We start from the raw sequence: 243,922 nt of genomic DNA, 5'->3' as shown, positions 1-243,922 counted from the left end.
TTAACAGGTGCAATCAGGGAGCCTGGGCGGACAGATATAAATAGGAGTGTCAGGGGTTCTGTTCATTCTAGAAGCTAGCTCTGTGACAGCTGGAACAGTGTTGTGTACTGTGCATGTGTAAATAAAAGGTGACTTAATGAATACTGGCCTCTGTGGAGCTTTTTCAGATTTTTTTTGCTGGTAGCAATCACAACATGGTGAAATCTAAAATTCAGTCTGAGAGAGAGCAATTTGGATCTCAAACCAACTTCCTGAACTGAAAGAAGGACAATTACAGAGGAAAGAAGAAAGAATTGTCAAATGTGAACAGTAAAGTAGACTAATGGGAAAATCAACAGATAACACTAACAAACATTTAAGCAGATATTTCATAGAGTTTAGCAAAAATTTATTCAGATCATCGTGAGGGACTTGATGAGAATGATGAACCACAATAATCACTAAGGCAGTCAAAGAGAGCGTTCAAACAAACTAGTTGAGGGATATTTATAATATTGACAAACCCATCTGGTGATATATAAAAGACGGAGTAGTGCATGTAAGTGTGGGAGCTTTTGAGGTTGCAACTGGGGAATTGATAACATGGAAATAGCAGATTATTTAAATCAATGTTTTTTACATCTGTACTCATGTTGGAAGACCCTGCAAACAACCCAAAGGTAACAGATAAGCTAGGTACACCATATTTGACAAACTAACGTGGCCAATGGCAGACAAGTCACCAGGACCTGACTGCATACATCCAAGGGTTTTAAAGAAAGTGGTTGCAGAGATAGTGGGAGGCTTTGGTCAAAATATTCCAGAACTCACTAGATTTCATGAGTGTTCCAGCAAATTAGAAAATCCCAAATGAGATTGTCCTATTTTAAGTGAGGGGAAATAGAAAGCAGGAAACTACAGGCCCATGATGTTGGAAAAACAACAGTCTGTTATTATGGAAGAAAAGACAGGATATTTCGAAAAGCTGAACAAAATCAAAGAATCAACATGGTTTTGTGAAAGAAAATTATGTTTAACACATTTGCTCGAGTTCCCTGACCATGTAGTAAGCAGAGCTGATAAAGGAAAACTGGGAGATTGTGTATCTAAACTTTCATTAGGCATTCCATTAAGTGCTATGTAAAAGGTTATTGAATAAAAGTTTTCACATTTTTGAGGGTAATGCATTAGCACAGAACAAAGATTCTTTAACGCACAAAAAGAAGGTTAGGATTAATGGTTCTTTTTCAGGTTGGAAAGACAATTTGTCAAATGCCAGTATGAATTTGTACTAAGACCTCAATTACTTATTACTGATACTCATAATTTGGAGGGGGCACAGTATCACATAATCAAAATTGCTAATGATACCAAAAATAAGTGGGTGGGTATGCTGTGATGAAGATACAAGAAATCTGCAAGGAATTAGAGTTTGAGGGTGCGGGCAAAACTTGGTAGATTGATTTTAATATAAGAAAGTGTGAGGTCATGCATCATAGTAGGAAGAATCAAAGGAAGACTTCATATTTAAATGGAGAGACATCAAACAATTGCAGCACTGAGGAATCTGGGTGTTTTTGTGCATGAAACACAAAGTTAACATGAAGGTAAAGCAAGTAATTTAGGCAAATGGCATTTTGAAACTTATTGCTGGGGGATAGAGTTTAAAAGCAAGGACATCATGTTCCAGAGGTAGTAAGAACTGCCATTGCTGGAGTCAGAGATAACATAGTGTGGATCTGGAGGAACACAGCAGGCCAAGCAGCATCTTAGGAGCACAAAAGCTGACGTTTCGGGCCTAGCCTCTTCATCAGAAAAAAAGCATGCCATAGGCCTTCTTTACTACCTTATCTACCTGTGCTGCCACCTTCAGTGATGTGCGGACCTGTACACCCAGATCCCTCTGCATATTAATACTCCTAAAGGTTCTGCCATTCACAGTATGTGCCCTTCCAAAATGCATCATCTCACATTTGTCTGGATTAAACAGTATCTGCCATTTTCCTGCCCATGCCTCCTACTGATCTCCATCCTACTGTACCCTCTGGCAATCCTCCTCACTATCTGTAACTCCACTAAGCTTTATATTGTCTGCAAAATTACTAATTAGACCAGCCCGAATCATTCATGTAGACCACGAACAGCAGAGGTCCCAGAACTGATCTCTGGAGTACATCACTTGTCACAGCCCTGCATTCTGAAAAGCATCCTTCCACTGCTACCCTCTGTGTCCTATGTCTAAGCCAGTTCTGTATTCATCTTGCTTGCTCACCCCTGATATGACTTCACCTTTTGTACCAGTCTGCCATAAGGGACTTTGCCGAAGGCTTTACTGAAGTCCATGTAGACATCATCAATTGCTTTCCCTCCATCAGTCATCTTCATCACCTCCTTAAAACTCAATCACCTTAGTGAGGGATGACCTTCCCTCACAAAACTATGCTATCACTAATAAGTTCATTTGCTTCTAAATGCGTATGGATCTTGCACTCTGAGAATCTTTTCTAATACTTCCTACCACTGACATGAGGCTCATAGGCCTGTAAATTCCTGGATTATCCTTACTACCCTTATTAAACAATGTGACTGTTCCAATGTACTGCTGGACCCAGCTCCTACATCTTACTCTCCATAAACCGGAGCACAGCCAAAGATCAGCAGCATGTCCTCACTCACACCAAGCCCCATTCACCCACCCATTCTGTGGTCACTGGCCTACATTGTCTGATCAGGAACCAATCTCTAACAAACTTATCTTGACATTCAGTAACCGTGCCCCTGTGCATACCACCCTCAATGTGACCTGGTATTTCTTTAACCATGTAACTCTTCCAGTTCCCCCAAACTTTCAAGACATTTGCTTTCCTTGAATTATGTATTTTTCACACATCACACTCCACCATTGACGACCATGCCTTCAGCTTCCAACGCCATAGAGTTCTCTCCATTCTATTTCCCTTTCTCCTCTTAAGACTCTCCTTGAAACACATCACTTTGGCCAAGCTTTTTGTCACCTATCCTGTATGGCTCCATGTCAAATTTTGCTTAATTATCCTTATGTGAAGTTCCTAAGGATGTTTTATTTAATTGAAGATGCAACATTTTCTGAAGATATTGATTTTCTGGAGAAGGGTCCCAACCCGAAACGTCAGCTTTCCTGTGCCTCTGATACTACCTGGTCTGCTGTGCTCCTCCAACTCCACATTGTGTTATCTCTGACTCCAGCATCGGCAGTTCTTATTATCTCCGGTATAAATACAAATTGTTATTCTATTCATTTATGACAATTTAGAATGGCACACATTTTTACTCGAAAGTCATAGTCTTCTGTAGCCAGCATTAATAACACTATTAACAGGGAACAATAGGCATTCCTTTCCTCAATTTACTTGCATGTTTTGAAGCTGAGGTTTCATTCAAGTTTATAGTTGGTTTAATATAAAGTGATCAGTTTCAGATAAGTTCTTAACACTCACTGTGTCACACTTGGGGTCAGATGGTGGGAAGCAGGTTGAGATTATAACATCACTTGTTGAGATGTAGTAGCACAGAAAGAGAAGTAAAAGTCCAATTTCCAGCCATCGTGAAATCCACAATAGTCTGATCATTGTCACGTTGCTGTTTGTGAGAACATACTGTGCACATATTGGCTACCACATTTTTCTAAAACAGTAACTACTCTTCAAAAACGTACTTCCTTGGGTGCACTGAAGGACATCAAGCCCGCACCATCTTGAGCCCATGAAAGGTGCAATAGGTAATCCCAGAGTTGTGAATGGGTTCCATCCTGAAATCTGTTTTGAAGTCAATCCAGAGCGAAAACAATCGCAGCCAAGGCAGAAATAAGCCTGAAGTAGTCATTAATCAATGGCCTCAAGTGACAGTAGGCAGGAAGGACATCCCACACACTATCCCAATTCAAGTGGGAGTTCTAGGACACCAAGATCCTGCCTCATTGAATTGCCTTCCTGCCTCCAGCCCTGGAAGGTTACACCTTTACTTTCTTTTGAAAAGTGCGACAGCAAAGAGATAAAAACAAAAACAAAATATTCTGGAAATACACAGCTGACCAGGACAGCGTCAGTGAAGGGAAACCATTTCAGGTCTGCAGCTTTCCTCAGTGAAGTGAGGACAGATCATTGACCTATAACCCTCTCTGGTGACAACAGGCCAGGCAATGAGAAGTGTAACGTATCTATCCTTTCAAGTGTCATCGACACCTTTGATGAGGTTTATGCTTTTTGCTTTCCTCCAGTGTGAGCCGTCCAAAAAATAAAATTGTTGGAGCTGTTTAATGTAATTGTTTTGATTCAATCTGAGGTTTCCAAGATTAAGAATTGGGTAGAGGTTGTAAATTTTTAGAAATCTCTCTATGAGCTTACATTTTATGTCCTCAGCACAATGAATGCAATATACTGATGTGTTGTCACTAATGCAGTGCAAGTGAATGTGACAGTAAATGCAGCAAAGTCCCTTAAATAAGAATGAGGAAAATGATCAGATCTTGTTTTCTCCAAACTGTTGATGGTTTAGGGACAAACAAAATTGAACAGGGAAAGTGAACATCTTCCAATTTCCTTCAGTCCAATGTATTATGTCTAAATGGATAAGGAGGCATCTCAGTTTAATGCCTTATCCAAAAGATGCTACCTTCCTCAATACAGCCCTGAAGTGCTCAATCTATACATTCAAAAGTTAAAGTGAGATCTGAATCCCCCAAGACTTTCTGATTCTGAAGGAAGAGCTTACATCAAACCAAACTGAGAAAGTTCTCCTGGCTAGAGGAATAAAATGACTGGTCACAAAGTGGTATCATTTATTATCCTGTGCAGCAAGGATATTTGCTGATCTGTGAATGAGAATTTAAAGAAGAAAGAGTAGCCATGATCGAGGGTCTGAATGGCCTACTCCTGTCTCTAATTTGTATTTTGTACTTATGAAACAAGAAAAACAGTAGACTTCTGCTGTCTTTCGATAGATCAGAGCTGATCTTAGATTTTCAGTTTCACTTTCGCATATCCTTTGATTCCCCTAGAATTCATGACATTTCTTATTACACTGATCAACATACGAAAGCTATTTTGATGAAATGTTGACTAGGATGGAAGGGCTCCAGTGGCACAGTGCTAATATCCCTACACCTGAGCCAGAAAGTCGGGTTTCAAGTCGCAGCTGCTTCAGACATGTGTCATAACAGGTTCATTAAAAATATTGACAGTAGGGCAAAGTGGTAATAATTAAGGACCAAATCATTTTTTCACTGTTACAATGCTAACTCAGTTGACATCAGGCAACGATATAAAATAAGTGACAGAATTTTACACAATTGTGCACATCACAAATCCCTCCTGCTACAACACCTCACTCGGCTAAAATACTGTAAATCAATCCCTGCTATTCCCAGAGTCAATTCAAAAGTTAAAAGTATGTCAAATCCCCCAATTTACCTGCCTTTAAATTCAAGTTGACAATAAGCATGGACTAGGTTTCTGTACTTCACTGGAATTATAAATAAATATCCTAACTACAAATAAACAATTATGAAATGTCAACATATAACTCTATTAATTAATCCTCTAACCCACTCATTAATCTCCCCTCTATAAACACAAGACAGATACAAAAAAAAAAGGGGAAGGCAGTTTAGTGGTCTGTGTCCACAGGGCTGGCTGAGGTGATCCTTGTGTTGATCTAAATGCTGCTTCTCGATCTTCTTTCGTTAGATACTTTCACTTATTTGTAGCAGGCGTAGGGTGGCTGGTTTATAATGGCCTCTGATTTTTTAATCCAGAAGTCAGATCTTACAGCAACTCATAAGAGCTTTGAGATGCTTTTTAGTGCAGCACAAAAATGGTTCCCTCCCTTACAGGGATCTAGTGGTTTCTGAGCTGAATATTCATATACCCACACCGTTGAGCTACCTGGGAACCAACCAGATGGCTGTTGCCAGGCAGGAGGTCTTTGTCATTGATAACTAGTCATTGTTTCACAGACCAATCAGCTACTTGCTGCCAGCCAAATTTCCATTTGCACATACAACTCTGGCTCCAGCTCATCTTTAACTAGGCTTTCCCTACTGTTTATACTGACAGCTGAGTAAACACTACTTACAATGAGGGTTAGATTATTCACTTTTAAAAATTGCAGCAATCCTTCAACAATCCTTAGCTTTTAAACAATTCCTTTTCCCATTTCAGCCCACAAACAAAAATAAAAATAAGTCTTTACACTCCCAATTTTCACAGACAACAGAATGGATTATCATATTTTGCAATAGCAATCAAAGTCAGAACCTGAGATCCATGTGAAATACCATAGTCAACTGGAGTTAATTGAAGTACTAAACTCTACCAAACTGAAGTCAACAGTGTTTTGTAAGAATAATTATCCTTTCTCAAAAAACAATGACCTGGATCTTGCGATCATCTACCGAAGGAACAGTGCTCACCATTTACCTATCTGCTAAATACCCATAAACCCTATGCAGGCTTTTGTTTGGAGACTTGCTGTAATCTGGTGCACGATCGAGCTCGACACCCTTAACAGGGGCTCCGGTAGGTCTGTCAGCAGCTTAAAACTCTGAGGCTCTGCAACAGATTATCAAAGCCTCACTAACACTCAAAGTTTAAACAAGGACATAGGAAGTATGCAATGTAAATATTTCAATCATGTGTAGACCTGGATTAAAGATCAGGAAAAATGGAATTATGAGCACGATCAGAAAGGCAAGAGAAGTTTCTTTAAAAAAAAAGTAATTTGTAGTCTTAAAATTCATCACGTTTTAACATCTGAAGAGATGACACTGAACAAATATAGAAGCCACTTTCCAGGGCTAGAGGGGGTTTTGGCAGTAATCAATTGCTACATGGTTGAACATTCAATTACTCTTCTAAAAGTACCATTCCCAACTGTCAAAGTCTTCTTGTGTGGGTAACTAGTGGACCTGTGACCCAAGTTGAGTCCTTCACCAAGGGCTGTTACTGCACCACCTCTGAAAGCAACTTCCCCATTTCCGTGTTTAACTATACATGCAGGGATATTAGAGGTTGTCTGATTTACTCCAAAAACATTACAGTTCATAGAATCCCCACAGTGGGGAAAGAGGCCATTTGGACCATCGGGTTTGCACCCAGACCCAACCTATGCTGTCATTTCCCATGGACAATCCACCCAAGCAGCACATCTTTAGATTGTGGAAAGAAACCGGAGCACCTAGAAGAAACCTACGCAGACATGGGGAGAATGTGCAAAGTCCACGCAGCTGGTCACCCAAGGCTGGAATCGGATCTGGGTCTCTGGCACCGTGAGGCGGCAGTGATAACCGCTGAGCCACCATGCCATGCCTCATATCTATTTTTAATCAAAATCAGGGTCAATAATTTGAAATCACAAAGTATGACTCAGAGTTTTCCCCAAGAACAGAACCACAAGCTCAGGATATATTCCATCACCCAATTTCAGAAGATAACGGATACTTTCATCTCTTATCTCATGGCTGAATCTGAATGAAGCGTGCCAAACTCAAGTAATTTGTATTTTACAAAGGAAATAGGCTAAGATTGCCCATGTCCACCTCATATTTAATTCTTATAACCTATGGCGAGAGCCTTTTATCCCAACATTTTATGCAGACTATCAAACTGCACGTGAGTCAAAATACCATGAGACAAATTGTTATCGTTCTCCAAAGCTGTACCTTTTAATTCTGCATTTTTCAGGATCACCTATAGAATTGCTATTTCTAAATCAACAGAATCCCTCATGTAACAGCTAGTTTTTGGGCACATTCCAAGCTAAGTTCAGAGTTTTGTACTAACATTATGACAAGAATTTAGCAGGTAAGAGTTAAACATGTCACGGTAAAGAAATTCAAACTCCCTTCTGTATCAACTACTATGTCACTGTAATGTTTCCAATGTATTTGTTTCTTTATAACCCATTTTGGGAAAAAGTTTCACAAAAACAATGCAAACTCCTGGTTGCCACTTGTTTAGAAATCTTGCTGGTGCAAAACTCCACTCATCAGTATGATTTTATGTAACTTGTTTTGATTTGACATTATCATTGCAATTCCGCTCCAAGTATCACACCAAATGCCACAGAAAGAACCTTCCAAAACACTGCACTATTAATGAAATAAGACAACCTGGTTAATAGAATGAATGCAATGGCATTCGGTGTTAGTGGACACAATTATACATTCAATTTAGCAGCATAACATGGGAATAAACTTCATACAATTTGTTTTAAAACATCTACAATTAACTACTGATATATCCAATTCCATAAAAATCGTGTCTCATGTGCAATGAAAAAGCCCACATCTCTAAACATCTTCTCAAGTTTTAAACAAAGATTTTATATTATTTGTAAAACTATTGTTCCAACTATATTCCATACACTTGCCAACTACTTGACAGATATGACCTATTAGACTTTAATTCCAATAAGCATTAGTAGTACACAAATTATATTGAGTGAAAACTATAAATACCCTTGTACACAAAACCTTGCCTATGGTAAGTATTCAATGTGACCACTGAATCATTAATTTCACAAAAACGGCACTGCCATGTAATTTGGTGTTTCAGGATTAGAATGTTATGCAATGTAAAGGGATGCCAACAGCCAGGGTTCAATTCCTACGGTGGTTGAAGTTACCACTGCTGCCTCACCGCACAGCACACGGGTTTAATTCCAGCCTCGCATGACTATCTGTGTGGGTTTCCTCCAACAGTCCAAAGATTGGCAGGTTAGGTGGAGGTGATCGTGCTAAATTGCCCATAGTGTCCAGGGATGAGCAGACGAGACAGATTAGCCAGGGGAAGTGGATGGATAGAGGACAGGGTGTGGGGGTGGGCTGCTCTTTAGAGGGTCAGTGTGAACTTGATGGGCCAAATAGCCTGCTTTCATACTGTAGGGATTCTATGATTCTATCAAGGATTTCCCTTCTCAATTTCTCCTCATTGGAGGCATTGTGCTCCTCAGGTTAAATCCATCACTCGTTACCTCTCTCTCTAATGGTCTGGTAAGATTATGGCAACTTTACCACAGTTAGTGATAATTAAGAACATCACAAGAGAATGAAGTTACGTACCTGGAGTACAAGATAAGTCTAAGTTCTAACTGATGCCTAGGTGCTTGCAAATGACTGGAACATCTTGCATTCATCTGGTACTGGTTTTGAATGAAACAAAGGCACACCCAGATCAGACAACCAGTAAAGTCCTCCTCATTAACATCTGAGAATGTGCTAAAGTTTGGACTGTTGCATCAGACAGTGTTCAATCACCAGGCTGATACAGGCATTCTCTCAACATTTGAACTTCCAAACAGCCTCCCAAACTTCTTCGTTATCATTCTTGCATATATTCTAGTAGGACTGACCCACCAGAGGTGGCGACACAGTGACAGTCGGGATGGTGGCCTTGGAAGTCTTTCAAATTGACTTTAGTCCCCAGCAAGGTGAATGACATCACAAACATGACCAAGGAAACATGGTGCTGACTTCTCCTCCAACTTGAGGGCCATTTAGAAAAAACACTGAAGGTTGTAAGGCACAAATTTCATTCAGCATGGCAGCTTCAATGTCCTATCCAGAGTGACTTAGTCACCATACTACCGACAACTCCAAAGGACATATTTGCCACACAGGCCAGATCACGAGGGAACCAGCACAAGAGAAAAACTGTCAGGCCTTGTCCTCACCAAATTACCCATCACAGACATATTTCTCCATGACAATACTGAACACCACACAAGTCCTTGCAGAGACGAAATTCCATCTTCGCACTGATTATATTATCATGTTGTGTGGCACAACCACTGTTAATGCTGAAGGTTCGTAATGCAGGACTAGCTGAACCAAACTATTCCAGTAAAGCTACAACATCACAATCTACTCTTCAAAATGGAAAATCAACCAGGAATACCCTATGCACAAAAGGCAGGACATGTCAAAGCTATCTTCAATTTGTTTAGACATATTACATACCTGTGGAGCAGATGGGGCTTTAACCCAAATCTTTTAGTCCAAAGGTGGAAACTCTACCACTATGCCACGTTGACCCATGAGTGATTTCCACCAGTATATTGATCAATGTTAGATATTTTTGAATCCACTTGTTCAGAGATGTTATTACATACCTCTGCAGCAGGTGGGATCAGAGGTAGCGATACCATCAAGATGCTACAAGGCTCCTTGTGTGCCGATCACCATTGGTATGTTGATGGAAGCAAACAGCACATTGTCATCAAGCAGCTCTTAATTACAATAACCTCACATCAAAACAACCTATGACTGAAAATTTTTTTAAGCAGCCCTAACAGAACTGAAGTTACGATGACCAGGTTAGGAGGTATGATTAGTTCCCTCTTTCTAATACCCTCAGAGTCAGTGGCACCAAATATTTTTAAGTTTTTTTAAAGCATGTTTTCACGCTTTCATTAAACATTGCTGACCAGATCAAAAATGAAGGAGAGCCAGTTCCAAGATTTTGAATAAGAGAACGGAATTTTATTACCTACTAAACCAGAGGAAAATGAGAAAATGTGACATCACACATATGTACAAAAACACAAGTAACAATTTACAAACAAAGGATGGAGGAGTGGGGTGGTATCCATACACACAGGAAGGCAAAGGCAGTTACAATTTAAAGTTGTATAACCCTTGAGCTGACAGATGTTTACTCTGCTGTGGTAAAGATCACAGCTAATTTTGATTTCTTGATGAACAGCAGTTTTCCAGTTGCTTTCCCCCCCCCCCAGAGTTAGTTTCTGAGAATGAGAGGGAGGGAACAGCTTTCAGTATCTTGGCTGTCATCAGTCCATTTGGCTTCTTTTCTTTTTTTACTATTCCAAGGTTGCTGTTGGTATACAGTTCCTTTGTGGATTCTGATGTCAGGTCATTGTCCAAACCAGACAGTTATAAGCAGCATTTCACCTCTCAATATATGTGAATTTATCATGCAAGTGAGGATAAAACAAGAGATACAAATTTCTTTACATATCATTTTGATTAATAAGGTAATATTGATGTAGCCAGTTTTGTTTTTTTCAAAAAGTGGGTTGCCTGAGTTTGCCAGGGGAATACTGCAACCATTTTTTAAAAAAAATTCTTGGTGAAAAGTCATTTGTGTTAATGTAAGTCTCCAATATTAAAGTCAATATACGGCAATTGAATATTATAGTCCATTTGCATTATGATTGTAACAAAATCACTAGGAGTGAAACTCTGCACTGGCTGGAATCATAAGCTGCTCAAAACATTGCATTTGTTAGAGAGAGATCATCCCTGCCCTAGGACTTTGTTATAGTTCATCAGGTCAGGGTCCTAGCCTAACCATTTTCAGCTGCTTCATCAGTGACTTTCTCCCCATCACAGTCAGAAGTAGGGATTTTGCCTGATGTTTTCATGGTGTTCAGTATCATACATAATTTCTCAGACAGTTCAGCAATCCATGCTTGCAGGTAGCAAGGTTTGGACAACATTCACTTGTTGCCATTCTGTGGCATGTAATATACTACAAGTGTCAGGTAATAACCATCACCAAAAAAATCAAGTGTACTTACTTTACATTCAATTCCATTACATCTCCAAACTGCCCGAACATCAAAATTGTCAGGGTCACCAAGGATCAAGACTTAACAAGACCAGCCACATAAATACTGTGGCTATGCAAGTCTGAGCATTCTGTGGCAAGCAGAAATTTCATCCAATTATATATTCAGAAGACTTGAAACTTTTGTCTTCAGGTCCTGACATAAATTCTACTCCCTCAGCATCAATTCCATCCTTACTCCTAACAGTTTTGAGAGGCTGAACTAGACGGTTTTTAACCTGGATGTCACATTTGATGCCATGTTGAACTATAAAACACAGCCATCCCCCAATGCTAGGAAGGGCTACTTCCAATTTAGTAGCACGATGTGATTCTGTCCTTATCGCAAATGATCGTCTCACTAACTCTAGATTCAACTGTCTCAATCTTACTCGGTCAGCTCCCCAGGGTCTACCCTCCAGAAACATATAGTCATCCAAAAACTCTTTCCTTATACTAAACTGTGTCACACATTTGTTTGTTCTTCCCCCTGTACATGTTGACCTAATTTAGTTCCTGATTAAGCAATGATTTTAAAATCATCATTCATGTTTTTTAATCTCTTCATTTCCTCACATCTCTCCATTTCTGTAATTTCCCTCAGTCAACAACCCTGACCTCCGCACTCTTCTAATTATTTTGCGATTCCTCAATTTCTTCAGCTGTCAAGGGTCTACACTCTAAAATCCTCTCCCTAAACCTCCCATTTTACCTTTAAGACACTCTTTGACTACTCCTATGGTCTTCTAATATTGCCACATGTGGATGAGTGCCAAATATAGCACATTAATAATTCTGTGAGGCATCGCCACAAGTTGCTACATAAATACATGTTGTTGTTAAGTGGTTCAATTCCTTGGTTACCAAAGCCTTTCCACCATTTTCAAGGTATAAATCAGGAAGTGATGGAATTGCCTGGATGAATGCAACTTCACAATACTCAAACTTTGAAACCATTCAAGCCAATGCAGCCATTTCATTGGCACCCTAATCATACCTTAAACAGACTCCATTATGTACCATCTAGAAGATCAACACTGAAATCTGTACTTTTGTTTATTTCCCTCAAAGAATACAGACTTGCTGATCAGACCAGTGTTTAATGCTTATCTGTAACCGTCCTTGAAATGGTGGTGGTGAGTCAGGATGGTGACAGATTTGGAGATGGTCAAGGCTCCTCGAAAGCACCTCCCAAACCCATAAGCTTTCACCTAGAAGTACAAAGGTAGCAATCATATAAGAACACTAGCAGTTCCAAGTCCCCTCAATACCACACACCATCCTGACTTATGACCATAAAAAATAGGAATAGGAGTCAGCTGTTTTACCCCTCAAGCCTGTTCCACCATTCATTGGGATCATGGCTGATCTAACACTCCTCACATCCACTTTCCTGCCCTTTCCCAGTAACACTTGATTCCCTTACTGATCAAGAACTTACCTATCTCAGCTTTAAACATACACAAGGGCTCTGCCCCCACAGCCCTCCGTGGCAAGAGGTTTCAAAGACATTCAACCATCACAAGAAATTCCTCCACATCTCAATCTTAAATTATCACCCCTTAATTCTGAGGCTATGCCCTCTGGTCCTAGACTCTCCTAAGAGGGTAACCATCTCTCAGTATTTACCCTGTCAAGCTCCTTAAGAATCCTACGTTTCAATGAGATCACATTGCTTCCACTAAATTCAAATGAGTAGAGTCCCAAGCTGTTTGACCTTTGCTCATAACACAATCTTTCCATACTGGAGATCATCCTAATTTCTGAACTACTTCCATTGTATCTCCAGAGGCAGCACGGTGGCTCAGTGGTTAGCACTGCTGCCTCACAGCATCAGGGGCCCAGATTCAATCTCACCCTCTCGCGACTGTCTGTGTGGAGTTTGCACATTCTCCCTGTGTCTGTGTGGGTTTCCTCCGGATACTCTGGTTTCCTCCCACGGTCCAAAGATGTGCGGGTTAGGTGGACTGGCCACGGAAAATTTCCTATAGTGTCCAGGAACATGCAGGTTAGGTGGTATAGAGATGGGAAATGCAGAATTATAAGGATAGGGGGTGGTTCTGGTGGGATGCTCTTTGGAGGGTTGGGGTGGACTCAATGAGCTGAATGGCCTGCTTCCACACTGTAGGGATTCTATGATGATTGTAATAATATACAGGACCAAAACTGCTTACAGTACTCCAAATGTGGTCTCACCAGGCACCCTGTATGGTTGCATTAAGATTTCCCTACTCTTATACTCCAACTCCCTTGAAATAACAGCCAACATTTCATTAGCATTTCTAACTAATTGCTGTCCCTGCATATTAGCTTTCTGTGTTTTCTGCACAAATGCCCTAAGTACCTGTGAGTTTACAGCTTTTTGTCAATTTAAATAATATGCTGTTCTTTTGTCCTCCCTTCCAAAATAAACAAATTCATATTTTTCCATATTATACTCTATTTGCCAACTTACATAACCTATGAATATCTTTCTGTAAACTGTTTGTATGCCTCTCATAAGCTTCTTTTCCATCTATTTTTGACTTGAAGGTATATCACTGATACTTCACTGGCCAAACAGCATAGTGAAAGCAGCCACATCTCTCAGACTGTAGTGGTTCAGGGAGGCAGCTTTATACATGTTGAGGCTGTGTGCCGAGTACAATTAAGGTCATATCAGTAGCTTGTGTCATTTTCTGCTGTTCCTATCACAAAATGGTGTGACATGGTCAATCCTCAGTATATTGAGTCATCTACTGCCCTCGAAGTTGTGGTACGCCACGTTGTTCCACCATACTGCTGATGGTTTCAGGAATGAGATTGACTTGGCTTAGGAAGAAGCTTCAGATCAGCTACAACAGATGTGCTTGGAAAGTAAATTATGATGGAAATTTGAAACAAATGCAGGAGAATGCTTGAGGAACTCAGCAGTTGCTGATCAAAGAGGCTTGGAGTGTAGGTGGGAACAGTGGGTTGCACATTGGCATTTGGTAGTTCTATCTACTCACTCCAATCTATGGTGCATGGAAGTCTGATGTTACCTTTCCTCTTTTCTTTATACCAAGAGAGATATAGGATGTCTTCTGGAAAGTTGGCAAGCCTTTTGGATAGGTAAACCAGGCAGGATTTTACACTTAGTATAAGGTTCTGGGAAGTGATTTTTGACAAAGAGACCCTGGAGTGCAGGTTCATAATTCCTTCAAAGTGGAGTCCAAGACAGACATGATAATAAAAAAAGTCATTTAGTATGCTTGCCTTCATTGGTCAGTGCATTGAGTACAGGATGGTTAGGCCACTTTTGGAATACCTGTTCAATTCTGGTCTCCCTGCTATAGGAAGGATGTTGTGAAACTTGAAAGGGTGCAGAAAAGATTTACAAGGGTGTGGCCAGGGTTGGAGCTATAGGGAGGCGCTCAATAGACTGCGGCTATTTTCCCTAGAATGTCAGAGGTCGAGGAGTGACCTTATAGAAGTTTATAAAATCAGGAAGCGTGATTAGGGTGAACAACCAAGGTCTTTCCCCAGGGTGGGAGAGTACAAAACCAGAGGGATTAGAGATTTAAGGTGAGACAGGAAAGATTTAAAAAAGGGACCCAAAAGGACAACATTTTCAAGAAGAGGGTGGTGCACATATGGAATGAGCTGCCAGACAAAGTAGTGGAGGTTCATACAATTACAACATTTAAAAGGCATCTGGCTGCATACATGAATAGGAACGGGTTTAGAGGGACATGGCCACATGCTGGCAAATGGAACTAGATTAACTTAGGATACCTGGTCTGCATGGATGTGTTGGACCGAAGGGTCTGTTACCTTGCTGTACAGCTCTATGGCTCTAGGTCTGGCAGCATCTGTGGTGAGAGAAACTGAGTTACTGTTCTGAGTCTGGTATGATTCTTCTTCATGTGATTTGTTCAGCAATAATTAGATTGTGGGGGAGAAAGGCAGTTATTTATCATTTCAGCTTGGCACTGAATTTCTTAAATTCAAGTAGGCGCTTCTAACCAAAATTAAACAAAGTGGGTCAAAGAAGAGTCATTTAATTACAAGAGATTTTGTGCAATAATGAAACTAATTGAAATACTTTATAAATTCTGTCATGCTACACATTACAGCTAACATACAAAACAAGGGCTGCAATTTGAGAAAAATATTATGGTACATAATGTAGAAAAATAACAAAAAAATTTAAAAAGACCATTTAGCTAGAATGTTTGATTTGAACAGTTAAAACTACATGAGATTACCGATCAAAAACAAACATTAATGCTATTCTGTTGGCATTTGCACAAATCATCACAATTGCGCAGCTCACATTTTCAACTTGACGGTTCAAATACTCCCAGCATGAGGTTTATGGGCTCAATGGTCTCTGGTCTAATGGTCTCCATGTTCATTTATCAAGGAGTTGCTTTCTTTGTTGTTCAAGTAGAGCTTCAAGATGATCTGCCCTTTTATGTGCTGCCTAAACACATAAATAATGTTGCACAAGAATTAAAAATCGTTTTTTTGTCAAAGTTTAATGAACATTTTAAAATAATAGCTTGAAAACAATTAACTGCAGCATTCAGTACCTAAAGGACTAGTTTCTGCAGCTTTTTATAACATTAATGATGCCCAGCATCCTCATAAGCTAAGGAAAGTTATTCTAATGATAGTTCATGACATCTGGATGCTTACATGAATAGGAACAGGTTTAGAGGGACATGGGCCACATGCTGGCAAATGGACCTAGATTAATTTAGGATACCTGGTCGATATGGATGTGTTGGACTGTTCTGACAGAAATCTTCACACTGTTTCTCACACAGACAGCAACAAATCGGAAAATCTTTTCTCAAAGCTGGTGAAATCGGTGGATGCTTTCTTTGAATTTACAGAACAGAAACAAACCATCTGGTGTAACATTCCAATATTTCTACTCCTTTTATTTCATTTTAGCCTATCTTTCCATGTCATTTTCAAGGGTTCCCTTCAAAACAGCAATGCAATTCAGCTCAGCTACCCAATGTGGTCACAAGTTCCATATTTAGACCTCTCTAAGTAAATCAGATATGGGTCTCTAGGGTTCAGAAAGGCAATTGGTAAATCAAAATGCAGATGAAACAAACACAGAAATAGCTGGAAAACTCAATGAATCTGGCAGTATCTGTGGGGAGAAAGTAGAGTCAACATTTCTAGTCCAGTGATGCTTCTTCAGATGCAGGTGACTTTTTTTCTATTTAATGGAATGTTAGAACTAGCTTGAATGGCTGAATAACTAACCTGTGTTCTCTGGATCTTCAAATATCATCTACTTTACAATCTGAAGTCTCAAACAACAAAGGAGGACATTCACAATGGGCACTGCTAAAAAGATGTATTTAATTACAACTAAAATTAACGTAATTAATAAAAACGCAGGACTGAGAGCTTCATATGTCAGTAATTGCACACTCTGCTAGAGCTGAATGAATCAATATGGATGGTCTCCAGGAAACTGGAATCAGACAAATGTAGCTTCCATGCCTAAATGTTACTTCAAAATTTAAAATTCTTCAAGATTTTATTATGAAGTTGATATTTCTTTGTTGTCATTTTTGTTTTGAAAATGTTTGCCCTGATTAGGAATGAACTCAATAACTCGAGGATATCTCCAAATTACATTCTTCAGAGGCACAAGATCCATAAATACAGCCACTGAATATGCAGTTTACAGCTTAGAATACCAACTGGCAGATATTGGAAAGCAGCTGATTGAATCATGCAAGTGGCGAAGGTCTACAAGAAATTTAAAAGATAATAAAAGTAAAATGCTTCTGATGCTGGAAATCTGAAATAAAAACTAAATTCTCAAGACACTGGGCCGCAGCTATGGAGAGTGAAACAAAGTTCATGTTTCAAGTTTGATACGACTCCTCTTCAAACAGGAAGGACAGTCATATTGGACTTGAAACATTAATTCTGCTGCCAGGCCCACTGAGTTTCTCCGTGTTTGAATGATGATCCAGCTACATGGTACTTCAAGGAGGGAAATGAATGAGGAATAGCTCAAAATTTAAGTTATTCCATAATAGAAATAAAAAGGAAAAGAATGAATTCTAGCAAGTGAAGATATAATTGATAAGTTGCTTCTGTTTTTGAGCACCATTTGAAAACCAGCCCATTCAGGTTGCATACGTATGGGGAAGCGAGAAAATGAACATCAGAATTAGGTAAATTAGGGAAAGTTTCACAGGTAATGACAGCTAAAAGGCATCCTTTTCCCTCCTAAAGTGCCTGTGTGGTGTGCTTGAGAATTGCTACTGCCAAAGTCAATCCAATGTTAATTTGCTGGGTTGGTAAGGAAGATCCCAGAGAAAGAAACGTCCTAAGCATGTTCAGTAGATTTATTTTGAGATTGCCATGAGCAGTGTGAAACCCTAGTGCTAGGAGTTGGCAGTCACAGTACTCAAATCAAAACCAACCTTAAAGCAGTTAATGATGTTTTTGAGGCCATAGTTATGATTGGATAAGGATGACAGTGTGCAATAAGAAACAAAGATGGAACTAAGATCAATTGCCATTATTTAAATACAGTGTTCCTTTATTCAATCAGAATAAAAATTCTAATCCCAATTAGAAATTGAGCAATGTGAGATCAAATTGGATATGTTATGTTTCTTAGGCAAATCAGAAAGGAGGAAATATTCATTTTGTAGTGGAGGTTGGAAATTGGCATTTGAAACGAGGGCATTATACCTCATGAAGCATTCTTTTACGGCAAGTTTGTCGCACTTTTAAAACATCTCAGAATTACGAGAATGCAACAGCAAATGCAATGACTGATTGAAATTTGACAGTGTAGTAAAAACGTTACCAAATGCCATTGGTTTTGTATGTTTCAATTTAAGTAGTCAGTGACAATTTTGAAAGTGGGTGAGAAACTAAATGCTCAGCTGGTTTAAAGTAAACACTCACTTCATATTGTTTTCGAAGATTATTCACTGCTTCTTCTTTCTTTACTATTGCTACTTTTACCCTATAATAAAAAAAAATCAAAACATCAGTGCCATGCAGTCTTAAGACATTTCAGCCAGTAAACCACAATACCAAAAAGATCCTGATTAAAAAGAAACTTCATTCCTAAAAGTAATCCTTCCATTATAGATGGTAATTGAGTCGCTGTTAAATATAGAGTTCAACACACACACAAGTCAATGATAATAAAGTGTGAAGCTGGATGAACACAGCAGGCCAAGCAGCATCTCAGGAGCATAAAAGCTGACGTTTCGGGCCTAGACCCTTCAGAGAGGGGGATCGGGAGAGGGTTCTGGAATAAATAGGGAGAGACGGGGAGGCGGACCGAAGATGGAGAGAAAAGAAAGTAGGTGGAGAGGAGCGTATAGGTGGGGAGGTAGGGAGGGGATAGGTCAGTCCAGGGAAGATGGACAGGTCAAGGAGGTGGGATGAGGTTTGTAAGTAGGAAATGGAGGTGCGGCTTGGGGTGGGAGGAAGGGATGAGTGAGAAGAAGAACAGGTTAGGGAGGCAGAGACAGGCTGGGCTGGTTTTGGGATGCAGTGGGGGGAGGGGACGAACTGGGCTGGTTTTGGGATGCGGTGGGGGAAGGGGAGATTTTGCTGGTGGTGTGATTGCAGTGGGGGGAGGGGACGAACTGGGCTGGTTTTGGGATGCGGTGGGGGAAGGGGAGATTTTGAAGCTGGTCAAGTCCACATTGATACCATTGGGCTGCAGGGTTCCCAAGCGGAATATGAGTTGCTGTTCCTGCAACCTTCGGGTGGCATCATTGTGGCACTGCAGGAGGCCCATGATGGACATGTCATCTAAAGAATGGGAGGGGGAATTGAAATGGTTCACGACTGGGAGGTGCAGTTGTTTATTGTGAACCGAGCGGAGGTGTTCTGCAAAGTGGTCCCCAAGCCTCCGCTTGGTTTCCCCAATGTAGAGGGAGCCACACCGGGTACAATGGATACAGTATACCACATTGGCAGATGTGTAGGTGAACCTCTGCTTAATATGGAAAGTCATTTTGGGGCCTGAGATGGGGGTGAGCGAGGAGGTGTGGGGGCAAGTGTAGCACTTCCTGCGGTTGCAGGGGAAGTTGCCGGGGTGTGGTGGGGTTGGAGGGCAGTGTGGAGTGAACAAGGGAGTCACAGAGTGAGTGGTCTCTCCGGAAAGCAGACAAGGGTAGGGATGGAAAAATGTCTAGGATGGTGGGGTGGGATTGTAGATGGCGGAAGTGTCGGAGGATGATGCGTTGTATCCGGAGGTTGGTGGGGCGGCTCCCCTTCCCCCACCGCATCCCGAAACCAGCCCAGTTCATCCCCTCCCCCCACTGCATCACACAACCAGCCCAGCTCATCCCCTCCCCTCACTGCATCCCAAAACCAGCCCAGCCTGTCTCTGCCTCCCTAACCTGTTCTTCCTCTCACCCATTCCTTCCTCCCACCCCAAGCCGCACCTCCATTTCCTACCTACTAACCTCATCCCACCTCCTTGACCTGTCCGTCTTCCCTGGACTGACCTATCCCCTCCCTACCTCCCCACCTACACTCTCCTCTCCACCTATCTTCTTTTCTCTCCATCTTCGGTCCACCTCCCCCTCTCTCCCTATTTATTCCAGAACCCTCACCCCATCCCCCTCTCTGATGAAGGGTCTAGGCCCGAAACGTCAGCTTTTGTGGTCCTGAGATGCTGCTTGGCCTGCTGTGTTCATCCAGCTTCACACTTTATTATCTTGGATTCTCCAGCATCCGCAGTTCCCATTATCTCTCACACACACAAGTCATTTGGCTGGATTGATTTATGCTCCATTTGAATCTCCTACCAAACTTATTGAAAAAAAAGTTTGCATTCAGTGTTACTTTAAATGCATCTATACATTATCCTCAACTACTTGTGGTTGTGAATTCTACATTCTCGAAGTGCTTTCTCTTGAATTTCTCATTAATGCACCTATTTTTGTCTCCAGAACAGGCGTAAACATTTCTCTTATCTACCGACAAACCTTTTCATAATCTTAAAGATTTCCATAAGATCAGCTGTCACTTCTTTCTAGAGCAAACAGCTTCAACCTGCTCAGCTTTTCCTGTTAATCATTTTCAGTTCAGTTTTTATGAATCTTTCTGGCACCTGCTCGGTGTCTCTTTATAACACGAAGTTAGAATTGTACATTAAACTATAATGTGGTCTAACCAACATTCAACTGAAACTGAATGTAAATTGTTTGCTTTTCAACTCTATCCCTCTAAAGGATATTGCACATATAATTAATATCAATATTACATACTGTGAAGAATTATTTGCTGAAAAACAGGACTTCATGATATTTTTATATTCATATTCAAACAATAATCTGGATTTTGGATTATCCTGCCAATCTAAACAATCTACACTGTACCTTTTATGGACCTCCTCCAGTTCTTCTTCCTTCTCTTTAGTGATTCGCTCCACTTCCAAACGATGACGTGCTCTCACCTCAGACATCTCTGTCTTTAATTGCTTGTTTTCTTCCTCGGTGCTGACCAACCGGTCGGCAAACTCTTGACGAATTACTTCAGCTAAACTGTTCCTCTCTTCGGTAAGTCTGTCATTGATCTGGTTCCAAAATGAAAAATGACAATAAATTACACAAACCCAGCAAAGTCCAAAGAGATTTCTTTATTAAGTTTCAGATAATCACAATGAAAGTCTCCTATGCATTTTTAATTTTTAAAAGGATGAATGCGTAAAATTATTAAGTTGGTTCTTGCATATTTTGTTACAGGCAGTATTACAGAGAATTGGGAACTGAAACAACATCAAACACATTGGGACCAGCTCTTGGAAGCTCACTTGGCATGTCCCCATTCCAAAAGTACATCCTAGGAGGAAAAAGCAAGAAGCAACACAGACAGGTAGGTAAAATGGCCCAACCAAGATAGCTACGGATGGACAGGAACTTTGTATTATTTTATACTTTTGGCAGAACAAGCCTTGCTGTGACAAGGTTGCCTGTGTAATGCATAAGATTCTGAACCATATACTAACTTGGAAAATGACTCCGTTCTTTCAGAGATTAATTGTCCTACATGAGTGTCAGGCTTGTTTCAGTGGCAGCACTAGACTGTAACTCAAAAAAGATTGTGGTTTCAAGCCACATACTTAACCATGTAAACTAAGCTCATGTTTCAGAAGAATATGGAGGGAACACTACGCTGTTGAAGATTGTTTCCTTGATGGGATGATAGTCAAGGCCTTGTGTCTAATGTTTCAAGGGAGGGGGAAGGAATCTCAAGCTGCTGCAGAGCTCAGAGCATGACAGAAAAATGAAAATGCAAGGAGATCCTCTTCTTTCTTCTACTGGTTTCAATTGCTTTCATAAACCAATCCAACAATTTTCAAGTTCACCACCTCTCCCCAGTGCCCGAGTCATCCACTGAGGATTCTGTTGATCAAACCACTGAAGCAACACAAGGGAAATTTCGAGTGTACTGTTTATGCAAATTGTACTATTTTACCACTTTTTTTAAACTATAGATAATAATGTTGAAAATGAATCTCTGGTAATTATTTGTGTTTCAGCATTTACTTTCTAATCAGAGATGAGGCAACGTGCCAAGATGTTTTATGAAGCATTGTAAAGATACTTAAACAATTTAGGATTTCCAGCAGTATCAAGAACATCACATGGGCAAAGAATAGTTTCATCGGGCCTTAGGGCTGTTCCCCCAAAGGGCAAGGGTCAATCTCACAAATTTTACTTTTTGTCCATTAACAGTGAGTATTGTTACTAACACTATCTTACGATCAATCATACAAATATTTCAGGTCAAAGAAATCTTTCCCAGTAATAATGTGCTAGCATGCTTCATTACCAGTACTGATTACGAAAATATCTTTTTTCAAAATTTGTCAATATTGTCTCATAATGAGACAGACACTCTTATACTCTGAAGTTCTTGCTCCTCAACTCCTGGTAAAAAGAAGGTTGTAGGTTTAAATGTCATTGCAAAGAACAGAACATTTATCCCAGGTTAACACTCCAGTGTGCTACTGAGGAAGTGTCATACAGTTAGAAGATCTAACTTCCAGGTAAGACTTTAAAAACAAAAAACGAATTATCTATTCAAACGGGCATAAGCATTTCTATGAAATCATTTGATAAATAAAGCAGGAGAGCATTCCCTTTTCTTAATGAATTTCATTTCTCAGCCAACAAATTGAGATAAGAAACTCAGCTCCTGACTTCCCAAAGCTTATTCAAGGCTCACATCAAGAGTTTGATGGAAGACTCTGCTTACCTGAATGGGTGCAGCTCCAACTACACTCAAAAAGCTTGACACCATCCAAGACACAGCAATCCATTTGATTGGCACCACATCCACAAGCATCCATTCCCTCTGCCACCAATGGGTGTAAGCAGCTGTCTGCATCATTCACAAGACACACTGTAGCAACTCATTCTTAGATCACAGATCTAAATATCTAGGTTCTTTTAGGAACACCTTCCAAATCCATAATCGTTACTGATTAAAAGGACAAAGACAGCAGTTGCACAGCAACACCATCTTCAAGATCCTCTCCAATTTGCACACCATCCTGATCTGTAAATACATTACCATCCCTTCACTATCACTGGGTCAAAAACTCGCTCCCTAACAGCACTATGAGGGTATCTACACCAACTGGACAGCAGTAGTTCAAGGCAGCAGCTCATAGCGATTTTCAAAGGCAATTAGGGATGGGTAAATAAACGGCAGGATGCTGAAATCCTGTGAGCAAATATTAAGAAAAACACCACAGCTATTTTAAAAAAAAGGATTATCTAAAAATTGGCTTGTTAGATTTTGCCGCACAGAGGTTTAATTTCATGTTTGTCTACAGCACAACAGCGATCACACTTCAGAAGGAACACATTGTCACAACACAATTCACAGCCAATGTAAGATCCCAAAACTGCACTAGATCAAAACAACTGATTTCCCTGTCAGAGATAATGGGAACTGCAGATGCTGGAGATTCCAAGATAATAAAATGTGAGGCTGGATGAACACAGCAGGCCAAGCAGCATCTCAGGACCACAAAAGCTGACGTTTCGGGCCTAGACCCTTCATCAGAGAGGGGGATGGGGGGAGGGAACTGGAAATAAATAGGGAGAGAGGGGGAGGCGGACCGAAGATGGAGAGTAAAGAAGATAGGTGGAGAGGGTGTAGGTGGGGAGGTAGGGAGGGGATAGGTCAGTCCAGGGAAGACGGACAGGTCAAGGAGGTGGGATGAGGTTAGTAGGTAGCTGGGGGTGCGGCTTGGGGTGGGAGGAAGGGATGGGTGAGAGGAAGAACCGGTTAGGGAGGCAGAGACAGGTTGGACTGGTTTTGGGATGCAGTGGGTGGGGGGGAAGAGCTGGGCTGGTTGTGTGGTGCAGTGGGGGGAGGGGATGAACTGGGCTGGTTTAGGGATGCAGTGGGGGAAGGGGAGATTTTGAAACTGGTGAAGTCCACATTGATACCATATGGCTGCAGGGTTCCCAGGCGGAATATGAGTTGCTGTTCCTGCAACCTTCGGGTGGCATCATTGTGGCAGTGCAGGAGGCCCATGATGGACATGTCATCAAGAGAATGGGAGGGGGAGTGGAAATGGTTTGCGACTGGGAGGTGCAGTTGTTTGTTGCGAACTGAGCGGAGGTGTTCTGCAAAGCGGTCCCCAAGCCTCCGCTTGGTTTCCCCAATGTAGAGGAAGCCGCACCGGGTACAGTGGATGCAGTATACCACATTGGCAGATGTGCAGGTGAACCTCTGCTTAATGTGGAATGTCATCTTGGGGCCTGGGATGGGGGTGAGGGAGGAGGTGTGGGGACAAGTGTAGCATTTCCTGCGGTTGCAGGGGAAGGTGCCGGGTGTGGTGGGGTTGGAGGGCAGTGTGGAGCGAACAAGGGAGTCACGGAGAGAGTGGTCTCTCCGGAAAGCAGACAGGGGAGGGGATGGAAAAATGTCTTGGGTGGTGGGGTCGGATTGTAAATGGCGGAAGTGTCAGAGGATAATGCGTTGTATCCGGAGGTTGGTAGGGTGGTGTGTGAGAACGAGGGGGATCCTCTTGGGGCGGTTGTGGCGGGGGCGGGGTGTGAGGGATGTGTCGCGGGAAATGCGGGAGACGCGGTCAAGGGCGTTCTCAATCACCGTGGGGGGAAAGTTGCGGTCCTTAAAGAACTTGGACATCTGGGATGTGCGGGAGTGGAATGTCTTAACGTGGGAGCAGATGCGGCGGAGGCGGAGGAATTGGGAATAGGGGATGGAATTTTTGCAGGAGGGTGGGTGGGAGGAGGTGTATTCTAGGTAGCTGTGGGAGTCGGTGGGCTTGAAATGGACATCAGTTACAAGCTGGTTGCCTGAGATGGAGACTGAGAGGTCCAGGAAGGTGAGGGATGTGCTGGAGATGGCCCAGGTGAACTGAAGGTTGGGGTGGAAGGTGTTGGTGAAGTGGATGAACTGTTCGAGCTCCTCTGGGGAGCAAGAGGCGGCGCCGATACAGTCATCAATGTACCGGAGGAAGAGGTGGGGTTTGGGGCCTGTGTAGGTGCGGAAGATGGACTGTTCCACGTAACCTACAAAGAGGCTGCAGCCATATGGTATCAATGTGGACTTCACCAGTTTCAAAATCTCCCCTTCCCCCACTGCATCCCTAAACCAGCCCAGTTCATCCCCTCCCCCCACTGCACCACACAACCAGCCCAGCTCTTCCCCCCCACCCACTGCATCCCAAAACCAGTCCAACCTGTCTCTGCCTCCCTAACCGGTTCTTCCTCTCACCAATCCCTTCCTCCCACCCCAAGCTGCACCCCCAGCTACCTACTAACCTCATCCCACCTCCTTGACCTGTCCGTCTTCCCTGGACTGACCTATCCCCTCCCTACCTCCCCACCTACACCCTCTCCACCTATCTTCTTTACTCTCCATCTTCGGTCCGCCTCCCCCTCTCTCCCTATTTATTCCAGTTCCCTCCCCCCATCCCCCTCTCTGATGAAGGGTCTAGGCCCGAAACGTCAGCTTTTGTGCTCCTGAGATGCTGCTTGGCCTGCTGTGTTCATCCAGCCTCACATTTTATTATCTTGATTTCCCTGTCAGTTTGTACATGTGTTATTTTCTTTTTTTAAATACAAAGTTTGCACACTGGTGTTTTCTCAGCCCACATTTCAAAACTAAAATAAATGTCCAGAACACTCATCATGTTCAGTTTAAAATTCCACACAGATTAGCATTTACCCTTCATGTGAAGTGAAACCATTACAGAGAAGGTGAGCCCTCAGACATTTGAGAAGATGGGAATTTATAAAATTCAAAGTCTTAATATTCAAACTTAGAGACCTACAGGTTTTCATAATAAAATGTGGATTTATACATTGTACAAAACCATATAAGAAGTCAGTGATGACACGAATTGTGTCAGAAATGGTAAAGAACTAGGATATAGTTAGCAGAGCTTGACTGTGTTCTGTATTGCTTAATGCTTTCTTGAAATAAAAATGCCTTCACAAAAACTCTTAATATTGTAATTTATTATTAGAAAAACATAAGAATTTTGTCTCATTAACTGATGGTTACCTGAATCTTTTCCTAATTCCTGCAGAATTGTTTAAGCATTACTATAGGAAATTGGTGAGCTAATGTTAACATCAGCAAGCATACCTCTCTTTGAGCTACAAAGGTTCCGGATTTGTTGATGACTTTCTTGAATTAACAACTGAACTGAATATACACAAGGGAAAAATGCTACTGATTACTATGAAAAAAATGTTAGGCAAATCTGGTGGGGAAAGGGACTGAGGTGACAAGGTCCCTCATGGTAGGCTGATACAGAAGGTAAAGTCGCACGGGGTCACAGTTGAGCTTGCAAGATAGATTAAAAAAAACTGGTTTGGTCATAGAAGACAGAGGTTAGCAGTGGAAGGGTGTGTTTCTGAATCGAGGGCTGTGACTAGTGGCGTTCCTCAGGATCAGTGTTGGGACTTTTGTTTTTTGCAAAATATAAATGATTTGGAGGAAAACGTAACTGGTTTGATTAGTAAATTTGCAGATGACACAAGGGTTGGTGGAATTGCGGATAGTGTTGAGGACCGTCAAAGGGTCCAGCAGGATATAGATCGGTTAGTGATTTGGGCAGACAGAGTTTTAATCCAGGAAAAAAATGTGAGGTAATACATTTCTGAGTGTCTAATCCAGATGGAAAATATACACTAAATAGCAGTACCCTTAAGAGTACTGATAGGCAGAGAGATCTGGGTGTACAGGTACACAGGTCACTGAAAATGGCAACGCAAGTGGAGAAGGTGGTGGAGAAAGTAGTCACCAAGGCAGATGGCATGCATGCCTTCATCGGCTGGGGTACTGAGTTTAAAAATTGGCAGGTATTGTTGCTACTTTATAGAACCTTGGTTAGGCCGCATTTGGAATAGTGTATTCAATCTGGTTGTCACACCACCAGAATGACGTGATGACCTTGGAGAGGGTACAGAAAAGATTTACCAGGATGTTGCCTGGTATGGAGGGCATTAGCTGTAAGGAGAGGTGGAGAAACTTGGGTTGTTCTCACTGGAACAATGGAGGTTGAGGGGCGACCTGATAGAGATCAACAATATTATGAAGGGCATGGACAGAGTGGACAGTCAGAAGCTTTATGCCAGGGTGGAAGAGTCAGTTACTTGGGGGTTTATGTTCAAGGTGTGAGGGGCAAGGTTTAAAGGTGATGTACAAGGCAGGTTTTTCTTTTACACAGAAGGTGGTGGGTGCCTGCAACTTGATGCCAGGTGAGGTAGTGGAAGCAAATACAATAGTGGATTTTAAAGGGTGTCTTGATAAATACATGAATAGGATAGGAACAGAGGGATACGGTCCCTGGAAGAGTAGGAGGTTTTAGTTGTCACAGGCAGCATGTCGGTGCAGGCTTGGAGGGCCAAAGGGCCTGTACCTGTGCTGTAATTTTCTTTGTTCTTTGCTCAATGAGAGAATTCAGTGAAGGGCCAGAATTAAGCTAGGTAAGTCACAAATTGCATGTGAAGAAAAACAAAAACAGTCTTGGAAAGATGGTAAGATGGGAAAAGGCAAACAGGATTACACAATTTACAGCTCTGAAACAAGCTATTTGGTGAAACTGGTCCATATTACTGTTTATGCTTCAAATGAAATTCTATTTCCTCTGATCAGCATATCCTTCTGTTTTCCTTCATATGCTTCTCAACTTTCCAATTATACACATATATCCTTTCCATATCAAATATTTCATGTACCAGTAAGTTCCACAGAAAGTGCTCACTGTGCTTGTCATACTTGCAATTGAGAATCAAAAATTCAATCACAAAACCAGGACATACGCTTTGGCCTATGATATCACCTAATAAACAGTGTGTGTGTGTTGTGCAAGTATAATGGTAAGGCAAATAGCCATCTTTTAAAGATGGCTAAATACTCTGAGGCCAATGCAACTGTCATCTCATTTCCACTCTTACAACGTGAGAAAGACCCTATTGAAGTGGGCTGCTCCAGTTTAAGGAACGTCCCCATAAAATGTGACTATATGTAACAATTACTGCACAGAAAAGCATTAAATAACAATGAAAAATTAACAACAGGGTTGGACATGATAGGTTGAGTGTCAAAGAACAGTTGAAAAATCTATTAGCAAAATGGAAGGACCAAAACAAATGGTTAACAAACCATGGGACCAAATGAAGCAATCCATTGACAATCACGTAGGAAAATGCACAAGACTTTGAAGCAGAATCAAAGACTCAAATCATCTGCTAAGTCACAGACTTAATTAGAGACAAAGGTGTAAATTCATAGTCCAAAGTCAATATTCCTGTTGTCTCTATGAACATACACTAGGCTTCTTCCACCTTCTAATAATAATGCCTCAAAACCCATATTTGGTGATTTGACGTAAATTTATCATGATTGAGTCAATATTCCAATAGTTACTTTGAGTGGAAGTTGCTTTCACAAAGCAAATAATCCAATTACATAAAAAAAAGTTCAGTTTCTTCTTCTGCAGGTATTTTGCTGAACCAATAATGGTGAATCAATATTTCCATTCCGCACTTCATGCTCATTTACAGTTTTCCTCTCATTTTTCAAAACAATAATAGAGTTGTGTAGCCCAACTGAAGAGGCTCAACAGTGCCAGTATTTTTGGTGGGTACTACTAACTCTCCAGCATGAGGCAGATCAGCCAAATGCTAAGATTCCTTTGAAGATGGATAAGTTTGCTTCTGTAAGCCAGGATAAATAGGCAAGCCATGGTGTTCAGAGCACAGGGAGAGATTGCAATTGCAGTGACAGCAATTTAGGCAGGGGCAGCCATAGTCACTGGGGTATCCCACATCTTCCCTGGGAAGCCAGAATGCTTAGGTGGCAGCAAGATGATGTGGGGCTCCCGTGCCGATGTCTTCCCCTCAGCAACCCCAGCCATCTCCAAAACACTAATAAAATTCCATTCAAAGATACAGCTACTGCTTTCAGTCCAGCAGTATCAAACAGTGACCATTTATGAATAGTGAACAGAGACAGCGTTGCATAACTCTTGAGGGAGGTTACCATCGTTCCTTTTCAATATTGACAGTCATCCAATAAAGGTAACTTGATAGAAATCATGGAGGTAAAACCCTAGCTAATTTCTCCACCTTCTAACCAAGAGAACTAAGGCCAATTATGATTCCTGTAATGGCATTAAATATGTTTCACTATGAATATGAAACATAAACAGTTTGATAAGCACTACTTTACTGAATATTGCTCATTGAGGCGATGCCTGATAGTCATGTTCTGGAGACAACTGGATTAAAATACTTAGATGTTAAGACTGACGTGGACATGATGGGCCAAAGGGCCTCTTTTCTTGCTACAGAAACTCTCTGATAAAGTATGATTGATATACTGAACACTAACAAATAAACATCTCCATGTTACCTTTCTGATATCTTCTATTTCTTGTTCTTTATATCTGAATAATCCCTTGAAGCGGATAGTCTCTCCTTCCGCATCCATCAGCCGTGCCTTAAGTTCATTGCATTTTTCCTGCAGATTGCGTTCTGAGCGTTCCAGTTCCCTCAGCTCAGATTCACATTTGTGACGAACATGCTTAATCCTACAAAAAGTAAATTTTACATACATAGGTTTGAATTGCATGTTTCACGTGGTTTAATGCAATAGCAGTACCACCACTGTCCCCAACCTGTGTGGTCATGATGCAAAAGATTTTGTTGTATGTTGCATATTCAGGCATTAAAGTCACCTGAAGTTATGACAACACTTTTGTCGTATGTCTCTTTAAAATATTAGTTTCAGTTTATTTATACAAGACACGGTGAATTTCTTATCAGACATAAATTCTTGCAAGAAGAAGTTTTTAAAATGTTCTCACGTATTCTCCGCTACTCTCTCACACTCCTGCTTAGAAACTCTGACTTCCTCCTCCAGACGCTGGATAACAAGTTCGATCTCCTTGTCTCGTCCTTTGCGGACTTCTTCTTTTAACCCTCGCTCGTGGCTAAGCAACCATGCCTCCTAAAGAAGAAGGAAAATGACTCAGCCTAAAACCAAAGACCATTTGAAGCCTGATTTGGCTCTGAAGGTTCATTTTCTAAAGCTAGTTGGTAGAGGGACATGCTGCACTGCCAAATGAAAGTGCCACAAACCAGACATGCAGCAAATTTGCAACCCATGGAGTAACAGGGAGAGTGACAGCAAGGATATAAAATTGATTTACTGACATAGAAGAATAGTGATGAATGGCTGCTTTGCAGACCAGGGCAGATGCTTCAGAGTCAATATTATGATTATGGATTTCCTTGACCTATATTAATAACTTAGACTTGGTACAATTTCAAATTTGCAGATAATGCAAAACTTGGAGGTTTGGTGAACTGTGATCAACACAGTGATATACTTCAAGAGTCCATGGACAGGTTGATGGAATGGGCAAACATCTGGCAAATGAAATTGAAAGCATAAGTCTGTGAAATGATTCTTTTTTGTAAAATGAAAAAGGACAGATAATATAAAGTAAAAGGTGCAATAGTAAGTGATAGGTTTGCAGAGTCAGGAGGGACCTAGGGATTTGTGTGTACCAATTGGGAAAGGCAGCAGGGCAAGTTCAGAAACCAGTTAACAAAACACATGGAATCTTGGGCTGAATAAAGGAGGACAGCGTACAAAAGCACAGAAGTGATGGTGAACCGTTATAAAATATCAGTAGAGTATCAACTGGAGTCAAATTCCAGGTATCTGAAGGATGTCAAGGCATTACAGACAGTCCAGGAAGGATTTACCAGAAGGCTCGGAGGATAAGAGACTTCAGTTATATGTATAGACTGGCTTAGCTAGGGTTTCCTTCTTAAAGAAGCTTAACATTTTTGTCTAACAATTGTTTAGGATATGGATTGCACTGTCTGAAAATTTGGCAGAAACAAATACAATTATAGTTTTCTAAAAAAAATCTCAAAGCAAAAAAAAAGCAAAACTATGGAAAAAAGTGGCTCTTTCAAAACTTGTAACAAACAAAATGGGCCCAACAGCAGTGATAATGGGAACTGCAGACGCTGGAGTATCCAAGATAATAAAATGTGAGGCTGGATGAACACAGCAGGCCAAGCAGCATCTCAGGAGCACAAAAGCTGACGTTTCGGGCCTAGACCCTTCATCAGAGAGGGGGATGGGGTGAGGGTTCTGGAATAAATAGGGAGAGAGGGGGAGGTGGACCGAAGATGGAGAAAAAAGAAGATAGGTGGAGAGGAGAGTGTAGGTGCGGAGGTAGGGAGGGGATAGGTCAGTCCAGGGAAGATGGACAGGTCAAGGAGGTGGGATGAGGTTTGTAGGTAGGAGATAGAGGTGCGGCTTGGGGTGGGAGGAAGGGATGGTTGAGAGGAAGAACAAGTTATGGAGGCAGAGACAGGCTGGACTGGTTTTGGGATGCAGTGGGTGAAGGGGAAGAGCTGGGCTGGTTGTGTGGTGCAGTGGGGGGAGGGGACGAACTGGGCTGGTTTTGGGATGCGGTGGGGGAAGGGGAGATTTTGAAGCTGGTGAAGTCCACATTGATACCATTGGGCTGCAACAGCATCCTGTTAAAACAGCAATTATCCCAATATTGTATTTAATTGGGGCTGGTTTGTCTTCACTATCTATCAAATTTAACATAACTTTCCTTCAGATTAACAAAAGGTATTAATAGCAATTATTAACTGATTCTGGATCATTTGTAAATTGGTTTTTTTATTGCTTTAATTTACATTTTAATTTTATTTCCTAATCTAGAGCTACATTATCTAACTAATTCATGTATCTCAATGAAAATTAATCAACCTTTATTTTCTAAAGTTTAAGCTTCTCTAATTTTCGTCATAGCTTAGCCCCACTACAATGAAATCAGTTCATTACTCTTACTCTCAACATATAGTTTTTCTCCAGTCCAGTGACCAAAAAAGAGCACATCAATCACACATAAAATCTTGAACAATTTCTGTCGACCACTGATTTGAATTGCTGAACCATCATTTTCATGTCTTTTTCCAAGTTTCTATGTGTTCTTTTAATTGTATACCTATGGGGATTTAACACTGTGCCAAGAAGTCAAGAAACTAAATTTTTTAACCAGCCTTAACGAGTTTGGAGTTGGGCCTCTCCTCCCAGTTTGTGAGGAGGTCTGCCCTACAGAGCTGCTGTCCAAACCAGCTAGTTGAAACGACAATGGAATAACAGATAAAAGCTGAAAGAACTGTGGGTGCTGTAAGTCAGGAACAAAAAGTTGCTGGTAAAGCACAGCAGGTCTAGCAGCATCTGTGAAGGAAAAAAGACAGAATTAACGTTTCGGCTCTGGTGACCCTTCTTCAGAACTGACTGATCCTGAAGTGTGAAATTTTGGTCAGGTCTGCCTGACCAAGGGACAGGAGTTGTGTTTAAAAGCCTGGAGGAAAGGATAAAGGGAGAGGTATGATCTTGCAAGGTATGCTCTTGATGAGCCTACAGGAGCATTCCCACCTCTAGAGCAGCTTAACATGCCTCCATCTTCTGCAGCCGCATATAATATATAGTGATTGAGGCAGAATGAGGTCCTTCAGCAGCCATTAATTGGCTATTTATGGGCTTCCATAATTGAGGCTGGATGGAAGGCAGCAGGTAGGTTACCTGCTTTATGTAACCAACTCTCCAACTCACTTTCAAATGAAAACCGAAAAATCTGCAGATTCTGGAAATCAGAAAGGTAAACAGGAATTGCTGGAAAAGCTCAGCAAGCCTGTAATGTCTGTGGTCTATGCTCTAATTCAAACTAACTGCGGCAATAGCTTATCTACCTACATTTCCAATTATCCAACTTGAGGGATATTCATTGGCATTTACAACATAAATTGCTCTGCCTAGTTTAATCTTATTTATCTGTTTCACCTGCCTAAAGTTGTCTTTGTTATCACTATCTATAAGCCTTTCAAATCCAAGTAATGCAACATCCAATTGCATTTTGCAAAACAATTTCTCTGACCACTTCACTGCAAACAAATTCAACTTCAGCTGTCAACACACTTTGTAGGCTGAAAGATAATCAAAATTACCTGTTTCTTCATGTAGTTTTCTTCCCAGGCCTGTTTTTCAATTTCTAGTCTTTCCTTCAATGATTGAATTTCTGCCTGATCAAATAGAGAAATGAAAATAAAGTAACAAATTAACATAATGAAGGGTCTAGGCCCGAAACGTCAGCTTTTGTGCTCCTGAGATGCTGCTTGGCCTGCTGTGTTCATCCAGCCTCACATTTTATTATCTTGGAATCTCCAGCATCTGCAGTTCCCATTATCTCTAACAAATTAACAGTTCTGTTTATATCCATTTGCCTTTCAGCCAAGACAAAGGCAAGAATAAGATTCCCAAATTAATTCAGTAAAATGTTAGCATAGTACTGAAAAATATGCTCTGTCCACCATCCACTTGGGGCTTATCTAACTAAACAGTGAGTAGCAAGGCATGGAAGATTCTGAGACCGATTCCCAGTCTGTATTGAAGTGGCTTATACCTGATACAGCAAAGGCACTACAACTAACATCAGTATTTTGAGTTAGGGAGAGTAAGTAGCACAGTCCAATGTTCATGCTGTGATGATCCTGGACCATGAGCAATTAGGAAAGTACTCGTTACTACTGAACATGCCATTTGCTCCACTCGCAAGGCCTAGCGCTACAGCCCCCATTGGCTTCAGCATTACAGGGGAAGCAGCAAATTACATTTCCATTTTATTTAAAAATCTAGGGCTACATTATCTGCACTAATAAATTTTATATATATCATATCTCAATGAAAGCTGTTGTATTTAGGCAAGAGACACTTTAGGTGTCATAATAAATTGTTAATGGATGTTGGACATGTATAATGTTTCCAATCTGCGCAAAGATTAGTGATCTAACCACACTTTCTTGATTCTGAAGTAGGTCATTTACAGTACGTCAGTGACGACTGGTAATAAATACCGATGCAGTCCATTGGTGCTACAGTGAGAAATATTGGCTTGTGCTGTGGCTCTTTTCTGCAAGTTTGCTTTTGGCTGCTTTATTTTCTCTCTTTTATGGGCATTAAAACAACATGGGTTGGTGAGCGGCATTCCATACAACTGAAAGAGTGTAGTATTGCTTCCCTTTGCATGGTACCCCTAAAAAGGAAGTGTGCTGTTAAATTTTTCTGGAGTTTTGGTGTCAGCTGCAAATGCCTTAGTCTCCTAGGAAATTAAAATTAAAATCTCAAAACTCCAGACCAATCAGTTTCAGCAATAGAAAAGGTAACATCCACTCCAGGAATATGGAGACTTAGGACCAGGAATGAGTCAATGTCTCCTCAAATCTGCTCTGCCATTCGACAAAATTATAGATTGTGGCCGCCGCTCCACTTTCCTCTCTGCCCTCCATAATCCTCAATTCCCCTGCACAGCAAGAATCTAACTGACTCAGCCCTAAATAAATTCAGTGAGCCAACCTTCACTATTTTCTCCACTTCACCAATTTAAACGAGGGACATCCTATTTTTAAACTACATAAGACCATAAAGCACAGGTGCAAAAACAGGCCATTCAGCCCTTTGGGTCCATCATTCAATGATATCATGGTTCACCTGATAATCCTCAATTCCACTTTCCTACCTTTTGCCCATAACCTTACTGATTAAAACTCTGCTCAACTCAGCCTTGAATATACATAATGATCCTCGACAGCCCTCTGTGAAAAAGAATTCCACTGATTCACTCCCTCAGGAGAAATTCCTCCTCAACTATTTTAAACATGTAATCCTTTCTTCTGAGATTATGCCCTCAAGAAATCCCATAAGAAATAAACTTTCCACATCTACCCTGTCAAGTCCCTTAAGATACCTACTTTCCTATTGTTCCCCCAGAAATATCTGCGGTGTATCCAACCTATCAAGTCTCCTCTGCATCCTGTATTATTCAGTTGAGGTCGCCTCTCATTTTCCTAAATTTTGATAGGCATTGGCCCAACTTATTCAACCTTTCCTCATAAGGTAAGCCCTTCATCTCAGAAATGAATCAAATGAAACTTCTGAACAGCTACTAATGTGATTTGTAATTGCAGCCTTTTTCTAAAAAGGATGTACACAGTATTTCAGATTGAATCATAGAATCCCTGCAGTGCAATAACAGGCCATTCAGCCCATCAAGTCCATACCAGCCTTCCAAAGGGATATCCCACCCAGACCCACACCCCTACCCTATCTCTGTAAGTCTGCATTTCCCATGGCTGACCCACCTAATATGCACATCCTGGGACACTATGACAACTTAGCATGGTCAATGAGTCTGACCTGCAACATCTTTGGGCTATGGAAGGAAGCCACAGCACCCAGGAGGAAACCCATGCAGATATAGGGATATGTGCAAACACCACATAGACAATTGCCCAATGTTAGAACTGAACCTGGCACTGTGAGGCTAACCACTGAGACACTGTGCTTTGGTCACCACGATTGGTCTCACAAAGGCTCTGCATAGCTGCAGCAAAATGCCCTTCCTTTTATATTTCATCCCTCATGTAATAAGTAACAATTTGATTCCTAATCATTTGTACCTGCGTACTGGCTTTCTGAGATTCATGTACCAGAACACACAGATCTATCTACACCTCCAGGTTCTGCAATCCCTCTCCAGTTAAATAATAAACTGTTATGCTGTTCTTCCTGTCAAAGCAGACAAGATTACACTTTCACACATCATATTCCATCTGGCAAATTTTTGCTAACTCACCTAATCTATCTCCATGACTCTGCAGGTGGTTTACTTCTCCTTGACTATTTATTTCCCTTCCTATCTTGGTTCCATTGGCAAATTTAGTTAACATACACTTGGTGCATTCACCAAAGTCATTGACATACATTGCAAAAGTTTAATCCCTGATGCTTGTGGCATTCCATTAGTAACACCTCACAAATGAGAAAATGACTCATTTATCCCTATTGCATTCTTCCTGTTAGCTATCAACCTTTCTCATGTTAATATATTAAACCCTACACCTTGAGCTCTTAACTTGTACTAGCAAACTTTGCACTTGCTACTTTGTTCAAATGTCTTTTCGAAATCCAAGTTTACCGCACCTACAGGTTCCCCTTGACCCACCTACAAAAATAAGGTCAAATTTTACTGTGATTATAGTTTTTCATAAATTCAGTAAAGCTAGACTATATTTCTTTGAAGCAAAATACATACAGAATGAAGAAAAATAACAGTTTTCTAAAATTAAACAAAAACATAAATGTTCAAAAGATTGACTCCTGGTTGAGCTTTACAAATTTACACAGCAGGCCTTGGGATCACTACATCAAAAGCAGAAAATGCATGAGAAACTCAGCAGGTTTAGCAGCATCGGAAGAGACAGAAACAGAGTTAACATTTCAAGTTCAGTGAATCCTTGTTAGAACAGATTCACTATCTGGTTTGCGTTGATATTAACATCAGCAATTCTGTTATGGGTTCACTATCCCAGGAATAAAGAAGAAAAAATTTGCTCTCTCATTCCTGCTTGTAATCCAATGACCTCTGATGGCAGTGTATTCTTGAAGTATTACAACACACACCTTTTTAAAAACTGTTCGTAGGTGAAGGACACTACTAGGAAAGAAGAATTTATTACCTGCTCCTTGTTGCCCTCAAGAAGATTTATGAATCCGCGCACACACCATTTTTAGGACGGGTGTTGCAAAATTTTGAGCCGGTGATAGTAAAGGAATGGCAACACTTTACCAAATCATGATGTTGTGTGACTTGGAGGATAATGTGTGCTGCTGTTTCCATGTGTCTGTTGACCTTTTTTGTTTTAGGAGGTAGAGATGGCGGTGGCAAATTTGGAAGCACCAGGATCCTAAAATAAGATAATGAGGATAAATTGCATAAACTATGCTTGTATTCCCTGGAGCACAGAAGAAAAACTGGTGGTTTGAATGAATGATAGATAATAAAGTGTGAAGCTGGATGAACACAGCAGGCCAAGCAGCATCTCAGGAGCACAAAAGCTGACGTTTCGGGCCTAGACCCATCAGAGAGGGGGACGGGGTGAGGGTTCTGGAATAAATAGGGAGAGAGGGGGAGGTGGACCGCAGATGGAGAGAAAAGAAGATAGGTGGAGTGGAGAGTATAGGTGGGGAGGTTGGGAGGGGATAGGTCAGTCCAGGGAAGATGGACAGGTCAAGGAGGTGGGATGAGGTTCGTAGGTAGGAAATGGAGGTGCGGCTTGGGGTGGGAGGAAGAGATGGGTGAAAGGAAGAACAGGTTAGGGAGGCAGAGGCAGGCTGGGCTGGTTTTGGGATGCAGTGGGGGGAGGGGGAAGAGCTGGGTTGGTTGTGTGGTGCAGTGGGGGGGAGGGGACGAACTGGGCTGGTTTTGGGATGCGGTGAGGGAAGGGGTGAATTTGAAGCTGGTCAAGTCCACATTGATACCATTGGGCTGCAGGGTTCCCAGGCGGAATATGAGTTGCTGTTCCTGCAACCTTCGCGTGGCATCATTGTGGTACTGCAGGAGGCCCATGATGGACATGTCATTTAAAGAATGGGAGGGGGAGTTGAAATGATTCGCGACTGGGAGGTGCAGTTGTTTATTGCGAACTGAGCGGAGTGTTCTGCAAAGCGGTCCCCAAGCCTCCGCTTGGTTTCCCCAATGTAGAGGAAGCCACACCGGGTACAATGGATACAGTATACCACATTGGCAGGTGTACAGGTGAGCCTCTGCTTAATATGGAAAGTCATCTTGGGGCCTGGGATAGGGGTGAGTGAGGTGGTGTGGGGGCAAGTGTAGCATTTCCTGCGGTTGCAGGGGAAGGTGCCGGGTGTGGTGGGGTTGGAGGCCAGTGTGGAGCGAACAAGGGAGTCATAGAGAGAATGGTCTCTCCAGAAAGCAGACAAGGGTGCGGATGGAAAAATGTCTTGGGTGGTGGGGTCAGATTGTGGATGGTGGAAGTGTCGGAGGATGATGCGTTGTATCTGGAGGTTGGTGGGGTGGTGTGTGAGAACGAGGGGGATCCTCTTTGGGCGGTTGTGGCAGGGGTGGGGTGTGAGGGATGTGTTGCAGGAAATGCAGGTGACGCGGTCAAGGGCATTCTTGCCCACTGTGGGGGGGGAAGTTGCGGTCCTTGAAGAACTTGGACATCTGGGATGTGCGGGAGTGGAATGCCTCATCGTGGGAGCAGATGCGGTAGAGGCGGAGGAATTGGGAATCGGGGATGGAATTTTTGCAGGAGGGTGGGTGGGAGGGAGGAGGTGTATTCTAGGTAGCTGTGCGAGTCGGTGGGCTTGAAATGGACATCAGTTACAAGCTCGTTGCCTGAGATGGAGACTGAGAGGTCCAGGAAGGTGAGGGATGTGCTGGAGATGGCCCAGGTGAACTGAAGGTTGGGGTGGAAGGTGTTGGTGAAGTGGATGAACTGTTTGAGAATGGATGAGTTTGAATTATTTTTTGTTGTTATGTGTATTTTCCAGTGAGAAAAACAGTAAATTACAGTGAAAAGCTTTTCCACTGTTGCCATGATCTGGTGCCACTTCGAAAAGTTTAAAGAGTAAGAAAATACAATAGAAAAATGTAGCTTGAACAGAATCCATCAGTCCTCAGCCAGCATCACCATCTATCCTCCACTGCCTTGCCACTGTGTGCATTGAAGTTGCCACTCTTCAGGCACCATCTTTCATCATTGGGCCGATTCTCATTCGCCACTGCTCCGCCAATGTCAGTATTGCATCTCTCGCTACTGGACCCACCTCGTCATTGGCAGCGTGATGCCTTTCTGCCACCTCTTTGCTGTTATCAGCACCGCACCCAACCAACTGCGCTGGGCCCATTCACTGCCACCGCGAGATCCACACTGAGCCCACTCACTGCCACGATGAAATCCGTACTGGGCCCACTCACTGCCGCCATGGGATCCGCACTGGGGCTCCGCGCTGCAGCAGATGCCTCTGAGCTCAGCATAAGTGAAAAAAAAGCGGTCAGAGGAGACAAGCCTTGGCTGAGGAGTCCTGCTCTGCCGCCAATTTGATGGCATTGAGGTTTGCTTCAGGTTTTTAGGAGTTTGAAAGGTATTAGAATAAATAGAAAATTTATTATCTCGGTTTGGGAGAATGTAGGACTAGGAGACAGAACTTCAAAATTAAAACCAAATCTTTTCATACTTAATTGATAACATCTCTGTTGTAAAGCAGAAGTCAGCACCACAATTAATCTGCCAATGGAACCTACTTTCAGTGGGAGAGAGTTCCAATATTCTCTTTTGTGTGAAGATGTGTTTCCTAACTTAAGTATGAAAAAGGATGTTTTAAAGGAAGTGAAGGATGAAGTTTATGGCACGTTTGTGATACAAGTTATGCTTCCAACTTTTTGTGCTGCTGTTTATTTTGTCTGTGCCCTCTTCAGCGGGACACTTTAAATCTGGAATAGATAGAGTTTTGCTAGACTGGCACACAAGAGAATCTGGAGCCAATGCATGTCAATGGTGTTAAAATACAGAACACAAATGATTTTAACGAACAACAAAGCTGGCTTGAGGTAAGGACATAGCTGTTACTGTTCCTTACGTATGGAACATGAAATAGGGACAGCCATAAGACTCTACTACAATAGTCTAATACATTGAACGATTTTCTGGCAGTTATATATAAATAACTGCTTTGAGACAATTTTGTGAGAAGCAATTGGGTACCTGTGCAAGCAGAGGGGAGGAGACACAAAATTAGTAAGAAGACAAACAAAGATTATGTAACACATCATATAAAAACATCATGCTAACACCTGACACTAGCAAATGCTACCTGGTGACGCCTTTCTTGCTCTTCTTTTGCCTTTTCAAATTCTTCTTTCAGGGCTTTGGTTACAAGGGAAGAATTATCCTCCAGCTGTCGTCGCAGCTCGTCCAACTCAGCTCGTTGCCTACGATTTATAAAAATAACCAAAGTAAAATATGTTTCAAAAGGGCAGAACTATTTCCTACCAACTGTTGTACCATGACACTTAAATCCAACTTCATCTTGAGGCCTAAATGAGATTTCTCAACCAGATTTTACCAAACCTGCCTCATTAACTACTTACCCTGCCCCTATGGCATCATTCTTGCCCAAACCTAGCCGCATCATACCATGCACCATTGCTAGAACAACTCACTAGATATCTGCCAGAAGACCAGCATTCACTACATCGACATCACAGCTGAACACTGACAATCCTGTGTTTCCCCTCACTGACTTCATAATGGCTCAGTAGGCATTAGGCTTCACAGGCCACAGGGGCTAACACTCCCTGGCACATACAACCCCCTTTTTCTCACACTTGTCACTGTTTAATCACCAGATCACAGTTTACCTGTCCTTAGCTACATCCTGTCCAAATGTCCTCTCTAAGTTATTACTTTGACCTCTATGTCCATGTAGACATGCAGCTTGTCGCTGCCCAGTTGGGGAATATCACATATAGACAAGGAATCAGACAATTCCAAACTTTAGTTTTTATTTGCAAAAGCAAATGAGTAAAGACTGCATTATTCCCCCACAATGCAAACCAAATCTGGCATGAAGACAAAAACTACTTTGTTTTCCATGATGATCTGCAGCAGCCAGCTCTCAAATATTGGAACTGGGTGTCACTGAAGTTCCATTTGGCTTGTTGTACCTGACACAATGAGCTCTGACATTCACAAGGATTCTTCTTCCCAAATCGCCTTGTTTTCATCCTTGGAAGACTGCTCCTATTGTCCCATTTCCTCAGCATCCAGCACACCACCTTGCTGACTGGTTAAATTGAAGCACACAGCCCACTAGGATGATGAACCACATGCTGTCCAGACTTCACTGAAGGGTTCCCTTAGACCAGTCCAAACAGGTGAACTGCATCTTCAGCAGCTTGTATTCTGCCATGCCCTGGTTGCAATGTGTGCATCAACTTAGTGAAGGTGCTGTGCTGGCCATGTGACCAACTCATTACATCCAAAAAGGGAGGGCCTACTGTGCTCTGACAAGCTTTGCACCAGTCTTACATCAGTAGTTCAACTTTTCATTATATTCAGTAGAGTCCATCTTCATATTTACAGGACAAAAAAATGAAGCATCTCTTGGAAGTGATGGAGGTGTCATCAATAGTGATACCTGCTCAATGACATCTTGTTTGGGTTCCATTAGAGTCACTCAGCTCCTGATCTCAATAGAACCTTAGATCGAACATGGATACAAGAGCTGAATTCTAGAGATGAAATGAGAGTGACAGACCTTGACATCAAGGCTGCATTCAACTAAATGCTACATTAAGGAGCCTGAGCAAAACTGGAATCAATAGCGATCAGGAGGAAAAATCCTTGCTAGTTGGAGTCATACTGATCAAAAAAGGGGAAGATTGCCAATTATTGGAATAGGAAGATCTGGATAATATCCAGGCTTGGGCTGACAAGCAGCCAGGATCCCATCACCAAATCACCTTTTATTTACACATGGGAAGTCCCTAACACTGTGATCCAACTCCCTCAGAGCCAGCTCTGAGTGTGAATATGTTTGATACTCCTCTTTTCACCTGTTAGTCAGTGGTCTTTGATTGGGCCAGATTAACAGCCCCAATCAGTGAGCTCATATTCTATGAGGTCCACCTGACTGGCCTCATTATAGTCACAATCTCCTCCTTTTGCTGTGTCTAAAGCCATGGGCCAACCCTTTTTTTTTTAAAAAAATAGGGCCTCCTGGGGCATTTTAGCATCAGGTCAGGTTCCTCCGACTCTGTGCTAGATATGGGCAGCATGTAACGCACAGGAGCTTGCCCCATGCGCCTGGAGTGTCTTGGGAGAAATTCACCCCTGTTTTCAGCAGCAAAAGCATCAATGTAGCAACATTCACCATGTCCATATCAGATTCAGAGGTCTTTTCACTGTCACTGGATTCAAAATCCTGGAATTTCCCTCCTAACAGCATTGTTGGTCTATCTACAGCACATGGACTGCAGCAATTCAAGAAAGCAGTTCATCACCACCTCTCAAGAGCAGGTAGGGACAGGCAGTCAGCAATACCCATGTCCCATTGTGAATTAAAATAAAAGATGTAATTTGCTACATGCATTAGATTGATATCTCAGTGTGTTGTACAACAAGATGTCTCCTCCAGGTCAGACAAGCAATTAACGCCAAAACGCCAAGAAGGAGTAATATATAGCACTTGGGGGAAAAGGGATCAAAGAACATGGGCAGTAAGTGGGAACAGGGTACTGATTTGGATGAGCAACCATGATCATATTGAATGACAGAGCAGGCTCGAGAGCTGAATGGCCTACTCCTGTTCCTGTTTTCCGTGTTTCTATGCCAAGCAGCTTGGCTGTATATCTAAGCAAAAGAGCTTGTTACTGATAGCCTTTAGCCTCAGGCTGAAATACAAATGCACCAACAGGGCTGGAACAGCATGGCAGGTATGGCAAAGCTATGTATGAATACAGCAATCATACAAATAGGCGCTAATTAAGCAAGCAGCTCAGAGATGCAACCTGGTCCAAATATGATCTGGGTGTTCTGGCTTTGCAATGTAAAGCATCCCTGAAGCATTCTTTCAATGCTAGTTGCCAATGCATCCTGCATGGCAAGTCTATATTTCCTAAGCGCCTTACTAGTGGATTGGAGAAAAGCTTCTAGGTTTGTGAGGTATCGACAAATATAAATGTCAATGTCAATGTCCTAGGATGAGGATTGGAGGGGTGTGTGAGGCTGCTGCTTTGGAATGTGCCCTAGGAGACAGTTTGCTATGGAGCAACATGGAGGCTGTTCAGAGCCATCAGCAAGCTGAAGTTGCCTAGTACCCACACTGCCTTCCATGTCAAGAATTTCTAGTTTATTCACTGCACTTAGTAAGGTAGGAAACTGAATAATAATAGATGAGTTGTGATGTTAATTAGGTATTTAACAAGGAATAATCCTCTTAACTGGCAATTCACTGCTGTCTCATGAGAAACTCGCCTGGCCACCCAGAAGATGCTCAAAAGATGCCATAAGTTGTTTCCAACAGCAAAACTCACTTGACTCCTTGCATGACTGTGCGACAAATCCCATCACGGCCCACATCGTTCAGGCCCCAATTAGGTTCTGCCCATTGTGTTTTTCCCAAAAATATAAATCAATGCACTACACAGGTACTCCACAGAAGCAAATTTGTGCTTCTGTCCACCGATGTGCCAGACCTGCTGAGTTTCTCCAGCAATTCGTTTAATTTTATTTCTGTATGTTCAACTGTAGTTCCATAACTATAACAAGTTCCCCTTCAAGCCACACACCATTCTAAACTGGAAATATATTGCCATTCCTTCTCTGCTGCTGGATCAAAATCTTGACATTCCCTTCCTATTAGCACTGTGGATGTATCCTACACTAGACAGACTGCAGCAGTTCAAGAAGGGGGCTCATTACTATCTTCTCATTGCCAGTTAGGTTGACATTAAAAAATACAAAGGAAACTGGTGACCTTGATGCAGATTTGTTCAGTCCTATTTTCAGTAAAAATGAGCCAGTGAAACAGTAACAAGTGAAAGCTACAAACACTAACCTAAGACTTACTGAGCTGACTGGGTAGCTGGTCTATATAAATCAATATACTAAACCTTGGCTCCTGCAGAGTTTTACAACTTCAACTAGGACAAAAAAGGACATGGCAATTGACTTTGGTACTCTTAGTTTCTCCTTCTGGAAGGCAACAGGTGGACATCTAGAGACCTTGCACTTAGATTGTTTGTCCTGATTATCATGCTATACTGAACCTCACTGTCTGGGCTCCCACATGAAAAATAATCAGTTGGGCAAGGTACCTGCAAGCCCAAATGCTGTCATGAATCTCAAGAGAAAATAAAAAGAAAAGGAGAAGGTGAACAGAGGGGCAAAAAGGGCACTACTTAAATTTAACAGTATGATGATATTCTCACCTAGCAGCTTGCTGGTTGAGACGTTCCTTCTCTTCAGCCACCTCAGCATACAGTCTCCTTCGCTGTTGCTGGATAGCTTGCTCCTCTTGTTCAAGCTGTTTTTCATATCTATTGGAACACAGTAACAAACACTTTGGTGATTTAACATATTAAAGAATATGATTGTTGCTTACCTATGAAGAACGTATCTTTACTGAGGGAAATGAGAAAATGCCCTAAACAATAAAAGGAAAGGTATTCAAAAACAGAAGTTGCTGGAAAAGCTCAGCAAGTCTGGCAGCATCTGTGAAGAGAAATCAGAGTTAACGTTTCGGGTCTGGTAATCCTTCCTCAGAATGTAAAGATACAGTCTCACCAGACCACAGGGCTGTTCGCTCATTAGAGAGAGAGAGATGTCTGGTTGTGGTTTAACTAGAGAGTCACTACGCTCAGGTACGGGGAGAGTTTGAGTAGGAAAATCCTCTTAGGTGACCTCAGCCAGTGCAGGAATTGAACCTACGCCACTGGCGTCACTTTGCATCACAAATGAGCTGTCCAGCCAAACAAGTTAACCAAACCCCACATAAACAATATCATGTAAATTAACTGTATAGTTTCAAACAGTTAAACGAGTACTGAAATTCATCTGAGCACAATCGCTTAATTTGACCTTTTAAACTACTTGAATCAATTGCTAAAGATTATGTCAGCAAAACTGAGGAAAAAGGAACAAAAAATGAAGTTTTAGAATGCTGACTAATGATTTTCTAAACACTTAATTTACAAGAACCTTTCGAGAACCTGATCATTTATGTAAGTTTGTTCTAATAATGTTACATACTTCAAATTAAAATGGCATCTTATTGGTTCCTCAGAATGTAACCAAAGGGCAATGGATTACAAATATGACCTCAGTAAAGATTGCTCACAAATCAGCTATAAACAGGTTTTATGCATAATTTGTCTGAGATAAACCACAAGCCCTTATCTGAACTGATATCTGAATCAAAATGGCACAAAGTAATATTTTTTATGGAGCAAAAACAAAGTTGCTGGAAAAGCTCAGCAGGTCTGACAGCATCAGTTCTGAGGAAGGGTCACCAGACCCGAAACGTTAACTCTGTTTTCTCCTTCACAGATGCTGCCAGACCTGCTGAGCTTTTCCAGCAACTTTGTTTTTGTTCCTGATTTACAGCATCTGCGGTTCTTTTGGTTTTTATTTTTTGTGGAGCATTGTCTTTTATTCTTGGACTTTGAGATGAACAGATCGGTGTAATAGGCCTCAAAAGACAGGCATTATTTGAACTATTTTTATTCATCCAAACCTTTGTCTGGCAAGATCCCGCTCCCTCTGGCACAGATCTTCCTTCTCCCTCTCCAGCTGTTCCCTTAGTTCTTCAGTCTGTCTGATATATCTCTGAGCTGCACGCTCATCAGATTGCAGAAGTTCAGCCTCATGCAATGCTTTCAGTTTCTTGAGTTCTTGTTTATGTTTAGCTATTAGCTTTTGAATCTCTGGCTCCAAACCTGGAATTCAAGCAATTGAGTTATGCAGATTTATGATAAGACCACTTCACTGAGACACGTGACAGCAGAAAATGCTATTACAGTACTTTCGATAATTTGCTACAATGTCTCCAACATAGGAAACTTTTCCAAGGCACTTTCCAGAGACGTGAACATACGTAATGGCAAAGATTGGAATATTGGATAGTTCAGAACGAATGTGACCAAAAACTTTGTTAAAGTGGAAAATTTTAAAGAGTAAAATAAAACAAAGTACTGCAGATGCTGAAGAACTAAAACACAAAAAAGGAATAGCTGGAGAAACTCAGCAGGTCTAGCAGTATCTGTGGACAGAGAGCAGATGTAACATTTCAAGTCCAGTGTTCAGAGTTCTGCCAGACTTACTGAGTTTCTCAAGTAATTCCTGTTTTTATTTAAGTATTAAGAAAGCTTTTAAAAGAATGTGGTGGATGAGTGGAAAGGTTTATAGAACGAGTTCCACATGAGCTTGGATGCCTAAAAGCATGGGTGCCAATGAAGGGGCAAAAGAATTGGGTGGAACACACAAGAGGTCAAAGTCAAAGAAATGGTGAATTCCAAGATAGAGGAGACTTATCAGATTGGAAGGGGGTTACACAAATAAAGAGTGACAGGGAAGTCCTGGCCAAAAGGAGAGTAGGGTGTCACTGGCAGCCCGAGAAGGTCACTGAAGATAGGGGTTATGAAAGACAAGGTTTTATGGGAACAGACATTTACGGTGAGCAGAGAACAGGAGGCTGTCCACGAAATCACTGGGATAGTCAAAGCTTAGAGGTGATACAAGGGATCTTCTAGCAGGTAGAATGAGTAAGAGTGGAGATGGACAATGTTACGGGCATGGAACTCTTCTACCTTTATGATGTTCTGAATCTAGGGGTGGAAGTTTGATACAGGTCAGGGTCAAGTAAGATGCCAAACAGGCTATTTTATATTACTCCAAAAAGAGAGAGGAATCGATCATTAAAGGAGAAAGCAACAGCCAACAAATGGTATATTGGTTCATATGTTGTCTACTGGTTTGCAAGTTTAGCATGTGCATTAAAGTTTCATCAGATAAGTAAGTCTCAGATTTTGCCACTAGGTATATCTGTGCTTTACAACGTTATTGTCTGAAGAAAACCTGTGGAGAAGGAGTGAGATAACAATACAAATATGTGGCATTTTTGAGAAATGAACATTTCAATGTACACCACACTAGGCAGTGTGAAGTTGCTGCAGCCATTTATATCTTCAATTACATTTAAACACAAAGTACAACTAGCACTGAAATGTGTAGACCACCTCACTTAAATTCTTGCTAAAGCAAGATCACAACAGATTTTAAGATAACAAAGTGTGAGGCTGGATGAACACAGCAGGCCAAGCAGCATCTTAGGAGCACAACAGCTGACGTTTCGAGCCGAGACCCTTGGTCATCCAGCCCCACACTTTGTTATGTTGGATTTTCCAGCATCTGCAGTTCCCATTATCTCTGATCACAACAGATTTTGTTAGTTTGATTTGATCAGGCAAGAGGTCAGCACCTATGAGGACTTTGCAAAATCTCACAGCACAGAAAAATCATGTACTGACTCTTTTTGCCATCCTTTCTCCATTGAAAATGTTTCCTTTTTAAGCATATGTCTCATTCATTTTTAAAAATCGAATCTCCTCCATCACCCTTTCACAAAATGTAAAAAATATCATTCTCTCTGCCTCTTTTATCAGTTATCTTAAATTTATGTCCCCTGAGCCTCTTCCTAGCAGAAACAGTTTCTCTGCACAAAAAGTTCATAATCTTTAACTCTTCTATTTAAGCTGCTATTAAACTACTCCTTGAAGAACAATCCCAGTCTCAGTGGTACTATTCGAGGAAACCTAGACATGTCACGATAAAGCACACCATATAATTTTGCTTCAAGCAACAATTAAGCAAGGAATACTTAGTAAAATTAACAGCTTCCTTTTCTGTGTGAAGCACTTCCTTGCTATTTGTAACGCCATCAGCCAAATCTGCAACAAGACCAAAGTGCCTACTTACACTCTTACTAAGAGATTCTGCTTTTCTGGCTCCTTCAGTGAATCAACTTGCAAAAATACTGAGAGAATTTCACCATGCCAAACCCACCTAGATTTCAGGAACGCAAGTTGTGATTAGATCCAACCGCAGCAATGTTCCACAGAGTTGTTATGCCTACAACATACAAAGTGCTCCTTCCTCATTACTGTATCATTTAGATTAAGCTCTGCAACTCTTACTATCACTCAATTCTTGAAAAATTGATGATTAGAATTGCAGCTGTTCAAGCTGTTTAACTCTTCTATTAAAGCTATTATTAAACAACTGTTTGAAGAACAATCCCAGTCTCTGTGGTATTATTCGAGGAAATGTACTCATGCCACTATAAAGCACAAGTGTTTCAGCTTTCCACCATCCACGTATTTTTCCTTTGTAAACAAATAATGGGGCAGGTGATCAGAGGCAATTTAAGGGAAGGAGATAGTGGGCGTGTCAATTGTGTTATGTACTTCTTGATAATTTGTTCTTCACAATCTTCTCAACATTTATAAGCGAGTTATAAGTTAGTTAACCTGATGATAAATATCTTACAGTAAAGATGTCCTACTGTAAATTTGAAACCATGAACAGTATCTGTATGATAAATTTGGAAATTCTTCATAGTTCATTTAAATGGTTATTCTGTTGCAAAATATTTGAGTATAATATTTCGACATTGGTGGTTATCCACAAAAATATGCAACTTTTAATGGTCTGCTTAGAATATTGTCTATAAGACCCAGGTTTGTAAACTGATACCTTTCACAGTAATCTCTTTAATTTTCTTTGTTTTCTCATCTATCCATTTCTCTCTGCGTATTTTTTCTGTTGCACTCATTATTTCTTTTAACTTCTTGATTTCCTATAGAAAGAAATAATTGGACAGGATGTTATAAGAAAACCCGCAGTACAATGATTCCTTACTGTACTTTGAATGCTGAAAAAGTTCAGACAGGAATAAAACAACACTAATATATATTTTTAAAAATTTATTCAGTTTGTACCCCCGTCCTCTGGCAGCCTCAGGATCAGACTTTTGTCAGGCTGCAGGAAGTCATGTGTCAGGATTAGCATGGGAGTTTTTAAATACATTTAAAAAGTGCCGTGCAACATGCCGTTTGCAATCATTCTGCATTTTAATATTAGATTCAATTAAATTTTCTTGTTGCAAATCGTATTCTGAAACAATTAATGTTTCTTAACATAGAATCTGAAAAAGAATACCACTGTATTGAAATTAATGGCACCAGTGGCATTTGTTACTGTGTGGGCTTGAAGCATTCAATTTTTTTTAATACCTCCCTCACCCAGATGTGGGAAACAAAATATACCCTTTCACCGAAGGGTCCAACAAGTATTATTTGAATTATTCAAAACAGAAAATAAATGAGAGTGGAGAATGCACACCATGACCGTGTGATCTTAACAGCTACTGCACATGGAGCAATTGTTCTGTTGCTTGTAGATGACAATGATGAATTGGAAACTGACACAAGAAAAGTTACTGAACCATTTTAAATTGCTGCAGCAAGAAAACCGTTTTGGGGAGAAGAGCACGAGAGGCTGGGTTTTCCAGAAACCAGAACTGGAATCATACCATGGGTATCAGACCACACAGGTTGCTGGATCAAAGAGTGCTGGATTAAGAAGGTACAATCTGCATGTACAAAGACAGAACTGTAGTCACAGATGGCACAATGGCTCAATGGGTTAGCACTGCTGCCTCACAGTGCCAGGGACTTGGGTTCAATTCCAGCCTTGGGCAACTGTCTGTGTGGAGGTTGCACATTCTCCCTGTGTCTGTGTGGGTTTCCTCCAAGTGCTCCCACAGTCCAAAGATGTGCAGGTTAGGTGGATTGGCCATGCTAAATTGCTCACAGTGTGCAGGAATGTGCAGTCTAGGTGGATTAACCATGGGAAATACAGGATTACAGGGGCAGGGTAGCAGGGTGACTCTGGGTGGGATGCTCTTCAGAGAGTCAGTCTGGAATTGTTTGGCTGAAAGGCATGTTTCCACACTCTAGGGATTCAATGGACAGAGAATAAAAGCTGCAGCACTTCTGACTTCCGGCAGTTCCAGGGGTGAAAAAACAGTTTGCAAACAATGAATTAAATAATCTGATTAGACTATTTCAGTTAGGTATAAATATTAACCACTGTTTTGTATATGCATTCCTGCAAGCCCAAAAGATGGTCTGGTGCATATTTGGGTAGCCCTCTTTCTGTCTTAGTCATGTTGGTTCAATATTTTTTAAAATTTCACTCACAGGGTGAGGGCATCACTGGCCAGGCCAGCATTTTTTGCCCATTCCTAATTGCCCAAAGAATAGTTAAGAGTCAAGCACATTGCTGTGGATCTGGAGTCACGTGTAGACCAGACCAGATAAGGATGGCAGTTTCCTTCCCTAAAGGACATTGGTGAACCAGATGGGTTTTTCCAAAAATTGACGATGTGTATTGACAACTGACAATTGCCATGGTCATCACTGACTCTTAATTCCAGATTTTTATTGAACTCAAATTCCACCATCTACCATGGTAAGATTTGAACCCGGGTCCCTGGAACATTACCTGGGTCTTGGATTAACATTCCAGTGATAATACCGCAAGCCCATCACCTCCCCATGACCTGACAGATACTTGAAAATTGTAAAGAGGCTTAATAGGATGAAACTACAGATGATGTTTCAACTTCTGGGGTGTCCAAAGTTAGAGGTTATGCATTTGAAGGTAGCCCCTATTAAATTCACTTACACATTTAATGAGAAACTTGTATAAAGAGACAGCAAGGATGTAGACCTCGCTACCACTTAGAGAAGTCGAAGCGAATATCACAGAATAGAGAAATCTAGGCAAATGCATGAGGGGAAAAAGGAATAGAAAGAAAGAGTAAGATGGGAAGAGATTGTGGAGTATCAGCACTAGAATAGACAATTAGGCAAACTGTCCTTTTTCTCTGCTGTACATTCTGCGCAATTATATGGATTTGCAGTCTGATTCTCTCACCAGTTCATGCTGCTCATGCATCTGTTGGATTTTCTTAGTGTATTTCTGGTCCACCTGCTTCAATTCATTTACCATAGACTCGCACTTTGCATTTAACCCCTTCTTGTCATCTATCAGCTGTCAGGAGCAGATAATTAAAAAAAGTCAAAAATAACTCTATCAACACATCAAAACATTGAGCATAGTACATTAAAATTCAGCCCTCACCACAGCTCAATATGAAGTCCAAAGGTCTGCAGAATACTAAGCAGTTCAACAGTCATAACATCATCCTATCAGAGGATTAAAGTAAATATTTACATTTTGAAAGAATAATTGAGCTGAAAATTAAGTTCAGGATGAATAAACTAAAAAAAACTCTAATACAATATAAATGAAGGATAAAAGTTATTGTCGAGTTCTAATTTCATCAGAATTTTCTCTGCTAATTTTTTTTCCCTTTGCCTTCCTCATAACACACATCTAGCTAATAGCATCTGTTCTGGATGTGAGTTTGCTCGCTGAGCAGGAAGGTTAGTTTTCAGACGTTTCATCACCATGCCAGGTAACATCATCAGTGAGCCTTCGACAAAGCGCTGGTGTTATGTCCCGCTTTCTATTTATGTGACAACACACTGATTTGGAGCCAATCTACCATCCCCTGAGAAAAAGAACAGGAAATGACATCACCAACGCAGGAAATGACATCACCAACCCAAGGAAACCTAACCAGATAAATAGAAAGCGGGACATAACACCAGTGCTTTGTCAGAGGCTCACTGATGATGTTACCGAGTATGGTGACGGATTGTCTGGGAACAAACCTTCAAGCTCAGTGAACCAGCTTACATCTGGAACAAAATAAAGACCCACTCTCTCGTGGACCGAGAGGAGGAGAGTGCTGTCTTGGAGGTGAAAGGAGGACGTTGGGTTGGGTGTGCACCCTTGCGACCAGTGGATCTTTATGCTGGCTTCAGCCTAACGCTGGTTCAGGGGAGCATCTGGACCAGTAAGAGGCAGGTCAAGGTGACGCTGATGATGGGCGCGGACGGGAACGGCGTATACCCACCGTCCAGCTTCGCGATCGGCGGGAGCAAGGACTACCTGACCTATGCAGGGCAACCTAAAGTCTGCCATGCCTGTAGTAAGTCAGGTCACATGGTGGCCGACTGCAAAGCCACCATCTGCAGGGAGGAGGGACACCTTGCAAAGGATTGCCCACAAGAGAAAAGCTGCAACCTTTGCGGGGAAGCGGACCACCTCTATAGGGCATGCCCGCGGCGGGGGACCACCTACGCCCAGGTCGCCGGCAGGGGGAATGCGGGGCCAAGCCCCCCCGGAGGACAAGGCGGCACCAGGGCCTCACTAATGTGCAGGAGGGCCAGGTCGTGCAGGAGGGTCCATTCCCGCAGGATGGGCCTGAGGCCAGCAAAGCACCCCTGCAGGCTCCGCTCCCCCCCCCCCCCCCCCCCCCGACAACCTGGAATCGATGGAGGCGGTGACAGGCGACCCAGGGGAGTGGACGACGGTCCGGAAAGCGAGGAGGAAGGTGCGTCGATGGGCCCAGGAACCCCAACCATCAGGCGGGAAGAGGCAACTACAGGGGGGCTTTAAGAGCTCCTCTGACGAGGAGGATTCGGAGACGGCCCACCCGAAGCAGAAGTTAAAGATCTCGAGGGAGAAGGGAAGTAGCACCCCGCTTCCAGGTGACGGGAGGCATCCTGAGGCTCCCTCTGACACCTAGTCAAGTGCCGCTGGGGCACTGGAGGGCCCCCCGGAACTTCCAGGCGGGAAGGAGTAAACAGCGCGTCCCCAGCCTGACCCAGAGCCGGACCCTCCTGCTTCCGTACCCCTGATGGGGGGGATGCCACCTGGAAGGCAGCACGGACAGTTTCCTGAGTCTGGAGAGCGTCCAGCAGTTAGCCTGGGCAATGGGCATGAAGGGACAGATGGAGGGGCTGGACCTTGGACTTGGGGAGGGTACTGCGGTCACTGCCCACAATGGGGGTACGAGTTGCGAGCATTAATGTGCGCAGTGTCAAGTCCACCGCAAGATGTGTATCGACGTTGGCCTACCTGACCACCGTCAAGGCGGACCTCCTGTTTCTGCAGGAGTGTGGGATACCGCACCTCGGCAGGTACGGGAAATGGTCTGGCGCCTGGACCTGTGGGCCTTCGATCTGGTCGGGGGGTAACGACTGTCGCTCCTCAGGCCTAGCTATTCTGCTGCAGGGGCGCGACTTCACCATCTCAAGTTCAGGATGTGGTGGGGGGGCACCTCCTAGTGGCTGACGTCACCTACAGGAACGCTCCTGAGGCTGATCAATGTGTACGCCCCAGCGGTACGGAATGAGCGGCTGGCCGTCCTGCAGCGGCTTCCACCCCTGCTGGCTACGTCCAGGCCGGTCATCCTAGGCGGAGACTTCAACTGCATCATCGATGCAGATGGAAGATCTGGCGTGGGGACAGCGGGTGGAGGGAGTCAACTGGACATGACATCCAGATTCCTGATGGGCACGGTGAAGGACGCCAAGCTGCTCGAATTCTTCAGCACACCTGCAGACGGAGCGCAGCGGAGGTACACCTGGTCGCGGCCAGATGGGTCTCTCCGCTCAAGGATAGACTTCCTGTTTGTGTCACGGGCGTTCTCAGTCAGGTCCACCGGCATCGAGCCGGTGTTCTTCTCTGACCACTGCCTCCTGCTGGCCGACTGTCACTTACAGGACGATCAGCCGGCCGGCAAGGGGACGTGGAAGCTCAACACGACTCTGTTGACCCCAGAGAACGTCGAGGAGCTTAAGAGGGAGTACGCCGGTTGGAGAACCGTGAAACCCCTCTGAGTCTCCGGGCGACTGGTGGGAGACGGTGAAGGAGAACATCAAGAGGTTCTTTGTCCTCAAGGGTGTTCAGAAGGCGAGAGAGAGGCGGGGAAAGCTGTTGCGATTCCAGAAAAGGGTGCAGAACCTGCTCCTTCTGCAGTTGATGGGGGTCGATGTCACGGAGGACCTCTGCGAGATGATGGGCCAACAAGCCTCGCTCTTCGCCGCGGAGGCCTCCAGGATAATCTTCCGGCCCAGGGTCCGCTCCGTGGAGCAGGACGAGACGTGCTCACGTTTCTTCTTTCAGAAGGTGCACAAAGAGAGCTCTGTGCTTAGCCGGCTGAAGGAGGACGACAGCTCGGTGACGTCGTCTCGGCCCGACATTTTGAGGATCAGCAGATCCTTCTATGCCAGACTGTACGACACGAAGCCCACGGACAGCACAGCCTCCGAGTCGTTCCTGTCTTCTATCACGGAGGTCTTAGACGACGGCACGAGGGAGTGGCTGGACCGGCCGATATCCCTGGACGAGCTGACCAAAGCCCTCAAGTCCTTGGAGAGGAACAGGACTCCCGGAAGCGACGGCTTACTGGTCGAGCTGTATTCTGCTCTGTGGGACCTGGTCGGCCAGGACCTGCTGGAGGTGTATGATAGTGCGCTTCGGGCAGGGGAAATGTGCAAGTCCATGAGGAAGGGCGTCATCACCCTCATTTACAAGAGGAAGGGGGACAGGGAAGAGATTAAGAATTGGCGTCCAATTTCACTATTGAACGTGGACTACAAAATCCTGGCCAAGGTCATAGCCAACCGGGTCAGGTCTGTCCTGGAGTCGGTGATTCACCCTGACCAAACCTGTGCTGTGCCGGGCAGGAAGATCGCTGAGAGCCTCGCGCTCATCAGGGATACGATCGCCTACGTACAGGACAGGCGGGTGGACACCTGCCTCGTCAGCCTGGACCAGGAGAAGGCCTTCGACAGGGTCTCTCATGCTTACACGAGGGACGTCCTCTCCAAATTGGGGTTCGGGGAGGGCATCCGCAATTGGATCCAGCTGCTATACGCCAACATCGTTAGCGCAGTCTCGATCAACGGGTGGGAATCAGACAGTTTTCCTGTTAGATCTGGAGTCAGGCAGGGCTGCCCGCTGTCTCCTGCCTTGTTCGTGTGCTGTGTGGAGACCTTCGCCGCATCCATCAGGAAGGACGTGAGCCTGAAGGGCGTGACTATCCCAGGCAGCGGAGGCCTTCAGGTCAAGACCTCCCTGTACATGGACGATGTCGCCGTCTTCTGCACCGATCGTTGGTCGGTGAGTAGACTATTGGACATCTGCGGCCAGTATGAACTGGCCTCGGGTGCCAAAGTCAATAGGGGTAAGAGCGAGGTCATGTTCTTCGGGAACTGGGACAACCGCTCCTTCATCCCCTTCACCGTCAGGACAGACTACCTGAAGGTGCTGGGTGTTTGGTTTGGTGGAGCTGGGGCGTGCACTAAGACTTGGGAGGAGTGTATCACCAATTTGAAGCAGAAGCTGGGCAGGTGGACACTCCGGTCCCTATCCGTCACGGGTAAGAACCTGGTTGTCACGTGCGAGGGGCTTTCGGTACTGTTGTATGTGGCGCAGGCCTGGCCTATTCCCTGGACCTGCGCCGCTGCGGTCACCCAGGCCATCTTCCACTTCATTTGGGGGTCGAGAATAGACCTGGTCCGCAGGGACACCATGTACAAAGACCTGGAAAATGGGGGAAAGGGCGTACCAAACGCCACCCTCGCCCTGACGGCTGCCTTTGCGTGCGGCTGCATCAAGCTGTGTAGATCCTCAGTACGCAAGCACCAAGTGTCACTACTTACTGAGGTTCTACCTGTCCCCGGTGTTGCGAAGGATGGGCCTGGCCTCGTTGCCGCGGAATGCTCCAAGTAGTTGGACCGTTCCGTACCACCTGTCCTTCGTGGAGAAATTTTTGAAAGGAAACACCTTTGACCACAAGGCCGTCAGGCAGTGGTCAGCACGTAGTATCCTCGAGACCCTTCGGGAAAAGGAGAGGGTGGATCCTGTCATGTGGTTCTCCACGCAGACTGCCAAAGTCGTTTGGCAGAATGCCTCATCGCCAGAACTTCAAACCAGCACAAGGACATTGCTTGGCTGACGGTGAGAGGGGCTCTGCCAGTGAGATCCTTTATGCATGCCCGGAATCTCTGCGCCACCGCACGCTGCCCTCAAGGTGGCTGCGGGGGGGACGAGACTGTCGATCACCTCCCTTCTGGAGTGTGCCTACGCGCAGGAGGTCTGGGGGGGGATGCAGTGGTATTTGTCGAGGTTCGTCCCGAGCAGCTCCGTGACGCGGGTCTCCGTGCTCTACGGGCTGTTTCCCGGGACGCACACAGAGACCAACATCAACTGCGCCTGGAGGACCATCAATGCGGTGAAAGACGCTCTTTGGTCTGCCCGCAACTTGCTGGTCTGCCAGCTGAAAGAACTGACCCTGACCGAATGTTGCAGACTGGCGCACTCCAAGGTCCAGGACTACATGCTGAGGGACGCGCTAAAGCTTGGGGCAGCCGCCGCCAAGGCGCAGTGGGGAAAGACGACGGTATGACACCACTCGTCCAGAATAGAAAAAAGGGCCCTCTCTGGTAACTGGGCCCAGCTGGCGCCTTCCCCAACTGGTCAGGGGGCCAACTGGGACTATGCGGGGTGTTGACTGCCGGGGTATTTTCTTTGCTTTGCTTTTTTTTTCTTCTTTGATTTTTTTTTCCTTTAGTTGGAGTACGTACCCCCTGGGTAACCCAGAGCAGCTTGCATGACTGGGTAGGTGTATAAATATGTTTTTTTTTTGTACATCTTATGAATAAAGTATATTTTTTCAAATAAAAAAAGTGACGAAACGTCTGAAAACTAACCTTCCAGCTCAGTGAGCAAACTCACATCCAGAACCTCAACCTGAGCTACAAATCTTCTCAAAACTCGCTAATAGTATCTGTGCATGGACTCTGGCTGATCAATCAAATAAGGTGTCAGTCTTAAGGTACACCAACTCATGCCTGCCTCTGAGTCAGAGGTTATAGGCTGAAGCTCCACTCCAAAGACTCGAACACAGAATCTAAATTCCCAGTTCAGTAATAACACTGAGGTGGAGTGTGCTGTAATACTGGAAGTGCTAATAATTGGATAAGACATTAATTCAAGGCACCATTTGTTACCTTTGACATACATAAAAGGTCTTAGTAGCGCTATTCTAGGAAGAACATGTGAATCTTCTTCCCAGCATCCAGACAGATATCTATCCCTCAAGCAACATCGCTTATATAGCCACTGAAGAGTGGTTCAGACTTGTGCCAACTGACTCAAGGATAGAGGTATCAGAGCCAAATCTGATCCTTTCGTGACACAATATCTATATATTAATACTTTTAGCAAGAGTAACTGGATTATAACTGAAGGTGGGATTCGTGCTAATTTTGTCTACCTTTACCAAGAATACTAAGGCCAATTATCATGACTCTAAAGCCTTCATTCCGTACCTGCCCCACCAAAAATAATGAATTTACACCTGACTGGAAACTCATGAGAACATTTTAAATTATGATTAAACTGCTGAACCACTTCAGTGCTTTTCCAGTACATATTTTGAATTTAACAGAGATAATATATATGAAGATATTATTTGGGTTTGGGAAACGAACCTGGTGGTAAGTTAACTTAGTCCACTTGCCACTTTTGTCTGTGGAATCTGAACCCATCCAAATTGATTAAATAAAGGTTTCCTTACTCTGCTGCTGCTGCTTACAGAGATATAAATGATCTTATATTCTTCTATGGGATATGTGCATCACTTGCATGTGGGCAGCATTTATTGTCCATCAATAGTTGCCCCAAAGAAGGCAATGAGCCACTTTCTTGGGCAAATGCAGTCTATGTCGTGTTGGTACATCCACAATGCTGTTATGAAGGGAATTCCAGGATTCTGTTCCAGTGACACTGAAAGAGCCATGTTGCTTGGACTGGAACTTAAAGGCAGTGATATTCCCATACAGTTCCTGCTCTGATCCTTCTAAATGGCGCAACTCATGGGTTTGGAAGGGTTCCAGCTGGAACTTTGTTGAATCTGTAAACTAAGTTTTATCGTTCACTAGCTTCCTAACTCAAACTAAACTCCCACCCTTCACACAGTGGGTGGTGCGCATGTATGTGGGACAGTCTGCCAGATGGGATGGTGAAGGAGGGTGTGTCGCAAGATTTGGGAAATGTTTAGATGGGTACGTGGATGGAGGGAGGGTTTGGAGGGGTGTGGGCCAGGTGTAGGCAAACAGGACTGGTTCGGTTTGAGAAATCCAGGTAGCGTGGATGGGTTGGGCCAAGAGGACTGTTTCCGTGCTGTGTGATACTATGACTCCATTTGAAAGGCATTTGAACAGATACATGGATGTGAAAGGTTTAGAGGAACATGGGTCAAACAGAGGTCAATGGGATTAGTTCAGTTTGGGAAACCTGGTGGGCTTGGATGAATTGAGTCGAAGGCCTGTTTCCGTGCTGGGTATCTCTCTTTGACTCTAAAAAGATCAATAAGACAACAAGTGAATAAAGCATGTTCAAAGGCTAATCTGGTGAAATTTCTTTGACCAATCATTTCTAAAATTCTTATCTTAATTTCTTTCTACACATTTCTCAATGTATATCAATACCAGCAACACCCACAGAATATTTGCTTTGCAATATTTCCAATATACAGAAGAATTTCATTGTAATTCATTTGAAAATTATTTGCTTGTTTTCACTTTTATTCACTTCTGTTAACCATTTAAAGACCCGAAAACCTCTTTTCCAAAAACCAGGAGAGATAATAACAAATTGATTAAACCAATGGTTACCATTGTTTATTTAATTTAATAATTCAATTCAAGTACTAAGGTCCAAAGCATATTACAAGGAAAGTAGCGTCAATACTGTATTGCATAAACCAAGATAAATAATGAATAAGTCAAAAAAATAGAATAGAATACAATCCCTAAAGTGGAGAGAGAGGCTATTCAGCCCATTGAGTCTGTACGGATCCTAAAAGGGCCATCCCATTCACGCCCACAACCCATCTTTGAAATCATGTGGGGTTTTTGCCATGGCTAACCACCCAACCTGCACATTCCTGGACAACTTCTTTGAGAATCGCCATTCCACTTAACCTGCACATCTTTGGACTGTGAGAGGAAACCAGAACACCTGAAGGTAACCCACACAGACATGGGGAGAATATGTAAAGTATACACAGACAGTGACCTGATGCTGGAATTGAACCTGGGTCCCTGATGCAGTGAGGCAACAGTGCTAACACTCTATTACTTCTCATTTTAATCACTCGAGGCAATACTGATAAGCAACTGCATGTGAATTTAAGAACCAATGAAGATTTAATCAATGGGTTGGTTTGTCCAGAGAAATTATGATGGTGTGTTAGCATAAAAATCTTTATTATCCTTGGACAGACCATCTTCAAGTTTTGCTATTTGCATAACTATGTACATGACCTCACTCCGTGCACTTTCTGGCATCCAGTCACTGGAGTGAGGGAAAATTAAAACTTACAGAGGGAGTAAAGTGCTGCCCGCTTACCATTAGCCATTCTCAATCTAACCACACTATATCTCAATTTACTCACTGATTGGTGTAATAACAGAAGTGAAGGTATCGATAGTAACATTGAAGCTCTGCCCAACTGTCATTTCTAGTCTTTACTCTTAACCAAAAGGCTGCTCTTCTCTACAACCACAGGTCATGCTATAATCTGAGCATAGATGGATGAATCACTGAAAAAATCTGGGATCAACATCCTAGTGGAAAGGCTATGTAAGGTGGTCACAAAGACTTTAAAGTGGTACATTGATGGGGGGAGGGCATTCAATACAGTTTCAAAGTTAAGCCACTTGACAGAATAAAAAGGAGTGAGTGAGTACTCACTCATCTCTATCCACACAGATAAGGAGAACTGCCAATTTGATTGGGACAACACCAAAATCCTAGGACAAGCTATGCAGAGACAGGCATGGGAATTCCTATAAGCCTGGTGCTCCACGAAGAAAGCCATCAATAAACACATTGAACTTGACCCCCATATACATTCCACTACGAAGGAAAACCAGAAGTGAGGCAATCTAGCTCAACGGACTCCAGAGTTTAAAAAGCAGGCAGGAAAACACACTGACGCTTCATCGGAGGCTGCACTGAGGATTAGCCAGCATGGTAATGAAATGTCTGCAGAACAACAAACCAGTTTGGCAAGCCAACCAGCCACAACACCCACAACCCAAGCTACAAATCTACTCCAAAACCTTAGACAGAAATAATTAATTGGAGAATAAAGCATCAGTGCTGGGGAACAGGTCATGGTTTATAGCTGAAATGGGAGTTTTATATACAAACTCACAGAGCGCAGGGAATAAATTCAATGAGCTGCAGGCAAAAATTCAAATTGGAGATTAGAAGAAAGTGGACATCGTGGAGATGAGGCCACAGGGTGGTTGGGACTGTGAACGAAGTCTACTACGCTATAAAGTTTACAGGATGGATAGGGAAAAATGGCACAGCAAGTGACATAGTCTTACTAATCATTAACAAATTAGTTCAATGATGAGGGAAGATATAATGAGGGGAATCTTCAATGGAGTCCGTATGGGTAGAAATGATGAACAGTAAAGGATCTAAAACTCGAAAAAGGTGTTGTGTATAGACATCCTGGTAGGAGTTCTACTAGACTGCATAAATGCAGAAATTAGGCAAGTCTGTGGCAAAACCAGAGTAATATTAACAGGGTTTTTAAACTGTAGCATAGATGTTAGGAAGCACTTCTACACACAAAGGGTGGTAGATGTTAGGAATGCTCTTCCACAAACAGCAGTGGATGCATGATCAGTTGTTAGTTTCAAATCTGAGACAGGTAAAGTTTTGTAAGCAGATGGGCCAAAGGCAGGTATACCTTGTTAGGCCACTGACAAGCCATGATCTCATTGTGTAGTGGAACACACAAGCAGCTGAATGGCCTACTCCTGTTCCTATGTTCCTTTAACTCCAATGTTCCCATTGATGGGTTCTTCCTTCTGATCGCTGGAATGGCCTAGTCAGGCTACATTACAGAAAGAATGTACTCCGAACTTTTGAGGGCACCTCATTTTCCTCTTATAACCTTAGCAGCAGCCACAGCTACTAATGACAATGCTAAACTGCTGACCCTCCAGATGGGGCTGCCAGCTTAAAGAGCTGGGCCGCCGACCCAGTGAATCAAAGCCTGGCAATCATATAAGACCCTCTGCAGTGCCACAGTTCACCAGTGTCGGTTTAGCTCTTGTACTCAGTCCCAGCAGGAGGACATATGGCTGAAATTCTGGCCTTCGTCTTCGTCATAATTTGTTTCTCCAAGCATTTTTGTGGTGCTGCCAAATTTGGCTGTGGTACACTCAGTCTCTTCATCTAACTCATTCATATAAGTTACAAATAGTTAAAGTCCCAGCACTTTTCTCTGTGGTGCTTCAATAGTTACAGTTTGCCTACTGAAACTGACTTCACTGACATAAAAATCTGCGTACAAATTTAGAGCAAGAGAAGGCATTCAGCCCCTTGAGCCTGCTCCACCATTCAACAATTCTGTTTCCTGGACATTAGCCAGTCCTCTTAATATATTATCCACAATATGTGCGCATTTATCTTGTGCATCAACCTTTTATGTGGCACCTTAATGAATGCCTTTGGAAAATATACAGGTACTGGTATGCCTCTATCAATCCTGCTTTTTATGACAATAAAGAACTCAAATAGAATTATATTTCTCCATCATTAAACCAAGTTGACTCATTCAAGATTTGAGGTCTAAGATGAGTGGATGGAGTTAAGATACGAATGAGCCAGAAACTCACCAAATGGCCTAGACCAGAAGGCCATACAAAATAGGAACAGGAATAGGCTGTTCAGCTCAAGTCTGCACTGCCATTCAATAGGATTGTGGCTCACATCCACTTTTCCTGTCCTTTCCCCATAACCCTTAATTCCCCTGCTGATCAAGGACCTATCCCAGCTTAAAGATATATAAGGACTCTGCTCCAACAGCCCTTTATGGCAAGAAGTTCAAAGACTCTCAACCCTCAGACAAGAAATTCCTCTTTATCTCAGTCTGAAACTGATGCCTCATTATTCTGAGACTATACCCTCTGGAGCTGGACTCTCCTAGGAGAGGACATATGTTCTCCACATTTATCTTGCCAAGTTCCTTAAGAATCCTATATATTTCAATGAGATCAACTCTCATTACTCTAAATTCCAATGAATATAGTCCCAACAAAAATAAAGCTACTGGAAAAGCTCAGCAAGTCTGGCAGCTTCTGTGAAGGAAAAAACAGAGTTAACGTTTCGCGTCCGGTGGCCCTTCCTCGGTTCTGAGGAAGAGTCACTGGACCCGAAACGTTATCTCTGTTTTTTCCTTCACTGATGCAGCCAGAGCTGCTGAGCTTTTCCAGTAACTTTATTTTTGTTCCTGACTTACAACATCTGCAGTTCTTTTCGCTCTTATTGAATAGTGTCCCAATCTGTTTAACTTTTATTGATAAGACAATTCCCCAAATTCAGGGATCCTCCTCCTGAATTTTATTTGAAATTATATCTTTCCTTAAATAAGGGGACTGAAACTGCTCACAGTACTCCGGACATGGTCTCACCTGCATGTTTTTACAGCTGAAATAAGACTTACTTACTTTTATTTTCCATCCCCCTTGAAATAAAGGCCACACTCCATGAGCCTTCCTGATTACCTGCTGCACCTGTGTGCTAGCTTTGCGTTTCATGCATAAGTCCCCCCAAGTCCCTTTTGTTGCAGCTTTCTGCAATTTATCTCCATTTAAATAACATTCTGTCCTTTAGTTCTTCCTTCCAGAATGAACAATTTTGCATTTTCCTACATTATACTTCATTTGCCAATTTTTGACCACTTACTTAACCTATCAATATTTTACTATAACCTGTGAGCATCTTTTTCATAACCTGTCTTTCTATCTATTTTGATGCTATCTGCAAATTTTGCTACAAAACATTCATTTCTTTCCAAGTCATTAATACACATGTTGTAAACATTTGTAGTCTCGGTACTGATCCCACTGAACTCCACAGATCACAGGTCACCAACCTGTGAAAGAACCCTTAATCTCCACTCACTGCTTCCAGTTCATGAGCTAACTCTCTTGCAATATCAATATACTAGCTCCCAGACCACGGGTTCTTATCTCATGACTTAATCTTATTTGAAGTACCTTCTCGAACAACTTCTGGAAGTCCAAATATAACACATCTACTTGTTCCCCTCTATTCATTCTGGTTGAGACTTCCTCGAAAAGCTCTAATTAATTAGTTAGACATGATTTCCCTTTCATGAATCCATGCTGACTCTGCTTGATTAGATTATGATCATCCAAATATTTTGCTATTACTTCCTTAATAGTTGATTCCAATACTATTCCAACAATAGATGTTCCGCTAATCAGCTTTTTGCCTCCCTCTGTTTTTAAGTAGGAGTATCATAATAGTAGCTTTCTAATCCACCGGTAATTCTCCAGAATCCAACAATTTTTGGAAAATTGCAGCCAATGCATCCACTACCTCTGTAGCTATCTCCTTCAGGATCTTAGGACGCAAGCCACAAATAACTTGACCTACTTTTGTTTCTGCGACACTCAGATGGTGCTCCAGGATCATTGTTAAAAAGAGAAAGGCAAAGGAGACAAATAAACTTGAATTCAAACAATGCCTTCCAAATCCTAAAGGTATCCCAAAAAGCCAAGGCGGTATTTTTGTAGTGTATGCAGTGTTCTTTTTTAGGCAGACACAGCACCCAAATTTTTCAGCAAGATCTTTCAAGCAACATGAAGGCAAATGGTCAATTCAGGTGGTGTTGTTTATAAAGAAAGCTTCACTTTGGGGCTCAAAGGAGAATACTGATCATCCCACAGCTACCTGAAGATTTGCTTTATGGATCAAGTACTTAGAAAATAAACTGCCTTGAACTGAAGGCTTCATGACAGTTGCCTGGGAACTGTGCATTAACTTGCACAACTGATTGCCAATGGTTGCAAATAAATTAAATATTACAGAATACAATCCTTCCTGCAGAAAATTAGTCAAGAAAAGGTATAAAAGTGTACATAAGTCAAACTATTCAATCTCTTCCTGCTTGCATCTCTGGCCAAATGCATCCATTCAATAAAAACTATGACGCCTTTTTAAACTGCCTACTGCCAATTGTGAAGGAGATTAGATTGCTTGTTTAGGCAAACAGCACATATGCCACTTGTTTCATACCATTATGTCCCATGCATGAACAAATAAGAATGTTGTAACTAAAAGCACTTTAGAATGATGTCAAATGATAGACATTAAAAACTGTGTTTTACAGTTGAATGCTTATGAATCAATTTGGCTGGACTCAGTACTCATTCATGCACCTCAAATGTGGTCAGGTGTATGCATGGATCAATGGGTGCCAATCTGCTGCAGCCCGAGTTGCTTTGCATCCCTTCAGCAATCCACTATTCTTCCAAAACATAAGAAAGTGGGGAAAATTCCTTCCATGTATAATAAGCTTGAGACAACAATGTAACTGGTCCAATAGTTTTCAAGAATACTCACAAGTGACTATTTCTGCCTATTCATCAAGCTGAATATTCTCATGCCTGGTAGGTTCCATAAACTAGTTAGTAAGGAAGGGCTGAGTGCAGCTGTGCTATTGCCCCTGATTGATTTTGCCTGTTGTTTGTACTGATGTGGACTTCTTCTTTGCCACTTTCAGCACAACACAAATTGCACAATGCAAAATGCAAACTTTGAAAATGTCACAAATGTGCTGTAGTACATAGAATTGTTTACAGAAATGGGTAAAAATTTGTTGGAAAAGTTGTTGGATTTGTGTGAAAGCATAAGTGCAAGAGAAACTGAAAGATGAAACTGAAAATGAAAGAAGTAGCACTGAAAATTTATAACAGCGGAAGACATATTTGCCTCTCTCTAGGTTGATGCTGGGCTTGGAAATGTCAATGGCAGTGGTTCTCGTGCCATCAGCAGTTTACAAAGGTTGAACAGTACAACACAGGTCAGCCAGCAGGCCAGTGCCTCGTTAAGGTAATGTTACTGATTCACATCATCGGGGCGGCATGATGGCTCCGTGGTTAGCACTGCAGCCTCACAGCGCCAGGGACCAGGGTTCAATTCTCGCCTCAGAATGTCTGTGTGGAATTTGCACATTCTCCCCGTGTCTGCATGGGTTTCCTCCGGGGTCTCCGGTTTCTTCACACAGTCCAAAGATGTGCAGGTTAGGTGGATTGGCCATGCTAAATTGCCCGTAGTGTTCAGGGGTGTGAGAGTTATAGGGGGATGGGTCTGGATGGGATGCTTCAAGTGGTGGTGTGGACTTGTTGGGCCAAAGTAATCTAATCTAATACCTACTGAGGTTAAGAGAATAAAGCATTAACTGATCATAATTAAATTCAACTTCCAGTCTTTGCCAAAGCTCATTTGAACCTGGGTCCCCAGAAAGTTATCTTGGTGTTTGGATTAATTGTCCAGTGATAATACCACTCGGCCATCACCTCCAGGGGCCTTTGTGGCAACAGGGGCTAGTCATGCTGACAGCATTCAAACTTAGAATACACTCTTCAGCTTGAACTTCCAAAGATTTGGGGATTACACACGAGTTCTGTTGGTGAAGGGTGGAGGGGTAGGCAGGCATCTCTGAAGTGACCTGACAGAAGATTTTCAGCAGTAGGGGTACCTAGATGTAGTTTCACCTTCAGCTGAGTGCCTTCTGGCACTACCGTGTCTCTCAAGGAGGGAGAGAACAAAGAAAGAATGAAGAAACACAGGAACAGGCCCTTCGGCCCTCCAAGCCTGCCCCCATTGAGATCCTCTGTCTAAACGTGTAAGCTGTTTTCTAAGGGTCTGTGTCCCTTTGCTCCCTGCCCATCCATGTACCTGTCCAGATACATCGTAAAAGACACTCTTGTGTCTGCGTCTACCACCTCCGTTGGCAATGCATTCCAGGCACCCACCACCCTACGCATGGAAAGTTCTTTACGCAGATCACCCATAAACTTTCCTCCTCTCACTTTGAACTCATAACCCCAGTAATTGAGTCCCCCACTCTGGGGCACCTATCTTGCAATTTGAGTTGAATACCAATGGCTACAGCAATAGAATGCAGATCTACGATACATCCAGCAGACAGAGTGTGCTGGACCTGGTTCTCCATGGTAGTTACCCACCTGCCCTGGGGATAGCACAGTTTAAAGACCGTTGGCTGAATTATAAAATCTTGGATCCAGTTCCTCAAATGTCTCTGCTAATGTTGTCACTCTTGTTAATTTTGTATTTCGACTAAGCTATTCATGAACAACACCATGATGTTCTCTCCTGGCTAAGGCCTATCCAGGTGCCTTGTCTCCAGGAGTTCTCCTAGTGTCAGCAACCTGAAGCATTTCTTCCTTGGCAAGCTGCAGAGGCATGCCAAAGATGTGCTCACCAGAACGTGCTCCAGACTCTAGCTAAAGCACCCACTGAACTGTCACTATCCGAGCTGGTGAAGGATGTTGAAGATAGCTAGGCCAGTGTTTCCTCTGACGGATCAGGGATCACTCCTCAGAAGTGGAGGAAAGAAATGTTGGCTGAAGGGGCAGCTCTCATGAGGCTGGACACTGAGCAGATTCCACTGGGGCCTGCAAGAAGACAAGTCAGGAAATGAGTAGTCGGGGTACAGTGGAGTATGAGGCTTGTTAAAAATACATTCAGTTGATAATGAATCTAATTTGATTGCACACATGGTAGACTTAGTATCCCCGCACGAGCATTCTCTTTCCTCTCCCATGAGCTCAAGGATCCTCTTCTTGAATGAGGAGGGAAACAGACATTGGACACCCCACCACCACCCATTTTGACTCTTTCAGCCATATTATGGGCTGTTTTCTCCTACAAGATGACAAACTGGGATGAATGAGATGAAAATGACTCACACAGCTGTTTGCGTTGGTGCAGGTGGGAGAAATATGGTGAGATGTCCTGAGTTAGTCGAAAGCGCAGGGGACAGGTAGAATTAGTAGCCTGGGAAATAGTGTGGATGACAGCCATTGAAGGAAGATGCCACATGCAATGGTGGAAGAGATAGACACGTGTGCAACAGCGGAGTTAGCCTGAGAGTGAAGTAACAAAGAAGAGATGACGATATTTACCTTGTGGAGCACAGAAGGTCATTAATCTCCTTCCTACATAAGGTATTCCTCCAGATCATGGACACCATGCGGAACAAGGTGGCAACTTCAGACCAGGCTAGGTCTGCTGGCATGGCCTATGCTGGCCATCTTGAGGAGACACGCCCCGTCCAGCCGATCTTCCAAGTCTCCATCAGCAAATCAGGGTGTCAACTTGCCTCTGTCAGACATCTCTGGTACAATTCTTCACGCGATGCAACTGTGAAAGGTACCTTCTGGCTTGTAGTGTGCACAGGATTTAAATACGGTGCTGGCAGCAGCAAATCCAGAAAAATCTGGCAGCACTCATGCTAGTGAGCGCAAAGTATGAGACAGTGCCACCATGGGAATGTGGTGCATTCTTAACGAGATGAGCAGTGTAAAATTTCATGAGACAACTCGCTGGAGCTTATGGGTGGAAACCATCCATGAAACTTCCTGAAATTGATACCTGCCTGATTTTTGATAAAATTCAGCTCAACAAGCCAGTGCATTCTATCTGTACTGCAACCTTTATATGAGTCTGTAAACAATACTTTAGCAGAAGCACCAAAAAATTACAAGAAGAAAATGAAAATATCATCAAGGCTCACTAAACAATCACTGACTGTTAACCTGGCATAATTCAAGAGCACCAGATTAAGTAGCAGGGGTAAAGTTATTAGATGTCTGTAAACAACAGTAAATTTCCTTCCGGGCACTCTGTAGCTGATCTTCAACTTAAGCCCAATGTTTGGCAAGACTTATAGTAAAATTTAGATTTTAAAATCTTATTGTGTGTTCTACCTGATCAATGAAAGCCAGATGCCGCTGAATAGTTGATTCATACTGTTCCTTCTGCATTTTTATCCGATGACACATTTCCCTCTCAGTCTCCTTCATATGACGTACAGTCAATTCTTTTTGCTGGGCCTGAAAAGAAAAGTTTGATAAGAAAAATATACAAAATTCTGTCCTTTGTTTATAAGGAACTGTACAACCAAATGGAAACTATTTACATTCTGTCCCATGTATCTCACTATGCAAATCAAATTAGTGTTACTGGAGGTACTGTACAACTTGGCTGACTCAGGACTAAGGTCAGAACAAGCGGGTAGAATTTTACGTGTAGACAGAAGGCCTTGCCCACCAGTTTAAAGATATGGGTGAGCCCGCCATCAAGTGTTTGGGAATCCCTGAAGTGGTGTTACAATTGCTGGGCTATTATTTAGCTCAGGCAAGAGCTTTACCACATTGGGGAGCTAGCCTCTGCTCTGAGAGCTGCCATTCTTTCTAGTTTGAGCAATGGTAGAAGCTAGCAGACGCTGCTAGGGGTTGCATGTATCCCCAACAACAACCATCACTGTTGCTGGATTAGAAGGAGATGGAGGGGATTTCACTAGGGCTTGGCTGGCAGGTGTTCTGTCCCCAACCAATAGCCTCCAACAAGGGGTGTAGGGTATACCCTGGTCACCCCCTCCCTTCAGTCACTGATAAATTGCCTTGGTTAAGGAGGCAGGCGGAGGCTTTAAGTAGCCCCTAAAAAATAAATCTGTGATGAATTTCGTTAAACGAGTATAAAAAATAGGAGCAGAAGTAGGCCGTTCAGCCCCTCAAGCATGCTCCACCATTTAATAAAATCATAGCTTATTTGTGTGAGTTTCGAATTCCATATTCCATCTATCTCACATAATTTTTGGTTCCCTTGCCTACCAAAACATTTCCAGCAACTTCTATTTTTGTTTCTGATTTACAGCATCCACAGTTCTTTCAGTTTTTAAAGAATCCATCTACCTCTGCCTTAAAAATATTTCAAGATTCCACTGCCTTCCGAGGCAGTGTTCCAGAATCATGTAGTCCTAAAGGAGCAACCCTTAATTTTAAAATAGTGCCCCCGAATTCTGCACTCACCCATAAGACAAAAGACAATCCACGTTCATCTTTTCAAGACCATTTGGAATCATTTTTCTAATTTATGCATGGGTGGCAGGCATTGCTTTTTTGGTTTAATTTTATCACTCTAACCAGCAGAGAATTTCAGATTGTTATCACCATTTTGAAAACCATTTGCTGAGGTGGGGATTTGTACCTGGGTTCCCAAAACGTTAGCTGCGTCTCTGGATTAACAATGTAGTGATAACACCACTAGGCCATCTCCTTCCCTAAGTAAAGAAACATCAGGTAACTTTGATAATAAAGTGTGAAGCTGGATGAACACAGCAGGCCAAGCAGCATCTCAGGAGCACAAAAGCTGACGTGTTCTTCCTCTCACCCATCCCTTCCTCCCAACCCAAGCCGCACCTCCATTTCCTACCTACTAACCTCATCCCACCTCCTTGACCTGTCCGTCTTCCCTAGACTGACCTATCCCCTCCCTACCCCACCACCTATACTCTCCTCTCCACCTATCTTCTTTTCTCTCCCTCTTCGGTCTGCCTTCCCCTAGCCCAGAAAAAAAGCTCTCTGAAGAAGGGTCTAGGCCCGAAACGTCAGCTTTTGTGCTCCTGAGATGCTGCTTGGCCTGCTGTGTTCATCCAGCTTCACACTTTATTATCTTGGATTCTCCAGCATCTGCAGTTCCCATTATCTCAGGTAACTTTGACTTGGTTTGACTGTACCGTTTTGCATAGCATTCTAATATCTCATTGACTGAACCACTTCCAAAACATTCACCTCCCTCCTTAACCAAAACTGCACTTTGTAGTCAAGGTGTGTCACAACGATGCCTTGTTAACAAGATTAACATCTTTATTTTTAAATTCCATTCTTAAGGAAAGCATCCTATTAGCCTTCCTGATCACCTGTTGCGAGAGGTAGTGCACTTTGTTATGGATAAGGAGGAGATCACATACTTCTGGGAAAAGAAGTGTCTAAATGGAATGTGTTGGGACAGATACACAAGCCTCTAAAATAGCAACACAAGTCAATCAGGCCTTAATGAGAGGAAACAAAGTCCTTGGGCTCATATCTAGAGAAAGTGAATTGGAAAGTCAAGTATTTAGGTTAAACTTTCATATAACCTTGGTCAGATCAAATTTGAGCAGTTTCTGTTTAATTATACAGACGCAGACATCAATAATTGTCTACAGATTTTTGATCTTTATCAATACAGACAGATATATAGCAAAGCCAGCATATGTAGCCCACCCTAATTGCTTTTGAACTGAGTGGCTCATTGGGCCACTAACAGAGGGCAGTTAAGATTCAACCAAATTGCTGGTGGATTTGGAGTCAGACATAGACCAGGTAAGGAGATTTCCTTCCCGAAAGCAAGGAATACCCCTGAAGGACATAAGTGAACCAGAAGGTTTTCTACAATCGATCAGTTTCATGGCAGCATCAATTCCCAATTTTATTAAGTGATTTTAATTTCTACCAGTGGCCACATTCTGTATCCCTAGAGGATTAGCCTGCACTTCTGGATTACAGTCCAGTTACATTAATATCACTTCCCCCTGGCTTTCAATATCATGAAATACAGCATCACTCTAAAGATGAAAACTTATTACATGAGAAATACAACCATGGGTAGGCCAATCAGTTCCTCAAGCGTGCTCCATCATTGAAACAGTTCATTGTTGATCTATTGTGGCTTTAACTCTCCTTTCCTACCTGCACCCCCTCATCCCAAACAACATTTGATTCCTTGGAATATATTCAAATACCAACCCACTACTGCTCACTCGAGTAGTAAATGCCAATAACCCCAAGGGACATCAAACTGTCATGCTCCTATTTTGTTTTCGAATTGCGCTCCTTAGTTGTAGATTGCCACACAAGGAAAACTTGCAGCGTCCACCAGGTTAAGCAAACAGAATGTTGTATGTTTCAATACCTCATCCCAGGAATCAGCCTGATTTATTAGGATAATACCAGAACACTGAGGTTACATGCATCAGGAAAGGCTGAACATGCTGAAAACCCCAGTCTCCACTGAATAGGAGACTGAAGAGTAATCAGAACCAATTTTAACAATTATGAACACATTTGATCGGGTAAAAATGAAAGGATATTCCTGCTTGAAGCCAAGACCAGAGCTGGGTACCTTCAATACAATATAGTCACTAATGAACTCATCAGGTAATTCAGGAAAAACACCTTTATCTTGAGAATGGTGCCAGCATCAAATTTGCAAGCACAGGAAGTAATTAAATCCAGTCTTGCTATCTGAGCTAAAGAGAAACTAGACAAACATATGAAGAGGAGAAAGACATAGAACAGATATGCTGGTGAGTGACGAGGGCTGAAAAGGGTTCTGTGATATAAACATTAGCATAAAACATTGCACCAAACAGATTATAATTCACACTGCAAATATTCTAACCACTGCCAAATAAACTGAATTTGTCAGTCATTTTTAAAATCATTTACAGAATGACTTCACTGTAATAAATGGCACAGCAGACCAAGGAAGAACCATAACGTCAACTTTCCTGGCATTTTCATTAGCATGGAAGGCTTGAGTGCAAAAGGCCACAGCATTCAGCTTGTTGCACACAAAATCACTAGTAAAAATAAAGATGTGGCACTCTGGCTACTCATTGCTGTAATGTTCAGTGGGTAAATCCCAGCTTTCACAACTTGGTCAGTTTTGAAATATTCAGATAGTATACGCATCTGTACTGTGTAAACATTTAAATTAACAGCAGATAGGTATTAAAACAATAAGGAGATTCGACAATTCATCACATTTACATTTATGAAATGTCAAAGAGAAGTACAGCTAGGCTACTCCTTATAAAGGGTTTCCCTATGCTTTACCCTCTAGTCAAGTAAAACTTTTCAAGTTTATTTCAAGTCTCAGGCTAGGATGAATCTATATGAGACTGCCCATGTTAGCTTCACTCAAGAGCGCTTGTGATCAACAGAAAGATTGTACAAACGTTCAATCAATCTGTAAGAAACAATCAAAATGCCTGCCATTACCCTGTTTTCTGAAATTAAAAGTAATATCAACCACAAATATTGCAGGTCATGCTCGTGGTATTTACCAAAGCAGTCTGCAACATGACAATTGCACGTTTCTTTTCCTCAAATTCCAGTTTTAATCTGATCATTGAGCTTGTAACCTCAGTTGCCATGACTGAAGCTTGTTCCAGGTGAGACAATTCTTCTTCAGAAAGCAGAACCTAGAGACAATATAAAGCAAATGTTAATATAAGTGTAATACTGAAAAGGCTACATCACATGCTCAATATGGCCTACTGTTTTCAAATGATTTTAATGTCATGTTGGCAGTTAGGCCAAAACATAGTACTTGATCCCATGCCTCAATTTTTAAAAAAAAATCACGTCCAATTCAAGGGTCCAGTGCACTCTCCCAGCTTACGACTTGCCGATGTGTAACTCTCCTTCCCCTTCCTTTACTAAAAGAAAAGTAAAAGTAAATGCCCTGCACACTGCTACAATTGGCATATCTTATTCTTAAAATAAAGACCTTATTGCTATTCATTTTAGGATTACAAGAATTTAACTTAAGTTTTAAAAATTGAAAAGCAGACAGCTCGACTTACCTCTTTGGGAGCTGTTGAGGAACAAGACTTTGGTCGCTCTTGTTCAGACTTCTCCATCTCATCAAGGAAACTCATAATGCTTTGCAGCTTTGCTTCAGACAGCAGACTGCCATGATCTGGCAGGCCTGAAGCTGGCTCAATTTGCCCCAGTTTCTCCAGATTATCTGCCGTCAAGGATGTGGAGTCGCAATCCTGTTGAGACAGCGTGTAGGACAAACTGTGCACGTCAATCAAATTATACTAGTTGTAAATATGATAGCAATCGGTAACTTTAAAAATCAAACCACTAATAGTTACACATGAGGGCAGTAAGTTTAAAAAAAAGCCGGATGTTACATCTATTCTTTGGCGATCCAATGACAAATTTTCGAAGTTGGATAATTCTCTGCAGTTCCGCTGCCATCCCACCTTCAAACAGTTCTTTATATTACTGCAGTTCATAACCACACAAGCATGACACCTTCAACCAATCAAAGGCATGCTTTAAAATTTTAACTACATATTGACATGCATCCAATGTATTTCATCCAATTTTTTTAGGTTTCTACTGCTGTGAAGCTTTACTAGCAACAGTGAAGCAATTTAAGATCACAATGTTCCTATGAACTACAATGAAATAATATAAGATTACAATGTGCCTTAAAGGTTATAGTGAAACAATTTAAGATCAAAATGTGCTTTACAAGCAACAGTGGATCCATTCAAGACACAGCTCTCACCTTGGAAGTTGGAAAAGCCAGACACTTTTTCAACTTGCTACTTATCTCTTACCATTTGAACTAATTCAAAGTGTCAAGTCTCTCAAAACATAACAGGATTACATGTTACAAGCCAAGGTGCCTGTTAAGTATTATAGTTGGGGTAAGTTTTCTTGGGACAGTCTCCCTTTAAGAAGTGAGTCACATGAATACTTGCGTGTCATTCTGGTGAGTCATCAGCCAGCTTCATGGGCTCTTTCAGACTGTATTGAGTTTTTAAACAGAATGCACAGCTCAAAATAAAACCTCCTTTTTGGATTGCAGCAATGAGTTTGTATGCTCTTTAGTTCTGACTGGAGCCTAGTACCTGCCCAGTACAGAATACTACAAAGATAGTAGGAACTGCTGATGCTGGAGAATCGGAGATAACACTGTGTGAAGCTAGATGAACACAGCAGGCCAAGCAGCATCAGAGGAGCAGGAAAGTTTGACATTTCAGTTCGGGACCTTTCTGAAGAAGGGTCCTGACGCAAAACGTCAAACTTTCCTGCTCCTCTGATGCTGCTTGGCCTGCTGTGTTCATCCAGCTTCACAGCGTGTTATCACAGAATACTACAAACCAAGGTAATTTCAATCAATGCAGGGGCATAGAAGGCTAATTAGGCCTGGGATGTTGTTATTAAATATTGCTTCCCAGATTCATTATTTGCTGTTGTATTGCCTTTATTCCGATATTCGAATTGTCCTTTAACATTCTGTTGAAAAATACAAAACAGCAGCCTGCCTTGCTGAAATCAAATTTTAGAGAAGTGTAAGGATAAGAAAGCATTTATAGGGGATTGCCACATTTTAGTATGCAAATTAGGGAGGTAGCAAAATTCTTGAATTGCCTCCAGGAGAAGTTTTTTTTAGCCAGGATATGTAAAGTCCAACAAGGGGAGGGCCAGTTCTGGACCCCTAATATTCAGAAGTGAGCTCAGACAGGTGGAAGGTAAATCAGTTGAGGTACATTTTGGAGGCAGTAACCATAACTCGGTTAGAATTAGGATAATTATGGAAGAGGATAAGAATGGGCTGGAATAAGCGTTCTAAATTAGGGAAGACTAATTTTACTGGGATGAGATACATTTTGATACAAGTGGACTGGAAGCAGCTGCTTGCAGATAAAATTGTATCAGAGCAGTGAGGTGTTCAAGGAAGAAATTGCAAGAGTACAGGGCCATTATGTTCCCAAACAAAGGGAAGGTTCATGTCAGGAGAGGCCTGTTTTTAATGGGGTTCTGCTGAGTGCAGTGTTGAGACTATCATTGTTTGTGTGGTACATTTACAATTTGGACTTAAATGTGTGGGGTATGATCAAGAAATTCACAGAAGACATGAAAATTGGTTTGGTAAATAGTGAGGAGGATAGTCACCAAATGGTCCGGTCAGCTGGCACAGCAATGGTAAATGAAATTCAACCTGGAAAAATGAGAGGCAATGCACTTAGGGAGGACCAATACAGCAAGGGATTACACGATTAATGGTAGGACTCTACGACATACAGAAGATCAGAGGAAGCCTGATATAAAAATTCGCTGATTGCTGAAGTAGCAAGGCTGATAAATAAGGCGGTTAAGAAGGCATATGGAAACTTCCCTTTATTTAAAAAATCAGAGTACAAGAGCACAAGGTTATGCTGGAACTCTATAAAATGCTCGTTAGAGCACAACTGGGTTATTGTAAACAGTTCTGGTCATCACAGTATAGGAAGGATGTGATTGCATTAGGGGAGGTGTAGAGCAGATTCACCACCTTGGGATGGAGAGTCTGAGCAATGAGGAAGGGTCGGATTGGCTGAGGTTGTTTCATTAGAGCTGTGAAGTTGAAGAGGGATCTTGATTTATGGCACATAAAGTTATGAGGGATATAGATAGGGTGAATAGAAAGGCACTTTTTCCATTAGCGGAGGGTTCAATAACCAGGAGACATAGATTTAAGAAGAGTAGGAGAAGGTTAAGAGGAAGTTGAGGAAAAACATTTTCATCCAGAGGATGGTGGGAGCCTGGAACTCACTTGCCTGAAAGAGTGGATGGATCAGAAACTGTCATAACATTTAAGTAGTACTTGGACATTCGTTTGCCTTGCTCTAATCGCTGGGGCTATGAGCCAAGAGCTGGAAAACGAGACTTGCGTAGCTGGGTTTTTGTTGACTGGTGTTGAGATAGTGAGCCAAATGTTCCACTGCTAAGCTGCACATGTCTAAAATGGATCACTACCGAAGAGCCTCATAGTACAACCCCTCATCTATCCCCTCATGTAGGAACATAAACAGGCTGACACTAGTAACAATATAATGTTCCATTAACAACTATGGGACCAGAGTTATGCCAGTAAGAGTAATGAATAACAGACGAATCAATCACTAAATACCTCCTCCCTGGTGTCGTTCCATCACAAGGTATCTTGCACCTCACACTTAGGAGAACAGTCATCCAAATTAAGTCCTAAATCAAGTCTTTGGCTTAGGGTGTCATTTGAGCATATGTCATACTGCTCTTACAATAACATCACTGCAGATTAGCAATTTTCTGTTTCCCTTCTGATTCCAAGGGAAAATCTCCTTACTCCCTTTGATGATGCGCCTATATAGACCCTATTAAAATGAAGGGCTATTGGCCCCTGAGATTAGGGATGTTACAGGGTATGCAAGGACTGTGAGAAACACCACATAGGCCAAAACGGAAGACGACTTCAATACGGATACACGAGCACCAACAACCCACCAAGAGATACAATCAATTCTCACTTGTTTCATTACACATGGACAACGGGGGACACTAATTTGACTGGGACAATGCATCCATAATAGCACAAGCCAAACAGAGGCACACCAGGGAATTCCTGGAGGCCTGGTATTCCAACCGGAACTTCATCAAACACGTTGAATTAGGCCCTTTGTACAAACCACTGAGAAACAGAACCAGAAGTAATGCCAACCATCCTAACAAACTGAGGCATATAAATAACAGGTGGGACAGAACACCGACATCTTACCGTAGGCGCGCTGACAATGTTACCTAGCAGGGTGAAGAAAAGTTTGCAACCAAACCTAACAGCTCGGTGAGCATGTCTACAACCACATCAGTTTATAGTTTCCTTGTCACAAAACAGTGAAAACATACCCCATCAATCCAAGCGTATTTATCCTTCTTATGGACGTTTGGTTCAGGGAGTAGTTTAGGTTCTTCCTCCAGTAACTTGAGTGTGTCAAGTACTTCATGCAACGTTGTTTTAGACTGGGTTAGGCTTGTTGTCATTATCTCCTGTTCCTCAGCTGGTATCTCTCCCTCAATCACGTCCTGTGGCTGGTTCTACAAAACATACTGAGGTCAGTTAAAAATTTTTAGGAAGAAACATATATTAATTTAGTGCTCTTCATACGTACAGGGCCTCCAAAATCACATAGCAGTTAATGGATCACTGTTAAATCATAAATTAGTTGTTTTGTGAAATGAATGCAGTCAAACAACATCAGTAAAAGCATCCACAAACAATAAAGAGATTCATGTCCAATGCATTTGAAAGACCTAAGGAGCAAATGTTGGTGGGGACACCAGCAAAAAACGGACACACTCTTTAGTTAGTGCATAGGAACTTTTGAATTCACAATGAGAGATGGATAAAGGACAAAATTGATGACTCATCTGAAAGATAGTACCTCCAACTGAACAAATATTTTAATATTAATAGAGTTACTTGAGATCAGGATGGTGGGGAGAGCAGATAAAAATCTGCCAGCATTCTTTTTCAGAGCGGCATGGTGGCTCGGTAGTTGGCACTGCTGCCTCACATTACCGGAGAACTGGGTTTGATTCCACCCTTGGGCTTCCATCTGTATGGAGTTTGCACATTCTCTCCTCCTACAGTCTGAAGACATCCAGGTTAGGTGGACGGGCCGTGCAAAGTTGCCCACTGTGTGCAGGGATTTGAAGGCTAGGTAGATTAGCCATTGGGGATAGGTCTGAGTGGGATTTTCCTCCTCGGAGGGATGGTGTGGACTCGATGGGCTGAATAGCCCACTTCTACACTGTAGGGATTCTATGATTCTCAGTGCTGCACTAAGATATCAAACATTATACTGGATTAAAATTCATGCATTTCAAAGATAATATTTGTACCACTAACGGAAACTGACTAAAATTTATAAGATCCCTTGTTAAATTCAAGCAAGGTTTTTCCCAAAATAGAGGTGAACTAACAAAATAGGCAAAATAAAAAAAGCATCTGCCAATGTCAAGTGATAACAAGGTGTAGAGCTGGATGAACACAGCAGGCCAAGCTGTATCAGAGGAGCAGGAAAGCTGACGTTTTGGGCTGACACCCTTTTTCTGAAGAAGGGTCTCGACCCGAAACGTCAGCTTTCCTGCTCGGCCTGCTGTGTTCATCCAGCTCTACACTTTGTTATCTCAGATTCTCCAGCATCAGCAGTTCCGACTATCTCTGACAACGTCAAGTGTTGTGTTGTCTCCATTGATGCTGACATTTTCCTGCAATTTCCATCTCATTTCAGGTTTTCAGCATCTGTGCAAAGGGACAAGGTAAAAGCAGGAGATTGGCATGAGGTAGGCAAGAGGTAATGATGCTCATTTTATGAGTTGACACAGGTACAATAGGCCAAGTGGCGTCCTTCTGTGACAATTCTGACTCTGTAATATAGGTGCAAAGTATGAAATATGAGGAATCTTATAAATCAGTGCAATTCTAGTATAATAGAGGGGAAATTCAGAAATTCCAAATATTTTTAGTTATCATAATGTAATTTAGTGATGGGGAGAGCTTCCCCCCGCCTTAATTTGTGGGACACAGATGTCACTTGCTGGACAATATTCCATCACACTCCTGACATGTGCCTTGTAGATGGTGGACAAGCTTTGAGGAGTCAGGAGGTGAGTTAATTGCTGCAGTATTCCTAGCCTCTGATCTGCTCTTGTAGACACCGTGTTTATTTGGTGAGTCCAGTTGAGTTTCTAGACAATGATAACCCCAAGGATGTTGATAGTGGGGTATTCAGTGTTGATAACACCGTTGAATGCCATGGGGTGATGGTTAGATTGAGTCCTATTGATGAAGGCATTTGCGTGGAGCAACTGTTACTTGCCACTTTTCAGCTCAAGCGTGAATATTGTCCAGGTCTTGTTGCATTTGAATATGGACTCCTTCAGTATCTGAGGAGTCACAAATAGTGCTGAACTTTGTACAATCATTGGCGAACATCCCCTCTTCTGACCTTATGATGGAGGGAATGTCTTTAATGAAGCAATTGAAGATTGTTAGGCTAAGGACATCACCCTGAGGAACTCCTGCAGAGATGTCCTGGAGCTAAGATGACTGACCTCCAACAACCACAACCATCTTCCTATTTCTCAGGTATGACTCCAACCACCTGAGAGTTTGCCCCCAATGCCGATTGATTCCAGTTTTGCCAGGGGTCCTTGATGCCACACTTGATGACTACAGCCTTAATATCAAGGGCTGTCATTCTGAGCTCTCCTCTGGAATTCAGCTCCTTTGCCCATGCTTGAACCAAGTATGTAATGAGGTCAGAACCCAAACTGGGCATCACTGAGCAGGTCATTGCTGAGCAGGTGCTGCTTAATACCACTGTTGATGACACTTTCCATCACTTTACTGTCGATCAAGTGTAGACTGATGGGGCGGTAATTGGCTGGGTTGAATTTGTCCTGCTTTTTATGTACAGGACATACTTGGGCAAGTTGCCACATTGTTGGACAGATGCCAGTGTTGTAACTGTACTGGAACAGCTTAGCTAGGGGAGCGGCAAGTTCTGTAGCACAAATCTTCAGTACTGTTACTGGAAACTTAGGAGCGACATGGTGGCTCAGTGGTCAGCACTACCACCTCAGCACCAGGAACCAGAGTTCAATTCTACTCTTGGGTGACTGTCTGTGTGGAGTTTGCATGTTCTCCACATGTTTGCGTGGGTTTCCTCCGGTACTCCGGTTTCCTCCCATTGTCCAAAGATGTGCAGGCTCGGTGGATTGGCTAAATTTCCTAGAGTGTTCAGGAACGTGTAGATTATGTGGGTTATAGGGTGAATCGGTCTGGTTGGGGATGCGTGGAGGTTCGATGTGGACTTGTTGGGCTGAAGGGCATGTTTCCACACTGTAGGGATTCTATGATCTAAATGTTGTCAGGACCCCTACCCTGTGCAGTATCTAGCATCTTAACTATTTCCTGATATCATGTGGAGTGAATCAAATTGGCTGAAGACTGGTATCTGTAATGCTAAGGACCACTGGAGGAGGTGGAGATGGATCATCCACTTGGCACTCCTGGCTGAAGATTGTTGTGAAAACTTCAGCCTTATCTTTCGCACTGATGTGCTGGCCTCTTCCATCATTGAAAATGGGGATATTTGTGCAGCCCCCTTCTCAGTGAGTTGCTTAACTGTCCACCACCATTCATGGCTGGGTGTGACCGGACTGCAGAACTTAGATCTGATCTGTTGGTTGTGGGATCACTTAGCTGTGTCTATCGCTTGCTGCTTATGCTATTTAGCATGCAAATATTTCCACTTGGTGGCTTCACCAAGTTGACACCTCATTTTCAGGTATGCATGGTGCTGCTCCTGGCATGTCCTCCTGCACTTTCCCTTGAAGCAGAGTTGATCTCCTGGCTTGATGGTAATGGTTGAGTGAGGGATATGCCAGGTCATGAAGTTACAGATTGTGCTGGAGTACAATTCTGCTGCTGTTGATGGCCGATAGTGCCTTACGGATGCCTAGTCTTGAGTTGCTAGATCTGTGTGATGTCTGTCCCATTTAGGGCGGTGATAGTGTCACATAACACGATAGAGGTTATTCTCCATAAGGACTGTGAGATGATCACTCTTACTGATACTGTCACGGACAGATGCAACTGCAACTGGCAGATTATTAAGATAAGGTAAAATATGATTTTCCCACTTGTTGGTTCCCTCACCACCTGTCGCAGACCCAGTCTAGCAGCTGTGTCCCTTAGGGCCCAACCAGCTCGATCAGTAGTACTGCTGCCGAGCCACTCTCGGTGGTGGACATTGAAATCCCCACCCAGAGTACATTTTGTGCCCTTGCCATCCTTAGTGCTTTCTCTAAGTGTTGTTCAGCATTGAGGAGTACTGATTCATCAGCTGAGGGAGGATGGTATGTGGTAATCAGTAGGAGGTTTCCTTGCACACGTTTAACCTGAAGTCATGAGACTTTATGGGGTCCAGTGTCAAATGTTGAGGACTCCCAGAGCAACTATATACCAGTAGACTATATACCACTGCGCTACCACCTCTGCTGGGTCTGTTCTGCCAGTGAGGCCGGACATATCCAGGGATGGTGATGGTGTTGTCTGTAAGATATGATCCTGTGAGTATGACAATGTTAGGCTGTTGCTTAAAGGTCTGAGACAGGTGTCCCAATTTTGGCACTAGCCCCCAGAAGTTAGTGAAGATAACTTTACGGGTCAACAGGATTGTCTCTGCCATTGTCTTTTCCGATGTCTCAATCAATGCCAGGTGATCCATCCCATTCCATTTCTTTGAGACTTTGTAGCAACTGGTACAACTAAATGGCTTGCTTGGCCATTTCAGAGGGTAGTTGCGAGTCAACCATGTTGCAATTCTAAAGTCACATGTAGGCCAGGCCAGGTGAGGATGGCAGATTTCCCTTCCCTGAAGGACATTAGTGAATCAGATGAGTTTTTCTGACAATCAATCATGATTCAAGGAGATCAGTAGATTCTTAATTCCGGATCATTTTAAATTAAATTCAAATTCAATTCCATCATTTGCCATGACAGAATTCAAACCCTGGTCCCCAGAAAATTAGCTGAGTTTCTGGAATTAATAGTCTAGCAATAATATCATTCGGCCATCTAGACATCACATCTGCCAAGAGTCTGATACATTCTTTACAGTAGAGGGATTACAAGGACCTCTGCTGGAATATGCGTGTATATAATCTCCCACACATAAAAACAGAATAGGGATCAGGCTTCAATGTTCCATGTTCAGGCATGCATACGAACCTCGATGACATATGTTGCTGATGTCCATCAAATTAAGTACCATCATGAGTCAGCATTTTCAAGAATAAAAATAACCATTGAAAGGAGAGATGGAAGCAATACAAGTAATTTAGTGAGAGATAGTAGGAACTGCCGATGCTGGAGTCTGAGATTACAAGTTTTGGAGCTGGAGGGATACAGCAAGCCAGGCAACATCAGAAGAGTAGGAAAGCTTACATTTCGGCTCTGGACCCTTCTTCAGAAATGAGGGAGGGGAAGGGGGCTCTGAAATAAATGGGGGAGGGGAAGGTGACAGAAGGTGGATAGTAGAGCAGATAGTGCACAAAAAAACGGACAAGTAAAGGTGAGTGTAGATAGGAAGTTGAAATGGGGTTGGTCAGTGAGGAGGGAGGGGTGGATAGGTGAGTGGGAAGACGGACAGGTCAAGGAGGCGGGGATGAGGGGGGGAGCTGGTCTCGGGATGAGGTCAGGGTTGGGTTGATTTTGAAGCTCGTAAAGTCCACATTGGAGACCATTGGGTGGTAGGGTTCCAAGGTGGAATATGAGGTGCTGTTCCTCCAGTTTTCGGGTGGCATTGTCATGACATTGGATGGACATGTCACCCAGGAAGCGGGAGGGGGAGTTGAAGTGTTTCGCGACTGGGAGGTGTTGTCATTTGTCATGAACAGAGCTTAGGAACGCCGCAAAGCAGTCTCTGAGCCTCTGCTTGGTCTCCCCGATGTAAAGGAGGCCACATCGGGGACAGCGGATACAACAGACCACGTTTGCAGATGTGCAGGTGAACATGTTTAATGTGGAAGGTTTTCTTGGGGCCTGGGATGGTGGTGAGGGGGGAGATGTAGGGGCAGGTGTAGCATTTCCTGTGATTAGGTGCCAGGGGTGGTGGGGCTAGTGGAGAGCGTGGAGTGGACGAGGGCGTCATGGAGAGAGCGGTCCCTCCAGAAGGCAGATAAGGGTGAGGAGGGGAATATATCCATGGTATTGGGGTCAGATTGCAGGTGGTGCAAGTGGCAGAGAATGATGCTTTGAATCCAGAGGTTAATGGGTTGATACGTGAGGACAAGGGGAGCTCTGTCTTTGTTTTTATTGCAGGGAGGGGAGGGTGTGAGGGCTGAGGTGCGGGAAATGCAAGAGATGCAGTCGAGGGCGTTTCGACCACTGTGGCGGGGAAATTGCGGTCCTTGAAAAATGGGGTCATCTGGGACGTCCAGGAGTGGAACATCTCACCTTGGGAACAGATGCGGTGGAGGCAGAGGCATTTTGAGTAGAGGACTGCATTCTTGCAGGAAGGTGGGTGACATGTGTAGTCTCGGTAGCTGTGGGAGTCAGTCGGCTTGAAATAGTTATCAGTTTCAAGGTGGTTACCAGAGATGGAGACAGAGGTCCAGGGAGGGTAAGGGAGAAGTATCAGAGATGGTCCAGGTGAACTTAAGCTTGGGGTGCAAGGTGTTAGTAAAGTTGATGAACTGTTCAAGCTCCTCGTGGGAGCATGAGGCAGTGCCGATACAGTCATCGATAAAGCAGACGAAGAGTTGGGGGATACTGCCAGCTTGGCTGCAGAAGAGGGACTGTTCCACTTATCCCACAAAGAAGTAGGCATGGCTTGGGTCCATGCGGGTACCCATGGCCACCCGTTTCGTCTGTAGGAACTGGGAGGAGTTGAAGGAAAATTGTTAAGGTTAAGGACGAGTTTAGTTAGGCGAATAAGGGTATCGGTGGAGGGGGACTGGTTGGGCCTGCAGGAAAGGAAGAAGCAGTGGGCTTTTAGGCAATCTGCACGGGGAATGCAAGTATACCGGGATTGGACGCCCATGGTGAAGATGAGGTGTTGAGGGCCAGGGAATCGGAAGTTTTGGAGGAGGTGGAGTGCATGGGTAGTGTCCTGGACATCGGTGGGGAGTTCCTTGACCACAGGGGAGAAAATGGAGATGGGATAAGTGGAGATAAGTTCAGTGGGGCAGGAGTAGGCAGAGACAATGGGTCTACCAAGGCAGTGGATTTATGGATTTTGGGAAGAAGATAAAAACGGGCGGTGCGAGGTTGGGGAACGATGAGGTTGAAGGCTGTGGGTGGTAGGTCACCCGAGGTGATAAGGTTGTGAATGGTTTGAGAGATGATGGTTTGGCAGTCAGGGGTGGGGTCACGATCAAGCAGGTGGCTGGAGGAGGTGTAAGAGAGTTGGTGCCTCGCCTCGGAAATGTAAAGGTCAGTGCGCCATACCACAACTGCGCTTCCCTTGTCCTTGGCTTTGATAGTGAGGTTAGGGTTGAAGCAGAGGGTGTCTTTCCCGCACCTCAGCCCTCACACGCCTCCTCCCCGCAATCAAAACAAAGACAGAATTCCCCTTGTCCTCACGTATCACCCTATTAACCTCCAAAGTCAATGCATCATTCTCCACCACCTGCAATCTGACCCCACTACCAAGGATATACTTCCCTCACCACCCTTATCTGCCTTCCGGAGGGACTGCTCTCTCTGCAAATCCCTCATCCACTCCACACTCCCCACTAGCTCCGCCATCCCCAGCACCTTTCCCTGCAACCGTAGGAGGTGCTACACCTGCCCTTACACCTCCCCCCCTCACCTCCATCCCAGGTCCCAAGAAAACCTTCCACATTAAACAGATGCTCACCTGCACATCTGCAAATGTGGTCTATTGTATCTGCTGCTCTTGATGTGGCCTCCTCTACATCAGGGAGACCAAGCGGAGGCTCAGAGACCACTTTGTGGAGTTCCTACGCTCAGTTCACCACAAACGACACACCTCCCAGCCTCCCACTCCCTGGGCAACTTGTCCAATCTGGGCCTCCTCCAGTGTCACAACGAAGCCACTTGGAAGAGGAACAGCACCTCATATTCTGCCTTGGAACCCTACAATCCACTGGTCTCAGTGTGGACTTTACAAGCTTCAAAATCTCTCCATCCCCAACCTCATCCTAAAACCAACCCCAACCCCCCATCCCCATGTCCTTGACCTGACCATCTTCCCTCCCACATATCCGCCCTTCCTCCTCACTGACCAACCCCCAACTTCCTACCTACACTCACCTTCTTCCCCGCCTCCTTAACTTGTCACTTAGAGTCAGAGAGTCATACAGCACAGAAACAGACCCTTTGGTCCAACCAGTCCATGCTGACCATAATCCCAAACTAAACTAGCCCCACCTGCCTGAGCTTCGCCGATATCCCTCCAAACATGAACTTATCCGAATGTCTTTTAAACATTGTAATTGCACCTGCATCTAAAAAATTTGCCCCTTATGTCTTTTTTAAATCATTCCCCTCTCACCTTAAACAAATGTCCCCTAGTCTTGAAATCCCCCACTCGACAGAAAAGACATCTGTCATTCACCTAATCTATGACCCTCATGATTTTATAAAACTCCATTAAGGTCACCCATCAGCTTCCTACGGTCCAGTGAAAAAAGTCCCAGCCTACCCAGCCTCTCCTTATAACTCAAATTCTTCATTCCCAGCAACATCCTGGTAAATCTCTTCTGAACCCTCTCCAGTTTCATAATATCCTTCCTATGACAGTGCAACCAGAACTGGACACAGTATTCCAGAAGAGGCCTCACCCACATCCTGTACTTGATGCTCATCTGATAGACTCCATTCCTAGTTCACTGTCGTGTCAGCTTAAATGTTTGTACGAGTCACTGGCCGTCCTCCCCCTACTGATCTGCTCTACTATCCACCTTCTGTCACCATAATCCCCCCTTCTATTTATTTCAGAGCCCCCGTCCTCCTGCCCATTTCTGAAGAAGGGTCCAGATGGAAACATCAGCTTTCCTGCTCTTCTGATGCTGCCTGGCTTGCTGTGTTCCTCCATACCTTGTTATCTCAAGTAATTTAGTGTATCTCTAAAGGCTTCGATATCAAACATTTTTGGTTAAATGTTTCCTGCTTCTGTAAAAAAAAGTCTAACAACAGTTTAGCCACACAACGAAAGATTATTTTGGTCTATTCAGGTACATTACGCAGTACAAGTGCATGTGGTGTCACCATAACATGTGGAAATGTCTATATTCTGTACAGATATGGGCAGATAATTTCAAGCCTTCAATTACTTGAAACATGTTAATAGCCATGCCAACCACTTCTCTTGCTGTGTCACATATACTTATCATCCTCCTGTCTATTTGTCACAGAAGATCTGAAACAGCTATCCAGATGAAATTGCTGATTGCAAATTTTTTTTTATTGTTTTAAATAGTTTTTCATAAGTTGCCAAGAATGAAGTCACTGAGAAACAAAAATCAAATAATCTGAGTCTGACAAAGTGGGCAAGTAAATTATTTTCCACAATAAACTAAGCCAGTATTTTAGTTGGCTGAATTTATGCTTGTAGAAAACTTTTATATCTGCTGTTTGAAATATTAATAGGCTAAATTACACATTTTCTTAAATAACAAATCAAAATTCACAATGCCTTTAAGGTTCACTATTAATCACAGCAGAATTTCGGACAAAGATAACTGCAGTGTTTAATAAAATCATTTCTCAATTGCACATTTTAGTTCCTTTATAACAGCAGGAAAATGAACACTTCACAGCCAATGTCATCCCCATGTCCCCAAAACTTATGATAGGTACCAACACACTCCATGTCAATCCCCGGGCCTCAACTAAATGATCCAAGGGATGGTAGTCATTAATTTGTGTGTTATTATGGATCATCACTAATGTTCTCCAACCAACTCAACTATGAACTTACCCTCATTATTTTTAAATAAAAAACAAAAGAACTGTGGATATTGTAAATCAGGAACAAAAACAGAAGTTGCTGGAAAAGCTCAGCAGGTCTGGCAGCATTTGTAAAGAAAAAAAAATCAGAGTTAACGTTTCTCAGAACAGTTGAGGAAGGGTCACCGGACCAGTAACGTTAACTCTGACGTTTTTCTTCACAGATGCTGCCAAACCTACTGAGCCTTTCCAGCAACTTCTGTTTTTATTCCTCGTCATTTGTATCTTTGTTGCCAGCAGAATCACTATTGTCTTCCATCTCAGTTGCTTACTCCATTAAGGCTCCTGTCTTCATTGTCTCAAGTCCCTAATGGATATGGAATTTGATGCACCAGATCACCTGATCAGGTACTGTGATGGGGTGGGGGGGGTGCGCACATGATTTAACACTGACAGCCAGCCAGGAGGCAGACAGGGAGTTTAGTACTGAAAAGTCTGAAATCTGGCCACGGTTCACAACCAACTCACCCACTTCCAGTTTAAATAGGATAGACTGAAGGCAAACGTGGTTGGGAAATAGTCTGTTGTTGAGAAGTTGGTCGATAATTTATGTATGATGATAATAATGCTTTATGCTTCAGATTTTAACACACTTATCCCTTTCAATTTTGACAGCTAGATTTCCAAAGGTTCTAAAACAACTGGAGACAGGAGATTACAAGACAATCTAGTGGGCAAAGTGCTTATTCAAATGGAACAAAAAAGCTTTCCCCATCTCACTGCCAGTTTCCTGGGCTATTGTGATGCAATCATTCCTCACCGCTTCGGAAATTCATTTGTCTCTGCAGATTCTCACTGTCCTTTTGCCCATCAAGCCAAGCCTGTCCACAGGCTAGTCCCACTTTAATGATGAACCCAGTTTCTTCCCCATCTCTCAAAATGCTTTGTCCAATTTTATCCCACCCATGAAACCTATCTCATCTCCCAAAGAGCTGCTGACCAGCCAATTTTCCTTCCATACCCTGTAACTTCAACTTACAATGTTATTCTCATACTTAAATCTTTTCACTATCTGATTTGTTCTAATATCTTGCACTCCTAAAGCCCAACTCCTCCCTCTATTCCTCTACCAATGGCCTAGTGCATCCCTATCAGTTCAGCCACCACCGCTGTTTTTAGGAGCAAAATCCATATCATGTGGAAATCCCTTCCAGAAGCCCACTGCATTTTAATGCATCTCTCACTGATTAAGTTTTTCTTATCCCAACTCAACATCTCCTCCTTTGAATCTGTGTTCATTGTTTGATTAGATCCTCATGCGGGGCATTTAGATGCTTTTCAATATTAGAAGATACCACATAAAAGGAAGTTCATGTTCAAATGTTTAAACATCCATCCTTTGCAGTGCAAAACATTTCAATAAATTAGGAGATATTAACTTTTAGGCTCCTGCAGGCTCAAGAAGTGAGGAGCGGCATGGTGGCTCAGCAGTTAACACTGCTACCTTCCAGCGCCAGGGTCACAGGTTTGATTTCAGCCTGGGGTTAGATGTGCAGGTTAGGTGGATTAGCCAAGGGAAATGCAAGGATACAGGGATAGGGTAGGGGAGTGGGTTTGAGTAGGATGCTCTTTGGAGGTTCAGTGTGAACTCAATGGGCCGAATGGCCTGCTTCCATCCTGTAGGGATTCTATAATTCTAAGTCTTGGTTGAAAACATATTTAAAACTGTAATTACCACCTAGATAATGCAAAACCTTAAGTTACAGATGTTTATTATGTGTGTTTTTATGTAAGAAATTGAAGAGTTGCTGAAATATTAAGAAGCATCATTTGGACAGGAAGCAGTGCACTTTTTTCTTGGCATCATGACTAGTTTTACTTAATATTACAACTGCAAACTAGTTTTAAAATCTGCCTATTTCTTTGCCAGTGTTCCTCCACAATCTCCTTAAGTATTAACTCCATACAGGCATAAGGACAGCCCATACCCTTCATGATCTCAACTAGCTGGTCCACTTTTAGCCAGTACAATTGAGTATCAGTTGGCAATCTGATCAAAGAGAAGTGGAAGACAAGAAAGAGGCAAAAAATTACAGACTGTGTTCTATTCTGTCTACATCTGATATAGCCACACATACAGATCAGGAGCATTATTTTTAGTTTAGAAAAATAGGGAGATGATCTCAACGAAACATAGTACATTCTTACAAGGGCTTGGAAGGTTAGGTTCAAGAGGATGCTTCTCCTGGCTAAAAGAATCTAGGACCAGGTAGATAGGCCATTTAGAATTGAGACGTGGAGCAATGCATTTGGAAACTTGTCCGAGAAGGTCATGGAGGCTCAATCACTGAGTATTTTATAACCAAGATCAACAGATATCTATATATTAAAAAATATGGGAAAAAAATTGCAGAAAAATAATTGAAGTAGTGGATCAGCCAAAATCTCAATAAATGGCAGAGCAAGCTTGATGTGCTGAATGGTCTACTCCTGCTGCTATTTTTTACATTCTTACCAAAAGGGTCTGAAGGCAACAGTAGTGTCTCTGCTATCAACCCAATAACCAAGCACGGCTAACAAATGAAACTTAGAAGCTGCATGCTCTGTATATTTAGGTACTCAAAAGTCAAATCGGGAAAGTGACAGTTGCCTTAAAAAATACAAACCAGAAACAATAAATACATATGAACTGCATGTAAAGCAAAACTGATCAGCAGTGAAATAAAAACCTAACATAACATGTAAATTAGGCAAAATGGGAGGATATTTAATTGGGGAAGAGGAAACTATGATGCGATTAGACATGAGCTAGGAAGCATGGACTGGGAGCAATTGTTCCATGGTAAAGGCACTATAGACATGTGGAGACTGTTTAAGGAACAGTTGTTGCGAGTGATGAATAAATATGTCCCTCTGAGACAGGCAGGAAGGAGTAAGATAAAGGAACCTTGGATGACGAGAGCGGTGGAGCTTCTCGTCAAAAGGAAGAAGGTAGCTTACATAAGGTGGAGGAAGCTAGGGTCAAGCTCAGCTCTAGAGGATTACAGGCAGGTGAGGAAGGAGCTCAAAAATGGTCTGAGGAGAGCCAGGAGGGGGCACGAGAAAGGCTTGGCAGAATGGATTAGGGAGAACACAAAGGCATTTTACACTTATGTGAGGAATAAGAGAATGGTCAAAGAAGGAGTAGGGCCGATCAGGGATAGCATAGGGAACTTGTGTGTGGAGTCTGAGGAGGTAGGGAAAGCCCAAAATGAGTTTTTTGCTTCTGTCTTTACAAAAGAAACAAACTTTGTAGTGAATGAAACCTTTGAAGAGCAGGTGTGCATGCTGGAATGGATAGAGGTAGAGGAAGCTGATGTGCTGAAAATTTTGTCAAACATTAAGATTAACAAGTCGCCAGGCCCGGACCAGATTTGTCCTCGGCTGCTTTGGGAAACGAGAAATGCAACTGCTTCGCCACTTGCGAAGATCTTTGCATCCTCGCTCTCCACTGAAGTCGTACCGGAGGACCGGAGAGAGGCAAATGTCATTCTTCTCTTCAAGAAAGGAAATAGGGAAATCCCCGGCAAATACAGACCAGTAAGTCTCACGTCTGTCGTCTGCAAGGTGTTAGAAAGGATTCTGAGGAATGGGATTTATAACCATCTGGAAGAGCATGGCTTGATTAAATGCAGTCAACACGGCTTTGAGGGGGGCAGGTCATGCCTCACAAACCTTATCGAGTTCTTCGAGGATGTGACTAGAAAAGTTGATGAGGGTCGAGCTGTGGACGTGGTGTATATGGGCTTCAGCAAGGCATTTGATAAGGTTCCCCATGGTAGGCTCATTCAGAAGGTCAGGAGGAATGGGATACAGGGGAACTTAGCTGTCTGGATACAGAATTGGCTGGCCAACAGAAGACTGCGAGTGGTAGTAGAAGGAAAATATTCTGCCTGGAAGTCAGTGGTGAGTGGTGTTCCACAGGGCTCTGTCCTTGGGCCTCTACTGTTTGTAATTTTTATTAATGACTTGGACGAGGGGATTGAAGGATGGGTCAGCAAGTTTGCAGACGACACCAAGGTAGGAGGTGTCGTTGACAGTGTAGAGGGCTGTTGTAGGCTGCAGCGGGACATTGACAGGATGCAGAGATGGGCTGAGAGGTGGCAGATGGAGTTCAACCTGGGTAAATGCGAGGTGATGCATTTTGGAAGGTCGAATTTGAAAGCTGAGTACAGGATTAAGGATAGGATTCTTGGCAGTGTGGAGGAACAGAGGGATCTTGGTGTGCAGATACATAGATCCCTTAAAATGGCCACCCAAGTGGACAGGGTTGTTAAGAAAGCATATGGTGTTTTGGCTTTCATTAGCAGGGGGATTGAGTTTAAGAGTCGTGAGATCTTGTTGCAGCTCTATAAAACTTTGGTTAGACCGCACTTGGAATACTGCGTCCAGTTCTGGTCGCCCTATTATAGCAAAGGTGTGGAAGCTTTGGAGAGGGTTCAGAGGAGGTTTACCAGGATGCTGCCTGGACTGGAGGGCTTATCTTATGAAGAGAGGTTGACTGAGCTCGGACTCTTTTCATTGGAGAAAAGGAGGAGGAGAGGGGACCTAACTGAGGGATACAAGATAATGAGAGGCATAGGTAGAGTTGATAGCCAGAGACTATTTCCCAGGGCAGAAATGGCTAGCATGAGGGGTCATAGTTTTAAGCTGGTTGGAGGAAAGTATAGAGGGGATGTCAGAGGCGGGTTCTTTACACAGAGAGTTGTAAGAGCATGGAATGCATTGCCAGCAGCAGTTGTGGAAGCAAGGTCATTGGGGTCATTTAAGAGACTGCTGGACATGCATATGGTCACAGAAATTTGAGGGCGCATACATGAGGATCAATGGTCGGCACAACATTGTGGGCTGAAGGGCCTGTTCTGTGCTGTACTGTTCTGTGTTCTATGTTCTATAAATTGTTTTGATATTTTGTAATAAACTTGTGAACGCATACCTGCAGTTCTTCTGTCTTTACACAAGGAGCAAGGGGACTCACAGTTCTCTGGTTAGAAAGCACTTCTGGATCTGTAACTGCATGAAGAACAAGTTATTTTTAATGTTAGAAAACAATGAGGATAACTTCTAACTTTTAAAAATATGCTACGGGCAGATATCGGCTCTGAGAGTCTGTTAGAAACTACACAATGCCAATGCACACCATGCTGAATTCCCTAAACTCGGGGAGAATGGTCTCATAGTTACGTTGTCAGGAGGAAGATGTGGACAGAAGGACGGGAAACAAAACAAAACTAAAAGAGCAAATCAAATAAACTGGGCTTGCATATGCATTTGCAGGGGATTAATGGAGAGCATGACAGGCCAGATTACATAATCACTCCTTCCATTCATAAATTATACAAAAGAAAGAACGATTTTATTCTTGCAGCACCTTTCATGGTATCAGGATGTCCCAAAACACTTCATAGTAAATTAAGTACATTGCATGGCACACAATTCAGCAGCAAGAACAAAACTGGCACTTAGGTCAATACAATTTAATTCACTCATAATTCATAGTTTGAACAGTATTAGACTTCTAAACAATAAAACTTTACCCCAATGTTCAACTTTTACAGTCTGTTTTGAGACGCAACACAAAATTGAGAAGATTCCCCGGAAGATACATTTTCAAGAGGGTTTTAATTAACATTTGTTGACTATAACTTTTGCAAAAGCCATGAAAGTTCGAGAAAAATGACATAAATATTACTAATCGATTTTCTTGAATTTCTACCATTTCCTCTGAAATTGAGGAACAAGTAAGAAAATCCCTGCAGAAATGTACTCTATGATTCATTCTGTTTGTCTACTGAAAAACTTTGCAAAGGTTTGATGATACTAAAGTTTTAGGGGCAATGTGTTAAAGTATGGGTGAAGGAGAGAAAGTCTAAAAATACAATAAAAAGAATGAATTCAATGTATTTCTGCTTCTTAACGCATATTGTCAATCTCTTATCTACAGTAATACAAACATTTCACCTGAATTTTTGGATTTAATTCGACTATGAACTGGACTTGTATTATTGACAGACATAGGCTTGATAGTTTTTTTCTTTGCAATCCTCCCCCTCTCTTGAAGCATGGCAATTTCTTCCTCACTAGTTCTTTTATCTTCAGCTGCTTTTTCTGCACGTTTCTGCTGCAATTCCTTTAAAAAAACATAGGTATTAGGAATTAAAATTTAATGTTATTATAACAGTCTTAATGAATTGATCCTGTAGAATACTGTCTTCAGTTTAAATTAAAATATTATATTCAACACTGGAAATGGACCTGTTCCACAGGAAAGTATTCAGTCAACATGGCTACTTATCGTGGAAATTTTAGATGAAGTTTGTTTCCAATTTTCTGAGGCACAACTTTGTTGTAAGAATTACCTTATTCTACAATGATAATAGATATTTTTCAAGTAATACCTCACTGCAGCTCTTCATAACTATACCATCAAGGCATCAAAGACTGGTAATGGGTGACCACATATCAAGAATTGTGTGTGTTCTCTCTCAATAATAAAAAAAGTGTGTGAACACGGTCCCTTTTGTATCCTCACGATGTCCCGAAGCTAATGAAATACAGTTTAAAATAAAGCCACATGTTACGTAGGTCTCACAGATTGCAAATAAACTAAACTGGTTGTCATTTGAGATCCAAGCTGGTCAGTGAGACAGAACCCCCTTCTCCTGGCTAGAGTTTATTAGGTATTCAGAATTGTAGCTCCTTCTGCACGACAGCCTCGCCTCAAACACTATTCTCCCATTACATTTATCCAACCAATTAATTAATCAGTTAAACACCATCACTTGCGAGATGATCAGATTTTGCTCTTCTCCTTAAATAAAAACCTGAGAAATAAAGACAATCTTTGAGCAGAAGAAAAGACAAGTACATTTTTTTCATATTCTATATCTTACTCTGAAGTACAGATATGAATAGTAACAAAATTAAACAGTTTTACATTTTCCATATAACAGAACTAATCTCTGTTGTTCCCCTATTCTTTGAACATGAAAACACATTTAATCACAAAGTTTTTTCATGGATTTGTTTTAAAGCTTCTTTAAAAAAAAATGTATTTTCCCCTTGTCCCATACCTTCAAAGTCCATTACTACAACTTTGTTAAAGTCTCTTACAACTGGAAGATTCATGACGAGCCACAATGGTGCCCTCCTTAAGATTTTATTTGTATCACATTTGCCAATGATTACGTTTTTTAAAATCAACTCACTCCACAACTGTGGAAATGCATCCACTGTTCAACACAGTGTGACTGAAATGAGTTTGTGACCGGCTGAGACTCCTTGTAGCTAGTACAAACCCTTCTCCATTATCAGTAGCTTATTCCAAACCTTACATGACATGGGTAATTTTAAAAAACTTTGTAATTCTGATTAGGACAATTCATTACAAAAATTGTTTTGCTGAGTCGCAATCAAAGTATTTGTCAGAACTGCCATGGATATTCCTGTGGTTCATAATTCTGCTACAGTTCCCAATTCCTGTCAGCTGTCATAGTTGCCAGAGATATCTTATTATTCACTTATTTTAGTTACAATTCCTTCCTGTGGACACTTCTGCAATCTTTTATTGTGTATGTCCTAAATGTCCCATTAGTACCATGATGTCTACTGGGAATAATTGTTTTCCCAAGTATTTTGTTCTAATGCTTCTAATCTCTGTTCCAGGCACTTCTTTTTGAAAATCTAACTCTAGTTAATACTAGGAATCTATCCATGTTCAGTACTTTAGCAACAGTCCAATAATTCAAAGGCAAGCTCCAAGTTACGAATCTCTGAATTCTATTATACATTCTTCTATAGAATTTCCATCCTGATTTTGAATTTTGTCAAAGTTTGACCATACCTGATAAACATTTATTAAGACATCTTTCTTAAAATCTCTGAAATGTTTAGCTTCACAAAACATTGGTGTGAGGACAGAGCCCTGCTGTGCTTTCAATAGTGGCTTGGAATCAAAAATGTCCAACTGAAAGCCAGCAATTCTAACAATGGAATACCTTCATGGGGAAATCTAGAATGAAGGGACACAGTTTCAGAATAAGGGGTCTCGCATTTAAGACAGAGATGAGAAATAATTTGATCTCTCAGAATTTTTAAACTTTGGAATTATTTATCCGAGAAAGAACAGGAAGTTGGGTCACTGAACATAAATTGTTGCATTATGCTAAGATATGAAACGTGAATAGACTCCTAATAATAACTGGAGTGAAATGTTCAGAAAAAAAAAACTTGCTTTGCAAGCGGGAGCAGGCTCAAGGGGCTGAAAAGCCTACTCTCATTCTTTATTCAAGTATTTGTATGGAACAGATGTCAGAGGCTCAAAAAGAATGAATCCTGGGACAACATGCATTCTTAGCCATCTCTGTTCAAATGAGATGCACAGCAGTAACACAAAAAATGGAGGATTCAATGGTGGTGCCAATGTGAGGCTGTTCCAGAGACCTGAAAAGGAAAAACATAGCTAAAAGGAGTAAGGCTAGGCATCCCTCTGGCAATTACAGCCATGTGAATTGGGGAACTTCAGCAGAAGAATCAACCCAAGAATGCTCAGATTAGCAGGTGGGTTAAATAAATTTTTGACCTACGAACGAGTCCAGTTGTTACAGACAGAGTATACAGAAACATGGAGTTAAGGCCACTCCCAAATCTTATTAAATGGCAGAGTAGACTCAGACCTAAAGTCCTGAAAGGGCTACTCTGGATATTATTGCTTGTTGCTCAGTATACTGTCTGTATGGACAAAGCTCTCTCAGCTTCTACTGTGGCTGTATCTCCATCCTTAATATGAGCACTAATGTTGAACACACTGAAAAATTTAGACCATAAAATAGAGGAGCAGAATTAGGCCATTTGTCTGCTCCACCACCTGATCATGGCTGATATGTTTCCCATTCTCCTTCCTTCTCCCTGTAACCCTTGGTTCCCCACATTATCAAAAATGTTGAGTTTATTATTGTTCAGGACATGAACTCAATGCTGGTTAAAAAAACAACAGAGGCAGGTACTAATTTTGCAGCAAACTGTGTCCTCATTATAGCTTTGTCACAGTAACTGTCATGCAACTCAAAATTTGGTCAATAAGCTCCCACAGTGTCAAAAAGGGCATAGTATCCACTCAAATGAACAGTTACAATGACTTGAAAAAAACCTAGCTATATTAGCTACTTTCCCTGTCACCAGCAATACCATATAAAGGAACCAGTCCAGAAGCTGCAGTATAATGCACTTACAGGGTAATAAACCAGTACTGCTCAAAATATGAATAACAAACATCATACCCAGGGTACATATGGAAATTTTAAAAAAACACTGACTTAATTTCCACACTAAAGAAGTACCAGATGGAATTAAGAAAGTTAAACTAAAAATTGTGAAATTATTTTGTTTCCACAGAAAAATCATGCTAGAACGATGAAGCTGACATGCCCTTACATTAATGAGTACATAAAATATTAAATATTAACAATTTATAAGTAGTTATGTCGTGCTGAACTAGGCCACAGAAAGAGTTCCATATTGACATTATCAGACTGCTGTACACACCACCAGCAACATATTAAAAGTCTACTGGAATTAGGTGCAATAAGGATGTCCACATCAAAGGTTAGTTTGAAAGAAAATAAATCAAACTGAACCTTAATAATGAAATTCACATTGCAGCACAGTACCTCGATGGCAGCCTTCCTTGCTTGTCGCGCTTTCTCTTCTCGAATCTTCTTCCGTTCCTCACTTTTTTTCCTTTGGCGCTCTTGATCACTTTCAACTAACATTTCTTGCTCTCTCTCCTGATACAAAAATGCACCATCAGGTAATTCGCACTTCTCTGTGTTTAAATGGCAAGTTGAAATGGGCCTTAACCCAACTGATGAGTGGATCCAATTCCACCCTACTGTGCATTAGTAGCATATAATTATTTACAACAGTAAATATTGCTAACAGCTTGAATAATATTTCGTTGTTTATAATGCTCTTCCTTAAAGATTAATGATTTTGATGAAACATAACTCATAAAAGCAAACTCCTTGATAAGTATACTAAATATTTTACAACAACTCAGTGCAGCATAGATATTAAATGCAGAAATTGCTGGAGAAACAGAGAACATCTAGCAGCATCTGTACAGATAGAAGCAATTAACTTATGATGTCTTCAGAATTTTTTCAGAGTTCAAAGAAAAGCTACATTGGACTCAAAACATGAACTGCTTCCACAGATGCTGCATGATCTAGTGAATTTCTCCAGCACTTTCATTTCATTTCAGGTGCCTAGCAACCTCAGCATTTTGCTTTGATTGCATCATAGAATTAAACATTTGCACTGAATATACATTAAAAGTACACGGCTTGTTGTTCTGTCATTGTTAAGTGTCCTGCCTTACCTAACAGATCATTCAACAGCAAAACACATTTCTGTAACTGTCAGCTTCATACTCTATACATATATTGAAGCATCTCACTGAAACTGATGAGTCTCCTTCAGGGCTTCGACTTCATCTTTCCTGGGTGAACCTACGTATATGGGGAACTTAGCAAAGGGTTCATCTTTAGTGGATTAGATAATATACACCACAAACTATTTCAGCTTGTGTAAAAGTGTTGAATTAGACGGCACAGCAGATTCTTTTGCGTATGCACATACGTGTGTATGGCAGTAGTTTTTGGAGGGGGGTAGAGGAATTCAAACTAATCTGAAATTACATTAATCTATTATTCATTAAGTAAATATCACCTATTTTATGGTACAAGATACCCAAGATGATTAAAGAAGACAAAGGTTGTGAAATTCATGCACAAATTAAAGTTTTTATTTCAGAAAGTTGCAATCTGGGAGTAACTTGAGTTATGACATAAGCTAAGTGCAGTAGGCTTGAGGTTGAAGATGTCATTTTGGATTGATAGTGCCTAAAGCATTCCACCATTGGGGATTTTTTTCACTTCATGTCTGAGTTTAATGTAGACTAATCCATCACGAAAGAGTTATTGACTAATATAATAATCAATTATGGGTGTATTCTTCTTCAGGTTAGCTACCAGGATATTAGAAAGAAAAGTAAATTAATCTGGATTTTTCTTTGTCTCATAATTTACATATTCGTAGCTAGAAGCCTTGATGAGTTCAATGTGAATATTCAGTGCACAAAATTTTATCTAGTCATATTTCTTTTGAAGTCACCTGTTTTTTAGTAGCAAGCAGTCGCTTTAGGGCAGCTTGACTTGCTTTGCGTCTCTGTGAATGACGTCTGTACCAGCGCTGAATGGTAATCACTGCATGGTTCACATGTTGTATGAACCTATCATTTCAATGCAGGGTCAAAGAGAGAAATTGAAAGAAAAACATTTAAAAAATGGAAACATTATTTAATTGATAATTTGTCACTAAAACAAAGACCTTGCTTCCTACGGACTTAACCAATGGAGAGGTTGCACGCACTTAATTCATGATGCATCAGCTGAAAATGAAGAGCTTGATCTTAAGAAAACAGAAATAACTTGTCTATGTACGCTGTGAATGCATTACAATCAGAACACTGCGTGACATTTAGTAACAAGTCTTTTATTTTTCAGGACATGGTAAAATGAGGTAGGTAATTACAATTATACATTATACAGGTAAACAAATCCAGCTCAAAAACTCAGTTGCTGCGGGTGAAATACTTGTGGATTACATGGCAATTTTTAGACTGGATGATTTTGTCTGAATTCTTACTTCTTCTCCAATGAATGTTCAAAAGTTTCAGAAAATCTTCACTTCCTCAAACATCTTCCTGCACAGTAATTCTGGGATGGGACATAAAATCATGTGCTGTTCAGTGAGAGATGTAAATGACAGCACATGTGAGTGCCATGTCGAGGCCTTTCTGATCCAATAACAGCATAAACAGGCAGTCCAGGAAATAATATAAACATTGGGTAAGATTCACCAGTTTTTGAACAGGTGATATTGAATGGGTCACCTACATGGCATTCTACTACAGACATCACTGGAAAGAAAGACTGGAAAACGTGTATAACATCCAGTCTGACATCAGCTTCTTTATACCAACATTAAACTTTTAGTCCGAGGATTTCCTGTATGGTTTTATTGTAAATAGTCTGATTAAAAATACTACCTGGTCAATATACGTTTAGATAATTAGAAGAAAAATATTACCACACAACCTCTCTCCAGCTGAGTTAACTTCACTAAAAGGATTGAGTGAAGTGATATTTATGATCAGCACACAAGTGCCAATTATTTTCAATGAAGAGCAACTTCAGCCTACACCGGACCTTTGCAAATTGCAGATTGAGTATGGACTCAACTAATTTCTAAGAGCTCTCTTACAGCTGAGGGAGACAACACATAATTGAAAAAAGCAGAAGAAATTTTATTCCATCATTCCCAATGACTCCAAACACAACTGCAGTGAAATTACAGCACTGTATCCAATTTTGCAGGACCAAACACTCAAGTTTAGAATTTGCTTCAGGTTTTTGCAGCAGCAAGCTCATGCACAAAGATTATTAGAAAGAAACTTAGAAGAACAGCGAGGAAGCACTAAAAATACTACTACGTGTATTCTGCAAAATCGCACAGGTCAACTAGTACGTGGACAACAATTTTTTTTCTACATAAGACCATAAAGGAAAGCAACACACTCCTACATAAAAATCTATGCATACCCTAAATCGGGATGAGCGATATCTGGATTATCGTTCTGGAGCAGTTGAGTAAAATCCATTTTATCGTTAAGATTTAAGTATCGGATTCTAGGGGTGGCAGAAAAACATATTTAGAGACAATTTTTGATTCAGAGTGGTTTTGATGTTTAGGTAGGATATGTAATGCTGTTAACATGAGCATTAAGGTCATCATACTTTTAACATCAAATAATTTCCGATGTTTTACTGAAAAACTCAAAATAAATGCTTCAAACCTGTTTTCAAAGCAAATGCAATGACTCAGATACAAAATTTTACAAATATGTGCAAAATGTAAACAATTGATAGTTTGTGTTGGCAGAAACTGTAACTGGGCGCAGCCAAACTGAAAAATCAATATTTAAAACAATCCAAATGCCAGACAATACTACGTGTCCACAGATGCTTAGGAAGAAAAAAAGTTTTTAAGCTGGAAAGTGGGATGGGGACTACCTGGCTGTAAAACTGGCTCTTATGATGTTGAAGTCTCTGTGGAATTGGTGGATGGGTGCAGTTGAAATCTTGGATAGGCACATCCCACTGAAATTCAAATTGATGTTGATAGACAAGTTGAAACTTGCAGGTGTTTGGCAACCACCTTGTTTTGCAAACCCACAGTCTCAAAACTATACTTACTGAACCCTGTAACTGAGCTGCTTTCATCATTTCGACGCTAATACCGTAGGATTCCAATAATACAAATGATATGTGCAGACCAACGCAACTGGACATTTTTTAAACCAACCATGTTCTCATATGAGATGAGGCGGTGCCTTTAAGAGATGTGTTCTGTGCTGTTTCTCCTGCAGAAGGATGTTGTCACAGTAGCACTGAAATGCCTCCTTCAGGCAGGCAGTTGGTAAAACAGCTTTTTTATTCTTCCTGGAGTTTTTTGTTTAAAAAATGTGCTGAAAAGAATTGAGAGTGGGTGGGGTCAGGGCTCTCACAGACCCAGAAAAGCTTTTAGCTTTGCTTTCAGTTATTTAAAAGTTTCTACTGCCTGCTAGAGGCAATGAGGCTACCTCTTAAATATCAAAAGGGCAGACTGATTCTTTCATCTGGACTGAAGAGATACAGCATGTGAGAATCACAACTGTTTTGCTGAAATGTATCTTTTTTGCCAAAGTATGTGTTTGTGGGATATTGTCAGTATTGGAACTGTTGATGATTTGTGTTTAAATAACACACACAATATTGTTAGGTATTTCAACTGGGTAAAGTTATGCCAATTCTCTTTTTGTTGTATTTTAGTTGTGTTCTAAGAATAAAGTGTTTTGATTAAAGCCTCGTGGGAGATTAATTGAATTGCATCTTGAGCACAGTACCTTATACCTGTCTTTAAATAAACATAGAAGTTGGGTCTAAGCTCTCTTCTCATAATACTTTAGCAGGAGGGGGTCGGATCCATAATATGTAATATTGAAAACTTGCCCTCATTACTTTCTCACTAGCACAAAGTTGATTAGATATTAATTGGATGTATCAAATGAAAACTTATTTTATTGTAGTCACTTTGTAACTAATTTCAGCTGCTTCTGGTCAGTTCAACCCCATCAGGTTTCTAACACTTATAAACATAGAAGTTGCCAAAGATATGGTTCAAATGATGCGGTGACCCACTCATTGTCCTGTTACTATCAAGTACTATCCAGCAACAAACAGCAGTACTTTGCTCTTTCCCAGATCAATAGCATGTCAATTTCAACAACCCCAATACCATTTACCATAACCGTCCCAAGTGAGCAGACTTTGTCTCACATCAATCGTTGCATGGGCTAACTAGAAATTGGACAATGAGGGAGCAGTAGCTTTTCAGTGGACAATTTTTACAAGAATGTACCATACCACTTCATTGAGAAAAGTGAACCAGTTTTGACTGTGCAGCAGAGCCAGACATTGTAACCATGGCCAGTAAGAAGGTTGATTGAATAACCAAAGGAACAAGACTGGTTCAGGAGCAGGAGGCTAGATGCACTATAGTCTTGATGGTGGGACATTTTAAGCCAACCCTTCAAATCTGGAAATGCAGCATCTATTGCATATTTCTTTTAAGGAAGGAATAGTAAAACAAACTTCAATGTAAGATGTCAATCTTTATCTTGCAATGATTTTATAAAGGACTTTCAAGGCTTAATTCCAATCTATGGAATAATTTATTTATATGTTAACTTACAAGCTATTTAACTTGCTAACTTGATTCAAAGCTGAAACTTTTAGCTACAGAAGGAATTTTTCTATTCACACCAGGTAAACTGGTGCATCAACCTGTATTGCATCCTACCTAACAATACACAAACCAACTCAAACTAGAAAATAAAAAGCAACCATTACAAAATATAATGATTTATACAATGTCAAGAATATACATTAAACGTTTCCAAATTAAGAGGCTCAAGCTGTACATTTAATCAAGTGATAGAACCAGCCACAGATGTTACGGTATGACTTAACCGTACCAAGCAGGATTACATTTGAAATCGGCAATATGCTTCAAACTTCAAATAAATATTCATTTTAAAAGAACTGTCACCTCAAATGATGAAAACAAATAATTGACTGAAGTGTCAAAATTTAGTTCTCCAAGAGTGAGATACAATTTTTTGGGTAATACATTACTACACCGATTATTGGAATACTGTATCAACCTATCAGAAACACTGAAACACTGTGGCAGTTTGTTTGTTCGATATGTTTGTCAATATCAGTAATTATTACACAAACCTGCATTTTTTGGAGTTAAAAAATTCATTTGGAAATTTTTTTATTTCCCAGGAAGTTGACAAAAGGTGCTTTTCAGCATCAGTTAGGGCTACAAAGAACAAATTTGATTTGATTTGATTTACTAGTGTCACATGTACAGAAGTACAATAAAAAGTGTAGTTTCACGTGCTTTACAGGAAGATCATACAAGTGCATTAGGGTGACAGAACAGAATGCAGGGTACAATGTTACAGCTGTTGAGAAGGTACAGAGATAGATTAACATTTAAGAGGTCCATTCAAAAGTCTGATACAGCGGGGGAAAAAAGCTGTTTTTGAAATCTGTTCGAACACATTACAAATTTTTATATCTTCGGTCCAACAGAAGAGGGTGGAAGAAAGTATAACCGAGGTGGGATGGGATCTTTGATTATGTTGGTTACTTTCCTGATGCAATGGGAAACATGGGCGAAGTCAATGGATGGGAGGCTGGTTTGTGTGATGGACTGGGCTGTGTTCACAACTCTCTGTAGTTTCTTGTAGTCTTGGGAAGAGTAGTTGCCATATCATATTGTGCTGCATCCAGATAAAATGCATTCTATGGTGCATCTATAAACATTTAAATGAATCTTTATGGACATGCCCAATTTCCTTAGCATTGTGAGGAAGTAGAGGTGTTGCTATGCTTTGTTGACCATTGCTTCAATATGGGTGAACCAGGACAGAATGTTGGTGATCGTCACTCCCTGGAACTTGGCACTCTCAACCACCACCACCTCAGCACTATTGATGCAGACTGGAGCATGCCCTCCACCCAGCTTCCCGAAGTCAATAGCAAGCTCTTTCATTTTGCTGATGTTGATGGAGAGATTGTTGTCTTTACTACAAGCCATTAAGCACTTTATTTCCTTCCAGTACTCTGCTTTGTTATTGTGTGAGATCTAACCTACGACAGTTAGATACATGCACAGTACTGCACCACAGCCTTGAATCATCTATTCTGTGGCTGAGTCAATTAGCTGGCATGTTACTAAATATAACATGCAATCAATTAACAACTGACTACAGTGCCTCAAAGTGACTCTAAACAGCATCATATCATCAAGAGAAAAATTGAGATGTACTATCGAGCTATTTGGGATTTGCAGTCGTGATCAGTTTCAAGCTGCTCAGCTTGTACATTCAGCAATAATTTCAGCTCTTCACACTCTAGGCTTGTTCCAACATCCTCCCATCTCCAAAAGATAATGAACATACAGTAAACAAATCCTTTTCTGACAGGGTACTTTCAATTTGCTGCACCTATGGTAACGGTGAGGATCCCAATGCTTGAGTAACCGATTCTGCCAAAGTGCTGTACATGAAGATACCAACCATAATTCTGGGCTGCTATTTTTGCCAAGTTGCTGCAGTTAGTGGTCATGCCAACCCAAAGGAGCGGTTGCGAATTTTCTATGTTATCACCTAGTGATTCTCAGATGTAATTATCAATGTTTAGGGTCTTCACGTTGTTATGGAGAGAAGTTCGAACCCCTCTGATAATTAAACCAAAACACAAGTCCCCAGTCTGTTACGGCAGTAGAGGTTCCCTTCTAATAATTAAACCTGAAACACCCAAAGAATCTCACCTAACCTTTCTAATCTGTTAAAAAAAAATGCAGTTAAATGAAAGAAAATCCCTGATAGTCACTTTATAAGTAACAAGTAACAATTTATTTGTGTAACCCTAACAGTGAACAAATTAACAGAATTACAAAGAAACCAAACAATTCCCCCTTAACTACTAACTACTCCCGAACTGAACTAAATTCTACTGGTATGTTGTTCCAATAAACACAAATCCCACTTATATAAACCCAAGTAATAAGAAAATATATTAAAACTTAGTCTCTCAAAGTCTACATGTCTTTCTTCTGCTGTTCTCAACTCAAACGTTTTTCTTCCGCTGATTAGGGTGTCAGGGATGTTTCCTTTGTCAAGTCTTCTGTGAGGATTCTTAGCTAGAAGTGTCATGGTACTTTTTATGGATAGGCCGTGATTTCTTAGACAACTTAGTGATTTCTTGTGAGAACTGGATGCTTATTTCTCAGATGGCAATTCACTTTCACATAGATTTGCAAAATCCTCTCCTAATATGCCTTGGATGTCATATCAGTTTTCTTACAGTAACATTTATCCGGGGCTGTCAAAACCATCAGATTTAAATTCAATTGGCTTTCAATCGTTAAGTGCTTAGTTTAAATTAATTGGCTGATTCCAGCTAGATGCCAAAAATTCAAAGCAAGCCAATCAATCACACAGCCAATTGATACATGTTTCAATTTCAGAATTGGCTGTACGTCTTCAGCTACATACAGACACTTCTGCGTAAATCTCGAAGCTTAGAAAAGTATTTTACCTCTTAAAAGGAACCATGCACTCTTCTCTCTTTTTTTTTTATGAACAAATTCTAGCTTCCTGCGTTCCAACTCACCATTACTCTACACAACTTCCTAACAACATCATCCATCAGCATCAATGTAACAAAGCTTTGAATATCCTGCTGGCCACATGTCTCTGTGTACTTCAACATACAGCAAGTCCATGGGATGAACATGACCAAGCCAAAGTAAATGCCTCAGTTTGACAACTGCAAAAATAACCTAGGAGGTCTATCTTTGAATGGATTGTGCATTCATGATTTTGTCATTCAGGGTATACCATACGGCACTGAAGATTGTAAAGCTGGAAATTATTTAGCAATTTTTCCCAATAGCTATAAGTGGTCACAGCCACACAGCAAGGTTCTGAGAACACAGGCCACATAATCACATAATTGGTTTGACCCTAAGGGTCAACTTGATGTTATCCATGCACATTTTGAGTGTCAGCTGTAGGTGCTAGCTCATTTCCCTAAGTGCATGTCAAGTTCCACACCAAAGGACAGGTGGTCTATCAGCACGGACTCAAGGTAGAAGAATTTGCTGACCACTTCTAAAGGCAAGTTATTCACTGTGATTGGGGCAGAGGTATGATATCCTAGCTGACGACCAAAACTTCCTTAAGGTTTATAGACAGGGAGAACAAGCTACAGGCATGCGACAACACTCAATGAACTAGGGGAGGCAAATCTGGTTTCTAAATAAGTGGCAACGTCAACAAAAAGCTTGTAGTGGTCACAGTCAATTAAGACTGTCCAGAAAATACTTCCCATGGAGTGTGGGTCACTGTACATTGTAGGGCAGACAGTCCTCACAGTACAACTTCCAAGCAGGAAAGTTACTTTCCTTTCTTTCCTCCACAACCTACACCCTATAGAATTCTAGGGTTGACTTTGCCAGTAGTTACATGTGCAACACAGATATCTATAGTCTGTTTCAAAAATATTTAGTGCCTTCAAGCAGCCTATAAGAAAGATACTGATTCCCATGGCCCTCACCCCACAAATTTCAGATACAGTCCTGAGTGAATGAAGCAACTAGTAGAGTCCTAAGAAAAACAGATTTCTTAAAAGCACAGTGAAATATAACAATAACTTGAAAAGATACAACTGCCTTTTGTAAACCAGGGATTTGCTAAGACAGCACAATTAGATCCCGCAAGAAAAGGATATCCAATTGCTAACTAACCGTTACCTACACAGTGCAGACCCTTGCAATAACTGTTGGGTGGTCTTATTCAATCATAAAATCCCTGCAGTGTGTAATCGGGCTATTCGGCCCATTGAGTCTGCACTAACCTTATCCATATAACTGTAAATTTTCCATGGCTTGCGCACCTAGCCTTCACATCCCCGGACACAATGGACATTTTAGCATGGCCAAACCGTCTAACTTGCTCATCTTTGGACTGTGGGAGGAAACTAGAGCATGGAAGGAAATCCATGCAGACATGGAGGGAATGTGCAAACTCCACACAGACAGCGGCCTGAGGGTGGAATTGAATGCAGGTCTCTGCTGTTGTGAGGCAGCAGTGCTAACCACTGAGCAGCCATGCCACTCATGCCTACCAGCTGGAGAACCAGCAAGAGTCCCATACTGCCTTGTCTTGGGAAGGTCACTCATGTTACATACAAATCAGGTGGTGCCAAGACTACCAGTAGGTGTTCCCCTGGAATCAAGAACCTGCAGTGGATCTTGCCAAGCAAGAGCTTCCAGTGAATCAAAGGCTAGCAGTTCTTGTACTCAGCAGTGCCATTTAGGTTTCCAAGGCTGCTGCCAAGAAGGCAACCCTTCCTCAGTCTTGGAGTTCCATCTCACAAGATGGGAAATATGTGAGAAGGGAGGTTCAGAGGGAGTTAAAAGCAAAACAGGGGTCGGCTTTTAGTGGGCTCCTGCCTTTCCAATGTTCGGGCATTGATTATCTTAGACTCCTTCCCAAAAACAACCTACCCAGCTGTAGGTCACAAGTGGTCTCTACCATTTCATCTGTTAGGCACACTGCATGGTGACAGACCTCACCCCTTCCTGAGATCTTGGTTAATCCCAGCTGTAGTGTGTCAAAACCTTTGAGTGAGTCTCTACTGGCAAAGCAGCAGTCAAACATCGGCTTCTCTGCTCAGGAGCAGGAAAGCTATGGGGTTCAGGTCACCATTATTTTGCCTAATTAAATATCCTCCGAACTCCCAACTCAACACCAGTGAGATCAGAAGATTTTGCCCATTGTTCCAATATCGCTTCTTATGAATTTGCACATATTTCAAGTAGACAGGTTTTGATCTCCCAAGTCAGTATTTATTAACAAATGATTTCTGAAAGCTAACCTAAACACAGTAAAACATAGTACAAAGACAACCACGGAGTTTGACAGTCAAATTTCAAGGTCTGTGGGATCAAATGTTCAATACTCCTGTCATGATGTAGCTAGAAAATACAACGTAGATTCTTATCACGCATCACAAATTATAACTGCTTCTTAGCCACATTTACCAAATGTTAAAACTGACCTTTCTGCTTCCTCCTCAGTCACTTCCTTCTTCTTCTTTAAGAAGGTTGTGTTATTTCTTGTTACAACATTATTACTGGATAGGTTTTTCTGTGATTTCTTAAAGGAGCTCTGATCCAAGCTATTTTCCTCATTAGTTGGCATCTTAACCATGTTGCTGTCAAAACATACAAACATTTCAACAGATGTGCCTTAGAATCCACATATACAAAAAAGATAAACATTTCACATCTTAATTTCTGAGAAAGCATTAAGAATAACTCACATTGCAGTGCTAGCTCATATGCAATGATAACCTAACACCTCATTCAAATGCCTGCTCTTGAACAGTGGGTATGTATGAAAAATTCATTTTAACAAAATTAATTTTTATGAAGGACAGTAAAATCAAGTTCCAAACAATACCACGATGTTAATGCTCAATTAGCTCATTAAAAACAAAACTTTTGCTATCTATGAAGAGACATTCAGTAGGAAAACAGAAAAGTGAAGTATAAAGCTGATTCCCTGGGGAGTAAGACAGTATTGAAATGGCAGGATTTATCATCTTCAATCCTTGTCTTCGTCTCATTGCTGGAGAAAATATGGAAGTGAAGGTCAAGACAGTTCACTCCAGGCCTGCAACCTTCACCCCATGCATATTCAAGCCAAGGAAGGTGAGACTGTATCTGGCCAGGACTCCCTCAGGGTGTCAGGGCACCCTAGGCAGAAACGCCCCCACAGACATCCATCCAAAACACCAAGACCAGCTCACTTCCTCCATGCCAGCCACAGACCATAGGACTCTACATCCACATAGTGGAATTAAAAGGAAAAAGAAAGCCTGAGTGCACAAAGATGTCCAGGGAGACATCTCAATGTAAATAGAATTTCTCATTTATAAATATATTTTCACTTTACATCATAAACTGCAAGAATGAAGCTACAGATTCTACCGTTCCTTTCACCATATTGTGTCAGAAACCCTGCCTGAAAAACAGCTATTCGATCCCTCATAAACAAACTAGCACAAGCCACTGTCATGTTTGAATGTGGGAGCATCAAATGTTGTGAAACGTTCTAATAATTTGTAACATTAACTTTCATTGCACAACAGGAAAGAGAAGAACAAACTGATAAGTTTTGTTTGCATTCAGGAATAAACAGGAGCTCCTTGCCTTTCCAACATCAGCATATTTCCAGTCAATGAATGATGTCTTCACTCAAATTAAGGACAACTGCCTACAATGGAACTAATTCCTATCCAGCATTTTGCGCTGTTGCACTTTATCATGATGATGATGCTCTCCTAATCAACATCCTTATTTTTGACTGCAGAATATTACCATTCTCACAGCTCCTCACTGTCCATCACTTCCCGTTTCGTCTAATCCCAGCTTTCTGAAGCACAACATGCAAAACGTTACACAGTCAACTCTGTCTGTACCATACTTCAAGGAACTCCCAGATCTCTACAAGAAAAGGAGCCTCAACTTGGAGACCTATAGAACGTCCTCAATAGCCCTGGTGGAACATGTTGTACTGTTGATTTTATTTTCCTTTCGAGGTTGGGCCTACATCTGTGAGATACATCTTGAAAACTGATGTTCAATTCTTTTCGGGATTTATTCTGTTGCCACTAGCCTTAGAAGGATTGATACAATGCCATTGACCCACCAAAGCCAAAAGCTGTACCCTTCTCATTGATAAAATCCAAGATACCATACTGAGTTCCAAAGAGTAACTGCAGACTGAAATGTGATATAGAATCTGCTGATATTTTTGGTTGTATGTGTTAATAAAATCAGACCACACAGGAAAGATATCTTACTTTGCATATGGCTGCAAACATTATCATTTCATAATTAGGTGAGAATAATGTGATTTTAAATTGATATCTGAATAGTTTCCAATATTCTAGAAGAATCTAGAACTTACTTCAGAGATGTGGCTTTCTGGTTGGAACTCTTTGGGGTCAAAAGTTTATCAATAGTTGGGTAGTTGTTGTGCAGCATTGTGGTGACAGAATTCCCAACCGTTCCCTTGTTACTCCTGTAAAACAAGCAAATTAAAAATTATTCGGCCCACAAAGACAGAATATCTTGCAATGAAGTCAGTTTGTTAAGCCAAGCATTGGCAGACACTGTTCAAGTTAAGCACAAACTATTTTGGCTTTGTTGAGTAAATCCTGACAGCTTTCAACATGTTGAATTACAGGACAGATGCAATGACATTGGTCACCATTATGGAGACTGGATTTAGTAATTCCAGATTTTATTTGGTGGATTTAAAATCCACCAGTCACAATCTCTTCCTAAAGCAAGGTACAGTTGAATTGCTTCAGGCTTCCATGCTCAAATATAAATAAACCTCACTGCAATGGAGTTGATTTAAAAAGAGTTAGAACCATGATTTTTATTTATTGATTCACGGGGTGCAGGCATATTTCAAAATCCATCAAGCATCTTACACACTGTAAAGTATGCATTTATAACATAAAGGGCGGCACGGCGGCACAGCAACTGGCTCTGCTGCCTCACTGCACCAGGGACCCAGGTTCAATTCCACCCTCCGGCAACTGTCTGTGCGGAGTTTGCACATTCTGCCCATGTCTGTGTGGGTTTTCTCCGGGTGCTCCGGTTTCCTCCCACAGTGCAAAGATGTGCAGGCTAGGTGGATTGGCCATACTAAAATCGCCCATAGTGTTCGGGGAGGCGTAGTTCAGCTGAGTTATAGAGTGATGGGTCTGGGTGGGATGCTCTGAGATTCAGTGTGGACTTGTTGGGCCGAAGGACCTGTTTCCACACTGTCAGGATTCTATGAAAACTCCATATCCACAAAGCAAATCACACCAACCATTCCACGATAACCACTTGACAAACTGCACGGGTATGTGGAATTTATGTTGTTTCATATACAATTTAATTTAGTCTAGAACAGTCTAGAAAAGCTAAGATTATTCTCCTTGCAGCAGAGACGATCAAGAGGATATCTGATGGCTACACTGATAACAATGAGAGGTTTTAATGGGATGAAGTTGGGAGGAAGAGTTTCCAGAGGCAGGGCGATTGGTAACCAGAGTGTACAGTTTAAGATAATTCACCCGGCTTCTATTCCACCCTCGGACGACTGTCTGTGTAGAGTCTGCACATCCTCCCTGTGTCTGTGTGGGTTACCTCCAAGTGCTCTGGTTTCCTCCCACAGTCCAAAGGCGTACAGGTTAGGTGGATTGGCCATGCTAAATTGCCTGCAGTGCTCAGGGATGTGTAGCTTAGGTGGGTTATAAGGGGATGGATCTGGGTGGAATGCTCCAAGGGTAGGTGTGGACTTGTTTGGCCAAAGGACCTGTTTCCATGCTGTAGGGATTCTATGATCATAATCCAGGGGTGAGGAATGAGAAGAACTTTTACTATCAATTATGGAATTATGATTATATACTGATCTGGAATTCACTGCCTGATAAAGTGCTGGAGATAGAATCCTAATTTACAATAGGCAACTGGATATATTGTTGAAAGACTGACATTTGCAGAGTACATGAAACAGCAAGGAAGTTTAACTAATTGGATAGAGCTGCACAGACATGATGGGCCAAATAGCTTCCGTCTGTGCTGAATGTTTCTACAGTTAGTGCTTAAATCATCCACAGTTATCACTTTCTTATCAATTTATCAAGGGTAAGCTAGTATTGACAAGGTGATTTTTGATGCTTTACACTCTTATTATTGACCAAAAATTAGTTATGGCATCGGAAACCATTTGGTGGGCAAAACTGCAGGACAACTATCACCATTAACAGCTCTGCAAAATAAAAGTCAACAAAAGAATTGAACACCGTAGCACATCCCTCCACCATTTTAGCTCACCATCATTCTACCTAATTAAACACCCATCCCATCTCCAACTCTGCCACAGAAAAAAATTCCACTCTCAGATTTACCTTCCCCAAATTATCCGGCAAATAATCACAAATATCGTCCCACCCTTTCAGTGACAAAACTCCCATGCATGATCAACTTAAGGTAAAAATTACATCATGGAAACAACTATTCCACACAAACTATCATCCTAATTGCACATGCCTGCCCTGTTCATTTCTATTCACTACACTCTACTTAGTGCAGGGATAACTGGATAGTGATTAAAAGCAGAAGTGGCAAACTGAATCTAATTAAGTACACTTTGATGTGAAAGCCAACCTTGAGCTGCTGAGCTCCAGGAAAGACTCTGGTGGTAAGTTTTGTTTGTGATAAGATTCTGTACTGTTGCAATTCTACAACTTTCTTTTTTGAAATTACAGTGCTGTAAGAAGAACAAGTAGATCACTATGTTCTAAGTGAGCAAGCTGGCAGACTGCCTGCACAGCCAGATTCCACTTTCTCAGACAGAGCAGAGATGACGACAAAAGCAAGAGCTTCACCATCAAGGCAGTCAGTCTAGCTAATATAAGAGATAGCAATTGACCCTTTGCGATGAACGGCAGTACCCCAAATCTACTCATAAATTAATTTATACTTTTCAGGACAATAATTAACATATTAATCGCAGGTGATTAAATCATGGGGCCAACGAAGGATGAGTCTTTTCATGTTGAAAAAAAATAAACAAATGGCACAGTAAGATACATTGTTCCTGACATAGAGGCATTACAGCACATAATGAAACTCAGCCCAGTGAATCCATGCTAGCCCTTCATAAAGCAAACCAAAAAGTTCCCACTCTATTGCCATTGCACTGAGAGTTTAGTTTTCTCAAGTGCCCATCCAACTTCATTTTGAAATCATTCACCAGCACCATTTCCATGACCCGCCATAGGCAGCAAGTTTTGGGGCATTTCCACATGTAGCATAGAAAAAAAAAGCCTTACATGGCCCCCTTCAACGTTTCCCCAAAGCCCAGAATCTGCATCCCCTATTCCTTTTGTCTCAGATTACGGGCACAGCTTTTCTTTCTATTTTCTCTAGGTTTATCATAACCTATATCCTCTGTCAATTCACCTCTCACTCTCCTTTGTTCTAAGAAAAACACCCTAGCATCAACAATATAATCTAGCTGCTAAAATCCCTCATCCAGGGAGCCAGTCCAAAAAAAAATCCTGCTCTGCACATTATCAAGAATCCTCATCTCCTCTTCCAAGTGCGGTTGTATCCAGAACGAGACACTGATAGTGTTGGAAGTACGCAGAACAATGTACAAAATGGAAAATTCCACTGCTTACTAATAAAAAACAATAAAGGACCATTGTCAAACATTTACACAATGTTCAAAAGATCAAAAGATACTTGCAATATTGGGATTACAGTTTTCTAGACATCCACTAACCGATTGTTGGCAGTAAAGTTGGCTGCTAGTGACACAGGTGTGGTCTCCCTCCTCTTCGTCATGACTGGCACATCTGTTGTACTGGTGCTGCGACCACTAACAGGAACTGGGAAAGGTCTGGGCTCCTCGTCCTGCCATTTGGGAAGAAACAAAGGCCAGAGTGAGGAAACAACAGGTTATTCTACACAAAGGTATAAATTCATCCACTGTTTCTGAAATGAATTGTTTGCATTTGAAACAGAAAAAAACTCTCTATTCTACACTGTACTGAAGTTAGGATCATAACATAGCCATTTTAACTTCCTGGCTCTCATCAATAATAAATGACTTGTCATTAAGTGGTTAAGTCATGTGTACAGTGGAATGATCTTTTACATGAAGTTGCTTTTTGTTCAACCATATGGTTTAGTACAGCATATGTGACATCATTAGGTTTAAAACTAACTTTATCTATTCACTATAATTTACTCAAATAATTTCCATACATCAGTTAGGGGAGATCCAACTGCGCAAGATTACAGAAGTACTAAATTCTTCTTTGTAATATAAGACATTCAGGTCATGAAAGTGAGGATTACTATTCTTTTTAAGTCTCCAACTGGGTCACCAGTCAATCCAGCATGTAGACAGAGCTCAGAAGCAATACTAAAGTATAAAATGATCAAGCCTGAATGAATACGTACAACCAAGGCACAGGAAATGATGACAAGGCTGAACTAGGTAACTACAGTCCCATTAGTTAGACATCAGAGGTAAAATGTTTGTGAAAATGATTAGGAATTTTGTCAGTCACTGCTTGGACAGAGAGGCATACTTGTGACAAACAATGGTTTCACGAAAAAAGCATGTCTTGCAAACTTAACTGCAGTTTTTAAAAAATTACTGCCATCACAATAATACAGAAAAAGGATTGTTGATCTGTGAATTCCTCTGGTCAATTTAGCACCTGGATTTTCATGGACAGAAAAAGGTTCAGAGAGGACCCGGAAGGACTTACTTTAAAATATCCACGGGCATCACCTGACCCACAGTTTGGCCAGGTTTCATGAAACCACATTGGATTAAACTAATGCCAATCTGAGGAGACATTAACATTTTACTCAAGGACAACAAAACCAGTCAACATCTCAATCGGAGACATAATAGATATTCTCATCTCCTATTCTAATTTACATTGAGAACCTTCCCATATCAAAGATATTGCCTACAGTCTGCAATTTGAAAAGGCTCACTTTTTGACAGGATGGAAGATAGTTTTGAGGCTACAGAAGTAAATACAGGCTAGAAAGTCTGTCTCTGTCACTCAAGAAGAGGGCCGACCGGAAAGAGACATCAAAAAACTGAGAACTTCAAAGATGATTGCAATGGTCGCCGCTGTTGATGGTCCAAGATGCTGAAGGATTCATACTGAACACAAAACATTAACTCTATTTTTGTATCCACAAATACTGCCAGACCTGCTGACTTTCATCAGCTGTGTGTGTGTGTGTGCGCGCGTATATACATGTGTGTGATGTGTGACTCTCTATTTGCTGCGTTGCTGTGTGTATGTCTGTGTGTGTGGTGTGAATATGTGCATCTGTCCGTGAGTCGAGATAGGCATCCAGGAGCTTTTATGGATAAGGTGCAACCAGAGATTTCTCTACAAAATTAAAACCTCTGGGAGTTACAGTGATAATATGTGCAACTGGCTCCCTGATGCAAGCGAACAGTAGTGTTCTATAGGTACTCAGGATGGGTCCTTTACTCTTTGCTATTTTAATACATTATCTGAACAAAGAAATTGGGGGAAAAATCTGCAAGCTTTCAGACAGCACAATTCATAAACATGTTAGACAATGTGAATGATGCGAGGTGAATTCTCTTTATTGAGTGAAACGTGTATCAAAATACAGTGAAAAGCTTTGTTTACAAGCATAATAAACAATGGATGAACAAACCAAAAAAAACTTTGACAGAGGCATATAGCTTACATTACACAATGTGCGCACTCGGCGCGATCAACGTTAACAAGATCAGCGTTATTGGAGACTCGAGAGTCCATTCATTAGCCGAGCGGAAGCTGTACCTGAACCTGCTCGTGGGAGTGTTCAGGCTTCTTTATCTTCTGCCTGACAGAAGAGTTTGTAGAGATCATTACAAGGGTGTGATTTCGTCTTTGATGATGTTGGCAGCCTTTCTGTGGCAGTGAGCCCTGTAAGTGGAGTCCGTGGATGGAAGGCTGTCTTCATTCACACACTCTTCAAGGAAAGCATTAAAGTGGATGAAGAAAGAAAGAAATCCATACCTCCAGGTACACAGATTCTCAAATCACACTGTGAAAGCAAATAGGATATTGGGAAGCATTAAAAGGACAACTAAGTCAGTAAGTAATATCATCCTCATAGATCAAAGCTTTCAAAACTTGTCCCTAGTAGGCCTTACTTTAATGCATTAGATGGTTTGTGATCCTGGACAGAAATCTGGAGGGCAGGAGAGTTGTTCACCTCCTCGTTCCTTCTTCATCCCTCACCAACCAATTTCAACCCTCATTGCCACATGGAGGGGGAAGGTGAAGGCAGTTGATTAAAAGGCTGAGTTTCTCCAGCAAGATTAATACTTACATATACTTGCAATAGCAAGTGCACCTCAAAGAACAGTCCCACTAGGCCGCACCAAACAAAAACAAAACTAGGATTTAAAGACGTCTTGAGGCTATTCAAAGCCAGTCCAAGGTTCACAGCACCCTGCTACCTCAGAGCTTTTGATTTCAACATCTATTACTTTGTGATCGTAACCAACTGATTGAGAAGCCCTGTTGAAAACAATCAGGCCTTAACTGCAATATGATGACTAGTTTTGGCAGGTAATACCAAAGTTTTGGAAAGGAGGAAGAAAGGCCCACTAGACTTAATCCCAGAATTAATCATTTCAGTTAGGAAGGTGTAGGTGGTCTGATCAGCAAGTTTGCAGATGACACTAAGATTGGTAGAGTAGCAGATAGTGAAGGGGGCTGTCACAGATTACAGCAGAATATAGGTAGACTGGAGAGTTGGGCAGATAAATGGCAGATGGAGTTCAATCCAGGCATATGGAAAGTGATGCATTTTGGAAGATCTAATTCAAGGGCGAACTATACAGTAAATGGAAACGTTGTAGGGAAAATTGATGAACAGAGAGATCTGGGTGTTCAGGTCCATTGTTCCCTGAAGGTGGCAACGCAGGTCAATAGGGTGGTCAAGGCGGCATACGGCATGCTTTTCTTCATCGGATGGGGTATTGAGTACCAGAGTTGGCAGGTCATGTTACAGCTGTATAGGACTTTGGTTTGGCCACATTTAGAGTCTTGTGTACAGTTCTGGTCGCCACATTACCAAAAGGATGTGGATGCTTTGGAGATGGTGCAGCAGAGGTTCACCAGAATGTTGCCTAGTATGGAAGGTGCCAGCTATGAAGAGAGGTTGAGTACATTAGGATTATTTTCTTTAGAAAGACGGAGATTGAGGGGGGACCTGATTGAGATCTACAAAATCATGAGGGGTATAGACAGGGTGGATAGCAAGAAGCTTTTTTCCCCCCCAGAGTGGGGGACTCAATTACTAGGCGTCATGAGTTCAAAGTGAGAGGAGGAATGTTTAAGGGAGATATGCGTGGAAAGCTCTTTACACAGAGGGTGGTGGGTGCCTTGAACGTGTTGCCAGTGGAAGTGGTGGACGCTGACACATTAGTGTCTTTTAAGATATATCTGGACAGGTACATGGATGGGCGGGGAGCAAATGGATACAGACCCTTAGAAAATAGATGACAGGTTAGACAGAGGATCTCGATCGGCGCAGGCTTGGAGGGCCAAAAGGGCCTGTTCCTGTGCTGTAATTTTCTTTGTTCTTTGTTATCAAGATAGGTGAAAAGAATTGGAATTCTGCATTTCAGAGAAGCCTACATTTAAAGGGTGATATGATTGAGGCTTACAAGATAATGAAATGAATAGACTATCCTTCAGCTGATAACATGTTACAATCAAATAGGTTAGGAATAATCAAAGACCAGAACTTCTAATTTCGTCACGCCAAATTTGGTTTGATTTATTTATTTGGTTTATTTTTTGCCATGTGTATCTTGTTACAAAATACAGTGAAAAGTGTGGTATAGCATTGCCATTCTCTGGAGCCATCTTAAAGCACAGAAAAATAACCAAAACATAGAATATAAAGGCAAATAAAAATGAAGAAATAAAGTTTCCAACTTGGCAGTTCTTCCTGTTAAATGCTCCATCATGGGCAATTGACCTGGTGGCAAGGTACGAATCCCCTTCGCTGTGCGCTGCCGTTGGAATGAAAGCCACCACTCTTCAGCGCCATCTCACCCCTACCGATGTCCTTGCTACTATAAGTCCTTGCTGGATCTCACCATCTCAGATGCCATTGATGGTGCCATTTACCAAACCGGATCAAACTTGATTCCACTTTGGGCCCACCTCACCGATGCAGCTGATGCTGGTGCAACCAGGTGTCGTACTGGGCCCAAACTCACCTCCACCACCGCCTCCACGAATCTGTGCTGGAAGCAGATGCTGCCAGGAGCCCAAACTTGACTCCACAGGAGCAGTCTGCACTAGAACTATCTCAACCATGCAGAAGGTGCTGGGAACCCAGACTTGCTTCTGATGCTGTCGCCACGAGTCTATGCTGCTGGACCTACTTGAATCCATGCTCCCAGGCCCACTTGCCACCGATGCTGTAGGTGTGACCCAGCTCTTCACCAAGATGCAAGTTTTAAAACAAAATTGAAGGAAAAAAAATGAGAGAACAGAGAAAAAAAAGCTACGAAAAGAAAAACAGACGAGGCCCAGGCTCAGAAGCCCTACTCCACCGCCATCTTACTGGAAAGGTTAAGGTGTTAGATGATTGTCAATTGACATTCTCTACAGGTCTCGGACTAGGTTTCATCTCATGCAATGGCTGTCATCTCTCACAATCTACAATTGAGTGAGACATAGTAAATGATCCAAAGCATTTTGACCCATATACCAAGACTCCCACATTCCCTGTTAACTCAGGGCAGCATGACTAAGTTGTAGCATGACACTCAAGCAAATTAGCTGCTGAGGAATTGCCAGAATAATTCATCTTCAAAGGCTCACAGAAACACACTGAGATAGAGTTTAATGGCAGAGCTTTCTCAACTTCCCATTATAAATGCAATTAACACATGACCACTCAGCATGACAGTTTAAGGGGACATTTTTCAAGCTTTAACTACTAGAATGTTAGCTTACAGACAGCATTGTAGAGCACAACTACTGCACTCAAGTTCCATGAAAAAATGTTTTGACAGCAAGACAATTCTATTCTGCCTGGTGTATTTTAGCATTGCATAAGATCTGGTGAGACTTATAACTTCTGGCAGTTAATAATAAATTACTTACATCTCATGGATTAATCACTTCAAAATAAAACTGTATCATTCCAAAATATATGAACAACTAGATGGAGAATTTCTATCGGAATAGATAAACAGGAGTAGGCCATTCAGCCTCTTGAGTTGTTCCACCATTCAATGAGATCATGGCTGATGTTTGGCCCAATTCTACTTAGCTGCCTTTGACTCATATCTCTTTATATCTTTAACAAAAAAAAATTTATTGCAGATTTAAAATTAACAACTGAGTTAGCAGCCACTGCATCTCAGGAAACCTTTTTATTATGGAATGCAATGTTTCCTGGATAATTTGCATCCTAAAATATAAACAGTGTCAAATGAAGAAGCAGTTGGATATTGAATGCAAAGCAATGCCGAATTAGTTGAAAACCATGCACATGAAACGTTGTATGAACAGCTCAATAAAAAGACCACAGATACCAAGCTAAAAGGCAAGAGCTGGTACTTCAAGTCCAGAGCATTTTGTTAATGTAGTTCAGCTGGTCCTTCTTGGAAAGACATTTTTTGAGATAGTACAATTGAAATCAAAGTTTTTGAAGGTAATTACTGTGTACAGTTTTGGTCTTCCTGTTTAAGAAAGGATGTAAATGCAGTTCAGAGGACGTTTACTAGATTGATACCGGGAATGAAGTGGGTTTTCTTATGAGGATAAGTTAAGATCAGCTGGACATAGTTTCACTGCAATTTGCAAGAGTGACGGGTGATTTAGATGAAATTTACGAGATCCTGATTGGTCTTGACAATGGTCTGGACTTGGAAAGGTTATCTCCCCTTATGGGTCAGTCAGAACTAGAGGGCACTGTTTTACAATTCAGGCTCATCCATTCATGATCCATGATGAGCATTTTTTTCCCTCTCTGAAGGTTGTGCACCTTTGGAACTTTGCCGCAAAAAGTGGAGGAAACAAGGTCATTGAACATTTTTGAGAGACAGGTAGATAGTTTCTTGTTAGGCAAAAGAACAAATAGTTACTGGGAATGAGAGATAATGGGAACTGCAGATGCTGGAGAATCCAAGATAATAAAATGTGAGGCTGGATGAACACAGCAGGCCGAGCAGCATCTCAGGAGCGGATGGGAATGAAGAATTCAAAACATAAACAGATTGTACTCAATGGCACAACAGGCTCGAGGGTTCTGACTTTGTATATTTGTACAAGTGACTGTTCAGACATCAGCATATTCAAGTGAGGAGGTAATTAGTAAAAGATTTGACGGGGCAATAGATGTAATATACTGAAAAAAATCTAAAAAGGGCAAGCTTTCAAAATAATCTTTGTACAAAGCTGTTTCAGTTTATTACTGTACCACTTTAACATTACTTACGTTATTGCAGCTTGAATAGCTGTTCAAATAACTTAAAGCTTAATTACATTGAGGAGATCAAAGGGATAAAATACTATTTGAGCCTCCAGAGAAGTGAGGGGCATTTAGTAGTTGAAACTGTACTCCAGGAAACGATCAATACTTCTGGAAAGTGCAGACGGAAATTGACAAATAAAACTGTGCAGAATTCTGAAGAAAGAATGGCACAATCTTGTTGAAGCATCAAGGGTAACGTTCCTGGCTATAGTATCAATTTAGTGACTTAGTTCATTTATAATTACCAGAACATTCCAAGTGGTCTTCTTCTCTGGGGATGTCTTGCTCAAACTGGACAGCTTTTTCCTCCCATCTGCAGAGCTATCAAACAAAGCCAGGAAATCGTCCGCTCTCTCTTCACTAATCAGCAGACAGGATAAGGGTCACAATTAATGGACTTATTTTGTTCAGACACAGCGCCATAGTGAACAGCAAATAGCATTAACCAATTTTTTCAATTTTGTGCAACTTCTTCCACGTATTCTCTTTTCCCAAAGTCTTAATTCTCATAATTCAGCACTGCCAATGTGACATGAGCATAAATGTCTCTAATTCCAAACTGTGCTCTCTTGCAGGTCTTTAAGCGTGTTCTGTTGCTGCATATTTGAAATCTGACTCTCTGAAAGTCACTGCATTACTCCCTTAGCCCTAACTAGGCAAGAATTAAGAAAAAAAAACAGATTTATTGATTATATAAATCAAGTTCTGTTGCAGATATGTAACCAAGTTGGACTTCTCACCAAGTAGTTGCTGATGGCCTGAATTTTACTACATCTGGTGACTATGTGATTCCTGTTTAAATAACAATGATTAAAAATCAAGGAAGGAGTGGGGAATGGACTAGTGCTCAATCAAATGGATCAAGTTAGGCATTTACTATCTGGGCACCATTTAATGATCAGAAATACTACTGAAGTATATATAGTCACACTGCCACCTACTGTTACCAACTACAAGCACTTGGGTTGTAATCTACTTTCATTACAACAGGTAGGTGCACATGCTTTCAGATCTCTGATATAAAAATTTCGTAATTTCAACGTCAGTGAATTCAGTGGAAAAGCAATTCTTTTAGAATTGTTGATTTTCTTGTAAAGTGGCTCCTCAAATCCTTTTCAGGAGGACAAAAAAGTGGCAAGAGTTAAATTTCATCACTTACTATTTGCAATCAAAAGAAGAAAAAAAATCCACATCAGTTAAAATAAGATGGTTTTCTAAAAATAAATACCAAGAACAGAGATGTCTACATTTGAAGCAAACTGCAAAACACTAATCGCATCGAATTTTAAAATGGGTGCAAAGGTAGGATTGTTAGAAAAGAATTAAATAGCAACTAATTGTCATTTGTATTTATTAAAATACAGTGAGATGTGTATAAGTCACTATAATTCAGCGCTATTTTAATTGCAGAAATTATAAAAATAAATAATTGGTACAAAGTTAGGACAAAGTTCATCTTTTTCACCTCCACGGCTCCTGGGTTTCTAAAGTGGCTATGGGCCGTCACCACTGAAGCCATCCATGGCCACCAAAACAAGGATTTCCAGACCTTCCAGTGCTGCCACCAGTGAAACTGACAACGAAGCCACTGCATCACTGCCATAGTAAGGAGGGACAGACCAGACCCACCAAGTTGCTGACATTGACACAGTCACCACCTCAGTCGCTGCCCAAAGCCACCACAACGCTGACATAGTCACAAGGAATGAACCGGAGCTACCATGCCTCCACAGCTATAGCCATCGCTAAAACCACTGCCAGGAGAAACAGACCAAGCCCACTGATGATGATGCCTTCAATAAAGCTGCAGCCACTATGGCCACAACAAACAGACATCCGGATCCACCACACTGCCACCACCACAGCAGGCCCTCACAACCTCCTTCCTCCACCGCAGTAGCAGAAAAGAAGAACTTTGATTCAGAAAAGAAATGAAAAAGTGAACAAACAAAAACAATAACAAACAAAGAAGTGGCCTGTCAGATGAGCGGGAGCATTCAAGCTTAGAGCCTGAACACTTCAGATACACAACAAGCATCTGTCATCAGATGGCATGCTGGTTTGCCAGCACAATTCCATCTCAAAGCTTTTTTTTGATTAAGTAGGGTAAATGCTTATTAAAAACAATGCCCTAAAACTAACTGGGCAGAATGTGGCAGTTGAAGTCCAGTCCATTGGTCGAGGCATTCTTCCAGCCTGTGATGCCCTCCAGAGAGGCTCCATCTCCAGAACAGCAATCAAGCAAATTTGGCCTTTTTACTTTTCCACTTCTTAGAGGATACCAGTACATTCACACATCCTTTGTTTAGAGTCACAGAGACACACGGTAGGGAAACAGACCCTTTGGTCCAACCAGTCCACGGCAACCATAATCCCAAACTAAACTAGCCCCACCTGCCTGTGCTTGGTCCATATCCCTCCAAACATTTCTTATTCATGTGCTTATCCAAATGTCTTTTAAATGCTGTAACTGTACCCACATTCACCCTTTCCTCTGGAAGTTCATTCCGTGCATGAACCACTGTCTGTTTAAAAACTTTACTCCTCTTGTCTTCTGCAAATCTTTCTCCTCTCACTTTAAAAATATGCCCCTTAGTCTTGAAATCCCAAACTTTAGGGAGAGGATACCTGGCATTCATGTTATCTGTACCCCTCATGATCTTATAGGCCTCTATAAGGTCAGACCTTAACTTCCTATGCTGCAGTGAGTGAAGTCCCAGCCTATCCAGCCTTTCCTTTTAACTCAAACACCCTAATCCCAGCTACATCCTGGTAAATCTTTTCTGAACCCTCACCAATATCTTACCTATAACAGTTGCCTATCCCAACTCCTAAACTCAACGATCTGAGCAATGAAGGCAAGCGTGCTAAATGCATTCTTAACCACCCTGTCTACATATGATGCAAACTTCAAAGAATTAAATATATGAACCTCGAGGATTTTTGTTCTACAACACTACACAAGGCCCTACTTCTAATTGTACAAGTCCTCCTTTGTTTGTTTGACAAAATGCAATCTCTCACATTTATCCAAATTAAACTCAATCTGCCATCTCGCAGCCCACTGACCGAATTGATCAAGTTCTTTTTGTAATCTTAGATCTTTCTCCGAAACGGCATGGACGAGGTGGAACGAAGGGTCTGTTCATGTGCTATACATCTCTGACTATATGTCAGCAGCTCTCATGTCTGATAATGTGGCAAGTGACCCATGTCATCTCCTCTGGATCAATCAGGCTACTAGTTGACGTTCCACAGAATCAGTTTTCCAGGAACAGGTTATTCTGTCTACAGACAGCTGCCAGTATCTTCTGTTCATCAGTACGATTGGAGAGGCCCACATCAATGAGTGACCCAGGTCAGAGGTGAAGGCAGTAGGTGTTTGGCAAGATTGGTGGTTCAATGAAATGGGGTAAGGTATCCAGCGGCAAAGGCAGGGATGTGGCTTTCAATGGGCACTCACCCTTTCACAATGTCATGTCCCTCAATCAGCACTGAGCAAATGATGTTTGATTAACTTCGTTTAGATTTTATGAAGTAACAGACAGGGCTGATGAGGATAATACTGTCGATACGGCATACACGCAGTGTACATGGCTTGACAAAAGGTGCCACACAGCAGGCTCATCAGCAAAGTTAAAGCCAATTCATTGTCAAGTTACAGGAATAGACTGGTGACATTGTGGCTATTTTCCTCAGAAAAGACTGAGAGATTAAATGTAGACATTCCAAATCATGAGGGATCTGGACAGAGGAGACTGGGAGAAATTGGTTGTATTGGTGGAAGGATCAAAAGCAGAGGACACTGATTTTAATTAAATGACAAAAGAAGCAATGGAGACACATGCTATTTTGTTTTCTCAGCATAGTGTATGGTTAGGTTCTGGAACATACCCAAGTGTACAGAGGCAGATTCAACTATGGCACTTCAAAAGAACACCAGGTAATTATTTAAAAGTAGAACATTTGTACTTCTATTAAAAAAAAACAAACTCTCTTATAGACAGCCAGTAGGAACTTGGCAGGCCATGTGTTCCTTCTGTGCTGCATCCATTCCAAGATTCAGTGATTCTAAGTTCAGTCTCAACATATAAAACCCTTAATATTGGGGTTGACAGGGGCCGGGCTGAAAAAAATTCCATGAAGGTCCGTATCTGATCACCAAGTCACACTTTATTTTACATGTGCATTGTTCAAGACACTGATCCAGCTAGCTCAGAGCCAGCTCCTAGAGTAAACAGAGCTCTGGATACTCCTATTTATAGCTTTAGCCAGGACTCAGTTTCTCGTGGACTAGGTTGGGCTGAGTTAATGGCCCCAATCAGTGTTTGCATATTCTACGAGATCCACCTGATACACCTCATTCCAATAAGGCCCACATGCCCTGATCTATCAGCCTAGGGAGTATCATTGCACTGTTGGGACTCGGCTATGAACAGCAATGGGGAAAATGTAAGAAAAAGGCATTGTGAAAATGCTTCCTCGAGAAACTCACGGAAGGCAGAGAAATCATACTGGGGCAATGAATGCTCACTAAATAATCAAAATGTTGCCCAGTGTTTTGGCATAATTATTGGTGAATGGATTTGCAAGATTTCCTTCATGCTTACAGAGTAGATTAAAAACAGCCCAAACACAGAATATGTTACAGTTTTCAATGATGTGAATCAATGACATTACCTTAATGAGGCACTGGCCTGCTGGCTGACTTGTGTTGTACTGTTCGACCTTTGTAAATTGTTGATGGCACGAGAACCACTGCCATTGACATTTCCAAGCCCAGCATCAACCTAGAGAGAGGCAAATATGTCTTCCGCTGTTATAAATTTTCAGTGCTACTTCTTTCATTTTCAGTTTCATCTTTCAGTTTCTCTCGCACTTATGCTTTCACACAAATCCAACAACTTTTCCTACAAATTTTTACCCATTTCTATAAACAATTCTATGTACTACAGCACATTTGTGACATTTTCAAAGTTTGCATTTTGCATTGTGTAATTTGTGTTATTGTGCTGAAAGTGGCAAAGAAGAAGTCCACATCAGTACAAACAACAGGCAAAATCAATCAGGGGCAATAGCACAGCTGCACTCAGCCCTTCCTTACTAACTAGTTTATGGAACCTACCAGGCATGAGAATATTCAGCTTGATGAATAGGCAGAAATAGTCACTTGTGATACTTCTATGCACCAATAAATCAAGGGTCAGCTGGTTAAGTGTAACATCTGAAACATGGAGGTAAAAAGCAAACAGAAATATCCCAGACACAATCCCCGATGTCACATTAGCTAATCACAGCTTGGCCAACACTGCAGACCTGGGATCAGGCAAGGAACTGTTAAAACTAGAACCAAAGTTTGAGGTAGTATTCCTTGTGTGAAGTTTGCAGCAGTATGGAAAGAAAATTATCCAAGATTTATGCTTTTGATTGCTATCCAGTAACTCACTGGGAAGTACATTTGTGATTGTCAAGTAAGAGTAATAAGAGAATTAGCAGTGATTAAGCTAAAGTTAAACTGGCTGCAAGGTGTAGTATCCTTACATCTAGGTGGTCTGGGTTCAAGTCGTACGTGTACTAGAGTGTGTCATAACATGTCTAATGTCCAACAAAATAACTAAATTGCCCACAAAGTGACAAATTTGGGTTTCATACCAGACGTCTGCTGGCACAAGAAATGCACAACTCACTATGAATGATCACATTCATGAAAAAAAGAAATTTTTTTTTCAAAAATCTGGTTGGTTCTGAAAACAAGACCCTAAGACATAAAAACTGAGAAGTAGGCCATTTAGCTATCAACGGGATCATGGCTGATTTGATAATCCTCAATGCCACTTTACTACCTTTTCCCCATAACCCTGGATTCCCTTACCATTAAAAAAAATGGCTTTGAATATACTTTGATGACCCAGTATCGATGGCCCTCTGTAGTAAAGAATTCCACAGGTCAACTACGCTTTGAGAGAAGAAATTCCTCTTCAACATTATCCTAACTAGGCGACCCCTTTCCTCTGAGATCATGCCCTCTGGTCTGAAGTTCATCCACAAGGGGAAACAACCTTAAAATTACCTTATTAAGTGCTGTTCCCTGAGAATCTCATGTTTCAATTAAATTCTCACCTTAGTCTTCAAAACATCATTGCATTAGTAAACCTAACCTTCTAAACTCCTAAAAGTTCCATAAAGTTACATCACAGATTCCATCTGGATTATTTACCAAAGTGTTCCTTTTGGCCTTGTTCTCAGAAATGACAGAGGTGGAGCGTGCTAGCTGTTTGGCAGGTGAAGCACTGCTGGGGCGCTTAGTCATGGATAACTGAGAGCCAGTCAAGCTAAGATCAAATCCATCACTGAGGAAAGAAGAACTGCTTCGTGACGTATTCATTGTGAATGCACATTAAAAAGAAACCTGAAATGAAATTGCAAAACCATATGTGAATATTTGTCTTTGGATCTTAGTCCTTCAACACTTTAAAATAATTTGGATTTCTTTGCAGCTTTCAGAATAAACACATGGAGTCTTGAGCCCTGTTCTAGCATGGAAATGTAAGGAATATTTTGTTTGATGAAATAGTCAAAGCATTTGCTCATGTCCCAAAATGAAGATTTCGTTAAAGCTTCTACCACCATGAATAATAGCAGGTTTAATAACACTAGTTGAATTCAGTTAGCAACACAGCTAAGCACTGTATCCAGGGCCCTCTTATGAGGCAGTGGTAGTTCCCCTACCCTTGGAACAAGAGGCCTGGATTCGAGTTCCACCTGCTCCAGAGGCTTGCATTAACATCTCTGAACACGGCAATGAGGAAAAGTAGGTTGTTATAAAAAATTTTAAAAATACAACATTCCCTTAAAAAAAAGGGGGGGAAAGAAACAAATATTTCCATCTTCTCTCTCATTCATTTTTGGTGTAATTGCATGTCCTTTAACAGACTTTGCATGCAAATTAATCGATTGGAACAGGTGTAATATAGTAGTGGTAGTTAACAAATGAAAAATATCATGCATGATTTGATGGTGGGGAAAAAAAGCCAGTTTTTTGTGAAAATATTTCTGGATGTAAAAAAAACATTCCTCGTGCGATGTGTCACATTACTCGATTACAATTTCAAGTAATTTTTGTTTAAATCAGTTTTTTTAGAAAAAAAGCACTGTATCCAGTGTCCTCTTGTGGCAAAGTGGTTGTATCCCTATCCCTGGACCAGGAGGCTTGGGGATCAAGTTCCACCTGTTCTGAAGGTAGGTAATAACATCTCTGAACAGGTTGATTAAAAAACAAAGTTAAACTAAAAGAAGCACTGTATCTACAGTGCTCATGGGCCAGGGGAGGTAATGGCCTAGTGGTATTATCGTTGGACTGTTAATCCAGAGATCCAGTTAATGTCTTGGGCCCTGGGTTCAAATCCTGCTTTGGCAGATGGTGGAATTTGAACTCAATAAATATCTGGAATTAAAAATCTCATGATGACCATGAATCCATTGCCAATTGTTGGAAAAACCCCATCTGGTTCACTAATGTCCTTTACGGAAGGAAACTGCCATCCTTACCTGGTCTGGCCTACAAGTGACTCCAGACCCACAGCAACATGATTGACTCTTAACTGTTCTCTGAGCAATCAGGGATGGACAATAAATGCAGCCAAGCCAGCAACACCCTCATCCCATGAATGAATAAAGAAAAAAAAAATGACAATTTGGCTCATGATCATATTCTTGATTCAAAAACTTAAACGTTTTGAGTGTGGAAAGCCCATTCCAAGAAGTAACTGCCTGGTATTCTCGTACTGTGATGAGGAAGTGCTGCACTGTCAGAAGTGCTCTCTTTCAGATGAAATATAAATAAAAGCAATATCAGCCTGCTCCAATGGACATTACATTGCCCATGCCAAAAGAAAGACAGAAATATTGAGATTTCACCTGCTGTCCTAGGCAAATGTTTCAGCCAAAACTAACAAAATAATCACTAATTTCATTTAGGTTTATGGTATCTCATTGCACACAAATTGTTACCACATTTGTTAGATCACAACCACTTTGAAAATGACATTAGTTTACTTTACATGATATGAAATGTTAAAGTACTAATCAAATTATATGATAATGGTAATGGACCATCGAGTTTTAACATGTATCATTTGACTTTTACACCTAAAACCTATCATGATCAAACATGAAATTTAAAAGAACGATATTCACAGACCTAAAATGGCTACAGTGATTAATTCACGTACAATAATTTCACATGCTGGGAGATGAAAGGCTTGCATGCCAGTTAGCCAGTTTGGAAAAATGATGCAGCAAGACTCCAGAAAACATACTCAACAACTACTTTTAATCAGCAGAGACAGAAAAGTAAACTGATAATAGAAAGGACTGGAAGTCATTCTCTAGCTGTTCCCCATCATCTCAAAAAAAAGCACACAATGACTTGGGAAAACACTCATTCATTGTGAACCACAAATAGACACCAGCTCTGCCAGTATAATGGGTGCAAGTCAACAACTAAACAAATGCGGCATCAGGTTTAAAATCTAATGACCCAAAAGTTCCAAAGTTTTTTTTTTAAAAACTGCTTGTTTTATTCCTGTAGTCTGTTCACTCCATTTTTAAACATATTCCATGTGTTTTACGTATGTTTGATGTTGTGCTTTTATTTCTCTCCCCAGTTATTAGATAATAAAACTCCTGTCTTTTCATTCAAGTAAACCTTGATAATTAACTCTTTAATTTTAAACAAACTATGTTTTACTTCAAGTGCCATTGCTACAATATAGACAGCAAATTTAAAATACTTTTTATGATCAATGATGAGGGAGTTAAAAAGATGAAAGCAAATTTCCCCTCTTCAGCTGGCAGTTGCATACTAGGAAATTTTGCATTTAATAAATCATCACTACTATTCCAATTCAAATAGGGACACTGAAGGCAAAAACCATAGGTCAGTCAGTTTAACATCTGCCATTAAGAAAATGTTAGAAGCTATTATCACAGAGGTCACAACAGGACAAATTCAGGTAATCTGGCACTGTCAACGTAAAGAAAGAAACTATGTTTAACTATAAGACCATTAGACCATAAGACATAGGAGCAGAAATTAGGCCATTTGGCCCATCAAGTCTGCTCTGCCATTCAATCACAGCTGATAAGTTCTTCAACCCCATTCTCTTGCTTTCTCTCCGTAACCCTTGATAATCAAGAGCCTATCTATCTCAGTCTTAAATGTATTCAATGACCTGGCCTCCACAGTCTTCTCTGGTTGATGAAGTTTCTCCTTATCTCCGTTGTAAAAGGTCTTCCCTTTACTCTAAGGCTGTGCCCTCGGGTCCTCAACTCTGTTACCAATGGAAGCATCTTCCCAATATCCACTTTGTTCTGAAAGTTTCAATTAGATCCCCCTCATCCTTCTAAACTCCAATGAGTATAGTCCCAGAGTCCTCAAACACTCCTCATATGTTAAGCTTTCCATTCCAGGAACCAATCTTGTGAACCTCCTCTGAGCCCATTCCAGGGCCAGTATATCCTTCCTAAGATATGGGGCCCAGAACTGTACACAATACTCCAAATGTGACCTGACCAGAGCCTTATAAAGCCTCAGTAGTACATCCCTGCTTTCATATTCAAGTCCTTTCAAAATAAATACCATTGTTGCATTTGCCTTTCTGACTACTGACTCAACCTGCAAGTTTACCTTGAGAGCATCCTGGACTGGAACTCCCAAGTCTCTTTGCACCTCAGACTTCTGAATCTTCTCCCCAGTTAGAAAATAGACCATGCTTTTATTCTTCTTACCAAAGTGCATGACATCGCATTTTCCCATGTTGCATTCCATTTGCCATTTCTTTGCCCACTCTCCAAACCTTTCGAAATCCTTCTGCAGCCTCGCCACCTCCTCAATACTACCTGTACCTCCACCTATCTTTGTATCATCTGCAAACTTAGTCAGAATGCCCTCAAGTTCCTTCATCTAGATCATTAGTGTACAAAGTAAAAAAGTTGTGGTCCCAACAATGACCCTTGTGGAAGGCCACTTGTCACCGACTGCCATCCTGAGAAAGACCCCTTTGTGCCTACCATCTGCTTTCTGCCAGACAGCCAATCTTCTAACCATGTTACCACCTGGCCTCTAACACCATGGGCCCTTATCTTACTCAGCAGCCTCCAGTGTGGCACCTTATCAAAGGCCTTCTGGAAGTCCAGGTAGATAACATCCATTGGCTCTCCTTGGTCCACCCTGCTCATTACTTCCTCAAAGAATTCTAGTAGATTTGTCAGGCATGACTTCCCTTTAATGAAACCATGCTGACATTGTCCTATTTTACTATACACTTCCAAACATTCAGAAATTTCATCCTTTACAATGGGCTCCAAAATCTTACCCATGACCAAGGTTAGGCTAACGGGTCTGTACATTTCCCTCTTTTGCCTTACTCCCTTTTTAAACACGTTAGCGATTTTCCAGTCCTCTGGGACCCTCCCTGACTCTAGCGATTCCTGAAAGATTGCGACTCACGCTTCCACTATTTCTTCAGCTATCTCCTTCAGAGCTCTGGGGTGTAGTCCATCTGGTCCAGGTGACTTGTCCACCTTCAGGCCAATCAGTTTTACTGGCACCTTTTCCTTGGTGATGGCCCCTATGCTCCGCTCTGTCCCCTGACTCTCTTGAATTTTTGGGATATTACTTACGTCTTCCACAGTGAAGACTGACACAAAATAATTATTCAGTTCCTCAGCCATTTCCTTGTTCCCCACCCTTATCTCTCCACTGAGATTTCCTAGCAGTCCAACGTCCACTTTTGCCCTTTATATACCTGAAGAAATTTTTAGTCTTCATTTATATTACTGGCTAGCTCACCCTCATATTTAATCTTCTCTCTTCTTATTTCATTTTTTGTTGCCCTCTGTTGGTCTTCGTAAGCTTCCCAGTCCTGTGGTCTCCCACTGCCCTTCGCCACATTATATGCTTTCCCTGACTTCCTTAGTCAGCCATAGTTGCCTCATCCTCCATGTACCATGCTTCTTTTTCCAAGGGATGAATGTTTGCTGCGTCTCCTGAATTACTTCCAGAAACTCCTGCCATTGCTGTTCCACTTCTTTCCTGCTAGGCTCCTCTTACAGTCAATTCAGCCCAACTCCTCCCTCACACATCTGAGTCGCCTTTTTTCAGCTGTAATACTGTTACCTCTGATTCCATCTTCTCCTTCTCAAAGTTCAGAGTAAATTCTATCATCTTAATGATCACTGCCTCTTAAGGGTTCCTTTACTGAAGCTCCCTTATCAAGTCTGCCTCTCTGCATAACACTAAATCCAGTATGTCTGTTCCCTTGACGGCTCTACCTTCAGCTGCTCCAAAAAGTCATCTCGTAGACAACCCACAAACTCCTGTTCTTGCAATCCACTACCAACATGATTTTCCCTAATCTTGTCAAAATGGACAACTTTAATCTTTTAAAACTAATCTTTTACAAGTTGTTTGAATAAATAATATGAATGAGGGGACAGCCAGTGAACGTACTGTCTTTACATTTTCAGAAGGCACTAGATAAAGTGCCACGTTAAAAGATTATTGCAAAAAATTAAACCTCAGGTTGTAAATGGTAACACAGGCAAGGGTAAGAAACTGCTTAGCTAAAAAGAATTAGCATTGGCATGAATCGTGCTCTACTTTTGTTTGGCAAGGTAGAACAAGTGCTACATCTCAAGAATCAACAATAAGGAGGCCTCAACTCTTTGCAATTCATGTAAGTGATTAGGATGACAGGGCTAAATATATAGTTGCCAAACTTGCTGATGACACAAATATAAGTAGGAAATTAACTTGTGGAAGGGAATCTAGGGAACTATAAAAAAAAATTTTGGATTGGTGATGTGAGCAGATAAAGATTAGCAAATTGATTACAACATGGGAAGTTATGAAATTATCCATTTTGGCAATAATAATTTTTTAGAATTGCAGTATATAAACGGTGACTGATTGCAGAACTCTAAGATACAGAGGGATGAGGGCAGGACTTATATACTTAACAGTAAGGTCCAGGGGTGTTGCCGAACAAAGACCATGGAATGCAGGTTCACAGTTCATTGAAAATGGAGTTGCAGGTAGACAGGATAGTGAATAAGGCATTTTGTAAGCTTGCCTTTATTAGTCAGTGCATTGAATTTGAGTTGAGACGTCAGGCTGTGGCTGTACAGGACATTAGTTAGGCCATTATTGGAATACTGCATGCAATTCTGGTCTCCCTGCTTTCGGAAGGAAGTTGTGAAACTTGAAAGGGTTCAGAAAAGATTTACTAGGATGTTGCCAGAGTTGGAGTGTTTGAGCTATAGGGAGAGGCTAAATAGACTGGGGCTATTTTCCCTGGAGGGATGGAAGCTGCGGGGTGGCCTTATTAGAGGTTTATAGAATCATGAGGGACATGAATTGGGTAAATAGACAAGGTGTTTGTCCTGGGGATGAGGAGATCAAAACTAGACGGCATAGGTTTAAGGTAAGAGGGGAAGATTTTCAAGGAACCGAAGAGGCAACTTTTTCCACACAGAGCGTGGTGTGTGTATGGAATGAGCTGCCAGAGGAAGTGGTGGAGGCTGGTACAATTACAACATTTGAAAGACATCTGGATGGGTGTATGAATAGGAAGGGTTCAGAGGGCTAAGGGTCAAATGCTGGCAAATGGGTCAAGATTTATTTGGGATATCTGATCTAAAGATTTCTTTTTAATCACTAAATCATCCATGTTACTTTTCTCCTGTATCCTCCATGACCATACCATCCATGTTTCCGGATCAACCATCAATTTACATGCAAAGCTCATTCAGGGCAGCACAATGACACCAAAAGTGAAGGAAAGGTGGGGAGAGAAGGAGGTTACTAAATCAAAATGGAATTAGATGGGGAAAATAAGGCAAATCTGTCCCTCTCTCTTAAGGCATCCAGTTGTTGAAAAGCCCAGCTCTTGGTTGATATTTTCTAATCAACGTGTTCACAGATGTTATTACACACCTCTGGAAAAGTTGTATGTACAACCAATGATAAATGCCATGGTTACCATTAAATTTTGGTAATCAACCTGTATAGACACACACCTACAGCAGGTAGGACTGGAGCTTGGATATTCTGGCTCAGGAGGTAGGGACATTACAGCTTTTCCACAAGACCCAAGAAACCAACTCTTTATTTTTTCCCCCTCTACATCCACAAGTATTATCAGACACAACCGAACAGCATTTCCCCTGCCAGCAGATGACCCATGGTACTTTTCATTCATTTTCCACCACCATTAATTCATCTACGGTTTCAATTAACCAATTTACATGCAAAGCCTAGCAAAGGTGATGCCGTACCACCAAATGTGAGGGGAAGGGAGAGAGACAGGAAGGGTATTAAATCAAAATAAAGTTGGAGATGGGTGATAAAGCACTCCAGCCCCTGCAGTCCTTATGTTTCTCTAAAAGTAGTGAGAAATTGGAGGACACCACATGCTCCCTCACCAAGAATACAAGCACAAACATGGAAGAACACATTTCTTCCTGATTTTTGTACACAGAAGTGCTAATACACAGAACCGACCAGCTTTTCCCACCATCAAATCACCTGTGGAAATATTCATTTATTAACCTCCACGATTAAATCACCCAACAGCTCAGGTTACATGCAGAGCTCACTAAGGGCAATGCAATAATACCAAAGGTGAGGGAGAGATAGGGAGAGGGGGTTAAATCAAAATGGAGTTGGAAAGGGAGATAAGGCACTCTACCCCACAAGGAGCTTCACCAACTTCCCTGCACCACTCTACACCATATACCCAAAGATCAGGAGCATGTGGCTGAAGTGCAGCCAAAGGCACAACAAAAGATTTCCCAAGCAGGTGGAACTTCAACCTAGGCCTCCTGGTGCAGAGGTAGAGTAAGCACCACTATGCCAGAACAGTCAAGGCCCAAGCCAGCTATGATTTTCCGTTGCTGTCTTTTTTATTTTATGAATCAAGCATTTTAACTGAATATATTTTTTCGTCAAAAAATCACCACTTTTCATCTCATCAGACACCACCCAGTAAATCAGCTGTGGTTTCCTAAAACCCCTTAAGGCCAACACAAGCCATCAAATGAAAGAGAGGGGTAGGGGTGGGGGCGGGCTAAATGAAAATGGAGCAAACCCACCTCTTATGTTTTAAATAAACCTGTTCAGACACATATCCCTTTGTTAAACTACTCACCACCACTAGCAAGCACCCATGTAATTTTTATTTTGTTACGGTCAGTTGAAACTAACTGCTTTTTTTAAATACCCAGAAGTGCCAACATGCACAACTGAGCGAAATTCCCACCACTAAAATCACCACAGCCTTTTTGCTTTATTTCCCCCCTCTTTTAAACACTAACCAGCACAGGTAAAACACCCACATAGCTGATTAAATATTTATTTGCAAAACCTATTAAGGGCTATGCAAACCGTCAAAAGTGAGGGAGAGATAGGAAGAAAGGGAACGAAATTGAAAGAGAGCTGGAGGGTGAAATACATTCACCCCTTCCCTACTTTTCCAACAGGAAAATCACTATTTCTTTATGTTTACCTTTTGACATGGTATTTTTCCCCATTCTTCGCCCCACAATTGAAAGCCATGTCTGCAGGAGTTTACCCCTAGTGACTCAGATTTCACAAACATTTTTCCATCTCCCCAAACCTTTGAACATGCCCCCTTGACCAAATAGAGTCATATAACATGGAAAACAGACCCTTCAGTCCAACTCATCCATGCCAATCAGACATCCCAATCTAACCTAAGATAACAAGGTGTGAAGCTGGATGAACACAGCAGGCCAAGCAGCATCTCAGGAGCACAAAGGCTGGCGTTTCGGGCCTAGACCCTTCATCAGAGAGGGGCTGGGGAGAAGGTTCTGAAATAAATAGGAGGGGGGGGGGGGAAGCAGACCGAAGATGGATAGAGGAGAAGATAGGTGGAGAGGACAGTATAGGTGGGGACGGGATAGGTCAGTCTCCCCGAACTGACCTATCCCCTCCCCAACCATACTGTCCTCTCCACCTATCTCCTCCTCTATCCATCTTCGGTCCACCTCCCCCTCTCTCTCTCTATTTATTCCTCCTTGACCTATCCGTCCTCCCTGGACTGACCTATCCCCTCCCCACCTATCTTCTCCTCTATCCATCTTTGGTCCACCTCCCCCTGTCTCCCTATTTATTTCAGAACCCTCTCCCGATCCCCCTCTCTGAAGAAGGGTCTAGGCCCGAAACGTCAGCTTTTGTGCTCCTGAGATGCTGCTTGGCCTGCTGTGTTCATCCAGCTCCACACTTTGTTATCTTGGATTCTCCAGCATCTGCAGTTCCCATTATCTCTGATCCCAATCTAACCTGGTCACATTTCGCCCATATCCCTCTAAACCCTGCTATTCATATACCAATCCAGATACCTTTTAAATGTTGTAATTGTACTCAGCTTCACCACTTCCTCTGGCAGCTCGTTCGATGCAGTGACCACATTTCGGGCTAGGAGGTTATCCCTTTTTAAATCTTTCTCTCTCATCTTAGGCCTTTCCCCTCTAGTTTTAGACTCCCTTACCATGGGAAAAAGACCTTGGCTAGTCAAGCCGCAGCCTACTCAGTATCTTTTTATAACTCAAACCCTCCAGTTCAAGCAACATCCTTGTCAATCTTCTCTGAACCCTCTCAAGTTTAACAACATCCTTCATATAGATGGGCAATCAGAATTGTACATAGTATCCTAAAAGAACCCTCACCAATGTACTATACAGCCACAACATGACATCCCAACTCCCACACTCAATGCTCTGACCAATGAAGATAAGCGTGCCAAATACCTTCTTCATCACCCTGTCTACCTGTGACTCTAAGGAACTATGCACTTGTACCTCTAGATCTCTTTGTTCAGCCGGGCCCTACCGTTCACAAGTCCAGCCTTGGTTTGCTTTGCCAAAATGCATCACATCATACTTATCTAAATTAAGTTCCATTTGCCACTCAACAGCCCATTGCCTATCAGATCAAGAGCGTGATGTACTCTAAGATAACCTTCTTCACTGTCCACTGCACCAGCTATGTTGGTGTCATCTCCAAACTTACTAACTATACCACCTGTATTCACATCCTAATCATTTATATAAATGATGAAAAGCAGTGGACCCAGCGCCGATCCTCGTGGCACACCACTGGTCTAAACCTTCCGAACTGAAAAGCCACCCTGCGCCCTTCCTTCAAGCAAATTTTGTATCCAATTGGCTAGCTCCCTGAGATCCCATGTGATGTAACCCTACTAAAATTCTTTAGTCATCCTTCCTAACACTTTGCTCTTCAATTAACAATCCATGTGTGTCGGATCATGTTTCCGTGACACCCCTTTGCTACATTAAAACATATTGCAAGTGGTTTTTTGCTGACTCTATTGAGAAATGCCTGTTCTTGGATTTGTTTCATGAATTTATTTGACAAATACAAACAAGGTAAATCCTATAAGTAGCATTACCAAAGTAAAACGTTTTTTAAAATTCTCAAAATAACTAGTCTGAAAACAGTTCTGTAATGGTAAGAATTAATTCAAAGGGATAAAACAGACAGAGGACAATTTATAAAAAAAGTCAAACTGTTAGGAGCATCAGATTTCTGGTAATATTTGAGGATCAGACAAGTTCATGAAAACATTAATCATTAATCACAACCGCAAGGTGCCCTGGACCTGATAATCAAAAAGAATTTCACGTGCATTAAGCTACCACTACCGAAAATGCATCTTGCTGAAGCTTAGTCTGAAAATGCTAACGCTGAGCAAAAGTAAAAACAAAATCACTATTCATTTTATCTACTCTTGAAAATTGTTTTGGTAATTCACTTCTGCATAGAACAGCAAGAACTCAAGGTTCTTTTCACAGCACATTGGATGTTGATGATCAGCAGTTAGTATTTTCTGTCGATTTGCAAGGTTTACAAGTTACCTTGATGTTCCTGTATTTGGAGAAAGATAGCCTTCCACACAGAACCAAACATTGTGAGTTAAAGATTACATCTGGCACCTTTTTCTGTGTACTATTTTTATACAGTTTCTGAGTGTTCTGAAAACACTGTGAAAAGGGTCTCTTCATCATTCTTTTTTGGTGCACTAGCACTTCAATCAAACCCACTGAACATTGAACACAAGCTGGTCAGCCTACTCAAGTTATAGAGGAACGTTATTTTTAAACAATGACTGAGCACTCCAAAACACTGACTGCATCCCAAAGCGTCATGCCTAGAACTGACCACAGCACTTCAGCTGAAGTCTAATCAGGGCTTTTATAAAATACACAGCTTGACCTCTTGTTTTTGTACTCCATTTGCCTATTAAGAAAGCCAGCCCTTTAAAAAAAGCAGCCCTCTCAACTTGTCCAGCTGCCATCAAATATTTGTATACATAAACCCCTAGGTCTCCCTGTTCCTTTATTCTCTTTAAAATTACATACTAGATTGCTGCCCTCATTCTTTACACCAATCCATGTTAAATTCATCTATTGAATGTCTGTCCATCCCATCAATCTCAGTGCCCTCTTTCAATCTATCATTATCTTTCTCATTCTTTATTACATTTCTGAGGTTCACACATCTGCACAGTTTAAAATTATGCCCTGTATACGAAAGTCCGGGTCCTGAATAAATAATTAGAACTAGCACTGGTCCTAATATCAACAGCAGAGGTTGATATCATTGTATACATCCAACCTGTCTGAAAAACAACCATGCACAATAATCTGTCCCTTAGCCAACGTTATAGCCTTATTGCCAACGTCTATTTAATCCCATGGCTTCTAACTTAGTAGCTTGGCCATACTTTCGGTATTCACAATATCCCTCTTTCGGTCCCTAATTAGCCCCTCTTCCTTTAGTAACACTACTTCTATTGTGTCTTTACAAAATACCTTCTGTTTCTTGTTTATGTTAGCTGCTAATCTGTTCTCATATGTACTCCTTGCCCCACCTTCTTTTAAATGATATCTCTTTTAACCTAATTCTTTGTTCTATATGAACTTTATAATTAGAATTAGTTTCCGTTTCAGTCTCATTTTAACCTCAATATATATTACTCTGGAGTTTAATAAAATCAATTTTTGAGATTAAACATCTTGCTCTTCAATTTGAAAATGATTTGACAAGAGTGCTAAAGGTATATAAATTTATACTCAAACTCTGCAGTAAAAGAAATTCCATACACTGTAGAGTAAAAGATATTGTATATTTCAACAAATTCTCTTCAAAAGGATACAAGGATTTTAAACTAACAGATGGGAAAACAACATATAGATAATCAATGCATGCATTAAAAGGCAGAGGGAGAGGCTCCACAAATAGCCCAGATTATCAGGGCAGATGACAAAGCATTTTCATCCCCTTCAACCAGAAGTGCCAAGCGAATGGTCCATTTCAACCTCATCTTAGGTCCCTCAGCATTGCAGATGCCAGCTTTCAGCCAATGCAATTCATTTTGCATGATATCAAGAAATAGCTAAACACAATGGATACTACAAAAACTATGAACCCTGACAAGATTCTGGTAACAGTCTACTCTTGCTGTTAAGAAAATTATCACTGTCATCAACAGCACTATGATGTGGCACTCGCTCAACAAAATCTGTTCAGAGGACAGCGAGTTCCCTTGATTCCAAGGCAGCATTGGTAATTCTCAGGGTTATGGCCTCAGCCCAGCCCAGCCATCTTCAGCTGCTTCATCAAGACCTTCCATCCATCACAAGATCAGAAGCGGGGACACTTGCTGACGTCTGTAAAATGTTCAGCATCATTTATGGCTCCTCACATACAGAAGCAGGCCATGTGCATGTGCAACAGGACATGGACAACATCCAAGCCTGGTTTGAAACAGTGGCAAGTCTAACCTTTGCACCATATAATATCAGATGATGACTATCACAAACATGAGAGAATCTAAGCATCACTCTTTAACATTCAATGGCATTACCATTACTGAATTTCCCACAATCAACATCCTGGAGATCAAAAAATAAACTTGACAAGCCGTATAATACGGTGACTACAACTGCCAGAGACCAAGAATTCTACAACAAGTAGCTCAACTCCAGTCTCTTCGAAGCATGCCCATCATCTACAAGGCACAGAGATAATGGGAACTGCAGGTGCTGGAGAAGCCAAGATAACAAAGCGTGGAGCTGGATGAACACAGCAGGCCAAGCAGCATCTTAGGAGCACAAAAGCTGATGTTTCGGGCCTAGACCCCGATGCTGCTTGGCCTGCTGTGTTCATCCAGCTCCACACTTGTTATCTACAAGGCACAGTCAGACTGTGATGCAATAATCTCCACTTGCCTGGATGAGTCAGCTCCAACAACACCAAGACACTATCCAGCTAAAAGCAATCCACTTGACTGGTATCCCATCCACCAGCTTCAACTTCATTTCCTGCCCCAAAGGACAGTGACAGAAGCGTGTCCCATCTACAAGATGCACTGCAGAATCTCACCAAGACTAATGAACCGTACCATTCAAATCCATGACCTCTAAAACCAAGAATGACAAACAGCAGATGAATGGGAGCACCACCTACAATTTCCTCTCCATCCCTTCCTATCTTGTCTTAAAACTACAGAGATATTCTTTCACCATTGCTGGGTCAAAATCAGGAACTGCCTTTATATTAGCACTGTGTGTTCCTATACAGGGACTGCAGCAGTTCAAAAGGTGGCTCCTTGCTACCTTCTCAAGAGCAGTTTGAGGTCGACAATAAGCGCTGATAAAGCCAATGTTGCTCACTTCCCATGAACAAATAGAAGAAATAAAAATTCCAGCTTCTTTTTTAAAAGGAATATTAACTTGTCGAAAATAAATTGACAAATGGCTTTCTGAAAATAGCAGAACAAGCTTCATCTTTTAATCATTCAAACTGAAGCATCTAATTACATTGTGTAAAGCTTTGTCAAAATTAATGCTTCAAAATAAGTAATTACTGCAGGAAATAAATTTCTACTGCAAGTTTTAGAAAGTAATGGTAAGGCAACAAGAATTCATTGCACGGACTCCTCACCTACATTTAAGAAAATAGCAGTGACACGGACAGCTTTGGGTTCGACTTGGCTGAAACAGAATCGTTTCCACCTCAACTGAGTCAAACGTTACCATAGGCAACGCTGGTAACAGTCACAGGCATGAACCACCCTTTAATCCCTCGACATGATAATGATGCATTTGCTTCCAAAGAGATTTGGATTCAAGAGAAAGAGAGAGTCGTCCCACCTGCGCCAATTCAGTCTCACTTTTGTTTATAAACTTGGTGAGTTTTGGCCAACAAAGGCTTCGGTTTCCCACAGCACGATGCAAATAGGTGCAATCGGCGATGTGTTCGGGCAACACTGTAACTGGAAAGCTCAGAGGAACCAGTCCGGGCCTGTGGATGGCAACTTCATATCACACTGAGAGGGTTGCTGGCAGAGCCTTGGCCTAAGGCTGCTACATTATAATTGCTGTGATTCTCCTCCACATCAGGACAGACACATTGCAACAAAACACTTTTTTTTAAAAAAGGGAGAAACAAGCGTCGCTACTTTTCTCCTGCTGCCGTTAAAGTCGACGCTCGTGCATTTCTTTTTTACGCGGTTACTGGCACTGAAGGAACCTCCTCCTGAGTCATCTCAGGGCAGACACACACAGACAGAGAGTCAACCTAGCAACCGCGCACCCAAACGCCATCTCAACGGAGGTCCCGCCCCCCTCATCCGCCTATTGGTTCGGGCTCAGGGGCAGGGCTTCGTCTCCAGCTACTGACTGGACAGAGCCCACGTCGATCACCTCCTTGCCCGCCATCCTCCGACACGCTCAGGGTCCATCAAGCTAGGTTGACCGGTCATACCTCCACACGGACTGCGAGAGATTGGAACAAAAGTAGAAGTTGCTGGAAAAGCTCAGCCCGTCTGGCAACATGTGTGAGGGGAAAAAGAGAGTTAACGTTTCGGGTCCGGTGACCCTTCCTCAGAATTCTAGAGTGTGGATTGGATATCTCCCCCTCACCCCACACAGTGTACTGGATACCACCCCCAACCCACTGCGAGTGGGCAGGGTATCACCCCTATCCTCAGAAAGCGGATTGAGTGCTACACACCACTCCCCCCCCCCCCCCCCACCAAACCGTGGGCTAGGTATTACCACCCCCCAGGGAGTTGGCTGGGTACCACCAAACTGCACCCCCCCCCCCCCCCCCAAAACAGCGGCTGGGTATCACCACCCCCTCCCCAGTGTAGGCTTGGTACCCCAGAGTGTGGGTAAGGCACTATCACCTCCTTCCACCCCCAACAAAAGTCGTTTGAGTACCAGCCCACCTCCTCCCTCCTGAGAATGGAATGGGTACCATCACCCCCTCCCCACCCAGAGAGTAGGTTGGAAGCTACCACCGCCCCCCACACCAAGAGAGAGAATGGATGGGAAACATACCAACTTTAATTATTGTTCATGGTTTAAAAGAACCAGCAATACTTCTTTCTGGAATAATTTATTTACTGACAAGAGTGACAAGGAATTAAAAGCAACATTCCCATTTAGCCATCTCTTGGAAATGAAGGATTGGAGGCTGCATTAACACACTGCTCGAGAAATGACTGCCTTATGTCACAAGGACAAATTATTGCCCCACTGAAAAATGTAAGGAGTTAATTGCAGGACTTGGTGACTTCAGGAATAATACAAACTATGAGCTTAATAAGATAGTAAATCCTGCAAGATGTCAACCTTAAGATTCTTCTGCACCAGAACTCCAGAGAACCCCACTGCTCAAGAATAGCCAAGAGACAGATGCTGAGATAATGGGAACTGCAGATGCTGGAGAATCCAAGATAATAAAGTGTGGAGCTGGATGAACACAGCAGGCCAAGCAGCATCTCAGGAGCACAAAAGCTGACGTTTCGCGCCTAGACCCTTCATCCTTATCCAAGAGACAGATGCTGTTGGTTGTAGTTGTAGTTAAATTCCACAATCAATCACGTAACAGCTAAATTGGGTTGTCAGGCATGCTTACTTGAGAGGTCTTATTTTAGTTGCCACGTGCCATAAAATTTAAATAATTGAGTATTTGATTGTGAGATTTCTTAATAAGTAGCTGAATTAAAGGTAACTTGTGGTAATTTACACACAATTGGCATCCCTGAAATTTGTACCAATCTGTACCTTTTCAGGCTTAATTGGAATGTTTAAACTTTTGTGGATGTGAATTTGGCATTGAAACTTTGCTGTGAAATCATGGCAATCAACATGAATAAAAGAACCTCATTCACAGAGGATGGACTGGGTAGCACCTCCCTAAGAAAATGGACGGCACATTGTTCAAAGATGCTGCTGTTACTGTCCCCACTCCCCAACCCACACACATACATCACTACTTTATATTTTAGCAAAGTATACCTCATTTCCAATTGTTCACCATGTTGTGAAATGTGCAGCACTGCTTCTCATAGATGTTAAAATCAAAACAAAGCCATCTTACAGGGCAACAAGGGTTCCATGGATAGACTTTACCTGTTCTAATCTGGATCATGTATATCTGATCATCTGTCCCTCTCATAGAATCTGCAATTCCAAGTCCACTCTGTCATAAATCAGGAGATGAATTTGTACAAAAAGATCAAGAGATTTGGTATGAAATTAGTCACTATAAGTCATGGTGTGGTTTATGTGCATCAGCTATGGTTTAGTTAATCCCTGGCACCTCAGAACTCTCTACAAAGAGATCATAAAATTATTTTTCAAAATGGTCATTTGGTAGTGCAGAGAAAAGAGATGTACATTGTTGAAGTTTTTCATTTTGCACTCATCAGGACAGATACAACAATGCAAATTTCAATGGGAACAATTTATACCCTATGGCAAACAGTGTGGTGAGAAGTTGGTAAGTGCACCGCAATTGGTCAAGACATTGCCCAATACCTTGGAGAATGTCCAGACAACAATTGCTTCAAATGTATTGTTTAAATTCAAAGTCCACTCTGATTAGTTGCACTTGGCAAGATACTACAGATCAGCATCAGCCAAGCTGGGAAAGTGATAGCCTGGTGGTATTATCTGGATCGACAGTCCAGCGATAATGTTCTGGGGACCTGGGTTCAAATCCCATCATGGCAGATGGTGGAATTTGAACTCAAATGAGTATCTGGAATTAAGAGTCTAATGTTGATTGTTGGGGGTGGGGAAGGGAGGAACCCATCTGGTTCATTAATGTCTGTTAAGGAAGAAAACTCCTGCCATTGCCCGGTCTGGCCTACATGTGACTCCAGGCCCATAGCAATGTAGTTGACTCTGAACTACCCTCTGGGCAATTAGGGACAGGCAATAAACACTGCCCAGCCAGTGAAGCTCTCATCCCATGAATGCATTAAGGGGGGGGGGGACAAAAAGCTGTTTCACTAAAAATGTACAATATCTAGATAAATTCCTTTTGCTTGCAGAAGGCCAGACAGATGAATGTGTGTATCCTTTCACAAATGGAAGTGAGCCACGCTGCAAACCCAAATGGTTGCAAGGGGGACTAGTTAGTTTGGGAAACCTGGTCAGCATGGATGAGTTGGATTGAAGGGTCTGTTTCCATGCTGAATGAGTCAATGATTCAATGTATAGTTCTTGTACCATCGGTAAGTGCTGCCCAATTACAGAATAGTAACTAGTATTGGACACTTAGTTCTGAATTTGGCAAGCACCAGATGATTGAATATAGTCAGTACTCTACCTGTTACAAGTAGATGAAGGAATGTGCTGATTGACATAAACGACTAGATGTTAGGGACATTTTTTCTTCCACAATTTACTATTTCTTTGCTAGGTATGATCATGATCATGCCTGAGGCAGTGAGATTCCAATGCCAATGATCATAAAATCAGCACAATGTAATCATCCACTTTGATTCAGAAGGTTAGTATGCAAGTACAGCAAGTAATCAGGAAAGCTAATAGAATGTTATGCATTATTTTGAGAGGCACTGAAATGCAAGAGTAGGAAGGTTATTCTTCAATTATTGATGCATTGATGAAACCGCATCTGGACTATTATGTACAGCATTGATCACCATACTTACAAAAAGATGTTAATGTGTTGTTGGAAACAGTTCAGAGAAGGTTTATTAGACTAAAATCTGCAATGTGTGGATTGTGTTGAAGAAAGGTTAGACAGGCTAGCCCTGTATCCCCTGGAGTTGAGAAGAGTCAGAGGTGACTTACCTGAAACACAAAAGACCCTGAGAGGACTTAACCAGGTGGATGTCGAAAGGATGTTTCCTCCTGTGGGAGAATCTAGAGCTAAAGGTCTGTGATAACCCCAATAAATAATAATAAGTGCCATGGGGAAATCATTAATCTCCTCATGGAACTCACCAAGTACAAGTTCTCATGTCCAGCTGGAACTCAGACCTGACCCATTATAAAGCAGATCCTGCTGTTCTGCAGTTACGTTCATGACAGGGTACCCTTGGAGAGGGAGAATGACTTTAGAGAGGCATAGGGAACATGGGAGATACAGCACTTTATTTCCACATTCAACATCATTTTGATTTAGTTCCTCCCCACCTTTGTGATGGCTTGAATTTCCCATAATGAGTTTTGTTTGCAAATATCTAATTGGCTACACAGGTATTTTTATTGGTTCTGAGGGTCACTCCACCCAAAACGTTACGTCTGACTTCTCTCCACAGATGCTGCCAGACCTGCTGAGCTTTATCAGCAATCTCGTTTTTTTTTTTATTTACAGCATCTGCAGTTTTTTCATTTTGTTAAAATTGGTGGTGGTTAGTGTTGCAAAAAGAAAACAAAAATAGTCACAATTAATTTCCACATGGGCAGGTATGTGATAGTACAAGAATAAATAATGAAGCAGAACCTGAAAGGCTAGTGTGCCAGCCTCTGAGCCACGATACCTTGGTTCAAGTCCCACCTGCATCCGAGGTGTGTAATAACATTGCTAAGCAGGCTGATCAGAAAATAAAGCAGACCCAAGATAAAGGAAAAACACAAATCAGCCTTGTGATGCAGTGGTAGTATCCCTATCTCTGGTCCCTACAGACCTAGATTCAAGTCCCATCTGCTGTAGAGGTGCACAATAACATTTCTGAACAAAGTGATTTTAAAAATTATAAAGCAGACTCTGAACAAGTCCAGGCAGCAGAATGTGGATGGAGTCATATCAGCTGACTTATGTCAAGCTCAGGTCTCCTTGGAGATAGAGCAAGTGGTGTCTCTTGAATGCCCTCTCCTCTGATGCTGCCTGGCCCGCTGTGCTCCTTCAGCTCCATGCTGTGTTATCTCGGACTCCAGCATGGGCAGTTCTTACTATCTCAGGTACAGAATCTTTATTGTTAAGGGATGAACGATTATCAGGGTATGCAGGATTATAGAATTGAAGCTAAAGTCAGACCAGCCTTGATTTTGTTGAATGACAAAACAGGCTCAAAGGCTGAGTGGCCTACTCTTGTTCCTAAGGACTTGTATCTTCCTAAGAACTTGTACCAGAGTGATATTAATGAAGTGGTTGCAATTCATAAAATGTTGTTGGCTCTAATTTCATTTGCAGGTATTAAAAAAAAATCAGAATGTATGCTAGTAGTCAACAGGGTTAATTTACAAATAAATAGCTGTATTCACAGAAGCAAGTAGTACACATAGTTAGGATTAGTCGCAAGCCAACACACTGAAGGAGACAAAGACAAAGGCATTCAGAAATATATAAAAGGAATGTTTCACGAGGATCTGCTGTGCTGACCATATACACATTAAAATGATTTCCATCCAAAATATTGCTTCATGATCTTAGACATGAAAGCAATTCCTGCTGAGGTCGATACAATGTGAACTGCTGTGAAATTGCTGCAAGTATACAATGGAAATCCCTATGCCAGCTCATTCAACATGCCACAGCAGCAACATAGACAGAATGGCAGGGTTCAGAAACAAGGCATGAAGAACACAACTGGGAACATTTTTCAAATGACCAGAATATTGTCAGGAAAATTTTAACCCTTTCACCTGATATTCCCGAATTAGCACTCAACTTGTGATACAAGTGTGTTTTTTTAAAAAACACAAGGCCTTGTGGCTGTTGATCAGACTGAATCATCTGTTTGCAACTGCAACTTCTAATCATACGTGTCACAACGTTTGTTCTTAATCTAGAGTACCACCAACTGAGACAAAGAATGCCAACAATTTCAAAGTTTAAAAGCTTACTTCGTGCATTAAGTGGAAGGAAGAATGTTAAGGGTAAATCAGTCAGATTAATTTGATGTAATAGTGTTTGTTCCACATATGCTATTTAACCAAGCAAGTCTTTACTTCATTCTGTAAAAATGGCTCAGATCTTCATTTCATTCTTCACAAACACAGATTGAAAAGATGCTATTACATTAAGACATCAAGCGATATGACTCGACAGCAGGAAAACATTTACAGCATTTCAATTAGAAGCAAATTGCATATTTAATTATTTCATGGAATGTGTCACTTTGGGAAGTTTACTTATTGCCCATCTCGAAATGCCTTGAAATGTCTAGTTTGCTGGTCTATTTCAAAAGGACAGTAAAGAGTTCTGCGGGCCAGTAACATTGCTTTAGACTCATAATCACAATGAGGAGTAGATTGCTGTCCTTACCCATATTCCCTTCTGTTAAAAAAAAGACATTGGCGAACCAGCTGGGTTTTTACAACAACTAATGGTAATTTCATGGTCACTAGCATCAAGACAAGCATTCAAATTCAAACTTATTAATTAAATTCAAAAATGCTGGGAAATACTCAGGTCAGACAGCATCTGTGATGGGAGGGACAGTTACTGTTTTTGAGTAAGCTTTCGTTAGAACCAGAAAAGTATACTACAGATATTAAAAATAATTAGATGTACTTAACACAGAACTATTTCCTGCCTACTGACTCAATATTTTTAAAAAGACTTAAAGTTGATATGCAACTCTGGTGCATTCTCGATTCTTACATTAGTGATTAATGACTTCAACCTAAGCTCTGGTATTCCCTCTGTTAGAGTCAAAGGGGAAACTGTAGATCAAAATAAAGTAATTGACTGAATGACCCCTAAATGAAGAGCTTAGAGTCAGAGCCATACAACATGGAAAACATCTCCTTCAGTCCATGCTGACCACTAAACTAGTCCCACTTGCCGGCGCTTTGTCCATATCCCTCCAAACCTTCCTTATTCATGTAGTTCTCCAAATGGCTTTTAAACCTTGTAACTGTACCTGCATCCACCACTCTTTCTGTGGATAGTCATTCCACAGAAAACAGTAATAAAGTTTCCCATGTCCTTTTTGAAATCCTCCTCCTCTCACCTTAAAAAAAATTGCCCCCTAGTTTTGAACTCCCTCCACACTAAGGGGAAAGGAGCCTTGTCATGCACCGGATCTATGCGCCTCATGATTTCATAAACCTCAAACTCCTATGCGCCAGTGAAAAAAGTCCCATCTATTATTATATCTCAAATCCTCCATTCCCAGAAACATCCTGGTGAATCTTTTCTGAACTCTCTCCAGTTTAATATCCTTCCTATTAGCAGGGCAACCAAAACTGCACACAGTATCAGGAAGAGAGCTCATTAACATCCTATACTGCCTCAACATTACATCCCAACTCTTACACCAAAAGCAGATTTCTGAAGTAGTGACTGTTATAAAATTATGATACAGGCTGCAAATTCACACATGTTCCTAGATCAGGCAGTGAAATAATAATTAGTCAATGTCTTAGCGATGTTACTGGAGGAATAAATATTGGACAGATGTTTCATACCACTTGAGAAGGTAAACAGGGCCTTGGTTTGACATTTCATCCAACATGGCACATCTAAGCCAGGAAACATTACCTCTGTGCCCACGAGGAGGTCTGCCTTGATTGGTACTTCAGGTTTTCTTCTTTCAATTCATTTCTGCGACATGGGCATCACTGACAGGCCCAGTATTTATTGCCTGTCCTTTACGACCCTTGAGAAGGTGGTGGTGAGCTGCCTTCTTGAACCACTGTAGTCCATGTGCTATAGGTAAATCCACAATGCTGTTAGGGAGGAATTTCTAGGATTTTTAACCCAGCGACACTGGAGTAAAAAGTGATACATTTACAAATCAGGATGGCCTGGAGGGGAGCTTGCAGGTGATGGGTGTTCCCATGTATCTACTACCCACATCTTCCAATATGGAAATAGCTGTGGGTTTGGAAAGTGCTGTCGCAAAGATCTTTGGTGAATTTTTGCAGTGCATCTTGTAGATAGTACACATTGCTGCTACTGAGTCAGTGGCAGAAGGAGTGGATATGGTAACACATCAAGCAGGCTGCTTTGTCCTGGACAGTGTTCAGCTTCAAGTGTTGTTGAAGCTGCACTCATCCAGGCAAGTGGGGAGTATTCCATCACAGTCTGGACTTGTGCCTTGTAGATGATGGACAGGCTTTGGGAAGTCAGGAAGTGAGTTAAGTCGATGCAGTCACTGAACTAGAGCCAAGTCTAAAGCAGACTCACCATGTTCTCAACAGAACATATGATTATAAAACCAGAGGAAATAGTCCAGAAGTGGACAGTGATACTACAGCCTCATTATGGGCTGATGGAAATGCAAAACTCAAACTTTAGTACGGGATGACTTGAATGTCATGCATTCCTTGTTTCAAAGGCAGTTCGCTTAAGACGTCTTAGAAGATCATGTTTTATTATTAAATACATATTGAATTCACATGTATACAAGTTTCATGATACAACCATACATTGTGAACTTAAAATGCATTGATTTTGAATAACAAAAAACCCAAAAAGAACTGTAGATGCTGTAAATCAGAAACAAAAACAAATTGCTGGATAGCTCAGCAGGTCTGGCAGCGTCTGTGGTGCGAAATCAGAGTTAACATTAATAATCAACCAAAAACATTAACTGATTTCTCTCCAGATGCTGCCGGACTTGCTGAGCTTCTCCAGCGAATTCCATTTTAAAGTTCGCTATCTTTTTTTAAAAAGTCAATCTCATGGAATCATAGTGCTACCACTGTGAAACAGCACAGATACATGCTTGTACATGTAACATGGAGGAGAATTCAGCCCTATTCCTGCAATGCACCCGATTCGGGCACTATCCAAGACATCAGCTCACTATGCACCAGTTGTTCACAAACTTGAAGCCAGACAATGATGCCACCCGAAGGTTGCAGGAACAGCAACTCATATTCCGCCTGGGAACCCTGCAGCCTAACGGTATCAATGTGGACTTCACCAGTTTCAAAATCTCCCCTTGCCCCACCGCATCCCTAAACCAGCCCAGTTTGTCCCCTCCCCCCACTGCATCCCAAAACCAGTCCAACCTGTCTCTGCCTCCCTAACCTGTTCTTCCTCTCACCCATCCCTTCCTCCCACCCCAAGCCGCACCCCCATCTACCTACTAACCTCATCCCACCTCCTTGACCTGTCCGTCTTCCCTGGACTGACCTATCCCCTCCCTACCTCCCCACCTATACTCTCTCCACCTATCTTCTTTACTCTCCATCTTCGGTCCGCCTCCCCCTCTCTCCCTATTTATTCCAGTTCCCTCTCCCCATCCCCCTCTCTGATGAAGGGTCTAGGCCCGAAACGTCAGCTTTTGTGCTCCTGAGATGCTGCTTGGCCCGCTGTGTTCGTCCAGCCTCACATTTTATTATCTTGAAGCCAGACATCCAGGTTTGGTTGTTCCAATCAATCACTTGAGCAGATGCCCCTTGCAGCCATTTTGCAAATGTGAAAAAAAAAGACAACAGGAAAAGCTGGCAAGGGTTAAGAAGCAATAATGTTTAAGTCAAAGAAAGGCAATTGTCCAGCTACAATGTCAGTAGCCACTTGACCTGCATAATTGCAGAGAGGCAGGCTCTTCTTTTCCGCTTCCATTTGCACATTGGGAAGAATGCAGGCCCTGTTAAAATATTTTTGGTGTTTCACTTGTAATAGTACAATATTGCAAAGCAAAGACTGACTCAAAAAGATAGATTATCAGCCAGTCATAGAATTATTCATTTTCTTGGTATATGGGAAGCATACTATTGACTTATTTTGCAACTAGCAATCATAAGAAGTTAGCTGGAAGAAAAGATCAACAGATTGGTAAACTTTTTATCAAGTCAATTGCTGGCACAATCACACCATGACTCGCTAATCACCCTCAATCTGGCCCAGATATTTTAAAAAAATACAAGAGGTGTTGCAGTTTAATTTCTTTAATCAGTAAATACCTCTAACCATTAACCGGACGGCGATCGTGCTTTGCTAGATAAGCAGCAAGCTCTGTAGCACTAAAAAAAAACTGAAGAATTTGTTTTTAAAGTAGTAGGAAACTATAGAAAGGCACTATCCTGACATTTCATTCTGAAAGATTTTTCCAAACTGACTGTTGATCTACAAATGTGTTCTTTTGCTCAATTTATCTTCTGCTGTAGAATTGAGTATTAGCCTGGAGAATATTGACAGGATTTTGCACTAACCATTAGGACTAGTGGGTGGAACTCACTACTTTATAGGTCATACATTACAAGTACACAAACACTCCCAGGAATTCACAACATTCACCAGACCAAAAGTCTCTCAATCTTTTGCTCTGAGCTAGAAGATGTGAATGTGGCATATAAAATTGACATAAAAATAAGGCTTTACCACCACTTGTTTTATTAACACTAAATACATTATTGACCTGAAGTTTCTTCTCTATACCTAAAGTGTATAAGACACCAGAACAGACAATAGTCCTGTTACCAGGGTTTTGAGAGATTGTCCAATTATTCTACACTGAAAAAAAGCTTATTTCTTACTTCACTTTGAAGCAAGCTTCAATGCCAATGACGAATAATTCAAAAAAGTGGCAAGTGTATTGACATTGAAACGTTTGAAAGTTAGAAATCTGATAAAAGCCCAAATTAAAAATTTATATTTCGAATCTTAAAGATGTAGGTTTGGAGAGTCCAATTAATAATCACTGCTTCAGCCTAGGCAACAGTTGTGCGCTTAAAGCTGGAAGATAGTTGAATTATTCATCTTCTCATTAATTACAAATTCATAATATGGTCCGTAAGTCTGTGCTGCATATCTCCTAGGAAGACTGAGAATGAAGGGTGGGACACCCCTAGCCAATAGTGCATAGGAAAACTAAATCTCAAGATGTGATGACGTTTCATATCAAATGAAGTACAAGTTTCATTCTGCATTCTGCTGCATTATTATGCAGCTGGACAAAATGCTGGTCATCTTTGGAGAAACCTCCACTGCCATTCTGCTAAAGTTTAGATCCCTGAAAACGATTTCTAGGACACAATTAGTTTTCACTTGAATAACAGTCAACTCTGAACAGTCCAACAAACTTGATTCGTTTCTTCAATAACAGATAAAGGTAGTGTAGTTGATCTTGTATATAGGGACATTGTATTAAAAATGCCCCTTTGGAAAACAAAAACCAGATAAAAAACAAGTTGTAGGCAGAATTGAAATCCATGGAATTAATAGGCCTGGTGCCAGCACGGGGCGGCGGCGGCGGGGGGGGGCAGAGAGAGAGAGAAAGGGGTGAAAAGGGAAAAGAAAATTGACTAAGCAGAGAGCAATGCAAAAGCGCTGCTTGTCAGGAAAATTCATACAAAAAAATCAAAAAATATTGGTTTTGTGCATTAGGGATCAATACTCCAGAAGGAAAGAAAAGGGGAGCAACAGACTGCTGTAAAATTACAAACAATATTACTTTGCACAAAGACAGCACAGTCAACTGTCAGCCTCAACAGAACTTGATGTGAATGCTTACCTTCATATTCTAAAAATCAGTATCAGTAGACAGTGGTTACAAAAGCAAACCCCTGATCTTCACTGAATATATATCAAACCATTAGTAACAATACCCAAGTTTCATTCTCGTCTGCCTACAAAGTCAGTTTCAGTAACCATTCTGTACTTAGAATTTCTTGCTTCCAGAGTATTTATTTAAGTGACTGATGCCAGCTTTTGAGGCAGTCCGTTTCACCTTGTCCAGGGTGGTCTTTTTGATAGCAGCAGGGGAAACGGTTTCTTGGTCAGCCATACACTGCAGATCCCTGAACAAAGAAGAAAAAAATACATAAAAGAGGAAAGGACTCATGGATAAGTGCAAGAGCAAGTTGTGAAATGTGTGGAATAAACTCTTACAGCAAGGTGTGGAATAGTCTGCTCCCTGATAAGGGTCTGCTCTCCTTACTTGTACATTCATATCAAAAATACACCTTTGCACAACAAAAGTAATCTGCAAGGTAGGCTTTCTTTCCACCAAGAAAGCCAACATCAAATCTTGGTTATTGAATAAAAGAATGAAGCAGCACTGGATGAGGGAAGGTAAGGAGGAGAAAGGGAGTTGGTAACTTGGGCCAAACAAACCTAACCCAAAATTAGTCTAATGAAACAATGGAGAAAGAGGCCACCTTATTGACTTTTTTTCCTCTACTAAAAGTTTGGAGATTTTTAAAATCCACTTACAAGATTCAGGTGTCACTGGCTGGACCAGCATTTATTACTCATTTCTAATTCCCAAAGAGTCAACCACGTCTCTGTGGGTCTGCAGCAAAGCTCCTTTTAAGCAATGCAGCCAGTCAAAAAAAAAGGTTCAAACAAAACCAGAAGGTCAACATTGTTCCCAGCATCAACTTCCAGTTTCAGAAGTATGAGGTCTGCACAGAAGTGGAAAGAATTAGAGGGAACCTAGGAGTGGTGTCATATGTAGGCTAGACTAGTTAAGGATGGCAGTTTCCTTCCCTAAAACAAAATAAAGGAATTAGTGAACAAGAGGTAAACTTGGCAGTTGACAGGGGAAGGGCAGACAAAAACAAAATGAAACGAAACAGACACACACCTTGTTCTCACACAGGATGCCTCAACAGCATTGATGAGCAGACTGCGGAACCCCCCACTCTCCAGGAAGTGTATAGCATGGATGGTGGCACCACCTGGTGAACAAACATTATCTTTCAGTTGCCCAGGGTGCTGTTCTGACTCCAGCAGCATCTTTGCTGCTCCCTGAGGACGGAGAAACAGGAAGCACGGAGGAATTACAATCCTTTGCCATTTAAATCAAAACACACCACAAGTTTAGAAAATCAAAGTTGCAGAAACTACTGCAAAGGTTTGCATTTGAACAAATCAGTAACTTATTACAATTACTTCACCTCAAATGGTCAAGACTCAAAACTTTCAAACCAAATAACGTACTGGGAAGTTGATGCACAAAACCAATAGAGAAGTTTAAATGGAGCAGCTCCTGAGCAACAATAATACTAGATCTTTATCCATATATACGGCGAAGCGATTGAGAAATGACAATGATTTACTGACCAGCAATGCTTGAGCACCAAGTCGAATAGCCAACCTACGAGTGAGACCCATCTTCACTCCACCATCTGCTAAAGCATCTATTGCTGTGAAAGCCTGGAAATAATCAGATTACATTTCTTTGTCGTGGAACATACACTTTTCAACTCATTTGCAAATCCTTTTCTTTCATCCTTCTCACCAACCTCCAACTTCGAAGAGGTGATCCACAGCTGTCTCAGAGGTTGACAGTTTGACTCTGGACGCCTAGGAGTCAATCAAAATCTACATATCTATAACATTGGCAACTTTGAAATCTATATCACCATTAATGCAGTAAACTTTCCAATGTGCTTTGTGCCAAAAAAAACAAAAATCTAATATCAAGTCAAATAAGGAGGAGATGCTCAGGACAGGTAATGACAAGCTTGATCAAAGAGGTAGGATGTTAAGTAGCAGCTTAAAAAGGAGGGGGTAGAAAGAGGTTTATGAAGATAATACAAGGGCTTGAATCCCAGGCAACCGAAGTTGAAAACTGAGGATGTACAAGGGATGAGAAAAGAGAGATTTTAGGATTGTTAAGACAGAGGTGGTTACAAAAAATAAAGATAAAGATAATTAAGACCAAGGAAGGATTTAAAACTAAGTACGAGCATTATACATCAGATGTTGTCAGATCTAAACCCAATAGAGAACAAGGGACTAGGAGCGACAGATGGATGAAAGAAAAGGAATTGGTATAAATTAGGAGGGGGACAATTGAGTTTTAGATAAGCTCATGTTTAGATGAGACAGACTGAGAAAGAGATGGCAAACAAACATTGGAAACTTTGACAATCACCTGCCTTCTCTCATAAAATTTCTTCACAAAATTTCCTTGGGAAGTTTTAAGCTATGTAGTAGTGGGTACACTGGAAGGGATTCTGAGGGACAGGATTTACATGTATTTGGAAAGATAAAAATTGATTGGGGATAGTCCACATGGCATCATCCATGAAAATCATGTCTCACTAACTTGATTGAGTTTTTTTGACAAGAGCGACAAAAGAAGATAGATGAAGGCAGAGCAATGGATGTTATATATGTCGACTTCATTAAGATGTTCAACAACATTCCATATGGTAGACTCATTAGCAAGGTTAGGTGCATCAAATTCATGGAGAGTGATACAAAATTGGCTTTAAGGTCGGAGATAGAGGGTAGTGGTGGAGGCCTGTGACCAGTGGTGTGCCGCAATGTTCAGTGCTTGGCCCATTGCTTTTTGTTATTTACATAAATGAATTGGATCTGAATATATGATGTACGCTTAGTAAGTTTGCAGGGGAGGCAATGGCCTAGTGGTATTATAACTGGACTGTTAATCCAGATACTTGGATAACATTCTGGAGACCCAGGTTCAAATCCTGCCATGGCTGATGGTGGAATCTGAGCTCTATAAAAGTATCTGGAATTAAGAATCTAATGATGACTATGAATCCATTGTCGATGGTCATAAAAGCCCACCTGGTTCAATAATGTCCTTTCAGGAAGGAAACTGCTATCCTTACCTGTTCATACTTTACAGCAATGTGGGTGACTCTGAACTGCCCTCTGGGCAATTAGGGATGGCCAATAAATGCTGCCTTGCCAGCAAGGTTCCTCGTCCCATTAATAAATAAAGGGGGGAGAAAAGCAGACACCAAAATTTGCAGTGTAGCGGATAGCAAAGAAGGTTACCTCAGAGTACAATGGACCTTTGTCGGGGTTGGAGGGGGGGGGCAAAGGGCCAAGAAGTGGCAGATGGAATTTAATTTAGGTATTTGCGAGGTGCTGCATTCTGGAAATGCAAATCAGGGCAGGACTTATACAATTAATGATAAGAAATTCTGGGGAGTATTGCTGAACAAACAGACATTGGAATGCAGGTTCATAGTTGCTACAGTAGTGAAGGCATTTGGTACATTTGCCTTTATTGGTCAATTCATTGAGTATAGGAGTTGGGAGGTCATGCTGCCGCTCTACAGGACATTGGTTAGGCCATTTTTGGAATAAAATGTGCAATTCTGGTCTCCCTGCTACAGGGAAGATGTACTCAGAAAAGATATATAAAAATGTTGCCAGAATTGGAGAGTTTGAGCTATAAGGAGAGGCTGAGGCTATTTTCCCTGGAGTGTTAGAGGCTGAGGGGTGACCTTATAAAGGTTTATAAAAAAGATCATGAGGGGCATGGATAGGGTGAATAGCCAAGGTCTTTTCCCCAAGGTAGAGAAGTCCATGACTAGAAAGCATTGGTTTAAGGTTAAAGGGGAAGAATTTAATAGAGACCTAAGAGGCAACGTTTTCACACGGAGGGTGGTGAATCAAGGGAACGAGCTGCTAAAGGTAGTGGCGGAAGCTGGTACACTGACAACATTTAAAGAGGCGGTTGGATGGGTACATGAGTAGGAAGGGTTGAGAGAGATATGGGCCAAATGTGAGATTAAATTAAATTTAGGAAATCTGGCTGGCAAGGATGAATTGAACCCAAGTGCCTGTTTCCGAGCTATACGTCCCTATAATCTAAAGGCTTAGTAAAACAAGAGGACAGCTCAGAAATGAGAGACTGAAAAAAATCAAAGCGGCCCAAACAAAAGTTAAGATCTGAAGAGAGATACTTGAATTAAGAGGTCCAAAGATTGTTGCATAAGAATAAGTGAATTAATTCGCATGGGAATGGTAGAAACAAAATCACTTGATATTTCTTCTACTCAAAATATTTTACAAAGCCAAATGATGAATGGAAGTAAAACAAAGGTTTGCACAAGAAAGAAGAAAAGAAAGATTTCCTACAAAATATCTTTATAATGCAAGTTTACATCTAGGAATTAATTAGAAATAAGCCATTCAGCCCAACACGAATGTTTATACTCCACACAAACCTCTCAGTCTTCTTCAAACTCATCCCCATCATTGTAAAAGTCTTGCAATTTACCCCCAACTTTTCTCAGAATCGTTATAGTAGAGAAGGTGACCATGTGGCCCATCATGTCTGCACTGGTTCTCCGAGTGAGCAATACACTGAGTATCATTCCTCCACCTTCTCCCTATGAAACTGCATATTCCTTCCTTTCAGGTAACAATCCAACTTCCTCTTGAATGCCTCAATTGAACCTCCCAACACCACACATAGGCAGCACTTTCCAACAACCAGCTACTTGCTGCATTGGAAGATATTTTCCTCACATCTCCATTGCTCCTTTTGCTAGTATTACCTAACTATATCCTCTTTCCCAATCTTTCTCCCTTCCCTTGATGTACTCTGTCGTTTCTGTTAATGGACACCCCTCAAAAGCATCTCTCAACATTCTCTTCACCAAGGTAAACAGTCCCAGCTTCTTCAATCTATCTACATGATAATCACACAGATACTATTGTTAACCAAGTAGTAACTGAATGAATTTGGGATATCAGATGTGTTATGCAGATCTTTAACCTGGTTATCTTTGTGTTGTGTGCTTATGCTCAAGAGACTAAATGGCCTGTATTGGAAATGCTTTACATGATGAGTTTTTTTTAAAAAATCCATTCATGGGATGAGGGCATTACTGGATAGGTTCTTATTTATTGCCCATTCCTAATTACCTAGAGAGCAGTTAAGAGTCACCACATTGCTGTGGGTCTGGAGTCACATGTACACCAGACCATGCAAGGATGGCAGTTTCCTTCCCTAAAGGACATCAGTGAACCAGATTGTTAAGAAAAATCTATCGACAATGGATTCATGGTTTTTTTTTAAAATTGAATTCAAATTCCACAATCTGTCATGGCAGGATGCAAACCAGGGTCACCTGGATTAACAAAAACTGAAAGAGAAAAAAAATCATTTAGGGTCCAGAGACCCTTCTTCAGAACAGTTCTGAAGAAGGGGCACCAGACCTGAAACATTAACTGATTTTATCCCCCCGCTTCACAGATGCTGCCAGAACAGCTGAGTTTTTCCAGCAACTTCTGTTTTTGCTCCTGATTAACAGTCCAGCAATAATCCACTAGGTATTGTCTCTCCTCATTCTTATTCATAACTGCATTTAAAATATTGTACATGGCTTGCTGTCCTGACTGATGATACGGAGAATCTGCTCCCGCCCTCACAATTCATATACTGTTTGGTGACTTTCTTAGAAAGAAGTAGTAGTTTAAAACAAACTACATAACTGATGTTCCTCATCCCACATTGTTCTAAGAATCTTGTGGAAAATGGTGTTTCTCTGGCTCTTTAGTTTCTCAAATCTGACCACTTGGTGATGGCTGCATTTTGTGCCCCAATAGGGACAGGCTTGGTACATACATAGGCAGGACCACTGCCACTGAGCCCAGTGACTGCATCGATCAGATCCTCCTCCACCTCCACACAGTATCCGACACTGGACATCAGCTGCTCCAACAGGTTCCCGTCTTCGACCTCTGCGTGCATTCCTGTGGCATACACCGTAGCCCCCTCTCGTACAATCACAGGGGTGTTGGTCATCATGCGGATCACTTTCGGAAATTGGTACACAGAGGATAGTTTCTGCAATACCAAGCAGCTATGTTGAAAGAAAAAGTGCCATAGCTAAGCTATATAACCTATTTACACAATGGCAGGACATTCAGCCCAACTGGCCTATCCCAGTTTCTTCTCATCCCTCTTTGTAGAATCACATCACCACATCCTTGTATGCCTTTCTACCTCACATTTAGCTACCATTCCTTTGAGTAAATCTCTGCCTTGAGTTTATCAAGTAGTTACTTAAAATTATAGGTGAAGCCCTTTAATTTAAATAGACCGCATTCTGAATGCAGGTCAGGGGGACATCATTCACCTGGACTCTTACCGCACACAGCTTTCAACACAGGATACACAGAGCAGGAAGGAGAGTCAGTCCCACTAGCCTGCACTGCCAGTCAACTAGATCCATGTGGTGAGGAGGCACTCGTGACATTATCAGAACGCATTGTGAGCATGTATTGCAGTTGCTTGGAATGGCCAAGGGACTCAGTACTGAGTAAATCTGTAGCACCCAGCTACTGCTGTTACACTGTTATTCTTTTTTCAACATTGCTGATTTCCATGTTTTTGGATGTTAAAAATATAATGTTACTTCAAACTGTTAGACCATAACCATATTGATGGCAAGACATTTGGCGTGTGACATGTATTCTACAAGGTAGCTGAATTTAAAAACCACAAACAGTGCTAAATTTCTAAAACAACCTTTGCGGTTGTCAAGTTTGTACGAATTTAGCATTTTCTTCTTCCCATACTTTATTCTCAACATAAAGCCTGTAGTGGTCACCAGCTTTCACATACATTAATATTCCATTTGGAGAAGCAACACGTCAAGGCTTGGGGCAGAGGCATTGAGGTGCTATCTTATACACCGATTGTGCACTTAGCAGTTCAGTCCAGGAAATGGGACGCTGTGTCCACTGGGAATCAGAATCCACATAGATGTGTCAAAACAGGTGGAAAATTGAATCATAAAAAAAGTGTTTGAAACACACAGACTATAAAACTGAAAACAAAGACGAAGACATTTTTCAGTGCAAATTATCCTTAACAAATTTCCTCCATCAGCCACCAAACAAGCAACTGAGCTTAGTTATTCATCACATTGCTCCTCGTGAAATGCTGTCTCTGAAATGATGCCTGTGTGCCCCCAAAAGGTCACTCTCCACATCAAGTGATATGGGCCAGTTGGCATTCGTTGAACGTGACAACACAGGAGGGTATTCATCATAGCAGACCTGCACTCTCTCTGGAAGAACTTTAACCTACTTAACTTTTAAATTTTCTTTAAGCAAATATTACACACAAATATCTTTTACATTGTACAGAAATTATCTCCACAAACATCATAAACCACAACCTCAGATCTTCCTAAATTCACAATTGCACTGACATTTTAATGACTGTACTGTTACTTGAACAAAATTCAAGTGAAAGATCATTAAGACTCAAGTGCTACCTTCTCTATGGAGTTAATGGTGACTCCAGCAGCACAAGACACAATCAAGTGGCGGTCTTCAATATCAGGAGCAATTTCATCCAGTACGAAGGGGATAATGGGTGGCTTGACGGCAAGAAATAGTACATCGCTCTTTTGAACAGTGTCCTTGTTGCTCGGGGAGAAATTGACACCAAGTTTCTACAAAATTAAAAAAGAACTGGAAAGATTAATGAATGCACATCACACATAATTCAGTTTTTCTACCTCACTTCCCTAAAGTTAAAATACAATTATGCAAACTACAATGATTCAACAGACATTCTGTCTGTGGTTAAAACATCATAAGAGTAATTGGAGCGATCAGAACCACTGATCTCAGACTGGACTTGGTCCCATTCACTCACTCCTTTTCAAGAACAGCTTCAACAAGAAAAGTCATAAGACCATGACTAGGACAGCCAGACTCAATGGCATGCTCCATCTTCCAATTAACTGCATTTTCCTGCCTTCATTCAGAGACTCTTAATGCTAATGAGAAACTAAAGATCTACCAATGTAAGTTTTGAAATTGTCAGTTGAACTCCGGCCATCTTCCACCAAACTCCAATTTTGAAAGGTTAAAAAAATTTCCAGGTGTTTCCGCATCCTTTTATGGTGAAAAAAAATTTTCTGACATCACTATCAAAGCACGAGAGCATGAACCAGATCAGAGATTTGGTAACACTGCTCTGCTTATTCGGAGATTCGATTGCAAGGAGGATACAAGAAGCTTTACTAAACTCTTCATGCCTTGCTTTGTTCCTTCTCCTCAAACTTGTGGATGTTCCTGCAAGCTGAATGCAAATCTGAATTTTCAACCATCTCCTACACTCTGCATGATTAGTCAAATGTGATCAATTCCAGTTTTGAAAATGCAAATCCCCTTTTATAATTATTTGCTAATCATCTCTATGTGATATTCTACTGAGTACATTGGTGACTAAATGCAGCAGATTTGTAAATAGGCAGTGATCATTTTGGCAGTGCTATTTTTCTACCACTCTAGTGACAGACACAAATTGATTGAGGTTTAGGCAATAGGGAGTCACATGTTTAGAGTGCACAGCAGACTGTTTGCTTTGTACACAGGCTGTCAACACTGGTTTCTTTCGAAAGAAAAATCTTAACTCAAAAAAAAGGTGAGATTTAGCAAACTGCTCTTAAGGCAACAATTTCCTTTGAAGGCAACGCAGAACAGAGCGAAACCAGATTGGATGGGAAAACTGACAGATCAAAACAGAAGTCAGTTTGTAGGTGCAGCAGAAATAATGAAGCATTTTAAGCATGAACTCTCCAGTAGTGCCTCAGCCCCAGCACCATCATACAGTTGGAAGAATACCTATGCTAAAATTTACACTACAGCACAACTAGAAACAACCCTGATTTGTAAACACAGGGGGGACATTCACACCCACAGGCAGAGACACACACACCACGCTATATTGTGCGCAACCAGCAAAGGTTGTTTTCACAAGATTCATTATGCTAGGCCCCACAAAGTAAAAAAGGGTTAGTGTTATAGTGGGCTAGAAAAGCAAACAGTGCCTCATACCCTCAGACCTCCAACAGTGGGCAAATCCTGGTCAGGCGAACTTGCTGTAATCTTGTGAGCAGCTAACACACCTGAGGAGGAGAAACTGTGTTTCAGGAAATGAGATTCAATTAAAATGGGAAGAAAAGCACCATCCAGTTCTTGACTGTAACCCTGTGGGTTATGCCGCTTCAATGCGCATCCAAGTGTTCTTCCAACAAACTGGCGAATCTTGCCTTCATTGTCCTTTCAGTGCCAGACACCCGTCACCCTCGGTATGAAAAATAAATTCTCAAACTTATTTTATTCCTTTCACAAAGTGCTTTAAGACAATGCCTCCAACTGACCTATTTCCTACAGGAGAGACAGATCAGAGTAAAGCAGTCTACAGGCCAAAAAAAAGGCTCTTCAGCCCGTGGAGTCTACGCCAGTCAAAAACAACTACTAATTATTCTAATCTCATTTTCTAGCACTTTGGCCACAGCCTTGTATGCTTTAGCATCACAGGTGCAGACCTTAATGCTTCTCAAACGCTAATTCTCTAATGCTTCTGCCCCTGTCACCCTCAGGACTGGTGGGAAATCTGCCTCAAAGCCATTCCACTGACGTCCATTATAATATTATGCTGTGGAATTAAAACTCCCCTCAGCCTCTGTTTCAAAGAAAACAACCCCAACCTTTCACCATGATGAAGAATCTTTCAGAGTGATCATGTCAGAATATAAACTCAGAACCTCTGTGTTACCATCAGTGTTCTGTGCAATGAGCTCTTAGTGCGTTGTCAAACCACCGTCTCCCCCAAAAATAAAGACTCATTTATTTCAGGTTAACGATCACCCTCAATTACAATTGTTTGTAGAAACTGTTAAAACATTGTGAAGCAATCACCAATGACAGCAACTGCAATTCCGTTTTATATTCCTGCCATGGATGAGCAGCAGTATCAGCTAAGTCACCATCTCTGCAAAACAAAGCAGAATTTAAAATCACAGCAGTAACTCTAACCCTACCCCAAAACCATTATCCATTACAAAAATCTATTGGGACTCCCAACAGTCTACTAGTAATAGGAACCCTGCCACTGGAGCTGTCGATTTCCAAAGGGTCATTTAGTTGTTGCATGGCTGAGCCAGGAGGTGGATATTCCACCCCCAAGAGTTACCTCCTTGCATTACCAACAGCACCAGGCCATTCACTGAGCAAGGAAGAAATAGATTTGAGAAGCTAAAGGGATCAGGGGTATGTGGAGAGAGGGGAGGTATGGTGCTGAAACAGAATATCAACCATGATCCTGCAGAATGGTGGGACTAGCTCAGTTAGCTGGAGGACCTCTTACTGTTCCTACATTTCAGCCAATATTGCATTATAACAATAAACTAGAGCATAGTGTGCAGAGAACAGTTTCAAAAGTTCACAGATACCCGAAAACCTGGAAGCATTGAGAGCAGAGGATGATAGAATACTACCATTGAAGTTTTAAACGAAGATGTGCAGGAACAGATAGAAAACTAGGGCATCGGTACTTAAAGATTTGAAGGTAGCCAGACAGGTAAAGAGCTGTTAATAAAGCACAATACTCAAGGCTTCATTCATAAGGGTATTGAGTACAAGAGCCGGAAAGTTATGATGAACTACAGTGACTTTACTTCAGATTTTAAGAAGTGATCGGCAGAAACATTAAAAAGGAAGGGGTTGGTCTGGGTCTGGAACACATTGCCCGAAAAAGAAAAGGCAGAAACCCTCCACTCTTAAAAGGAATCTGGATTATATGGCTTAACCTGTTGGGCCATTGACTAAATTCTGGGAAGTGGAGGATGCTGGTGGATTCATTTTCCAGATGGTATAGATCTAGTGTACTGAGGCCTCTCTGTGCAATAGACTTACTATGACTACAAACCCTCAATATCCTCACTCTGGTCTTGAGAGCCATTCTAACTCCAGTCTATATCCCACCAGGGGCAGAACCTTCAATCGCATCAGCATCTTATTTTCTATAACTTCATCAGCTCCAAAACAACAGAGAACATTATGCAATGCACAAAAGGAGCCAATAATGCAAATTACTTGAATTTCAGCTACTGGCGTCACAGAATTTCTTTACAGCTACATTCCTGTGAACAATAACAGTGGATTAACCTATGGTAACAATGCTTGGTCTTAAAAGAAAGACTGACAACCCTTCTTCTCAATAGAAGCTTTCAGCCACCACTCTGAACAATCATACATCATAGCTCCTGAACAACATCGCCTTACGTGATAAGGTGTATAAAAGCAGGAAAACCTCTTAAAAAGTACAACCTAAGTCATGGCAGGAATAAAATATCAAACCAGGGAGGGGTAAGAGACTAAGAGAGATGATTAAAACTTCAATTTCGAGGATGTGTCTGGAGGACGTGTTTGAAAACAGAAGGAAGCTGCGAACAGCATGACAGAGATGGTCATTGCTGGTGGCATCTAGCAGGAAGAAGCAGCTGATGTTGAACCACTGGAGAGCTCAAAGGACCACACAGTGGGACGAGATCACAATATTGAAAGGAGCTATTTCTGGACCAGAATCAATTCCTCAGTGAATCACAAGTCCAAAGACGTCAGCAAGGACAACAGTGGTGGGGTTGAGAACGAATCACTTGAAGTAGAGTTTGGGGCAAGCTCAAGTTTATAGAAGGAGGGAGAGAGATTTGGGAGCAGCAATTCGCACCCTGGCTTAACCATGTCCAAAGTAAACATGAGTGAATCAATACTCAGCTTTTGAGTGGAATGAGCACAACCAGAGACAGAGCCTGCTGCAGTGGAACGAGAACTAAAGTAAGAACTAGAGTCTGTATCACCTAATAAGGTGAGCATTTGTCATGGGTGGGGGGTGCAACATTAACAAAGAACACTTTTATGCTGAGCGGGAAAAGGAGGTTCAGGGGCATGATATTAAAGTTACAAATGATTTAGCAGCAGTGGAGACAAAAAAAGGTGAAATACAGAGAGATTAGCCATAGGAAGGGGTGGCAACGGGCCAGTGTTGGAGTTGACCACAATCCCAATAACATTTCACTCAGGCTGGACTGAAACAGGATGTGACTGGTCGCAAGGTGTGATGTCAGACATAGCACAGGTAACGAGAAGTCGAGAAACCAAAGGTGACAGGGAAAGGGCAGGAAAGTGGACGTGAGGAATGTCAGGTCACCTATGATCTTACTGAGTGGTCTTGAGGGGCCGAGCGGCCTACTCATGTTCCGATTTCTTATGGTCTTATATAGGCCAAGACAGGAGATGGAGACCAAGACGTGTGGTCCCCCAAGATAATAAATTGGTCAGTCAATAGGACACTGGTCCGCAAACACTGCAGCAACTGAAGTTCCCAGCAACGTTCCCGAGTCACCCGCGAAAAACATACCCCACAGCAGAGCTACCTGCACCCCCCCCCCCCCCCCGGGTAAAGTCTTACCTGCGGCTGTGAAGCCTCGGGCTAAAGCGAAGGCCAACTGGCCGGCTCCAATGAATCCAACACTCATTTCTTATCCTTACGTGATGGCAATCCGGAAGCTGATGTCCAGAAAAACGTTTACCTGGAACGCAAAACACAAACCCGAAATCAGTCAGCCTTCCCGGAAGGGAATCGAGTCGATTCCCTCGATGAAAGGTAAGCTACCGTGCAGGCTCCCCAACTACAAACAGCCGCCCTGCCCCTGAAGGAACGAACTCCGGCAACGTGGCTCGGAAATGTAGCAAATCAACCGATCTTTTTTTAAATATCCCTACAGAGCGACAGTCGTACCGACCAATGGGGTTAGGTGTTACAGCCACGCCCCGCCCATCTGCTCGTCAGAAACCAATAAGGTAATAGAAGGGCAGGCTCCTGGGATAAAGTTACATTGAGCCCCGCAATGTGAGTCCACATTGCATCATTTCCACAGCGCTTTCTCCTCTCTGTGGACGTACCTATCTTACTGGCATGGCGTTGCACCAAAAGCGCCACTTGCCAAACAAGGCACTAGCAGGGACGGTGGCTTGTCTTTTACTGGCGAGCGATTTGAGCACAAATACCATGGCTGCTGACCCGTCTCAGTAGCTCAGGACATGCTGCACTGTCGGAGTCACTGCCTTTCAGATGAAACACGAAGCATGTTTTCTTTCATTTATCCACAGGATGAGGGCACCACTGGCTGGGCCTCACCCTATTTATGCTCATGTGCCCCAGTGGGTAGATAAGAGAAGGGTCTAGGCCCGAAACGTCAGTCTTCCTGCTACTCTGATGCTGCTTGGCCTGCTGTGTTCATCCAGCTCTACACCTTCTAATCTCAGATTCTCCAGCATCTGCAGTTCCTGCTGTCTCTGAATCACATTGCTGTTGTTCTGGAGTCACACACAGTCCAGATATGGCAGTCTCCTTCCCTAAGGGACTCAAATAACTCCATAGAGGCTAGCATCACCAAGTCACCCTTTATTTACATGTGGAGAGTCCTAGACACTGACCATAGGTGTCAGAGTAAACAGAATCTCTGACACTCTTGTTGAAACCTGTCAATCAGATTGGACCAGATTGAACTCATATTCACCTTGTTACAATCTCTACAGCAAGTTTGATGAACCTGATGGGCATTCCCCCTCCAACAATCAATAATGGATTTGTTAGCCTCTGAATTTCAGATTATTATTGAATTCAAATTCCAACACTTGCCACAGTGGGATTTGAATCTGGTTTCCTTGTACATTACGGATGCTGCCAGATCTGCAGTGTCTCTCCAGCAGTCCAAGAACAGCCACGATTGGATTAATGTGAGGTTCTACGGATTTCTGCAGTCTTTCTCCATTTAAATAATATTCAGCTCCTCTATTCTTCCTACCAAAGTGCATAACCTCACATTTTATTCTGGTGATTATGGTGCTGTAACTTTGGGCAGAGAACTGAAGAAGAAGGATTCATTTTAACCTGTTCACCTTTTGATTCTGAAGAAGCATCACACCAGACTCAAAATATCAACTCTGTTCCTATCTCCACAGATATGGCCAGGCCAGCTGAGTTTCTTTTGCATTTTGTGTTTGTGTATTTTCATTATGGCTTTGCTTATACATGCAAATTCTATAAGGATGATATTATTGTTCAAGCTTGGAGGGAAATTATGAATAAAAAATGTGGGGGGTTTAAACTTGTCTATTTAAGTTACAGCCTAGCAAAACTGGGAATGTTCTTCTTGGAGCAGAGGAGATTGACATCTTGTTTCCAATTGTAAATTGCACCAATTAATTTAATCATGAAAAACTGCTTCTAGGTGGCAGAGGAGGAGATACATTTATAACAAATGGCAAAAAAAAATCCAGAGAGACAATAATAAGCTAAAATCTAAAAATACTGCAGAAACTAGAAATCTGAAGTAAAAACAGAAGGTGTTGGAGAAACTCAGCAGGTCTGGCAGCATCTTTGGCGAGAGGACAGAGTTAACATTTTGAGTCCATAACTATTTATCAGAACTGAAGACAGCTGGGAAATGGTGGTAGCTCATGCTGATGATGGGGAATGGGTGGGGGAAGGTGTTATTTGCATAGGTGGAGCCCAGAAAAAGAGAAAAAAGACTAACGATTGTTGATATTAAGCGGTGAGAGAGATGAATGCTCTATCAGTACTAACAGGAAGTGTGAATAGTTGAACATGGGTTGACTGTGCTGGGAGCAACCCATGAGTAGCAAACATGGAGGGAAGTTTCATTCTCTGGAATTGTTAAACTTAATACTTAGACCTGAATGTTGTAAGATACCTAAGCAAAAGATGAGGTGTTGTTCCTCCAGCTTGTGTTTCGACAAAACACTGCAGCAGGTCCAAGACAGAAATGTTGGCTGGTGTTTTACAGTGGCAGGTATTGGAAAACTTGGGAACATTTTACAGACAGTATAGGTGTTCTGCAAAGCAGTCACCCACTCTGCGCTTCATTTTCCCAGTGTAGAGCAGATCACATTGTGTTCAGTGAATACAAACTAGATTGCGTGAAGTATAGGTAAATCGCTGCTTCACCTGCAAGGTATGTCTGGGGCCTTGGATAGTGACGAGGGAGCAAGTAAATGGGCAGTCGTTTCACCTGGTGGAAACAGATTCAATAATAAATTTTAATGAGAATTGGATACATGTACATACTTGAAAGGAGAAATTTACAGGGCTATACAGAAAGAATGGAGGAATAGAATCAAAATAAAACAAAGCACTGTTTGATGCTGGAAATCTGAAACAAAAACAGGGAGTACTAGAGAATCATTGAGGATCTGGATGCACCTGTGGAGAGAGAAACAGTTATCATTTTGATATGTGACCTTTGATTTGTCAAAATGGAGGAATAGAACTATGTTGTTAATGCTTCAAAGATGATGATGATGGACATTGTTTATGATATTCTATGGCATACACTCAGTCCTCTTTATCCATGTGCTCATGAGGCCAGCCCCAGACTCACATTTTTTTTCTTTCCCTATTGTCTTTGATAATCTAATTAGGCGGCCCTTCATGGTACACAGCAGCGGTATTCCAGGATTTTTTAATTCTCTGCAGGACGTCCATGCCCCCAACCCTCACAGATAATGCGGACTGGGTGTATAGATAAATATCCTGCACTAAGTTCACTACTTGCCACTCACAAACTGGTGACAAACAGGCAATTGAAGAATCCGGATCACATTAAATCCTACCTCTTTAAGCAAGCTTTCATTCAAGTGACCCAAATCATTAGAGTTAACATTTCGGGTCTGGTGACCCTTCCGTTCTGAGAAAGGATCACCGGATCAAAAACGTTAACTCTGTTTTTTCCTTCACAGATGCTGCCAGACCTGCTGACCTTTTCCAGCAACTTCTGTTTTTGTTCCTGATTTACAGCATCCACAGTTCTTTCCATTTTTATTGACCCCCAATAATTACATTGGTTAGTGTCACATTTTGTTTGAAAATGCTTCCCTGACATCTCAGGACATTTTGCGCCATCAAAAATGCTTAATAAACACAGGTTGTTGTTGTAACCATGCCTTCCGATTGCAAACTATTCTAATCTCACCTAATATACAAAAATCCATTGAGTGATTTGTTGCGCATCTCTGAAACACAGCAGTATATATATAGATGAAGATACAGGTGAGACACTTAGAGCTCTATAAAACACAACTAATTTATTAAGTAATTAAACAAATAATACACACTTTTAACTGTAGGAGGTTTCTTAATCACTCTCTTTCACTACCTTGATTTCTGTGACTAAACCCAAATGTTATTACCCAGGAGAGTTAGCAGCTGGCCAGGCTGAAACTCTGCTTGACATCTTCACCGTGCCTCCTCCTGACATAGGGTACTTATTGCAACATTAACCTTTAAAGTTATGCTGAACAAAAGGATTTCTTCAGGGTCTTTATACATAGGCCTCTGTACCAAGTATGAGCCTTATTTGAAATTATCTGTGCACACGACCAATCCAGAATGTTTTGGCCAAATGCATGCTTTATTTGGACTAATGCATGCACAGGAGAAAACCAAAATATTTTGTCCAAATGTATGCCTTGTCCAGTACAGCCTGCAGTTTCTGATTTTCTGCAGTTCAAAATCTTATCAGACCTGACTGACTTAGCATAATTCCATTCATTTAATAGCCCATTGTTAAGTCTATTATCAGGACCTATTATCTTCAGCCTTATCGAACAGATTTATAACAATATAATACGTAATATCATGTAAGTTGTAAGTGTACAGTTTACCTTTGGAAATCTCTGATATTTGCCTTGGCTCACTTCCATGATGACATGCATAGTAAAGTTCCTATAGTTCTTCTGGACCATAGGGTTACTCTTTCATTAGGGAAAGAGAAAATTGGTGGTGGTTTTAACCTAAGGACCATGCCTCAGGTGAGAGAAGAGATTAAGAAAGCGAGACCTTCATGGTAACCTCAGCCTGTGAGAGAACCTCAGCTGTTGGCATCATTCTGCATCAAGTAGCAGGCATCCAAGCTAATCAACTCCTAACATGGATAGAGGTGAGTCTTGGAAAGATGTCATGTGGATTGTGAAGGTAGGTAATCGGCACCTGTAGGGAGGATATTGATGAAAGGGAGAAATGGAAGCAAAAGTGGACAGCAAGAATGGAAAATATCGTCCAGGTGTAAGATTTGTTTTGTTGGGGGGTCTCAGCCAGAATACTGCATGCAATTCTGGTCTCCCTGCTGTAGATGTTGTGAAGCTTGAAAGGGTTCAGAAAAGATTGATAAGGATGTGACAAAAATATAGATTGTTGGAAAAGCTCAGCAGGCCTGGCAGCACCTGTGAAGAGAAATTAGAGTTAACATTTGAGATCCAGTGACCCTTCCTTACCGGACCTGAAACACTAACTCTGATTTCGCTTTACAGATGCTGCCAGACCGGCTGAGCTTTTCCAGTAATCTCTATTTATGTTTCTGATTTACAGCATCCACAGTTCTGTCGGTTTTAACAAGGATGTTGCCAGGCTAGGAGGGTCTGAGCTACAGGGAGAGGCTGAATAGGCTGGGGCTATTTTCCCAGGAGCATTGGAGATTGAGTGGTGTCCTTATAGAAGTTTATAAAATCATGAGGGGCATGGATAGGGTGAATAGACATGATCTTTTCCGTGGGGGAGGAGAGCCCAAAACTAGAGGGTATAAGTTTAAGGTGAGAGGGGAACGATTTAAAAAGGGAGCTAAGGGGAAACTTTTTCATGCAGAGGGTGGTGTGTGTATGGACTGAATTGTCAGAGGAAGTAGTGGAGGCTGGTATAATTACACCATTTGAAATACATCTGGATGGGTATAAGAATAGGAAGGGTTTACAGGGATATGGGTCAAATGCTCACAAATGGGAGTAGATTTGCTTAGGATATGTGATAGACATGGATGAGTTGGACCAAAGCTCTGTTTCCATGCTGTACAGCTCTATGGCTATGACTGTAAATTCACTACAAACAGGAATATAGTTCCATGTTCTACTTGATGCAGTTAGTTATTTTGATTTTGAAATATAAATTTGTGAACATAAAATCCATCCAAGATGTCAGCACAATAAATCTAGACTTACACATCAGTGCAGTACTAAAAGTACTGCATTATCAAATGGTGGTGCAGTGTTTTAGAACACACAATTGAGCAAAACTATGTCTACTACGGAGAAAGTTTGTGACACAGTTGTAGTATCTATGGAAAATAAAATTTGAAAACTGTTAGGATAATGGGAGGCTGGCAAAGACTGTTTCAAACAAGTAATCACACATTAAGCAAGATGTGACAAGGAAGGGAGATTGAACAAGGGACAAAGCTAATAAATCAGTTCAGCCCACAGCAGTTATGGGGCACACAGACAAGCATGGATAAACATGTAATAGATAAAGTAGAGTAATTGTGTGAGCATTCATGCTGGCATGTGTAGGATAATGTGATGTGTGACAAGATAAATACTAACATAAGGTAGGGGTCACTTTAAGGTTGGAAAACCATTGTGGTGGAACTAGCAGTAGAAACATATTTATAATAGAATAAGTTAGAGATAAGTCAGACGTAGAAGAAACCATTGTGGCAAGATAAGAAATGAATAGTCATTATATCATGAATTAAGAAGTAGAGGAAAAAAACCATAGTGGCGGGAGTGGAAAGATAAGACAGGCTGACTTCATTGGTTTGAGATAAGATAACTCGGACTGTCGCAGCTGGGCACGCTGATAAGCTGAGCGAGAGACTGAGAGACTGATAATGAAATGGTATAAGAGGTGTAAGTCAAAGAGGCTCGGGGGCACTCCAGGAAAATACTTCTGGATTGTCACGGCTTTTATTTGCAAATAAAACATCATCTTCTTGAGGAACTCTCTGCGTCTCCGAGTGATTTTCTACTACATATCCAGATCTTCAGGTCAGAACTTCCAGAGCCAAAATCCATCTCAGGACATGATGACCATGGAAGGTGCACCATATCAAAAATAAATCTGTAAATCTTTCCTCTGGCAAGCAGCAAAAGTGGGACAATTTCCTGATCAGCTAAAGAAGTGGTAACTGCAGTGCATCAGTTAGAAGACTCAGCAAACAGGTTCTTACCATGAGAAAATGTCAGCCTTGTACCAAGGGACTACCACACATACATCATAAAGATAGATAGTAGATCCCATGGCATTTTCTCAAAGTAATGGCAGACATGTCCCATAGCGTCCCAGTCAAGATTTAACAATCAAAAATCAAAATCTGACTTCTATTTGTGGAACCTTACTGTGTAAAAATTGTGTGCCACACTTGCAGGTGTAGTTACAGAGATTACAGGTCAGAGACCTGTTGGCTTTGATACACTTGGGTCATCCTAAGAAGGTGATAAGGCAAGTGATTTCCTTCTTAGGCAACTAGTGTATCACATTTCAGTAGTGTACAACAGAAATAAGAGGAAACTGCAAAATAAACGAAAAAAAACTTCAGCTTGTTTGATTGCTTTAAAAATTTTCTGTTTCTGGGTTTCAAAGATTGATTGTGCCTGCTTTGAATGGAGTTTCTGTTCTGGCATGGCAAAGGTCATAGCCCCAGAGGTCAGCTCTCTCTCACGACAGTGTGCAATGATTAGTGGTGAATTTAAGCTGGGGGTCAGCACACCTCAGGTGAGGTGCAAAGTCAAGATTTTTATGGCGACCTCAGCCAGTGCAGGAACTGAACCCATGCTGTTGGCATCATTCTGCCTCACACTCCAGCCATCTGAGCTGACCAACCTTCCTTCGACCATACACACCCAAAATAATGACTCTTCTGTCCTCCACACAGAGTTATTGTTGGATCTGTCCTGCTTTACTTTCAATGCAACAGGATAAATCAGGCTTTCCCTGTCTCTGACAAATTGATGTAAAGTATCAGATACAAACATGAGGAAATACTTAGCTTTTATTTTTGTTATACAGTACATTGTCAAAAAACATTATATTTATGCTCGAGGATAAATTAATTTCAATTGCAATGTTTAATCTCCTAAATGACATTCGACAATCTGTACTGTTAATTGTTATTGAGTGAGACTCTGTTGCAATATTATGATATAAGCTATGCTACTTGTTATTTCAAATAGATACTTTGATCCTAGTTTAGCTTCCAAGGCACTCAATCTGTATGTGTTTATACATTTAAATGCAGAAGCCTCATTCTGCCCAAAAAATGACCCCGTAAGCTTTTAACATTTGGTTTCTGGTCACACAGTACAGAATGCTTCAGCAGATGCTTTATTCAGGCCTAGTTGGACATGCATTTCAGTTTCATTCTCCCAATGGCACTAGTAAAATGTGCTGATTCCACTGAAATAAAACAAAGAACGTCCCTTTATCACTCCTCTTGCTGAAATTCAAACTGATCAAAAACAAGAGACTTACATTTTCCATCTTTCCCAAAGAACATTTACAGCATTGAAACATTGGCCTTAAATCCTGAGATATATATACAAAGCAGCATTGTGAAGCAGAACAGCCAGAGATTTAAGTTCATGAGGTAACTCAAGCTACTTTTGTACACAATTAGCTGCTGCTAGTGATTTGGCTTTTTGTTCAATGTAGAACTCTGAAGTGAGAAATAAGCTCTTGCTTGCAAGAATGCTATGTTTTATCTGGTATACAGGCATATCCATACACACTTCAAAGTTACTCCAGTAAGTATTTTGCAACATTCTACAGATAAAAAGGAAGACAAAGATAAATGATATACCTGTAACGTCAGAATTTAGAACATTTTCACTGCTTCACTTTAAATAACTGCAAACAATTGGAGGCAACGTGTGAAACAGATTTAGAGGACACTTGCAAAGGGGGCAACAAAGCAGTGACAGTTCAAATTGCCTCCCTTTATGCTACAAGGTGTCACAACCTGAATTTAATATTAATGTCGTTATTTTAGACAGACCACAAATCTGCTATCATAATTAAAGGTATCGCTACAGTCTAATAGGGGCAAATATATTTAAGCAGAAGGGTTAATTTCTAAGGGATAGAAATGAAAGGCAGAGAAATAAGGCTAAGCTTGTATAGAACCTAGATCAAAGCCAAGGTGGAGTACTGCAAACAATTCTGGTCTCCATGATTATATAAAAAAAAGACACCGATGCATTGCAAGAATGACCATACAACTGAGAGTTTATACCCATTAGGAAACATTGAATAAATAAGGCATTTTTTAACAAAGAAAGAAGATGGAGGGTAATCTGATAGATGTCTTCAAAATTGTGAAAGAGTCTGGTAGGGTAGTTGTAATGGTATAGTGAATGGTTGCAGTTTGGTTGAGGGAGTTAGTAGTGGTTGCGTTAGTGTGGGAAGGAATCAAAGTTGTGACACACAGACAGTAATAAACCAATGGAAGAGATTCGGGAGAAAGTTCTTTATCCAGGCAGTGTTGGGAATGTGCAATCTGATACGTCAGCATGTGGTTGATGAGAATGACACAGCACTCAAGGGGGAGCTGAATAAACAAGGGTCGGGGGGGGGGGAGAGAGTGTACAAACAGAGGGGCATGTCGTTTTGGGTGATAAGAAACAATTAGCTGGCTGGGACTTCCGACAGGCGGTACGGGGCAACGCTCACTTCTTTAGCTTTACGTCCATGGTATAGATCATGTCACCGTGTCTGTGTGCAATAGATAATAGAAACAAAACTGAAGGAACGTTTGCTTTGTTGTCCTGCCCCTCGTCATACCAAAATATAAACCCTATGTGATAAATACAAAGGCTGTCACAAACAAAAACAGAAATAGCTGGAAAAGTTCAGCAGGTCCGTTAGCTTCTGTGGAGAGAAATCCATAGTTAATGTTTCGGGTCGAGTGACCCTTCCTCAGAATGCTGTCACGAGTTTGGCACTCTCTATAATAACACGGTACCTACTGTCCAGCACACATCCTGATATCACGGAGGGACAATGTTTTCAAGTGACCACCTAACAGTGAATTCGATTAGTGTTTGAACTTTCAGACATCGCGACCTGGGTGATGCAATTTCCCATCTTTGAGCATTTGCAACGTCAAATCCCAGTGTTTGTTCTTCTTGATCCGTGCAGAACTGCTTTAAGTTAAAAGTTCTTTTCGTGAGTGAATTTTAATTTTAAATTGCAATAAAATAATGAGGATTTTCTGTGCGCCCACGGGGAGAGGGGCGTTTCTTCAAGGCTCTGGGATGTAGCGGAGTCTCTGGGAGTAAATCAGGTCGGCCAGGTAGAGGATGAGGTTGATGAAGGTGAAGATGGTGATGATGAGCTGGCTGTCCCAGGGGCAATCCCCCAGAGAGCAGGAAGGCGGCCTCTCCACCGAGCCGTACTTGCTGTCGAAGCAGAAGATGGGCCAGACCACGGCAGCGCTGAGGTACAAGAGGGTGGCCAGGAAGGTGTACAGGACCACCAGCCTGTCGAAGGGGCACCTGAGGGCCCCGGTCCGGCCGGAAACATTGAAGCCGATGACCAGGGAGGTGAGGATGAAGCAGACGGAGTAGACCCCCACACACCACTGGGTGGCCGGGTAGCGGCTGTACTCGCTGCCGTTCGCCAAGGCCCCGAAGATAATGCAGGCCACGTACGCCTGGACCACCTTGAGGAGCCCCGGGGTGGTGGCCATGTAGGCGCCGATGTGACCCGGCTTGGCCCGGCTCAGCTGCACCTCCACCCCGTAGGCGATGCAAGTGAGCCCCGAGAAGACGCTGGCCGAGATCCTGAAGTCCCTGGACTCGCAACTGTGGCCCCCGCAGTCGAGCTGCACGAAGTAGACCGGGTAGACCACGGAGGCGGTGAGCTCCATCAGAACGGCCAGCATCGCGAACGAGATGGTGAAGTTCTCCCAGGACAGCCTCACGCAACTCTGCAACCGGGCCAGCTCGAACGAGACGATCAGGCCGCTCAGCGTTAGGCACCAGGCCCAGGCGAACATGCAGAAGTGGCCGTACGCCGCTCCGTAACCCCCATCGTGGGCCACCAGGCTCAGGGTGACACAGCCGAACAGGATCTGCAGCGAGCGGAGCACGCCCAGGGGAGACAGCAGGGCCGAGCAGTTCAGGTACGGACCTTGTGTCTCCATCAGCCGCGCAGTTTTCACCTCTCAACGCCCCCCCCCCCCCACACACGCCACAGCACCTCTCACCCCCCCACACGCCACAGCACCTCTCACCCCCCCACACGCCACAGCACCTCTCACCCCCCCTCACACCACAGCACCTCTCACCCCCCCACACACCACAGCACCTCTCACCCCCCCCTCACACCACAGCACCTCTCAACACCCCCCCCCACACAACACAGCACCTCTCAACCCCCCTCACACCACAGCACCTCTCACCCCCCCACACACCACAGCACCTCTCACCCCCCCCTCACACCACAGCACCTCTCAACGCCCCCCCCACACACCACAGCACCTCTCAACGCCCCCCCCCCACACCACCTCCTACCCCCACTGCCTTTTACTGCCCCAGCACCTATTACCCCCACCCACCAGATACTGCCACACTCACTCTTACCCCCTCCCCCGGCCTATTACTCCCAGCATCTTTAACTGGCACCAGTTTGCACACTGCACCTTCTAACCCACCAGCGTTTACCCTCAGTACTTATGACTGCCACCAACCCTTTTGTCTCTAACATCGATTACCCTCATCAGCTCCTACTGCCAGCAGGCTTTCCCGCCCGCAGTTATTACCCTCGCCAGCAACTCTTTCCTCCCCAGCTTCAGCCGCAGCTCTCCTCTTGGACACCCAAGTGTCTGAGCGGAATGAGAATGCAGCTAATTTTGGAAGCTGGTGATACTGCCGCTTGACCATGCCGCTATTAATAGAGCTGTCAGCTAGTGAATGAGGGCAGTCCACACGCAACAGAGATCCTGCAGCCCTTGGTACATCAGTGCATTCCCTCCCTCGCCGTTTTAATCCCACCCGCACTTTCTGCTGAAGCTGAGATTGACGCAACACGTTTTTTGTTCATTTCAAAGTAATTTCATTTCACGGCGCTGGAGATCTAAAATAAAAATTAGAAAGTGCTAGCGAAACTCAGCAGGTCTGGCAGCGTCTCTGGAAAGACAGTTAACGGTCTAATCCCCGTTGAAACCTAAAGGACTGCGAATGCCATAAATCAGGAACAAAAACAAAAATTGCTGAAAAAGCTCAGCAGGTCTGGCAACATCTACGGGGGAAAAAAGTTAACGTTTCAAGTCCGGTGACCTTTCCTCACAGCAATATAGTTATTTAGTTGATTAATTGTATACAGGTGGCGAATGTTCACCTAAGGATTCACTTTCCTGTCTCCCTTGAGAACGTGTGCAATGGTTGCGTCCCAACTCTGATCCTGAAGGTTTAGGTTCAAATCCCACCTTTTCGAGAGCTGTTTAATAACATCTCCGACTGTTGTTCGAGGTGGCTCAGTGGTTAGCACTGCTGCCTCGTACTGCTCGACTTAAAGTTCGATTCCAGCCTCAAACAACAGTACGTGTGGAGTTTGCATGTTCTCTCATTATGGTGGGTGCTGTGGTTTCCTCCCACAGTTCAAAAATGTGCTGTTTAGGTGGATTAGCCATGCTAAATGCATTGCAACAGGGGTGGGTTGTTGGGGGCATGTGTTTGAGTAGAACGCCTTTCTGAATGTTGGTGCAGACTGGACGTTCTCGATTAGAAATAAAAATCTTGCTATTCAGTTCTGCAGTTGTACTCATCCCCCAGCAGAGGGAGCACAGTGTCCACTTACGACCTTCTCTTGCCCGTGGGTACAGTGGGAATTGGCGTGCGTTATGAGTGTTGACATTCATTTAAGTTTGCCTTTAATGTTTACATTTTCTTTTTGTCTGATTTATCTTTGTGACATTAGGTCAGCGGTGCTCCCTTCAAGCCAGCCATTATGCGACCAGGTCCAAGGAAGCTGAAGATCACCTGTGAGCTGACCAGGCTAGGAAATCCAAGGGGAGGAACCAAGGGTCATAATTCTGAGGGAAAAGTGAAGCCTAAAGTAGGGGAGTTTTTTTGGGGGGGAGATCAGAGGTGAAAAAAATTTAATTCCCTCATTAATCAATGACAAATCACTGAACATGTGCTGATAACCAACGGTAACAGTGATGACAATCACATCCCCTCATTGTTAGCCATAACTTAATCATTTCTTGTAAAATCACTGGTGTTAATGGGTGGGACAACCTGAAATCCAACTCATGCCTAATAAAGATAAAGGGCAAACTCACCATAGTCCTGCCAGAGCATAACAGTGCTCTCTGATTAGAGAGATGATTGCTGATGGCCACCATGCATTAGGTGAGGTGAAAGTTGGGAATGAGACTACTTCGTGGGAACCTCAGCTGATGCAGGAATTGCCCCCATGCTGTTGGTATCAATAATCAGCTGTGCAGCCAACTGAGCAAACTGAACCTTCTTATTCCATCCATAACAGACCCAGTATCTCTCCTTAGACTCTGGTTTACACTTGGTACGAAGTGATGATATCAACCCTAAACAGGGAGCATCAGTAAATACCACCTGTACTTGGACTTCAAATCAGACTAACAAACATCAATCTGAACTAAACTGAGAGATCAGGCAAAAGGCTTAGTCTTTGAGAAATGGCCACAAAAGGCGTGTTGTCCTAATCCCAACTCAATGTCAGCATCATTTTCCCTTTATTCATTCATGGGATGTGGGCGTCGCCGACAAAGCCAGTATTTGTTGTCCAGCCCTAATTGCTTAATTGGCCTTGAACTGGTTGGCTTGCTAGGTCAGACTAGGTAAGAATGGTAGATTTCAAACCTCACAGTTTCAGAGCCCTCACAAATTCGGGGAATCCCTGAACTCCTGCATCCTCAGATTCCTCAGTCTTCCCATCCCCAACATCCCCACTCCCCATTCCCGAGCCCTCATTTTTCAGCCTCCCCATTTCTGACATCCCTGATTCCTCAGTCTCCCAATTCTTGACTCCGATTCATCAGCCTCCGCATTCCTGACATCCCTGGGCCCAACAGAGATTCCAAATATCCCCATTTCCTCAACTTCCCCATTCCCAACATCCCCTGATTCCTCAGTCTCCCCATTCCTGACCTCTAATTCCTCAATCTCCTAATTCAAAAACCTTCGATCCTCAGCCTCCCCAATCCCGATGTTCCAGATTCACCAACTTTGTTACTGATATTATTCCTAATTCCTTAGCTTCACCATTCCAGACATCCCCAATTTGCCAACATTCCCAATTCTCCAGCTTTACAAATTCCAACACTCCTGATCCCCGCCTATCCCTAACCTGATTTATGCTATTCCACAGCTTCTCAGTTCCTGACAACCCTGATTCTTCAGCTTGCCCATTTCTGATAACCCAATTCCCACGTTTTCCCAGTCCTGACATGCCTAATTCTCCAACCTCCCCCTTCCTAATCCTTGATTCTCCAACTTTCCCAATCCCAACACTCACAATTCCCCAGTGTTCCCAACCCCAACATTCTGAATTCTCCAGTTTCCCAATTCCTGACCCCCCAATTCCCCAAACTTGCCATTCTCGACAACTCTGATTCCCCAGCTTTCCCCAGTCCCTATCTCCCGAATTCTATAACTTTCACATTCTTGACATGTCAGTTTCCTAGTTTTCCCACTCCCAAGGCTCTCAATATAAATAGCTGACCCTCCATCCACTGCACCAAGCTGCAGGAGGCACAGAAACATCCCAATGACTGAAGCCGCTTTGGAAAAGAATGGGAAGTTGAGGGTGGGCTGGTAATTTACAAGGAAGGAATGTTTCTTTAAGAAATTCAGTTTTTACTTGCAGGGTTCCAGCAGTAGCAGTTTCATATCTACTAGACCTTGACTAACAATCACTGAAAATACATGGTTAAGCAAAGAAAGTTATATTAGGATTATACGTACAGCATGTGTCACATGGCAAATGAACATCACATTCCAATCCTGATAGAATGAGTGGTTAGATGGGAGAGAGATTTCTCACACTCTGGGATTAACATGAATGACTCAACTGTTGGGCAGTCCTGTCAGAAACAAAATAGGCCTGAAAGAAACAGAGAAAGATCGTGAGTGTTGGAAATAGAATCTGCTTGTTTATTCTCAATGTGAAACTGAGTTGAAGTCCAAGGACAGGGTACCACCGTAAACATGTGACAAGACAGACCCGAGTTGTATGAGTTTAAAGGAAACTATGAACGAGGTGAATATTTTGCCCGGCCCTGACTCCTGGGAAAGGAAGAGATGACAAAAGTCACAAATTCAACAGCATTAGGAATGTGCCGGAAAGGAAGAGCATATGGTACAGCTTTTTGAGGAAGCCTTTGTTTTGGAGACATTTTGCTTTAAAATCAATAATATAAAACCTGGAACTGCAGACGCTGGAAATCCGAAACAAAAACAGAAAGTGCTGGAGACTCTCAGCAGGTCCCGCAGGACTGTGGAGAGAAAAACAGAAGTTCAGAAGCACTGAAAATAACTGTGAAATAGTGGAACTGATGGGATGGGGGATTAATGAATAGAGTACCTGGGGACAGAGCCCAGAGAGAGAAACAGAGTGTGGAAAAAGGGATAGGCAAACAAAGAAAAAGCAAATGATAAAATGAGAGATATCTAGCTTTGCCTATTTCCTCCCCCACCCCCACAACCCTGCACCTCCTTTCTCTGTCTCTCTGGGCTGTTAGCCGTGTGTTGTATTCACTAACCACCCACCTCCACCCCAACTACAACATGTAAACCACACTTTCCCAGTTCTTTTCAGTTCTGATGAGGGGTCACTCGACTTGAAATGGTAAGTCTGCTTTACTTTCTTCCATTCTGCCTGATCTTCCGTATTTCTCCTCCGTTCTCTGTTTGTACAATCACTTGAAGCTCTATTGTATGAAAAGGCCATTGGGGACAATGATGTCCTGCATGGACCCCTCATAACATCTGTGTGGACAACGCCTACCATGTTTCTGGGAACTCTGTAGTTGGCCTATGATTTTACTCTCTTAATGGGTAAATATTGTTCCTCTTGCCTCTAACCTTGCTGATCTAAAAACGCAGCAAAGAATAAATAAAAGTTTAGTTGTGGGTAAAATACAGTACAAAGGAAAGCCAGCCAGAAATCCAAAAGCAGATAACAAGAGTTTCTACGAATGTTAAAAAAAATTAACAAAATGAATGTTGGTGTTATTGGTTTCTTCTTATAAGAGAATTAATGAAAATAAGGAAATCGCAGATGAATTGAACAAGTATTTTGAATCTTTCTTCACTATAGAGGATACAAGTAACATCCCAGAATCAGTGATAAATCAGCAAATGGAAGGAATGGAGGAGATCAGGAAAATCACCAGAGAGGTAGTACTGAATAAATTGTTGGAGAATAGTGCTGTGGGTGGTATTAATACTGCACATTCTGTGTGATGCTGTCTGTTTCTGGTGATGTTCTATCTATGTGCTCATGCATTAATCATTTCCAAAAATGTATATTTTTATTAGGGGAAATTCTCCAGATTTTCTCATTTGGATCACCTACATTCTTATTGCAAATAAATACCTTCTGAAAGCAATCTTTAAGTGCAAAGAATTACCGGAGAAGATTGTAGAATGTCATAAAGTGACTTAAGTGAAATAACTATTGTATCAGAGATAATGGGAACTGCAGATGCTGGAGAGTCCAAGATAACAAAGTCTGAAGCTTCACAATTTGTTATATAAGTGAAATAACTATTATCTTTCAGGTGGGTCTTTTAACATCATCTGATCATCCAGTTATTCAGGTGATTTATCAACTGTAATCTTACTGCTTCTCTTTCATGCATAACTTGTTAAATATTTTGTAACATTTTTTATTGCAGCATGAACTACCATGATTACCTCATCAACTCAATGCTGGCTTACCTACATTGGCTCTGTGTTTGCCTTCAGTTAAAAATTCTTCCTTATTTTCAAATTCCTCCAGTCTTGCCCTTCCCAATCTCTGTAATCTTCCCCAATCCCTACAACCCTCCAAGATGCCTGAGCTGCTCCAATTTTGCCTTCAAAAATGTACCTGATTTTAATTGCTCCACCACTGGCAGACCATGCCTTCCACTGCATTGTTTATAACATTTAGAATTGTCTGTCTAAGTTTCACTGTCCCTCAGCCTTTTCTATCTCTCTGAAGACACATGTTGTCTATGTCTTTGTAAAGTGTTTGGTCATCTGCCTTAATATCCCCTTATGTATCTTGTTGCTCAATTTTATTTGTTAATACTGCGATTATGCAACCTTGGAATTATTTATTAAGTTAAAGGTGCTACATAAATGCAAAATATTATTTCCTTAGTTTTTTTTCAGTATCATACAAATATACAGTGGGGAAATGCTAGGTAATTCTTTTCCCTTGTAGATTAAGAAACTAATTTTGAGGGTGGCTAATTCCTACTTATACACGATCAGTTTGCAGTCAGCACTGTTGCTTGAGAGAGACTTCAGTATATTTAGAATGCAAGGGCAGCATTCTGTTAGTAAAAGAATGAAGATTCTATTCCTGTAAGAGTTGCTTTGCCTTTCAGTTTGAATTTTCTCAGACATCTGTCAGGAGAACAATGGCTTTGCAATCCTTGAAAAGAAATCACATGCTACCAAATGCAACAAATTATTAAGGTGTACTTACATCATAAATTCTACCTTTGATATAAAAAGTACAGCCACTTTGTACTAATGCTAATTATTCAGCAACTTGCTTGCTTATGACATCTTTACAAAGGCAGCTCACTCCTTACACTGGAGATTCATCAAGTACAATTTGACATTGTCCACTGATGTGCAAAAGTTTGGGCAAAGAAATTTTATAAGAAGTGTCTTGAAGGAGGTGCGAGAGTGGTAGGGAGATGTAGAGAAGTTTTTGGAAGGGAATTCCAGACCTTGGGACCTAGGCAGCTCAAAGGCATAGCCACATGGATGGGTAAGAAATGTAGAATACACAAGAATTGGCTAAGAATAATTCTCTGATGGCCATTGGCCTGAAGGAGGTTTCAGAGACAGAGAGGGATGTGTATCCAAGGACAGAAGGATGAGATACACACACTAGGACAAGGATATTAAATTGTGGACTAAGAAACCTGTGAGGGATGAGGGTCGGAGAATTCATGCTGCATTTTTAAAAAATTCATTCATGGGATGCGGACATCACTGGCTAGGTTAGAGCCATCCCAGAGGGTAGTTAAGAATCAAATGCATTGCTGTGGGTCTGGAGTCTCATGTAGTCCAGACCAGGTAAGGATGGCAGTTTCCTTCCCTAAAGGACATTAATGAGCTGTATTTTAGAATGCAGGCAGCAGTTTTTTTTATAAGAGACCGAGTTTGGTCAGCATAAATTTAATCTCAAGTCAGAGTAAAGGCCTAAACTGGTATTAGAACAAATCAGAACAAGAGGAGAAAGTTACATAAAAACATAGAAAATAGTTGCAGGAGAAGACCATTTGGCCCTTCAAGCCTGCACTACCTTTCAGTACGATCATGGCTGATCGTGCACTCTCAGTATCCCATTCCTGCCCTCTCCCCATACCTCTTGATCCCTTTAGCCACAGGGCCACAACCAGCTCCCTGCTGAATATGTCTAATGAACTGACCCCCAAAGTCTTCCTGTTGGAGAGCATTCCATAGGCTCGCAACACCCTGAGTGAAGAAATTCTTCTTCATCTCAGTCCTGAATGGCTTACCCTTATTCTTAGACTGTGATCCATAGTTCTGGACTTCTCCAACACCAGTAATGTTCATCCAGCATCTAACCTGCCCAGTCCCATCAGGGTTACATATGTTTATGTATGTGCGATTTCCCCCTCATTCTTCTAAATTCCGGCAAATACAAGCCCAGTTGATCCAGTCTTTCTTCATATGTCAGTCCTGGCATCCCGGGAATCAGTCTGGTGAACCTTTGCTGGACTCCCTCAATAGTAAGTATGTCCTTCTTCAGACCAAAACTGCACACAGTACTCGGTGTGCTCTCACCAAGGCCCTGTATAACTGCAGCAAGACATCCTTACTCCGATACTCAAATTCTCTCGCTATGAAGGCCAGCATGCCATTAGCTTTCCCCACTGCCTGCAGCACTTGCACACCAACCTTCAGCGACTGTTCCACCATGACACCCAGGTCTCATTAACACCTCACCTTTTCCTGAACTGCCGCCATTCACATAATCATCTGACTTCATGTTTTTGTGACCAAAACAGATAACGTCACATTTAGCCACATTATGAGTGATAATGGGAACTGCAGATGCTGGAGAATCCAAGATAACAAAGTGTGAAGCTGGATGAACACAGCAGGCCAAGCAGCATCTCAGGAGCACAAAAGCTGACGTTTCGGGCCTAGACCCTTCATCAGAGGCCTGCTGTGTTCATCCAGCTTCACACTTTGTTATTTTAGCCACATTATGTTGCATTGCCAAATATTTGCCCACTCAGTCAATGTGCCCAAGTTGCAGCCTCTTAGCATCCTCCTCCTGGCACGCACTGCCACGTGGCTTAGTGTGATCTGCAAATTTGGAGATATGGCATTCAATTCCTTCATTCAAATCATTAATATATATTGTGAACAGCTGGGATCTCAGCACTAAATCTTGCACCCCCCCCACCCACCCCCATGCCTTCCCCTCTGCAAAGGACCCATTTATTCCAACTCTCTGCTTCCTGTCTGCCAACCAGTTCTCTATCCATATCAGCAACAGTATATTGTCCAGACATAAAAGAAGTCTCCAAAAACTTCAACATGAGATATACACGTTAAAGTAACAACTATTTCTTAACGTCCTCTTTTTTTGTATCCATATTTTTATGCAAAAGTAAAAAGAATTTTTTTTCTCAATGTTTATCATCGTTTTACATTTTAGCAATCTTTGATTTTATTTAACTTCTGCTTTAAAAGATAAAAACAATGGCAGTAATTTTAATAATTTTAGTAAAATTAAATGGATAACAAAATGCATGCAATTACATTTCATAGAACAAAAATTACGTTCAAACTTTTAACTAAGTTCACGATTGTTAGCTTTTGAGTAACTGCTTTGCAGCTCTTAAGATATTGTGTGTTTGAAGCATTTTAAAAATGGCTATTCTTGTAAATAAAGTTGGTGATTCCTGAACCACTCTCTTGTGGGGAAATGGCAGTGTCCCTGCCTCTGACCCAAAAGATATGGATTCAAGTCCCACCTGCTGCAGACCTGTGTTGTAAGGTGCCTGAACAGGTTGATTAAAAATATATACAAAGGACTGTTAAAGACCAGTAGAGGGTATGCAAGGGTCTAGGCCCAAAACGTCAGCTTTTGTGCTCCTGAGATGCTGCTTGGCCTGCTGTGTTCATCCAGCCTCACACTTTGTTATTGAGGGTATGCAAGAGCTGTCTCCGCTATCCTGATCAGCTTGTGATGTGGATACCTTGCCTAATGCTACATATTACAGCTCGACACAAATATCTGCTAATAATCCACAGTTTACCTTTATTCCCCTTCCCAATATTTTTAAAGCTGTGAGAATTTAACTTTCCAATATAGCTGCAAAACCCCTTTGAGATTGCTTTGAATCAACCTATTGAGATATGGTGTGACACACTCCATTGTATGCAGGATTTGAAACAGGTAACTGTCCTGTTGGGATTACTATTTTCCTTTTAATTAATTTATCTTTTGTACTTGTCAATAGGATTCATCGAAAAGAAACAACATCCATTAAAGACACAACTGTTGACACAAGATTCACACTTTTAATTTCTGTGGGATAGGCTGGAATCTAATGAGGCAAAACAGATTTAATTGAGAAACAGAAATTGCTGGAGAAACCAGCAGGTCCAGCAGCATAAGACCATAAGACATAGAAGCAGAAGTGAAATCATTTGGCCCATCAAGTCTGCCCTGCTATTCAATCATTGACAATAAGTTTCTCAAAACCATTCTCCGGCTTTCTGCCCATAACCTTTGATCCCCCGACAATCAAAAACTGTCTATCTCTGTCTTAAATATACTCGGTGACCTGACCTCCACAGCCTTCTGCAGCAGTGAATGCTATAGATTTGCCACTTTCTGGCTGAAGAAGTTTCTCCTCATCTCTTTTCTAAAGTGTCTTCCCTTTACTCTAAGTCTGTGCCCTCGAGTCCCAGTCTCTCCTACCAGTGGAAACACCTTCTCGACATCCGTTCTGCCCAGGCTATTCAGTATTCTGTAAGTTTCAATTTGATCCCCCCCTCACCTTTCTAAACTCCATTGAGTATAGACCAAGAGTCCTTAAACATTCCCCATATGTTATCCCTTTCATTCCTGGGTCACTCTCGTGAACCTCCTCTGGACCTGCTCCAGGGTGAATCCATCTTTCCTCAGGTATGGGACCCAAAATTGCTCACAATATTCTAAATGTGGTTTGACCAGAGCCTCAGAATGTACATACATGCTTTTATATTCTAGACCTCTTGAAATAAATGTTAACATTGTATTTGCCTTCCTAACTATCAACACAACCTGCAAGCGGACCTTACGGGAATCCTGGACTAGAACCTCCAACTCCTTTTGCGCTTCAGATTTTTGAATTTTCTTCCCATTTGGAAAATAGTCTATGCCTGCATTCTTCTTACCAAAGTGCATGACATCGGACTTTCCCATGTTGTATTCCATCTGCCACGTCTTTGCCCACTCTCCTAACCTGTCCAAATCCTTCTGTAGCCTCCCCACCTCCTCAATACCATCTGTCCCTCCACCTATCTTTGTATCGTCTGAAAACTTAGCCAGAATGCCCTCAGTTCCTTTATCTAGGTCATTCATATATAAAGTGAAAAGTTGTGGTCCCAACACTGACCCTTGCGGAACACCACTCGTCCCCATCTGCCATCCTGAGAAAGACCTTTTACCCCCACTCTCTGCTTTCTGCTAGACAGCCAGTCTTCTATCCATGCTACCACCTGGCCTCTAACACCATGGGCCCTTATCTTACTCAGCAGCCTCCTGTGCGGTACCTCATCAAAGGCCTTCTTGAAGTCCAGGTAGATAACATCCATTGACTCTCCTTGGTCTACCCTGCTCATTACCTCCTCAAAGAATTCTGGCAGATTTGTCAGGCGTAACCTCCCATGATGAAACCATGCTTGAAAGGTCTAGACCTGAAACATCAGCTTTTCTGCTCCTAAGATGCTGCTTGGCCTGCTGTGTTCATCCAGCTCTACGCTTTGTTATCTTGGATTCTCCAGCATCTGCAGTTCCTATTATCTCTGACTTTGTTCAATTTTACCATGGTCTTCCAAGTGTTCAGAAATGTCATACTTCATAATGGACTGGAAATCTTACCCACGACCAAAGGCAGGCTAATTGGCCTATAATTTTCTACCTTTTGCCCTACTTCTTTCTTAAATAGCAGAGTTACATTAGCAATTTTCTAGTCCTCTGAGACCCTCCCTGACTCCAGTGATTCCTTAAAGATCACCACTTACTCCTCCACTGTCTCTTCAGCTAGCTCCTTCAAAACTTTGGAGTGTAGTCTATCCGGTCCAAGTGATTTAACCACCTTTGGACATTTCAGTTTTTGTAGCAAATTCTCCTTGGTGATGGCCCCTATACTAACCTTGTTCCCAGTTCTTTTGAATTTTTGGGATGTTACTCATGTCTTCTGCTATGAAGACTGACGCAAAGTATTTTCCTCTGCCATGTCTTTGTTCCTCACTGCTACTTCTTCAACATTATTTTTGATGTACACTTTTGCCTCACTTTTGTCCTTTTTGTATCTAAAGAAACCATTTCAATTTTTTTCTATTACTGGCTTTCTTACCCTCATATTTAATCTTCTCCCTCTTTTTGTTGCCCTCAGTTGGTTTTGTAAGCTTCCCAATCCTTTGGCTTCCCACTGCCCTTCGCCACATCGTGTGCTTTCTCTTTTGCTTTTATGCTGTCCCTGACTTCCCTTGTCAGTCATGGTTGTCTCGTCCTCCCTTTAGTATGAGTATTTTCCTAGAGATAGCAGCCAAGAAAGAGAAACCGAGGATGAGAAACACTGTCAGAAACAGTTCTCCAGCATCCAGTTTTGTTTTACTTTATTGAAAAAAAATTGGTTCAATGAAATGTAAACCTGGAGTTGTTCTGTGTAAACCGCAGCTCTGACTCGAAAGTAAAGAGTGACATGATACGTCAAAGTTCTGGTTCTCTAGATCTTCATTCAAACTCACTCATTGTTTCAATGCTGGAGGGCTATTCCCTCATGAACCGTTAGACAACGGATATTGATTAATGATTGGGAACGTGATCCTGTCTGACCTTTCTTCTTTGCCCCTGACCCAGCAAAAAAACAAGTGGGTCCATTGTAAAACTGAATCTGTTGCTTTGGGCAAAGTTAAGCCAGTGCAAATGGGAAAGTAATACAATATTTGTCCGTGACAGTGAGAACTTTATGAATGTATCATTTCTAATCAATAACCCTGAGATGGGTTCCATGCGCTGACACGGATCTAAGGATCTTGTAATAATTTTCAAAGAGCAGTGACTCACTCAGTGATTGCTCAGTGGGAAGCACTAGCCTTTTTGAGTTAAGAGAGGCCTATGCTGGAGGTGTCAGCACAACAGTCAGAGTTATAACTCAGTAATAAATACTGAGGGAGTGCTGCACCATCAGTGGCACTGCCTTTGGGATGAGATATTACAACTGCTAGGTAAATATAAAGGCTCCCCAAAAATTATTTCATAGAACAGGAAGTGTCTTGGCCATCACCAAAGGAGCACACCGTTTGATCAATGGGACATGGCTGTGGGATCTTGCAATTCACAAATTGGCTACTGCATTCCATTCATTTCGTTAGCAACAACACTTTCAAAAAAGGCTGTAAAAGTGTTTTGAGGCGTCATGAGGTCATAAGAAACCCAAGGAAATGCAAGTTTTATTTTCATCGTCTGGTTAAAAATTATATTGAAATCGCAGTACATCGAATTGAGGGGGATTCACCTGCAAATTTGCCTCAAGCACAACTTTAAGCCAGCCAAGGAAGTCCCTATGGAACCTAGTTTGACTATAAACGCACTCTGAGTCCAAGATATCCTTAGTGCAGTGAAGCGGTGAATAAGCGAAAGTTTTCCATGTTTTGTGCTCTTCAGCCTGAAAAAAACAAGCTAGTGAATCAGGATCAATGTCCTCCTTGGACTTTTCAGTTGAAGAATGTGCTGCGCCTACAATTGTCCCATCTGTCAGCGCCAACATACAATGTGCCATGTTCCCGATGGTTGTGTCTGTCAGAGTGACCTTGCTGGCTTTCTGCAAGAGAACTTAGAGCTCCTAGTTATCAGGTTACCTTCCCCCACTCCGTTTGCTGCTTCTTGTGCAGATGCAGCCAGTTTGATCCCAGGACAGTGGAAGCAGTTGGTGAGATCACTATCTTTCATCCTGCCTTCATCAAGAACACAGCCCCCTGGAACAGTTGGGTTGTCCTCCTGCTTCTCATCATTGGCCTGAATGTCATAACAGATCAGCTGTCCTGGAGAAAGGATTTTCTGCTTCATAACCAACCCCTGGTCCATTGACAAAAACAGAAATTGCTGGAAAACCTGAGCAGGTCTGGCAACATCAGTGAAGAGAAAATCAGAGTTAACATTTCAAGATCCTTCCTCAGAACTGATCTGTTGACTTGAGCTTTAAACATCTAGTCTGGGTAAAAGATGCTAAAGCAGATCAGTTTCATCCATGGGGTTAAAATGTCTCTTGGTATGTACATGTTCAGGCAAGACCGTTTTGCAGCCAAATAATTGCCACCATTGGTGGTTCACCCTCAACATGTCCCTCCCAGAAGTTGCTGTCAGCTCTAGCTTTCATCTGTCAGCCATTACTTTCTGCAAATGACCTCCTTGTGACCTGGCCACTTCCGCTTTCCCGTAGGATTGGGCCTGAGACAGGAATATGGCCTTGAGCCACATGAGCAGCTCTTCTTCAGCGTTGGGATAGGCAGCTGGAGAGAAGGCTCCACCGGTCGAACTGGTCCAGAATGCTCACCTCCTGCTTCAAACTCAACGGTGGAATCTCCCGCTTTTAACTTTGTGCCACAGGTTTCCTCGTGTTGTATAAACTTCACTCTCTCTCTCTCTCTCTCTCTGATCAACATCACTTCTGTCTTCCATAAGACCGTAAGACATAGGAGTGGAAGTAAGGCCATTTGGCCCATTGAGCCACTCCACCATTTAATCATGGCTGATGGGCATTTCAACTCCACTTACCCGCACTCTCCCCTTAGCCCTTAATTCCTTGCAAGATCAAGAAATTATCAATCTCTGCCTTGAAGACATTTAATGTCCCGGCCTTCACTGCACTCCATGGCAATGAATTCCATAGGCCCACCACTCTCTGGCTGAAGAAATGTGTCCTCATTTCCGTTTCAAATTTACCCACTCTAATTCTAAGGCTGTGCCCACAGATCCCAGTCTCCCCGCCTAATGGAAGCAACTTCCCAGCGTCCACCCTTTCTAAGCCAAGCATTATCTTGTAAGTTTCTAATAGCTCTCCCCTCAACCTTCTAAACTCTAATGAGTACAATCCCAGGACCATCAGCCGTTCATCGTACGTTAAACCTACCATTCCAGGGATCATCTGTGTGAATCTCTGCAGGACACACTCCAGGGCCAGTATGTCCTTCCTGAGGTGTGGGGCCCAAAATTGGACTCAGTATTCTAAATGGGGCCTAACTAGAGCTTTATAAAGTCTCAGAAGCACATCACTGCTTTTATATTCCCCACTCAGGCTCAGCGATTCTCCAATTGTCCTTTCATAGAGAGATCTCAAAGTCAAATTATGGCTTTCCCACAGCTCCATCACTTCACACAAGAGCACAGTCTCATGCTGCTCTCATTGTCTGATTGATCCAGAGACTGGAGCTTAATCCAGGCTATTATTTTATCAGCTTTGCTGTTCTACCGCAGGAACTTTGGCACAACTGGAATTTTGGGTTATCCAAATTCAACCAATTGGTTTTTCACTATAAGTTTGAAGGAGGCACTTAAATTCTGGCTTCCCAGATGGGAGTTTTGTTGAGAATCCATCTGGCAATAATGCTAACGAGGATAACAGTTACTGTGTTGTGTGGATTACCTAAAGGATGCATTTCATAATTTGTTGACACAGTCAAGCAAATGGAGATACATTTAAAAATCTGATTTACGATACAAAATTTGCTTGAATTTCAAAGATAAAACATCTTTTCAACTCAAGGAGCCTTCTTATATACTCATATTTTTGACTTATGCATGAAGAAGTGGATCAGGAACCATAGATGACACTTTATTAAATATCAGAAGTAACAGTGTGGAGCTAGAGGAACACGACAGGCCAGGCAGCATCCGAGGAGCAGGAAAGCTGACGTTTTGGGTCGGGACCCTTCTCCATAAAATTTTCTGAAGAAGGGTCCCGACCCAAAACGTCAGCATTCCTGCTCCTCTGATGCTGCCTGGCCTGTCGTGTTCCTCCAACTCCACACCATGTTATCTCTGACTTCAGCATCTGCAGCTCTCACTATCTCTGAGTGCTTTATTAAATATCAGTTTGTTTTCCTCACCTTGCTAAGCAATATTGGAATGATTGTCATGTATCGAGAAATTATTCACCTAAGCCAGGTCCAATTTGATTATTCTAGCACCTTGCCAACATTTCTGGTCTGTACCTTATCCCAAACGAATCAGTGAATGTAGTTTAGCTCTCATAACATGATCCAACAATATAGTATTTTCACCAGTGGGAGCAGCGGACTTGTGATCCTGGCCTCTCACTCAGTAACCTTGTGAGTTGTAGGTCCAGCATAAGGACATCAGCACAGGACTGTTCTGAAGAAGAGTCACTGAGTTCAAGATGTTGGCTCTGTTTTTCTCTCAAGAGTTGCTGCCAGGCCTGCTGAGTTTCTCCAGCAGTTTCTCTTTTGTTTCAGATTTCCAGCATCCACAGTTCTTTATTTTAGCACAAGACTGCTGTCTGACTCTCTGTTGTGGTGCTGAGGGAAAGCTGCCCTGTCTAAGGTGCAGCCTTTCAGATGGATTACAACAACCAAGTACCCCATCTCCTCTTGCTTGAATGTACAAGATTCATTGTTTCCAATTTAAAAAGGAGTAGGAGTCTATTCTTTAATATCCTGGCCTTTACTGAAACCTCTTTAAACCATTTATCAGCTTTTTAACCATTACATTTCCTACAGTATAGCAATAACTGCATTTCAAAAGGGCTTCTTTAATTGTATTGCACTTTGGGATGTTTAAATAATCATGGGAGCTGTTTCCTAAATGCAAGTTTTTGTTTATTTTTACATTCCAGGATTAAAAATGGTGCTGACAACAGATTGAGCTGACATCTGTTCGCTCAATGAATCAAAAGTTTCAGATAAAGGGGGCCGAGGGTCAAATGACTCCAGGTAATGGGCACAGTAAACCGTTCTGTTTACCAGGAGAATGCACCAACCAAATACCACAGTCAATGATGCATCCTACATGAAAAACAAGTCAAAAGCTGAAGTGATCTATGTTGTGTGTTAATTAACTTCAAGGTATTTTAAAAAGATATTTAGTCACAGAAAGTTGTGATTTTCACTGGACACCCTGAGACGCTTCACAGCCAATAGAATGTTTTTTGAAATGCAGTTGCTGTCATAATGTGGTGGCCAGTTTGTGCACAGTAAGTTTCCATAAGCAAGATTGTGTTAATGTCCAGATAATCTCATTGAATGACATGGATTGAGCATTCGGTATTGGCTGGGGCATGGGGAGCCCTGCCCTACTTTCTTTGAAAGGAGCACAATGGGACTCATTTTTCCACCCAGCAGAGAGGACACTCAGGACCTTTCTCGAACACTGAATTGGAAAGGCAGCTTGCCCAACAGTGTAGCATTCCCTCGGTATGGAGCTGGAGTGTCAACCTTAGTTTTCTTTGCTTGTGACCTGAAAAGGGAGAGGATGGGGGGAAAGAGATGCCAGGAAATGAAGCTGCAAATGTATGAATCAGTGGGCAGCTGACAGACAAAAGGGGCTTCTTCCTTTACTTATAACCAAATGTATCAGTGTAAAATAAATCAAAGCTTTTCCTCTCTCAGATCGCACAAACTTCTCATGAAGATAAACCTGCAGTTCCTTTAAACATTATCTTAAAAAGGTAAGTTACCCGACGCAGCTGTTGTCTCGGATCTTGCATGCAAATCACAACTTTCTGTGATTAAATGCCTTTTTAAAATACCTTGAAGTTAATTACAAGGCGTAGTTTTAACACTTACTACAGTTGGTTCAGTTTTTGGAATTCTAGCCAAAACAAATGATGTTTATTGAAAGAAGCAAGAAATATGATTTACAAAAATATATAATATGCTAAATTTGGAAACAGCAGTCCTTATTCCTAAAGGGATAAAGAGGGAGAAGCTTTACTGTTTAAATCAGAAAGGATTTCATACTATGTCCTAAAATACTTTGGTGTGGGTTTGCTTCCAGCAGGGTAATCTTCCTGATGTAGCAGTGTTAGGTTGTCCCTTGTAACACCATATGAAGTAAGCATGAATATCATAGTTATTGAACATTCCAACAGACATTTGTTACGGCTAACTGTAATACACAAGTATTAGATTACAACAGAACAGCACTCATGCTTCACATGGTCCCAGGTTAAGGTGGAGTATGAAAACTTTATACTATGATGCAGTAATGAAACCATGTGGTTTAAAGGTATACTGAACATGAGACATCATACAATGTGGTCCACAAGACAGTGCTGATGGGGGAACACAATTCACAATCTGTTACTGGGTAACTGAAAGGCCCGTTTCCATGATGTAGACTGCTATGACTTTGTCTGTGAGTTTTTGTAGAGTCTCTTAGCCCAGATGCTTGGCTCTGCCATCTTTACCTCAGGGAGCTAAACAGCATGTTGTCACAGAATGGATCATAGAATCCCTGCAGTGTGGAAACAGGCCCTTCAGCCCAACAGGTCCACACCAACCCAAGCCCCTATAACACACCTAAACTCCACATCCCTGAACACTTATGGGCAATTCAGCATGGCCAATCCACCTAGTGTTCACATCTTTGGACTGTGGGAGGAAACCGGAGAACTGGAGGAAACCCAGTCAGACACGGGGAGAATGTGCAAACTCCACACAGACAGCTACCCAAGGGTAGAGTCGAACTGTGTCCCTGACACTGTGAGGCAGTAGTGCTAACCACTGAGCCACCGTGCTGCTCAGCCTTTGGTTCTTAAAGACATGTTACACTGCATCACAGCAGTCTGCTGTTGAGTATTATTCCTGCCATTCTAAACAAGGCTCCCAGAGTTGTCAAACCAGGAGCCTTAATACTGGAAGTAGACAGGAAGAGAGAGACACAATGCTTCCCACAGATGACTTTTGGAACGATTTGGGAACAGGTGACTAGGGAGGTCAGTGCACAGAGTCTGACCTCAAAACCTTAAGAAGCCTGATGCTTTCACACAGTTGGCCAAGGCCAGGGAATGGATCTTCATTAGGTGTCTCCAACCTGAAAAGCAACAGTCTTTCTGCACCACACCCTTATCACTAAGCCAGGGGCAATCAATATTCCACCTCACCCATTTACCAATGATATCAACCTCACTCTCATCTCTGCTTGCCTCCATGTCTCTTCCCCCCTATTCAACTAGGACAACCATAATGGCCAAACACAGCCCGATACCATCACTGACATTCTGCTCCTCTTTTGCAGGATGAGATGGCAAGCAACAGAAGGGAAAGACAGAATGAGTGGGTGACCAGGAAGCACACATCCCCTACAGAGGAGATGGTTCATTCGCATCATGATGTCACCTGCAGCTAAGCCCATGGCTTTGGGGACAACATTGGGAATGATGGGAGATGCCTGCTACTGCTCCTTTCCCAACTGCTGGCTCACACTCACCCTGCCAGGATGAGCAAAGGGCAGATGGTCTCACAGTGGACTCCTTCCTTCCTGCAACACCTCCCCAATCCAAGTTTATTGATCTTTTCTGCTTTCATAACTCCCCACGAACTAGTGCCCTATCCAGCTCCTGGCAAGAGGAGAGACATCAAGCAACAGCACTGGCTAGGAGACCCTGTCATTTGAGGCGACCACCCACTCTGATACTGGCAAGGTCTAGAGTGTTGTATAGATCTGAGATCAGAGCATGGATGGCAGTGGGTGGGTGTGTATGCGTAAAGGCTGGTTCATGTGCCAGCTCCCCAGAGTGTGAAGTCACAGTGGAATTCAAACCTGTACTTTGATGGGGAATGTAGAAACTGAAGGATGGCTTTTTTTTAAAGCAAATATCCATTCATTGGATGTGGACATCACTGGCCAGGCTAGCATTTATTACCCATCCCTCATTGCCCAGAGAGCTGCAAGTAGGCCGAACCAGGTAAGTTTGACAGTTTCCTTTCCTAAAGGGCATTATTGCAGCATTTAGGATTTTCCTGACAATTGACAATGGTTTCATAGTTATCATTAGACTCATAATTCCTGAGTTCTGAGGAAGGGTGACTGGAGCTGAAACATTAACCCTGTTTTCTCCTCCACGGATGCTGCCAGATCTGCTGAGCTTTTCCAGCAACTATGTTTTTGTTCCTAACTCCCGATATTTATTGAAATCAAATTCCATTATCTGCCATGGCAGAATATGAAGCCAGCACTGAGAACATTACCTGGGTCTCTGGATCAATATGCTGGCAATAATACCACTAGGCCATCACTTCACCTTGAATATGCTGATATCTAGGGTGAAATTGCCCCATAACCTACGCCACTGAAATCAGATTAACTGGTTATTTCTCCCAATGTGGGTTGCACCCTGTTTGCTGTGAACAAATTTGCTGTCAAACTTTGCTCATAGCAACTTTGAAGGTAGTCATTTACTGGCTCTAAAGTATTTGGAGACATCACACAAACATTAAATGTGCTTCATAAATGCAAGACCATTGTTTTCTTATTTATGACTCGTACTTTAAATTTTCAGCAATTACCTTTTGAGAAGAGGGTGTATTATTATACGTTCCTGATGCAGGGTGTGCATCATAAGAACAAGTTAATGTGAGGGTGCCTAATGATAGCGGAGAGTTAAATATGTGGGTTCCCGTTATTCCTGCACTCCATGTACACAAAAATATTATAAGAGAGCTGCCCTAAGGCAACTTGTAGAACTAGTACAAATTAACAGCACCAAAATATAATTAATTTTATAGACTATAGCAAACTTTTGACTGTGCGGTTGAGAAGGAATGTAATCACCTATCTTTTGAATAAGATGTCAGACCAAGCTGTGTCTGTCTGTTCAAGTGCATGCAAAGCATCTACTGGCTGATCCCTGAAGAATTTCTGGGGAGTCCTCCCATTGCCCTAGCCAACATTTTTCCCTAATACCATTAAACAAATTAGCTGATTTATCACCCATCACTTCGGGGTGCACCCTACCTTGAGCGAATAGTCTACTGCACTTCCCACAAACCAATGCAACTCATTTCCACGAGTGTATCTTCTTAGTTGTGAAGCTCTTCACAATGCTGTGTACCCATTAACGGTGCTGAAAAAGGTTTGAGGGATGGATAGAAGTTACGTATTTCACTTCTGAGGTCAGTGCCAGGTCTCTGAATTTTTGGCTCCCACCATTTGTTTGAAGCAGAGACTGCATGTATCCATGATTCAGGTGTATGAAAGGCAAAAGGGCAAAGATATATGGAAACTTGATAATTCACCTGTTTATCCATAATAGTAAAGTCACCACTGTCATTTGCAGACCAGAGGGTTGCTCTGTCGTTAGAGAGAGAGAGATGACTGATGGTCTAACCTGAGAGTCACCATGTCTGAGGCATGGGGAGTAGTTGAGAAGGAGAGTTCTTCCCAATAATCTCAACCAATTGCCTTGAGGGCAGTTAAGTGTTGCACGTAGGTCAGACTAGGTAAAATTGGCAGATTCCTTTCCTAAAGGGCATTAGGAATTGAAGACACTGTTGGTATCACAAACCAGCTGGCTAGCCACTGAGCTAACCGGACCCCCGATCAGAATCAGGGTACATCGGCTGATTGATCAATTGCCCTGATTATAGATTGTAACTTCTGTGTCATTTATTCCAACAAACAGCTGGTGGCCCGAAACTGAATAATTTGACAATACCACAAAACCTCAGTGCTACGTTGACACTGGATTTTTAACTTGACCATAAAACTTTGTTAATTCTCACTTCAAGGTGGCCCTTGCAGCCAGTATAAATCACTACTTGTGGGGCAGTGGTAATGTCCCTACCTCCAAACCACAACAGCCAGTTTCCAATCCCACTTCCTCGAGAGATCTTTAATCATATCTGTGAACAAGTTGGGAAATATCTAAAACACATTTGCCATTCCAGTGCAATAGTCCCTGTTGCAGTGTTCAAATTGGAGATAAGGCTCTGCTTCCACGAGAGGGCAGTGATAGATAACCTTTCATCTCACAGTACCCAGCTGTTACAACAAAATGCTGGGATGAAGTTAGTCAAGGGAATGCCATTCAAAAAACAGAGACTTCCTTTACAACTTTGTCCCAGGCATTATGCAGGTTTGATCAATAGACGAAAGAAAATAAAATGAGTATGTAACTGAAGATATATGATACAAAAAATGATGGAGAAATACAGAAGAGTCCTTTTGGATCTGAAGCATTAACTTTGTTTCAATCTCCACAGATGCTGCCAGACCTGCAGAGTTTCTCCAGCACTTTCTGTGTTAATTTCAGATTTACAGTTTCCATAGTATTTTGCTGTTTAATTTAGCCGAAGATCAATGTTAGGTTGGCAGGGTAGGTGCTGAGAAGATGCTTTCGATGGTTGGAGAATCTAGAATAGGGGTTTCCACAACCTTAGTATCATGAAAGGATGTGTTTTAAAATTTTGTGACAAATTTAATATCTTAAGAACCTCAATGATGTTACCCTTTGAGTCACAGTTTTACAGCACACATTCAAATGCCAGCAAGCAGAACACTTGTTCTAATTGAATGTTATGTTTGCACAATTTTTATGTTAATAGAAATTTAGTAAACTAAATGAGCCAATTAATCATCATCCAAACAGGTTTGATCTATCAAGCTGGGGAATCATACATTGACCTGCATGTGGGTTCAGCGTTGTGCATTGGTCTTCAATGAAGTGCTCCTTTTTCCAAGGGGGTTGGAGTATAAGAATAGGAAAGTCTTACTGCAAGTATATAAGGTGCTGGTGAGACCATCTGGGGTACTGGTACTGTGAGCAGTTTTGGATCCCCTTATTTTAGGAAATAAACTATTTCATTTGAGGCTATTTAGAACATGTTCACTTAGATGATCCCTGGTTTGGAGGGATTGTCTTATGAACAAAGGCTAAACAGGTTGGGACTCGTTGGAGTTTAGAAGAATGAGAGGTGATCTCATTGAAGCATATGGAATTCTTAAGGGGCTTGACTGTGTAAGTTTGAAGCGGATATTTCCCCTCATGGGAGAGTCTAGGACCAGAAAACATAACCACCGAATAAAGGGACTCCAATTTAAGACTGAGATGAGGAGGAATTTCTTCTCTCAGAGGGTTGTGAATCTTTGGAATTCCTTGCCACAGAGAGCTTTGGGAGCAGAGTTCTTGTGCATATTTAAGACTGAGATAGATAGATCCTTGATCAACAGGGAAACCAAAGGTTACAGGAGAAGGGCAAGAAAGTGGGCATGTGGAGTATTGGATCAGCCATGACCCTAGTGAATGGCAGAGCAGCTGGAGGGGCCAAATGGCCTACTCCTGTTCCTATACCTTATGGGCCTAAGGTAATGGTAACGTATCTCACTCAGTAGGTTATGAATCTTTGAAATTCTGTGACTGGCAGAGCTGTGCATGCTCTGGTGATGAGTTAATGAAGCAATGTGTGAACACTAAAGGAATAAAAGGAAGTGGGCAGTGAACAGGATATTGGAATTTAAACAAGATCAAGTTCACTTCTGTTGATGGAGCACACACTCAAGGAAGCAAATGGACTTCTCCTGCTTATGTTCTTGTTTATTACAGTCCCATTAGAACTTAACTGTGCCCAGTGTCTACAAAAAAAAGCACTGAAGATACATTTATTTAAAATGCATCAGCAAGCGCTACAACGTTTTTTAAAAAAAATCTTAATTAAACTTTGCTAAGATTTTTGCACTTTATTCCTGGAGCGCTGGATATTTTCAGTTATGGTGCTACATTTACTGATACAGGTTGATAATGTCAGAATAATTCGCCAGTTTCCACATCAAAGTATACCACAGAATGAGGCAATTCATCCCATCATGCCTGTACTGGCTCTTTGAAAATGCAATCCAAATAATACCACCCTTCTGTTCTTGCCACCATACCCTGCAAATGCTTTCAGGCATCTATCTAATTCCCTTTAGCAAGTTACATTAAATCAGTTCCTGTTGTTTCAGGCAGTATGATTCTGATCAGAATATTCAACCACACACACCTCTTCCTCTGGCAGCTTGTTTCATGCATGCAGCACCCTCTGCATGAAAAAGCTGCCCCTTAGGTCCGTTTTAAATTTTACCGCTCTCACCTTAAACCTATGCCCTCTGGCTTTGGACTCACCAGCCCTGTGGGGAAAGACCTTGGCTATTCACTCTATCCATGTCCCTCATGATTTTAGAAACCTCTATGAGGTTACCCTTCAGCCTGCGACACTCCAGGGAAAATAGCCCCAGCCTGTTTTGCTTCTCCCTACAGCTCAAACCCTTCGACTCTGACAACATCCTTGTAACGTAAAGGGTGGCACGATGGCTCAGTGGTTAGCACTGCAACCTCACAGCACCAGGGACCTGGGTTCAGTTCCACCCTCGGGCAACTGTCTGTGTGGAGTTTGCATATTCTCCCCGTATCTGTGTGGGTTTCCTCTGGGTGCTCCGGTTTCCTCCCACAGTCCAAAGATGTGCAGGATGGGTGGATCGGCCATGCTAAATTGCCCGTAGTGTTCAGGGGTGTGTGGGTTATAGGGGGATGGGTCTGGGTGGGATGCTTCAAGGGGCAGTGTGGGCTTGTTGGGCTGAAGGGCCTGTTTCCACACTGTAGGGAATCTAATCTAATCTAAGTATTTTCTGAACAGGGACAACTTATTTAGCCCACATTTGAAACATTAAGCATTTATAACTTGCATAACTTAAATTTGAATGGAAATACCCCTTCACTTATCAAATAGAGTATTCCGTGAGTGTTGTTGCAAGGCTCAGCTAGTGCACCCTTGCCTCTCCAGCTGTAGTACAACAAGTTCCACTCCAGACATTTGGGACAATGTCTAGGCTGACGTTTGCGCAATACAGAGAGTGCTGTAATGTCCCGTTCTGTTTGTTCAAAAGTCAAACCTTAATCAAAAGAACTGACTGTCCAATATTTAAAGACTGTTGGTGGGAGCTTCCCATACACAGCCTGGCTGCAGCACTTAACAGCAAAACGAACAGCACTGCACATGGAAAATAGAAAGTCAGCTTGAGGATAACCTGAAGAGTTACGTCTCAGTCAATGACCCATTGGTTCCGATAAAATGACATTGGGTCCCATTTAAATCCACTCAAAGCACATTCATTTAGCATTCCAATCAGTCCTAACCCGTTCCACAGATGCTGGTGAGTACTTCCAGCATTGTCTGTCATTTAATTAATTTCAACTTTTCCCACAATTAGATGAAGACATTCAAGTTGAAAGGACATCATTCCCCATTCCCTGCTCAACCATGTGATCTATAAGTATCTAATATTATACCACATGACCCAAATGTCTCAGTTGTTGTACCATGTGAATTGTACTGAGTAATTATGGCTAGACTAGTTGTCTGCGGTGAATGTTAGTTATTTTGGCAGGAATCTGACTTTTATCACATTCAGTCTGCATTTCTCACACTGCATTAAGTCCAAACATAATGAGTTCAGTGTGCAATGACTAAATACTAATTAAACTATGAACTGGGGAGCCAGTCTGACTATGATGTGCTGAGCTGCCATCTTCCACATGTTGTTTTGTGCAGTAGAAGGCGTTTTAAAATTGGACTAAACATCGCCACTTGGATTGGAGACCTGCTTAGCCACAAATCCTGAGTTTGCATTTCTATCAGATAGGCACAGTATGGATTGTATCTCAATAATCCAAATCAAAAGGATTTCAAAAGATCTTACTCACAATCTATTAATATGAAACTGTGTTATAAAAGTGTCAACATTTACCAGCTTCCCAGATGTAATTCTAGATGATGCTGTGGTCCGCTAATGGTCCATCACATAACATAAGCTCCAGGCCTAATGCAAGAGCTAAATCTTCCTTTGCCAATTTAGTTTGTGTGTCAGCATACAGCTACATTACAGAATCCTAGAGATCCCATTGCACAGTAGTACTGTCTGTACCTCTGACCAGAAATATTGCTATTGCTTTCAAGCCCAACTCTGAGCCTTGATGACCATAGAGGGAGCATTCATATTGTAGCTAAACATTGAACAGGTTTCTGTTATAGATACCGTAAGCAGGAGAACTTCCTGTTCTGCCCAAGGAGTGTGTGTGGTAGCTGCTGCAAAACATCCTCACCATACGACAAATTTGCATCTGCAGCTTCTTGCCCATAACTATATTAGTGTGTAAGTATCCTCCATGGTTTGAAGGACAACCTGAGAAAGACGTGGTACAGAATCACAGGGAGGAGAAACAGACCCCAAAAGTCGGTTTGATGTGAAATGTAATGATTATTTACAATAATTGCTGCTCTTTCACATATTGTCTCTTTAAGATGCAGACCCAATGGAGTGAATGGCCTACTTCTGTGCTGTGCTGTCCTGTGAGGATACCTTGATACAGATCTTTTATTTAATTTGTTTCATGCCCTCCAGCATGAGTTCTACAGACCCCTCTGACTGTATCTCCAGGCCAAGAATTCCCATTGACCTGCTCAATTGTTCCTATCGTCTTCAGGCTTCCATATTGAACAGCTGCACTCCCCTCCCATCGCCATGTTTGCCTGGAAGCAAAAAAAGATGCCTGCCTTCTTATAGTGCCTTTCAGCTCCTTGAGATACCCCAAAATGCTTTGCAGTCAATGGAGAAAGTTTATACAAAAAACATGCCCAACATCTACAAGACACTAGCCGGGAGAGTGATGGAACACATTGTAATTGCCCAGATGGGAGCCATTCCAACACTCAACATTCAAAAGCTTAACAGCACCCAGGGAAAACCAGTTCATTTCATTGACCACCTTCAACACCCGATGCACACAGTGTCCGCAGTGTGTACCATCTACAAGATACACTGCAGCAACTCACTGACATGCCTTCATCAGAACCATCCTAACCCGTGGCCTCTACCATTGAGAAGGACAAGTATGCGAGCACCTGCAAGTTCTCCTCCATGCCTGTCACCATCCTGACTTGGAAGTATATTGTGGCTCCCTCAGTGTCACTAGATCATGATCCTGCATGATCCTCCCTTCCTAACAGTGCTGTGGTGATACCTTCACCCAAGGACTGCAGCAGTTCAAGAAGGCAGCTCACCACCACCTATTCCAGGGCAACTAGGAATAGGCAATAAATGCTTACCCAGCCAGTGACACCCTCATCCCATGAATTACTGAAATTAAAGAAAAATATGGAGAGTCGCCATCCTGGAATCATCTTGCAAGCTTTCTGTTAGTCCCAAAGTGTCCCTTTATTTGGCCTTTCTGATTGATCCTTTCGGTTGAATTTTCGATCCCTATAACCTTTCACCTCTTACCTTCCGCTCTCATCTGGGGCACTGTGTACATCCCACTTATTTTATTCTGGGTTGGATGATTCAAAAGTGACAGAAGTTAAAATACTGCAGACACTGGAAATTAGAAATGATACTAATACAGAAAGGTTGGAAATGTTCAGCAGGTCAAGCAATATCTATGAAGAGAGAGCTACCTGATCTGCTGAATGTTTGGAGTGTTTTCTGCTTATACCTTTCAGTTCATTCAATACTTATAAGGTAGAGTTAATTCGATTCTTGATTACTAAGAGTCAATGGTTATTGGAAGTAGGCAGGTATGCAGACAGAATTAAGGTACGCAAGCAGATAGCCATGACCCCTTGCAGATAACACCAAAATTGGAGGTGTAGTGGACAGCCAAGAAGGTTGTCTCAAGATACAAAGAGACCTTGATCAGATGGGCCAATGGCCAAGGAGCAGCAAGCGGAGGTTAATTTAGATAAATGTGAGGTGCTGCATTTTTGAAAGGCAAATCAGAGCAGGACTTATACACTTAATGGTAAGGACATGGGGAGTGTTGCCAAACAAAGACACCTTGGATTACAGATGCATAGTTCGTTGAAAGTAGAGTCACAGGTAGACAGGATACTGATGAAGGCATTTGGGACACTTGCCGTTTTTGGTAAGTGCATTGAGTATAGGAGTTGGGAGGTCATGTTGCAGCTGTACAGGATATTGATTAGGCCACTTTTGGAATACTGCATTCAGCTTTGACCTCCCTGCTATGGGAAAGATGTTGTAAAACTTGAAAAGGTTCAGAAAAGAAATGCAAGGATGTTGCTGGGCTTGAAGGGTTTGAGCAATAGGAAGGGGCTGAATAGGCCGGGGCTGTTTTCCCTGGAGTGACAAGGCTGAGGAGTGACCTGATAGAGGTTTATAAAATCATGAGGGACATGGATAAGGTGACCAGCCAAGGTCTTTTCCCCTGAGTACAGGAGTCCAAAACTAAGGGGTCATTGGTTTAAGGTGAGAGGGGAAAGGTTTAAAAGGAACCTAAGGGGCAACTTTTTCGCACAGAGCATGGTGCGTGTATGGAATGAACTTTCTGAGGAAGTGGTGAATGTGGGTACAATCACAATGCCTAAAAGACATTTGGTTGAGCACCTGAAGAGGAAAGGTTTGGAGGGATATGGGCTAAGAGCAACCAGATGGGACAAGTTTAAGATAATAAAATGTGAGGCTGGATGAACACAGCAGGCCAAGCAGCATCTCAGGAGCACAAAAGCTGACGTTTCGGGCCTAGACCCTTCATCAGAGAGGGGGATGGGGGGAGGGAACTGGAATAAATAGGGAGAGAGGGGGAGGCGGACCGAAGATGGAGAGTAAAGAAGATAGGTGGAGAGGGTGTAGGTGGGGAGGTAGGGAGGGGATAGGTCAGTCCAGGGAAGACGGACAGGTCAAGGAGGTGGATGAGGTTAGTAGGTAGCTGGGGGTGCGGCTTGGGGTGGGAGGAAGGGATGGGTGAGAGGAAGAACCGGTTAGGGAGGCAGAGACAACTCCCCTTCCCCTACTGCATCCCTAAACCAGCCCAGTGCATCCCCTCCCCCCACTGCACCACACAACCAGCCCAGCTCTTCCCCCCCACCCACTGCATCCCAAAACCAGTCCAACCTGTCTCTGCCTCCCTAACCGGTTCTTCCTCTCACCCATCCCTTCCTCCCACCCCAAGCCGCACCCCCAGCTACCTACTAACCTCATCCCACCTCCTTGACCTGTCCGTCTTCCCTGGACTGACCTATCCCCTCCCTACCTCCCCACCTACACCCTCTCCACCTATCTTCTTTACTCTCCATCTTCGGTCCGCCTCCCCCTCTCTCCCTATTTATTCCAGTTCCCTCCCCCCATCCCCCTCTCTGATGAAGGGTCTAGGCCCGAAACGTCAGCTTTTGTGCTCCTGAGATGCTGCTTGGCCTGCTGTGTTCATCCAGCCTCACATTTTATTATCTTGGAATCTCCAGCATCTGCAGTTCCCATTATCTCTGGGACAAGTTTAGTTTGGGAATATGTTCGACATAGACTGGTTGGACTGAAGAGTCTGTTTCCATGCTGTATGACCCTATAACTCTGTAACACTTTAAGGTTTTGGAGTAGATCTGTAGCTCGGGTTGTGGGTGTTGAGGTTGGTTGGCTCGCCGAGCTGGTTTGTCGTTCCGCAGACGTTTCGTTACGGTGCTGGGTAACCTCCTCAGTGCAGCCTCTGATGAAGTGTCGGTGTGTTTTTCCGCCTGGTTTTTAAACTCTGGGGTCTGTTGCAATGGATTGCCTCACATCCGGGTTTCCTCCGTAGTGGAATGTATATGGGGTCGAGTTCAATGTGTTTATTAATAGCATGCTTCGTGGAGTGCCATGCTTCCTGGAATTCTTGTGCTTGTCTCTGCCTAGCCTGTCCCAGGATCTTGGTGTTGTCCCAGTAGATGTCATGGTTCTCCTCATCCATGTGGATGAGTGAGTACTGGTCGTGTCTTTTTGTAGCCCGTTGGTGTTCATGTACTTTTGTTAGTTTCCTTCCTGTTTGTCCGACGTAGTGTTTCTTGCAGTCTCTGCAGGGGTTCTTGTAGATGACATTGGTCCTATCTATGGTGGGGAGTGGGTCCTTGGTTCGGGTGAGCACTTGTCGTAGGGTTGACATGGGCTTGTGTGCCACTCTGATGCCCAGCAGTAGTAGAAGTCTATTTAACTATTTAAAGTTAACACTATTTTTAAAAAGGGCCATAACACACTGCAGCAACATAGAGCTACGCCAAGAGGAGGAGGAATACCTCTTCCAAGTATTCAAGGATAATGGATATCCATAGAACTGGGTCAGGAAATGCCTATGGGAACAGCATCAGAAAGCTTCCACACGCCCCGACGCACTCATCACACTACCCTACATCAGGAACACGTCAGAACTCACCACAAGATTTCTACAACCGCTGGGCATCAAAGTGGCACACAAGCCCACAGCAACCCTATGACAAGTGCTCACCCAAACTAAAGACCCACTCCTCGCCATGGACAGGACCAATGTCATCTACAAGATCCCCTGCAGAGACTGCGAGAACCACTACATTGGACAAACAGGAAGGAAGCTAACAACAAGAGTACATGAACATCAACAGGCTACAAAAAGACACGACCAGTACTCACTCATCTCAATCCACATGGACAAGGAGAACCACCACTTCATCTGGGACAACACCAAGATCCTGGGACAGGCTGGGCAGAGACAAGCACGGGAATTCCTGGAAGCATGACACTCCACAAAGCAAGCTATTAATAAACACATTGAGCTCAACCCCAGATACATTCCACTGCGGAGGAAACCCAGAAATAAGGCAATCCATCGCAATGGACCCCAGAGTTTAAAAACCAGGCGGGAAAACACACCGACGCTTCATCAGAGGCTGCACTGAGGATGTTACTAAGCACGGTAACGAAACGTCTGCGGAACAACAAACCAGCTCGGCGAGCCAAACAATCTATGTCACTTTCTGGATATCCAGTTTTGGGCATGTTTTAATCAACCTGTTGAGGGATGTTATGACACGTCTCTGGAGCAGGTGAGACTTGAATGGGGGTATTAAATATTTTCGAATCAGCTTGGTCATAGACTTTCTATGCACCTTAAGAACAGCAGCTTTAGACTGTGAACAAACTGCTTGACAATGAGCATTCTTGTATACTGTCAGAAATTATCATGGAATTAGTTTTGGCAATAACTAACATCATCTTTGGAGTATTGGTAAGCCTATTTAATGTTAAAATTCAATGATTTGTAAATTTGAAGTCTTGTTTAGAGCTAATTTAGATCAGGAACACTTTCCTGAAAACCCTTATCTGCTGAACTCAAACCAACCAATCCTATAAACTTTCAGTCTTGGGTCTGTAGGATTCACACAGAAAGTGGGATGGCCTGTTCTCAGACCAATTCATCCAGCCCCTTCCCAGATGTAAAGAGCAGAGAGTATTATTAAGACGACTGCTCAGTCACAGTTGCTGCTACCCAAAGACACCTCTGTCCCTACACATATGGCCAACAACCTTTATGCGCTTCTAACGTGCCTGCGGATTCCCAACTGGGGATTCCCAGATTTACATCTCTATCTCCATCACTGCACCACTTGACCAAAAGACCCTGGAGAAAACCTGCAAGGGACTTTTGCTTTTTGTGGGGGGCTTGGGTAGCCATCGTTGTCCCCATGATTTTGACGGTTGGGCATTTTACTAACACGAGGGGCATAATTTTAAAGTGGTTGGAGGAAGATATAGGGGAGATGTCAGAGGTATGTTCTTCACACAGAGAGTGGTGGGTGTGTGGAATACGCTGCCAACAGTGGTAGTGGAGTCAGAGAATTTAGGGACATTTAAGCGACTCTTGGATATGCACGTGGATAGTAAAATGTAGTATATGTAGGATAGATTGATCTTAGTAGGATAATAGGTCAGCACAAAATCATGGGTTGAAGGGCCTGTACTGTTCTATTCTTTATGTTCTATTTTGTTCAACGTAGGTGCTCCCATCTTCTTAGTGTAAAAATAACATTGTATTCACCAGAGCTGCCTTGCCATTGTACCTTCTATCTGAGCACGAGGTGAAGCAGCTTTGCCTGTTCTGCTGTTGAGAACTATTTAGACCACACTTTGCCTGATAGCTCCCCCCAACATTGCCACCAAGGGCGGCCCTGCCAGAAGCCCCCTTTGACATCACTGGAGAGATTGTTGGAACACACATGATTCTCCACCTTATCCTGGTGCTGATCTATGGAGGGATCCAGTGTACAGCTGACTCTAAAACTATGGATATTTCAAGAAAGTTGCTCTTTGTTTTTCTGCACCAGAATGACATCGGGATAATTCATCTGATGAGTAATTCACAACTTCTCTACCAAATAATAAGTAATCTTGAAATCAATAGACAGCTAATTCTGCTTGAAGTCCTGGATACAATTCAAAAACATGTTGTAATGACAGTATCTGAGAGATAGGGGAGACAGTGCCTGAAGTTTTGTTGATGGCATTAATTGTGGATCTTAAATTGCTGCACTGAGACAGTAACTAAGATGAATGATCAGTTCATCTGTTTAGCAGTGCATTTAAGATGGCCAGGGCGCAGTTTAACTTCCTTATATTTCTTCATTTCCTATCAATGATCCTTTACATTCATGGATAGATAAAGTCCACATAGATGGCCCTATCTGCTTGGTGGAAAGGATAACATAGCATCCACTGTGGAACTGCCTTTGTATTTGGCTACAATGAGTTGACTGCTGTTTGTGAAGAGTTAACCATGTTCGTCACTGAACCATGTCACGTTCTTCAGACTGGCCCAGCACACAGTAGCAAATTTATTGCTGGGCGTACTACACTGACTGTCAAAAGAATGAATCTTTATTATGTGGGTGAAATTCCAGCACTGAATTACGGCCGAGTTTATTACATAGCTTTTGCATCCAGTGAAGCGTATCTCCTTCAACAGCTGCACTGGGATACTGAATTGGTTTATGAGCAGTTCAGGGACAATGAGCAGTACAAGACGTCCCAGTCTCAGCCAGCCCATTCTATCTTTCTGCAAGGACTACTGGAACTCTGTGCGTCACTGTCATTTTCTATTTAACATTGGTCCATGATGGCAATTTTTGTGTTGTTTGATCTGGTGTTATCTAATGTTGAGTGTCTGAGAAACTTCTTATCACCCAGAGAGTAGTAGATTATATGGAACGAGCTGCCTGAGAGGGTGGTGGGGGCAGATATCCTTGCGATTTAAGAAGCATCTGGATGAGCAGTTAAAATACCAGAGCAGGGGAGGCTACGGACCAAGTGCTGGTAAACAGGATTAGTGTAGTTTGGTGTTTGTTGGTCAGCATTGATATGGTGGGCCGAAGGACCTGTTTCTGTGCTGTTTGACTCTATATTTACCACAGTGACAGCAGGAGCTGTCACGCTTGAATACCCCCAGTGAGAAGATTTGCTTGTTAAAAATGATCCATTGGAAATCACAGAAAAACCAGGGCCGTAAACGTAAGATCCCCACTATTAACTCCAGCTTGGAGTTTAGATATTTTAGTTTTGGGCACTTTTAATCCAGGGTGTGGTTTGAATGTAAAACTCACTATCACCTGGATGAGAATAGCATAGATGAGCAAATGGGGAGGGCAACAGCAGGTTATTCTGAATAAATTGGCTGAAGAGGAAAGAGTGGAATATTAACAGCAGTATAAAACAGATGAGCTGAATGGCCTGAGTCTGTAGTAAACAGTGTTTATTCTATGTAAAGCAAGAGGTAGACACAAGTAGGTGAAAATACTATAAATCTTGAGTATTCCAGTGTTCACAGACCAACGCAAATCACACCAAAGTGGTTGTCATGAGATTGTTTTAATTCCATTACAAAAACATGCGATTAGGAGACAGTATTTACAATTTATAAAGAAACATATTTAGCTCTCTGCCTGCATTACACTTATAAATATGATTTACATAATAAAAATAAATATGTAAAATTACCAAATTAGCACAGGTTTTAGTTTGTTAAAAAATACACAGCATTATAGTTTGCATCAGTTTTGATGGTAGCATATCCTGCTTGAATCCCACTGTCCGGTTTTACACTGTTAACTGAAAGGAAAAGGAATCCATTTTACGGTGTTTTGACTTCTTGTTCTATGATCCAATCTATGAAGACTGTCAGTCGCTTAGAAAGACCTGGGGTCTCTCCTTCCTTTACGTTTCATTGATCAATCCAGTGCTTTCCACCACTTTGTATTTTATTTGTGTCCTTGCAGGTTTTCATTTGAGAGATTGTTGAGGCCCACTTAGAAAAGCCTGCCTGCTCCTCCACTACATGCGGGACAGTATGTCTTTTATAAAACGCATTTGACGTCTCTTCAGTCCCAATGAGCAGGTATTTTAGCTCCCACTGCTCAGCATCCCAAGTAGTTTGCTAACCTCTATTCCTTGCTGGTGGGCCATCTTCTGTATATCGAAACCCATGTGCATTAGGAATTGTATGACAGTCATCTCCTGCCCTGTGTACTGGTCTCTGATGGTGGGACAGGTGGGGTTACAGTGTGGCCAGTGGCAACCATCAGTCAGGTGGATCGGACAGCCCTTCATTGAACTCTTGCCATTTCTGTTACCATCTTGAAGGCTGCGATCCCAACAATGCAGTGCCCGAGGTAAAGAGATCCCTTTCACTTGAAGATTCAACCAGTAACTGGGAATGAAACATAAAAACTAAATAACTATGCTCATGGAGGTGATGACCCTTATCGTGTTATTATTAGACCATTAACCTGCAGACCCAATGTTCTGTGAACTGACCTTCAAATCCTGCCATGGTGTAGCGAAATTTGATTTTAGTAAAAATCTGGAATTTAATGATGGCCGTGAAACCATTGTCAATTGTTGGGAAAGACCTGTGTGGTTCACTAATGTTCTTTAGGGAAGGAAACTATCATCCTTACTTAGTCTGAGCTACACATGACTCCTGACCCACAGCAATGCGGACTCTGGGCAAGAAATGCTGGTCCAGCCAGTGATGCCCACATCTCATGAAGTAAAAAAAGGAACAGGAATCCATCTCCTATCTGCAATTCCAAAACAATACCACTTCCATTACCTTTGTATTTATCAAAGCAGAGCGCCCTACTCCTCTTCTCACAGGTACAAATATATGATCTTCCTGACTGTAAAATCAAACTTGGAGTTACAGGTGGGATGATGATACTGAGTAACAGTGTTTTCGGCAGAACTGGCCACTGATGTGTATTTATGTTCCATGTGGCTGTCCTCCCAAATCATTGCATTCTCAGCTTGTCAGCATTACCTTCCATTTCGTTACCTTTCATCTAGTTTCCACTTCTGTTATTGTTTGTTACTGACAAAAAGCCCTTCTGCCCAGATCATAAAATGAATGACACTGCTCCTTTGTTCAAGCCTTTCTCCTGCAATCTGCAAACTTGGTATAGCACTTATCCACGCTTTCCTGGATTTTCTACATTCAGCAGATAGCATTTTCAATGTTGGTATTATCTTTTACTATAAGATTGGCTATTCTTTCAGATTTGTCATTTTTGCTTTCAAAATTCATGGTATAAGAGTGTGTTTGGGATCTACCATACTTCCCATATTACTAAAAGGATTCTTTGTCCCATTTTTGAATCAGCACAGCTCAGTTGGTAACACTGTCAGCTTATCATATTAAGTTTATCATTTGTTAAGTTTACACACTGCTGCCTACACATTGGTGGTTACATTACCTACAGAATAACAGTACTGCATTTCCAAAAGGGATGCACGTTGGGATATTCTACAGATATGAACCGATGCAAACATACTGATTTGAAAAGAGTCATTTTCCTATGGGTGAGTGTTTTTTTTTAAAGAAACCTCTTGTTGGCTATGTTCAAACGCAGTGTTGGTTATCGGACACCATTGTGGTCCAGCTGCTAAACTGCACTGTTACTTTAAGACCAAGCCAATCATTAATTATTGTCAGCTATTAACCGTGAAACCATTCGAAAAGGTAGTTGAACTATTTTGACATTTTAGACTCAAAAACTGAAGTTGTTTTGAAGTTGATCAATTTACAACTAGAACTAAGAGTGAGAGCCGGAGCACAAGGGCCGGAGCGCGAGGGAGGAGTACGAGAGCTGGAGTGTGGATGTCATACAATAATTTTAAGTACCTGGACTATTTCTTCGGAAAATGTTCCCCTGTATTAGCTATGTCTTGCCTCGAATGAAATATCCCATGTTGATGCACCATTCACAAAGTCACTAGATAGTAATCAGAACTTGTAGATCTTCCCTAGACTAGCATCACAAAGCATGTTTACTACTTTTATTTCATAGAATCATAGAAGTAAAATTATACAGAGCAGAAGATGCCATTTGGCCCATCGAATCTGCATCAACAAAAAGCTGCTGTAAATCTACATCAATCCCCGTTTCACAAGGAGGATGGAAACTGAATCAATTTTATCTAGGTTCCAGACACACTGAGACATCTCAAACTGTTTCACACAAGAACTCATAGCTTTTAAAGTGTAGTTACTGTTGTTAACTGTAGGAATGTAAGACCAGTGAAAGAATTAAATCTCACCCAGGGTGCTTGAGTCACATTTGTAAATTTCTCCCCTCACGTCTAATGACTATCTATACCTCTAATTCCTTTGGGAGATGTCTTTATGTTAAAGATACTGCAAAAATTAAAGTAATTGCTGCATTACAATGGACTAGCTCCGAACTAAACATTTCAATGTTACTGCTCAACAAATCCTACGTAAGGGAAGCGTAATACATAGGAGGGTAGGATTTTACAGACCTGCAGGGGCTTAAGGACATGTGAAGGATTGGTGACATTGGAAATTAAAGTTTCAGCTGGAACTCCAGATGGAATAATGTTGAAGTGAAGTCAAGAGCAAGGGCAAATAGGAGGACCAAGATTCAGCAATTTCAGTCATAAGAGAAAACTACATGGGACCTTTTCTCTTTTGCACAATGTTTATATCTTACCTTTTTGTAATCACTTCATGAGACAAGCACGCAGGTGCAAAAACAGCCCTAAAACCAACAAAAAAAGTGAAATTTCAATCTATTACATTAAAGCATAAAATTCATGTACTATTCATTGTCCAAACTCCTAGTTTTGCTGTCAATGAAATACACAAATTTATTTTAATCAAACCCTAGTTTCTGCTTTTCTTTAATTGTCCTCATTTTGACTTTCTACAGGAGTTGTTATGATGTGGAATGCACTGCCTAAAAGTAAGGTAAGAGATTGAATTGTAGATTTCAAAAGAATAGAGATTAGGGAAGAGAAAAATATTCTACGGTTATGGGAAATGAACATGGGAGTGAGACAAATTGAAGAGCTCTTTCAGAGGCATGATAGGCTGGATGATTCTAGGAATATCACAGCTTTTTGATGATTTACCTTGACCAATCATTTAAAGTAAAACAATAATGAAAATGACAATACTGCATAAATATGCTGGATTAATGATAATATTTCATTGATGTGCATTAACCTTATTTACAGTCATAGAGATGTACAGCACAGAAACAGCCCCCCTAGTCCAACTAATCCTTGTCGATCAGAATTCCTAAATTAGTCCAGCCACATTTGCTAGCATTTGGCCCATATCCCTCTAACCCTTCCTATTTGTATACTCATCCAGATCATCATACATTGAAGTTGAAATAGTTCACGCTTTTGAAGATAGGAATATAGTAAGTGCATGCCTGAATGCAGATTGCAGGCTTTTGCACAGATGTAAATTTAGATCAGACTACAACTGAGAGATGCAGTTCAGAACCCTAAAGACCAACTGTCTAGAATTACCTCCAGTCGTCAGTTATTTAGAGCCCAGAGTCAGACTGGTGGCCCATTGCATCTGTGCCATCTCTCTGTCGAGCAAATCTACAGATTTGTCAATTTTGGAGGTAATAGCTGAGTGGTATTATCATCGGACTGTTAATCCAGAGAGCTAGTTAATGTTCAGGCGACCTGGGTTTGAATCCTGCCACAGCAGATGGTAGGATTTGAATTCTTCTGAAAAATGATCTGGAATTCAGAATCTAATGAAGATCATGAATTTATTGTTGCAAAAACACATCTGGTTCACTAATGCTCTTCAGGGAAGGAAACTGCCATCCTTACCTGGTCAGGCCTATATCTACATCACTCCAGCTGTGTGGTTGACTCTCATCTACGCCTTGGGCGATTAGGGATATGCAATAAAAACTGATCTAGCCAGCCACATCCACATCTCATGAATTAATAAAGAAAAAAAGTCACTTAATCCATTTCTCCATCCTGGTAGCCCTGCCAACTTATTTCCTTCAAATACCCATCCAGTCTTCTTTTGAAATCATTGATTGCCTGTCCTTCCACCCCCCCCCCCTCATCCAGGAAGATTTCCAGCTCATTGCCGCACACGGGGAAACAAAGTCTTCCTCACACCTCCTTCAAATCCCCCTTCGATCTCCCTTGCCCCAATCAGTTTCTCCAAACTGATTTTTTAAATTAAAATCACTTACCCACAAAACTATTCTGGTATATCTATCAGCCTCCTCTAAAGCACCCTCACACCCTTCCTAAAGTGTGCAATGAACAGAATTGGGGGCAGCACTCCACGCGTGGTTTTATCAGCTCAACCTTGTTGTATTTTTCTGTTGAATATCTCTACTTATGAGGCCTGAGATGCCATGATCCTCCCCAAGCACACTCTCCATCTGGTCTCCTGCCTTCAACCATCTGTACACATGAACCCTGTCTTGTGTAGCCTTAATAAAACTGGGCCATTCCAACCTTTCCAGACATTTCTTCCAGATGTACACAAGTCTTCAGCTGGAGACTGTTCTATTTAGGATATAAGGTGAGGTACTCCCTGGTTAGTCAGGCAGCTACCCCAGGCACACACCCTTTGTGTGGGAGACAGGCTAAAGCTTCAGCTTCCTCTCCCACTGCTGAAACTTGGCACAGATGTTAAACAGAGCCAAAATGGGGATTTAACAAGGTCACAGAGCTGACAAAACTTACGGTACATCCTTAAGAGTATTTTTCAGTTCTCTTCCCAGGTTCTGAATGTAGTTCCACTGTCCTTCTTGAACTGGTTGCCCCGTGAGATGTACATTATCCACCGTAAGTTGTGCTTCATCAAAGAGCCACTGGACCACAAATAATGGGCCTTTGAAAGAAGCAGAACAAAGTCAGATTTCCTGTGACTTTTCTCCATGAAACATTGTTTCAGAAATATCTTCGGCCCCTGTGAAGGCCTGTGGATTACGATTTGCTTGAATGAAATCTGAACATTCCAGTCAAGTGGAAGAATCATAAATCTATTCCTTATTGGAACTCCAATTACAGAGTGATCTGGTTTCCTATAAAATGGAAGGAGACTATTGAGCTAATAATACCTGTGCTGAAACTCTGAAGGTGATAGTTCATCAGCCATCCCTATATTCTTACTCCATTGTCTTTAAGACTTTTCATTTCAAGTAGTTAACTCATTTTTTTCCTCAAAAGTTACCTCTTAATTTGTTTCAAGCAGTGTGTTCTACATCAGATCCAAACATATTACATAAAACAAATTATATCCATCTGCACAACTGACCCCTTTGCCAATTATCTCTAATCTGTGTTCATTGCAAATTTACCATTGGGAAATCTGAAGGCGATTTTCTTTATTTGTGCATAGGATATGGGTCTTCTGTCTGGGTCAGCATTTATTTCTCATCTCTAATTGCCCTGGGAAAAGCAATGGTGAACTGCTTTCTTGAACTGCTGCAGTCCTGAACAGCATAAGAACACCAACAGCACTGTTAGGGAGGAAACTCCAGGATTTTGATCCAGCAATAGTGAAGGAACGCTGATTATTTCCAAGTCAGGATGGTGACAGACTTGGAGGGGAACTTGCAAGTGGCAGTGTTCCCAAGTCTCTTGCGCCCTTATCCTTCTAAGTCGTAGAGGTCATAGATTTTGAAAGTGAGTTGCTGCAGTGCATCTTGTCAATGATATACATTATTAGTGCTGTGTAGCGGAGATGAAAGGAGTGAATGTTGAAGGTGGTGGATGGGTGTCAACCAAGCAGGCTGCTGTATCCCGGATGGTGATGACCTTCATGAATGTTGCTGGAGCTGCACCCATCCACACAGGCAGGGAGTATTAAATCACACTCCTGACTTGTGCCTTGTAGGTGGTGGACAGGTTTTGCGGGAAGACAGGGAGTGAATTACTCACTGTTGAATTCCTGGCCTCTGGCCTGTTCTCGTCGGCAGACTATTTTTATGATTAGTCCATTTCAGTTTCTGGTCAATGGTAATACTCAGGATATTAATAAGTGGGAGATTTAGCAATGGTAATGTCATTGAATATCAAAGGGCAACTGTCTCTTATTGGTGATGGTCATAGACTGGCATTTGTGTGGTTTGGATGTTACTTGCCACCTGTCAGCCCAAACCTGGATAGTGGCCAGGTCTTACTGAATTTGCTCACAGCCTTCTTCAGTATCTGAAGAGTTGTGAATGGTGCTGAACATTGCACAATTATCAGCAAACATCCCCACTTCTGACCTTAAGATAGAGGGAAGGTCATTGATGAAGCAGGTGAAGATGGGTGGACCAAGAACACTACCCTGAGGAACTCCTGCAGAGATCTCCTGGAGCTGAGATGACAGAGTTTGGTAACTCCAGGTAATGTGAACATGCCTTATAGATCAGATAGACTTTGATATGTTAATTTTTTACCAATATCTTACTTCTTAAAGTTGGATATATTTTATATCCAAAGAAGCAGTTCCACTCTTCTCCTTCTCTGAATTGCTGCTTGCAAAGTTCGGGTACTACTCCATTCCAGTATCTGAAAACAAGAAAGAGGTTTTAATCATTTCACACCATCCTTCAAAGACCGAATATTCAGGTCCAATACATAGAGAAAAGGGAGGATCTGCTCTGACTAAGTGGAGGCATCTGTGTGAAAATTGGACAAAGAGAATTTGCAACTCACAAGCAATGAAGCATCTCAGGAAAATGAAAGAACCATCTCTGCTGGTTCTCAAATGCACTTAGTGGGATATCTGAACGGGAGCAGGCCATTCAGCCCCTCCAACACATTCAATATAAACTATCATTCACAAGAGATCTCCGCTAACTCTAACCCTAACTCCATTCTTCTAGCTGAGGCTGCACATGTTAATCCCTTGAAGTTCCCTTCTATTCTTAATTTGGTACAGTTACAATTTTCCTGGTTTCTTTTTAGTTAGATAACAAAACGAGTCAGTAGAAAGCAGCTCTCTCTTCTACCTGTTAATATCTGTAATTTAAAAATGAGTGGCTAAGATACTTTGGATAAGAACACAAGAAGTGGGTCCCTCTGCCAATCAGTAAGATTGTGGCTGATCTGATTGTGTACTTAATTCCATTTCCTGTCTGTCTTCCATGACCCTCAACACCCTAGAGCAAACATTTATTAAATTCAGCTTTGAATATATTCGACACTCTATCCTCCACTGTTCTCTGAGGGAAGAGAATTCCACAGACTAACAACTTGCTGACAGATAAAGAATCCTCTTTGTGTCAGTCTTAAATTTGTTACTTGTGTCCCCCAGCTCTAGATTCTGTCAGAAGAGGAAATATCCTTTCAGCATCCACCCATCACTCCCTTCAGGATCTTTGATGTTCCAATATGTTCAACTTGTCGGTCTTCTCAATCCCAATCAATGAGCATAGCCCCAACCTGTTCAACCTCTCCTCATTAAATAATCCCCCAGTGCCAGAAATGACTGAACCTTCTCTGAAATGCTTTGAATGTGGAACATCCTTTCTTCAAAACCTTGCCAGAGGACAACAGCTTTCAAGGTGATGGAAACAGTTAAGTACATGGAAGTTCCTTTTGGTACAAGAACATGGTGCACCTCAATGGAAGTTTACTCAGGGTGCTTTCTTGACACACCACCAATAATCTAATAATGCAGGGTACCTCCTGTAGTAGTTAGAACATCTAAACTAATAGTCCCAAAAATATTGGAAGCATAAATCCCAAGGTCTTTTGCTCATTAAAAAGCACGTGGAGATTGTAAATATTAAATCCACATTGTCAGGAATACAAGTGATAAGTTTATCTTTCTGTATGAGTGCTTTATCTATATTATAAGTGAGAGCCCAATGCATTCCATCCATTCACAGACGTTGACCCAGCTGGACGATACTTGGGTAGCTTTAATTATCGTCTCCTCCAGCATTGTGGAATTGTTGCTGATAACCAAGTGCCTTGACCAAGAAATACATCAAAACCCTATGCAGCAGGATGCCCTGAGAGATGAAAACTCACAAGAGAAGCAGAAGTCTTTACCTTATTCCCTTCTTGATTGCTTCTGTGGGGGCACAGGATATCGTGTCGATGCAGTCAGTCCTTTGGTACTGTTTGTTGTCCAGGAACCAGCCTGAATCAGCCAGACCGCGAACTTGCACTCCATGGACTCCCAAATCTTCAAGCTGTTCTGCTACTCTGTCTACATTCAGGAGCACCCCTGTCCCGCCAGCACTAGTCAGACAGACAAACACGCCAATTAACAACATTACAATCAAAGGCGGATTTTAAAAAAAGACTTGCATTTGCGTCAGGTCCTTCATAACCTTAGGAGGCACTAAAGCATTTTGAAACTCAATAGGTTACTTCTGAGGTATAAGCACCTGTTGCAATGTAGGTACCACATCACACAAAGCAAGATCTCATGCACAGTGATATGATAATAAGCAGGTATTCTGATCATTAGGTTGAAGCATACTGACTGAAGGATAAATATTGACCAGGACAACCCTGCTCTTCTTTGAAAACATAGCATGAGATCTCTTACATACTGAAGTAATCAACAGGGCTTAAGTTTAACTTTTTGTCCAAAACACTTGAGAATGGTAATAATTCTTCCAACTTTCAATGGTTTTTATCCTCAGGTAGGGAATACAATCTATTTGTGATATCCAAAAACTTGTGATTTCAAATAAATCTGTTGGATTATAACCGTGACATCATGTGACCTCTGACTTTGTCCACTCCTGTCCCAGCACCTCCACATCACGGCTACAAAATACATTCATTCTCCACTATAATTTGCACTGTATGTTGAACTGTAAAATACAAATCTGTTGTTCACTCTTCTACAATCGCTTCTAATATTGTGTGTGTTTACACTTAACCAAAGATCAGCAGATGTACTGCCATTTGAATCATGCCATGTTTGCTGCAAGATTCATACATTTCAATATTTTTAATTCACACATTTTTAATTTCACAAATGTGATAAGGCATCCATCTGAAAATGCTGCCTTCGATGGTCACATCCCGCAAAGTGCTAAGTATCATTTGAGTCATAAAATTGCACCTTCTGGGCAATAACAAGGACTTGTTTAGAGTGAAATGCTATGGCATCCAGCATCTAAACTATCTGAGTAATTTGAAGTTCGATCTAAATGGTGAGCGCCTTGAATTGGAAAAAGAACATTCTTGACGGTGCTTCAGATAGCCTTGCTCCTCTGAGCCAATTCGAGATGTTGCTCAATTTGAAGAAGCTTCGGTAACTATGGAGAGAGCTCAATTGTCCATTCTGCACACCCACAGAAGGAAATCTGCAGCTCAACGCCAGTGAATCCGAGCTGCTGCAGATTGTAATGACCGTAAAGAAGCAAAATAGAAAAATGTTATAACTCAATTTTTTTAAAGAGGGATTATTGCTGCACTAAAGATGTGTACTATCCCTTCCTTTAGTGACATAAGATTGATTGGCAAAGTAAGGACATCATGTGAGCTGTGAAGACGCTACGTACACTGACCCCCTTCGATATTCTACCCTCCTCAAATTGTGGACCAGATCTTTAAATGTGTTCTTTTAGGGGCTGGAATGTCAATGGCCGAGATACAATGATGGGAGAGAGATGCTAAGCAGCTTCAAGCTTTATTTATTTGGTTTGTATTTCTTCCACATCTGGAGAGTCATGGGACTCACAAGGAGGTAATTACGACCACATGGGTCATAAAACAAAGGCAACAAAGACACAGAATCTTTGAAGCGCCTGTGTGAAAAATGTAACCTAGACTGATCAGCAATGAATGCGTCTGAGTAACCCTAATTTCTATTGGAATGCTGACGGTTTCAAGGTTTGGTGGAAAGGTCAGATGTACGGCCAATAAAGTTGCAGAAAGGGAAAGAGTGAAGTAATACATTTTGGTCTGAATGGAGGAATCAGGAGAGGCATTATCAAACAAAGAGTATAATTCAAAAGGAGCGAAGTGACTGTGGATGCATGTGCATAAATCATCATAGTGGCAGGGTAGGTTGAGAAGGTGGTAAAAAGACATCTCCAGGGGTCATAAAATATAATAAAAGTCATAAAATATAAAGCTAAGCAATGCAATGTTATTTTATAAAGCTCTGATTTGGCCTTCAATTGGAATATTGTGCCCAAATGTGGCTTAGGAAGTATATGAAGACATGGAAGAGAATGCAGAAAAGTGGTTCCAAAGATGAAGGACTTGAGTTAACACAAATAACCTGGAGAATCTGGAATTTTTCACTTCAGGGAAGATAAGGTCAAGATGTTTGATTGAAGTGGTATAGTGGTAGTGTCCCTACTTCTGACAGAGAGGGTCTGGCTTTATGTCCCACCTACTCCAGAGGTGTGTAATAACACCTCTAAACAGGTCAATTTGAAAATATCTAACAGGTGATCTTGTGTTGCAGTGGGTAATGTCCCTATCTCTAGGCCAGCAGGTTCAGGCTTCATTCTCATCTCAGGATGTAAAGGTGTGGAGGGGCATCATTACATGTTTAAACAAATTGGTTTATTTCTTCAAAAATATCAAACAAAGACAGTTCACATTAAGATTGTATTATTATTTGGATTGCAGTGAGTTATTTAAATATTGCAACAAAGGACTAGCAGTCAGAAAGCGCCAGCATAACTAAGCTCCAGAATTTGTAACACTTAGCTGTATCTGTACCTTCAAAATATCCCAATGCATTCAGTTAATTCAGTGTGTACACCTCAGCCAGTTGGAAGATCTGTCCTTAAAGGACGTGCTTAATTTAACTCTTCAAAAAAAAAAATCACCCAGTATTATTGGAGACTCTAGACTCTTCCCTTTAGACAATTAGTGGATTCTGCTAATGTTATAGTAATTGTTGAAATTGAAGGGTGGAGCAAGGCTTTAAAGAAGCACCATCTTCACAGAAGAGGGATTGATTACATTTTTTGAACTTGCTACAAACAATATTTGAGACGATGACACAAAATGTGGCTGAATGCATGATGTCAGCAAGTGTGTGATGAGTCCCTGGAACAGAAAGATGGAGATGGTTTATCATTCCCTCAGGATTTATCCACATTTGAGGTGAAGGGTAATAATGCACCTGTCAACTGCTTGAAATAGCTCCATTTGTTAAACTCACATTCTTTAACAGGAAAACCAGAATTTGCTATTATAACAGTTAGTTTACTTATTAATGTTCTGGGTATAAGCAAGAGAGTCATATTGAGGATATCTTGTATCTAAAATGCGTTAATGTGCACAAGACAACACATATTAAATAAAAGTTTGGTTTCTTTAAAGGAAATAAGGAAGAAATATTGCAAATTTAGTGGCAAAAATAATATAAAAATGCAAAGATTAACCCGCATTCATGTCGCACTTTTCACAACCTCAGCCAGTAGCAAGTTATTTTATAGTAAATATATCATCCGATGTTACGACAGCATCTGCACTTCAAAATGCAACTTCACTTCATTTGCTGTAAAGTGCTTTGTGACATTCTCAGGTCACGGCAGGTGCTATATGATTGCAAACATTTCTTTAGTCGAAAGAAGTTAACGATTATTTATATAGATATTCATACATAGTTATCAAACTCTATAGACATGAAAATGTATGATACAAATCACTTACTCACAACTCAGAAACTTAAACAATTATCCAGGTCCAATGCCTGCAAAAATTGAGCCTCTTACTATGCAAAACATTCTTCACGTTACTAAAATACATGTGAAGTATTGCGTCTTGGAACCAACAACAACACACTGCTACTAATCATGTAATCTGTCTTGAACAACAGCCTGATGTTTCCCTCGGCAACATATTGCAGAGCACAAGGAAGTAAGATGAGAAAGTCTGCAGTTTAAGCTTATGTTCCAGCCCATGTTGCAATGACCCTGCCTTGGTCATCTTCATCTCCCTCTCACCTGTTTGCCTCTACAGCCCCATCGTTCAAGATATTCCATTTTATTCTGAAATGCTCCAACTAAACCCTGTTTCCCTTCATCAAATGGCATCATGCTGTAAGACCTCACTCTAGGGAGTTCTTGGTTGAATTATGTTGTCTTAATTCTTAGCAGGAAAATAATAGCAGCACAGCAAACGACGGGAAAAATAAGAACCAGCTGAGGTACATTCTCAGTAATTAAAGGACGTGCTTGAGTTTTGTAATGAAATGAATGATGACGGCTGTGCTCCAGTCGCCTTTCAAGAAATATCAAAACAGCTCTCCTGGCTCCTGTTCAATGCGTGTCCACCAGCTGTTGTGGGAAGCACTAGGTTGGAAATTCCAAGCGCAATTCTGTCATTTGGCAGCATTATGTCACATGTCGCATACATTTGTGGAAGTGGCATCATAAACTCGAAGAACTAGACGTCTTAATAAATTTCACACTTAATTATCAAACACGAACCTTCAATTGTTACTTGATTTATGTCAACAAAGAAGTTAACATTTTTCCTTTTGGGAAGTTATTGTTGGTCTTCCTCAATGTCCATGTATATTAAAGCTTGGATCAATGAAATCAAGATGACCTACCCAATCCTTGCTATTATGGAGGACACATTGGAGGATTTGCGCACATTAATTGTTAGCACTTTCTAAGTGAAGGTATTCAAATTCATGTTCTCAAGCTAGGGAGATTTGGACTTTACAGTTTTGCATTAATGAAGAAAAGTATTCTCTGTCATTTCAGAAGTCTTTGCATCTAATTGTGTAATAGTAATAACAGTGATTACGGCACAGCCACATAAAACAATGTTTTCCCATGGAAAGGGTTACCCCACCATTAATAGCAATTCCACAATAAAAATAAATATAATCAAAGACTGGGTGGCACAGTGGGTAGCACAGTATCCTTTAATCTGTGAGACCTTGCTTTGAATCCAGCCCGCAATGTTGGGACAACATCCCCTCTTTCTAACAGTTGTTAAAGGTCTCAAAAGAGATTCAGAGGGTGTGTCGACATAACCTTCCTGCCTTGATGTCGTTTCAACTATTTTCACTAGCTCGCTGGTGTTTTACATATGGGGAAAACTGCAAATGCACAGCTGATTGGGCTTCCGAGTTATTAAATGCAGCCCCCAATTTGAACTGAGCCATGCTAACTAGATTCTAGTTTCATTCCTTGCTTTGAGCTTGAAAAGAACTACAGCAGCATGTAGAGGTAATAATATTGGTATCACATGTACGCCTGGCCAAGAGGAAATTAAATCTCTAATATCCCTACATAATAGCTTGCCAATGCTCCCCATTCAAATTCTCAGATGAAGAGGCACTAACTTGGGCAAAGTACGGGAGGGCATGAGCTGCCTCCAGAGCAACTTGGAATGAGCCCGTGCCTGGAGAGGTCAGTAAGGCAGAGAAAACACAAAGAGAAATGGAGGTCGTGGGGGAAGGCGGGGGGTGGGTTGTTGAGGAGAAAATAGTAGGAGAGAGGAAGTGGAAAGGACCAGGGACAGAGGGGAGAGGACTGGCCTGAGCAAAAAATAATATTCATAAAATCCCTCGAAACTCCGAACAAAAAATACAGGAAGAAAGATTTCCTACAATTAATGCAGAACATTCTGTAAACACTCAGTGGGTCAGGCAGCATCTGTGAAAATGTGGAAACAGGAAGGAAGGAGCAATGCTTCAGGTTAAAGATCTGTTGTCAGAACCTGCTGAGCATTTTGCTTTTTATGACCATCCATAAAATTGTTCAAAACAATATTTATCATCTCTAGCAACATCTAGGACTCCAAACAGCGAGAAATGCCAACTAGCAGCTGGGAGAGCTTCAGAGTTTTGCCCATAAATGAAGTGGTTCCATGTTCCACGGTACTGAATCCATCTGCTTTTGCTTTGGTGTCACTGCCAAAATTCCACAAAGAGCAAATGGAAATAAAAGGAGATCAATTATTTTGCACTCAAACTTTGGCACTGGCACCACGGAGTATATTTCAAGCTGCTGGAATCCCTTTGACATCGGTCTGAACCTCCCCTGCCTCAATATTCCCTGAATACATTCCCAAAACATTCTGAGACACTGGGTAAGGCTATACATGTGAGAATAACCCAAACACTCAACACAAGTTCACTCTGTCCCTACGCACAAAGATAGATTATCTTGGCATTATCATCTTGCCATTTATGGAAGCTTGCTGTGAGAAAATAAGCTGTCATTTTTCCCTATGATAATATAATGAATACACTTGTATAGGAATTACTTAGCTGTAAAACATATAGATACATCCAGCAGCCATGAAATGTGCTAAGTAAGTACAGATCTTTCTTTCCTTAGTGCTACTAATTTACCTGACCTAGCCTCCACAATTAGTATCTCCTATGAAACTTTATTTATTCAAGGGGTGAGGGCATCGCTGGCATTTTTTGCCCACCCCTAATTGCCCAGAGGGCAGTTATGAGTCCACCACATTGCTGTAGGTCTGAAAGCACATGTAGGCCAGACCAGATAAGGATCAAAGTTTCCTTCCCAAAGAACATTGGTGAACCAGATGGGTTAAATTGTGTGAAAAGCTACTTGAGTTACTTTACTGACCCCTGAGCAAAGGGTGTAACTAACTTCTGACTCATCCACACTTGTAGCTTCCCTTTTCTGCCAGTTCCCTTTGTTGGAAATGGCATTAGAAAAATGGGCAACTGTTTTTCTATCATCAAGATCACGCTTGCCTTAAGCTGACTGGACTCTCATTGAAACATCTAACATCAGTCAATGTTGACAATGCTGATTGTGTTGTCATAGAAACTATGCTCTCATGTTGCCACTTCTAATACACTTCCATTCATGCAGCAAGACCTTCAAGCATAACTACAGTGGGACAAGGAGTTTTGAAATTATACGTTAACAATTTTGACTGAAATAGTCAACAGGGTAAATTTATATAAAGGCATTTAAGATGCTTCTTTACACAACATCCAAAGGGATCCCTACTGACTTTCAATCCATCATGATCTACTACACAAAGACTCAAACTTTGATCTGTGCTGACTCACAATCAGAGGATATTTCCAATCCGCCTCCTCTCAATCATTGTCTGAATGATGGAAGGCATTGCTGATGGCACGATCATCTGCCACTTACCCAGCAATAATTTTTTCAGTTGCTGGGTTCTGCCAGGGCATCTCATCTCCAGACCATTAAAGCCTTCTTCCAGAGATGGCCCACAGCATTCCTGGGAGCAATGATCACCAACAATTTATCCTGGCCCAACCACATCGATACAGCGGCGAAGAAAGCACAGCAACACCTCTCCTTCCTCAGGAAATTCGGCATGTCCACAAAGATTCTTACCAATTTTCATTGATGCACCATAGAAAGCATCATATCTGGAAGCTTAAGCATGTGGTTTGGCAACTGCCGTTCCCAAAAATTCAAGAAATTACAGAGAATTATAAGCACAGCCCAGTCCATCGCACAAACCAGCCTCCCATCCATTGACTCCATCTATAATTCCCACTGCCTTGGGAAAGCAACCAGCAAAATCAAAGACCCCTCCCACCTGGATTAGACCCTCTTCCATCGGGCAATAGATATAAAAATTTGAATATATGTATGAACAGATTCAAGAACAGCTTCTGCCTGCCGTTATCAGATTTTGAATGGATCTTTCAAAAGTTATTATTGATTTCTCCATACCTTCTCTGCAGCCGTGACCCTGTCTTCTGCACTCTGGTCTGCTACTCTGATGCATTTTGTATGGTATGATCTGCCTGGATAGCATGCAAAATAACACTTTTCACTGTATCTTGGCACATGTGACAACAATCAATCGAATCAAATCAAATCGAACGAGCTGAATCCCAGAGGAGTGGTACAAATGACTGAATTTGACACTGAGGCAACATTTGACCAAGGAGCCACAGTAACAATTGAGTCAATAGGAATCAGGGAGAAGGTTTCCCCCTGTTTTCAGTCATATCTGGCACAAAGGAAGATGGTTCTGGTTATTGGAACCCAAACGTTTAATCTCCATCACTGAGGGAGTTCCTCAGGGCAGTGTCCAAGTTCAGCAGCTTCGTTAACAACATTCTTTTTGAAGTATCAGAAATGGGGATATTTCCTGATGGTTGCACAGTGTTTGGTTTCATTTACAAATTTGACAGATAATGAAGGGAAAGCAACCACTTGCAGCAGGACCTAGACAACCTAAGTAAGTGACAAGTAGCATTCACACTTCCCATGTATCAGACAACTCCCACAAAGAAAAACATCTCTCATTGACATCCAGTTACATTATCTTGACCAAGCCTCACTCCATCAAAATCCTAAAGATTAACTGAACTAGCCATATCAATGCTACGCCTAAGAGAGTCGGTCAGGGATTGAGTACTTTGTTGCAAATGTCTCACCTGCTGATCCCAAAAGTCTATCTGCTACCTACAAGACACAAGTCAGGTGTGTGATGGAGCACTCAACACTTGTCTGGATAAGTACAGCTCCAAAAGCAATCAAAATAGCCTGGCAGCATCCAAATCAAATCAAAGCAGCCCAATCAGCACCCCATCTACAATCGTAACTGTCCACTTTCACCACCATCAGTATTGTAGATGCAGTGTGGACCATCTTCAAGATGCTCTGTAGTAAGTCACCAAGGTTTCTTAGGTGGCACTGCCCAAAGCCTTGAAACTCTATTATGTCGAAGGACAAGACACCAGGTGGATGGGAACACCACCACTTCCAGGCTTCCCTCTTAGCTTCACATCATCTTGATTTAGAAATATATCATGGTCCTTTCCCTGTCACCAGGTCAAAATGCTGGAAATCCCTCCCTGCCAACACTGAGGCACCTTCACCACTCAGTCTGCAGCAGGTGCCACACTTTCTCAATGGCAATGAAGGACGAGCAATAAGAGCTGCACTTGGCAGAGCTACCCACATCCCTTAAATGAGAAATAAAACATTAAAATCCGGTCAAGTTGCCACCTCTATTCATGTTTCAGCAAGCCCGTGATCCCTCTTCTTTGCTTCCACATTTAAAATTTTACCATTTTAAGTGTGTTTTTTATTCTTACTTCCAAAACCTTACGGTTGACATTTTCCAGTAGCTAAACTAATGCTAAAGAATGGTCATACTGGGCTTGAAATGTTAAATCTGTTTTGGTGTCTGCAGCTGCTGCCAGACCTATTCTCCAGCCCTTTCTGTTTTTATTTCAGACCTTCATCACGAGCAGTATTTTTGTCCCGTGTTGCTGCCCCCTGCCTCGAGGCAGCAATGTGGAGCTCTGACCAAGTGAGAACACCTGCAGTGGCCACTCTACCAGGGCACCGTTCTCACAACCATCTGTCCTCCTAAGTCAACAGCCTCCACCCTCGTCAAACCTGGCCTCTACTTTTTCACTGATGTGATGAGCATGACAATTTGCAAGACTTGAAATGGAGGCACAGAAGGAAAATGTTTGGAAAGCACTGCCTTACATCCAAGATATTATCGTTCACTAATAAGAGTGACCTCAAAGCAAATGCCTTATGGGGCACAGCTCTTCCAGTCACAAGAAACTTCCTTTTACCCCCAACCTTGTTTTCTGCCTTCTGGGTTTAATGGTTTAAGAACCACAGGTCAGGTGGTGTAAATAAAATGAGGTGAGAGAAGTAGAAACAGAACTCCCAGATGACTGCCTCGTGCCTCCCATCTCTGTGTCCCTGTGAGCACATTTCCTTTAGTTCTCAGTGCTACAAACACAGAATGGAAGGCTGGGACTTCTTTCACTGGAGTGTTGGAGGTTCAGGAGGTTTATAAAAATCACAAGGTGCACAGATAAGGTGAATAGCTTGGGTCTTTTGCCTAGTGTGGGGGAGTTCAAAACCAGCGAGTCTATTTTTAGGGTGAGGAGAGAAAGATTTAGAAAGGGCATGATGGGCAGCTTTTTTTACACAGAGCGGTTTGTGTTTGGAATGAACTGCCAGAGGAAGTGGAGGATGCAGGTACAGTTACAACATTTAAAAGACGTTTGGATAAATTCATGAGTAAGAAATATTTGGCGTGATATGGGCCAAGCACAGGCAGGTGGAACTAGTTTACGTTTGGGATTATGGTCAGCATGGACTAATTGGACCAAAGGTTCTGTTACCGTTTTGTATGATACTAAGCCATCGGAAAATTACAGTCAGACTCCTCAGTCATTTCTTTCCTCTGGACTTACAGGTGAAATCCATCACATCTGAGTGATTTGTCTATCCTAAGTTTCAAATAACTGTTTCATATCATTTCTCTTTGAACTATAGCCTCCGCCAACTTTCTTAAAACCACCTCAGCCGGTTGTATAATCCCTGTACTAGCTGCTCAATGAAAGCAAAGATTAATTATTTACCATTTCTGCCATTCCCTCACACACCACTACAAACTGAGTCTCTTCATCTCTTAGCAGCCTGCTTTTCCTATTAATCATCAATACACATCCTTTTTGCCTTACTGGAATATAGTTAATTTGTACTCTTTCTGTCTCCTGTTTAAATATTTCCTGTTAAATACAGTTATGTTTGCCAATTTTTCATTCCCTTTAATCAAGGCTACGTCCCTTTTAATCTTGGTATAATTTGTTTTTTTTTCCCCCTAGTCAAATACATATGCCTGTCACTTTTCTTGCTCTTTATTTTTCTTGTATTGAACTTAATTATATTGTGGTCACCACTTCCCAAATGTACCTCTAACTTGATGTGGTCTACTTGCTCCATTTCATTACACAGGAACAGATCAAATAGTGTTCTTTGCTGGACTAGGAACATTGAAAACAGTCTTGAATACCCTGTAAAAGTCTTTCTTCCTTTTAAATGAAACATTTACCTCGTCTACTTTTTGAAGAATTGATATCTCACATAATTAGAATTCTATTCAGTATACAAGCTCCTCCCTGTTCTCTTTCTTATCCCCTCGGAGGGTTTTAACCTAGGTATATTTAGTCACCGATCCTCACTTGGCTGCAGTCACACTTTAGTTATTGGTTTGCATGATATCTATTTTAATCAATGTTGGTTTCCCAATTTTAGATTTGGCAGTACAGTAAGTTACAATATCAGATGCAGGAGCAAAATGTCCAACTCTGGGAACAGCTGATACCATGTTACTAAGGTTTTTTAGCCGATTCAAAGTTACAAAGTATGCCGCTAAGTCACAATTTGCAATAGAGAACAATGATAATAGAAACACAACTGTATTTCTGTGTTAGGGTAACGGTTCTGTACTCAAGGTTAAGTTAGATGTCACAGGGCATTCGAACATCAACGGATGCAGTCACGTAGCATTGAGAATGTAGAGTTGAATAAAACTATTCTGTTTAACTGACAATCTCAGTCACATCAGTGTGACGAAGGATGAGGAAAACCACTAAAGCTCGAGGATCTACAAGGATATCATAGCAGTCACAGGTATGTTTTCATTGTGTGCAATTTCCATGAAATTATTTTCTATTTAATTTGGTAAATGTGCACCAAACCAGAAAAGTGATTTTAGTCATAATGTATAAACAAATTGAGGTTTTAATAAGCTGCCCTTTCCGGTGGCACACAGATCATAAACTCTGCCAACACAAGCAAAGAGAATTATATTCTGCTCATTGAATACAGGAACAAGTTTCAGGGCAGTGTTAGTGAGTCTTTTCTACAGTGTTGCAATTACCACACAGAAGTTGCACTGTCTGTACTGATAAAGTTAACACTAAGGCCACGTGCTACCCATAGTTTCTTGTTCCTTCCAGAGCGATTTCAGCAAACTGATTTCACCAGTTCTGGTGAAGCAATCCCTCAATAGGTTGTTGATGTCACAACACAATTGTCCTTCAGGCTTAAAAGTTATAACCTTTCACCTTTTTTGCAAATGTGATTGTGAAAATTATAGATACTTTGTTTCATATCAAATTAATGCCTTTGTTTATTTTTCCAAGTAAGAAATGAACACTTAAACCTATTTTTCACAATAGCAAATCCCAAATATCATAGTTCATAAAACATGCACCGTTTTAATAAGGTCAAGATGCAATATGTCATGTCATATGTTCTTTTTTAAACAGCAACATTCGGCACTTAGGAAGTCGACAGACACAACTAAGATTCTCAAAACTTCATGATTGCAATACATTATGCTCCTGGAGAACAGCGTTTGTCCCTTTATATGTTTGTTTGAAATGTGACATAGATCTTTGTGGTGTACAAGAATTTTAATAAATACAGTACATAGGCACAGGGTAGGCCATTCAGCCCCTCAAGCCTGGCCCTCTTTTCAGTGAAATCAAGGCTGATCTGTGGCCTGATTCCACATAATTGTTTTTGACCTATATCCTTTAAAACGTTTGCTCAAAAAAAAAGTTTCTCTCTCTCAGATTTAAAACTAAAAACTGATATAGAATCAACTGTCATTTGTGGAAGAGAATTCCAAAACTCAAACGCAACCTTATGTGTGGAAATGCTTCCTAACATCTCTCCAGATGGCCTGGCTCTAATTTATAAACTAAGCCCCCAAATTCTAGAATCTTCTACAGTCGAAGTAGTTTATCTTTACCTACCCTGTCTTTTCCTGTTAGTATGTTGGAAGACTTCGCTCAGATCACCCCTTAACCTGCTACATTCTAGAGAAACCAAGGGAGGTGGACAGAATTAAGATATAGATTGACCATGATCTAATTGAATAGTGAAACAGATGAGGGGGGGGGGGGTTGAGTGATAAACTGCTGTGATTATTTCTCCTGAGAAATATTCACTATATCAGCTACTTTCAGAATAGTTAGTAGTTAATGCATGCCTCAATTGTTGACTGGCTTTGATGATGTGACCATTTATGTCCATCACAGCTTTTCTGCACGTCTTCATGCAATGGAAAGAAATTTTGAGTCAGTAGCTTATGGCAAAAGTTTCAGCATCCTGCCTGTAGATCTTGTTTTACTTACATTGCCTCTACTGAACAATTACTCAATTTATTAAATGTTTTTGCTGCAAGCGGCAGGGAAAGATTGTCAGGAGTACCTGGGCCAGCTAAAGCATCATTTCTGAGACTGTTACAGCCCTGTTCTACACAGCAAATTGCACACTCTGCTGGGCAAAGATAATTGAAGAAATCCCTTGCTATGCCTTGAAGCTACAAGATTGCAAGAAGTGTAAGAATCAGGAAAGAATATTTATCGAGTTATTTATTTTATTCCACAATCCCCTGTGACAATTCAATAGCACTGTTTCCTAACAGCCAGCTGCATTAATCTGGAGGTTGATTTGTGGCATATTGGAACCTTAAATGGCCTGATAGCATCATAAATTACTTGAATATCGACCTAACTAACATTGTAACTGAGAAAAGCAGTAATGGTGAATTCATCTAATAGTTAAGCTGGCTGTGGTAGCGAGTAACCAAGTAGTCACGAGCAGGATGAATTTTGATTCAATCCAAGATGCTAAGTTAGCAAGCTTTAGACAGGAAATTTAAAAAGTGGTTTGCAAAGTCTTATCTTGAGCTAGACAGTGAGAAATTATTCAGCTGTCCCACTTCAGTTTTCTGTTTGGGTTGATTGCTGGAAATGTGTCAATGCAAATAGGAGTAGAATATTGACACCCCCGGGAAAGGTTCTGTTCTTCAGTGACCTTATCGTTGATCTATACATTAACACCATCCACCTACCTGCCTTGGCTCCATGTCCCTTTATACCCTGTACAGATATTTAGGTTAGCCTGTTCCCACACTGGATAAATAACTCATCAACACTTCCGGTCTAAACTTCAGCATGAAGTAGAGCAGTTTAGCTGTGATAACAGAACAGTGCAACTATGCCTAGACAAAAGCTAATATTTTAAAACTGAGATTAAGGGCAAACATGGAAGAAGGTTGATAGAAGGAAGTGGTAAAAATCAATGTTGATAACTCATCTATTGATTTACAACAATTAATTAATTTACAACCTCATTTAATCTTATCAAGCTGCTATGATGGTATGGAATTTAATCTTTAATGACCGTGGGAGGTGTGTGAGTTCCAAAGTAGGTTTGAATCCAGCCAAGATCATTTCCATTGCAGGAAATGAGTGCAGTTTTCTACACAGAATTCACTTTTATCTCAAGAAGCATTTAATCTCGTCACAGCACATTTCAAAGAGAAAGACTCTTCTTATTGGGACCCCAAAAAGCTCAAACACAATACCTGGTTCCAGCTAGCAGGAGAATCTTTGCATTTTCAAGGCCTTTAGTCAACAGCTCTTTGATAACTTCTTGTATTATCAGCGCTCCCATGAAAGCATAGGCACCTTCAACAAACAATAAGTGATGATTGGCGAGTGCACATCACAATGAACAGGCTGTGACAGCAGAATCCCACCTTTTAGTTTGTCTCTCCTCTCTCTCCTGAAGGTACTGACGAGTGCAGGGCACTAAAGGACAAACCTTTCCACTTGACCCTTCAGAGCGAGAGTGACTGCTAGTAGTTATTCATCATTGAGCGGCATCAAATCCAAGTCAAATTATGATTACCTGCATCAAAATCCAAGAATACCCTCCTTAACATCACTGTGGGTCTGGCTACAGCACACAGCCTGCAGCATCTTAAGAAGGCAGCTCACCACCACCTTCTCAAGGGCAACTAGGAATAGGCAATAAATGCTGGCCAGGCAGCGACACCCAAGTCCCACAAGCAATTAATATGAAAACATTCACATACACCAACTTTGCAAGACAGATCATTAGATAGCAATCGCACCCAAGAATCACAGTATGTTATCCACTGAGGTAGAGCTAGATAAAAGAAATTTAATGTTCACTTTTAAAAATTGAAGCGTTTTAATAGAATGAGTGGGGCAAGTCCATCTAAAATTGAAATAAAAGTGGGAAGAGAAGATTGGGAAAGGTTTATTTACACAAGATGATGTCGTTTTGCCAAAAGGAGTTAAGAGTCAGAGAAATACAGCACAGAAATAAACCCTTTGGTCCAACTAGTCCATGCCGACCAGACAACCTATGTAAATATCATCCCATTTGGCCCATATTCCTCTGAACCCTTCCTATTCATATAGCCATCCAGATGCCTTTTACATATTGTAATTGTACCAGCCTCCACCACTTCCTCTGGCAGCTCATTCCATATGTACACCAGCCTCTGTGTGAAAAAGTTGCCCCTTAGATCCCTTTTATATCTTTCCCCTCTCACCTTAAACCGATGCCCTCTAGTTTTGAACTCCCCCATTCTGGGGAAAACACCTTACCTATTTATCCTATCCATTCCCTCATGATTCTATAAACCTCTTTTAGGTCACTCCTCAACCTTCGGCAGTCCAGGGAAAATAGCCCCAGCCTATTCAGCCTTTCCCCATGGTTCAAACCCGCAAAACTCGGCAACATCCTTGTAAATCTTTTCTGAACCCTTTCAGGTATCACATCCTTCCTGTAGAGGGGAGACCAGAATTTCACGCAATTCTCCAAAAGTGGCCAAACCAATGTCCAGTACAGCCGCGACATGACCCTCCCAACTCCTTTACTCAGTACACTGACCAATAAAGGGAAGCATACCAAACACCATTGTCACTATCCTATCTAACTGCGACTCCACTTTCAAGGAACAATGAACCTACACTCCAAGGTCTCTTTGTTCAGTAACACTCCCCAGGACCTTACCGTTAAAGTGTATAAGTTCTGCCCTGATTTTCCTTTCCAAAATGCAGCATCTCACATCAATCTAAATTAAACTCCATCTGCCACAGCTTGGCCCATTGGCTCATCTGATAAAGATCCTGTTTTGCTCCAAGGTAACCTTCTTCCCTGTCCACTACACCTACAATTTTAGTGTCATCTGCAAACTTACTAACCATACCTCCTATGTTCGCATCCAAACAATTTATATAAATAACAAAAATCAGTGCACCCAGCACTGATCCTTGTGGTCACAGGCCTCCAGTCTGAAAAGCAACTCTCCACCACCTCCCTCTGTCTTCTACCTTTGAGCCAGTTCTGTATCCAAATGGCTAGCTCTTGTTAAGACAGAGGCCATTGCACCTTTAAAGGACTGGGGAAGACAGCAGGGCCACGTGAATAATTTTAGATTGTTCTAACAAAAAAACTTGCGCAAATCTGATTGACGTTTTAATGCAAGTATCACTGGTAAGAGTAGCAGTTGTTGCCCAGAAAGTGATGGTAACTGGGTGACTTTTAGATCACCTCAAAGGGCATTTCTGTTAATCTGTGACTGGGATAAGAACTGCATGTTTCTTTTTTTAAATGACATTAGGGAACCAGCTAGCTCTTTCTGACAATACAGCTTTCTGGTCACTTGTACTACTGTCAATTTTATTACTGAAATGGTTAGATGGTCTACTTCTGACTGTAAACTTGTTTGGTTCAATTAGCTAAATTCACAGGTCCTCCAATACCACATCAAAATGTTCATTCATCACACTGACCATTGGTAAGGCGCTGGACATCACAGGACATAATAAGTAAATCAGATTCTGCCCCAATGCATGCAAACTTTCCAATTCTAATAACTTGACAACAATCAGGATTTAGGACATTAGTTAAAAACACTCTGGTGATCTGTAGTGCCCATTTCACTGTCCTGGGCATAGTCAGTCAACTGAGTTCAGCTATCAGACTATGTCCTTCCACATGTGAATGGCTTAGTGTCACTCCAACTTATTCATTTGGCAACTCTACATAAGTTTGATAGAGATACATTCTGCTTAAGACAACATAGAAGCAAACAAAAACATACTTTTCTCAGATTTCTGGGATGCTCCACTCCAGACATCACTTGAGCAATAAGGGATAAAACTGAAATATGAATAAGAGTGCAGTTAATCAACATGCCAGATATTACAATTCAAATAGATATATAATGTTCAGCGTCACACAGAATTACACAAATTTCTTATAGATGGGAGAAGATGAACAAGAGTTTCTTATGCCTATGATAATCCAAAAAAGCTAGCCCTAGACTTTCCAAGAGGACTTTGAGGGAGGACTGGTATCACAGGGAAACAGACCTCTGGTTCTTCACAACAAGGAGGGTACAACCCTGGTACTTATTCTCTTAAACTTCCTAAATGTATTAAAAGTGAACTGTCTGAGGTCAAGGAGCAGGTCAGCACTGTCTTCTACCCTAGATGGTGTGTGGTGGATAGGATTAAATGACAGTGGCAGAAAAATAACCTACAAATCAGGGGAAATGATGCAGGAGATTGTAATTTCCAGTCTGTATTTATGCTATATATATATAGAATATAGAGTGTGGTTCAGTGAATGCACAGGAGTTCCTGGAATGATTACACAGCATACTTTGGTGTGCCGTCTACCTTTTTGCAGATAATTCTAATGAGAAAAAAAACGAAAAATAACGCAATCCCAGCATAAGAATTACAGCATCAATAAGAGTACAAGCAAATTCATTACTAATTTCCCTAGACAGAAATAGTGAAGTCAGTGTTGGTACGTGTAATGTGGTTCTACACAACCATTTTACTTTCCCAGGTTTAACATAATTACATTGTTCAATGTTTCCCTCATGTTCTTCCTTTACGCACAACATCGCCCGGAGGTGCAAATACTTGATCAGGCATGAAAAAGCCCCAAATAACCATTCTTCCTGCCTGCCTAACCATTCAGTGTGGCGAGCTGACTGACTACAGTGGTGATTAGTTAACAGTTCACTCATGGATTCCAGTTGGCTGTGACTTTAAATACATGTTGTAGTCTAGGGCTATGGATTGTAATGGTACAGGTTCCAGTGTTACTTCTGTCGTGTGGTTGACCAGGAGTTTCTCCTGCTCTGACTGCCTGCCATTGCAATGTATTGTAAGGGATTGTAGGTCATGACCAACCTGCTTATGAGTTCAGCTTCCTTCGCCATTCAGTCCTGAGGTGATGCTTTTGTCTCACCGGCAGGGATGCCACCACTGCCCCAAGGAAACGTTTCAAATTTGACTACGAACCCCAACTTATCCAAAGCCATTAATCACGAGGGAAGTGCTAAACAGGAATTACAAGCATGGAATCCCACTTCATGTTTTCCCTCATGATGCAAAGGTACTTCAGCCACTGGTAATGTATCCACTCCTCCCCTTACTTTGATCGATTGACCCAGCACAGAAGAAATCAGGATTCCTGCAGTTTGTGATAACAAGGTGTCGAGCTGGATGAACACAGCAGCATCAGAGGAGCAGGAAAGCTAAAGTTTTGGATCGAGGCCCTTCTTCAGAAATGGGGGAGGGGAAGGGAATTATGAAATAAATAGGGAGAGAGTGGGAGGTGGATAGAAGATGGATAAAGGAGAAGATAGTTGGAGAGGAGACAGACAGGTCAAAGAAGCGGGGATGGAGCCTGTAAAGGTGAGTGTAGGTGGGGAGTTAGGGAGGGAATAGGTCGGTCCAGGGAGGATGGGCAGGTCAAGGGGGCAGGATGAGGTCAGTGGGTAGGGGATGGAGTGGGGCTTGAGGTGGGAGGAATGATTAGGGAGGCGGGGACAAGCTGGGCTGGTTTTGGGGTGCAGTCAGGGGAGGGGAGAGTTTGAAGCTTGTGAAGTTCTGCAATGTGTATCACTTTTCATTTATTCATGGAATGTCAGTCTCGCTGGTACCCTCAGGGAACACGCAAGAAGTTTGACACCATCCAGGACAAATCAACTCCCTTACTCAGCATTCCATTCACCACCTTCAATTCAATCTCTCCACCATCCAAAGACGGTCACAGCAGTGTGTACCATCTACAAGATGCATTGCAGCAACTCACCAAAGCATCTTCAACACCAACTTACCAACTTGAAGGACAAGGGCAGCAGATACATGGGAATATCGCCACTTACCTGCAAGTTCCCATGCAAGCCACACACCTTCCTGATTTGGAACTATCTCATTACTCCTTCACAGTTACTAAGCCAAATTCCTGGAACCACCTTCCTAGGAGCATAGTAAGAATATCTGCAGTCTATGGACTTCAGCAGTCCAAGGAAGGAGCTAACCACCACCTTCTCAAGGGCAGTTAGGAGTGGACAATAAATGCTGGTGCAGCCAGCAAAGTCCACTTCCCATGAAAGACCGTAAAACAAAAGACAATGAGACACCTTCTTGAACCGCCGCAGATTGTATGGCATAGGTACTTCCACTGTCCTGATATATATGGAAGTCCAGGATTTTGATCCAACATGGATGAAGGAACAATGATATATTTCCAAGTCAGGAGGCTGGTGTGTAACTCGAGGGAGAATTTGATGGTTGTGATCTTCTATTCAGTTGTTGTCCTTGACCATGTGGTAGGTTGAGGTCATGGGCTTGGACATTCAGTGTCAAACCAGGTGTCGCATTTTTGCAAGCCATCAAGTGAATTTGTTTCAAGTTATCCGACGTTGTGTTTAATATTCATACATCATAAATTTTCTAAATTTGGTTCCTAATTGTTTGAGTCGACGAAAACTTACACCATGTTAGCGTTCCACCAATAAGGATTTTCTTCTGGCTGAGGAGACAGGATTCCAGTTCCTGATGAAAGAAAAGCCCCAGAAACATCAGGTCCATGGGCTTAATGAGAATTTGACAACACACCACATTTCTTTTCCATATTTAGCGGAACAGTTTGATGGAAACCGGCATTTTGACTTGTCAGGGATATAAAGCATCCATGGTCAACTTTGTTGCATATTGAGATTGTATATTAGGACAGTTCACCCATGTTCTTCAGCAGTTGGAGAATTAGGGCTGGGGCTTCCAGTATGTAATAAGATTGCTGAATGTTGAGCAAACTCCAGCAAAATTATGGGTATTTGAGTTACAAATGAATAGTTAATTTGCAAAAGTCTTCAGTCATGGGAAATATCTTAATTTTTATAATGTCAATGTGTGAAATTGCCAATTAAGTCAATCTGCATTAATTGTGGGTAGCCTTCCGTGGCCATCCCTATCCATTAGAAACTAGATTGACCGATTTGAGGATACTGCAAAACCATCTTTGTCCAAAATAAACAGTGGTGGCAGGAAACTTCACCCCGTGAGGCTCCAAATGACAAGGAAACTTCAATCACAGGAGCAAAACAACAATCAGAAAAGTCATCCCCATATGCAGGACTATTGCCCAGAAGAATCATATCAGACTCAGAACAATAACTCTATTCCTCTCTCCACGGATTCTGCCAGACCTGCTGAGTTAAACCACTCTATTTTTATTTCAAATATCCAGCATCCACATTGTTGTGCTTTTATTTATTGCTAAACTATGCCTGTTGTCTTATTGCAGTTTAAATCCTGCGGTGATTCGGAACTTAATGCCTTTATTATGCTTTGTTCCTTTAAGTCTAAGGGAGAGGTGATGATTATTGAGAAATTTGATGAGTTCATGTAATTCAGCTCCTGTGCAAGCCCAAGTACCCCAAATGCTAACACAACTACGGAAAGTAATGTTATTTTGTTTGTCATCTATGGATAAGGAGCCCATGAAAACCAAGTCACCCTGAAAATCAAAAAGTTACCCTCCAAGAAAATTTCAAGAGGAGCCCTTGGGGAAAAAAAAATAAATTTTTTTTATCCCAGCTTATTAGCTCGTCAGCTCTGCAGCCAGACAGATAAAACATTGGAAAGCAGAGAGGAGGATAAGAAATTATTGAGATTAGTGCTTCATCCCATTCAAGTCTCGAAGCAGAATACCTGTACTGTGTACAATAACAACACCTTACATTTATATAGTGTCCTTGACATTCTCCAAATGTCCAAAGGCGCTTCAATGGATCATTTAAATGCATCATATGATCTTTGGCATTTTTCAAAAAGATTACATGAGTACAGTAATGCAGTCTATGAATTGCCAGTATCTTGACAAACAGTGAATTGTTATAGCACATTTCTGCAGGGTTTTGGAGATATCATCCAGTGAATGATTATCTCAAAATGATTATTTTAATGCTTTATTCTTCTGAAAAGTTTTTTCACTGTTGCTTGAATATTAGTGCAACATTCAAGCATTAATTTCCAACACCAACCTGTTTTACTTCGAGGCCAATTGGTGGAGCTCATTAACCGGCGCATGGTATCATATCGCGTGTCACAGTTCTCTTTGCTAAAACAATACCAGCCACCTGGGAGGAAGAAGCAAACAGCAAATTCAAGCTGGAGTAGAATAACCAGTGTGAGACATGTGTGGGTTAGAACCCTACCAATTCTGCTCTCCAGAAATATCAATAGGATGTAAATACTAGACGTCTATGAATAAAAACCGATGTCATTCAGTATTGAAAAAAAAGAGAAAAAGGCGGGTTAACTGTTAGCTTTAAATGCCTCATCAGGACTGGGGACTGGAAGATAAGTCAGACATTTACTCATGAACAAAAAGTGGATGGGGAAGGTCAGGAAGAGGAGGAAGGAATCGGTTGAATGGCCCAATAAGGTTTTGTTTTGGACATTGTTGTGATGATCATCTCAATGAGGTGACTGAGCGACATCATAGGGTCAGGGCATCGGGAAGTGCTAAGTTGGAGGCAAAACAATGCAGGAAAGAAAATGGGACTAAAAGTTAAATACTGCTGAAAATCTGGGAGAAAATTTTGAAAACATGAGCCATTTGTAAGTACATGCAAACTATAAAGCAGAGTAACACCTTGACAGCAAATCCCCAAACAAGCCACAGAGAGAGGAAGCCCCTATATACCCCCAACTCATATGACTCAAAAACTAGCTATTTTATAAAACATCTGACAACCAAATGGTGATGGGGGAGCCCAAAGTTAATCTTAATAGAGCTGTAGATTTTATTTACAAAGTGAAACATAAATGTAAGGCTCTGAACTCTTCAACCCACTACCCATGTCAAACCAATGGTTCCAAATTTTCTCTTTAAAGTGGCACAAAATCAGTACAATAAATGGAACATACTGAGGTAATTATAAGCTCTCTGGCAAATTTTACAAAAACATGCCAAAATGAATAAACTTTAAATCTCTAAATTAACAATGACAACAGCTTATTTAAAATATCCTCAGTACCAAATCCAAAAGTACTTATGTTTTATTCGTGCCCCGATATACAATGCTTTCTGTCACTCAACAAGATCCATGCAACTTTAGTTCACTTAAACCCCATTCCCTCAGGGTTAAAATACAACCCACTCTCTCTCAATTACAGAAACCACTTTTAGCATTAGAGGTTTTGAGAAGCAGATGACACAAACTAGGCATTATTTATTGTCCTTCGCTTGTCATGCTAAGGACACGAAGAATCAAACTTGTACCGTGGCACTGGAGTCACAATAAGCCAGGCCAGGTGGGGCTGTGGGTTCCCTTTTCGAAGAAGCTTAGAGAAGTAGCTGAATGTTTATAGCTGCTGATGCTAAGTCGGAAAATTACCAAACTTATTACATAGGACAATACAGCGCAGAACAAGCCCTTTGGCCCTCAATGTTGCACCGACCTGTGAACTGATCTAAGCTCATCCCCCTACACTATCCCATCATCATCCATCTGCTTATCAAAGGACTGTTTAAATGCCCCTAACGTGGCTGAGTTAACTACATTACATTCCACTTCACAGCTAAACATCCACACCAAAGTTTTTATTTACCATATTATTGTAACAACATAATTGGAAACTTTGCTTGACCCAAATTGCTTTGATATTATACCAATACATTTTTGTTGCTTGTAACTTTAGCCCATCAAACTATTTCCACCATTGTCACTAATAGTGACAGACAAATGAAGGGAACATGAGATTTACACTGAGGTGAATAATTAATATTGCAACGGATTCGATAGCAGACCTAAGCATCCCTTGTTTAGATTCATTTTGGATTATAAATTCACAAGATAGGAAGCTAGGAAGGAGGTTGTTGGGTTCAAATTCAATTGTTCTACACACCCAAAAGAATTTGCACTCTCTCCATCAAACCTCTATCATTCAGTATCAAGCTAAAACTGAACAATTACAAGACAAGCTTTTTTCCAAATTGCCTGGAACAATTCATAATTGACCAGAAAGGTAATGGAAGAAAACTGGAATGAGAAGCTTTGATTTAAAAAAACACGAGCCAACTTACAACAAGAACCTGCATTTATATAGCAACTAAACAAACTAAAACACCCAAAAACATTTCACAGGAATATTATTGACCAAAAGTTCATTCTGAATCACTTAAGGAGATGTCAGATGGATGGTCGAGATTTGGATCTTAAAGAAATTGAGAGAGATGGAAAGGCAGAAAGGTTTAGGGAGCAAATTCCAAAGTTAGGGGCCCAGGCAAATGAAGACACAGCCACCTGTACAGGGGCAATTAAAATCTAGGTTGCACAAGAGGGTGGAATTGAGACCTGCCAGGGTTCAGTATGCCGCACTCTCACCTCTGGATCAGAAGGTTGAGAGTAGCACTCCTGAAATTTGAGTACAAAGGTGAAGGCCAACACACCAGTGCAGAGCTCAGTGGGTGCTTCACTGTTGGTGCTGTTTTTGGATAAGATGTAAAACAAGCTTGCATGGCTAATTTGAAGAAAAGCAGTGGAGTTTTTACGCTGAGATTGTAGGAACTGCAGACGCTGGAGAATCTGAGAATACACAGTGTCAAGCTGGATGAACACAGCAGGCCAAGCAGCATCAGAGGAGCAGGAAGGCTGCCATTTCAGGCCTAGACCCTTCTTGAGAAAATTTTCTGAAGAAGGGTCTAGGCCCAAAACGTCAGCTTTCCTGCGCCTCTGATGCTGCTTGGCTTGCTGTGTTCATCCAGTTCAACGCCTTGTTACCTTGGAGCTTTTACCCTGACCAGCCCATAGTCCCAATTAACATCACAAAATAAACAGATGACCATTATTTCTGTGCTGTTTGTGGAAGGCTGTTATTTGCAGATTGATTAATATATTTCTGATGTTACAGCAATGGCTGGACAGCAGAACAACCTGATTGGTTAGAATGTACTGAAGTTGTTAGAAGTGTTATAGGTGCAACTTTGGGGTTGGTTAGCTTAGTTTGCTGGGAGGCTGGTTTGTAATGTGGGGTGACATCACCAGTATGTGTTCAATTCCCATCTTAGCTAAGGTTACCATTAAAGTCCTGCCTTCTCAAGCTCACCTGTCATTTGAGGCATTGTGGCCTTCAGGTTAAACTCACCACCAGGCATCTCTCTATTGAGAGAGTGGGACTATGGTGAGTTTACCTTTATCTTTTTGGGCCCCACACCTCAGGAAGAACATACTGGCCCTGGAGCGTGTCCAGCGGAGATTCACATACTAGCCCTGGAGCGTGTCCGATGGAGATTCACACGGATGATCCCTGGAATGGTAGGTATGATGAATGGCTAAGGATCCTGGGATTGTACTCATTAGAGTTTAGAAGGTTGAGGGGAGATCTAATAGAAACTTAGAAGATAATGTATGGTTTAGAAGGGGTGGACGCTAGGAAGTTGTTTCTGTTAGGCGGGGAGACTAGGACCCATGGGCACAGCCTTAAAATTAGAGGGGGTAAATTTAAAATGGAAATGAGGAGACATTTCTTCAACCAGAGAGTGGTGGGCTTCTGGAATTCATTGCCACGGAGTGCAGTGGAGACCGGGACATCAGATACCTTCAAGGCAGAGATTGACAAATTCTTGATCTCACAAGGAATCAAGGGCTATGGGGAGAGTGCAGGGAAGTGGAGTTGAAATGCCCATCAGCCATGATTTAAATGGCGGAGTGGACTTGATGGGCCGAATGGCCTTACTTCCACTCCTATGTCTTATGGTCTTATCTAGGGGTCAGCTTGCTTTTCCTGATAATGGGAGGGCTGCATGTGATGTTCCCGGCTCCTGTTGCTTGAAGGAGTGAGCCACATTGGGATTTGAAAATGAGGGTGAGAATTTTAAAATCTAGATGTTGCTGAGGCAGGAGCCAGTGGAGGCCGGGAGTGAAGAATGCACAGGACATGTTATGATCTGGGATTTAAATTAAAAACAAGATCTTGGGTTGAGTGACCCTGATCAGAAAGGCACAAAGGTTCGGGGAGATAATTCTTTGAAATTGACATCGGCTCTGAAGGCATTTAGCATGCTTTCCTTCATTGCACAGGCTTTTGAGTAGAGGAGTTGGGATGTCATGTCGTACAAGACTTTTGTGAGGCCTCTTCTGGAGTACTGTGTCCAGTTCTGTTGCTCTGTTATAGGAAAGATATTATGAAACTGGAGAGGGTTCAGAGAAGATTTACCCAAGTGTTACCAGGAATGGAGAACTTGGGCTGTAAAAATAGGTTGGATAGGCCAGGACCTTTTTTTCCACTGGAGTTTAAGGGGGTTACCTTATAGAGGTATTTAAAATTATGATGGGATGGATATAGTGAACAGCAAAGGTCCTTATCTTAAGGTACAAAAGTTCAAAATTAGGGAGGGAGCGTAATTCTAGGGTGAGAGGAGAAGGATTTAGAAGGGCATGAGGGGCACCTTTTATATATAGCGGGTGGTTCACGTGTGAATGACCTCCCAGAGGAAGTGGTGGATGCGAGTACAAAGACATTTGGATAAGCACATGAATAGGAAGGGTTTGGAGGGATATGTGCCAAGCACAGGCAGGTGAGACTAGTTTAGTTTGGGAACATGATCTGCATGGATTAGTTGGACCGAAGGGTGTGTATGCTGTATGTCTCTATGACAGTATCACTGCAGGGAGCAATGTCAAGTGCCGGGTATAGCACTTGTACCTGGATCATAACTTCAATTATTCCTTATGTTCTATTTTGTTATAAAATAATTGTGAGGGCCATGTTTTGAGGATTCAAAGAGGAAGAGAATCTTTGGTTCACTGTATTTTCCATTGGTTGGTGAAATTACTATAGCTTTTCAGGGAAGAAATCTGAACGAGGGTCCTTGATGGACAAGGCTTAAAGTAAAACTCTCCCATGTCCCAGCCCCCTACCCCACACACCAGGCCTTGTTACCACACAGCCCGCCACTACACACCCCCTGTTGTCAGTCACTAACAGTCCCCATTAGCAACTACTCACCCTCCCAGCCTGATCGTTAGCAACTCCTTTGTCTGTCCAACTGCCTCTTTCTCTCTCTTTGGGCTCTATCCTATCGTTTACTCCCAACCCACCCACCTCCCTATTTTCTGCATATAAACTGACGCTTTCCCAGCCACCATCAGTTCTGAGGAAGGGTCACCAGACCTGAAACGTTAACTCTGTTTTCTCCTTCACAGATGCTGCTCGGTCTGCAGAGCTTCTCCAGCAACTTCTGTTTTTGCTCCTGATTTACAGCATCCGCAGTTCTTTTAGTTTTTCTTAAACTAAAATGTCAATAGCATAATATGGAAAAAGAACACTGGATGGATTTTATAATTTGCATTTTCGATTATATCAAATCATTCTAGCAATATTCCCAGTGTGCAAATTAATCTTCATTTCTCTCCGAGACAAAGTTCCCCACTGTAATGAAAGTTTAAGAAACAGGATGTGATGGGACACAGTCAAGTTGCCTGATTCAATCCCTGGGGAAAGGCAGGCGACAAGAGAAACGCCAACGAGCGCTAGAAATCTGGAACACTGGGAAACGGGAAGTGCCCGAGACATTCGGATGGGAGGAGTAACATCCTTTCAGAAAACGCCGGGGATGTTTCGTTTTAGTGGTACCTGAAGCCTCCTTTCCGAAGAGGACGCTGCCCTGCCCCGCTCAACGATTCCGTGCATTTTTCCGCGTTGCCAACGCCAGTCGATAGAAGTGAAATTCACAACATGTAATTTTGACTAAACGTCAAGTCAGGTATCGGCGCTGCACAATAGTTTTACACCAGCGACTGACTTCAAAACATTCCTCTGCCCAGCAGCGCTATGGGATGGGGAAGACACTACATAAATGAAATATGTTTTTAAGAAGCCTATCCACCCGCATTCGAAGCCCCAAACTCACCTTCTAAAAAGATTAACCAGCGCCTACTGCCTTTGGACTCTTTCATGTAATACCTGTGAAAGCAACGATAAATCAGTGAAATCAACTGAGAAGTGGGAATCCGTTTCAAAAGTACAGCGAGAGGGTGCACTTTGTGTAAAGGAATCTACTCTGCACCCTCACCCATACCGCCCCTGGGGTGTTCCACACAAAAGTGTCATTGGCTGCGAACAAGAAGTGCTAGAGATCACAGCGGGTCAGGCGGCATTAGTGCAGAGAGGGAGCAAGCTAACGTTTCGAGTCTAGCAGACCCCCTCATCAGAGCTGACGTGGAGAAGTGTCCAGATTCGGGGTTTCTTCTCCGCCAGGGAATCTGGGTTGGACTTTATTCTGCGAGCGGATGTTGGGGGTGGCGATGGGGGGTTGTTAGCTGTGAACCATGGCTGACCGTGTGTCAGTGAGCATCTCCCCCCCCCCCTCCCCCCTCCCCCCACAACCGCAGCGCCAGCGCTTCTTAGAACTGGGCAAAACGTTACTACTCCCGGAGTTATAATGCGCACCGGGAATTTGGAACCGTTAAAGCTTCAGTGGAATGGGCGGGTGGTGGGGTTTATAAAACCGGGGGCATCCCCTCGCTGGAAACTGACAGTCTCTCATCCAGCGATTTGATAAATTACATATATCCCCAAAAAGGCTGGATTGTTGGATGGTCTGCATTTCAGAGCCTCTGGACTTCAATACTGTTACCTGTTCAACTCTCAAATTCGCCTTTTACTTACATCGTACACAATATAGAAAATCCACCCAACCACTTCCTAAAATCCGACATTGCTCCGAATTTTGTCACTTTCAAAATTGTTCTCGTGTTTAAAATGACTGATTAAAGACTCAAAAAGATCGAGGAACTGCGTCCCGTCCCCTCGACTTTGGAGTTAGAAAAACAATCTCATTTAATCTCAGCATCTCACCGTAACGTGTGCCTTTAAAGTGAAAGGTTTAACTGGAAGTTGAAAAAATCTGTTTCTGTTGTTTTTCCTAATTCTGATTTGAAATAGGCGTTTGTGTGTGTGTGTGTGTGAAACTGATCAGGGTGTGAGGTCCAAAGGGGTGGGGGGGGGGGGCAGTGAGATTGATCAGGATGTGAGTTCCACGCGGGGAGGGGGGAGGTGTGAAATTGATCAGGCTGTGAGTTCTACGAGGGGGAGTTGATGTTGATTAGGATGTGAGTTTCACACGCATTGGGTTAAGGAGGGGGGGGAAAGGGGGTGTTGGCTGGGATGTGTAGAGGGGTCACCTTCTTTTTCGTTACAGTTAAAGTGCCGGGTGCCGGTGCGAGTGAGTCCCACCGGGCTGCTGTACTCGGCACATTTACAGAGCAAACCTTAACTCAGATCTCTTTTTTGTTAGGGACCGGGGTGTAGGGAGGAGAGAGGCTCCAATGCATACAGTGGAGTTCTACTGAAAGAAAAATAAAATTCGCAACGAGGGCCCCTTCAGCAACGGAACCAATTCGTGAAAACTTTAGACCATTTATTGGCTGCAGATATTTGGGTAATGTTTGAAGGGGGGGTGGTTGGTTAATTTTTCTCCGGGTTCAAATGAAGCCGAATGCCCGTGGATTGAAGGTGTTGTTCTAAATTGAAACTCTCTTGGGGCAATGGGAGGTGAGAGTGTTTTTGGAAGGGAGAGATTCCTTACCCAGCCGGCGTGCCGTCGTTGCAGGTAACCGAGGAGTTGCTCAGAAAGTAGAGCCTCATGTCATCATTGAGTTTCTGAACGGAGCAGGGGTAGAGAGATTGAGCCAGGCTCTTGATCTGTGTCATGAAGCTGTCGATGTTTCCCTCGACCGCGGTGAAATCCAACGTGAAGCTCTCCTCCGTTTCAGGCGTTGCTGCTGCCGGCTGTTCCGGCTGGCCCTTGTCCCGGGCGGACAGCCCCTGAGGCCGGCGGTAGTGGGAGTTCTGGCGGGCCCCCTTCCAGCTTTTCCTGGCGTCGGCGGAGCCGCCGAACTGCCACAGGGCGAAGCAGAAGAGGAGCGGGCGCCACACGCTCGGAGCGGAGCCCATTCTCTGCGGAACTCTCTCTCTCTCCCCCTCAAAAGCAAGTTAAATCAAAATCCGCAGAGGCTGCTCCCGATGTCTCAGGACAAGATTTCAACCCCCCCGCCAAAATTAAAAAAAACACAAACTGGCCCCTGAAGAAACTCAACTAAATTTTAAGAAAACTTCTAATTAATTAAAAAAAACTCAAGCAGAAATAAAACTCGTGCATTCCAAATGATTCAATTTTGCAGTAAAGGTAATCTACTTTCCCAATAATTATTTTCAGTTTAAATCTTTTCTCTTTTACAAGCCGACTTCATGTATATATATTTTTTAAAAGTTCTCTGCAATTCCTGCAGGAGCCCTCTGGAGTTGGACTAGGAGCCTCGACCAGCCCTGACTGCTTGGAACCACGCTGGTTAAATACTGAGCTCCACAAAGTCCGTTTGGGTCAGGAACATGGCTCGGAGTGTTTGATTTGCCATCTCCGCTTATTTCATCTTCTCTCTGACTCCCTGCCAATGAACGCGCTAGCCAGCTGCTGGGTTTGCAAAAACTGGGCGGACTCTCGGAGTGAATGGAGGTGCCCTTTCATCCCACACACCGCCCCCCCCCCGCACCAACTTTTCAGCCCCTCCTCAAACATCACCCTCCTTCCTCTCCCTCCCCCCCCCCGACCCTCTCTGAGGTGTTCCCGCAATCGCCTTTGATCTTCCCCATTTGGGTGTGGGGGGGGCTGGTGGAGACCAATAGGAGAGGATTTTCTCTCACCCCCCCCACCCCCACTGTCCAGTTGCGTCGCCGCAGCACCCCCCCCCCCTTCCCAACCACACACAAACAGGACAGGGATTGGGGGGGGGGAGAGATTGCAGGAGCGCAGTCCCTTTGATGTCGCCGCCGTGTTACATGTTCCCG

The 243,922-nt window shown here is 42.0% G+C and overlaps 4 protein-coding genes across 11 annotated transcripts; all 4 read right to left on the bottom strand.

The window, feature by feature from the left end:
- Window positions 1-10,473: 10,473 nt before the first annotated feature.
- Window positions 10,474-138,642, bottom strand: cep131 (centrosomal protein 131). 7 transcript variants are annotated; one of them, XR_009447070.1, is made up of 28 exons: window positions 138,200-138,642; window positions 124,158-124,349; window positions 122,621-122,730; window positions 118,186-118,300; window positions 111,162-111,292; window positions 107,778-107,891; window positions 105,862-106,017; window positions 98,221-98,307; window positions 96,731-96,848; window positions 95,227-95,343; window positions 91,520-91,688; window positions 90,495-90,571; window positions 75,940-76,128; window positions 72,078-72,269; window positions 71,556-71,693; window positions 67,372-67,497; window positions 50,531-50,647; window positions 48,284-48,386; window positions 45,267-45,468; window positions 43,963-44,070; window positions 39,843-39,960; window positions 33,116-33,190; window positions 29,935-30,077; window positions 29,481-29,658; window positions 20,945-21,141; window positions 18,504-18,564; window positions 15,880-16,029; window positions 10,474-15,415 (listed from the first exon to the last, which is right to left on the bottom strand). XR_009447070.1 is itself a non-coding variant. In XM_059653653.1 (27 exons), the coding sequence occupies exons 2-27, from the start codon at window positions 124,323-124,325 to the stop codon at window positions 15,958-15,960; spliced, it is 3,381 nt and encodes a 1,126-aa protein (XP_059509636.1). In that variant the 5' UTR covers window positions 124,326-124,349; window positions 138,200-138,642; the 3' UTR covers window positions 10,474-15,957. The 7 variants fall into 7 exon arrangements, 6 of the variants coding, with proteins under 6 accessions (XP_059509636.1, XP_059509638.1, XP_059509637.1 ...); XM_059653653.1 differs by having other exon boundaries at window positions 10,474-16,029; XM_059653655.1 differs by having other exon boundaries at window positions 10,474-16,029; window positions 90,495-90,565.
- Window positions 138,643-147,402: 8,760 nt separating this feature from the next.
- LOC125463685 (pyrroline-5-carboxylate reductase 1, mitochondrial-like) lies at window positions 147,403-162,506 on the bottom strand. The gene is made up of 7 exons (XM_048555258.2): window positions 162,208-162,506; window positions 158,790-158,860; window positions 157,217-157,396; window positions 155,557-155,778; window positions 151,278-151,370; window positions 150,799-150,962; window positions 147,403-150,010 (listed from the first exon to the last, which is right to left on the bottom strand). The coding sequence occupies exons 1-7, from the start codon at window positions 162,272-162,274 to the stop codon at window positions 149,872-149,874; spliced, it is 936 nt and encodes a 311-aa protein (XP_048411215.1). The 5' UTR covers window positions 162,275-162,506; the 3' UTR covers window positions 147,403-149,871.
- Window positions 162,507-169,670: 7,164 nt separating this feature from the next.
- Window positions 169,671-173,604, bottom strand: LOC125463820 (myeloid-associated differentiation marker-like protein 2). 2 transcript variants are annotated; one of them, XM_048555568.1, is made up of 2 exons: window positions 173,360-173,604; window positions 169,671-172,717 (listed from the first exon to the last, which is right to left on the bottom strand). In XM_048555568.1, exons 1-2 carry the CDS (start codon window positions 173,363-173,365, stop codon window positions 171,887-171,889), a joined length of 837 nt encoding a protein of 278 aa, XP_048411525.1. In that variant the 5' UTR covers window positions 173,366-173,604; the 3' UTR covers window positions 169,671-171,886. The 2 variants fall into 2 exon arrangements, with proteins under 2 accessions (XP_048411525.1, XP_048411524.1); XM_048555567.1 differs by lacking the exon at window positions 173,360-173,604 and having other exon boundaries at window positions 169,671-172,807.
- Window positions 173,605-205,739: 32,135 nt separating this feature from the next.
- On the bottom strand, window positions 205,740-243,488 carry notum1a (notum, palmitoleoyl-protein carboxylesterase a). Its single transcript, XM_048554809.2, has 11 exons — window positions 242,664-243,488; window positions 240,987-241,039; window positions 235,111-235,206; window positions 233,560-233,620; window positions 230,863-230,921; window positions 228,307-228,409; window positions 214,237-214,428; window positions 212,645-212,745; window positions 210,928-211,075; window positions 208,899-208,946; window positions 205,740-206,596 (listed from the first exon to the last, which is right to left on the bottom strand). The coding sequence occupies exons 1-11, from the start codon at window positions 243,029-243,031 to the stop codon at window positions 206,290-206,292; spliced, it is 1,536 nt and encodes a 511-aa protein (XP_048410766.1). The 5' UTR covers window positions 243,032-243,488; the 3' UTR covers window positions 205,740-206,289.
- Window positions 243,489-243,922: the final 434 nt, after the last annotated feature.

Source organism: Stegostoma tigrinum, chromosome 22 (assembly GCF_030684315.1).
Source record: "Stegostoma tigrinum isolate sSteTig4 chromosome 22, sSteTig4.hap1, whole genome shotgun sequence".
In the NCBI taxonomy this organism is placed as follows: Eukaryota; Metazoa; Chordata; class Chondrichthyes; order Orectolobiformes; family Stegostomatidae; genus Stegostoma; species Stegostoma tigrinum.
This window is presented reverse-complemented; position numbering and strand designations above follow the sequence as displayed.

Bases quoted from the DNA above. Each gene is read 5' to 3' on its own strand.
- cep131 (XM_059653653.1), bottom strand. From the start codon at position 124,325: ATGAATACGTCACGAAGCAGTTCTTCTTTCCTCAGTGATGGATTTGAT. The intron at 95,344-96,730 runs GTGACTTCAAAA...TTTTTGTATCAG, and splicing joins TGCTTGCTACTAAAAAACAG to GAGAGAGAGCAAGAAATGTT. The intron at 33,191-39,842 runs GTAGCATTTGCT...CTATTTGATCAG, and splicing joins AGCAAGAAAGGCGTCACCAG to GCAGAAATTCAATCATTGAA.
- LOC125463685 (XM_048555258.2), bottom strand. From the start codon at position 162,274: ATGAGTGTTGGATTCATTGGAGCCGGCCAGTTGGCCTTCGCTTTAGCC. The intron at 158,861-162,207 runs GTAAGACTTTAC...TCTCCTCCTCAG, and splicing joins CCGAGGCTTCACAGCCGCAG to GTGTGTTAGCTGCTCACAAG. The intron at 155,779-157,216 runs GTAGCACTTGAG...TTGGTATTGCAG, and splicing joins CCATTAACTCCATAGAGAAG to AAACTATCCTCTGTGTACCA.
- LOC125463820 (XM_048555567.1), bottom strand. From the start codon at position 172,789: ATGGAGACACAAGGTCCGTACCTGAACTGCTCGGCCCTGCTGTCTCCC.
- notum1a (XM_048554809.2), bottom strand. From the start codon at position 243,031: ATGGGCTCCGCTCCGAGCGTGTGGCGCCCGCTCCTCTTCTGCTTCGCC. The intron at 241,040-242,663 runs GTAAGGAATCTC...TTGCTTTCACAG, and splicing joins AACGACGGCACGCCGGCTGG to GTATTACATGAAAGAGTCCA. The intron at 214,429-228,306 runs GTATTGTGTTTG...CTGTCTGACTAG, and splicing joins CTCCTGCTAGCTGGAACCAG to TGCTGGCGGGACAGGGGTGC.